General features: G+C 47.2%; 2 protein-coding genes and 1 pseudogene across 4 annotated transcripts; 2 read left to right on the forward strand and 1 right to left on the reverse strand.

Annotated features, from left to right (window-relative positions):
* The first annotated feature begins 2,629 nt into the window (after positions 1 to 2,629).
* Positions 2,630 to 3,503, forward strand: LOC117047814 (annotated as a pseudogene).
* A 12,035-nt stretch (positions 3,504 to 15,538) lies between these two features.
* PDYN (prodynorphin) lies at positions 15,539 to 34,245 on the forward strand. The gene is made up of 4 exons (XM_033151041.1): positions 15,539 to 15,632; positions 21,065 to 21,067; positions 31,333 to 31,480; positions 32,819 to 34,245. Exons 3-4 carry the CDS (start codon positions 31,352 to 31,354, stop codon positions 33,485 to 33,487), a joined length of 798 nt encoding a protein of 265 aa, XP_033006932.1. The 5' UTR covers positions 15,539 to 15,632; positions 21,065 to 21,067; positions 31,333 to 31,351; the 3' UTR covers positions 33,488 to 34,245.
* Positions 34,246 to 64,790: 30,545 nt separating this feature from the next.
* LOC117049130 (tyrosine-protein phosphatase non-receptor type substrate 1-like) lies at positions 64,791 to 227,806 on the reverse strand. Of its 3 annotated transcripts, none has more exons than XM_033153811.1 (9): positions 227,680 to 227,806; positions 171,285 to 171,375; positions 83,706 to 84,047; positions 81,964 to 82,278; positions 80,430 to 80,774; positions 77,790 to 77,888; positions 76,345 to 76,366; positions 75,178 to 75,217; positions 64,791 to 65,654 (listed from the first exon to the last, which is right to left on the reverse strand). In XM_033153811.1, exons 2-9 carry the CDS (start codon positions 171,367 to 171,369, stop codon positions 65,397 to 65,399), a joined length of 1,506 nt encoding a protein of 501 aa, XP_033009702.1. In that variant the 5' UTR covers positions 171,370 to 171,375; positions 227,680 to 227,806; the 3' UTR covers positions 64,791 to 65,396. The 3 variants fall into 3 exon arrangements, with proteins under 3 accessions (XP_033009702.1, XP_033009700.1, XP_033009701.1); XM_033153809.1 differs by lacking the exon at positions 227,680 to 227,806 and adding an exon at positions 171,849 to 171,942; XM_033153810.1 differs by lacking the exon at positions 227,680 to 227,806 and adding an exon at positions 171,849 to 171,914 and having other exon boundaries at positions 171,285 to 171,372.
* Between the last annotated feature and the right edge of the window lie 60,552 nt (positions 227,807 to 288,358).

The raw sequence follows: 288,358 nt of genomic DNA on the forward strand, positions 1-288,358 counted from the left end.
AAACATATGCTACCCAAATAAGAAACAGTTGTTGAGAAACCAGAAACAGAAAATAAAAGGGAATTAAACAAGCAGTAATTCCATGCGCTGAAAAGCAACCCCCCCACCCCCACCCCTAACCCAAATATCATTTTATAAGCAACAGAGTTTTCCACTGAGGAATTCTAAAGCACTGGTAGAGCCTGCTCTTAAATGGATTCTGGTGATTTATTTCTGTTCCAATAGTCCATAACTAGCTGCCAACTTTCTCATGATTGGATAATGCGACCAACCCCCTGTGCTATTTCATTAAAAGCTGTAACTTTATTTCTTAGCATTACATGCCAAACATTTCTAATCCAGCCCTCCTTTGAAGGTTCCACATATTTTTGCACCTCTTTTAGCAGCAACTCTTTTCCATCCATTTTTTTTTTGCAACAACGGTTAGCAATTTGCCTCCCAGGTATCTATATTGTTTCCCTAACACCTTCTTGCAAATTGTTTAGCGCGCAGATTTGCGGATTTGTAAGCATTGACAATGGGCGGTATCCAACTAGCACGTCCTGTCAGCTCAAGGTTAATCACCGGATCAACAAGACTTCCTTCCTTTCCTGCTTGCACTCTCTCAAAATCACTTTGGAGAGTTGGGGGAACCCCAGAACAGATTTAGGGTGCTCACGGGGGTGGGGTGGGGGGGGGGGAGAAGCTGCAATGTGCAAGCAGAAATCATTGTGTCGATAAGAGGCTTAACACTGCTTGGGATACCAAAAATAATTTCATTGTTTTAATATATGGTGCCATTATCTATAGGCAGCCATAACAGGTATTGGCAAGACCAACTCTGTGTTACAAAGATGTCTGCACATGTGGCATGAAGGCTGGCAACATCAACTCTGCCATGTGGGGTTCCCTTGCAGACAACCACAGTGCCAGGAGACAGACAGACAGACAGACAGATTGTGTGCCCATAGCAGTAACCAAAGGACAAATAACCTCTGGGAGGTGCAGAGAGAGAGAAGAAACGCCATTGTGCATCTGCAGCAGCACAACTGGATGCCTTCCTCTGCCCCAGCTGCAACTAAACATGTCTCTCCTGTATCGGTCTCTACAGCCACAGCAGGCACTGAAACTCTCCAACGGTTTGACTTCTCCCTCGAAGGCACACTCTTCCATTGTCTCCCGAGACAGATGGGTGCCAACCACAGCAAACCAAATAAAACCACAAAAGTGAAACGAATATATGAAAGGCTAATGGTGGATGGTAACCAGCTGTTCTTTTAGCCCAGGGGTCCCCAAGCTAAGGCCCGGGTGCCGGATGCGGCCCAATCGCCTTCTAAATCCAGCCCACGGACGGTCCGAGAATCAGCGTGTTTTGACATGAGTAGAATGTGTCCTTTTATTTAAAATGCATCTCTGGGTTTTTTGTGGGGCATAGGAATGCGTTAATTCCCCCCCCCCCCGATATAGTACGCCCCCCCCAAGGTCTGAGAGACAGTGGACCGGCCCCCTGCTGAAAAAGTTTGCTGACCCCTGTTTTAGCCCCTGCCTTTCTTTCAAGGCTGCTGCAGGGATGGTTGAGCTAATCCTAGTGTGGCTATGATTCCTCTCCACTGTTGGATAGGAATACTCCTCTGAATGGCAGCTGCTGGGAATCAGAAGTGGTCTTAGCCCAGTCTGAGTCCTGCTTGGGCAAGGGCTTCCCACAGGGGATTTGGTTGGCCACTGTGAAAACAGGATGCCTGATTAGATGGACCACTGGCTTGATCCTATGCTTCCCTCTTCTTACACTGTGCTTTTGATGCTTAGATTGTGCTATATAAGTGCACAGAATTGTTATTGCAATTCTTTTGTAGCTCGCAATGTGATACTATATGTACTTTTGCTCTTCGTGCTCCAAATCCACCCTCTGCCTCTGGATATGTCCCTCTCTAGATCTCAAGTTCTTGGAGACTTCAAAGCATCACTCTGGCAACTGCTTTCCCCATTGTGCGGATGATAGGGATTCAATGAAAGCCTTTGCAATTCTTTTAAAAGACAATGTTGTGTAACCATGGAAAGGGCCATAAGTCGGCAGTGGAGGATCTCCTTTGCATTCAATAGTTCTGGCATTCCCAGGTCGGGCTGAAGCCCTGGAGAGATTCCTTTGTCCCCATGTTCCTGTGTGTCCTGATTGCCTGACAGGGCCTCCCATGGAAGTGTATCCCATAGTTCCAGTTACAGGTAGGTAGCCGTGTTGGTCTGCCATAGTCAAAACAAAATAAAAAATAAAATATAATTTTATTATTATTTTGTTTTGACCATGGAAGTGTTATGTTTGTGAAACAGGCTCTTCCTCCTTATCAGGACTGGGCTGCTGTCCATGGTCCTGAAACAGCATTCAAGAGTCTATCAAGTTTTCTTGTGTTGGGAAACTGGTAGGGAAAATTGGCTCTCCCAAAGTAGCTGAACCTTGTGAACTGATTAAGAGTCCAGAGGTGGGTCTAACTAGTCCATCGTTCTGTTTCTGTAGTGGGCAACCAGATAATATTGTATCTTGTGAGATTCCGTTCACTGCTTTGAAGTGGCAATGGCACCCAGAAAAAGTGGTGTATAAATCAGGTAGGTAAATAAATAAATGAGACAAGTTTTTTAAAGCCACAAAGAAGCTCTTTGCAGTCGGCACCTCTGGAGAAGGATGGGTATCTCCAGGGACAACTGGCATAAGCGCCACAAGACCGGGGGAAAGTGAAAGCCCTACCACAAGAAGAGGAAGTATGAGTTGGGACGGCCCCCTGCCAATACCAAAATTGGCCCTAGGAGAATTCACACAGCAAGGGTACGTGGAGGGAATAAAAAATACCATGCTCTGCAGCTCGATGTTGGAAACTTCTCTTGGGGGTCTGAATGCTGTACCTGCAAAACCAGAATCATTGACGTAGTATTCAATGCGCCTAACAATGACTTGGTGTGCACAAAGACCCTGGTCAAAAATCGCATTGTCCTCATTGACAGTACACCATACCGACAGTGGTATGAAGCCCACTCTGCCTTGCCACTCGAGAGCAAAAAGGGTGCCAAGTTGACTCCTGAGGAAGAAGAAATCTTAAACAAGAAGCGTTCAGAGAAAATTCAGAAGAAGTATGATGAAAGAAAAAAGAATGCCAAGATTAGTAGTCTTCTAATCTTGTTTAGGGAAGCTTTTAAAGTGTGATATTTTAATGTATTTGATTTTTGTTGGAAGCCGCCCAGAGTGGCTGGGGAAATCCAGCCAGATGGGCGGGGTACAAATAATAAATATTATTGTTGTTGTTGTTGTTGTTGTTGTTATTATTACTATTATTATTATTCTGGAGGAGCAGTTCCAACAAGGGAAGCTACTTGCTTGTATTGCCTCCCGACCTGGGCAGTGTGGTTGAGCAGATGGATATCTTCTGGAAGGCAAGGAACTAGAATTCTACCTGAGGGAATACAAAGATCAAAGCCAGGAAAGGCAAATGAACAGTCACTGTATCTAATGTGCTGAATAAATACCTACAGAGTCGTGTGTGTGTGTGTGTGTGTGTGTGTGTGTGTATAAGCCACAAAGAAACCAATGATGTAAGGACATAGAATAAGAAGAGCTCTGATAGATTAGGCCAAAGGCCTGTCTATTCAAGCTTCCTGCTTCCGGCAGTGCCTAACCATTGCTTCCTGGAAGCCTACAAGCAGGACATAGGTAGAATTGCCCTCTCCTATGCATGATCTCCAACAACAGTTATTCAAAGGCATACTTCATGGGTACAGAAACTTCTTGGGAGCGCTGTGAAAACTGCCTCAACAGTTCTGGAGCTTGCCATTTGGCACTGGCAAAATGGAGATATTTTTTTTGGTATAAAAAAATATGACAAGAGTTACTATGTGACATGATGTTAAATTAACACCCACTTCCTTTCTCACCAGCCCAGAGTCTATGCTAATTCTTAAACACCCCCCCCCCGCCAAGCTTTTAACTGTGATCAAGTTGAGAACTTAACTTTGCCATTACTTCTTATTCTTCATCTTCAGCCTTGGTGCTTAATTGCCATTGTCCCAGCAAAATGTCAGAGTGAATCACAGACACTATTCCATTAGTATGAATATAATTAAACAAACCATGGAGTGTATGTGTGCGATTCTGCCGCCGCCGCCCTTTTTGTGCTGTGAACTTTTCCCACGGCTGGCTTCAGTATCCCTTAACAACAGCCTGAGGTCTGCACAAAACGAACTCTCCTTTCCAGCTTAATTTTCCACCTGTTAGAGAAAAGCAACCCAGAGATAGATAGATAGATAGATGATAGATAGATAGATAGATAGATAGATAGATAGATAGATATAGAGATTTTGATAAATACATGGTGGGAGAAGGGAGGGTTAAGCAGACCCCTCCCTGCACCATTCTTGAAAGTGGCTGCGCCGAATGGTGCTTTCCCCCAGTTTTTAAAAAAAATCAATTGGAAGGCTGTTCCTGTACACGGTCTACTTCAGCTTCCCAGAAGTGCCCAGTGGCCACTGTGAGACCACTAAATGTAGACTAAATGGTAGACTAAATGTCCCACAGGCTCAAATCCTACAGATCTTTATAAGTTCTTAAGACTGACCCATGGGACTTTGAACAGGCTTTAAATGAAAGCAGTGACCCCCCTCTCCCTTCTGTCCCCAAAGGTCTACTGAGGAATCCTATCTGAGCCAAAAGCTCCTCAGAGATCATTTACCATTAAATAGGGTTGCCATTTTTTTTAATCCTCTCCATGCTTCTGTATCCTTAACAGCAGATTGACAAGCACCATAAATTCAACGAGTGACCCTTCTCCTGGCATGAAGCAAAGTAAAGGTAAAGGGACCCCTGACCATTAGGTCCAGTCATGTCCGACTCCGGGGTTGTGGCGCTCATCTCGCGTTCATGGCCGAGGGAGCCGGCACACAGCTTCCAGGTCATGTGGCCAGCATGACTAAGCCGCTTCTGGCGAACCACAGCAGCGCATGGAAACGCCGTTTACCTTCCCGCTGGAGCGGTACCTATTTATCTACTTGCACTTTGACGTGCTTTCCAACTGCTAGGTTGGCAGGAGCTGGGACCGAGCAATGGGAGCTCACCCCATCGCAGGGATTCGAACTGCCAACCTTCTGATCAGCAAGCCCCAGGCTCTGTGGTTTAACCCACAGCGCCACCCACGTCCCTATATGGAGCAAAGTACAATCTGCTAAACCTTTTCTGTTTCAGGTTATCACCAAGGGCACAGGAGCAGAGCCCATTAAAAACGTGGCTGTCGAAGAAACCAGGCAGATTGAGATATTAGCCTGGGGAAATGCCAGCTAATTTTCATTCTCCTAGCCGTAATGCCAGACGATGCCGAGTGCCGACAACAGGAGGCGTCTCCCTTATTCACGTCCTGCTTATGAGTTTTCTAAATGCCCCTGGCTGTGTGTTGTTTTGCACTGAATGCTTAGAATCATAGAATCATAGAGTTGGAAGAGACCACAAGGGCCATCCAGTCCAACCCCCTGCCAAGCAGGAAACACCATCAAAGCATTCCTGACAGATGGCTGTCAAGCCTCTGCTTAAAGACCTCCAAAGAAGGAGACTCCACCACACTCCTTGGTAGCAAATTCCACTGCCGAACAGCTCTCACTGTCAGGAAGTTCTTCCTAATGTTTAGGTGGAATCTTCTTTCTTGTAGTTTGAATCCATTGCTCCATGTCCACTTCTCTGGAGCAGCAGAAAACAACCTTTCACCCTCCTCTATATGACATCCTTTTATATATTTGAACATGGCTATCATATCACCCCTTAACCTTCTCTTCTCCACGCTAAACATACCCAGCTCCCTAAGCCGTTCCTCATAAGGCATTGTTTCCAGGCCTTTGACCATTTTGGTTGCCCTCTTCTGGACACGTTCCAGCTTGTCAGTATCCTTCTTGAACTGTGGTGCCCAGAACTGGACACAGTATTCCAGGTGAGGTCTGACCAGAGCAGAATATAGTGGTACTATTACTTCCCTTGATCTAGACGCTATACAGAATGCAGCCCAGAATTGCATTGGCTTGATGCAGCCCAGAATTGCATTGGCTTTTTTAGCTGCTGCATCACACTGTTGACTCATGTCAAGTTTATGGTCTACCAAGACTCCTAGATCCTTCTCACATGTACTGCTCTCAAGCCAGGTGTCACCCATCCTGTATTTGTGCCTTTCATTTTTTTGCCCAAGTGTAGTACTTTACATTTCTCCTTGTTAAAATTCATCTTGTTTGCTTTGGCCCAGTTGTCTAATCTGTTAAGGTCATTTTGAAGTGTGATCCTGTCCTCTGGTGTATTAGCCACCCCTCCCAATTTGGTGTCATCTGCAAACTTGATCAGGATGCCCTGAAGCCCATCATCCAAGTCATTGATGAAGATGCTGAATAAGACTGGGCCCAAGAAAGCACCCTGCTTGCTTCGGTCGAGTTGACCCAGCTCTTTTCTTATCGGAGAAGATGGTGGGTTTCTAGGTTAGGAGTACAAAATGGAGTACCTCTGGTTTTTATAACCAAACTCGGAGCACCAGGGGCTCTCAAAACTCTTCCCTGCAGGCTGCTCCAAAGGTTGGTGGGCACAGCTTGATCGTATGTCATGTTTCGTTACCTGATTGCCTGACGTGAGCGCAATCAGCTCTCTGTAGCTCAACACCGGCACTTCTGCCTTCCTGTAATTGCAGGCGCACACAAAGGGAATCAAAGGCCCAAACTCAGGACCTATTCATGATCTAGCCTGAGAAGGGAGCGCTGGAGAGCGAGGATTTCATTTCGGCTGAATGCCCTCATTTGAAGGCATTAAGGCCTTATCAGCCAGGCTAGTGACAAAAAAGCGGCATCTTTTGTGCCTTTTCAACAGGAGGTACTCAAAATGGAAAACAGGTTTGGAAATCAGGGATGCTAGAAGTTTGCGGGGGGGGGGGACGAGAGGGAGATTTGGAGGCACTGTATCATGTTGTATTGTGTCCATGAGGGTGGAGGGAGTGTGATCTCTGCCAGCTTGGATTGGCAAGCTGAAAGGGCCCATTGAGGTCATCTAAGTGCAGCTTCCTTGCGGCTTAGGACCCTCGTACTTACGGGACATTTTTCCATCTCCGCCGTATCAAGCAGTTAGTCCCTTACCTTTCCCGCCCCGACCTGGCCACAGTGATCCATGCGACGGTCACCTTCAGGCTTGACTACTGTAACTCGCTCTACGTGGGGCTGCCCTTGAAACTGTCCCAGAAACTCCAGTGGGTGCAGAATGCTGCAGCAAGGCTCCTCACGGAGTCCTTGCCATGGGAGCATATTCACCCAGTGCTCTACCGGCTGCACTGGCTCCCGGTGGAGTACCGGGTCAGGTTCAAGGTGCTGGTTCTGACCTATAAAGCCCTATGCGGCTTAGCACCCTCGTACTTACGGGACCGCCTCTCCTGGTATGCCCCACAGAGGACCTTAAGGTCCACAAATAACAATAGCTTAAGGGTCCCGGGCCCAAAAGAAGCCAGATTGTCCTCCACAAGGGCCAGGGCTTTTTCAGTGTTGGCTCCGACCTGGTGGAATACTCTGTCCAATGAGACTAGGGCCCTGCGGGACCTGACCTCCTTCCGCAGGGCCTGTAAAACAGAGTTATTCCGCCTGGCCTTTAATCTAGACTGATCCCCTATTCCTTTCCCCCTTCCCTTTTTTCTGAAGAAACCCTTCTGGTCCCCACATTCCTCCTTGGTCTCCCTATTGGCCTAGCATGACTAACCTGGCCAGTTAGCCCTGGTGATCCCATTGATGTTTGTTTTTAAAAAAGTTTTTAAAATCATTGTCTTACATTTGTTGTTAGCCGCCTTGAGCCCGTTTTTTGGATTGGGAAGGGCGGGGTAGAAATAAAATTTTAGCATCATCATCATCATCATCATCAATGCGGGTTCTACGATGCAGAAACTCGCAAATGCAGCATCCCTGAACAGAGGAAGGTGCCTTGTACTGAGTCAGGCCATTGGCCCATCTAGCTCAGGATTATCCGCCCTGGGTGACAGGCGGTGGCTGTGCAGGGTTTCAAGCAGGGATCTGTCTCCTCTGCCAGGGATGGAACCTGGGACCTTCTGCATGCAGGGCCGTAACTCTGAGGTTCCTCGCAAAATCTGGAAAGGATGTCTGCACAAAATAGCCAGTTCTCCGTCTTCAGGTGTCTGCAAGCTAAAAGAGCAGAATTGCCAACTTTAGAGACAGACGACATTCTTTTGGCCCTGGTGTACACAAGAAGTGCCTACAATGGGTTTGGCAATAAGGTACCTGAGTTGCTAACTCATGCCTTGAAGAAACAGAGATCCAGGAATTTAATTCATTGTATCCAATCATCTCAATGTGCTTTAATATATGGCACTCCTTCAATTAGCAAAGAATTTATATACTGTACTTTTTTATTAAAAACAACAACAACAACCTATATTCCTATTATTCACCATCTCCAGAGGCTATCAACTCATATATTGCTCAGACTGCGCTTCCTATCTTAACAGAAGATCCTAGGAACTTTTTGAACAGGGCTGTCTCTGAGGAGGAAATCTGTGATACTTTAGCTGAGATTCATGCATTGCAGGGGGTTGGACTAGATAACCCCTGGGGGGTCCCTTCCAACTCTACAGCTCTATGATTCTATGAGGGGATTCAAAAAAAGGGGCAAATCTCTGGGGCCAGATGGATTTTCTGGGGATTTTTATAAGGCCTTTTGTGATGATTTATTGCCCTATTTGACTGGGGTTGTCATCCCACCCTCAGAGAGAACTTCAAGAATTGTGTTACTGCCTAAACCAAATACTGATTCTCTGGGGGGTGGGGTCATACCACCCTATAGATTCTAAATTACTCTCCTCTGTAATGGTTCAGAGACTTAATACTTTTATAGAATTAAGGATATTCCTCCTAATACTCATCCTATTTCCATGACTGCCCTAAATGAAAAAAGGAAACATGAATATGGATTCAGTTAATTCGAACGGCTACATTTGCTAAATCTCTAGCTCATAAAGGGGGTTGTTTATGTTCTCTAACTACTTTTGAATCCTCAATTGTTCAAATATCTCAGAATGCTAAAGGCTTGGTGTCCAGTATTTACAAATAGCTAATAAGCCAGGCAATGGGCTCCTTGCAGGGTCTTAAGATATCCTGGGAGGGTGAACCTAAATGACAGATTGATGAACATAAATGGAATCAATCCATTTGGGTAAATGCTCCATTAAAAACTATATCTTCTATGATTCAAGAATCCACTCTAAAAAATGATACTTGAGAAGAGAAGACTCCCTGGAAAAGACCCTGATGTTGGGAAAGATAGAGGGCACAAGGAGAAGGGGACGACAGAGGATGAGATGGTTGGAAAGTGTTCTCAAAGCAACTAGCATGAGTTTGGCCAAACTGCGAGAGGCAGTGGAGGATAGGGGTGCCTGGTGTGCTCTGGTCCATGGGGTCACGAAGAGTCGGACACAACTGAATGACTGAACAACAACAACAAGTTGTATTGGAGTCCGGTGTTTTGTTGTTGTTGTTTAGTCGTTCAGTCATGTCTGACTCTTCGTGACCCCAGGGGCCAGAGCACACCAGGCACTCCTTTCTTCAACTGCCTGCCGCAGTTTGGTCAAACTCATGTTGGTAGCTTCGAGAACACTGTCCTACTATCTCATCCTCTGTCGTCCCCTTCTCCTTGTGCCCTCCATCTTTCCCAACATCAGGGGCTTTTCCAGAGAGTCTTCTCTTCTCATGAGGTGGCCAAAGTATTGAAGCCTCAGCTTCAGGATCTGTCCTTCCAGTGAGCACTGAGGGTTGATTTCCTTCAGAATGGAGAGGTTTGATCTTCTTGCAAGAGTCTCCTCCAGCACCAGAATTCAAAAGCATCAATTCTTCGGCAATCAGCCTTCTTTATGGTCAAGCTCGGTACACCTTTCCAAAATCAAATATCTCTCCACTATGCTGGCAATTTGCTATTGGAACATATATGCACATGTGGCGGGAATGTGAAGTTTTATATAGTTTTCGGATAAAGGTTTTTTTTTTTTAATCAGTACCTCTCAAATCACAGATCAATCACTAACACCAGATCCAGCCTTGGCCTTGATTTCAATAGAAAGCAATTCAAATCCCAGAGTATCTCATAAGATGCTGATGTTTCCATTTCTAATGGCAGCTAGAATGTCAATAGCTAGTCAATGGAAATCTTGCTCACCTCCCTTGGTTGATTATTGGCTTGGTAGAGTCTGGGATACAATTATTTCTGAGCATCTCACTTATCAAAGAAAAGTAACTAGGGGAGAATCTAAATCAGATCATTTTTACTCTATTTGGTCTAATTTTTTGATATGCATCAATACAACAGAGACCAAACACAGATGCCCAATGGTTCAATGAAGTTTGTGGAGAAGATGTATTTTAGACAGTTAAGATAAATTGCTTTCTCAATGCCTTGGATTGAGATTATGAAAATTGCATCACATGAATTAATGTAGAGCAGGCATAGGCAAAATCGGCCCGCCAGATGTTTTGAGACTACAACTCCCATCATCCCTAGCTAACAGGACCAGTGGTCAGGGATGATGGGAGTTGTAGTCCCAAAACATCTGGAAGGCCGAGTTTGCCTATGCCTCATGTAGAGTGTTCTTTCCCCTTTTCTTCCCCTCCCTCTTATCCATTCTAGTTTTCCTTCCTTCCAGTTTTGTATCAGTATCTTCGGTGTCGCTTGTATTTCGTCTTTATTTTCAAAATTACTAAAGTTTCTTAAAAAACAACAACCAGGAGGCATCTCAGAGCATATGCAGAGTCCATTTCCCATCCATTGCATCTACACATCTGGCACTAGGAGGAGGACTCTGTAGCCAGAGGAGGCTGGTCCATTAGTCCAAAAGGAGACACTGCCTGCCCTCAGCCACCCGCTTACAATCAGGGAGAAGGAGGTTTTAAAGCAGAAGTTGGATGGCCATCTGTCATGGGTGCTTTAGCTGAGATTCCTGCATCGCAGGAGGTTGGACTAGATGACCCTTGGGGTCCCTTACAACTCTATGATTCTATGTTTCTATTATTCTACATTGGTTCTGACTCCACCTATTGTCTGGGGCTCCTGCCTTTCAGTCCCAATGGGCACTGCTCCTAGGCCTGTTAGGACTTTTAATTTCGGACATTTTAACAGCTGGCCTTACCTCCTCTCACCTCCATCTCTGTTTGTGTCTCTTGCATGTGATGACCTCCCATTGTTTGTGTCCAAACAGAGGCTTGCATTACATGTAAACCTGGCACATGACAGCATTTTGGAGTCCCAAGGAGGTGTTAGAAGCAGGCCTGGGATAGCTCAGTGAGTAGAGCCCTGAGATTGTCATGGGTTCGAGTCCAACACTGGGAGAAAGACTCCTGCATTGTAGGGCTTGCCCTAGATGACCCACACAGTCCCTTCCAACTCTACGATTCTGCGATTCTATAATTTCCCCCCTCCTCTCTTTCTTTCTCTGCCATACAGATGCCTTCTCTGCAGAAGACGAATTTTTCTCTCATTGTTATTGTGTCTCTCTCAAGGTGAATTATCAATAGGATGTTGATGTGCATATGGAAAGGAGAGGAAGTGACTGGATTGAAGCAGGGGAGGGGGCAGCTACAGCAGGGTGGATATGCATGTGGGTGGACAGGGAAGGGCCAGCACTAGCAACATGCAAGGTTTTATGGGATGGCGGATAATGGACGACCCACGCTTTTCAAAAGGAGTGGGTGGCGCGGTTGAGCGCACCTCCCACGCGTCGTTCCGGAAGGTCAAGGCAAGGAGGAGGTAAATGGATCCCCCTCCTCTCTCTCATACATAGACACCCACCCACAAACACATGCAGAGTGAGAGAACAAAGCGAAGGGAAGGAAAAAGACGAAGCCAGCCCATTGCTAATCCCTTCGGTAACCCATGCTATCCTGTTATTTCCATTAATGCTGAGCTGCGTTTGGTATTGATCTTTCGGCAGCTTTAGAAATGGGGGCATCAATGTGCTCTAATATTTCATATGTGTGTGTGTATGTGTGTAACAAATTGAGCTAAGCACAAAGCGAAAGAAAGAAAGAAAGAGAAAGAAAAGTCTTCTTTCACAGGTATATCTCAACTTTTGCCCCCAAACAGAAAAAGGTGAGCCCTCCCAGCTCTCACCTGGGAGCACCCCTTTCTTCCCCAAGTCTCTCACCCTGGGGGCATCTCCCCTTCCCTGCCTCTCACACAGGGCCTTCACCAACTGACCATCACTTTCATCTGTGTATAGTTCTCTCCCAAGAGAGCCAGTGTGGTGTAATGATTAAGAGCGGTAGACTCGTTATCTGGGGAACCGGGTTCGCGTCTCCCCTCCTCCACCTGCAGCTGCTGGGTGACCTTGGGCTAGTCACACTTCTCTGAAGTCTCTCAGCCCCACTCACCTCACAGAGTGCTTGTTGTGGGGGAGGAAGGGAAAAGAGAATGTTAGCCACTTTGAGACTCCTTCGGGTAGTGATAAAGCGGGATCATAGAATCATAGAGTTGGAAGAGACCACAAGGGCCATCCAGTCCAACCCCCTGCCAAGCAGGAAACACCATCAAAGCATTCCTGACAGATGGCTGTCAAGCCTCCACTTAAAGACCTCCAAAGAAGGAGACTCCACCACACTCCTTTGGGATATCAAATCCAAACTCCTCCTCCTCCTCCTCCTCCTCCTCCTCCTCCTCCTTAAACGGGAGCAGAGGACAACCAAAGCAAACAGGGAAAAGAGTGCACTCTAATGTTTGGAAGGACTTTCTGATGACAAGAGCTGTTTGACAGCATTGCAGACGGTGGTGGACTCTCCTTCGTTGGAGGATTTTAAGCAGAGGTTTGATGGCTTCCTGCCAGGGATTCTTTATACTTGTGATGCCTGCATTGCAGGGGGTTGGACTAGATGACCCTTGGGCTCCCTTCGAACTCTACAATTCTGTGATTCTATGATATGCCATATAGCACCCTTTGATCATACAGAAGAGTTTGGATTTGATATCCCGCTTTATCACTACCCGAAGGAGTCTCAAAGCGGCTCACATTCTCCTTTTCCCTTCCTCCCCCACAGCAAACACTCTGTGAGGTGAGTGGGGCTGAGAGACTTCAGAGAAGTGTGACTAGCCCAAGGTCACCCAGCAGCTGCATGTGGAGGAGGGGAGACGCGAACCCGGTTCACCAGATTACGAGTCTACCGCTCTTAACCACTACACCACACTGGCTCTAGGGTAGAATATTCTAGGGTAGAATCCAACACAAGGATTTCTGCTGATGCAATGGGATGCCCTCCCTTAAATATTTTATTTATTTTTTAAAAATTTTTTGTGTGTATCCCATCTTTTTCTCCTAGGAGTTTCAGGTGGCATAAACGGTTCTCCCCCTTCTTATTTAATGCTCACAACACAACACCCTTGTGAGGTTGGTTAGTCTGAGAGGCAGTGACTGGCCCAAGGTCACACTCAGTGAGCTACATGGCAGACTGTCCCTGGGAAGTGAAGCTTGCTAAGGGTGCTGGGAACTGTAGCTTTGTGAAGGGGTGAACTATAGTTCCCAGGATTCTTTGAGAGAAGCCGTATGCATTGAAGGTGCTTTAAATATACAGGGCGGATTCAGAACTGTGGCCCACCCACTTCTTCTATTTGGATGACAGAAATGCAAAAGAGCATTTTAACACCTTATGTGTAAAATATATTAAGAGTTTGCCAAAGGGCAAAAAAGAAGGGGGGGGGGAGGAAAGAATCTCTCATGTATGCAAATCCTAAGCCAGTTTGCTTAGGTTAACTTGACAGTGTTAAACCTGCCCGATTTTGAAACTTCGGTGGCCAGGACCACTAAATGCCCACTTTCGAGTTTGAATTTGTGCAGATCTGACAATCTCGTCTATAGACTTTCACTGCATGCAACCTGACACAGGCAGAGCCGCTTGGATAAATGCAGTGTTCCGTTTGCTTTCAGTTCATTTATCTACCAGACAGTTCGACCTCTGTTCAGCTCTTGCTTCAAAAAAAGTGCATGTGACAATTTTTAGATGTGAGGATGGGTTCTGCCTGCAGGTTTTTAGGCACTTTCCACGCAGGGATTTTGCAGTGTGCAAAGCTGGCCCGAGAGCCAACTCACTCACGCGCTATGCAGCGTGGCAGAAACATCTGTACTTGTCGTTGCATTTGCTGCAACAAAGAGGGACGAGTCACAGCTGAGTAGCAAAGCACAGCGTTTCCATGCAAAAGCTCTCTGATACTACCACCCATTAAAAGGGTCAGTGGGAGGGAAGACAGTGGAACGGACCCAGTGGCGCTTTGGATCCTCGGGAGATGCTTCTGGCTAGATTCCTTGAGTCTCCATGTGTTTGCCTTATCCCAGATATGCCCGATCGACTGCTTTGATCTGCGGTACTGTCACTGCTATAGGTGTCAAATAAAACCCACCCCTCTTTTGTAAGAAATCGATCTTTGGAGCTCCCTGCCTATTGACACCATACAGCTGCCTTCACACTGTACTGTTTTTGATGGCTACTTGAACCTTTTTTATTCATGAAAGCCTAGCTAGGGACCTGTAAAAGTTACATGTGCTGTATTCTTTTTTTAAAGCTCCTGTTGATTTTTATACTGCCTGCTTTTAACTGCTTTTATTTATCGTTTTAATACTTTATTTTACATTATTGTAAACCACTTGGTGTGCTTTTTTAAAAAACTTACAATCAAATGGTATATAAATTTGTTAAATAATAATAATAAAACCAAATAATTATAGAATAGCCCAAGGCCCATCTAGTCCAGCATCTTGATCTCACAGACGCCAAAGTGGATGTCTATGGGAAGCCTGCAAGCAGGACCAGAGGCCGACAGGAAGGCTCTCCCGAACTCCCGAATGTTCCCTTAATTCCGCAAAGCAAGTTTGCTGTGGTTTCCCAATCGCCTGGGGATATGCATTTCTTTTTCTTCACATTCAGGGACATTTCTCACATTACGCACTGACCTGGGTTTGCCACGATTGTGTCCTTTTAGCAGGGAGGGGAGCCAGCCTTGCGCGACCCTGGCAGGGATTTCTGCTTGCTTCTGCACAGTCCCTGTTTTTTGCCATTTTGGGGTTATAGATTTAAAACTCCGTAGTAGTCGCCTAAGAAATGTGAACGTGTGAAGGGGCCCTTATTGTGACGGACACCCTGCGCATCGAGAGGGAATTGCTTCTGAGAAACTAGGGGTTTTGTTGTGGAGAATTAAGTTTGTGCTTTGCCAGCTCTTTTCTGCTACTCCCTTACTCCTGCGGAAAGTCTCTCTAGCAAGGATCTGCTGGTGCCCCCCCCCCCCCCATAGAGGTGTCGAAGATCCGGATGATGCTTCTCATTATTCAGAGCTTCCGTCTTCCCCTATTGGCTCGGGAGAGGTTGAGCTGCGCTGGGGCTGCGTGGCAGGAGGCGGCGGCATGTCAATAAAAAGAGGGGCAAGGGGAGGAACCCATTGCAAAAGGGGGAAGAAAGAAGCCGAGCTACGAAGCAAAGAAGGGGTCAGAGCACATTCACCACCGGTCCATCCGCCCCCCAAGGATGAACTAAAGCAGGCACACGGGCAAGAGGAACCTGCAACTTTCGCGTCCTGTCCAGAGAACCCACCTGAGGCCAACTCTCTGAAGAAGCGTCTCCTTGAACTTTGGGAGTTCTTTCTGCAGGTAACACCTTCACTCTCTCTCTCTCTCTCTCTCTCTCTCTCTCTCTCTCTCTCTCTCTCTCTCTCTCTCTCTCTCTCTCTCTCTCTGTGTGTGTGTCATTTGGCTCCTTTTCCACGTCGGCTGCTGTGCAATCCTTTGTCCTCCTCAAATACCTTCCCTTTCTCCACCCATTGATTTATGTCTTTTCAAACCCGCCACCTCCCGCAGGGCTCAGCCTCAGTTTCGCCATTGGCAACACCAGGGAACGCTCTTTTTCGTTCGGCGGCGTTCGCCTGCTTTGCGTTCAACAGGGCTCCGATCCGGCACACCCACACGCTTAGTTGAGAGTAAGTCCCACTGAAACTCAGCGGGGCTTGCTTCTGAGTAGGTGTGTAAGAGACTGCACTGCGAAAAGCATCAACTGCGAAAAGCAGAAGCACTTAAATGGAATATATATATAGATGCGTCTCTATTCTCCACTCACCCCCCACTCCTTAGCAATGGATTTCTGAACTCTGCCTCTGTTGATTATATCTATTCCACTTCGAAGCACGCATCAGTTTCAGCTCAGGGGGAGCCAGCAAATAAAATCATGCCAGTAGGTTAAGATCAGTCTTGATGCCATGCATTTCTAACTTTCAGCCGAAAGGAACGGAGATAAAATTATTTGGGTTTTTTTTTGTTAAAGAATGTGCATTTTTTTTGATACCACAAAAGTTCCTTTCTGGTTCACTTGTTTGCTACTGTGGGCACATTTGATTGGGGTTTCCTCTATTGCTGGTGAAAATCCGCGTGCATTTCTTGTGAATTTGCCAGGAGAAATAGTGGGCATAATCCAGACAGAATTAAGAACTCGAATCAGTTTGATTTCGGGCACATGCCTACTGAAGTCAGTGGGACTTTTAACAGCACAGTTCTGCTCAGAAGTAAGTCCCATAAAATTCAGTGGGGCTTACTCCTTGGTAATTGGGGTTTGATTTGCAGCCTAAAGCACTTATGACTGCAGTCCTGTGCGCACTTAACTATCATAGAATCATAGAACTGTAGAGTTGGAAGGGGACCCAAGGGTCATCTAGTCCAACCCCCTGCAATGCAGGAATCTCAACTAGATCATACATGACAGATGACCACACAACCTTTGCTTAAAAACCTCCAAGGAAGGAGAGCCCCTCCCCCACCTCTCCTGGGAGCCTGTTCCATGGTGGAACAGCTCTTTCTGTCAGACAGTTCTTCCTGATGTTTAGACGGAATCTCCTTTCTTGTAACTCGAAGCCATTCTTTGGGTCCCAGCCTCTGGGGGTAAGCTCCACTGAACTAAGTGGGGTTTATTTCTGAGCAGACACATCCAAGACTGCAGCTTAACTCTCCCTTATCTCTAGTCCTGCTATTGTTCCCCAATCCACTGGATTTGATAGAACAGCCTCAAGGCTGATTGTCTTTGTTGTTGTTCAGTCGTTCAGTCGTGTCCGACTCTTCGTGACCCCATGGACCAGAGCACGCCAGGCACGCCTATCTTTCACTGCCTCCTGCAGTTTGGCCAATCTCATGCCAGTCGCTTCGAGAACACTGTCCAACCATCTCATCTTCTGTCGTCCCCTTCTCCTTGTGCCCTCCATCTTTCCCAACATCAGGGTCTTTCCCAGGGAGTCTTCTCTTCTCACGAGGTGGCCAAAGTACTGGAGCCTCAGCTTCAGGATCTGCCCTTCCACTGAGCACTCAGGGCTGATTTCTTTAAGAATGGATAAGTTTGATCTTTTTGCAGTCCACGGGACTCTCAAGAGTCTCCTCCAGCACCAGAATTCAAAAATATCAATTCTTTGGCAATCAGTCTTCTTTATGGTCCACCTCTCACTTCCATACATTACTACTGGGAAAACCATAGCTTTAACTATACGGACCTTTGTCTAGAAGCCGTTTAAAAGAGTGGGAACAAAGGATGCTTTGTGCACCAACATTGCACTGGGAAGTTCTCTTGCGCAATCTCTATTGGAATGAACAGGGAATTTGCCCTCAGTGTGGTTCAGCGTCTGCCAACCTGGTGCTCTCCAGATGTTTGGCCACTCAGCTGGCACCAGTTTGTGGAAGACTGGGGATCAGAGGCACAGCTTGGCTCCCTTGGCCAGCAGTTGTATCAGTGCTCCCTTGACAACCTGCATTGGCACCCCACCATCCCTTGCTCCTTTGACAATCTCCAGCTCTCCCCATCTTCCTTCCTTCCTGCTGCCCTCTAGGTCTGCACCTTTGGTGGGGGCAGGGGCGTCGCTAGGGGGGTGCGGTGGGGGCGGTACGCCCCCGGGCGACAGGTGCGACAAGCGGCGGGTGGGGGTGATGAGCGGCAGGTGGGGTGACAAGCGGAGGCCCCTCCCGCCATTCCCAAGCGCTGCCGCTCCCTCCGTCACCCAAGGAGCAACAGCGCACGGCTGAGCGAGCACCCCGTCCGTGCAGCGCTGCTGCTCCCGAGGTGACCGGCAGCGTGGGGAGTGGCAGGAGGGGCCGTCGCTTGTCACCCCCACACGCCGCCGCTCGCTCAGTCGCCCTGGGAGCAGCAGCGTACGGCCGAGGGAGCACCCCGTCCGTGCAGCACTGCTGCTCCCGGGGTGACCAGCCGTGCGTGGGGAGTGGCGGGAGGGTTGCCACTTGTCACCCCATGCGCCGCCACTCGCTCCGTCCCCCCGGGAGCAGCAGCGCACGGTGTGTGCAGTGCTGCTGCTCCCGGGGCAATGGAGCGAACGGCGGCGCGTGGGGGTGACAAGCGGCAGCCCCTCCCACCATTCCCACGCGCTGCTGCTCCCTCTGTCACCCTGGGAGCGGCAGCGCACAGCCCGACGACGGAGTGCGCCTGCACGACATTTCGCGCAGGCGCACTCCGTTGTCGGACCGCCGCTTCCACAGCCTCCTTTTGAGCCGCAGAGCTTAAAAGCGGGCTCTTCGGCTCAAAAGAGGGCTGCAGAAGCGGCGGCGGCACTCCCGGAAACGCCCTGGGGGCGGGGCGCCATGACGTCACAATGTGATGTCACGACGCCCCGCCCCCAGGGCGTTTCCTTTGCCGCCCCGGGTACCGCGGAGCCTTACTCCGCCACTGGGTGGGGGCCAAGCTAGCTAACCCCTTGGTACACCCCAGCTGGGGATTCATTAGAAAGAGGGATGGGGATAACCAAGCAAGTGTTAGAAACCACCCCAGAATTGGTCTTACTAAACATCTCCCAAGACAATAATGCCCACTTACAACACAAAGAACTCATAACCCATCTACTCTCAGCAGCCAGAAACATCATAACCAGACACTGGAAAGACCTGACAGGAGCAAACATGGACCAATGGGACCAAGTAGTATGGGAAACAGCCCTACTAGAAAAAAACTAACCAGTAACCTGAAACTAACACGGGGACAAACAGAAGCAGACGCCTTCACCCCGGTATGGTCCCCCTTCATCACACACACAGCCCAACAAGACAATGACAAAAATCTACCGGCAGCATACAAATCAATATGGCTAACCTGATCCAAAACACCCACCCACCCCATTCACACAGGAAACCAAAGATCACCACAGCCAACCACAAATGAACAATCACACCCTACGCCAACCCCGACCTCTCTCACCGCCAAAGGAGCACAAGCGAACAGCAGAGAACCTACACAAACGACGCTGACACCAAACCCTACTCATATTAAGCAAAACAGAAACATCGTCACCCCACCCCACCTATCCCCCCATCCCGTCCACCTCTCCCCCTTTTCTTCCTAATGTCTCAACAACAAAAACTGATTTGTAAAAATGTTATACGGAAAAATACGAGAGAGACACACTACCTTTGTAAATCAAGAAAATCTTTAATAAAAATATTATTTAAAAAAAGAAAGAAAGAGGGATGGGGTAGAAACAAAAGGGGAGATAAAACAGGGGGTTCTGTTATTTTGGGACACCTTCAAAACAACTCATGGCAGATTGTTCAAACGTAGCAACAGGCAGGCAGTGATAAGAGACGGTTCATATCGTGCTCCCATTTGCCACAGAGGCAAACCGAACCGGGTTAATTCTAAGAGGGCGAGGGTGCAATCTGCTTTCTTCAATGATTTGCAAATCTTTGCTGCTCATTCACAACACTGTTTCTGTAATAAGAGCCATTTGGGAGCAGAATCCATTGGGAGGGGGACTTTGGTAATCTTTGATAGCATGGCACCCTGAGCGAGCCCAAAATTTGGCGCCCCCCCAAATTGATCTTCTCAATGATGGAGTTTCTCAGTTTTGCAACCCCCTGGCTTGGCACCCTCTGCGAGGGAGCTGTCTGCACTGCCCTAAATCCACAGCTGATTGGGACATCCTCCTGCACAAGGCTTAACACAGGAGAACTTCCTGGTGACTACTTTCCTCCTCCTTGTGAATCAGAGGGCTTAAAAAAATCTCTAGGGAGCAAAGTTATCTATCCCCCGCATCCTCACCTCCCACCTCTAGAAATGGTATTCATAGAAGGTCCATTTGTCATTTTTGTCACTAGTTACCGTATTTTTCCGTGTATAAGACTAGGTTTTTTCCCTAAAAAGCAACGTCCAAAATTTGGGGGCATCTTATACATGGATAGATCTCCCCCCATTTTATTGAATCAGAGTCACCAATAATAGGGGGCCTCTTATACATGGGGGGCGTCTTATACACAGGAAAAATACGGTATATATTCAGTACTGTCTACCGTCTTATACATGGAAAAATACGGTATATATTCAGTACTTTGCAACACATGCAAAGAGGAATTATCACAAAATGAACCATCAGCAATTGGGATTTCGACTTCAGAAAACTGTTTTTGCCCTTGCAGACCACCCTGTGATCTTTACTTAAATTTCATCTGTCCAAAGTAGGTGGCTTATATAAATATATTTTTCCAAACAGACAGAACAATTCATGGAGGATAAGTCTCCCATTAGCTAAGTTATCTAAGTGGAACCTCCATGTCCAAAAGCAGTGTACCGCTGCCCAACAGATGCTGGAGGGACACAACAGTGGTGGGGAGACCCCCCCCCCCGGCAGCATGTGAGCAGATGAGCCTTTGGTCGAATTCAGTGGGGCTCCTCCTGTGTTTGCTGAGTGTTGTGCTGTGTATTTCCATAAAGAAAAGTCTCTTGAAAACCAGGGCTCCGTGGTCGCACCCTTTCCCAAGCGCCCAAAACAATACATTCTCTGCAACTTCAAATCCATTTTCTTACACCCCAGTCACAAAAAGCTGAGGCAAATACAGGTGAAGCTCAAAAAATTAGAATATTGTGGAAAGATTCTTTTCTTTCAGTAATTCAACTCAAAAGGTGAAACTAATATATGAGATAGACTCATGACATGCAAAGCGAGATATGTGAAGCCTTTATTTGTTATAATTGTGATGATTATGGTGTACAGCTGATGAGAACCCCAAAGTTGAAATTGTTAATTTGGGGTTCTCATCAGCTGTACGCCATAATCATCACAATTATAACAAACAAAGGTTTGACCTATCTCGTTTTGCATGTCATGAGTCTATCTCATATATTAAACTCCAGTAGCTAATGAAGACAATTGCTTACATAAATGGACTTTTCCACGATATTCTAATTTTTCGAGTTTCACCTGTAAAACAATATAAAGAATATAACATAACCGGTGGCCAGTAAAGATCACCTCTAGAAAGCCAGACATGGAAACTCTGAATAAATCGGGCCAGTTTCTCCCCCCCCCCCCTTATTTTAGGCTGCTGAAATACCACGTTGAGTTGTAGGGTTGGAAGGGACCCCTGAGGGTCATCTAGTCCAACCCCCTGCAATGCAGGAATCTCAACTAGATCATACAAGACAGATGACCATCCAACCGCTGTTTTAAAAAGTCTGCCACTTTCCAAGGTGGTCCGTTCCACTGTCGGACAACCCTTATTGCCGTAAAGTCCAACATGGATGTTGAGTCATTAAGCAGGATTTCGCCACCTCAGTGCTTTCCATAGGTTTTGGACTTCATCTTCTGCCAGTTTCACTTGCCAGACTGTATTACAGGGAGGTGTAAGCCCCTACAGTCCAAAGACAATTGGGAAGCTTTTCCCATTTCCTTCCTTCCTTGCAGAGAAAGATTTGAGGTCAATTTGGGAGAGTCAAAATGGCTTCAGGATTGTTCCCCTGTACTATTTCAGATATGTGGTTTATGTATTTATTTATTTATGTATGTATGTGTTTGCCTGGTACATTTATGAACATTTATATATAATATATATGACCTTAGAAATCCTATAACATAACCAAAACATCTGGAGGGCACCAGGTTGGCGAAGCCTGGCATGTACAATTGTCGGAATATGGAAGACTCTGCAATGTTTTTATTGCCTCTCATTACCGATTTGCTTTAGTTGCCTTTTTTCTGGACAGAGGTCCAAATGTTTTCACTAAAAGCAGGGGAGTTATTACTCCATTTTCACCAAGGGGGTGTGTGTGTTCTCAAGCGTTTCCCCAAAGCAGCATTTCCACAGAGAACAAATTGCATTTCCTGCCACCCAGCCCCAGCTTCAATATGTTATTTTTACCTGAGAAAAATGCTATTCCGACCACTTTAAAAAGCAACAATAATAGAAAAGCTGTAAACACCAGTAAGTTTTATTAAATCTCTTACGGCAATGCCTTCAACCTTTCCCTGCAACGTGGACTTTTCTTTTTCTTTTTCTTAAAAAAAGAGTATTTATTTTATGGTGTGTTGTGGGTTCAGATACATTAATCCCAGCTTGACAGCAGAGGTAACATCGGCAAAGCTCAGCAGGAACCCAAGCTGCGTTTGCAGAAATGAAAATGTGGGGGGCAAGTTTAGCAGTTCAGCATATGCCAATATCCATGCAGCAAAACTGTGGGCGCACCGGTTGAGACACTGCCTTTACACAGCAGTGTAAAGCCCAGTGTAAAATTAGGGCTGTCTCAAATGTTAGGGTTTTTTGTATTTAAGTGTGCTTATCCCCAGGGGCATAGCAAGGTAAATTGGTACCCGGGGGCATTTTTTTTGTCATCCCCCCGAGGCATGGGAAGGTCAGGTGGTACCCAGTGTGGAAAATTTCTTGTCAACCCCCCATTGATTCCCCCCCGCAAAAATAGTTTTACGTTATTTCATATTTTCTTACAAAGGAATAATAACAAGTAATAATAATATAAAACTTTTATTTACATCCCACAATCCATGGCCGAAGTCGGGCTCAGGGTGGCTAACATCAGATACATAACATTGGTATAAAATCAAACAATAATTAAATTACCTCCTAAAAACATCTCAAAATCAAATTGAAGTCTAATTAGATGGCTTTCCACAGGGTTAGGGTTGGGAACAGTAAGGGCTCCACTGAACTGAAATTTCAGCCTTCACGACATAGGAAAACAGCCAAGTGAACTATTTTGGTGGAGGAGGGTCAAGATATTAACTGATATGCATGAAATTTTATATATAGCTATATAATCCCTAGTATAGTAAGATAAGACCTTCGGAGAAGGCATTTTCAAAAAAAAAAAAATCTTCCTTGATAATTTGTCACCCCCTCTATTATGGAACCTGGGGCGGCCTGCCCCCCTTGCTATGCCCCTGCTTATCCCGAGATGCTTTCCTTCTGTTTTATATTATTTAAAAAAAGTAGTTGTGCGGTTTGAGGTTTGATGAGGCCCTAAGCTACTGAAGGCAATGGGGCCCTTTATATGTCCAGCTGTCCTTTGTCAACAACAAATTGTTGCTGTTTTCTGTGTTGAATACAGGTGAAACTCAAAAAATTAGAATATTGTGGAAAAGTCCATTTATGTAAGCAATTGTTTTCATTAACTACTGGAGTATAATATATGAGATAGACTCATGTCATGCAAAGCGAGATATGTCAAGCCTTTGTTTGTTATAATTGTGATGATTATGGTGCACAGCTGATGAAAACCCCAAAGTTGAGATTGTGAATTTGGGGGTTCTAATGAGCTGTATGCCATAATCATCACAATTATAACAAACAAAGGCTTGACATATCTCGCTCTGCATGTCATGAGTCTATCTCATATATTAGTTTCACCTTTTAAGTTGAATTACTGAAAGAAATGAACCTTTCCACGATATTCTATTTTTTTGAGTTTCACCTGTATATGCTATGCGGTAATTTGTGGACCTAATAGGTATCTAATAATAATAATAATAATAATAATAATAATAATAATAATAATTTATTATTTGTACCCCGCCCATCTGGCTGGGTCTCCCCAGCCACTCTGGGCAGCTTCCATCAAATATTAAAATACAAAGCCATTTGCACACAACAAATAGGAGCCTACACAACACAAAACACTGCTGCTGTATGTAAGTTTTATTTTATTTGTTTTTTATCTTATATTTTGGAAATGTACATCCAGTTTTGTTTTCGTTTAATTTTTTTGGAGCCCCCAAGAGAGTGGGGCCCTAAGCTATAACTTGTTTAGCTTATATGTAAATCTGGCACTGGTTGTGAGGGGTTCTGAACTGGATCAGGAGTGCATTGTGCAGAATTTAACCTTTCCCCCTCTGCACCTCTTTCCAGCCAAAATCCTGCCCCCAGACATTTCTTATACTGACTCAGACCATTGCTCCATCTGCTCAGTATCGTATATACAAATTTGAGGTTCTGCCCCCCCCAACAAAAATCCTTGATACGCCCATGCCCCACCATCCTAGCATTGGAAAGAGGGCCGTTTACAGTAAATGTTTTGTTTGTAAACCGAGCATGTGTTATTTATAATTTTTTATAATTTATACAAAATACAATTACATAAAGTGATAGGAGCATAATGGAATATTGTTGAAGCAGAAAAACATAGACTCATAAGAGCTGGAAGGGACCCTAAGAGTCATCGTTCTAGTTACAGGTGGGTAGCCGTGTTGGTCTGCCATAGTCGAAACAAAATAGAAAATTCTTTCCAGTAGCACCTTAGAGACCAACTGAGTTTGTTCTTGGTATGAGCTTTCGTGTGCATGCACACTTCTTCAGTCATCTTTCTAGTGCAACCCCCTGCAATGCGGGAAACTCAGCTAAAACACCCAACACAGAGGGTCAGACTATGTCTAGTCTTCAGTGAGCATTCATTTTCTCTGGGGGGGAAAGTTATTTGTGTCTAAGACGAGCCCTGATTTTGAACATTATTTCAGAGTAAAAAAAACATAGTCTTATACACGGAAAAGTACGGTAATTTTGTGGTTTATTATTAGTAATATATCTATAGCCTCCTATCGCCCCAATATCTTAATCTTCAATCCACATACAGAGACAGGAATCCCCCCCCCCAGCTCTCACCGGGGAGCTTCCCCCTTCCTCAGCCTCACCCTCTAAGGAAGACCTCTATGGCTGGTCTCTTCCTCTTCTATCCAACACCAGTGAGCATTCATTCTGATTTGTTTGCAGGAGAAATGACAATGAGCATGCATCCTAATTTGCTTGCATGGTGTCTATACGTTTTCCAGTTAAGGATTCCTTCACCCCACAATTTGCAGTGTGATTCCCCATCACCTTCCTAATTAAAAAGTTAGTGTTTTTTTTTAATGGTGCTAGGATGACAGAGAAAAGCAATGACAAACCTAGACAGCATCTTAAAAAGCAGAGAGATATCACTTTGCCAACAAGGTCCGTATAGTTAAAGCTATGGTTTTCCCAGTAGTAATGTATGGAAGTGAGAGCTGGACCATAAAGAAGGCTGATTGCCGAAGAGTTGGTGCTTTTGAATTATGGTGCTGGAGGAGACTCTTGAGAGTCCCATGGACTGCAAGAAGATCAAACCTATCCATCCTTAAAGAAATCAGCCCTGAGTGCTCACTAGAAGGACAGATCCTGAAGTTGAGGCTCCAGTACTTTGACCACCTCATGAGAAGAGAAGACTCCCTAGAAAAGACCCTGATGTTGGGAAAGATGGAGGGCACAAGGAGAAGGGGACGACAGAGGATGAGATGGCAGGACAGTGTTCTCGAAGCTACTAACATGAGTTTGGCCAAACTGCGAGAGGCAGTGAAGGATAGGCGTGCCTGGCATGCTCTGGTCCATGGGGTCACGAAGAGTCGGACACGACTGAATGACTGAACAACAATCTTCTGGGAGCCACAGGTGCTAGCCAAGTGCAGGATGGGGACCAAAGGTGGACAAACCACCCCTAACACCCCATACACCTGTATAAAACTATACATGGTATGAAGAAAGTGGATAGAGAATTTTCTCTCTCCCTTGTTCATAACACTAGAACTCGTGGACGTCCTATGAAACTGAATGTTGGAGGATTTAGGACAGAAAAAGGAAGTTCTTCTGCCCCCCAGTGCATTGTTAAACTGTGGAACTCCCTCCCACTGGAGGCAGTGATGGCCACCAACTCAGATGTCTTTAAAAAAGGATTAGACAACTTCATGGAGAACAAAGCTATTAATGGCTACTAACTAGGATGGGTGCATGGTGTTTGCATTCACCAGAGGCAGTTATGCTTCTGAATGGCTGCAAATGGCCGGAGAATGCTGTTGCTCTTGAGTCCTGCTTGCAGGCTTCTCATGGGCATCTAGCAGGCTGGTGCAAAAACAGGATGCTGGAGTCACATGGGCAAACCAGTGGATTTCATTAGCTGACTGGATTCTAGTATTATGGGAGAGAGAAACACACTCTCTCTCCAGTATCTGTAAGCCATGCATAATTATATCTTCTAACCAATGCCTCAATGTACCTGGGAGTCAGCCCAACATGATGTGACTTACTTCTGAGTAAGCGTGCTTAGAATTGCATTGTCAGTCTCCCCCCCCCTTTGGAAAACAACTAAAAATCCCCCAATGCTTTGAGTCACATCAGAGAAAAAGGTGGGGTATAAACAAACAAACAAACAAACAAACAAACAAACAAACACAATAATACAGTCATACCTTGGTTTTCAAACACCTTGGGAGTCAAATGTTTTGGCTCCCGAATGATCGAAAACCGGAAGTGATTGTTCCGGTTTTTGAATGTTCTTTGGAACCCGAATGTCTGATGTGACTTCCGCAGCTTCCGATTGGCTGCAGGAGCTTCCTGCAGCCAATTGGAAGCTGCGCCTTTGTTTCCGAATGTTTTGGAAGTTGAACGGACTTCCGGAACGGATTCCGTTCGACTTCCGAGGTACCGCTATACGTTTCGCCCATTTTGGCACCCTCCAGATTCTGCGGACCACACTTCCCATCAGGCTCAGACAACATGCCGAATTGCCAATGATGATGGGAATTGTAGTCTATAATATCTGATAAGCACCACGTTGGCTATATTTGTAATAATAATAATAATAATAATAATAATAATAATAATAATAATAATATGCTTCCCATCTGAGTTAGCTTTAGCCTTTTATAGAGTAGGGCGTGCTTCAACCTTCCTTCTTATACCCAGCCCAAGAGATAGGTGGTGGAACAGCCTCTCTTTGAGGTTTGCAGACACCTGGGCATATCTGAATGAGGTTTCCACTAACAGCAGCAAGGTCATCTAGTCCAACCCCCTGCAATGCAGGAATCTCAACTAAAGCATCTGTTAGGGGATGATGGGAGTTGTAGTCCAGCAACATCAGGAGGGGCACAGATTCCCCGTCCCTGCACTAAGACAATGCTGGGGTCATTAAGAGTGGAACAAATGTCATCATTTGCAATGAGGCGAGGAGAATCCCTGAATTCACAGCACACACAAACACACACCCGGATTTTGCTTGCCTGCAAGTTTGCAGTTGCGTGCGAAAGTTCATTTCGTTCTGTCGGCGTGCGGTTTTTTTTTGTTTTGTTTTTTAAAAACAAGCCTGTCTTCTCTAAGCGCATTTTATCTTTAATTGCGCCATTGTACCTATCGTTATTTGTGTATCCGAACTGGCCCTTGGCACACCGTTTGAGAGCTGCCTCTGCGCTCCGCAGCCCGGCAGCAGCAAAATGAGAAATTTAATTCTCTCCCCCTCCTGCTTTAATAAGAGCGTTTAAATCATCCCGAGAGAAATCGATAGAAGCAAGCTGATTCAGAGGAATGGCGGGGATGATATAAGAACCTATCAAGAAGCCACACATCCCTCACTGCTGGCCGTCTGTTTGTGGACTGGAAAATGAGTGGAGCATTCTGCACCAAAAACGACCGGTGGGAAATTGGTTCATTTATGCAATGCATCTGCCCCCACCTAACCTTAGCCAAAAAGGCTGCCAGAACAGTTGACGAAACATCCGTGGTAAGAGAGTCTCTCCTCCTTCCTTGCCCGCACTCCAGCAGAGTCTGTTCCACTGCCAAACAGCTCTTACCAGTTACAGGTAGGTAGCTGTGTTGGTCACCGTCTGCCATAGTCAAAACAAAATAAAAAAATTCCTTCCAGTATCACCTTAAAAGGGACCCAGGTGGCGCTGTGGGTTAAACCACTTAGCCTAGGGCTTGCCGATCAGAAGGTCGGCAGTTCAAATCCCTGCGATGGGGTGAGCTCCTGTTGTTCGGTCCCAGCTCCTGCCCACTAGCAGTTCGAAAGCACGTCAAAGTGCAAGTAGATAAATAGGGACCGCTCCGGCAGGAAGGTAAACGGCGTTTCCATGCGCTGCTCTGGTTCGCCAGAAAGCGGCTTTGTCATGCTGGCCACATGACCCGGAAGCTGTCTGCGGACAAACGCCGGCTCCCTTGGCCTATAGAGCGAGATGAGCGCCGCAACCCCAGAGTCGGACACGACTGGACCTAATGGTCAGGGGTCCCTTTACCTTTACCTTTAGCACCTTAAAGACCAACTAAGTTTGTTCTTGGTATGAGCTTTTGTGTGCATGCACACTTCTTCAGATACCAAGCACCTTAAAGCTCTTATCAGAAAGCTCTTCCCGACGCTTAGTCCAAATCTCCTTTTTTCGTAACTTGAATCCATTGGTTCGGGTTCTAGCTTCCGGAGCAGGAGAAAACAAGCTTGCTCAATCCCCCATGTCGCAGCCCTTTAGATATCTGAAGTGGAACGGACTCCCTCAGAAAGTGGCGAACTCTTCTCCATTGGAAGTTTTTTCAGCAAAGGTTGGGAGATTCTTTAGCTGTGATTCCTGCATTGCAGGGGGTTGGACTAGATGGCACTTGGGGGGGGGTCCCTTCCAACTCTACAGTTTTGCCCCTTGAGCAGCCTCTGGGCTTCACGAACCAATGTGCTCTCTCTCTTTTTAACCTTGGTTTTTAATGCAATGCAAGCCTCACTCAAATCCGGCCAAAGTTTTTAGTTGTTTACAGTGTTCTCTTAAATAAATTGTAAAATAAAAATAAAAATCCATTCCTTCTTAAAGTTTCTATCTTCCTGGTTTCTGATTTTCCAGGTCAATTTCGCCATTTCAGCATAGTCCATCATCTTCATCAGTCATTCGTCTGATGAAGGGACATTATCTTCTTTCCATCTTTGGGCCAGTAGTATCCGTGCTGCTGTTGTCGTGTACATAAATAATCGTTTCTGCTGCTTTGGTATTTCTGCGTTTAAGATTCCTATTAAAAAAGTCTTCTGTTTTTTTTTTTTTTTTAACATTTTTTTCAGCTCATTATACAGTCATACCTCAGGTTACAGCCGCTTCAGGTTGCACATGTGCAGAAGAGGCTCTTTAGTTGCGGAGTTTTCGGGGTGCAAACGGCACCCCGAAACAGATTAAGTTGGCAACAAGAGGTACCACTGTATATCACTTCCCAGAATGCTTTTTTATCGTGCACGTCCACCACATGTGGTAGAACGTGCCTTCCTTCTCCTCACATTTCCAACAAACATCTGAAGCAGTTCTACGCATCTTTGCTAGCTTTACAAGTGTTAAATACCACCGGCACATCATTTTCATATAGTTCTCCTTCAACGCACAGCATGCTGTGAACTTAAAAGTCCACCAATGTCCTCTCTTTTGTAGAGGTGAAATTATATTTTATTTTTCTTTCGCCTTGGAAAGAATCAACTCCCTTCCCCCCCCCCCAAGCTGCACTTGGCTCTGCAGTCATTCTGGGAGGCGCCATTAATTAATGCTCTTAAGGCAATTTGCGATCAGCAGATGAAAGGTGCCAAAAGATCGCAAAGTATTGTAATCAGATAGTGAATCATGCCTCTGAGCCACCGGCAGCACAGTGGAATTTATGTTCTGCTAACGTCGATAATTCGACATATGATAATGCATATCATTCAAATTACAGCTTAATTTAGCACAAATGAATATGGGAGGATTAGCATATTTCTCCATCAGCCCCAATTAAAGGACATTAAGGAGAAAGTCAGCTGGAGCAGGGAGGAGAAAGTCAAGCGGTAAAAAAGCCCTGGGGATTCAGAACAGGGACCCCTTTGGAGAGAGACAAAGGAAGAGTGTTTGCCTGAAAGTTTTTGGGTACTTTTGGGGGGGGGGTTTCATTTCCAGCTGACGCAAAATCCCACTGCCAAAGCTTGCAGCCCGGTGACAATATGGAAGTGGGATAGGGGAGATATTCCGGTCCCATCATCCGCCTGCAAAGACCTGGGCAGAAAGGCGCATCTTGACCTGACCTTGTTGTTGTTTAGTCGTTTCCGACTCTTTGTGACCCCATGGACCAGAGCATGCCAGGCACCCCTATCCTCCAAGCCTCCTGCAGTTTGGTCAGTCTCATGTTGGTGGCTTCGAGAACACTGTCCAACCATCTCATCCTCTGCCTTCCCCTTCTCCTTGTGCCCTCCATTTTCCCCAACATCAGGGTCTTTTCCAGGGAGTCTTCTCTTCTCATGAGGTGGCCAAAGTACTGGAGCCTCAGCTCAGTTATTTGGGGGGCATAGGAATTCGTTCATTTCCCCCCCTCCCCCCCAAAAAAATATATTCCGGCCCCCCACAAGGTCTGAGGGACAGTGGACCGGCCCCCTGCTGAAAAAGTTTGCTGACCCCTGGAATACACACATGCACACACAAAGTTTATTTTCAGCTGGAACTCGCTGGAATTCAGTTCCAGCTCCTCTCAGGTGGGCGCCATTGCTAAAAATCGAGGGGGGAGATGTTCATGGTGAGTTCTGGCACCTCTTTTTCCTTGAAAAATAGCACATATATCCTGTTAAGGCTGACTGAGAGAACTGCCTCTCCTGGTTTTTGTACAGCTTGGTTGTTGATGGCAAATAGCTGCCTTCTTAATGGGCCATCAGGTTGCTCTTGCCTGAGGCCAGGTGGGAAGGTGCCTTAAATCAAGCCGGTCATTACAGAGCAGCCTCCTGACTTGGGGGGGGGGACAGGGGGCGGGAAGGAGTAACGGAAAGGGCAGTTGCAGGAGTCTGCTGCTTTGTGCAAAAAAAAAAAAAAAAGGCTGCTGAGGCTGCTTAAACCTTTCCCCTATTTATTTATTTATTTATTTATTTATTTATTTATTTATTTATTTGCTTCCTTCCGTTCATGAGTCATTTCCCATTATGCATCTCAAAGTAATCTAACAACGGGAAACACCAGCAAGATATAATTTCATGTGTAAAAATAACTGAAAGAAAGCCTTAATTGCTTTTTGGATTGAGGACCTCGGTGGAGCTTATTCAGTCTCCAAATTCTTGACCAAAGGCCTTTTGTAGTTTTCTCTGGGGGTGCCAGGGATTTCCCCTGGGGATGCTCACCTTCTGCATGCAAAGCTATGATTCCAACCTCCCCCCCCCCCCAAAAAAAAACGGCATGGGGCTCTCAACAGTGCTGGTATTTCAGAGAAGCCACTCCTCCCCTGGAAAGGGCATATGTGGGCAACTTCCCTGTCTTTCACTCACCTCTCTTCCCAATTCCTTCAGGTGCCTGCTTTCAAGAATGGAGTGGCAGCTTCTGGCACTTGCCATTTGCCTCAGTTTGGCTACCTCGAATTCGGCAGACTGTTCCGCTCAGTGCTCCGCATGTGCTCTCCACAGCCAGGATGTGGATAAGCTCATCAGCCCCTTGGTAAGTCGCAGGCCCGGTCAAGGCTTGGCTAAACTTGCCCACCTAATCCGATCCGGGATGCTGTTTATGCAAGCAAAACATACATGCAAGCATAATTTTGTTGGTAACCTATCTTGGTCTCAGACCTGTGGGAACCTTCAGGGTGCCAGGAGAGGATATATTGTTTATTAATATCCTTCCTAACTCGCGCTAGCAAGTTTCTTTACTTTGCAGAGTGCATTCCCCTTCACACAGCAGAAAACTTGTTGCAAACTCGTGTGAATTTCTTAAGACAATACGCAGTTCCATCTGGCTTGCCCAGATTGAAATGTGTTCTAATATTTTCCTGGTAAGACCCCTTGAATACCTCCTAAAAGAATAAAGACACCACAGTTTTATTCATATGCAATAAAAAGAAAGTTTATTCACGATCAGGCAGAGCACAGTGTGATCCCTGAAGGCAGGTTTTAGGCTTAAACTAAATTTAAGTTTAAGTTTAAGTAAACTAAGTTTCCGTGCGCTGCTCTGGTTTGCCAGAAAGTGGCTTTGTCATGTTGTCCGGAAGCTGTCTGAGGACAAACGCTGGCTCCCTTGGCCTATAGAGTGAGATGAGTGCCACAACCCCAGAGTCGGACACTACTGGACCTAATGGTCAGGGGTCCCTTTACCTTTTTAAGTTTCAAATATATACAAATAGTTTTACCCCATAAGGGAGATTTACCTAGTGACTGCAGGCTAGCAGTCCAGTCCAGCAGTTCACAGGACGAAATGAAAATTGTAAAGAAGGAGAGTGACAGCACGCCTTGTCCTTTTACCAGGTCTGGAAAGGTCACGCCCACCCATTAGTCACATCCAAGAGGAAGGATGCTCCAGGCCAGGAGGAACAGGAAGTCTCAACTGGCTGGAGCAAACATTCCCTTGCATGCCCACTCTAGGAAAACAAGGAATGTTGTATTTGACTGCTCCCAGTGGATTACATCCCACAAGACCCACCTCTCCTGTGTCTATGGAGAAGATACGTACATTTAACATCAGCTGATCCATCCCCTGGCCAATCACCTTCCAACACCCCATCGCTCCACCATCTCTCATCCAACCGCAGTCCTTCAAAGACAACTTTACTTCACCCATTGTTACTGGATGTGCAGAGCCCTCCTTGTAGCTTATCTGGAGTTGTTTTTCACTCTAACATTCAGCTGGTAGATCCTTCCTAAACTGGTTCCTGCCAGTTTCACGGCCGAACCTCCCTTTTGCTTACACAATGCTGGCACTCACTGATAATGGGTTTTTACAGAATTTCTATCTCTGGGCCACTGAGGGAATGTTGACCAGAATGCCCCTTTTGTTGGTGTCTTACAGATATGCTCCCTGGAGTGCCAAGGCTCTTTGTTGTCCAGCACTGAGTGGGAGAAGTGCAAGAAAGCGCTGCCCTTCCTCGCCCCTTTCCTGATCGAGGGGGAGCCCGACAGACTATCCCAGGGGGATGAAGAGGAGGAGGAGACCGAACAGGGAGGTGACCCCAGACCCAGGGAGGTGTACACTGGGCCGGCCAAACGTTACGGGGGCTTCATGAAGAAGCTGGACAAGAACAAGATCTTTTCTCTCCTCCGCGAGAACGCCCTTGCCAAGGGCAGCATGGCGAAGAAATACGGTGGGTTCTTCCGGAAGGTGAGGGAGAGGGCAGCCTCCGAAGTGGGTGCCGAGGAGGAATACCCGGCGGCTCTGGAGACCAGGGATCTGGCCTACAACGGGGAAGAGTCGGATGCGGGGTCGCTCAAGGATGAGGTGAAACGCTACGGGGGTTTCCTCCGCAAGTACCCCAAGCGAGGTTCCGACACGGCCGAGGAGGGCGGGCAAGAGCTGGGGGACCTGCGCAAGCGCTACGGGGGCTTCATGCGCAGGATCCGGCCCAAGCTGAAGTGGGACAACCAGAAGCGCTACGGAGGGTTCCTGCGGCGCCAGTTCAAGGTGACCACCAGGTCGGAGGAAGAGCCCAACGCCTACTCAGAGGAGGTCTATGACCTATAGAAGCCGCTTTGGGTGGAAACCCATGTCATCCTCCGGCCACGACGCCCCCAAATGTGGACTGTGTGGGTCACTCCAACCGCTCACCCCAGTGCTCAGCCAAGTAGTGCAAGGGCCACAGGCAGGCCTGACAGAGAAGGAATGAATTGACATCATGGGGTTCCTTAGCATGGATTTTGAGGTGGAGGGAAGCCAGGGTTTGGGGGTTCAGGGCTGAGATGCAGCTTTCTGGTGCTGTCCTCAATCTAGAGAAAGAGGGGTGCATTATGGAGATGCTGTCTGCTTCCAGCCTCTAAAGAGATTCGTTCTCACCTGTCATTAATATTTTGTTTCCCTGCCTGCCAAAAAACGAATCTAGCCTGGCTAACAAATCTAATTAGCCCGTACAATAACAAAACTACATCAATGAAACACACCAAAAATTGCACACCTAAGCCTGTTTGCTTGGAAGTAAAATCCCTCTGAATTCCTAGCCAGCGTGCTTAGAAGTGCGGCCTGTAAACAAATTTAAACGGTGAAAACGGCAGCAATCAAACCTCATTGAAGAGTAATAGCTTAGAAACAGCTGCTGGTACAAAGCAATCACAGTCCAAACCTCAACTGGATAAAGCAGCCTTCCCCAACCTGGTGCCCTCCTGATGTTTTGGAAGACAGCTCCCATCAGCCGCAACCTGTTTGGCTGTGCTGTCTGAAACTGATGGGGTTTGTAGTCCAAAAACAGCTGCAAAGCAACTGGTTGGTGAAAGGTCAAATGGAAACAACAAGACTTTTTAAAAAAATTAATTAGTGTCACATCCATCCTATAAAAAACATTATTTAGAATAGCGGTTTACACGGCCCACTAAGGAACATAATGACATTCACAATAGGAACCCTAGAATCACAGAGTTGGAAGGGAACCTGAGGACCATCTAGTCCAACCCCCTGCAATGCTGGAATATGCAGCTGTCCCATATGGGGGTCGAACCTGCAACCCTCGCATTATCAGCACCATGCTCTAACCAACTGAGCTATCAAGTGCACATTTATTCAAAATCAAAACTATTTAATTAATTCAACGAGATGGATGAACTTGATCCAGTGACGACAGCTTTTCAAGGTCAACAGAGTGAAAGATAGCTCAGTCGGTAGAGCATGAGACTCTTAATCTCAGGGTCATGGGTTCGAGCCTCACGTTGTGCGAAAACATTCCTGAAATGCAGAGGGTTGGACTAGATGACCCCCGTGGTCCCTTCCAACTCCAGGATTTTATGATAGTCATTTGCACCTCCAGTGCCCAGCTGATACCCCTTTCCTCTCAGCGCCCTCCACCAGATAATCCTAGTGCCCCTCAGAGGGTGATCTTGCCCACTTTGGTAACCTCTGGAGCAGATGAATGGGTTTACTCTAAGCATGATAAAGTCTGGCTGCTGTCCTCTCTTTTTACACTGTGCATCTATGATTTACTTTAAGTGTTCCCTTTGAAATGCCAAGTGTGAAATGTGACAAGGAGGTGTTTCAAAACACAGGCATCGTATAGGCACACATGTTCCCAAAGTCTCGACTGGCAAGCCAGAGTCAGTTTGCTTTGTAATCACCCTCTGTGTACAGGCTTTGCAAGGAATCTGTCATGCAGGACCTTTAGGACAGTGGGGCAAAAAAACAGAGAAAAGAGTGCGTGCCCCATGGGAAACGATGTTTGTAATTGTATCATTCCAGCTTCAAATTAAGTAAAAACCTTCGTGCCGCCTAGCTGAGCCAGATGTGGTGTGATAGATGCATCTTTCTTTCTTCTGCTCATGCAGTTTCCTAAATGCTACCCCAAACTCCCATTTCCAAGAGCCAATTGCAGGATGTGGCTCACAGATCGCACAAAATTCCTCCGCCAGTGTGGTGTAGTGGTTAAGAGCAGTAGACTCGTAATCTGGTGAACCGGGTTCGCGTCTCCGCTCTTCCACATGCAGCTGCTGGGTGACCTTGGGCTAGTCACACTTCTTTGAAGTCTCTCAGCCCCACTCACCTCACAGAGTGTTTGTTGTGGGGGAGGAAGGGAAAGGAGAATGTGAGCCGCTTTGAGACTCCTTCGGGTAGTGATAAAGCGGGATATCAAATCCAAACTCTTCTTCTTCTTCCGTCTTTCACATGATGTAGGGGCTGAGGAGTGAATTCTGCGTCCGACTTGACTCAGACCCATTTTTCTTCCAAGCCCCAACCCCATCGTAGTTGTGCTTTGGAACATCGGCACCAGGGCCATCTTTAGCATATTCGGTGCCGGGGTGCAAAGATCCACCCAGCTTCCCCAAATTTAGTTTAGCCATGCCCCAGCACCGTTGAGTCTGACAAGTGCTGCTGTTGTGAGATGAAAACCGGAGTGGTCATGCAGGATCGGAGGCAGAGGGCACCTACCCACCGCCCTTTCCTGTTCTGCTGGCTGCTTCTGCTTCTCCCAGACCCGTCCAGGAGCCACTGGGGGGGGGGCTGGGGTCTCCCTCTCAGCAGCAGCAGCAGCACAGCATTTCTGGGGGTGATTAGCTTCTCTTGTGGGCGCGCAGCTGCTACCAGCCGAGCAGGGCTAAGCGCGGATCAGCGGCGCTTGTTTCCAGCAGCTGGGACAGGCACAATCTCAATCCCTCCACTTTCCTTCCTTCCTTCCTTCCTCCTCAGCCTCCTTCCCCCACAGCGGGTGCTGTTGCTCCTCTTCCCTTCTCTCCATTGCAACACAGCACCCGGCGGTCAACTTTGACAGCCCCCGGGGAAGGGGAGGTCGGGTGAGTGGTGTTGCCACGAGCCAACCGCCCCGTGGAGCTTAGGCGGCTTCAGCGGCGGGTTCCTGGTGCCCTCCAGAATTTGGCACCCGGGTGCCCTGCACCCCTTGCCCGCCTGGTAAAGACGGCCCTGATTGGCACTGTGTCCCACGGAGAGTGGCACCTGCCACTGGCGTTCTGCGGCTGGGTTTTGAAGGCCAGGCCGATCTTATCCTCAGAAGGAGATCTCCACTTGTCCAAGCCACGAGCGACCAAATTAGAAAGTTGCTTCAGAGCAGGTGGCGTTTTGCTAGAGTGGAACATCCCCTGAGGCTTCACCCAGCAGCAGCAGCAGCAGCTGAAGTCTGCAAGGCACTTTGAGGGACACAATTCCTGATTTTGATTCCTGCCCGTGGGTGATAAAGGCTCAGAAAGGAAAGGGTAGTCTAAGGGTGTTGAATGGGGCTTGTTGGCATCTTGTCTGCCTTGGGAGACAACGGAAGACTGTATCTTTGGAGGTGAAGTCCAGCTGTTGGACAGTTACAGCACCTGCTGTGGCTGTAGAGGCTGATATGGGAGAGACATGTTTTGTTGCAGCTGGGGCAGATGAAGGCATCCTTACTCCTAGGCAAATCTGCATAGAATGACACCTTAAGGCAGGGGTAGGCAACCTAAGGCCCGGGGGGCCGGATGCAGCCCAATCGCCTTCTCAATCCGGTCTGGGAATCAGCGTGTTTTTACATGAGTAGAATGTGTCCTTTTATTTAAAATGCATCTCTGGGTTATTTGTGGGGCATAGGAATTCGTTCATTTTTTTCCAAAAAATATAGTCCGGCCCACCACATGGTCTGAGGGACGGTGGACCGGCCCACAGCTGAAAAAGGTTGCTGACCCCTGCCTTAATATATTCACAGATAGTGGCTCAGTAGTCCAGCTTTTGTTGATTGCAGTTCACATTGGCAGGCTGGTCAACTTGCTAATTTCCTGAAGCATGGGGAAACTTATTTCCTCCCTTCCCTTGAGGGCCACATTCCCCCTGTTAATAATAATAATAATAATAATAATAATAATAATAATTTGTTATTTATTTATTTATACCCTGCCCATCTGGCTGGGTTTCCCCAGCCACTCTGGGTGGCTCCCAACAGAATTAAAAGCACAATAAAACTATCAGACATTAAAAACTTCCCTAAAGGGGGCTGCCTTCAGACGTCTTCTAAAAGTCAGATAGTTGTTTATCTCCTTGACATCTGATGGGAAGGCATTCCACAGGGCAGGCGCCACCACCGAGAAGGCCCTCTGCCTGCTTCCCTGTAACCTCACTTCTCGCAGGGATGCTGCAGTCTAGCAGTGGGTGGGGCTGGAAAACGTATTTGGGGCTGGACCCACCTAATCACCCCCCCTCTCTCTCATGCACCCCATTCTCCCACTCCCTTCTCTAATGTAGACTTGGTCAATCTACTAGAAAACAGTCCTTGGAATGTTTGCAGCATGTGCAAATGGGAAATCAATCTTTATTGTTGTTTTTTCCCCTGTTGCAGAGTCCATTCACCATTGATATTACAATAATCAATCAGTAGTAGATTTTCCTAATCTCCTGTGTGGTTCCCTCTGCAGCCCTTTTTGCTATCCCACTCCCACAGAAAAAAAAAGAAAGCCCGGCCATCTCGATTTATTTGCCAAATGATTAAGCTACCTTTCAGCACAAGGTACTCAAGACAAAGCAAGGTACTCTTCAAAAGGTGTTTTTTTTTAAAATTAAAAAACCAAACACACAATATATTTAATTCCGTTTATGAATTGCTTCCCATGAAAGATCTCAGTGTAACATTGCAACAAGAACATCGGCAAAACGAAACCAGACCCTTCAAAATTCGTAACAATTAACAAACCCCCGTTTTATATGCAAAAACAACGAAATGCCATTTCGAAAGTGAAAAACCATTTCAAATCCAGAACAGGTGCAGCCTGGGGTGGAGATACCCACACAAAAGCCCTCTTGAAGAGGGAAGGTCTTCAACAGGCAGCAAAACAGTGCTTTCCTGGAGTGTAGGAAACGCCACGCCACGATAGGACATTTTGCTGCTGGAGTCAAAACAGAAAATGCCAGGCCTGTGTCGCCTTCACTTCAGCAACCAACCCTCCTGCTCCTCTGCTGTATGCCTGCCCACTGCTGGGGGGGGGAGGGGGAGGAGGCCGGAGAGGAGCTGGCTGCAGAGGGTGGGCACATGGCAGTGGCAGAGGAGCAGAAGCAGGCGAATGGCATGCTCCTTGTAGGCCACCCCTCCCAGCTGTCCAGATCTGGCCGCCCTGAGGCAATTGCCTTACACTGCCTCATTGGTGGGCTGGCCCTGCCTTGACTCATAGGCGCCAACCCCTAGCAGCCGAGGCAGTTTCAGCCCCCCCATGTATTTTTTCAGAGGGTATTTGGCTCCACCCCTTGCCTCCTTGTGACAATTCCCATAATATCGAGAGAAACATGTTTTGAGGAGTGGAAGAAAGATATGACAAAATTCATATGGCAAAATAAGGAGGCCCGCATAAAATTTAAACTCCTGACAGACAAAAAAGAGAGGGGAGGCCTGGCGTTGCCAAATTTAAAATTATACTATGAAGCAGTCTGCCTGGTATGGCTGAAAGAATGGATCACTTTGGAAAAAGCAGCCGAGGCAGTTTCAGCCCCCCAATGTACTTTTTCAGAGGGCATTTGGCTCCACCCCTTGCCTCCTTGTGACATCAGGACGTGTGATTTCGTGTTGGGCCCCCTCAGTGCTTTGGAGAGGCTGGTGCCTCTTCCTCAACTTAATGTGGATGGTGAACCCTTTCTGCATCCTTCAATTTATCCTTGCCCATCCTTCACTCTCCTCCAATTCCTGCTGCCCCACAATTTCTCCTCTCCCAATCGGGAGACTCCCCATGTCCTGAATTTCCAAATAGGAGAGCTGCATCGATTGCATGGGAAACCTCCAGGTTTAGCTTATTTATTTCATAAAAGTTATACCCTGCTTGATTGCAGAAAAACAACCATACCCAAGAACCCTCAAAGCGGAATAAAACCAGTAAGTTATTGGTAAAATCATTTAGTAGTAAGAACAACTCTGCAAAACGTTCAAGGGATGAAATCAATCAGTTAAAAACAGGTCAAGAAATGCATCAACATACTTCTTAGCTTATCTAAATGAAAATGTTTTTAGCAGGTACCAAAAAGGGTGCAGTGAAGGAAGAGCAGCAGCAGTTGCAGGAGAAAGCTGCACGGAGGAGGGTGAATCACAGGAGAATTGAGGGGTCACATTCCACATCAAGCCAAGATAGGATGGCCCCCAAGACCCCACAACTGAAGCATCAGAGTAGAAAGCAGAAGAGAGCCTCCCTACACTTGGTTAGGAGGAGCACAGCCAATTCCAGTTCTACTTGTGTGCCAGTCCCTGAGTGCCACTTATGGCTCGATGGGCAGATGTCCCTCTCCACCCCCCCCCCCAACGACTGAGATATTATCCCGCTCCTACAAAGGGTCTCGGGTGGCAGATCTGCCTTGACTGAGCCTATGCAAACTTCGCTGGAGTAGGTCTCTCTTCCTGGACCAGGGCAAGACGCGAACCAGGATTGTCAGGGGCTCACACCCTTAATAACACTTCACTCTCTCCGACTTCCCTATTCTCAAAAGAAATGTGCTATTTTAGTGGAGGAGCCAGAATCTCTTACTTGCATGGAGGGTCACCCTCATCAGCGCCAAAGCGGGCTTTTCGCAAGACAAAAACCTCTGACAAAGGGAAGCACCATTAATCTCCCGTTTCCCATTCAGCCCCGCCTTTCCCCATTGTTATTCCACAGCCACCTATTGGCTGCCCCCTGAATTAGGACGTCTATTCACCTGGCATAATGGGGCGCATTGCCGGGAGAGCCTCAGATCCGGCTCGCTTCTATTCAAGCTAAATTGCGGCTCTGACCCTTCGCAATGAGGAATATAAGGCGCAGCAAAATAACAATTTCGCCCCATTGTTGAAGTGATCCCGAGGTAACCTGCAATTTGTTGGCTCAGCAGCCGCTTGGGCTTTGATATTCCACCATATTTGCAGGTGCTGTTCAATCCGTTTTCTTTGGATGTGAAGGATAGGCACGATTCAAGAGCCCATGCTGCCTCCGTTAGGTCCCCCGCCCTCAGGAACAATGAAAGGTACTCCGGAAGATGCTTCTTTCCCTGGTAAACTGCCACTAACAAGCGGTCTTTGCATGCAGTCTGATTAATAATAATAATAATAATAATAATAATAATAATAAATATTTCTTATACCCTGCCCATTTGACTGGGTCACCCCAGCTTCCAACAAAATATTATTATTAATTATTATTATTATTATTATTATTATTATTATTATTATTATTATTATTATTAGAATGCATATACCGCCCTATACCCGGAGGTCTCAGGGCCGTTCACAGAAAGGATCAACATAAAAACCACAATATATATAATCAAAATAAAAACAACAACCCAATAACACCCTCCCCAAAAAAATTAAGGAACAAAACAAAACATCAAGGATTAAAAGCTAATGATAATAGATAAAGACTCTTGTGTTGCTCCACAGCATGCATATTTGCAATACAAACAAGCTGTCCTCCCCCCATTAAAAATCATGTCCTTGCTCTTTTCATTTATGCACAAGCAATTAACGGTACAAAAATGACTTCTTTCCCCTCAACTACTTGGAACCTTAACACTCTTTACATCAGTGATGGCCAAGCTCCCATCATCCCTAGCTAACAGGACCAGTGGTCAGGGATGATGGGAATTGTAGTCCCCAAAAAAGCTGGAGAGCCAAGTTTGGCCATCACTGCTTTAGATATACTCTCCCCCCCCCCTTGCAGGGGTGCACCAGAGGTTTTTAATGGTGTGCATGAAAATGCACAGTGTTAACACGTGGGATCAAACTTGTGCAAGCAAAGAGGTGTGTTGTGCACAAAGGTTCCTTAGGGCACAGCTAGATAGATGGGCCAGTGATCCGATTCGGGATCAGGCAGCTTTGTATGTCCCTGTGTAGTTATTGCAGCTCCAGAGTTCTAGGTCAAAGAGAAATGTCAAGCAAGCCTGAGGATGCAATGACTTTCATCCTATGTCAATGTCCATTGATATTAGAATCATAGAATCATAGAATCATAGAGTTGGAAGAGACCCCAAGGGCCATCCAGTCCAACCCCCTGCCAAGCAGGAAATACCATGAAGGCATTCCTGACAGATGGCTGTCAAGCCTCCGCTTAAAGACCTCCAAAGAAGGAGACTCCACCACACTCCTTGGCAGCAAATTCCACTGTCAAACAGCTCTTACTGTCAGGAAGTTCTTCCTAATGTTTAGGTGGAATCTTCTTTCTTGTAGTTTGAATCCATTGCCCCGTGGCCACTTCTCTGGAGCAGCAGAAAACAACCTTTCTCCCTCCTCTACATGACATCCTTTTATATATTTGAACATGGCTATCATATCACCCCTTAACCTTCTCTTCTCCAGGCTAAACATACCCAGCTCCCTAAGCCGTTCCTCATAAGGCATCGTTTCCAGGCCTTTGACCATTTTGGTTGCCCTCCTCTGGACACGTTCCAGCTTGTCAGTATCCTTCTTGAACTGTGGTGCCCAGAACTGGACACCGTATTCCAGGTGAGGTCTGACCAGAGCGGAATACAGTGGTACTATTACTTCCCTTGATCTAGACGCTATACTCCTATTGATGCAGCCCAGAATTGCATTGGCTTTTTTAGCTGCTGCATCACACTGTTGACTCATGTCAAGTTTATGGTCTACCAAGACTCCAAGATCCTTTTCACATGTACTGCTCTCAAGCCAGGTGTCGCCCATCCTGTATTTGTGCCTTTCATTATTTTTTTTTGCCCAAGTGGAGTACTTTACATTTATCCCTGTTAAAATGCATCTTGTTTGTTTTGGCTCAGTTCTCTAATCTGTTAAGGTCATATTGCATGCCCAGACAGTGGTCTGAGGTTCTGTTACATTGTGAAAGCTGAGCAGGTCTTAGCCAAGCACACTTGTACCTCTCCCGACCCAAACGCCCACCAAATTCAGAATTTCACCAGCCTTCAAATCTGAAAATTGCCCGAGTTGAACATTTGGCTTTCAAGTGTAATTTTATGGTCGTGAAGAACAACAACCCTTAAACAATTAAGTAGTGTTGATAATTTTGAAGTGACTTGGTGAGCCAAACCAGTTCCCTAAATTCAACATCATCCATAACAGGGGTGAATATTAAAATCCGGGTGAATAGTAATTCTAACTTGTTGCACACAAGTTCAGGTTCGAGGCGAAGGATAGAACTGTAGAGCTAGAAGGGGACTAAATGGCCAACCCCGAGCCAAATCTGCAAATGACCTCCAGCTCTAGTATCAACTTTGAAGATTCACTAACCATACCTACAGCGTGGAATGTTTGGCGCAGGAATCCCAGTTGGAATGAGGAGCCCACATGACTGCTGTCCATCCAGCTACTCAACAGCCACTGATCCAACAACGTTCCGGCTGCTTTGCATTCCCTGCAGTGCTCCCACCTTCCAGTTCATTGCTCATTGCTCATTGCCCAAAGACCTCCATGACACCCGTGACCTCCAGCCAAGCAGGTAAAGTCCATGACCCCTCAAATGACCCCCACCTACCTAATAATCACAGCTTCAGTCAAGAGAGTCAAGAGAGCCAGTGTGGTGTAGTGGTTAAGAGTGGTGGACTTGTAATCTGGGGAACCGGGTTCGCTTCCCTGCTCCTCCACATGCAGCTGCTAAGTGACTTTGGGCTAGTCACACTTCTTTGAAGTCTTTCAGCCCCACTCACCTCACAGAGTGTTTGTTGTGGGGGAGGAAGGGAAAGGAGAATGTTAGCTGCTCTGAGACTCCTTCAGGTAGTGATAAAGCGGGATAACAAACCCAAACTTTTCTTCTTCTTCTTCTTCTTCTTCTTCTTCTTCTTCTTCTTCTTCTTCTTCTTCTTCTTCTTCTTCTTCTTCTTCTTCTTCTTCTTCTTCTACCTACCTACCTACCTACCTTCCACATTCCCTCTCCTTAGCCAACTGGGTAATGTTTGGCCTTCTGCAAATCAGCCACATTCTTCCTTTCTTCTCAGCTGTTTGCACAGCCTCTTGGTTCTAGGCAACGGCTAGCTGTTCTCCTTTAAATCGCCTATCCTCTGAATGGGAGGACTGGCAACCCCTAGGCTAGTCCTACCCCTAGCAAGAGTTAGGCGGTTACCTCAGGCCACAGATGTGGAAGGATGGGGAGCAGCGAATGTGTCATTTTGGAGAGCAGAGCTGTGTGTGACCCACCTGGCTTGCCCTGCATCCCTTAAGCTAGCCTGTTGTCCTCATGTGTGTGGTGCAGGATTTTGCCCCATTGTCAGTGTTGAGGTTCTGAATGTGCATCTTGCCCTTTGCGTCTGGCAGCTAAACCTGACTGTTTCTTAGAGGGGGAGAAACTCTGTATGTTTGGGCGCTGCCTCCCCTGTTCGCTCACCCCCAGGACCTGGTATTCAGAGGCATATCACCTGTAACATGGATATTTCTTTTCTCATTGTTAACAAACCTCCCCCTCTCCACAGTTAAATTTGCCTAATCCTTTTTAAAAGCCATCTCTCAGCATAAGCCCATCATTACACCCGAGGGTAGGTTTGTCCACAAAGGAATTGTGTGTAAATTAAATAAGCGTTTTTTTCTTAGGCTAGCTCAGTTGGGAAACCTGAATTCTACTTTGGCATACAACAAAGTTTCACGCAAACCTCACGCCTTCAACAAAATGACAGGATTTCACGTTTCAAAAGGCAAAACACACTTCTGGTTTCACGTTTGAAATTCAGCCTCAGCAAGGACCTCACAAAAGACCTGATGTCTAGTTACTGCTGATTCTTTCTAAGACAACAAAATTAGCAATCATTCTGCCTTTCCCTACTTCAATATCCCAGCCCTCCCACCATGCCCTGCTCCTGACAGCATACATTACCGGGGATGCTGAAATAACTTTTAACCCTGGGTAAAAATAAACTCAGATTTTTTGCAGGGAAGGTCTGAGACGGGTTGAATGGGGGGAAATGAGCTCTTGCTGCATGCATGGTGTGATGAGATTCTGGACGATGCACTTTTTGGCTCAGCACTGCCCCTGCCAAATTCCTCTCCTTGTCTCTTGTGCTGTTCTTTTGTGTACTGGTTGCTTTGGGTATATTTTGCTCTCGAGTTCTCAAGGATCAATAAAGCATTTGGCGTGCCCAGCGACCGGGTTTGTTCTTTCTCCCCTTGTTCTCCTTCTCCGTGACGAATAAAAAGGAAATATGTCCGTGGCCTTGGATGATCTGTTCTTTACCCACTAGAAATGAACAAAGTGTTCCTGTGTGCTGATGGGGGGTGTTTGTGGGTTGGTGGGAAGGAGTATTCTCTGTACAAAGATTTGGAGGCACTCAGCGGCCCCTTCTTAACCCGGAACAGCCTGGACATGCGCTGCCTCCACAGCTGGCAATGCTTCTGAACACCAACCGCTGGATACCACAGGAGCGGAGATGGTGCTATTATGCTCAGGCCTTGTTGGTGAGCACAAGGGTACCCACAGGGATCTGGCTGGCCAATGTGAGAACAGGATGCTGGACGAGATGGGCCACTGGCCTGATCCACTGGCCTGATCTTATGTTCTTAGGACGTACAAATTAAGGCTAGGTAAAGGTAAAGGGACCCCTGACCATTAGGTTCAGTTGCGGACGACTCTGGGGTTGCGGCGCTCATCTTGCTTTACTGGCCGAGGGAGCCGGCGTCCAGCTTCCGGGTCATGTGGCCAGCATGACTTAACCACTTCTGGTGAACCAGAGCAGCACACGGAAATGCCATTTACCTTCCCGCTGGAGTGGTACCTATTTATCTACTTGCACTTTGATGTGCTTTCGAACTGCTAGGTGGGCAGGAGCTGGGACCGAGCAATGGGAGCTCACCCTGTCTTGGGGATTCGAACTGCTGACCTTCTGATTGGCAAGCCCTAGGCTCTGTGGTTTAACCCACAGCACCACCTGCATCCCTTCTTATGTTCTTAGGACGTGCAAATTAAGGCTATGTACACATGACCATTTACTTTGGCTCTGGCACACTCCCACAACTGGTGCCTGAAGCCAAGTAAGCACACATGACATTAGTAGCAATTAATACGTATCCTGTATGTTCTTGAGAAATGCTGCTATTCAGTGCTATTTTTTCTAGGAAAAAGAGGGGCTAGAACTCTTTTTCTAGGAAAAAGAGGGGCTGGAACTGGTTCCCCCAGCCACTCTGGGAGGCTTCCAACAAATATTAAAAATACATTAAAATGCCACACATTAAAAACTCCCCTAAACAAGCTCAGGTGTGCACAGTCCAGACAGCCGCCATGCATGCACAACTAAGAGCACATGTGCAGATGGCCGCTTCATTGAACTGAGAGTTCAGCACAGGGAAGCAAATCAGGTGATGCTCATGGGGCGAAGACATTCCCCCCCCACCCCCCGGTGGTCTGTGCAAAGCTACAAGTTGAAATGCAGTGGGCTGGGGAAATGATCTCACTGCATTTCAGGTCGCTGAGATGTACATCACCTAATAATTTTCGTCTTGCCCCTTGCCCTCTTAGGTGGTCGATGCAAAGTGTCTGTGTGCCGTTTCCCCAGCAAGTTCCAGTGCTTGTTGGGCAGAAGGCAAGGAGACAAGCAGTAGGTGGCGCCAGAGAGCCAATAGCAGGAAGAGCCATCTAATTCTGGTTTTGTCCCCATCCTCTTTCCTGCAGAATTCGACAAGGTGTTACTTAAGGAGGAAGGTGACAGGAGGCAGGCAGCTGGGGGCTGAGGGAGGGCAGATCATAGAATCGTAGAATGACAGAGTTGAAAGGAACCACGAGGGTCATCTAGTCCAATTGCCTGCAATACAGGAATCTTTTGCCCAATGTGGGGCTCGAACTCCCAAACATGAGATCAAGAGTCTTGTGCTCTACTTGACTGCGCTATCCAGGATGGGATTGAGGTTGGTGGGGCAGTGGCCCGTTTGCCCCAACGGTTGCCGCCACTGCTTGCATGACTGAAATGAACCAGGGTTGCATCGCAGCACAGGGATTTCTTTTAAGTAAGCACTTCCCTCCTGCGACCTCATGCATGGCATATGAAGCCCTATTTCATACCAGCTGTGGAGGAGCTGGCTGAAATGTTCTTGGAATGTATATCACACCAGAGTGCAGGTGCTCGCAATGTGCGAGAGTTTTGCATAATTCAATCCTCCCTCGAATTCAACACATGTATCCCTTCCACACTGGATACCAAATGCCAGGCAGAGTCATCCTAGCGCAACTATGCCAGGATATGAGAAGCATTCAATGATCCCTGCTGGAGGGCAGCTGCCTGTCAGTGTAGACAACCCTGAGCTAAATGGACCAGCAGTCTGGCTCGGTGCAAGGCAGCTTCCTACATTCCGAAGACTCTCGCCATGCAATCCTGTACATGTCTACTCACAAGTAAGCCCCACAGAACTCAGTGGGACGTACTCCCCGTGTAACTGTGCATGGGATTGCAGGCAGTTTCGGAAATCCTTTGCTTTGAAAAGGGCCACCCTTTGCTAGCAAGCTAGAGGAATAAATTGCCCAAGGATGAGGCTAGGAATGAATCATGTGTGGCCTTGGTTGGGAAGCTGGCCTCCTGCTTCTATTCCCAGCCTTTCCCGTGACTCACTGCATGTAAAGCTCACTCTTTGCAAAAGGCCTGGCCTACGCAGGCCGCTTCGTGCCCTCAACCCATCTCCATGGGGATGAGGTTCGCCCCACAAGAGCCTGAGTGAGCTACTTAGCCTCCCCTCCCATTCAGCCCATGTGTCATTGCTGCCCAGCTGCAAGCACCAGGACATATAACACAGCGCACCGAGCTCTGGGGGAAGACAAATGCCGCCACCGCAGAAGTGCGAAGAGGAATGAACAAGGGCGGCCGGGGGGGGGGGGTTGCTTTATAGATTAACGAGGCTCAATTCCAATTCTGCAAAGTCTCGGTTCTCAACTGGCTCAGCAATAATGAGGTGAGGTTTTATTTTGGTATTGAGAAGGAGTGTTAGAGTGCAGGCTGCAAAGTTTGGTCAATTAATCAGCTAGAGTCCCATGGACTGCAAAAAGATCAAACATATCCATCCTTAAAAGAAATCAGCCCTGAGTGCTCACTGGAAGGGCAGATCCTGAAGCTGAGGCTCCAGTACTTTGACCACCTCATGAGAAGAGAAGACTCCCTGGAATAGACCCTGGTGTTGGGAAAGATGGAGGGCACAAGGAGAAGGGGGCGACAGAGGATGAGATGGTTGGACAGTGTTCTCGAAGCGACTGGCATGAGTTTGGCCAAACTGCGGGAGGCAGTGGAGGATAGGGGTGCCTGGCGTGCTCTGGTCCATGGGGTCACGAAGAGTCGGACACGACTGAACGACTGAACGACAACAATTGACCCTTTTGGTCGATTCAAAAGGTGCAAATGATTGGACAGCAGACTACTTTTTTTAAAAGTAAAATAACCAATTAACTATAATATAAAGGTAAAGGTAAAGGGAACCCTCACCATTAGGTCCAGTCGTGTCTGACTCTGGGGTTGCGGCGCTCATCTCGCTTTACTGGCCAAGGGAGCCGGCGTACAGCTTCCGGGTCATGTGGCAAGCATGACAAAGCAGCTTCTGGCGAACCAGAGCAGCGCATGGAAAAGACATTTACCTTCACACCGTACTGGTACCTATTTATCTACTTGCACTTTGACATGCTTTTGAACTGCTAGGTGGGCAGGAGCAGGGACCGAGCAACGGGAGCTCACCCTGTCATGGGGATTCGAACCACTGACCTTCTGATCAGCAAGCCCTAGGCTCTGTGGTTATAGGTACTTACAAAAAACATGGCCATGGATCTGTCTTGGGACTAGGAGAGGTCTTCCTCTTCCCCCTCTTCCTCCGAGGGAATCTGTCTTCCATGAACATACAGTATGCAACTCTTTTGGTCCATCTAGCCCAGGACTCTAGTGCTGTGCCAAACATTTCATTCACTTTCTTTTCAACCATTCTCCATCAGTTGATGAAAAAAGAAAATGCATTTAAAAATTGTCAAAGGGAAGAAAAAAAATGTTGGTGAAACTGTCATGGGTGGGTTGTTCTTTGTGTTTGCGTGCTTACTTTAACTTCTGAGATGGCTGAGAGTTTTTGTGAGGGTTCCCCCCCCCATTTGTTCTACAGATCTTATCTCTGGTTGTCTGCATTCTGCAGCCTTCCCAAGTGCCATGTTGTCACGGGCTGCACTTTCTTTCACTCTGCAAATCATCTCCCTGGTGGTCTGCATTCTACAGCCTTCCTGGGTACCTGCTCTTCCTGTGAAAACCCCATGTTGCCTTCATTCTACAATTCATCTCCACTGATTGGATGGCCCTTGTGGTCTCTTCCAACTCTATGATTCTATTATTCTTGTGCTTCAGTTAAAGCCCAGAGGAAGATGTCACGAGGCAATTCCTCCTATGACGTCTATTCAGGTCAAGAAGAGAGGGCACCTGGGGAGGCTGCAGAGTGCTGGGGAAATGTTTCGTGGAAAGGAAAACACACACACACACACACACACACACACACACACACACACACACCACTATACTTGGCCACCTTGTAACGTTAAGGGAAACTCAACCCTGCACACAGCAAATTCGAAAGAAATTCAGAAGCACCCTGAGAATGAGTGAGAAAAGCAGTAGCCTTTTTTTTGCAGGAGAAGAGAACTTGTGAGGATCTGGATGGAAGGTTTTGCCACCACATTATCTTCTGATGGGGAGAAGCTCTTCGTCGTCTCCGGCAGAGAGATATCTTTTCTAACTGGAGATGCTGAGGATTGTCCATGGTGCTGTGTGCATGAAGATGCAACATTATACAATGGTCCTGTCACGGCTAAAAATTAGCCGCTGTTTCTTTAATACAAAAGGAACTGAGTCAGCATGAGTCAGCGGCCTACAATGAATCGGCAAAGCCTGCAATGACTCATGCAACCTTTCACCTAACCTCCTACGCTCGGGAGGGGGGTTGGGCGAGCAGGGGATGAGGGGCGTGGCGCTGGAGCGGCGCAGGGCTCTGCGCGCCCTTCCAGTGCTCCCGGGATGGGAGGCGAGGGCGGCCAGCTCTTAGGTTCCCCTAAGGGACGAGCGGCGCGCGGCTGCCTTCCCCGCGAGCCATTGTTTTTACTGTGCTGCCTTTCACTCCCCGCGGAAAAGTTCACCCACGCGGCAAAGCGGCCCCGAGTTGGGAGGCGCTGTTCCCGGACGAGTTTGCCGCCAGGATCTCTGGAGCGAGTCCTCCTCCGGGGGTGTCGTCTCTCCGCCACCTCCCATGCTTGCCGCCCTTCGGGAGGGGGGGTGGGCGAGCGGGGGATGAGGGCCGTGGCGCTGGAGCGGCGTGGGGCTCTGCGCGCCCTTCCAGTGCTCCTGGGATGGGAGGTGAGGGCAGCCAGCTTGCAGCCCACCCGGGAGCGGCATGGGCGGCAGCGGCTGCGCTGCGGGGGCAGGTTGGGGAGGGGGGCGCCCCTGGGGGGGGCCGGCGCCCTGGCGCACCGCGCCACTAGCCCCTATGGATGAGACGGCCCTGATGTTAGTGTTGGGCGTGGGTGGGTTGGTTGGTTGGTGAAAGCTGGTAGTGTTGATGTGTGTGCAGTTGGTCGGTCGTTTTGCAGTTAAAGACTTTTAAGAATAAAAGCAGGAAATATTCTGCAAGGACACTCTTCTCGTGGACTCTTTTATGCTGACAAGGGTCCGAGGACCAGGCTGAGGAGACAAAGGAAGTCAGAACCTTTTCCTTTTCATAACTGACAGGTCCTTCCCATTCTGAGAGGGTGCTTGCTGTGATGCATGCATGTGTCATCCTAAGGCCAAAAAATGATATGCCCTTTTGTTATTTTTACCCTTCAGAATAGCTGCTTTTATTCCTGTTCAGCTTTGATTAGTTTGGCGAATCAACTGAAACTCATATGATAAATTGACTAAGATTTCTGCAACGGTGCAACAGCCTCAGTATGCATTTCAGCCTGCCAAGAGGCAACATTGATGGGCAATGAACCAAGAGCATTGGGTCATGGAAGTGACTGTGTGCGTATGTAATTCAAGGAGGGTGAAATCTGATCTATTAGCAGGTTGCTTTGAACACCAACAGACTGTATCACATTTAAACAGCAGCCTGACACGGCTAGGCAATTACCATAGTCAAAGGGTGAAAGGGAGTCGCCAAACGCCATGGATACGTTCCAGGGAATCACAGCCAGCTGCGTTCCCACCCAGTGGATGTCCCCAAACATATTGAATGTAGGAGGATCTGTAGCCAAAATCACAAATGCATGATTGCTAGATAGTTACAGACATGGGGCTCCATGATGTCATATCCTTTAGTCCAGGCATGGCCAAGCTCGGCCCTCCAGCTGTTTTGGGACTACAATTCCCATCACCCTTGACCATTGGTCCTGTTAGCTAGGGATGATGGGAGTTGTAGTCCCAAAACAGCTGGAGGGCCGAATTTGGCCATGCCTGCTTTAGTGGTAGGAAGGAAAGCAATAGAAGCTTAATCTCTATTTCCTTCTGTCACTACACACTATTTTCCTACCTGCAGTTGGGGAATAAGTATCCAGAGAACAAACTCCATTTTGAACTGGACTATGTATACTTGTAACATTTAAGGATTATTGGCTGCCTGATATTCATCACTGTGCTTGTTGAATCCTGGCAAGACTTGTGATGTGAGTAATACTTGTATTTTTCGTCTTTACTTATGAATCTGAGCGTGATTTCTTTGTAAAGAGGGAAACATAAAAAGGGAGAAGATATTCTCAGTCTGCCTAAAAGATAACTGGATATAATTGTTCTAGAAGGTTATGCAAACTTTGTCCTAATAGCTTCTAGAGATAAGCTGTGCATGGATGGTGATTTTTTAAACTCTGCTGAAATATATATTTGCATTCTCACACAAGTGAGAAAGAGGAAGGATAATTACTAAATAATATATCCTCTCTTACTCATCAAAATCCATCCTGCACTGGGAATACATCCTATATGTTCACCAGTATTCAGAGTACTGTGAGACTACAGAATACTGAGAGCACAAAGCATTCTTAAGATTAAGAACTGCCAACTGATTTAAGGAGGCCTTGTTCCTGTGGCTTTAACAGCAGTTCCATCTGCAGGCATGGCTGGGCACTCATACTTAACTCCATGCTGTGAAAAACTTAAATTTCCTGGATTCTGCAGATCTAGTTGCTGTTCAAGTCATAAGAGCAGGTCAGGCTACTGTTGTTTTTCCTGATTAGTTGGGAAAAAGAAGACTTTTCTAACCCAGAAATAAATCATAGAATCATAGAATCCTAGAGTTCGAAGAGACCACAAGGGCCATCCAGTTCAACCCCCTGCCAAGCAGGAAACACCATCAAAGCATTCCTGACAGGTGGCTGTCAAGCCTCCGCTTAAAGACCTCCAAAGAAGGAGACTCCACCACACTCCTTGGCAGCAAATTCCACTGTTGAACAGCTCTTACTGTCAGGAAGTTCTTCCTAATGTTTAGGTAGAATCTTCTTTCTTGTAGTTTGAATCCATTGCCCCGTGTCCGCTTCTCTGGAGCAGCAGAAAACAACCTTTCTCCCTCCTCTAGATGACATCCTTTGATATATTTGAACATGGCTATCATATCACCCCTTAACCTTCTCTTCTCCAGGCTAAACATACCCAGCTCCCTAAGCTGTTCCTCATAAGGCATCGTTTCCAGGCCTTTGACCATTTTGGTTGCTTTCTTCTGGACACGTTCCAGCTTGTCAGTATCCTTCTTGAACTGTGGTGCCCAGAACTGGACACAGTATTCCAGGTGAGGTCTGACCAGAGCAGAATATAGTGGTACTATTACCTCCCTTGATCTAGACACTATACTCCTATTGATGCAGCCCAGGTTGGACAGTGGTCTTGAAGTGACAGGCATGAGTTTGGCCAAACTGTGGGAGGCAGTGGAAGACAGGAGTGCCTGGCGTGCTCTGGTCCAGGGGGTCACGAAGAGTTGGACACGACTGAACGACTGAACAACAACAACAACAACTTAGAATAATCCTTTAGCGTGTGCTAAATTTCTTCTATGCAGTGATCTAAAGGGGGGGGGGGGCTGCTCCTTTCCTACCAAACCTGCTCCTTCTGGGGTGTGGGAGGCTCTCCACTCAACAGAAAACTGGGGTTCTAGAGCACTGGCTTCAGGTCAGTAGTTATGGTTACAACTTTGAGAGTTTCCAGTGGGAGTTATTTTTTTTATCCACATCTTCGACGGCTCACCAAAGCCTCCATCTCAAGGTCATTCCCCTAATGGGGAGAAGATTCATCCTTCTCCTCTGGTAACCTTCCAATTCAGAGACAACAGCAGGCAAACAACAAACAGTTGTTACTATGGTGACAGCTGAAAATTAATTTCCAGCTGGTGCAAAACTTAAAAGGTGGGGAAAGTTGGCGCCAGAACTTCAAGGGAACTGGAGCTAAAAACTCATCGCCTTTGAGGTGGGTAGGGTGGCTTGCCCCAGCCTGCTGTTCTTCAGGTGTTTTGGACCACATCTCCCATCACCCTTGACCCTACTGGCTAGAACTGATGGAGTAGTTGGTCAAAACATCTGGAGGGCATTAGGTTGGGGGAGTTTGGTGTACCACAGTGTTTCTCAAAGTTGGGTCTCCAGCTGTTGTTAGACTACAACTCAGCATCTTAAAAAGCAAAGACATCACCTTGCCGACAAAGGTCCATATAGTTAAAGCTATGGTTTTCCCAGTAGTAATGCATGGAAGTGAGATCTGGACCATCAAGAAGGCTGATCGCCGAAGAATTGATGCTTTTGAATTATGGTGCTGGAGGAGACTCTTGAGAGTCCCATGGACTGCAAGATCAAACCTATCCATTCTCAAAGAAATCAGCCCTGAGTGCTCACTAGAAGGACAGATCCTGAAGTTGAGGCTCCAGTACTTTGGCCACCTCATGAGAAGAGAAGACTCCCTAGAAAAGACCCTGATGTTGGGAAAGATGGAGGGCATAAGGAGAAGGGGACAACAGAGGATGAGATGGTTGGACAGTGTTCTCGAAGCTACTAACATGAGTTTGGCCAAACTGCGGGAGGCAGTGGAGGATAGGCATGCCTGGCGTGCTCTGGTCCATGGGGTCACGAAGAGTCGGACACAACTGAATGGCTGAACAACAACTCACCATCCTTGACCACAGGTCCTTCTAGCAAGGGATGATGGGAGTTGTAGTCCAACAACAGCTGGAGACCCAGGTATGGGAAACACTGGCCTGACACGTTCTAACGCAAAACAGGACCCTTACTAGGCGAGCCGTGCTGGAATTTGGGGAGGGAAGGGTCCTAGCTTAGCGGAAGAGCACCTGCTTTGCATGCAGAAGGTCCCAACCTCAATACTTGGCTTCTCGAGGTAGGAACAGCCCTGTCTGAAGCCTTACAGAGGTGCTGCTAGTGTAGATGCTACTGCGCTAGATGGTCCAAAGATCTGACACATGCTTGAAGGAGCTGGGTATGTTTAGCCTGGAAAAGAGACCTTCTGCATGAAAAACAGATGCTCTAGCACTGAGCTATGAGGGAAGGCTTCTTTTAGGCTGGTGAGAACTTTAAATCTGTGTCTCCCACAATTTCTAGAGGTTCTTCCCCCCTCCCCCTTAGGGTTTCTTCTGTCCTTTCTCCAGTTGGAAGGGGACGTGAGTGAGGGGGAAAGTAAGGATGGAATTGTCACAAAGGCAAGGGACCAGAGCAGCATCGGAAGTGGTGGAGGACCACTGTTCATGCAGAGAAGTGATTCTGGGTCTCTCTCTCTCTCTCTCTCTCTCTCTCTCTCTCTCTCTCCCTCTCTCCTCCCCCTTCAGCTATAGCTGGTGCATGAGCGCCGCCTGGTGGTGGGAAGGTTGACTACAAAAAAGCTGAGTGTAAAATCGAAAGCTGACATTTATACTGTACAGGGGTACCTCGGACAAAACAAAATAAAAAAATAAAAAAAAATCCTTCCAGTAGCACCTTAGAGACCAGCTAAGTTTGTTCTTGGTATGAGCTTTCGTGTGCATGCACACTTCTTCAGATACACTGAAACAGAAGTCACCAGACCCTTATATATAGTGAGAGTGTGGGGAGGGGTATTACTCAGAAGGGTGGTGGGAATGGGCGATTGGCGGATGGGTGTGGAAAACCTGTTGACCGACTCTTAACGGCTGCAACTAATCTTAAAGGAAAAAGCAAGGGGTGAGATGGCTAAAGATAGCTTTGTCATGTATAATGAGATAAGAATCCAATGTGTTCAGACCAGGTTTCTCCGTGGTTTTGAGTTTGGTAATGAGTTGCAACTCAGCAACTTCTCTTTCCAGTCTATTTCTGAAATTCCTTTGTATTAAGACAGCTACTTTGAGTTCTTTTATAGAATGTCCTGGGAGACTGAAGTGCTCTCCTACTGGTTTCTCTGTCTTGTGATTCCTGATATCAGATTTATGTCCATTTATCCTTTGGCGTAGGGTTTGGCCTGTTTGTCCAATATAGAGAGCTGAAGGGCACTGTTGGCATTTGATGGCATACACAATGTTACAAGATGAGCAATTAAATAGTCCTGAGATTATATGTTTGATATTGTTGGGGCCAGTAATGGTGTTGTCCGGGTTTATGTGGCAGCAAAGTTGGCATCTGGGTTTATTGCAGGCTCTGGTACTAGTGTCCATGTTGAGTCCTGTTGTTGTATTATTGTGGGTGAGAAGTTTTTCTTTTGTTTTGAGTATGGCAGAGCAACACGGCTACCTACCTATAAGTGGTATCTCGGGTTACAGATGCTTCAGGTTACAGACGCTGCTAACCCAGAAATAGTACCTCTGGTTAAGAACTTTGCTTCAGGATGAGAGCAGAATTTGTGCTCTGGCGGCAGCGGGAGGTCCCATTAGCTAAAGTGGTGCTTCAGGTTAAGAACAGTTTCAGGTTAAGAACGGACCTCCAGAATGAATTAAGTTCTTAACCCGAGGTACCACTGTATATTAAATATATCTGATGGACCGCTCCAGACAGCCTTTTTGTTCATTAATGAGAATTTGTGCTCGTGGTGAGATCAGGGAAGGTTACACACGATCCCACTTTCAACGTTGCAAATGTTTTGGGGCAGATACTTTGCTTTGTTTCCCATCAGTGCATGTCGTGTAACTTACACCTGAAATCCTGCAACTTTTTATCCTCAACCCCAACTGATGTTCTGCAGCATTATTATTTTTTTTTGGGGGGGGGGGGGAAGGGGGTTCCTGCTTTTGTTGTGCTATAATGCAAGTGTGTCCCTCAAAATGGCATGGATACAGTAACATTGGGGAAACACCGAAGGAAAATTAATAAAGGGGATTGGTATATGAATGGACCTACCGCTAGTACACTGAAACTGCTAAATTAGCATGTCGCAGGATAAATCTGCAAAAAGAAAGAAAAATGGCATTGGGGCTGGGAGTCTTCATTTGTTCACGGGGCTACTCATCTGCTCATTCTCAATGGCTTCACTGGTGCAGGCCCCAGAGCCACCACAAGAAAAATGAAGGGGACAGGAAGTAATCTGCAGTTCCTGTGATCTGCCTTTCTTCAGAGGTTGGAGTACAAACATCTGGATGGGGCCAATGAATGAAAATAAGTAGAGCATTTTCTGGAGCAGGGCAATGGCCCATCTAGTCCAGCATCCTCTTCTCACAGTGGCTGACCAAATGCCTGCGGGATGCGGGTGGCACTGAGGTCTAAACCACTGAGCCTCTTGGGCTTGCCAATCAGAAGGTCGGCGGTTTTAATCCCCACGTCGGAGTGAGCTCCCATTGCTCTGTCCCAGCTCCTGCCAACCTAGCAGTTCAAAAGCATGCCAGTGCAAGTAGATAAATAGGTACCACTGCAGCGGAAATGTAAACGGCGTTCCCACGCGCTCTGTTTTCCGTCATGGTGTTCCATTACGCCAGAAGCGGTTTAGTCATGCTGGCCACATGATTCAGAAAACTGTCTGTGTGGACAAACGCCGGCTCCTTTGGCCTGAAAGCGAGATGAGTGCCTCAACCCTATAGTCGCCTTTGACTGGACTTAACTGTCTGGGGGTCCTTTACCTTTACCTTTTGTACCTGCAGGCACCAGCACTTTCTCTCCCTGAAGTTTCCAACAACTGATATTCCGAAGCATTGTTCTTTCAAACTGCGCAGAGCCACCATGGCTAGCAGCCTTTGGTAGCCCTCTCCTCCTCCATGAATTTGTCTCATCCTCTTTTAGAGCCATCCAAACTGGTGGCCGTCCCTGCCTCCAGTGGGAGGGGGTTCCACAGTTTAATGATGCGCGGAGTGAAGGAGGTCTTTCCTTTATCTGTCTCGAATCTTCCAGTGCTCAAGGAAGAAGTGAAGCAAGGTCAATGAGGCAGAGCACAGCCATCGTGGTGAGGAGCCCCTGAGAGCCGTCTCCTCCTTGAAGTTGTCCAATCCTCTTTTAGAGCCATCCAAATTGGGGGCCACCCCTGCCTCCTGGGTAAAGAGAAGTGTCGTTGGCTGTGCTGTCCGGGGCCAATTGGAGTTGCCGTTCCATAGCATATGGATGGCCACAGGTCCCTCACTCCTGGTGTAGCACATCACCCCAGAGCCCAGAGCTCTCAGGATGGGTGACACCTGGCTTGAGAGCAGTACATGTGAAAAGGATCTAGGAGTCTTGGTAGACCATCAACTTGACATGAGTCAACAGTGTGATGCAGCAGCTAAAAAAGCCAATGCAATTCTGGGCTGCATCAATAGGAGTCTAGCATCTAGATCAAGGGAAGTAATAGTACCACTGTATTCCGCTCTGGTCAGACCTCACCTGGAATACAGTGTCCAGTTCTGGGCACCACAGTTCAAGAAGGATACTGACAAGCTGGAACGTGTCCAGAAGAGGGCAACCAGAATGGTCAAAGGCCTGGAAACGATGCCTTATGAGGAACGGCTTAGGGAGCTGGGTGTGTTTAGCCTGGAGAAGAGAAGGTTAAGGGGTGATAGGATAGCCATGTTCAAATACATAAAAGGATGTCATATAGAGGAGGGAGAAAGGTTGTTTTCTGCTGCTCCAGAGAAGTGGACATGGAGCAATGGATTCAAACTACAAGAAAGAAGATTCCACCTAAACATTAGGAAGAACTTCCTGACAGTGAGAGCTGTTTGACAGTGGAATTTGCTGCCAAGGAGTGTGGTGAAGTCTCCTTCTGTGGAGGTCTTTAAGCGGAGGCTTGACAGCCACCTGTCAGGAATGCTTTGATGGTGTTTCCTGCTTGGCAGGGGGTTGGACTGGATGGCCCTTGTGGTCTCTTCAAACTATGACTCTATGATTCTGCTTCAGGATGGGTTGCAACATTGCAGGGATGCTCAGGGCTAGTGGTGGCTACTAGCCAAGAAGGCTGTGCTCAACTGGAAGCAGCAATGCTTCTGAACACCAGTTGCTGGAAACCACAGGAGGGGAAGAAGAAGAAGAAGAAAAAGAAGAAGAAGAAGAAGAGTTTGGATTTGATATCCCGCTTTATCACTCCCCTTAAGGAGTCTCAAAGCGGCTAACATTCTCCTTTTCCCTTCCTCCCCCACAACAAACACTCTGTGAGGTGAGTGGGGCTGAGAGACTTCAGAGAAGTGTGACTAGCCCAAGGTCACCCAGCAGCTCCATGTGGAGGAGCGGAGACGCGAATGCGGTTCACCAGATTACGAGTCTACCGCTCTTAACCACTACACTACACTGGCTCTCTGGGGAGAGTTGCTCTTGTGCTTAAATCCTGCCTGCGGGTTTCCCCACCTGGCTGGCCACTGTGAGAACAGGATGCTGTACTAGACGGGCCACTGGCCTGATCTAGCAACCTATTTTTATGTTCTTAACTCACCTTGCTTTGAGGTCCCATCCCCCAGGGGTCAGCAACCTTTTTCAGCCATGGGTCGGTCCACTGTCCACCATCCCTCGGACCATGTGGTGGGCCAGACTATATTTTGGGGGAAAGAAATGAACGAATTCCTATGCCCCACAAATAACCCAGAGGTGTATTTTAAATAAAAGCACACATTCTACTCATGTAAAAACACCAGGCAGGTCCCACAAATAACCCAGAGATGCATTTTAAATAAAAGGACACATTCTACTCATGTAAAAACACGTCGATTCCCGGACTGTCCACGGGCCGGATTTAGAAGGCGATTGGATTTTTTTTTTGAAAATTATTTGAAAAACTATTGTAAACAAGAAATTATGCTAGTAGGTTTGCAGGAAGTTTTGTAAGGTGGAGGATAAATGAAATGTTATGAAGAAAATTTTGGAACATGATAATTAGTTATGACTGCATAAGCAACAGTGGAATTATGAAAATACAAGATTAGATTTGGGAAATGGAAATCTCTAGACGCGGTAGAGGGAAGTCCAAAAACGTTGTATAAGATTTGAAGAAATGTTAAATGATGTGCGGAAAATTTATGCAAAATTTAATAAAAAATATTTAGATAAAAAAAAAGAGAAGGCGATTGGGCCGCATTTGGCCCCCAGGCCTTAGGTTGCCCACCCCTGCCTCAAAGCCTCCTGAAGCCAGCCTTACTTGTATTATTCTGTCTGCTGGGTGGGGTATGGGCCAATGACTGTCACCTCCTTTCCATAAGCAAACACATGTCTCTCTCCTTCATTTTAAAAGGAGCCAACTCTCCAGTCTTCCTTCAGGTGGGCATGCTTAAAACCTAGATCTAGCTCAGCTGCATCTTTAACACCCAGGCTGCCTCACCTAAGTTTGCAGTGTGTTTGTATGTCGATGGACGGCTTGGGGAGTTGCACTTTTGTGGTGCATTTCATGGATCAAGAAGGAAGCATCCTAACCTCCATGCTTGCAGAGACGAAAGGAAGGCGGCTGATGATAAAGACAACAGCATTTAGATGCAGCAGCACACCCAAAGCATTTAAGACACATTGCAAATGAATTAGTCAGTGTGTGGACAAAGAGTTCACGTTGACTCAAGACTAGGCAAAGGAATCCTTTGTGCCAGTTCTACCCAACACGGGAGCCGTCAAGGTTAATGGAATCCAAGGTGCTAAGAGATTTGCGTGCAAAATACCAGAAATGATTTCAGAAAGCCTCGTTGGCAACACTCTCGCTTTCCTCCTCTGTTCACAGTCCGACAGAAGCAGAATGCAAGCATTCGGAGGTTACAAGCCTTTTATTACAATCACCGCCTTTCCCGAAGTCCTTTCAGTTCCTCAAATCCTTGATTAGGTTCTGGGGGGGGGGGAGGAGGAGGAGGAGAGGAAGCCCCCAGTCTTGTGACAGCCTCTGGGGAGACGAGTTAAGGACGCACGTTATTTCCTTGTCAAGCCCAACACGTGCGAATCTGGAAGTTGGGTTGAAATGGCAGCACTCTGGGAGACCAGCTTAAGAGCTCACCTCCTAATTTGCTTGGAACAGCAAGCAAGCTCACCGGGGAGCTTTTATAGGAAGCCAGGGGATACCACCTGACCTGTCTAGCCTATTAGGATCAGGTTTCCTTGGTGGGTGTGGCTATCTCCTTGCAATACTCTTCTTTGACCAGAGGTGGGGGTGTGCCACAAGATGGAGCCAGTAATAATAATAATAATAATAATAATAATAATAATAATAATAATAATAATAATTTATTTATTTATATCTTGCCCATCTGGCTGGGTTTCCCCAGCCACTCTGGGCAGCTTCCAACAGAATGTTAAAATACAATAGTCTGTTAAACATTATAAGCTTCCCTAAACAGGGCTGCCTTCAGATGTCTTCTAAAAGTCTGGTAGTTGGTTTTCTCTTTGACATCTGGTGGGAGGGCATTCCACAGGGCGGGTGCCACTACCGAGAAGGCCCTCCGCCTGGTTCCTTGTAACTTGGCTTCTCGCAGCGAGGGAACCACCAGAAGGCCCTTGGCACTGGACCTCAGGGTCCGGGCAAAACGATGGGGGTGGAGACGGTTTAGAGTGCTGGCCCAGGGTTCAAACTGGCGCACTCAGCCTAACCTACCTCACAGGGGCGGTTGTGGTTGCAAGGATAAGATGGGGTGGTTGAGTCCATATGCCACCTTGAGCTCCTTGGAGGAGAGGTGGAATATAAATGTAATGAACGAATAAACAAAAATCCCCCGTGGTCATCAATTCAAGAATGGCCACAACTGAGTCAACACAAGATCAGGCGGAAGGGATTCCATTGTCCTAGCTGGCTGGCACCAATGATCACAACAAGAGCTGCGTTGTGGTCTCTGGGATGGTGTTACTCCATTCCTCCTTGCTTTCTCTTATTCCTGGCAGTCCCATCCAGGACATCTTCACAGTGCCTCCTCTACCCTCTTCAGATCCTCCCTTGAACCCTTTCCCCATGATTCACCCCATCATCTCCTGGCACAGCAAGGCCCAGACTGCATCTTCGTACGCATTCAATCCTTGTTAGTCTTTCTTGCCACTCCCCACTCCCAGTCTCTCCCTTTTGATGAGTTGTCTTTGCCCACTGTCAAAATATAGACCCTTAAGCTCCAAGGGGCAGGGACCTGCCTTCACACTGCTAACTGCTGAAAGTTGGAAAAGTTGCGTCGGGTTGTCTGGCGCCGTATGCATAACGAAATATGAAAATAACCTGCAACGCAAAAATCAGTTCATAAGCCAGTAATTATGCAAACAGATGCAATCTACAATTATGTCAAGCTTTTGTATAAGCGCATTTCAAAAAGACTCAAATCAAAATTGCTTATATTTTTTTTTTTGGTGGTTGGGTAACCAAGGCACAGCTCCAACTCAAACCACTGTGCATTTCCATTACAGCAATGGCTGGTAGTCAAATGATTACGGCACGCTCTAACACAGCTGTCACCAAAGTCCATACAATAATAATTAGAATTATTGTTCTCCTTCGGCATGAAGAACAATCTGGAAATTGGACTTTCCATTCCTAATAACAGTCCCGTGTGATTGTAGATTACCTCTTTTGATAATTATTGCTTCGTGCTTGGACAGATTTCCCCCCCTTCCTTTTTTTTTTTTGCAAGACCAGCTCTTTTCATATTTAATTGCTGCCTTCAAGTATTTGGGTGGGCCACCAATACTGGACTTTCCTCAAGTACTAGCTTTCTGTTTTCCCAACAAGAGAGCCGGAGACATCTGATATTTTGCCCAGAAGACCAACCCGCCCGAAGCCACTTCTATTATCACCACTGACACAGACGCGTGGCTGGTGCAGAACTTTGAATGCTTTTATTACAAAAATATCTTGCAAGCGAAAAACAAAAACAAACAACAAAAAAACCAAACGAACTTAAGGTGCAATTCATACAAACAGTCACCTATAATTTTTTTTTTTTTGATCCACAACAAATATATCCCAATACGGCTTCATTTTCCTTCTTTCCCTGGTCCCATTTTCCTCCCTGCAAAACCAGGGCCAGGAGACTAGGCTCCATAGGGTCGTTTCCAACCTCCCACTATGGGCTAAAGCTCTTGGCGTTCTGTCTCCCAAGCTATGGTACCACTGAACTTCCACACATTCCCATTTGACACCGCTGAGGAGGAGGGTGGCAGCGGAGTGTTTGGAAACAGAGGAACCGAGAAGCTGGTATGACATTTCTGCCTTGACTAAGGACCAAAGCAAATGTCAAGAGAAGTTGTGGAAGCCCAAAATGGCAGCCAGAGGTCTTCCTTCCTCCCCATCGCCCAAATAACACCCAGCTAGCTTACGAACATCCTGGTGTCATGGCAACATGCACCTTCCAGCAGCCAATGATGTGAGGAACCACAGAGCATCGTGATGTCAGGACAGGTCTTAAGTTGGAGGGGAAGTTACCGAGGGAGAGGAGAATTGTGAACGTGTGACTGCCATTATGGACAGGGGCTGTTTGCCTCCTGAACCATTGGCTTTGGCCTCGATGACTGTCTCAACAGCAGACGTCCTTATGCATGTTTTGAAAGCACGGTGTACGGAAGGAGCCAAGAGAATATGGCCAAAAGGACTTGTCTTTGTGACCTCAGAAGGCTGAGATGCCACCATGGCTTGCCGTTCCCAGAGCCGTATCTGCCCAAACCACACTCATATCTCCCCTTTCTCATATTAGCAACACAAGTGGTCTTCCCTACTGGCCTTTTTAAAAATTTTAAGCACAATGTCACCAGTGTCCCCAGACTCTTCCCATCACACATTTATTTTCAGCAAGGGTGAAGGAAACTGTGGTCCTTCCGTAGCTTCTGGACTGCAACTCCCATTAGCTCACTGGCCATGTTGGATGGGGCTGGTGGCAGTTTTGAGTCCAAGTGCATCGGGAGGGTCACAATTATCACCCACCCCTGCTTTACGGACCCAAGGAGGAGTTGCTCCCATGTCCCGAAGGGTCATTGTGAACAGGCACCTTCTGGAAAAAGGAGAAGGCGCTCTTGGATGGCTCCACTTTGTGTCTCCACCAGAAGACACTGGCACACTTTTGAGACACGGAAGTGACAAGAGAGGCCCGCCCTGTGTCTTTTCAGTGTGAAACCCATCGGGATTTGCTCATCTTGCTGAAGAATTAGCAAATCGGGCCAAACTCTTCCGAGTTTCGATTGCCTTCATCCTGGAGCTCGCAATCCGCTTGGGTCAAACTTAAGGTGTAGGTGGAAGATCTGCAGTAGAGATTTTGGAAGACGTCACTTCTCCGCAACCCTCGCCTCCTGTTCTCATTTCCCCGCTTCCTTCTATTTCCGCAGAGTGCCAGTTAGTTTCTAAATTGCCTTAGTTTTTTTGTTTAAAAAAGGAACACAGAGCCACAAATAAAATCAAATCAAATCAAGAAGAGGAATTTTGGTTACTGGCAGCAGGAGTCACACAGGGTAGGTTATGGTGGGCCAAGTCACCATGGGGGAGGGGACAAGCTTTAAGAGACCCCCCTCTCTCTTCCCCAGCACTTTATCCCTTTTTAAACTTTGCTTTTGTGCTTTTCACACTAGTGCTAAGTACACGGTACTACACCCACTTACAAAGAACACACACAAATACTGGTATTTTTTTCTCTCATTTTTTTTTAGTTCTAAAAGGAGTAAACAGTTATAATGCTGAACAGTCAACACAGGTGGTACGACGGTGTTTCGGGCAGGGTGGGGTGGGGGGCAGCCCTACTTCCCATGGGGCCAGAGAGGTGCTATTCCTTACCGCGAGTGCTCTCCCAACCCTGCCCAAAAGGCTCTTTCGGAAAGAAAAGTGAGCAAGACCACCAGAGGATGGGAGGGCAACAGCATGGAGCCGGCCAAGAAGGAAATACTGAAAGGCAAGGGGAGATTCCCTTGGTATGGCGGGTGGTGAGATCATGTGGAGCGGGGAGCAATCTGGGCTGCCAAAAGGTATAAACTGGAAACTTGCAATGAGCTGCCTGTTTTAGTAGCCTCGTGAGAAGTTTTGCCCCACCCCAGTAAGGTGCCCCGTGGTGGCATCGGCCTTGCCCAGCTAAGCCACTCTACCGGCACCCACCCCAAACCCACCTTTCCTCTCCTCTGTCAACAGTCATTGCCCCAGAATCACTCGCTGCTGTTCCCCTGTGGCCCTGGGGTGGCGCCCCACAACGTTTGCTTGGGCTACCGCACGTTCGTGAACTGTGCAAAACGACAACTGTAACGAAACCAAAACGGCCGCGAGAAAAAACGAGCCACGGTGGGAGCCCAAGCAGAGTGGCAGGCTGGGCTCGTGAGTGCGTTTGCGTGAGTGTGGAGTATTTAGAGAGTGGCTTTGGAGGAAAGATACGAGCGGATGGAGATCTGCTGGGATGGAGAATGGCTGGCATGGGAGCTCTCTCTTCTCGAACCACGCAAGGCATCCTACACCCCCAACAGTGGTGGCGGCAGCAAGAATCAGCTTTCAGAAGCGCACGTGCACACACACACACACACACACACACACACACACACACACCTCTTGCAGGCCTTAGTTCTGTTGTGAAAGCTACTGCCCCCTACTTAGCCAAATCTGGGAGGGGTCAGCCGAGGAACCAAGCAGAAAATGGCAGAGACGGGAGCTGACAAGGTTCTTCAATGTGGATTCGTCTTTCCTAAGGCCTATCACAGAGCCTGCAGGACACGTCCGAGGCCACCCCTCCCCAATTCTAGACACACGCAGGGATGAAATAAAATAGGCAGGTTAAAAATAAAAATAAAAATGAGGAGCAGATTGACACACCTAAAAGGCGTTTTACAGATTTGGCTTTGCCAGAGATCGGCCCCCGGGGGTTAGGCGAGATGGGATAGGTTGGCCTGGAACAGCCTTCACCGGCCTGTTGCCGCCGGATGTTGTTTGGACAGCAACCTCCACCAACCTCAACAGGTGATGGGAGTCATAGTCCGAAACATCATGAGGGCACCAGGTTGGCAAATGGTAGCCCAGAACGAGCTGCTGTATCTCCAAGAGGCACTGTCCCGAGACGTACTGTCGGGGGAGAGGGAGGAAAATACATCTGTGGACTAGAGAGATACAAAGTGAATCAGATGCCATAATGAGCAAGAAAGCAGGTTTCCTCCTCCTCCTCCTCTTCCTCCTCCTCTTCCCAGGAGGACCTGGAGAAGTTGGTGTTTCCTTCACCTAAGGACCACCAAGTCTTGACGTGGGTAGCGTCCACTTGCTTCTTCCCACCCCACAGAGCTAGCTGGGGCTGCCAACTTGGGTTTTGTTCAGTCCCAGTGGGGGAAAAAAAAGCTTCTCAAGGTGGCATCTGAGAGGATTTGGTTGTCCCAGAAGGAAGTGGAGAGAAGGCCTTCAGCTGGCCAAAGCTGAAGAGAATGGTCCGCCTGCCTCAAAGGGGACAACTCGCCACTTGCTCCGTGTGATGTGTTTGGATGAATCAAAAGAAGAGAGTTATGGTCCCAGTGATATAAGCTGTGTTAGATCCTTAGTTGGTCTAGGCCCCTCCCATCCACCTGATAACCAGGGGGTGAAGAGGCGCCATGAACTAGCCCAAGTACCAGGATGCAATTGTGTGTAGCACCGATTAGTTTCCTCCTTGACCTTGGCTACGTACATTAAGTTCCACTCAAAGAAACTGCAGGAACCGCTCCTTGGCAGGCAAATCCCACTGCTCCTCAGTTGAGACCCAGTCTGGAGACAAGGCCAAGGATCCAACCCCAGCAAGGGAGGTCTCCGACAACCCCGCGAAAGGGCCGGCAAGCCACAGAGAGCCGACGGCGGCAGCCAGGGATCACTTGCCCCGAACCTGTACGCTGGCGTATTCTGAGCTGGCTTCCTCCGGCTGAGGGGCGGGTCTCTTGGGAGCTTTGCTTAGGTGGACCATGTCCAAATCTGCATAGGTAACGTTCTCGTCGTTGGCCGCTGGCGGGACAGTCTGGATGCTGGCGTATTCAGACTGCTGGCTGATCTCGACCACCTGCTGGGGGCTCTTCTTGGATGCCTTTTCGAAGTTCAAGTCTGCATAGGTGACATTGTTGGGATCAGGCTCCTGAGGAGGCAGGAAAGAGAGGGAGAAATCAGTAAGGAAGCACGACAGAAGGCCTGCAGGACCATGGGAACCTGCTGCAGCACCATTGCAGAGCATCTTGCTTTGCAGGGAGAAGATCTCAGGTCCAAAGACAGCAGCACTGTTTTGGATGATACCCAGCTCTACCTCTCCTTTAAATAGGAACCAGTGAAGGTAGTGATTTTCCTGTGTGGGTGTCTGGAGGCAGTTGGAGGACAGATGGCAGCTCACAGATTGAGGTTGGATTCTGACAAGACAGTAGTACTGTTTTTGGGAGACAGGGGGTGGGCAGGTGTGGAGGACTTGCTGGTCCAGAATTGGGCAACTATGCCCCTGAAGGAACAGGTGCACAGCCTGGGCGTCATTTTGGACTCAGAGCTTCCATGGAGGCACAGGTCAATTCTGTGTCCAGGGCAGCTGTCTACCAGCTCTATCTGGTACGCAGGCTGAGACCCTACCTGCCCGCAGACTGTCTCGCCAGAGTGGTGCATGCTCTGGTTATCTCCTGCTTGGACTACTGCAATGCGCTCTACATGGGGCTACCTTTGAAGGTGACCCAGAAACTACACTAATCCAGAATGCGGCAGCTAGACTGGTGACTGGGAGCAGCTGCTAGGACCATATAACACCAGTCCTGAAAGACCTACATTGGCTCCCAGTATGTTTCCGAGCACAATTCAAAGTATTGGTGCTGACCTTTAAAGCCCTCAATGGCCTCGGCCCAGTATACCTGAAGCAGCATCTCCACCCCCATCACTCAGCCCGGACACAGAAGTCCACCACCTTTGGGCAGTTCCTTCATTGCAAGAAGTGAAATTACAGGTAACCAGGCAGAGGGCCTTCTCGGTAGTGGCACCCTCCCTGTGGAACATCCTCCCATCAGATGTCAAGGAGATAAGTAACTATACAACCTTTAGAAGACACCTGAAGGCAGTCCTCTGTTGGGAGGTTTATCATGTTTTATTAAGTTTTTGGAAACCGCCCAGAGGGCAACCCAGTCAGATGGGCAGGGTGCAAGTAATAAAATTATAATTGTTATGATTGTTGTTGTTAAATCCCTGGCATCTCCAAGAAGTGCTGGGAAAGATTCCCTTCCTCAAACAGCTGGAGAGCTGCTGCCAGTCAGGGAAGGCAATACCAACCTAGATGGACCAAAGGTCTGATTCACAATCTGATTCCTATCACGAAAAAAAGTCCTTCTAGTCTGGCATCCTGTTTCTGGCAGTGACCAACCTCAGGAGCGGCTGGCGAGCAGGGTAGACTATGAAGACCTGTCTTCCTGGCAGCCTAGTTTCTACCATCTACTGGGATGGTGAGACCGGGGCTGGTCCAGGACGTTTTGCTGGTCCAGGACGTTTTGCTGGTCCAGGACGTTTTGATGGTGAGACCGGGGCTGGTCCGGTTATATGGACTCTGTTCTGAAACCATATGCCATCAGTGCTCCCAGCTACGTACGTGACACCACAGATTTTCTGAGAAAAATACAATCTTTGAATAACCTTCCTAACAATACTATTCTAGTCACTATGGATGTGGAATCTCTGTAAACCAACATCCCACACAACGATGGTTTACAAGCTATAAGGAACACCATTTCAGATAAAACCACAGCGGACTTTGCTACCAAACTCTGTCATTTTGTCCTTACCCACAACAACTTCAAATTTGGTGAGGATCTGTTCCTTCAGATCAGCGGCACAGCAATGGGCACCCGCATGGCCCCACAGTATGCCAACATCTTCATGGCAGATTTAGAACAACGTTTCCTAAACTCCTACCCACTCAAACCTCTCTTGTACCTGCGTTACATTGACGATATTTTTATTATCTGGACACATGGCCAACAGACCCTGGACACCTTCCACCAGACATTCAATGACTTTCACCCCACCATCAACCTAACAATGAACCAATCTATGCAAGAAATACACTTTTTGGACACTACTATAAAAATACAGGAAGGACACATAGACACCACCTTATACCGTAAACCAACTGACCGACAAACATATCTACATGCTTCTAACTACCATCCCAAACACACCAAACAATCCATAGTATATAGCCAGGCCCTACGTTACAGCCGCATCTGTTCCAACTCTACAGACAGAGACTCTCATCTAAGAGATCTACAGCAAACCTTTTTAGAACTAAAATATCCACCTGATGAAGTTAAACAACAGATCAACAGAGCCAGACTGATACCCAGAGAGAACTTGCTGCAAGACAGACCCAAAAAAGAAAATAACAGAACACCACTAGTAATCACATACAACTCCCAAATTAAAACAGTACAACGCATCATCAGAGATCTACAACCTCTCCTAGACAATGACAGTTCTCTTTCTCAAGCTCTGGGAGGAAGACCCTACATCGCCTACAGACAGCCACCCAATCTCAAACAGCTCCTCACCCACAATAATACTACAACAGGACTCAACATGGACACTGGTACCAGAGCCTGCAATAAACCCAGATGCCAACTTTGCTGCCACATAAACCCGGACAACACCATTACTGGTCCCAACAACATCAAACATACCATCTCAGGACTATTTAATTGCTCATCTTCCAACATTGTGTATGCAATCAACTGCCAACAGTGCCCTTCAGCTCTCTATATTGGACAAACAGGCCAAACCCTACGCCAAAGGATAAATGGACATAAATCTGATATCAGGAATCACAAGACAGAGAAACCAGTAGGAGAACACTTCAATCTCCCAGGACATTCTATAAAAGATCTCAAAGTAGCTGTCTTAATACAAAGAAATTTCAGAAATAGACTGGAAAGAGAAGTGGCTGAATTACAACTAATCACCAAACTTAAAACCACAGAGAAACCTGGTCTGAACAAAGACATTGGATTCTTATCTCATTATACATAACAAAGCTATCTTTAGCCATCTCACCACTTGCCTTTCCCTGCAAGACTAATTACAGCCGTTAAGAGTCGTCAACAGGTTTTCCACACCTATCAGCTGATCACCCATTCCCATCACCCTTCTGAGCAATACCCCTCCCCACTCCCTCACTATATTTAAGGATCTGGTGACTTCTGTTTCAGTGTATCTGAAGAAGTGTGCATGCACACGAAAGCTCATACCAGGAACAAACTCAGTTGGTCTCTAAGGTGCTACTAGAAAGAATTTTCGATTTTGTTTTGCTGCTTCAGGTGAAACACAAGACGTTGTCTCCCGCCTTGTCCTCCCCTGCGCCCGGCTCCCCTGCCACTGCAGCTGCCGCCTTCATGCCTGCCTGTTGCAGTGGCCGGGAGGAGGCAGGCAGCGGCAGGTTCTACAGCAGCAGTGGGAGTGCCAGGTGGTTTGTGGTGATGTTTCTGAACCACCCTGCCCTTGCCCGCTCAGGGTCCCGGGCTGTGACACCACTGCTTCCAGGCCAGGTTCACAGTGGGGCGGGGAGTCTATCACACATTAATTTCTGAAGCCCCCTATTCATCTCTATCTGTCTTGATTTAATAGGTGTCAATAACTTTCAATTCAGCAGGTTTATTTGTTTTAATTGCTTAATTGTTTAAGAGTCCGCAAGCCTTAAAAAAAATACATTTAACAAGCTAATTAACGGAACGGAGAAATTAGTTTCATATCGTCTGATTTAATTTAGACTGTGCGAGCCACTTTTAAAATATTTAACAAAGCAATTTGCAGAGTGGCGGAATGTGCTTTTTCTTAATTAGAGATGTAGGGGGCGGCCTCCCGGCTTACCCTACTCCCTGACCAGCTGATCTATGTGCAGGGATTTCTTCCCCCTTCTCCAAAGGGGGCGGCACCACATGCCTGCCCCCACCCCCACCTGTGGACTGAAAATGGTTCGGCTCGGGAACAATTTCACCGCGTGATCTGTTGTTTGTGCAAGACTGGCTCCAAAGGAAAAATAATTAAAAGGAAGGTTACTGGGGATGCTGGGAGATGCGAGAACAGCTGCTATGAATGCAGAATAATAATTAAACACACACACACACACACACACACACACACAGACAGCAGTGTGAGCATTAGACTGGGTTTGGGTTTTTTTTGGCAGCCTAGATGAAGCTATAGACATCACTTCTGCCATTGTCCCAAAGGAATGACATCTTCCCGATGCAAAAACAGCTGCGTACGTACGTGAGCTGCTACGAGGCTGGAAGAAAAACAGCCACGCGCAGGGCGGAGGGGGCCTGGTTTGCTCAGCGAAATCGCACAATCGCACCACACAAAAGGGGGCCTCTAAAAATAAGCCCTCGCTCGGCTGCCGTGCAGCTGGGCCTTTTCAGAAGGGAGCGACACTTTGTGATTATTTTGCGAAGGAAACAAACAAGAACGTCAACAACAAAAAAGGGTGGCCGTCAGCAAGTCTTCAAGGGCGGTTGTTACAATCCCTGTTGTAAGGCGGCGGGGGAAGATACAAAGCAGGATTCTAGTCCTTATTGTCTAGGGGGTGGGAGCGCAAATGTTGTCTTGGAAGTCTGGGATACAGATGTGGGGACACTGAAGCAAGAGTTTTCCGGAAAAGAATGGCGCAGGGACAAATTCCTGCAAACAAGCCAACGCAGGGACGAAGCTGCCAGGGTCAGAGAAATAATCCATGGAACCCCATGCAGGTTGTTTCGAGTGGCATCGGGTTCCTGGCAGGTGTTTTACCTGAAATTCTTTAACTGGAAAAGCCAAGGATTGAGCTTGCGGCTTCCTGCAAATAAAAACAGGGGCTCTGCCATGGAACGGCAGGCAGGACCTCCTCTCAAACCTTTCTTTTTTGGAAAAACCCTTCCCTGATTGTGCTATGGGTTGTTATTGTAGTTTTTTTTGGGGGGTGCCAGTCTGGATGATGCCCCGAGTACCCTCTTTGTTGTGGGGTCCTGTACCCAGTGAGGTTGGAATCTGAAAAAGTGGAGTTTGCTGAGCTAGTCAAGAGAGGTTTCTTCGTAAGAAAATGACCTTTGCTGGCCACTTACGTGTCGTCATCAGCATCCTGAAAGAATGAGCTGGGTTGCAAGAGCGACAACTGAGTGATGGGCAAAGAGGTGCCAGGTGTGCAGAGTGTGTGAGCTACTAGAAACAGGCTGGCAGCTGGAGACACAGAGACCTGCTTGCTCTGTGCTGAATCCAAAGCTGTAGGTAATGGAGAAGCAAGATCTGTTGGGGGGTGTTAATGCTGCGGGCCCCTCCATCCCACACTCAGGTGGTATATATGTGTAAACAACAACAACAACAATCATAATAATAATATTTATACCCTGCCCATCTGGCTGGGTTTCCCCAACCACTCTGGGCAGCTTCCAACAAAATATTAAAATACAATAGTCCTTCAAATATTAAAAGCTTCCCTAAACCAGGCTGCCTTCAGATGTCTTCTAAAAGTCTGGTAGTTGTTTTTATGGTGCTGGAGGAGACTCTTTACAATCTTCTTTTCGTCCTGCGAACTTCATGGAATGAACTGTTGGCTGCCAGCCAAGCAGTCCCTCAGGTCATCTCCCTTATGGGGTAAACCTGTTTTTATACATTTGTAACTTTAAGGAATGACAAACCTAGACAGCATCTTAAAAAGCAGAGACATCACCTTACCGACAAAGGTCCGTATAGTTAAAGCTATGGGTTTCCCAGTAGTAATGTATGGAAGTGAGAGCTGGACCATAAAGAAGGCTGATCGCCGAAGAATTGATGCTTTTGAATTATGGTGCTGGAGGAGACTCTTGAGAGTCCCATGGACTGCAAGAAGATCAAGCCTATCCATCCTTAAAGAAATCAGCCCTGAGTGCTCACTGGAAGGCCAGATCCTGAAGTTGAGGCTCCAGTACTTTGGCCACCTCATGAGAAGAGAAGACTCCCTGGAAAAGACCCTGATGTTGGGAAAGATGGAGGGCACAAGGAGAAGGGGACGAAAGAGGATGAGATGGTTGGACAGTGTTCTCGAAGCGACTGGCATGAGTTTGGCCAAACTGCGGGAGGCAGTGGAGGATAGGGGTGCCTGGCGTGCTCTGGTCCATGGGGTCACGAAGAGTTGGACACGACTGAACGACTGAACAACAACAAGTTGTTTTTTCCTTTGACATCTGGTGGGAGGGCGTTCCACAGGGCGGGTTCCACTACCGAGAAGGCCCTCTGCCTGGTTCCCTGTAACTTGGCTTCTCGCAGTGAGGGAACCGCCAGAAGGCCCTAAGCGCTGGACCTCAGTGTCTGGGCAGAATGATGAAGGTGGAGATGCTCCTTCAGATATACTGGACCAAGGCCGTTTTGGTCTTTAAAGGTCAGCACCAACACTTTGACACCCAGGCTGCGCATCTGGTCCTTCAGGGGGACAGTTACCCCATTCAGGACTAGGGAGTCCTCCACACCTGCCCTCCTCCTGTCCCCCCCCAAACAGTACTTCTGTCTTGTCAGGATCCAACCTCAATCTGTTAGCCACCATCCATCCTCCAACCGCCTCCAGACACTCATATGGTAAATAAAACCATATGTCCCTTGACACTGCAGTCTCCTCTGACCTTCAGTCCAAGGACACCAAACCTGGGCAAGCACCCGGAATCCCTGGGTTTCTCACCCCTCAGAGATTGCGCAACATTATTATTGTTTGCACATCCTTCACCCTAAGGCCTCAGGGTGGGTTACAACCCCATTGCACAAGTAGAAGGCCAATAGAACTTCCATTCCCTCTCCTCTTTTCTGGTCTGGAAGTTTGGAGGAACTGTTCCCCAGGGCAGATTTTTCAGGGAGGGAGCTGGGGGGAGGAGAGGAAACACAAACCATTCTGCTGGCACAATGACTTAAATGGATATAGGAATGGACTCCCTTCAAATCTGGTGGACTCTTCTTCATTAGAGATTTTTAAACAGCATTCAGACAGGAATTCTTCAGCCGAGATTTTTGCATTGCAGGGGGCTGGACTAGACGAGTCCCTTTAGACTCTACCCCTCTATGATTCTAACCCTAAAAGGTAAAAGGTAAAGGGACCCCTGACCATCAGGTCCAGTCGTGTCCAACTCTGGGGTTGCGGCGCTCATCTCGCTCTATAGGCCGAGGGAGCCGGCATTTGTCCGCAGACAGCTTCCCGGTCATGTGGCCAGCATGACAAAGCCGCTTCTGGTGAACCAGAGCAGCGCACGGAAACGCCGTTTACCTTCCCGCCAGAGCGGTCCCTATTTATCTACTTGCACTTTGACGTGCTTTCGAACTGCTAGGTGGGCAGGAGCTGGGACCTAGCAACGGGAGCTCACCCCGTGGCAGGGATTCGAACTGCCGACCTTTTGATCAGCAAGCCCTAGGCTCTGTGGTTTAACCCACAGTGCCACCTGGGTCCCTGATTCTAACCCTATAAGCCTGCAATTGCTATAGGAAAACAGTGATTGTTTTACTCTAGTCTCCCAAGAAGGTGACCCTTTTGGAAAGCGGATTCAAAGTTTTTAAAGATATGAAACCTTCAGGAACTCTCTGTGCTTTGGCAGAGAGTTCTGGGACACTGAGTTTGCTTGCCCTGTTTCTTGTGCCTCACAGTGGCCTGAGTCTCTTGGAAAGCGAACTTCAGAACACGCCCCTAGCGCTCCTCTGAGGCTGGGGATGAAGCCGAGGAATTGGGATTGGTTTACATGCACGCCGAAAGGCGCCTATCCTGTGAAAGTCACACTTCTCTCCAAATTTTGCGATGCAATCCTCCAACAACAAAAAAGCCTGAATTAAGATATTAGGGGGAAAGGGGTGTACAAAAATGTCTATCACCAATGAAGACTTCTTTGCAAAAGTGTGCATGTCAGCAAAATGCCATGCAAAAACGGGCAGATTAGGATACAGTGGATGTCATTATCATGCACTATATTATTATGCGCGCTCATATTGGGATAAAGTGAGAATTAGGATAAATTAGAATAAATGAGCACTAAAGAGTTGATGAATTTCAGTGAGGGATTCACTGATGAGGAAATCTGTTTTCCTACAGGCATCTGGTTGCCACTGATCCAGCAGATGCTCTTCTTTCTTTCTTTCTTTCTTTCTTTTGCTCTTAAACTGAATTTAATATCAGAAAAGTTACAAAACTGAAATTGACAGATCTGTCCAAAGGGTGATCTAGACAATCAATGGTCTGGAAACCAAGCCTTATGAGGAATGGTTGAGGGATGTTTAGCTTGGAAAAGAGGAGCCCGAGGGAAGGTATGATAGCCATTGTCAAATATCTCGAGAGCCAGTGTGGTGTTGTGGTTAAGAGTGGTAGACTCGTAATCTGGTGAACCGAGTTCGTGTCTCCACTCCTCCACATGCAGCTGCTGGGTGACCTTGGGCTAGTCACACTCCTCTGAAGTCTCTCAGCCCCACTCACCTCACAGAGTGTTTGTTGTGGGGGAGGAAGGGAAAGGAGAATGTTAGCCGCTTTGAGACTCCTTCGGGTAGTGAAAAGCAGGATATCAAATCCAAACTCTTCTCTTCTTCTTCAATGGAACAGGGAGTAAGCTTGTTTTGTCCTGCTCTGGCCCCGAACCAATGGATTCAAGAAAGGAGATTAAACACCAGGAAGCGCTTTCTGACAGTAAGAGCTGTTGGACTCTCCTTCACTGGAGGTTTTTAAGCAGAGGTTGGATAGTCACCTGTCCTGGATGCTTTAGTTGGCATTCCTGCATTGCAGGGGGTTGGACTAGATGACCGTTGAGGTCCTTTCCAATTCTACAGTTTTATGAATCTACAGGTGAAACTCGAAAAATTAGAATTATCGTGGAAAGGTTCATTTCTTTCAGTAATTCAACTTAAAAGGTGAAACTAATATCTGAGATAGACTCATGACACGCAAAGTGAGATATGCCAAGCCTTTGTTTGTTATAATTGTGATGATTATGGCGTACAGCTGATGAGAACCCCAAATTAACAATTTCAACTTTGGGGTTTTCATCAGCTGTACGCCATAATCATCGCAATTATAACAAGCAAAGGCTTGACATATCTCGCTTTGCATGTCAGGAGTCTATCTCATATATTAAACTCCAGTAACTAATGAAAAGACCTCCTTCTTTGGAGGTCTTTAAGCGGAGGCTTGACAGCCACCTGTCAGGAATGCTTTGATGGTGTTTCCTGCTTGGCAGGGGGTTGGACTGGGTGGCCCTTGTGGTCTCTTCCAACTCTATGATTCCATGATTCTATGAAAACAATTGCTTACATAAATGGACTTTTCCACGATATTCCAATTTTTCGAGTTGTATAATTACCTGTCTTGTCTCCCTGGACCAAACTCCAGATGCAGCTGCCGTCTATGCATGTGCTCTAACCTGATCATGTGCAATGGCTATCTCAAATGAACACACCTCAGCTTCACCGCGGCTTCAGCTTCTAATCAGATGAAAATTCATCGGAGGGCAAGTGCATCAAACAGAGGCATTTCTCAAGAAACTACAGGGTACAGGTGGATTAATGGCTAATTTCATGTGCACTTGGCTTCAAACACCAGCAGTGCCAGCACCAGAGCAGTAGGTGTGCTGTCTTCAGCCATTGCCTCTGCTCAACATCTGAAGAAATTTAGAAGAGCTTACCTGATTTGCTCCCCCAGAAGCCTTCTCAGATTCATGCAGCCTAAAGAAAAAACGGACAAAGAAAGTCAAACAAACCACCAGAGAGAGAAAGGCAAGCCTAACACAGTTGCTTCTTCAATTAAAAAAAAAATGGCGCCACTTCCTGCTTCTTAAGTCCTCTACTGAGGCCTCTTGGACCTGCAAGGGGAATGTGCGCTGCTGAAAATTCACCTGCGATTTCCTTCCCAATGGGAATTCTTTCCCCACCTCTCAGTTTGCTCAACAGAGGAGAGGAACCAGGGGCGTACCCAGGATCAAAACTAGGAGGGGGGCAAGCCATGGTCGTTCAGGTTGTGACATTTCAGCACGGGAAGGCGAATGAAACCAAAATTTTAGGAAAATTATATATAATTATAGCAGTGCTTTATTATGGTAGTTATTACAATTATTTGCTTGATTTTTTTTTTATAATTTTTATTCTAGTTACATGTCTTATACCAGGGGTGGCCAACTCCCAAGAGACTGTGATCTACTTTCAGCAGTGATCTACCCCTGTTTTTTTTGGTTCAGCTCAAAGTTGTTGACCTTTTTTGGGGATGAGGAATGCCCCGTTTTTTAGGGGTTCGGTTCGTTTTTAGATTACTGACCATATCATGTAAACAGCAAACAAAAACAGCTCCAAAAAACAGAAAAACTTCCCCCCCCCAAACAGAAAGCCCCAAAATGGCTGAAAAGCTCAGTTTCCTAGGATCCTCAGCCATCGCAACTCACCATGCAAGGGAACTGTTTCCAAAGCTCCTTTGCAACGATCAGCCGGCGCAACACACACACACACACACACACACACACACACAGTGGCCGGCTGCCGGTCGGCAGAGCTCAATTTTTATTTAGATTTTGGGAGGGGAAGAAAGACCGGTAGTTGAGCTTTTTAGGAGAGCTTTTTTTCCTTTTAGGCTGCTGATAACCATTTAATTATTATTAATTTTTGCTTCGGGGGGGGGGACAGGTGCCCCCTCCTGCCCCCCCTTGGGTACGCCCATGAGAGGAACCTTGGTACGAGTTTGTACAAAAGCCCGAGGAAGGTTTTGCTTAATGGAGCTGGTAGGCACAACCAGCTAGCCACCCAAACTCTAACTGTTACGCTAGTTTGTTAGTTTCATGTTCAAAGCAGAATCCCAGACTTACCTCACAGATGTGGGCTCTTTATCTAGGGGAAAGAAGAAGAAGAAAAATCCCACATAAGATGGAATATTTGGAAATTTTTTACCTGGGTTCCAAGCAATGCCTGTTCCACTATAGATGCAGACCCTGCCAAGTGTGTGTTTGTGTGCATGCATGGGCTTCTCCCAATCATTTAACAACAGCGACAAGAAAACAACCTCCCCCTGCCTGAGTTAAGACTCCCTGTTCTGCTGTGTCTCATAAGTCAGAAGGTAATTTTGTGCTTTTTTAATGCAGCTCTTCTCAATTTTGTAGCTCATGAGCTAGAGCAGATAATCAAGTTTGCCCCATTTTATATTTCGGCCTACCACATCCCAGTTGTTATTTTGGATCTTGCTTTGTTGATGCAGCTCTCAGACGAGGTGGGAGGGAACAACCAAGTCAATTCAGGAAGCTTGAAGTTTCTCCATGCTGGCTGTAGCGGTGGAAACTGCTCTCTGAGCACCACGACACGGTGATGGAGAGGGAGGGAGGCTGAGAAGGTGGGAGGCTGGGTTGGACCACTACTCCTGGGTGTGTGTGTGTGTGTGTGCAAATATTGCTGGTGCTTTAGAACCTACCTGCACTATTGGAGACCATGGTATTTGGATCAGTGCTGCAGGGTGCAACGCTTTCACACACTGTTTGCTAAATTAAAATCTCCCCCCACCTTCCACCATGCAAGGAATTATTGCCCAGCAGGAGAAAAAAAGAGATGGGTACAAGTAGTGATAGCCCTTGCTGAGAAGGGCTCAGAAGACCATCTGATGAAGCCGAGTGTTGGAAGATCCGGGAGAGATGAAAGGAGATGCTTCATCACATCAGACATGGCACTTAGTCAAACTATGAAATTGACTGTGCCAAGATGATCGCCACCAGCCTGGGTGGCTTTGAAAGAGGACAGTGCTAATTCATGGAGGCACGGTGGCTATCAACTTTGCCCAGTGTCAGAGACAGTATGACTCTGAAGACCATTTGGTGGGAATCACAGGTGGAGAGAGAACATCCAGGGGTCCTGCTTGTGGGTCTATGGTTGGCTGCTGTGAGAACCAGATGGTGGACTTTTGTTGTTGTTGTTTAGTCGTTTCCGACTCTTTGTGACCCCATGGACCAGAGCACACCAGGCACTCCTGTCTTCCACTGCCTCCCGCAGTTTGGTCAGACTTAGAACTTAAATTGTATGAATTTAATCCGATCTGACCAGCAGGGGCTTCTCCCCACACCCACTGCTATGGGTCCCACAGCCATGGCATTGGGGGTAGGGACCCCATGCACAGCCACCAGTTCATCCAGTTTGTGTGCCTCTATGTACCCCTGTGGGTGATCTGAACTGGACCCAATGGCATTGCAGGGGGTTGGACTAGAGGACCTTCTGGGACCCTTTCAGCTCTCCAATTCTATGACACAAATGCAACAAATATTCGTTTTACCCTTGTTATGTCTTGCTTGGATGAAGTAGATGATAGCCACCACCAATACCACCAGGAGGGCGCAAACCACGGCACTGATGATGTAGATTTTCTTCTCATCTGCAAAGAGATTACATTGATTTAGCTGGCAACTGGCGTCCTGCCCCCTCATCTCCGTAGCTCAGTGGTTTAAAGCATCTGCTTTGCATGCAGAAGGTCCCGGGTTCAATCCCCGCCAGCATCTCCAGGCAGGGCTGCGAGAGACTCATGCCGGAAACCCAGGAGAGCCACTGCCAGTCAGTGTGGACAATACCAGGCTAGAAGGACCAATCACTTTATTGGAGGAATTACGAACTGCATAACAACAACAACAACTACAGGTTGTTGTTTTTTTGTTGGCACCTGTCTGTCTTGAGAGACAATGGAATTTGCCTCTGGGACTTACCGTATTTGTCGCTCCATAGGACGCTTCGGACCATAGGGCGCACTTCGTTTTTAGAGGAGGAAACAAGGGAAAAAAAATATTTTTCTGGTTTTCCTCCTCTAAAACCCATGGTTTCTTTTTGAGAATCAGCTCAAAGTTTTACAGCTTTTTTTTTTTTTTGCAAAGGATCAGTTCAGATTTGTGCAGCTTTTGCAAAGGGGGAAAAGCATTGCTTACAAAACAGTAAGCACCAGTACAGACCAGTAAGCACCAGTACAAACCAGTACGCACCAGCAAGCAATAGGAAGCAAGAGTAACACAAACCAGTACAAACCAGTAAGCACCAGTAGGTAATAGGAAGCAAGAAGAAAGCAAACCAGTAAGCATCAGCAAGTAATAGAAAGCAAGAGGAAAAGTAACAGCCCCAAATGGCTGAAAAACTCAATTTCCCAGGATTCTACTCTGCAAGGGGCCTGGGAGGGGCAGGAAGGGAGCTAGCTCCCTTATCTCCCTCCCCGATCTCCTGCAATCAGCTGTTGAGCGGGTTCCTTTCAACACTCTCTTTCCCTCTTGTTAGCCTTTAGCTCTTTCTAAAACAGAAAAAGCAGGATCTGCCTTTCCTCCCTGGGCAATTTGGCTCCAGGGACCATGCATTCGCTCCATAAGACGCACAGACATTTCCCCTTACTTTTCAGGAGGAAAAAAAGTGCGTCTTATGGAGCAAAAAATACGGTAAGTCAGACCACGGCATTAGCAGCACCAAAGTGACCTCTCTGGGGCACAAGCCTGGGCGGCGTGTACAGAGGTCCTGGGCTGCCCAGATGACAAGACCCCACTTTCAGCCTCACTGGTGGGGTCCAAAGGATGCAGAGCAAGACACTGAGCACCAGCTCGGCTGCTGGAAGGAGGTGCACAAGGTGCCAACCAACCCATCCTAGGGACTCCACTCCAGATTTGCGTCGGGTTTACTCCTTAGCTTTTTCTTCTCCTGAAGGCAGGTGTACACAAAACAATATAAAGCACTTATCAACAACGCACAGAGAAAATAATATTGAAAACAAGCGCACATAACTGAATTATGAGTCGGGAAAGCCCTGCTGAAAAAGTTTTTAGCAGGCATCTGGTGTGGTTTAGCAAAGGTGCCTCCCTGGGGGACAGGAGAGGAAGTCTACATAGGAGTATATGAAGCAGCCTTAGACGGAGTCATTTCACTGGTCCCTCCAGGCCTGGACACTCTACATCAAGAGTCGTCCAAACCTTTTGGGCTTAGGGCCACGGAAGTGTGCAATGGGCACCAAAACACACACACATTTCCCCCACCCCAAAAAATGCTGGCGATGCTCAGGTCCCCCCTCCAAACAGGCAGGACACCTACCCTACAAACAAACAAACAAAATGCTGACAAAAGAGCAGCAGGAAAAGAGGCGAAAAGAACACCAAGGACTCAGGCCAAAATAACGATTTGATTGATATAAATATAAATTATACGAGTCTCTTGTAGGTTTAATTCCTTGAGGTTTGTAACTCGAAATAATTGACCTGAAAACTCTTAGGAAGAATACTGAAACAAGGCCTTGTCCTGGTGTTTTCATCTCGTTTGTATTACAAACCCCAAGGAATTAAACCTACAAGAGACTCGTATAATTTATCTATCAAGTAGTTATTTTGGCCTGAGTCCTTGGTGTCCTTTTCGCCTCTTTTCCTGTATTATTCTACCAAGAACTCAAATTTCCTCCATTGCTTACCATGACAAAAGAGCAGCAGCAAACCCACCAAACAACCCCCACCCCCCGAAAAGCTAACCAAAATCTCACTTTTTAAACCCTTGCTCTATCCCAGGTGTGGGGAACCTTTGGCCCCCTAGATGTTTCTGAACTACATCTCCCATCACCGATGGCCATTGGTGATGCTTGCTGAGGCAGATGGAAGCTGTAGTTGAGCAACGGGTGGAGGTCCAAAGGTGCCTCACATCCGGTTCACATTCACTGGCAGTGACTGTCTAGGAAACCCATGACTCTACCAGGAGATGTCGGAGGTGGAAACCTGGATGTATTGCATGCAAAGTGGCTGCTCTCCCTGTGAGCTATAGCTGCTGCCCGTTGGGTGTGAAGATGTCTCAAGACAAGAAGGCCTACACACAGAGACAGGTGGGTAGCCGTGTACACACAGAGAGACAGACAAAAGTGAGAAATTTACGTCAACATGGATCGAGGGGCGGAGGGCAGGTGAACATGTACCTGGCTCCATACTGACGCTTTCACTTCCTTCAGTCGGCACCCTGATGTTCAGCACTGACGTTTCAGCTGCTACAGGCTGGGAGTTTTGCGTAACCAGGCAAGTAAATGCAGACTGGTTCCTGTCTTCTGTGGCATTCAGCTTCAGGGAGCTCCTGAGGGTGAATGTGCCATCCCCGTTCTGGGCCATGGGCTCAGCCGTTCCTGTTTCACTCAGGCTGCTGTTCAGAGTCAAGGCCAAGGTTGTGTCTTCTGGGTAAAACCCTTCCGCGCTGCAGCTGAAGGTCACCGATTCGTTCAGCAGGACGGGGTTGGCTGGGTTGGCTTCCAGCTTCACTCTGGGTGGAACTGTGTGGACAAAGGCCAAGAAATCAGAATGTGGACCTCAATACCCCTGAGGGGAAGTGGTTGCCAGACTCCAGTGTGGGCTAGAATGGCATTCCTGGTAGAATCATAGAATCATAGAATCCTAGAGTTGGAAGAGACCACAAGGACCATCCAGTCCAACCCCCTGCCAAGCAGGAAACACCATCAAAGCATTCCTGACAGATGGCTGTCAAGCCTCTGCTTAAAGACCTCCAAAGAAGGAGACTCCACCACAACTCCTTGGTAGCAAATTCCACTGCTGAACAGCTCTCACTGTCAGGAAGTTCTTCCTAATGTAGAGTTGGGTATCATCTCATAAAACCAGAACTTGGGGACATCCAGGGAAGCTGAATATTGGTAGATTCGGGACACATAAAAGAAAGTCCTTCTCCACATTTTATTTTACAAGTCTAAAATCACAACACTACAACCATACATCTCCACTTTTCTAGATTCCTCCGAATCTCTGGACTTCCCACCTTCCCCTCCATGGGTCCTATTGTTAACCTTTCCAACTGCATATTATTCAAGAATCCATGTTTTATATTACTGTATTTTTAATATTTGTTGGAAGCAGCCCAGAGTGGCTGGGGAAACCCAGCCAGATGGGTGGGGTACAAATAAATTAATAATAATAATAATAATAATAATAATAATAATAATAATCATCATCATCATCATTATCTCCATAGTACTTGCTACATTACAAGTGTTATTGCAATTCTGCTAATGTTTACATCTGCTTACAGCGGTCTCCAAGATAAATTATACATTTCCCCCATTCTTTGTTGAAGTTTTGGTCTTCTTGGCTCCTGAGCTTTCTGGCCAGTTTTGCCATTTTGGCATAATCCAGCAGTTTAGTTTGACATTCTTCTCTGGTAGGGACCTTGTTTTTCTCTGGGCTAGCAACATCTGTTCGGCTGTCGTTGTGATGCCTTGTTTTTTTGGTAATGGCAATGGTGCCCACCATTCCGCCAATGGTGCCGGAACAGAGTTCCAGTGATTTCTGGCTGGAAAAACAAGCTCTGCTTGTTCCCTACCCCTCCCTCTCAGGAACCAGCAGTGAAGCTTGCTGCTCAGAAGGCAGGTGAGAGCCACCATGATACCTGAGCCACCCCATCGAAAGCAAGGATCCGCCACCCGACAGCCAGAGCCCCACCAGTCTCTGTACCTCGTAGGATATCTCCAAGTTGGAAAAACTCCCGCAGGGGACTCCGCAAGGTCTCGTGTTCAATCTGGCAGGTGAGCTGAGACTTCACATCGTCTCTTGTGAGTGGCACCTGCACGGTGCTCAGCAGTTGGTAGGAGATGCTGTCTCCTTCTGGCAGAATGGTGGGCCCTGGGGACGTGATCCTGGTGTTGTCTTTCAACCAAGTGACTTTGATGGCTCGGGGGGAGAACCCATCCGAGGTGCAGCTGAAAGTCGCTGAGGTCCCAGATAACACTCTGCTGGCGGGACCCTTGATAGATGGCGGGGATGGCGTGGCTGCGGGAGGAAGCATCGACACATCACCTGGTGACCCTTGCAGGATAGGACCCATCACCAATCCCAAGGGAAATCCTTTTCTGGCCCAGTGGGCACATCTGGAATTTTAAGAGAGTGCCATGGGTGCCAGTCGCAAGACGGGGTTGTGGGTGGCAGAACAACACACAACGCCTGCCACATCTAGAGAGAAGAGCGCAAAATGGTGTGGACACCCCCCTTCCACCAATGGTGAAAAAGGCCCCTACATCAGCCACCACTGCACTTGGTCCCAGTGAGAAGCTCTTTGCACCTCTCCCTCTTCCCTCAACTGCCCAGATGATTAATCGACCGGTTAGGAAATCAGACCAGGCTGGGACAGAGTCAGGCCCACCTATTCCCTTGGTCCATATCCCTGGCATCCAATGCAACGTGGCTCTTTGTAAAGGGGTGTGTTTAATGTAGGAGTGGCTGAGGCAGTGCAAACAGGAACCGAGCAGGAAGAGCCAAAGGTCTTATTGCAGCCTTTTGGGAGAATCCTTATCGTGACCCTTCATGGCACCCTAGGAGGCGTGGGTTGGTTCACTGATGCCTCCAGGCGCTGCCTCGATGTCTCCTGTGCCACAAACTCTCCGCTCCAGATGAAATAATAAGATAAAATAAATTGCAATTCTGCAGCCCAGTCCAAGGGCTCCAGAATGAGTCCTGGATAGCTAGGAAATTCCCAGGTGATTAACTGAGTTGTCCCATTCCCTAGCACAGGGGTGGCCAACTCCCAAGAGACTGTGATCTACTCAAAGAATTAAAAACTGGCAGTGATCTACCCCCTTTTTGGGAGTTCAGGTAAAAGTTGTTCAGCTTTTTTTAGGAAGGAGGAAGGCCCATGGGGGGGGGGTTCAGGTCAAAGTTGTTGAGTTTTTTCAGGGAGGAGGTAAAATATTCAGCTTTTTTTAGGGGAACCACAGTTGTTCAGTTTGTTTGGGGGGAGCCAGTGATCTACCAGTGATCTACCGCAGACACCCAGTGATCTACCGGTAGATCACGATCTACCTGTTGGACATGCCTGCCCTAGCAGATCAAATATTCCCACCCCCCTCGCAACAGGCTCTCCACGTAGCTGAGTTACCAAAGGGGTTAAGTACACATTACAGATAAATGCTTATAATGGCGTCTAGGTTTTGAAAGCATGAAAAGGAGGTTTTGGACCCTGTGGTAGGAGGGAGAAAAGAGATTTGGAGCAGGATATTGCCCAGCATTGAAAGAGTTGTGCATCCTTTCTCCTTCCAATGCTCCACTACTCAAACATGCAACCCACAGGGCTATTTTCCACTTTTTTAAAAAAGGTCCGAGCCTCATTAGATGCCTTTGCATTTCTATACAACATAGAGCTTCTGGGGTGAGGGGGGCAGATTATCCCCCTAGGAAACAAAGAGAAATTGAGGGATACTTACCAATCACGGAAACCTCAGTGCCCACTCCCGATTTAAATTCTGTGTCTTGGGTTGCTGCTCTGTACTTCACACAGTAATAGGTTCCGGCATCCTCAGGTCGGATGTTGCTGATGCGGATGCTGAAGTCTGTTTGTGATCCAGGAGCAACCCTGGTCACGCGGGAGATAGGTGTTCCTCTTTCACTGTAAATGGGGGGCTGCTTTCTGTCCGACCCCTTGTGCCATTTCACGCCTCCTGGTGGACCAACTCCATTTACTGTACATGTCAGAGTGAGGGTCTCTCCTGCTGACACAGACAAGGGTCCCGAGGGCTGCAGAACTTCCAAATCTTGACCTTTGGCACCTGCAGCAAAAAATAAATTGTTATCGGTTTCCACTGAAGAGCAGTCACCTTTCTCCTTGTGGCATATGCATGGCTCAGGACTTCAATGCCTTAAGGACAACCTCTTCTCATACGAACTGAACCCGGACCCTGCACTTGTCATCCAAGGCCCTTCTCTGTGTGTCCCCCCCCAAGAGGTTTGGAGGGTGGCGATACGAGAATGGGCCTTTCCTGTGATGGCTCTCCCTAGAGAGACTCGCCTGGTGCCATCATTGCATGTCATAGATTCACAGAACCATAGAGTTGGAAGGGACACTGTGGATCATTTAGTCCAACTTCCTGCATCGCAGGAATATGCAGCTGTCCCTTACGGGGATCGAACCTGCAACTTTGGCATTCTCATCACCAAGCTCTGTGTTTAGGTGCCAGGTGAAAACATCCCTCTTCATTGGTCTTTGGCCATGAAACAATCCATGGCCTTTTAAAAGGGGAGGACGACTTTCATTATTATTATTTTTCCTGCGATTGTTTTATTAGTTGTTTGTTGTTGTTGTTGTTGTTGTTGTGCTATGCAAATTAAATTGTTAACATTGTACACCATCCTGGGATTTTCAGATAAAGAGTGGTATATAAATTGAATAAATACTAAATAATAATAATAATAATAATAATAATGTAGTGCTGCTTCCCTTTCTCAGTGCAGCTTTCCATAAAAGCGCATCTCAAGGGCCAGTTGCCCATTTATTGTGTGTTCCATTCCATAGCATGTAGGAAGACAGAGACCTGGGCCTGCCTGCCCATGAGGTGGAGGGAGGCAGTGGCCTCAGGGAAACAGCCTCCAGACAGCTAGGAGGGGCTGCTCCACTGCACATGCTGGCGGCACCCCTGACTGGGGAGCAGGGGGAACATTTTCAGTCTGGAGTGGCAAAACATTCTGAGCCGGCCCTGATAGAGACCATGCAGGTCCTTCACCCGTCAGTGGAGACAGGTGGTGATTGTGGAGCACAAGACTGACGAGTAAAAGAACAGGTTGACATCATCGATGTTGTTGGATGGGTGGCTATGTTCTAGCCCCATTGTCAGAGGGGTGATGCCTCTCAATACCAGTTGCTGGGAATTATTATTGGGGTGGGGGGTGGGGAGTGCTGTCGCCCTCTGGTCCGGCTTGCAGGCTTTCCCATATCGGCATCTGGTTGGCCGGAGCGAGAATCGGGTGTTGAAATAGATGCCCCCCCCCTACGGTCTAATCTAAAGGGACCCCTGACCATTAGGTCCAGTCGTGTCCGACTCTGGAGTTGTGGCGCTCATCTCCCGGGTCATGTGGCCAGAATGAGAAAGCCACTTCTGGTGAACCAGAGCAGCGCATGGAAACGCCGTTTACCTTCCTGCCAGAGTGGTACCTATTTATCTACTTGCACTTTGATGTGCTTTCGAACTGCTAGGTGGGCAGGAGCTGGGACCGAGCAATGGGAGCTCACCTTGTCACGGGGATTCGAACCGCCGACCTTCTGATCAGCAAGCCCTAGGCTCTGTGGTTTAACCCACAGTGCCATCCGCATCCACGGTCTAATCTAGCAGGACTCAATTCTTGTGTTGCTATGTTATGTTCTAACATGGATATTGGTGAATGAAGCTTGCAGAGCGAACACACAGCTTGGAAGCTGGCTGTATGCTGAATTCTTGCTGTTGGGAACTCTTTAGCCCTAACACAATCTCACTGAGACTTTAAGTATGAAACAGAAGAACTACATTGTGGTTATTAATTAAATCTGTGAATCACACTTTATTTTTTTTTTGCCATGGCAACTCAAAAGTGACTTGCAACACATGCTTAGATGGTGGAGAAATCCTAGTTGTAGCTAAGTTGGAGATGCAAAGAGCCGTTTTTGCTCTTTCATCCCTGCAGGAGAGAGACAGACTCCCAAGGTGAGACTGAGAAGAAGGGAGGAACAAGTAAGGAAGTCAGCAACCCTTAGAGGTATCACTCGAACATCAGAAGGAAGGCCAGCCCAGGTTAGAACAGAAATATAGCCTTGGAAGTTTGGAGTCCATTCTCTTTACTTTCTCCCCATGCAAACCACACCTGATACAAACTGAGTTGCATCCCAAGACTTCCAACAGATATAGGAACATGACCAACTGGAGTTGCATTTTACTGAGTCAGACTTTTGTGGCCATCCACTCCACAACAGCTGATCCTTCCCATCTCCTGCTGTACAACTTGATCCTAATTCAAAGCTTAGGGGCCCTTTGCTTGCACAGCACATGGTCTCCTACTGAGCAAATATACCCCTCTTTCCCCAGAGAGATGGGCTTGTGCCCAGGACCTCTCAGAACCAAAGTGAGACTCATATCCATGACACCAACAAGGTGTAATCAGAGCACCATCAGATGCATTTTGAAGGAAGTGAAGCTTCTGGGCCATCTTCAAGGTTGGCCCCACATTGACTACATAGAATCATAGAGTTGGAAGAGACCACAAGGGCCATCCCTTGTGGGATTTTATACATGTTAAGTATAATTATTTAATTGACACTAAAATGAAAAATAGCTAAATGTTTATTGCTGAAAAAGGTCCATGTCTGGGGAAATTGCACTGCAGTATTCTAAGGGACTCTTTAACTGAGTTGATTATTAACTGTTGTTGTTCTCTGCTGGTTAACACTTGAGTGTTTAACCTTAGGTCAGGCAACAAAGGTATTTGGTTGCAAATCTCCATTTTGAAGGGAGTCGCCTTTCAGTCTTTGTTCTCAGACCGTGTGAGAGTGAGGATGAAGCTCTCCAGGCAAACAGCCTCAGGCAGGATGCAGGTTGTGGGCAGAGACAGACCTCCGCTTACAGGTCTGTTTCAAGTATTTCATATTTTCTAAGATGCTGGGCCTATGCTGGACAGCACAAGATGCCTTATGGAATTATCTGAATGTATATTTTTGTTTTGAAGAAAGTTATGCAAGTAAACTTTTAATTAAACTTATGGGCCTTGCCAATGCTTTATTTCCAAAAAGGAGTCTGTTTTCACGCGTCCAATCACTTTAAACTGTGCAATATTAAGACCTGCTATATTGCAGGACAGTGGTACCTTCGTTTACGAACTTAATCCATTCTGGAAGTCCATTCTCAAACCAAAACGTTCTTAAACCAAGGCATGCTTTCCCATAGCAGCAGGGGACTCAATTTACAAATGGAACACACTCAACAGGAAGCGAAACATGTTCTGCTTCCAAGGCAAAGTTCACAAACCAAAACACCTACTTCTGGGTTTGCAGCGTTCTTAACCCAAGTTGTTCATAAACTAAGCTGTTCTTAAACCAAGGTACTACTGTATTGTAATATGTTGCGAGTAAAGCACACAAATGGCTGAGGCCAGGTCTAGTTAAACCGCCCTTCATCTGAAGATCACAAGGCGGTTTACAATACAACACAAAATACACGCCATAATGACAAATGAAAACAATACCCCCCCCCCCACAGCTTAAAAGGTCATAGATATTACTATTGCTCATGGTGCAAATGGTAATCTAAATCTGTCCCAATTCCGGCGAATGCAGAAGGGAAGCCATTTCCAGTGTTTGGGTTCCCTCAGGCTCCTTGCAGAAGTGGCATTTAAACGGATCGTAAAAACTGATTCACAGTACCCTCTTTAAAAAATCTGACAGGTTCCACCCCCCAACCTTGAAATGCAAAAGTCTTTCTCAGTCGGCTGTACTCACGCAAGCAGCAGGATAAAAGAACCTACTGAAATTGGCTAGGCATTTTGAATGGGAGGTTTTACTTTTCCTTAGGTGACATAATATGAATTCAAGTTTCACCTGTCAAAAACGCAGCACAAACTCAAGTAACAGCCTAATTTTGTTGCAGCCTGAAGACTGCTGATGCCTGCTATACATTTTCGTTCATTTCCCCATACCTATCGCCAGTAATTTTTTGCTCACTTTACACCAATTAGGATAGAAACACACACAAATTACTCCTCACAACAATAGCATTTTAAATAAAAAGTCGACATCCAAAAATGTCATTTGTGGTTTCTCCTCCCCCGTAGGGCAGACTTCACCAACCAGGCGCTCTCCAGATGTTGACCAAGGCTAATGTGAGCTGTAGTCCAAAAACATTTGGAGGGCACCACGTTGGCAATGTTTTAACACGTACTCAGATGCAGGACAAAATAAAAAAAAATCTTTCCAGTAGCACCTTAGAGACCAACTGAGTTTGTTCTTGGTATGAGCTTTCGTGTGCATGCACACTTCTTCAGATACACTGAAACAGAAGTCACCAGACCCTTAAATATAGTGAGGGAGTGGGGAGGGGTATTACTCAGAAGGGTGGTGGGAATGGGGGATCGGCTGATAGGTGTGGAAAACCTGGTGACGACTCTTAACGGCTGCAATTGGTCTTGCAGGGAAAGGCAAGGGGTGAGATGGCTAAAGATAGCTTTGTCATGTATAATGAGATAAGAATCCAATGTCTTTGTTCAGACCAGGTCTCTCCATGGTTTTAAGTTTGGTGATTAGTTGCAATTCAGCCACTTCTCTTTCAGATGCAGGAGAATGCAGATGATTTATTCACCGTTGATACGAGTTATTCTGGGCATATTGTTTGGTACAAAAAAAAATTGCACACCTTAATTGCAGGTAAGTGTACAATTTTACTGTCTAACACCTCAAGCTTCCTGTTTCCTCACTGTGTAATGGATGTTCATTTTTCACTATTAAGTGGCTTTTTATGAAACACATTTTAAAAATAAAAAAAATAAAAAGGACTCATGTCAGTTTAGCTAATGTGCCAGATATCATCACCTTTCTGGGAGGGAAGGCAGGGGATGGCAGAAAAAGAAGAGACAGTTGCCTAGAAAATTGATGCAGATGCCTAGAAATGTGATATTTTGCTGGCTTTGTCCAGAATGCAGATCTATACCCTCTAGGCTGTTGCCTAAATAAAGCCGAAGCTGAAACTTCAGAAATTTGGGAAACGGCCCCACAAAAAGAAATCTGGTTCCCTTCTGCTTACACATATCTACAATCCAATTTGATGACATTTTTTGGGGGGAGGGAACGCTAGGCTAGCGGGATGCGAGCTCTCCAGTTTTGTATACACTGAAAGCATAATTGCTTTTACATCCCTTTATATTAAGCTAATTGCTTGTGAGCTAGACAAAAAAAATAATTTATAAAAATAGTTCACAGCTGTCTCCCTAATATTACCACAAGCTCAGAAACTGGCCAAATCCATAAAGAGAAGAAACAGAACTAAGGGGTCCCCCCTCCCTTTTTTGCAAGCAGTTTTCGCAGCCAAGAAAAAAACAACATGGAATTTCTTGGGCCAACTCTGCTAATAGGCAGGGTGTAAATGGAAACAGAAGAAGCTGCAGAGAGAATGCTGCTACGCTTTCCGCTTCCAAATCAATTCTACACAGAGGGTTAAAAAACAAACAAAAAACATATTTATAAGAAGCATAACCGTAGCCAGTAACACAGCCGAAAAACCCTGTAGTTATTTCAGCAAACAGGTGGGAGAAGAGATGGCAGCTCACACTGCCTACAACCGTGGAGTGAATATTCAGGAAAGGCTTGGATAGCAGAGGTTTTTACCCATTGGGCGAAAGGCGGGGAGGCCAACAGTAGGTGGCGCCAGACCCAGCGACAGGCAGAAGAAGAAGAAGAAGAGTTTGGTTTTGATATCCCACTTTTCACTACCCGAAGGAGTCTCAAAGCGGCTAACATTCTCCTTTCCCTTCCTCCCCCAGAACAAACACTCTGTGAGGTGAGTGGGGCTGAGAGACTTCAGAGAAGTGTGACTAGCCCAAGGTCACCCAGCAGCTGCATGTGGAGGAGCGGAGACGCGAACCCGGTTCCCCAGATTACGAGTCTACCGCTCTTAACCACTACTCCACACTGACAGAGCTGACTAATTCTGGTCCCCATCCCACCCTCCTGCCTGCTGAGTTCTACAAGTGAAGCGATAGCTCAGCTGGTAGAGCACGAGACTCTTGCCCTCAGAGTTGTGGGTTTGAACCCCACACCGGGCAAGAGATTCCTGCATCGCTGGCGGCCGGTCTAGACAACCCATCGTGGCCCCTTCCAATTCTACGAACGCTGAGACCGAGGGCTCATATGCGCACAGGCTTAATATGAGCAAGAGGAGCCTGCTGGATCAGGCCAATGACCCATCCAGTCCAGCATCCTGTTCTCACAGAGGCCAACCAGATGCCTGTGGGAAACCCACAAGCAGCATCCGAGCCAGAGAGCCCTCTCACCTCCTGTGGTTTCCAGCAAGTGGTGTTGAGAAGCATTGCTGCCTCCGACAGTGGAGGGCGGAGCATGGCCGTCATGGCTAGGAGCCGTCAAACGCTCTCTCCTCCATGGATTTGTGTAATCCATGCTTAAAGCCATCAAGGTTGGTGGCCACCACAGCCTCTTGTGGGAGGGAGTTCCATAGTTCAAATACGAGCTGTATGTCGGGAAGGAGGGTGTCTAAGTGAATTAAAGACCCTCCTGGCTCTAGCACCACCGGATCAACACAAAGAAACTTCTCTCAATGACCAGCAGTCTGGGTACTGGATTTAGAAATTGGAACTCACACCACTGCTTTAGAGAAACAAAAAAATTATTTGGAACACAACACAAAGCTGGTCCTAAGACCCATTAAGATATAAATTGGAATATGTGTCCCTTGTGCATCCGTTACCGTATTTTTCGCTCCATAGGACGCACCGGACCATAGGGCGCACCTCGTTTTTAGAGGAGGAAACAAGGAAAAAAAATATTTTTCTGGTTTTCCTCCTCTAAAAGCCCTGTTTTTTTGAGGATCTGCTAAAAGTTTTGCAGCTTTTTTTGCAAAGGGAAAAGCCCTGTTTTTTTGAGGATCAGCTAAAGGTTTTGCAGCTCCTTTTGCAAAGGGAGAAAAGCAAAGAGGAAAAGCCCCATTTTTATGGGGTTCAACTCACATTTCTGCAGCTTCTAAAGGAAAGGGAGCTTTTTCTACAGTTTCCAGACAGATAAACTAATCAGCCAGTCCCATGTCGCTGGGGAAACAAACAACCTCCCTCTGCAGCACATTCAACAATGGAGGGCTGGGCTGAAAGGGAGCCGGGGACTCTTATCTCTCTCCTGATCTCTTGCTTATCAGCTGCTGAGCGGGGTCCTTTCAACACCCCCTTTTCTCTTTGTAAAATAAAAAGCATGATCCTCTTTTGGCCCCTGGGCAATTCAGCTCCAGGGACTACCATTCGCTCCATAAGACGCACAGATATTTCCCCTTACTTTTCAGGAGGAAAAAAGTGCGTCTTATGGAGCAAAAAATATGGTAATTCCCTCTCGCCCATACCATGTTCACTGGCTGTCATCCCAAACTTTCTCCCTGCTGAATCTTGAAAAGACCCCACCCTAATCATGAAAATAAAAACAAAACTAATCATTTAATGGTGGTGGGGAGGATTAGAAACCCATGCGTGGTGGACCAGAGCTCCCATCACCTTTCATCAATGTCCGAAAACACCTGGAGAGCCACAGGCTCCCTGTCCCAGATTTTAACAGGTTGCATTCATGATCACTGAAGATGGTGACAGCAGTCACGAAATTAAAGGACGCCTGCTTCTTGGGAGAAAAGCAATGACAAACCTAGACAGCATCTTAAAAAGCAGAGACATCACCTTGCCAACAAAGGTCCGCATAGTTAAAAGCTCCGTTAAAAGACAGAGAAACCAGAAGGAGAACACTTCAATCTCCCAGGACATTCTATACAAGATCTCAAAGTAGCTGTCTTAATACAAAGGGATTTCAGAAATAGACTGGAAAGAGAAGTTGCTGAATCTCACCCCTTGCTTTTTCCCGTAAGACCAATTGCAGTCGTTAACAGTCGTCAACAGGTTTCCCACACCTATCAGCCAATCCCCCATTCCCACCCCCCTTCTGAGTAATACCCCTCCCCACCCTCTCACTTTATATAAGGGTCTGGTGACTTCTGTTTCAGTGTATCTGAAGAAGTGTGCATCTGAAGAAGTGGTCTCTAAGGTGCTACTGGAAGGAATTTTTTATTTTTTATTTTGTTTTAAATTTTTCTTGTCGTTTGGTATATCTTGCCCTAGGTTTGTTTTGTTATTGTTCTTACTTTCATTGTGTATTTTTGTGTTTTTTACATCATAATTTTATGTTGTGAACAGCCCTGAGATCTACGGATGTGGGGCGGTGAACAAATTTAACAAATAAATAAAGCTTAGAAACAACCCAGTGGATTTCAGGACACACAACCTAGCTGAAGTCAAATCTTTTAAGCTTGGGTCTGGAAGCAGGAGGGGTTAAGCACTGCTTAAATCTTCCCCACTGAAATCAATAGGGCTTTAAAATGTGTAACATTTGATCTATTCTCTCTGCAAGCACCGCCGGGACCAATCCTGCTGAAAGCCTGGGATCAAGTGGGGCTGCATGCAAAGGGACAGTTTGTGCATATATTGCTAGCGCAGTAAGAGCAAGGCAGGTTATCCACGAAATGCCGGAGGAAATTGACTCATCTGGGGAAATGATGGGACATTCGTTAATTAGGAGTGAGTGGCGCGTCCATCGACCGCCTCCAGGAGATTTCACATGCCTATGTCTCGTCATTAAGGGACAATTCCAAAATGGCTAAATGGACCAGAATGCCATAGAGCAGTTGAGTGGTTCATATCTTCGGGGGAGCTAGAGAGAGTTGAGAAACGCGTTTTTCAAAAGGGTGATTGTATATACACATCATGAAATGTATCCTTTGTTCCATTAAATCAGACACGTCCAACAGATAGATCGTGATCTACCAGTAGATCACTGGACGTCTGTGGTAGATCACTGGCTCCCCCCAAAGAAGCTCAACAACTTTGGCTCCCCTAAAAAAAGCTCAACATTTTTGCCTTGCACCCCTAAAAAAGTGGGGCTTTCCTCCTCCGTCAAACAAGCTCAACATCTTTGACCTGAACCCCTAAAAATGGGCCTTCCTCCTTCCTAAAAGAAGCTCAACAACTTTGATCTGAATACCCAAAAAGGGGGTAGATCACGGCCAGTTTTTAACCCTGTGAGTAGATCGCAGTCTCTTGGGAGTTGGCAACCCCTGCAATTAAATCAATGTGATACACTCGTGAGCATCCTAGAAGTCTTCCCCTGGTGCCTGTGAAGATTACACACACACACACACACACACACACACACTGGGCCGGCCATGAGGGGGTGAAGGCGATGACCACAGAGCTGAAGGAGGAAGTTGGAAGACCGTCACTTCTTCCCAGTTCCTCTTTCAGTTCAAAGCACTTTTCAAGGCTCAGGTGAATTCTACTGGACTTAAATCCAGATCCCTTGGGAAAGTGAAGTGGTTTTAAGTGTGTAGCTTAATTGTTGTATATTTCTTTATACCCTGCCCCTTTCCCTGACGGAACCAAGGCAGCTTACAGGTAAAAAATAAGAACGGCTAAAAACATTGGGGGGGGGGGGGACAACAACCATTAAAAACAATTAAATACACCTTCTCTCTTTCTGTCTCTCCTGGAGGGGGTAACCTGGGGAGAAGAGAAGTGGCCAGAGAGGAGTGGGTGCTCACACCACTCCATTAAAAAACCCCCCAGTGAACCCACTGGCCAAAAAAGTTGGCCGCCTCTGCACTAAAGCGTATTTTCTAAGAATATAATCAGTTCTCTAGAGCTTGCTTCCCTCTTGTTATAAACCACTGAACTCTCTCTCGCTCTGGGTTGGGATTGGCAAATCTGTCCGTTTTGGTTGCTCTCCGTTTCTCGTCGCTCCAGGTTGCAATCTGCAATGAAGTACAATCATCATGAAAATTCATGTGCATTTTAGTGTGGCCTGATGAACATAATTTCACATGCGGTTTTGTCCAGTGGCGATTGCATGGGATTTCTCCTAATAGAGTGAATTTATTTTTGTGCGATATTTTCACTAATAAATGCATCTTAATGCTCATATCTCCCTAAAAGTATGCCTTTTCATGCACACTGGCCAGAAAGCTGCAATGCAAAATTCAGAGAAGTGCAAATTCCAAAGCATAGTTATGTTTTAGTTCATGTATCGGTTTGAGATGCGCAAACTGGGCAATTTCTCACTGAAATGCAAACAAAAACAAATCTCAACCAATCCGTGTTTGTTTGTTTGTGTATGTGCGTGTGTGTATTTTTCACAGTGCAAACTTGAGGAATACATTCCCTAAGCACCAGAGGAACAACAACAAAAAAACTTCTTAGTGGCTCTACGTTTTTGAAGGTTATCTTGCAATTTACATCCCAGTGCCTTGGGACAGAAGTAGCTGTGACGTCAAACTCAGTTTGCCATCAAAACCAGAAAGCCCTGCTGCATCCAGTCCCCCCCCCCTTCTCCTGGGAATGTCTAGTTACCAAAATACTTCATGATACACCCCCCCCCCCAGTGTGCACTCTCCTCCTGCCTGCTTCCCTGGCCCAGCAGCAGCCAATAATACAAATGCAGGAAAAGATAACACAGACTGCGAAGGCTGGGGAGCAGTCAAGTACAACATTCCTTGTTTTGCTAGAGTGGACATGCAAGGGAATGTTTGGTCCCGCCAGTTGAAACTTCCTGTTCCTCCTAGCCTGGAGCATCCTTCCTCTTGCATGTGACTAGTGGGCGGGCGGACCTTTCCAGACCTGGTAAAAGGACAAGGCATGCTGCCACTCTCCCTCTTTACAATCTTCTTTTCGTTCTGCGAACTTCATGGAATGAACTGTTGGCTGCCAGCCAAGCAGTCCCTCAGGTCATCTCCCTTATGGGGTAAACCTGTTTTTATACATTTGTAACTTTAAAGAAGGCTGATCGCCGAAGAATTGATGCTTTTGAATTATGGTGCTGGAGGAGACTCTTGAGAGTCCAATGGACTGCAAGAAGATCAAACCTATCCATTCTCAAGGAAATCGGCCCTGAGTGCTCACTAGAAGGACAGATCCTGAAGTTGAGGCTCCAGTACTTTGTCCACCTCATGAGAAGAGAAGACTCCCTGGAAAAGACCCTGATGTTGGGAAAGATTGAGGGCACAAGGAGAAGGGGACGACAGAGGATGAGATGGTTGGACAGTATTCTCGAAGCTACTAACATGAGTTTGGCCAAACTGCGGGAGGCAGTGAAAGATAGGCGTGCCTGGCGTGCTCTGGTCCATGGGGTCACGAAGAGTCGGACACGACTGAACGACTGAACAACAAACTTTAAAGAATGACAAACCTAGACAGCATCTTAAAAAGCAGAGACATCACCTTGCCGACAAAGGCCCATATAGTTAAAGCTATGGTTTCCCCAAAAAAAACTAAGATCGGAATTAAGATTGCCGGAAAAAATATCAACAACCTCAGATATGCTGATGATACTACCTTGATGGCAGGAAGTGAGGAAGAATTAAAGAACCTTTTAATGAGGGTGAAAGAAGAGAGCGCAAAATATGGTCTGAAGCTCAACATCAAAAAAACTAAGATCATGGCCACTGGTCCCATCACCTCCTGGCAAATAGAAGGGGAAGAAATGGAGGCAGTGAGAGATTTCACTTTCTTGGGTTCCATGATCACTGCAGATGGTGACAGCAGTCACGAAATTAGAAGACGCCTGCTTCTTGGGAGAAAAGCAATGACAAACCTAGACAGCATCTTAAAAAGCAAAGACATCACCTTGCCGACAAAGGTCCGTATAGTTAAAGCTATGGTTTTCCCAGTAGTAATGTACGGAAGTGAGAGCTGGACCATCAAGAAGGCTGATCGCCGAAGAATTGATGCTTTTGAATTATGGTGCTGGAGGAGACTCTTGAGAGTCCCATGGACTGCAAGAAGATCAAACTGATCCATTCTGAAGGAAATCAGCCCTGAGTGCTCACTGGAAGGCCAGATCCTGAAGTTGAGGCTCCAGTACTTTGGCCACCTCATGAGAAGAGAAGACTCCCTAGAAAAGACCCTGATGTTGGGAAAGATGGAGGGCACAAGGAGAAGGGGACGACAGAGGATGAGATGGTTGGACAGTGTTCTCGAAGCGACTGGCATGAGTTTGGCCAAACTGTGGGAGGCAGTGGAGGATAGGGGTGCCTGGCGTGCTCTGGTCCATGGGGTCACGAAGAGTCGGACACGACTGAACAACAGCTACTTTAAGGATCACACTGTGCTCTGCCTGATTGTGAGTAAACTTTATTTTTATTGCTTATGAATAAGACTGTGGTGTCTTTATTCTTTTAGGAGGGATTCAAGGGGTCTTACTGGGAAAATATTAGAACACATTTCAATCTGGGCAAGCCAGATGGAATTGTGTATTGTCTTAAGAAACTCACACGAGTTTGCAACAAGTTTTCTGCTGTGTGAAGGGGAATGCACTCTGCAAAGTAAAGAAACTTGCTAACACAAGTTAGGAAGGATATTAATAAACAATATATCCTCTCCTGCCACCCTGAACATTCCCACAAGATGTTGCTGGACTCCAACACCCATCAACCTTTGCAGCCAGCATAGCTAATAGTCAGGAGTCCAACAACATCTGGAGGGCACCAGGTTGTCCACTTATGTGATGTGATGGCATCATGTCCTCCATGAGAGGGTGGCAATATGAGAACGGGCCTTTTCTGCGTTGGCTTTCCATTTGTGGAATGCTCTCCCCAGGGAGGCTTGCCTGGTGCCTTCCTTAACATCTCCTCCTTACATCTCTCAGACCTTCCAAGTGTCCCTGGGACGTCCCTGATTTAGAGACGCCATCTCGGTTTCTGATTTGATCGCAGAATGTCCCCCTTTTCCTTAGGATGTCCCTATTTTCATAGGAGAAATGTTGGAGGGTATGATCTCTTCATTTCTTTTTAACCAGGCCTTTGGGCTGCTCAGATGACAAGAACTCTCCTCTTGGCCTCACTGATGGGATCCAAAGGAGAGCAATACATTTGTCACCAGCTTGGCTGCAGGAGTTGCCGGAAGGAGGTTACAAGGCACCATCCAGCCGTCTTAGGGACTCCACTCTGGGTTTGTGTAGGGTTTATTCCGTGGCCTTTTCTTCTCCCAAAGATATCATGCAAGGCTGTGTAGGTTTAGGACCAGAGTTTTCCTTCTCCTTGATGGACTTCTTTCCTAGGTGGCCGAGCCCCATCTGTCCCATTATTATTTATTGTGCATTAAATTAGTGCACCAGCCTTCACCCAAAGATTCACAATATAAAAATACCAAATGAGAACACAAAAATGCAATAAATACAAAAACAAACCAATAACCCCTCCTCCACAAACAAAGACCTGGATCCCATGAGCGGGAAACGTTTCTTCAAATGAAAGAGTTAATTTCATGCACTCTGTGTGATTTATTGCTGGCTGGCTCCCTGACAGAGGGTCATGTGACAGGCATGGGCGGGGCCAGATGAAAAATAGAAGGAGCCATTGATGCAATACTAAACCTTTATACAGGTGGCTATAAGCCCAAGTGCAGAAATCAGGGGTCCCCACCCCCCACTTCTCTCTCACACACACAGATATCTTCATCCAAGCAAGCAAGAGGCAAGGTCACTTTTCAAGGTCACATTTCAGCCGCACAAAATCACTAGAGCAGAGCATTCGGCGTGTACTAGGGAGAGTGTTGAGGGCTGGAGGGAGAGGACTGGTGGGTCACATTCAGTGACTGGCCCAGGGGTTCCTCACCCCAGGGTTTGGGTAGGGAAGGGTATGGATTTCTGGTCCTCCGCGGCACCTATGAATCTTTCATAAGAGGAGGGCTGCAGCCCGTCAGGCCCGCAATTAAGACAAATGCCTTTCCTGCTCCATTTGGTACACCTGCTCAGGAACCAAGCATCATCAAGAGGCTATAGTAGGAAAGTACAGGAGCTATTTTTAAAGTGACAGAAATCAGTGCATTTAGAATGGAATTGTAATTAAGGCAGCACTGCAGGTTGCATTCCAATAACACTTTGGGGGGGAAATGATGTCTCCCGGGCCCAGAACAGCAACTACTGTGGGGTGATATGATAGCCATGTTCAAATATATAAACGGATGTCATATAGAGGAGGGAGAAAGGTTGTTTTCTGCTGCTCCAGAGAAGCGGACACGGGGCAATGGATTCAAACTACAAGAAAGAAGATTCCACCGAAACATTAGGAAGAACTTCCTGGCAGTAAGAGCTGTCCGGCAGTGGAATTTGCTGCCAAGGAGTGTGGTGGAGTCTCCTTCTTTGGAGGTCTTTAAGCAGAGGCTTGACAGCCATCTGTCAGGAATGCTTTGATGGTGTTTCCTGTTTGGCAGGGGGTTGGACTGGATGGCCCTTGTGGTCTCTTCCAACTCTATGGTTCTATGATTCTACTATACAAAGAAGAGTTTGGATTTGATATCCCACTTTATCACTACCCTAAGGACTCTCAAAGCGGCTAACAATCTCCTTTTCCCTTCCTCCCCCACAACAAACACTCTGTGAGGTGAGTGAGGCTGAGAGACTTCAGAGAAGTGTGACTAGCCCAAGGTCACCCAGCAGCTGCATGTGGAGGAGCGGGGAAGCGAATCCTGTTCCCCAGATTACAAGTCCACCGCTCTTAACCACTACACCACGCTGGCTCTCTCGCAATGCCCACGGTTCCCCAAAGGGGTGTGGTACACTGAGGAAGAGCAAAAATGTAGCATAGACAGCCAAGCAAAACTCCGCTTTCTGCTTGCCAGCTTTAGCAAAAGTGCCAACTCTGCGGATGTGAGAGGTAGGCTATTGCCGTTGGGGACTGATCTACCATCTCTTTATTTGCTTTTGTTTCTATCTCAAGTGCAGCCAAGTATTTCCTTTCTTCCTGAGGTTTTCCTAAACAACACTAATTGGCAATTAAGTATTGCAAGCACTGAGCTGCTAGATCAAACCAAAGGCCTTGCAAGAGCTCGGCGTGTTTAATTAAGATAAACAAGATAAGCTTTGCCAGAAGATTAGCACTTAAAGCAAAACAAAAGAGTCCAGTAAATATTTCTGTCCTTTTTCTAAAAAAAAAATAACCACACACCCCAGCAATATGAAGCAGCTTAACATTTTTAGCTTTAATATACATCTGAGGATGTGATCGGGAAAAGCTTGTGATCATTAAACTTCTCTTTGCTTTAGTGTATTAAGGGTGGGCCAAATGCGTGCCTGTGTGGCCTACTTTTTGGTTTTTCCACTAAATTCATCAAGCGCTTGAAAATTAGCATAGCAGGAACATGTACTTGGATCACTTAACAGCTGAGGCCTAGGAGGGAGAATCGAAAACGCAGGACCGCTCCATCAGTCCAGCCAACAGGCTCAAGATGCTTTGACTCCATCTTTCGGTGGCTGTTCTGCCTGGCTCAGGCATGTCAACTGCTAGGGGCAGAGCTGTCTTCAGTCCCCTTGATATCTTCTGGCAGGGGACTGAGCCCCCTCAATACTGATAGGGCGTTGGAGGCTGTTTGCGGAGCCGTTTGCGCCGTGGTTTGGTGGTTTGGACCCAGGTGGCGCTGTGGGTTAAACCACAGAGTCTAGGGCTTGCCAATCAGAAGGTCGGCGGTTCGAATCCCTGCAACGGGGTGAGCTCCCATTGCTTGGTCCCAGCTCCTGCCCACCTAGCAGTTCAAAAGCACGTCAAAGTGCAAGTAGATAAATAGGGACCGCTCCGGCGGGAAGGTAAACGGCGTTTCCGTGCGCTGCTCTGGTTCGCCAAAAGCAGATTTGTCATGCTGTCCACATGACCCGGAAGCTGCCTGCGGACAAACGCCGGCTCCCTTAGCCTATAGAGCGAGATGAGCGCCGCAACCCCAGAGTCGGACACGACTGGACCTAATGGTCAGGGGTCGCTTTACCTTTTACCTTGGTGACTGGCTCCTCCTGACCACGACAGAGGAAGCTGCGCCATGCTCGGCTCTGCCATTGGCCTCCTCCCGACAACAAGCCATTGCGTGTGTGTGCCGTGTTTCGTGCATATGATGTCACACACGTGCAATGTGCAATGCGCGCAAATCGCCGTGCATGTGCTGCGTGCCGTCCCTGCAATCTTGGGCACAAGGTGGCACCTCTGGCCTGTCTCAGGGTCACCCAGGGAGATTTGTTGATGAATCACAGAATTGAAGAGTTGGACACTGAGGAACATCTCGTCCAACCCCCTGCAATGCAGGAATGTGCAGGTGCCCCATAGGGGGTAGAACCTGCAACCTTGGCATCGTAAGCACCATACTCAAGCCAACTGAGCTATCCTCCCATATTGAGGAGTGGGCATCCGAATGCTTGTCTCCCAGGTTGTGGTCCAAAACTCTAACCACTATGCCTCACCGACTCTCTTTAAGGGTTCTTTATGCCAGATTTGGTCCAGACAGCTGCCACAAATCTCAGAAACTACCCAGACTGGCCTTTCACATTTTCTATAGGAGATGTCTGGAATTGCAGACGCTGTCTGCTAATCATGTCTTTCCAGTCACGTACCAAGCCAGCACTTCTGACTCCACATCTCTGCCAGGCAGAAAATCCTAGCCTTCTCTGTTTCCCACTTCTCGCCTTACAAAGGTGCCTGGCCAGCAATAATTGCTTTTTCTTCCAGCAGCTCCTGCCCACGGGAGTCGCCTCCAAACCTCACTGAGCAACTGCCCTCGAGCTGACAGCCGTGATCACCCCCAGATAAAATGAGGCACCCTGGCTTGACATTTAGTTCCTCGTCTTTCAACCAACTCCACAGTAGGGCTGGGGGAGAAACTCAGATCAGTTCACATTGAGATTTGAGTCCATCAAATTCTCACCTCCTGAAACAAAATGAGAACCAAAACACAGACATCCTTCAAAAAATTCGCACTCATCTGAATTTCACGACGAAGTTCTCCAGCCAAGCAGTTATTGCAAAAATGCATCTAACCAGAGAAAATGTGAGCATAATTATGAATATAACGAACACGGCACCTCTGTCCCCGCTTCTTCTGGTCTCCCAGAACCAGAAGATGCATGAAGTGCGAGGAGCAAAGAAAGGCACACAAGCACAGTCTCTGATTGCTTGGAGAGAGCCTGGAGAGGAGGAGACAGAGACCTTTACTCTTGGCAACTGATCCATGGGGACAAGACCTACTGGAGAGGAGTTCTTGTGCTCATCAGGCCTCGCACTTTCCCAAGTCTGTGCAGATCCTGTTCTTGCTAATAAAGAGTTGGTAACTCCAATATGCACAGCACCATTTACTGCTGACTCTTACTGTATCAAGGTAAAAATGACATTCATCGCTCCAGCCTCTTGGGCTTCCGAGCCTTCTCCACCATAGCATGTGCATTTGGGAGAGTTTCCTAGAATGGAATGAGGTCTTTGGGCTGAAGAAGTTTTCCCGACCCTGTGGAGTTGTGGTATGGTAAATAAAATCACCTGTTGTCTTTGTCCATGGGGGTTTTCTTGGCAGGGATACTGGAGTGGCTTGCCAGTTCCTGCTCCAGGAACCTTGCCGACAAAGGTCTGTATAGTTAAAGCTATGGTTTTCCCAGTAGTGGTGTATGGAAGTGAGAGCTGGACCATCAAGAAGACTGATCGCCAAAGAATGGATGCTTTTGAATTATGGTGCTGGAGGAGACTCTTGAGAGTCCCGTGGACTGCAAAAAGATCAAACCAATCCATTCTGAAGCAAATCAGCCCTGAGTGCTCACTGGAAGGACAGGTCCTGAAGCTGAGGCTCCAGTACTTTGGCCACCTCATGAGAAGAGAAGACTTCCTGGAAAAGACCCTGATGTTAGGAAAGATGGAGGGCACAAGGAGAAGGGGATGACAGAGGACGAGATGGTTGGACAGTGTTCTCGAAGCGACTGGCATGAGTTTGGCCAAACTGCGGGAGGCAGTGGAAGACAGGAGTGCCTGGCGTGCTCTGGTCCATGGGGTCACGAAGAGTCGGACACGACAAAACGACTGAACAACAACAACAAGTAAAATCACCACCACTGCATGTGGTTCCTCTCTCGAAATTGCTGGATGACATGAATGGCTAAGTGATCCTGAGAGTCTGCTAACCTGCTTTATCAGGAAAGGACATATTGAACCCTTTTTCAAAAATAATAAAAAAGATCAATGGTAAGTTGTTTATATTTTTAGTACCTTTTGAACAACCACAATCAGATATAGATTGATTGAGAGGTTGTCGGAAGACTGCAGTGCTATAAACAGAGATAGGAGCAAAGGATTCTGGGAGTAATGCCAAGCAGTAGTAGGGGCCATATTGCCTCTTTCTCATCATTCAGGCAATGAGAAAGAAAGCAGAGGAGGTGCAGAAAGAGTCAGATCTAAACACACAAAGAAATGTAGCGAGAGAGAAGGAATGAAGTGCTTGGTGTGGCCTGTTGTTGATGAAAAGCAGCAGAACATGATGAAGGGAACGGAGTATAAAAGAGAGTGGTGGTGGGTTTTTTGTTTTTTCGTTTTGCTATATATTTAATGTGTACTAGAAGGTTAAGGACAAATGCAACAGAAGTATGCTTTTGAAAACACCAGCATCGCACCAGGATGGGATGCGACTCACTGGTAGTGCATGTTTTGCGGCAAACCCAGGTTTGTTGCTGTGTAATGTGTGAAAAGGCCCTTTAAATAATAAACACAGCCTCTGTTTTGACATTTCTCTGGCGCACCATCAAGCTGCTGGAAAAGGCTGCCCATTTGTATCTTCCGGAGGGCTACAAGGTACTTGCTGAAAAATTGCTCCTTGCAGGATTTTAGACTAGGCGGCGGCGTTGATTCATTATTAATAAATCAATTAAGCCCGGCTGAAGTCATCATTATTAATGACCTAAAGAACTTTACTCAACACACACACACACACACACACACACACACAGTCAACCGTTTCTCTTCCCCACCCCCCCCCCCGAAGCTCTGAATTAAACAAAAGGCTAACACTCTGTGATGATTGAAATCCCATTGCTCCTGCAACAATGCCCAGTCGATACTCAGACTGCGGAATATTGCAAAGGACTGGAGAGGCAGGGCTGCAGATCCGTAGTGGCAAATGAACGATAGGCTGGGATTCCACCAGACTAAAAATAATAATAATTATAATAATTTTATAAACGAAGCAAAGACACAAAAGCAAAAGACCTTGTAGGGAAACGGGGGGGGGGGGAGGAACACGCCGGAAACATCCTGAGCTTTTAACAAGGAACCCGCCAATGTCTAGGCACATCTCGCTTGACATATTAATTTTGGCACAAGTTGTCAGGTTTGTCACGCCAATGGAATTATTGAATCTGAACTGAGGAAAATTCGTATCGATGTTCTAGCTCAAGGTTATGTGCTGAAGTGCCGGCTTGCTGGCTGGTGGGTGTGTGTCGCCTGCTCCTTGTTTCTCTAGAGGCTGACAAATATTTGTTTTGTTCTGCTTTCGGCGTGTTGTTTTGCTTTTATAGATGGTGCCGACTGGCATTTGGTGTCTATTGGGCCTACAGACTTGCAGACCCCAAATGCCAGTTAGGGCCGTGAATATGTTTTGCTGCTGAATGCAGTTATCTAGGCAGAGTTGTGTGTTGTGTCTGGGATCTGTAGCTCAGGCATAGGACATCTGTTTTGCATGCAGAAGGTCCCATGTTCAATCCCTGGGATGTCCCATGGACTGCAAGAAGATCAAACCTATCCATCCTTAAAGAAATCAGCCCTGAGTGCTCACTAGAAGGACAGATCCTGAAGTTGAGGCTCCAGTACTTTGGCCACCTCATGAGAAGAGAAGACTCCCTAGAAAAGACCCTGATGTTGGGAAAGATGGAGGGCACAAGGAGAAGGGGACGACAGAGGATGAGATGGTTGGACAGTGTTCTCGAAGCTACTAACATGAGTTTGGCCAAACTGCGAGAGGCAGTGAAGGATAGGCGTGCCTGGCGTGCTCTGGTCCATGGGGTCACGAAGAGTCGGACACGACTGAACAACAACAACAACTGCCTGAAACCTTGGAGAGTCACGGTTGGTCTGTGTAGACCAGGGTTTCTCAAACTTGGGCCTCCAGCTGTTTTTTGGATTACAATTCCCATCAATCTTGACGACTGGTCCTGCTAGCTAGGGATGATGGGAGTTGTAGTCCAAAAACAGCTGGAGACCCAAGTTTGGGAAACCCTGATGTAGACAATCCTGAGCTATTTAACAAAATTTATATACCGCTTCATGGGAGACGACGACACAAAGTGGTCTATAGACAGATGGACCACTTGTGTGAGCGGATATGATTCTGCTCTCTACTGTTATGTTCTAGGCTGGAGAGGGTTACTGAGCTGTGGGGAGAACAAGAGACCAGGGCCCTGCGGGATTTGGCATCTGCAAGACGGAGCTGTTCCACCTGGCCTTTGGGTTGGTTTCTGTTTGATACTTATGCTTCATTCTTTTATTGGTGGGTTATTTGAAAATGAGACTGCAGTTTTAATTTTTAATTTGTATATCAATCTGTATTTTAAATTGATTGTTTTTATTTTTTTTGCTGTGATTTTAATTAGTGTTAGCCGCCCTGAGCCCGGTTTTTGGCTGGGAAGGGCGGGGTATAAACAAAAAATTATTATTACTATTTATTATTATTACTATTACTATTTATTATTATTATTATTATTATTATTATTATTATTATTATTATTATTATTATTATTATTATTATTTCCCACCCCACTTACTGAGGAAAAACAGGCCACTGGAAGATTGCACCTTCCGACTCCCAGGAAGAACATCATGACAAGCGGAAAGTCAGCTGGGCCCCATCCATTGACATGAAAAAGAGCAGCTCTAGAGAGATTCCCTGACAACAACAACAACAACAACAACAACAACAAACACCACAAAAAGAAGGGCCTGCTGGATCAGGCCAATGGCCCATCTAGTCCAGCATCCTGTTCTCACAGAGCCAACCACATGCTTCCACAGAAAACTTGCAAGCAGGACCTGAGCACAAGGGGCCAGCCTTCTGTGGCTTTGAACCACTGATGTTCACAAACATTACTGCCTTGGACCATGGAGGCAGATATTACTTATCAATTGCCTTCTCCTCCACAAATTGGCCCACTCCTCTTTTGAAGCCATCTAATGCAGGAATCTCAACGGAAGCATCCATATTTGTTGTTTAGTCGTGTCCGACTCTTCGTGACCTCATGGACCAGAGCACGCCAGGCACTCCTGTCTTCCACTGCCTCCCACAGTTTAGTCAGACTCATGCCAGTCGCTTCGAGAACACTGTCCAACCATCTCGTCCTCTGTCGTCCCCTTCTCCTTGTGCCCTCCATCTTTCCCAACATCAGGGTCTTTCCCAGGGAGTCTTCTCTTCTCATGAGGTGGCCAAAGTCTTGGAGCCTCAACTTCTGGATCTGTCCTTCCAGTGAGCACTCAGGGCTGATTTCCTTCAGAATGGATGAGTTTGATCTTCTTGCAGTCCATGGGACTCTCAAGAGTCTCCTCCAGCACCATAATTCAAAAGCATCAATTCTTTGGCCATCAGCCTTCTTTATGGTCCAGCTCTCATATAGTTTGCTCTAATACACAATTCTGTGGACGATTTACTTCAACATTTTAGTCACGATGGAATGCATTAGAAAAGTATCTGTGAAAGTTTTTCTGAAAAAAGGGGGCGATATGCCACATGCCTGTTTGCTTACCTCTATAATACTTATTTACATACTTATTTATTACAGTGGTACCTCTGGTTACGTACTTAATTCGTTCCAGAGGTCCATTTTTAACCTGAAACTGTTCTTAACCTGAAGCGCCACTTTAGCTAATGGGGCCTCCCGCTGCCGCTGCGCCGCCAGAGCACGATTTCTCTTCTTATCCTGAAGCAAAGTTCTTAACCTGAAGCGTTATTTCTGGGTTAGTGGAGTATGTAACCTGAAGCGTCTGTAAACCGAGGTACCACTGTATTACTGTCCACCCTTCAGGACCAGACAGTCCCAGGGTGGGTAACAAAAATATCAGGTTTCAAAATAAAAAGGTTAAATAAAATCGGAATGCATTAAATACAGGATACATAAAACACATTAAATTTGTAAAATAAAATCAGAAAAAACAACCATTATTGGAACAGTGGCACAGAACAATGCAGGAGAAGGGAAGATTTCTGCTCAACCAAAGCCCTGGTTAAAAAGGTGTGTCCTGACCAACTGTCGTTTCATCACCTTAAATTGGGCTCGGTAGGGAAGAAAGGTCTTCACGACTTTTAACAGCCTGCATTTGTTTTACTGTTTTGCTTTCATTCTGTTTCACTTTCATTAACCTTTCATCAAGAGACTCCTCTGATCTCCATTATTAATTTCTTAAATAGATGCCATGCAGTTGTCTGCATACAATGAGTCTGTCATTCACCTGCCTAGAAGATGTACGTTTAACAGATCCATTACTTCTTCTCCGCTCCCCCCCCCCCCAATAGTCAATGTCTCAACAGGCAGAGCAAATAAAACCATCACTGATAGTGCGGCAACCTGGTTGGTCACCCCACTTTAGCATCCATTCCTTATTGTTGTTTCCAGATAAGAAGGAGAGCCCTGACAGGTCGGTTGAATAGCCCATCAAGTCCAGCAACCAATCAAATAAAGCAGGACCTGGGTTCAACAGCACTCTTTCCTCCTACCAGAAACTGGCATTCCGAGACATACTGCCTCCGTTCGGGGTGGTGGTGGTAGAACCAGGGTCCGCAGTGCCTTCCGGTCAGATCTCATGAGATTTCAGAAAGATCTTAGCAGAACTTGCCGTGGTCACATGACCAGGTACGGGAGGCTTGGGGGGGGGGTTCAGCAGGAGGGGGGCAACATGGTACATTCCCATTTTACCTCAAGTGGCAAAACAGGATGGGCTGCCCCGGGTAGAATGTAGTTGTCATGGTAGCATATGTCTCCATGAATTTGTCCAATGCCTCTTTTTGTGGGAGTAAAAGGGTGTTCTTCCCAACTTCTAAGAGGACCGCAACTCTGCCATAGAAGGTAAAGGGACCCCTGACCATTAGGTCCAGTCGTGGACGACTCTGGGGTTGCGGCGCTCATCTCGCTTTACTGGCCGAGGGAGCCGGCGTACAGCTTCCGGGTCATGTGGCCAGCATGACAAAGCCACTTCTGGCGAACCAGAGCAGCGCATGGAAACGCCGTTTACCTTCCCGCCAGAATGGTACCTATTTATCTACTTGCACTTTGGCATGCTTTCGAACTGCTAGTTTGGCAGGAGCAGGGACCGTCGCGGGGATTCGAACCGCCAACCTTCTGATCGGCAAGCCCTAGGCTCTGTGGTTTAACCCATAGTGCCACCCGCGTCCCCATGCACTCTGCCATACCGAGCATCACATAATGGGAAAGTATGGTAGCTCCGTTTATGTTCCTGATTAAACCTGATGTGCATTGAGGAAAGGAGCCTCTCTAGAAATGCACTCTTCTTGCCAAGGCAACCCAATTCTCCTGAGTTTGGGGTGCACTGAGCAGGTAAGCTGGGGTCTTGCTGAAACTGGGAAGGATCCATCTCACAAACTCTGACAGCTGGGGGTGGTGGTGGAATAAGCTGGGCTTGGATGCTAGCAAAACAGGGGCCCCCCGATACCATCTTGAGCACTAATCATGAACGTGCAATATAATGAACGGATGAAGGGCACTTTTAAAGCGCAAGTCAAGCAAGGATATTGCGCACTTGGATTTGAGCATCTTGGAACGAAGCTGGACACTGTCTGAAAGCTAAAGGAGGCCGAGCCAGAGATGCAACCATTAGTGGTCTTTGCTTCCAGATTCATTCATAATGAAACACGGCGGTTCAGCCAGACTGACAAGAGAAGGGTTATATACAACTCTCTGGAGAAAAAACATCTCTCTCTGACCTCTTATTAATTGCAAGATCACAAATCATTTCCACAACTTCCCCTGGCTGAATGAGGACAACTATTAGAACATGTTTTCATTCAAAAACGACACCAGAGGTGGGGGACCTGGTGCCCTCCAGACAGCGGTGGAGCATGCCCCGCTGGTGCCCATGGCGGGCAGGCATGTGACCTGGTGCATGTGCAGCACCATGGGGGCTGGGGATGCCGTGGGGCTGGGGGCGCCACCAGAGCGACTGCCTTTCTCAGCGGCCCTCCAGCCCACAGGTTGCCCCAGCCGCCACATCCCTTCCAGGCACCCTCCATTGCACACACACTGTTTTAATGGAAATGCTCATCATTTTTGAGGGGGCCTGTCCCCCTCAAATATATTATGGGGGGGCCAAAGGGACCTTGTCCCCTAGGAGTTGGCTCCTATGCACGCGTCAGTGCCTGAAAGAGTGCAGCGAAGGTGCCTGCCGGATATCAATATGCAGGGAGTTCCAAAGTGTAGGTGATGCTACCAACATGTATCCACAAGAAAGAGAGTCTCTAAAAGTTTAAAGTTGCTAAAAGGTTTCCACTGGCTGTCACTGCTGCTCTGACTCCCATTCACAAAAAAATTCTCCTTACACAGCCTGTCCTCAGAGATCGGAAGCTGACTTCCTTTTTAGCTTGTTGTTGTTGTTGTTGTTGTTGTTCAGTTGTTCAGTCGTGTCCGACTCTTTGTGACCCCACAGACCAGAGTATGCCAGGCACGCCTATCCTTCACTGCCTCTCGCAGTTTGGCCAAACTCATGCTAGTCGCTTCGAGAACACTGTCCAACCATCTCATCCTCTGTCGTCCCCTTCTCCTTGTGCCCTCCATCTTTCCCAACATCAGGGTCTTTTCTAGGGAGTCTTCTCTTCTCATGAGGTGGCCAAAGTACTGGAGCCTGAGCTTCAGGATCTGTCCTTCCAGTGAGCACACAGGGCTGATTTCTTTGAGAATGGATAGGTTTGATCTTCTTGCAGTCCATGGGACTCTCAAGAGTCTCCTCCAGCACCATAATTCAAAAGCATCAATTCTTCGGCGATCAGTCTTCTTTATGGTCCAGCTCTCACTTCCATACATTACTACTGGGAAAACCATAGCTTTGACTATACGGACCTTTGTCTGCAAGGTGATGTCTCTGCTTTTTAAGATGCTGTCTAGGTTTGTCATTGCTTTCCTCCCAAGAAGCAGGCGTCTTTTAATTTCGTGACTGCTGTCACCATTTGCAGTGATCATGGAGCCCAAGAAAGTAAAATCTCTCACTGCCTTTCTTTTTAGCTTCTGTTTTACCAAATCAGTTAATTTAACCCTAATTTCTTCTTTTTAAAGCTCATTTGGCTTTTACCTCTTATTGGAAAATCCACAAATTTGTGTTGCTTATATTTTCTTATAAAGTAATACAGAAATGAAATGAACAATAAAACATAAAAATGTTTTATTTTGATAGAAGGGAGGTAACAATATAACCATCAGAAAGCCCTGCTTCTCAACCCTTTTCCCCCTAGGCAGCGCCAACCACCCAACGGCCCACGTGAAACACAGAGGAGTGTTTTCCACCTGGAAGGCTGAGGAGAGCCAAGTTGTGTTGTGCCACCAAGGGGATGGCGAGGGGCAGAGGTGGCACACTGCAGGGTTTTATGCATCTACCGTGCACCCAGGAGCCATGGCAACGAGGGCACAGTGATTACATAAAAAATAAATATTAAATTTGGGCCTTGGCAGACGGTGCGCGCCATAGGCTGTGAGAAAAGAAGGGGGGTGGGAAAAAGAAGGAGCTGTAATTTGCTAGCACAGCTGTTCCCTTCCAGGAACGTTCAGGGATAACAAGAGAGAAGCTTCTGTTGTGGCAAAGAAATCAAGAGCTTTCCTCCAAACAGGTTACCGCAGCTTTGAAAAATGCATGGAGCCGTAGCGTCTACGTACAGCAGTCACTTTGCAATCAAGGAGTGAGTGGCACCTGGGGACATGAATCATCCAGGCTCTGGGACCTGCTCAATTAGGATGCTCAGGGGGTTTGGTTGGGTTGGATTGGGTAGGGCGAGTCAACTCTCTCTTGGCCTGGCCTGCTCCCATGGGGTTCTGGGAAGGAGAACATGGCGCCAACACTATGGACAGGCAAAGGGTGTGTGGGGTGAACGTCCACAGCCAAGTGACATAGTGGTTAGCGTGCTGGAATAGGACCTGGGAGACCAGGGTTCAAACCCTCTGCTTGGCCATGGAGCTCTCAGGATGCGACCTTATGCCAGTCACTGCCTCTCGGCCTCATTCCATTTTCATTCCGCTTTTAATTTGTACACTGCATTTGTATAGGAATACACCCAAGGCCTGTTGTCTTTGTCCATGGAGTTTTCTTGGCAGGGATACTGGAGTGGCTTGCCAGTTCCTTCTCCGGGTGGATCACATTTAGTCTAAACTCTCCGCTATGACCTGTCCATGTTGGGTGGCCCTGCACGGCATAGCTCATAGCTTCCCTGAGTTACTCAAGCCCCCCTCCCTAGAAAAGACCCTGGTGTTGGGAAAGATGGAGGGCGCAAGGAGAAGGGGACGACAGAGGATGAGATGGTTGGACAGTGTTCTCGAAGCGACCAGCATGATATGGAGGGCACAAGGAGAAGGGGACGACGGAGGATGAGATGGTTGGACAGAGTTTTCGAAGCGACTAGCATGAGATGGAGGGTCTTTTCCAGGCAGAAGAAGAAGAAGAAGAAGAAGAAGAAGAAGAAGAAGAAGAAGAAGAAGAGTTTGGATTTGATATCCCGCTTTTCACTACCCGAAGGAGTCTCAAAACGGCTAACATTCTCCTTTCCCTTCCTCCCCCCACAACAAACACTCTGTGAGGTGAGTGGGGCTGAGAGACTTCAGAGAAGTGTGACTAGCCCAAGGTCACCCAGCAGCTGCATGTGGAGGAGCGGAGACGCGAACCCGGTTCCCCAGATAACGAGTCTACCGCTCTTAACCACTACACCACACTGGCTCTCTTCTCTTCTCATGAGGTGGCCAAAGTACTGGAGCCTCAGCTTCAGGATCTGCCCTTCCAGTGAGCACTCAGGGCTGATTTCTTTAAGGATGGATAAGTTTGATCTTTTTGCAGTCCATGGGACTCTCAAGAGTCTCCTCCAACAACAACTCTCTATATGAGAGTTTGCCTCCCCCTGCTGGTTCTGGGTCTTCATTGTGGTACCTTCTACCCTCTGGAATGTCTTCCTCTTAAATATCAGACAGGTGCCACCACTGCTGTCTTTTTGGTGCCTGCGGAAGACCTTCCTCTTCCAACAAGGCTTTTAACATTTGAGTTCTTTCCCAGTCTGCAATGTTTTAAAGAGTTTTCTTTTAACCACTTGCTGTTTGCTGCCCCCAGCCTTCCTTGGGAGGAAGAACAGGTCATAAATTTAATAATAAAAAACTAATAAATTGATAATAATATTAATTGCTGTTGTGCGTGCCACCATTAGCTGGTTTTGCCTCGGGCAGCAAGATCCCTTGGACTGGCCCCGTCTGGCAATTCCTTTTTAAGCTGTTCATAAACCCGACTTGCTACATATGCCAGCCTTTTGTTCTCGACATTTATGGATCACCTTGCTACTCATAGACACAAAGCCTTTGCACGATTATCACGCAAATCAATAACACCATAGAAGCAAACAGATTAGGAAACACACCCAATTAAAACAGCAAACCTAAAAGCAGAAGGAAACAGAAGGACTGAAGGATAAAAATTGCTTTTGTTAACAGCTTTTTATGATTAATTATTGTTCATTTATACAGCACCATAAGCTTACATGGCTGCTTTGATGTTTCATGAGTCAACTAAATACACACATGGGTCTCTGTTCACAAGGCACCTACAATCAGGGATGGAGAAGGAATTTGCTTTGTCCATTTTTTATTTTTTTTTACTTTTTTGCAGTGCATCAACCCAGTTTGACATTCCTGAACTCGATTATGGACCAGAAGACTCCTAAGAATGATTCAGGACAAAATAAAGTACTTCTTCACTGCTAAGCTATGGAACTCCCTCCCACATGAGGCAATGGTGGCCACCAACCAAGATGGATTTAGAAGATCAGATGCATTCATGGAGGAGATGATTATGGGTGACTACTAGCCAGGATGGCTGTGCTCTGCAGAATAATAATAATAATTTTATTTATACCTGTCCATCTGGCTGGGCTTCCCCAGTATCCAAGATTGGAGGGAGCAATGCTTCCGAATACCAGTTGCTGGAAACCACAGGAGAATCATAGAATTGTAGAGTTGGACTTGGGCACAACACAGATTAACATGCCCCCCCCCCATCTCTCTCCCTCACTCTGCACACACCAGTAAAAAAAAAATCTCTGGGTGATGTCACTCAGCCAATTTTATGTAAAGAAGCACGAGAGATAAGATAGAACCCCATATTCATGCATACCAAAGGGATGAGCAGCAGAAGATTGAAATTCAAATGAGAGAAGAGTTTGGGTAGCCTAATCATGGAAACAGGGACGCGGGTGGCGCTGTGGGTTAAACCACAGAGCCTAGGGCTTGCCGATCAGAAGGTTGGTGGTTCGAATCCCCGCAACAGGGTGAGCTCCCGTTGCTCGGTCCGTGCTCCTGCCAACCTAGCAGTTCAAAAGCATGTCAAAGTGCAAGTAGATAAATAGGTACCGCTCTGGCGGGAAGGTAAACGGCGTTTCCGTGCGCAGCTCTGGTTCGCCAGAAGCGGCTTTGTCACGCTGGACACATGGCCCGGAAGCTGTACGCCGGCTCCCTCGGCCAATAAAGCGAGATGAGCGCCACAACCCCAGAGTCGTCAATGACTGGACCTAACGGTCAGGGGTCCCTTTTTTACCTTTAATCATGGAATCGTAGCTGCTGGAAGGAAGCTTAGAGTCATAGAAACATACAGCTGTACAGCTGGAAGGGATCCTGAGGATTATCTAGTCCAGCTTTTCTCAACCTTGGGTCCCCAGATGTTTTTGGCCTACAACTCCAATCATCCCTACGTGGCAGGACCAATGGTCAGGGATGATGGGAGTTGTAGGCCAAAAACATCTGGAGACCCAAGGTTGAGAAAGGCTGATGTAGTCCAACCCCCCGCAATGCAGGAATCTCAGCCTTAACCTCTGCTTAAAAGCCTCCAAGGAAGGAGAGTCCACCACCTCCCGAGGGAGATCATTCCAATGTCAAACAGCTCTTACTGTCAGAAAGTTTTTTCCGTACGTTTACTCAAAATCTCCTTTCTTGTAACTTGAAGCCATCGGTTCATGTCTTACCCTCCAGCACAGGAGATAAACAAGCTTGTTCTCATGTGAGAAAACCTCGATATATTTGAAGACGGCTTTCTCCTCTCCATCTTCTCTTTTCCAGGCAAAACCTAACCAGCTCCTTCAACCGCTCCTCAAAAGGCTTGGCTTCCTGAGATTTGTTCTTGTGCTCAGATTCTGCTTGTGGGTTTCCCACAGACATCTGGCCAGCCACTGTGGGAACAGGATGCTGGACTGGGTGGGCCATTCTTACGTTCTTACGATGGTATAGAGCAGATTGCTTTCCTATAATCGCTTTCCTCTGAAGTCCACTGCTGTAACTGGCCTTGTCCTTCTTGGCTTATTAAAGTGGGCCAAAGGGGTATGACTGCTGAGTTCTACAAGGGCAACTCCGAGACTCAGGGTTTTAAGGAGGTTGATGGGGCGGAGGGCCTTGGCGGGAGTACTGCCCAATCGCCCTGATGACCAGTCTCCACTGGACTGTCTTGAAATAGACGGATATTTGATCACTCTTGAAAAATCCCACCTGGGATCCCTTAGTCCTCATCAGGCAACTACTGCCCAGATCTAACAACTACAGTGGTACGCCAGGTTACACACACCCTGTGTTGCGGACGTTCAAGTTGCAAACGCCCGCAACCCGGAAGTGTTTTCGGAGCACGCGCAACCCCCCGAGGCGCAAAAGTGCTCAAATCGCGCTTCTTCCGGGTTTTTTCCCTTCCCATGCGTTTGTGATACGCACACCCATGTTACGGATCGCGTACGTAACGCGGGGTACCACTGTACAATGGTACCTCAGTTCTCAAACGCCTTGGTACTCAAACAACTTGGAACCCAAACACTGCAAACCCGGAAGGAAATGTTCTGGTTTGCAAACTTTCTTTCGGAAGCTGAACATGCTCCGTTTTGAGTGCCACACTTCCATTTTGAGTATTACGCTTCCGTTTTGAGTGCCGCACTTCTGCTTTGAGTGTTATGCTGAGGTCTGTCTGTTTTTGCTATTTATTTTGCGTTTTGTGTTTTTGCGCCTGTTTTTGTGACTGTGTGGAACCCAGTCCAGCTACTGATGGATTGATTGTGTGACGGCAGTACATTGATTATTGCTTTCATTTTATGGGTCGATGGTCTCGTTAGATGGTAAAATTCATGTTAAATTGCTGTTTTAGGGGTTGTTTTTAAAAGTCTGAAATGGATTAACCCATTTTGCATTACAGTGGTACCTCGGGTTAAGAACTTAATTCGTTCTGGAGGTCCGTTGTTTTAACCTGAAACTGTTGTTAACCCGAGGTACCACTTTAGCTAATGGGGCCTCCCACTGCCGCCGCCACGCGATTTCTGTTCTCGTCCTGAAGCAAAGTTCTTAACCCAAGGTATTATTTCTGGGTTAGCAAAGTCTGTAACCTGAAGCGTCTGTAACCCGAGGTACCACTGTACTTTCTATGGGAAAGCACACCTTGGTTTTGGAACGCTTTGGTTTTGGAACGGACTTCCGGAACGGATTAAGTTTGAGAACCAAGGTACCACTCTACTGTCTGATCACAAATACCTCCTTCCTGGAAAAAGTGACTGGCACCGGTCTTAAAAGACCTATATTGGCTCCCAGTATGTTTCCAAGCACAATTCAAAGTGTTGGTGCTGACCTTTAAAGCCCTAAATGGCCTTGGTCCAGTATAACTGAAGGAGCGTCTCCACCTCCGTTGTTCTGCCCGGACACTGAGGTCCAGCTCCAAGGGCCTTCTGGCGGTTCCCTCACTGCGAGAAGCCAAGTTACAGGGAACCAGGCAGATGGCCTTCTCGGTAGTGGCACCCGCCCTGTGGAACGCCCTCCCACCAGATGTCAAAGAGAAAAACAACTACCAGACTTTTAGAAGACATTTGAAGGCAGCCCTGTTTAGGGAAGCTTTTAATGTTTGACGGACTATTGTATTTTAATATTATGTTGGAAGCCGCCCAGAGTGGCTGGAGAAACCTAGCCAGATGGGTGGGGTATAAATAATAATAATAATAATAATAATAATAATAATAATAATAATAATAATAATAATTATCCCTAAAGGCTCACTCTTCCATCGTCTCTCGAGACAGACAGATCCCCACCAATTACCACAGCCCCTTTACCCACACACCTGGGACTGGGTGCAGGTACTTCCAGTTTTATGGCAAGACTACCAGACAGACCCCAGATCTGCAGCCTCCAAAATTAGTTAGCAGCCCTAAAACTTGCAGTTTCTATTTGGGCAGAGATCGCAGAGTCTTTTGAAGAAGCTTTGAGGAGAAAGCCTCTTAAAGTTCAACATCAGCACCAGCACAACAGCAGAGTAACTCAGTGACGGGACTTAAAAAAAACACCACACACACACACACACACACACAGAAGCTATAACCAAAGAACCCCAATATTCAAAGCAAAAACGTTTGCATATTCAGAACTTCAAAAGCACAACAGCTTTGAAAAGGTGAGAACCCAAAGTCGCCCTCAAATATACACATTTCAAAGATGAAAACATGCAGGCCGATTTAATTTGGCTAACTCAGAATTCATGAATTCAAAATTTACTCCTTGTGCTTAATTTACTCCCATTATTTATGAAATCCGCAGCAGCCTTTGCCGTTACCCTGCAGGGCGCGTTGCTTGATTAGTGAATGCCCTACTTGTCCAATTATTTCCAAATCCAGGTAATTTGGCTCCTGTGAATTTGAAATTTTGATTCACCGTGCACGGAAACCGGAGAGGGGGAAAAACTGCAATAATTCCAAGTTAATTTGAATTCATATGTCAACTCTGCCTGTAGCTGTGAATATTCATCCAAGCAAAAACAGGTGCTCGGATCTGGGCTGTGGATTTGGAAAAGAAGAAGAAGTACTGTTTGTTTTTCCTTCAAACACTCCGGCACATGGAATTTAGCAATAACAAGACTCGCTGCCCACGTTTTCGCCTACAGGAGTTCACCAAGAGGGTCGCTTGCCCCCCCCATCACCCACTTGCAACAACAGCGGCAATTTAATTCAATAACATTTCCATAAAACAAATAAATTGCAAAGCAAGGGGGGGCGTGGACCATCCTTATTCCAAATAAGCCAGAAAGGAAGTGGTAAAATAATGGTGTTCATATCCCACCCCACCCCTCCCAAGCCCCTGTTAAAACCTATTTGGAGGAAGGACTCCCCGGGAGAGGTACGGATCCTGCCGAACGCATCAATCACTCCAGGCAGCGCAAGTGTGTAGGCAAGGCAGAGTGTACGATGCGTAATGGATTTCAGAGCATGCTACCCTTCCTCGCTTCCTCCTCTCCATCTGTCAACTGCTTATGGAGGGAAAGGCTGCACAGAGATGGGGGCGGGCAGAGGGGGGTGCGTGGAGATGGAAGGATATGCAAAGCCTGGAGGGTGCTGGGGGACAGGGATGATCCTCAGGCAGGAGCTGCGATGCTCTGGTTGCCGTTATTAAACAGGGTTTGATTTGTAGCAGGAAATCTATGGGGAGATAACGGATCTCGGAGACTCTGGACTCGGAGCGCACACAAGCCCCGTCTCCAAAAGCAGAGGACTTGCTCCTTCCCAATCTTCCCTCACCATTTTAATTATCTTATTAGAATTGTGAATGCACGCACAGAGAAAGAGAGAGAGGGCCGCAGCAGCTTCCTCGACAATGGCAAGGAAATCAACTTAACAGAAACAATGAGAATGCGACAGCAGGATTTCATACTGCCCCGGGTAGCTGGTCATTCACACAATACCCACTGGGCAATTGCGTTCTTAGCTTGTGAAGATATCCCTTTTCTTCCCTATATAAAGCCCTTCTCTACGGCAGGGTCTCAAAGTCCTCTCATCATTCTTATCTCATTATACATGATATAGCTGTTTTCAGCCATCTCACCCCTTGCTTTTCCCTGTAAGACCAATAGCAGTCGTTAACAGTCGTCAACACGTTTTCCACACCTATCAGCCAATCCCCCATTCCCACCACCCTTCTGAGTAATACCCCTCCCCACCCTCTCCCTATATATAAGGGTCTGGTGACTTCTGTTTCAGTGTATCTGAAGAAGTGTGCATGCACACGAAAGCTCATACCATTAACAAACTTAGTTGGTCTCTAAGGTGCTACTGGAAGGATTTTTTATTTTGTTTTGACTATGGCAGACCAACACAGCTACCTACCTGCAACTCCTCTCATCATGCTTCCAGTCATGGAAGTGTTTGCACAGAGCCATCGAACAAGGAAGCGGGGAGGGGCAGGGGCGGAAGAAGGGGTGTGGTGGGGGCTGTGCGCCCCGTGTGTCACCGAGGGGGGTTGACAAAATGCCAGACGGGACTCACCGCGGGGCCTGCAGCGTGCCCGAGCCACGCGTCTCTCCTGGGAGTGACACAGTGGTTTGGGCGCCTGCAGGCTCTGCATTGCCAAAACGGTCCACCCGCTGTAGGGTGGCTGAGTGGGAGGAGGGAGGCAGGCAGACTCCTCGGAGGCCCCGTGGAGCGTCCTGCTCTGGCTGGTCCCACCCCTCGGTGCAGAGCATGGGCCCTTCAGGCGCCCAATCGGCATGCTCCACCACTGGGGAGAGGAACTGCCCAGTGCAGCAGCTAAAAAAGCCAATGCAATTCTGGGCTGCATCAATAGCAGTATAGCATCTAGATCAAGGGAAGTAATAGTACCACTGTAATCCGCTCTGGTCAGACCTCACCTGGAATACTGTGTCCAGTTCTGGGCACCACAGTTCAAGAAGGATACTGACAAGCTGGAATGTGTCCAGAGGAGGGCAACCAAAATGGTCAAAGGCCTGGAAACGATGCCTTATGAGGAACGGCTTAGGGAGCTGGGTATGTTTAGCCTGGAGAAGAGAAGGTTAAGGGGTGATATGATAGCCATGTTCAAATATATAAAAGGATGTCATATGGAGGAGGGAGAAAGGTTGTTTTCTGCTGCTCCAGAGAAGCGGACACGGAGCAATAGATTCAAACTACAAGAAAGAAGATTCCACCTAAACATTAGGAAGAACTTCCTGACAGTGAGAGATTTTCGGCAGTGGAATTTGCTGCCAAGGAGTGTGGTGGAGTCTCCTTCTTTGGAGGTCTTTAAGCGGAGGCTTGACAGCCATCTGTCAGCAATGCTTTGATGGTGTTTCCTGCTTGGCAGGGGGTTGGGCTGGATGGCCCTTGTGGTCTCTTCCAACTCTAGGATTCTATGATTCAGTTGCAGGGCAAGGCCAGCTTTGCAACCAAAACGGCAGGTTGTGTTCTCAGGGCCGGCCCTGGCATGTGGGAGGTTGGAGCAATGCCCACTCTAGGAAGTAGCATGAATAGGGTGCCGGAGAAGAAGAAGAGTTTGGATTTGATATCCTGCTTTATCACTACCCGAAGGAGTCCTGCAGCCGAGGTCTGGCTGCAGGATTGAGGGCTTGCAAGAGAGGAGGGAGCAGTAGCTGTGGAGTGGCAGCTGTCCAGTGCCACCGACTGGGTCACCGGCCTTATGCAGCAGGATCAGACCCCATTACCGTGTTGATTTCTATGTTGTTCACCTTCCAAAAGCGCCACACAAAGTTTTGGGTGTTTATTATCCATTCATAACGCTCCTTGAGTCTCCGACAGGGTGAGTTCTCCTGCTCCCGAGAGGAAGGACCCAGACAAATGAATTCAAGAAAGGAGATTCTTTCTGACTAAACATTATGAAGAACTTTCTGATAGTAATAGCTCTGCGACAGTGGAACGGACTCCCTCAGGAGGTGATGGACTCTCCTTCCTTGGAGGTTTGTAAGCAGAGGTTGGATGGCCCCCTGTCATGGATGTTTTAGTTGAAATTCCTGCATTGCAGGGGGTTGGACTGGATGACCCTTGAGGACCCTTTTCAAACTCTACAAGTCCATGATTCCATAATGTGGTTTTCATGTGGAAGAGGGCAAATGCTTGTTCCCTGTTGCCCCAGATTAGAGTTAATGGGTGGAATCCATCTAAATATTTTATTAACATACATTTACGATTTGAGAACTTGCAAAACACAGAAATATCCAAAAATGTAACAAAGAAAAAGATAATCATATCCAGAAAAGATGACAAATCGGATATTAGAAGTATGTATGTATTGAGATCATAACGTTCTGAGTAATACGAATGGATTTACATTGTCTTGAATCTTATTGCGCCAATAATTTATGATGAAGAAACTCTAATTTTTTTCTAGAAGGAATTGATTGGGTTGCCTGACTTCTCTTTTATCCATAAGCTTTACCATACCCACAATATCCCAGATTTTAATTATCCAGTTCTTTATGAATACTGTCCTCATTTTCTTGCAATGCTTACAAACAAACGTTGGTGCCTCTGTCAAGAAATGCTGAATTAACTCTCTATCCTTTTTATAATAGCATACTTTTGATATAACCAAATACAGCGCAGTCGACACTTAGATGGGGGTTGCATTCCGGGGGATCGCATGTGGTATAAGAATTTTTAGGTCATATATATATATATATATATATATAAAATAAATGTTCATAAATGTACCAAGCAAACACATACAGTGGTACCCCGTGTTACGCACGCGATCCGTTCCGGATCGTGCTACATAACACGGGCATGCTTAACACGAACGCCCCAGGAAAAAAACAAAAAACCCGGAAGTTCACGCGTTTTTGCACTTCTGCGCATGCATAAAGTGCACAGAATGCTTTTGCGCACCCGCACACTGCACATGCTCCTGGGAGGACTTCTGGGTTGCAACATGGAGTGTACGCAACTCGAGGCGTGACTGTATATAAATATATAAACCACACGTCCAAAACCCACAGGAAAAGTCCTAAAGCCATTTTGACTCTTTCAGTCACCTCAAATATTTCTCTGCAAGGTCGAAGGAAATGCAGAAACCTCCCCATTGTCTCTGTCCTCACAAATCCTGCCTTAAGGGCACATTTAAGGTGAGCCTGTGAGCTGGCTCAGGAATTAAGTATTATCATTACAAAAATGATAAAGAAGGCTGATCACCGAAGAATTGATGCTTTTGAATTATGGTGCTGGAGGAGACCCTTGAGAGTCCCATGGACTGCAAAAAGACCAAACATATCCATCCTTAAAGAAATCAGCCCTGAGTGCTCACTGGAAGGGCAGATCCTGAAGTTGAGGCTCCAATACTTTGGCCACATCATGAGAAGAGAAGACTCCCTGGAAAAGACCCTGATGCCGGGGAAGATGGAGGGCACAAGGAGAAGGGGACGACAGAGGATGAGATGGTTGGACAGTGTTCTCGAAGCTACCAACATGAGTCTGACCAAACTGCAGGAGGCAGTGAAAGATAGGGGTGCCTGGCGTGCTCTGGTCCATGGGGTCACGAAGAGTCGGACACGACTGAGCAACAACAACAATTACAAAAAATAATAATGGCCAGGCTACCCAGGTAATCCAGTCAAGTGTCCATTAACAGGTAACCTGGCAAAAAATAATAATAATAATAAAAATTCCTTCCAGTAGCACCTTAGAGACCAACAAAGTTTGTTCTTGGTATGAGCTTTCGTGTGCATGCACACTTCTTCAGAAAGCTCATACCAAGAACAAACTTAGTCGGTCTCTAAGGTGCTACTGGAAGGATTTTTTAAATTTTTTATTTTGTTTTGACTATGGCAGACCAACATGGCTACCTACCTGTAACAGGTAACCTGGCAGACAGGGTAAAAAACAACACACTCAGATTTCTGTTGTAGACCCCCTTTTCTGTGATGAAGGTATGATGTATCTGGGGGGGGGGTAGTCTCTTGGACTCCAGGGTGGGCAATTTAAAATGTCTATATAAGGGCTTGTACGCATGGCTTTGGGTCCTCCTCCTCTCTCCTGCATGAGAAGGAGAACCCTGTTGCAACAACTTTAATAAAGATCAGGCTTATTAGCTGCTTTGCTTCTCAATATTCTCTGGTTGGTCTCTGTTATTTTCTCCTACCGATGGAGAACCTACAAAAGGACTCTATATGGGCTCTTGGGTATCCCATAAGGTATAAAGGAGTGGATTTTTTTTTACTCCGCATAAGGGCTGCCATATTTTGGAAAGAAAAAACGATCCTTTTAACTATGGATCGTTATGACGATTCAAGTGCTCATCTCGCTCTATAGGCCAAGGGAGCCAGTGTTTGTCCGCAGACATGTGGCCAGCATGACTAAGCCACTTCTGGCGAACCAGAACAGCGCACAGAAACGCCGTTTACCTTCCCGCCGGAGCGGTGCCTATTTATCTACTTGCACTTTGACGTCCTTTCGAACTGCTAGGTGGGCAGGAGCTGGGACCGAACAATGGGAGCTCACCCTGTCGCGGGGATTCGAACCGCCGACCTTCTGATCGGCAAGCCCTAGGCTCAGTGCTTTAGACCACAGCGCCACCTGCGTCCCTTTCTGAAGATGGCAGACCAAGTGGGCCTTGCCCCCAGCCCTACAAGACGGAGTTTTAAAATCCTCTGCCTTGCTTAATGGGTTTGGGGAATCTGCCGGGGGTTCTGGACAGCCCGAGAGTCTCCTGCAAGATCCGATGGAGCTCTCTGAGATCCTGCAAGAGACTCAAGATCTTCCAGAGCCTGTGTGTGACCTCCAGAGAGCCTGGAAAGCTCTTTCCATGCTGGGTTTTCACACTGCTGAAAGAGTTTTTGCTTACCAGTCCCTGTGAAGTGCTTGCATGGGCTCTGGAGACTCTAGCAAGATCTAGCTGCGATCACGTAAGCAAAATCAGCGACGGCGTAAGTGGCGATCGCACTGTAATGGAATTAAGGGATCGACAGATCCGCTGCTGCAAGGACATTTGGCTGCAGAAAGCATAATAATTGCAAGGTGTCGTAAATAAATTGAATGTTCATCAGGGCCCAAGGTAAACAAACATGCTAAGTACCTAAATCACATGACTGAAATAGTAGAGGAGAACAATAGGGAAGCAACCTTGACTCTTAACCACTCCAAATATTTTCTCTGCAGAAGGAAATCTTGGAAAAAAAACACCTTTCTCAATAGTTCTTTTCATTTACAAATGCTTCAAATCCACTCAAAGGAGCACATTTTGTATATGAATAGGGGAGATCTTTGACAATGGTTTCAGAAACCAGTGTATTTACCATTTCAAAATAACAGCACAGGCTGGCCAGGATAATACAATCAGAAAGCATTATCAGGTGTCTTGACAAACAAGAGAGAAGCCACACTCTCAAATTTCTGTTGTGGATTTGCCTTGGTCTGTGGTGCTTGTGTGATGCTTCTGGGTGGTTTTTAAGGGGTTGGGCAATTTCTAAACTCTTTAAAAGCTGTTACTTAACTTTGTTGTGGGTGGGGGCAGGACTGTGTTGCAACAGAAAAATAAAGGCCTTCCTTGCTTCTCCTCTACCGGTTCCTGCCTCCATCCATTCTTCTTTGACAATCATGGACTTAGGGGACTCTGAGTCCCCCCTCTAAAAGCAACCCCCAATTTTTTGTATAATACCATGCTGGGGTTCCTTGCCGCTGAGAGAGTTTTTAAACCCTCCGCCTTGCCTACCAGGCTCCGGGAAGGGCTTGTATGGGCTCTGGAGATTCCCACATACTTTGGATAGCAGTTCCCTGCTCTCCTACCCCTGTTTTATTTTAAAATTTATTATTCAGCCAAGCGCACACAGGTGTGATCGCGCAAGTAAAATCAACGTAAGATGTGATTGCACTGTAATGGAATTAAGGGAGCCACAGACATTTGGCTCCACAAAGGAACTTCCCTCCCTCTAATCTCCCCATGAGCAACCCCCCCCCCACTTAAATCTGTACTGTGTTTTCCCCAAAACCTTTGAAGCAGATTTGGGGAGGGTGGGGGGGGCATGTAACGAGAGAGAGAGAGAGAGAGAGAGAGAGAGAGAGAGAGAGAGAGAGAGAAGTTGCATTGCACAAGTGAAAATCCTTGCACTTGTTGTTGTTGTTCAGTCGTTCAGTCGTGTCCGACTCTTCGTGACCCCATGGACCAGAGTACGCCAGGCACGCCTATCCTTCACTGCCTCTCGCAGTTTGGCCAAACTCATGTTAGTAGCTTCAAGAACACTGTCCAACCATCTCATCCTCTGTCGTCCCCTTCTCCTTGTGCCCTCCATCTTTCCCAACATCAGGGTCTTTTCTAGGGATTCTTCTCTTCTCATGAGGTGGCCAAAGTACTGGAGCCTCAACTTCAGGATCTGTCCTTCTAGTGAGTACTCAGGGCTGATTTCTTTGAGAATGGATAGGTTTGATCTTCTTGCAGTCCACGGGACTCTCAAGAGTCTCCTCCAGCACCATAATTCAAAAGCATCAAAAGCATCCTTGCACTAGCAGATCTATTCAGCTGAATAACTGCCCAAATTACAGTTACAGGTGGGTAGCCGTGTTGGTCTGCCATAGTCAAAACAAAATCGAAAATTCTTTCTAGTAGCACCTTAGAGACCAACTGAGTTTGTTCCTGGTATGAGCTTTCGTGTTCATGCACACTTCTTCAGATACACTGAAACAGAAGTCACCAGATCTCTTTGTATCCTGGGACATTCTATAAAAGATCTCAAAGTAGCTGTCTTAATACAAAGAAATTTCAGAAATAGACTGGAAAGAGAAGTGGCTGAAATACAACTAATCACCAAACTTAAAACCACGGAGAAACCTGGTCTGAACAAAGACATTGGATTCTTATCTCATTATACATAACAAAGCTATCTTTAGCCATCTCACCACTTGCCTTTCCCTGCAAGACTAATTACAGCCGTTAAGAGTCGTCAACAGGTTTTCCACACCTATCAGCTGATCACCCATTCCCACCACCCTTCTGAGCAATACCCCTCCCCACTCCCTCACTATATTTAAGGATCTGGTGACTTCTGTTTCAGTGTATCTGAAGAAGTGTGCATGCACACGAAAGCTCATACCAGGAACAAACTCAGTTGGTCTCTAAGGTGCTACTAGAAAGAATTTTCGATTTTGTTTTGCCCAAATTACAGCAAGAAATATTTCAGCTGACAATATACGGTATGTTTGGAAGAGTTCAGCAAATATACTTGGTAACAATGTTTTGGTCTTTAGGTATCAAGAAAAAGGTGACATTCTGGAACAAGGAAAATGTGACATCTTGAAAGAAGAAATTGGTGTGAGGGAAGAAGGATCTGGACTGGGAATATGCTGGGGGGAAGACTGGTGGGGGATTGAGATGGGAAGAGGGAGGATGGTGAGGAGGGGGGTGGGATAAAGGAATTTATGAGATTTATCAGGAAGGCTAACCATGGTACTCCGACGTCAGAGGGAAACAAGCGATTTGGAGAAGGGAAGAAATATTTAGGTTTTTTTATGATAATGTTTTGATTATAATATTTTTAAGGTAGGAATTAGAAGTAATAACAGCAATAGTTTTACTAAGTTAAGAGAAAAAAGGATATAAGAAGTTAAGATTTGAAATACGATTTTATGTGATAACAATAAGTTGAATGATATAAGATGTATAAGATGTTCATTTGAAGATTAAGAATTATGGTGAATGATTGTTAAACTAGTTACAAAATTACTAAAGTAAATTAGAAATCGAACGCAGAAGAGAGAACGGGGGAAGTCCCCCTGAATAAGATTTGAAACAAGATTATAATTAATAGATTCCTGTGTTGTTGAGGTATGTATCAGTTTTTATTTTATTGTTATTAGTATTGTCTGTGGTATTTGTTTTATATGTTGAATGAATGTTTCTATTTGTTGTTTTTTTATGTGGAAATATCAATAAATTCTTATTTTTTTTTTTTAAAAAAAGACAATATACGAGCGGCGCCTCTGGAAAGTCTGTATTTTGCAAAGGGATTCAAGCCCATTCTGAGAAATTTAAGTTAAGTTGCAACGAAAGACGGTTAAAGCACTTTGCGGTCCTCGCACAACAAATCCACTTGAAAACAAGGGGCATGCAATTTGTGGTTTAGAAAGCGATGGGGGGGGGAGACACTGAACAGTGCGGAATGAACAAATGATTAGCAGGAAGACAGTGAACGTACCTCGTAAGCAGATAAGGATTAGTGCAGGATTAATGCCCATTGCTGTATAACCTCCCCACAAACAAATGAGAATGGATGCTCCGTAAATAACGGATCCAATCTAACTTCCACAAAAGCTTTGTGCAAGCAAATCAGGATGAATGCTCATTACGCAGGTCATTTGGAAAAGTCACAGGAATCATTTCTCAACCGTAAGGACGGGGTGACAAGGGAACCAACTGCTATAGCGGGCTCTCACTTGCCGCAGGTGTTTAGAGAGGTTGGACAGCCATCAGCTGAGGATGCACAAGCACAAAATTTGGTGGCTGGACTAGATGGCATTTAGTGTCCCCTCCACTTCGATGATTCCATGATTTTCCACCTCAGATAAGAATCATTGGTCCACTGATTAACCCCCAACTAAAAAAGTGGGCTGCAGAATCAAATCTGTATAGTCTATACAGTAGCTACCCATGCAACTATCCACGGGAGGCAGAGATAGCCACCAGCTTGGATGACTTGAAAAGATGACTGGAAAATCTATGGAGGAAAGTGCTATTGACAGCTAATAATTCATGATACCTTTACCTTTATACAAGGGACACGGGTGTCGCTGTGGTCTAAACCACAGAGCCTAGGGCTTGCCGATCGGATGGTCGGTGGTTCGAATCCCCGCAATGGGGTGAGCTCCAGTTGCTCGGTCCCTGCTCCTGCCAACCTAGAAGTTTGACAGCACGTCAAAGTGCAAGTAGATAAATAGGTACCGCTCTGGCGGAAAGGTAAACGGTGTTTCCGTGCGCTGCTCTGGTTCGTCAGAAGCAGCTTAGTCATGCTGGCCACGTGACCCAGAAGCTGTTTGCGGACAAATGCCAGCTCCCTTGGCCTATAGAGCGAGATGAGCACAGCAACCCCAGAGTCGTCCGCAACTAGACCTAACCGTCAGGGGTACCTTTACCTTTATGTTCTGCCTGCACAGTTGGAGGTGGTAAGACTTCTGACACCAGTTGCTGGAAACCACAGGAGGGGAGAGGGCTCCTCTGGTAGAAACCTGCTTAAGGTTTCCCATTTGCCTTTGCTGGCCATTATGAGATCAGTACTTTGGCCACCTCATGAGAAGAGAAGACTCCCTAGAAAAGACCCTGATGTTGGGAAAGATGGAGGGCACAAGGAGAAGGGGACGACAGAGGATGAGATGGTTGGGCAGTGTTCTTGAAGCGACTAGCATGAGTTTGGCCAAACTGCAGGAGGCAGTGAAAGATAGGCGTGCCTGGCGTGCTCTGGTCCATGGGGTAACGAAGAGTTGGACACGACTGAACGACTGAACAACAATGAGATCAGGATGCAACTCAATGAGCAAACGAAAGAGCCAAAAAATTGCTGACCATAAAATATGTATTTTATCAAGTTACAGGTGTTGTGTTTATCTGTGTTATGAACTGGTCACTTTCGGATAATACTGTATTATGTATCTGCCAGTGCGAGAATCTCTCATATTTTTAGCGGAAAAGGGGAGAGAGAAATTGCATGTCACTGAGATTAAGGAGCAAGGGGGGAAATAACACCTCCCCAAACACAAATCCATGCTCAGCCTCGAGATGGCCAGAAAAAATCATCCCTAATTATTGGAAGCCGGTCCTTGCATGCAAGAGGCAAAAAACAGAAAAGGAGTAAGAAAAAAAAGAAAACCCTTGAGAGGTAGAATTAACTTAAATAGAGCAAAGTTTAAACAGCAAGCTGGAGATATCCACCTTGTTATTGGGATTTCACACACCTTTCTGACGATGCCAGGAAAACCTGCAGGATTTTCTGGCATCTAATTCCCGCCGCCATCACCTGCGTTCCAAAAGGGCAGACGGGGCTGCAACAAGACATTTATGCGCCCAGGGCATACGTAAAAATAAATAAAGAAAAAGCTCTTCCTTTCCCACTTCCATTTTTTTTAAAAATATACCAAAATTGACAATTAACGTTTTTGAACACTGCGTTTCAATTCTGCCCCACATATGAACTTTAAAAGATGCTTTGAAAAGTCTATTATTTCAACCATCGCGACAGGAAAGCAATAAAATAGGACATGGGCAATTCCCCTCACAGTCAGTCAAAAGCTCACGCAGCTCCATCACTTCAGCCCTTTCCTGTCGTCGTCCCCCCCCCATGAGTCACCCTACTTGAGCTGAAGCTGTCAAGAGACATGCCAGCCCCACCCTGGGGCAGGAGCCCAGATGCCTCGGTTCCAAAAATCCAGAGGCACCGCTAATGCACCTGTTCGTGATTGCATCTACTCACAGGTGACTTGAAACACCATGTCAAGCATTAAACATGAATTCGAAAAAACGATCTCCGAGTGCAGCTCTTGACTGAGCGAGGAGTCACTCTCTAGTGCACGATATGCCACATTAGTGTCATTCGAAAGTGCTGTGCAGGGAGGCAAAAAGGGGGAAATAAATAAAAAAAGGGTTTAAGTTTGGCTTGTGAAAATGCTCATGGAGAAAAAGAGTAAAAGCCAAGACAAGGAAAACCCATCCCTCTTTGTCAACAAAGCCCTTAGTGCAGAGAAGATCAAATCGAGAGGACACAAGGGCAAGGGCGCTACCTGGAATCAGCCGGCGGCCTCTTTTGGACCACAACTGCCAGCTGTGCTGGCCGGGGGCTGATGGAAGTTGTGCTCAAGAGCAGCCGGAAGACAGCGCTGCACCAGGTGAGAGACGCTTGCCTGAGATTGCACATCCAGGATGGAGCATGCTTTGGGCGCAGGGCAGGATTATCGATTCCTGTAAGTGTGGCTTTGTTTGATCTGGAAGCTGCAGTTAGTACAGACTGCTGTGGCAGGAGTGAGGTCTTGTCAGCATACAACACCTGGGCTCAGAGATCGACACTGGTTGCCAATTGGCTACAGGGCAAAGTTCAAAGTTACAGGTAGGTAGCCGTGTTGGTCTGCCATAGTCAAAACAAAATAAAATAAAAAAATTCCTTCCAGTAGCACCTTAGAGACCAACTAAGTTTGTTCTTGGTATGAGCTTTCGTGTGCATGCACACTTCTTCAGATTCACTGAAACGGAAGTCACCGGACCCTTAAATATAGTGAGGGAGTGGGGAGGGGTATTACTCAGAAGGGTGGTGGGAATGGTGATCAGCTGATAGGTGTGGAAAACCTGTTGACAACTGCAATTGGTCTAGCAGGGAAAGGCAAGGGGTGAGATGGCTAAAGATAGCTTTGTCATGTATAATGAGATAAGAATCCAATGTCTTTGTTCAGACCAGGTCTCTCCATGGTTTTAAGTTTGGTAATTAGTTGCAATTCAGCCACTTCTCTTTCCAGTCTATTTCTGAAATTCCTTTGTATTAAGACAGCTACTTTGAGATCTTTTATAGAATGTCCTGGGAGATTGAAGTGTTCTCCTACTGGTTTCTCTGTCTTGTGATTCCCGATATCAGATTTATGTCCATTTATGCACACAAAAGCTCATACCAAGAACAAACTTAGTTGGTCTCTAAGGTGCTACTGGAAGGAATTTTTTAAAGTTCAAAGTGTTATTATTAATACAGTGGAACCTCGGGTTTTCGAACACAATCCGTTCTGGAAGGCAGTTCGACTTCCGAAATGTTCGAAAACCGAGGCGCAAAGGGCGGTCTGCAAATGCAATGGAGAAAATTGAAGGGAGGGGGGAAACCCTCAGCGGAAGCCGTTCGACTTCCAAGGCGCATTCAAAAATGGAAGCGTTTACTTCCGGGTTTTCGGCTTTCCAAAACAGAAACGTTTGGCTTCAGAGATGTTCAAAAACTGAGGTACCACTGTACCTTAACAACAGGGGACCAGTTTACCTGCGAGACTGCTTTAACCCATATGTGCCCACTGAACTGCTTCGATTGGTGGAAATGGCACTGCTACAAGTGCCACATAATATCTGTAGAGTGGCAGCATTCATGGGCGTACCGAAGGGGGGGGCAGGGGGGGGCAGCTGCCCCCCCCTGGAAGCAAGCTGCCCCCCCAGAAGCAAAAATGATCGGCATTCTTTTCCGTATTTTTTTCCCCATGAGCATTTGTTTTCCTGGCTGGGCACAATTTCTCACCCTTTCCCTCCCTGCATCCTCCCTCCTCCACCTCCCCTAGAAGCAAGCTGCCGCCCCCCAGCAAAAATGATCAGCGTTCAAAACTTCAAAGCATTCCCCCCCCTAATTATTTTTTTCAGAAGCATTTCCCCACCCGCGATCGCTCTCCCCCACTGCATCCTCCCTCCTCCCTCCCTCCTCCTGATGCAGCCATTGGCTAATATCGCTGAGGCACAGGCCAATGGGTGGGCAGCTCTGCAAGGCTGAGAGCAGGAAGAGGGCTGGCTCAGCACGTGCACGTGTCTCCTCCTTGGCCCCTCTGCTTTTTGCTTCTGCTTTCTGCCTCAACACCAGCCCAGCGCAGTAGTCCAGCAGCAGTAAGTAATTTATTTCTGGGAACTTCGTGTATAAGAAACCTTTCTGAAAAGTTATAGCTTTCTAGGTCCTTTCCTTAGGTTGTGGTCAAAGAGATAAAATGTCCTTCATAATTCAGTCCCCCTCAAGTCCTTTATGGGAAGAAATTGTTGTGGCCTATTGGCCATTGTGATGCATTGACAATTTGGTCTCCCATAAAACATCCTTTTGAAATAAGCCTGCAGGGGGTTGGTTGGGGTCTGAAGACAATAATGTCTGAAGACATAATTAGTTTAAAAAAAGGAGGAAGATAATAATAGTCAAGAAAGGAGAGAATAAAACTCAAATCTAAACTCTGAAAACCCAGATTTCCATCTTTCCTTGCCAGAAAGCAGAGTTGGTCTGAACTCCAACCCATTACACCAGTATTAAAAAATAATAAAATTTATGCTCCAACGCTTGCAGACACATTGCTTTCATACCTAAATTGAGAGTTGGAAGGGACCCTGAGGTCACCTAGTCCAACCCCCTAAAATACAGGGTTCACAACAAGATTTGTACTACCAGAGAGAGACACACACACTTGGATAAATACCTACTTTATATGGAAGCCTTTAACACAGATGGGGTGCTTATTATAACACATAAACTACCCAAGTTGGGCAAAGTCTCTAGAGAAGAATTAATAGTTAATAAAGATAAAAGGGAACACACACAGGAATTGAGAATGGATGAGTACCTTTCACTTATATTTTTATATTTTATATTGGCAGTGCCAGTAGGCCACGAGTTTCTGCAGAGCTCTAACTTTTGTAACAATGTGTCAGGGGCAAGGGGACATTGTCTAGAGGGGCTCCCTTGAGGGCATAGACGCGTTCCTTACTGCTCAACTTGGGAGACTTCGGCGGCCTGTTTTGGTTGTGGACCGTGTTATAAGAATTTTTAAGGTCTTTCATATTTATATAATATATATGTGTTATTAATGTATGAAACAAATAAGGCCACATGTCTGAAAACAGCACAGGAAGACAGGCCTCATTCCATTTTTACTCCTAGCTGGCCAAGTGTTTTCATCTGCAGGGAGGAGGTGAGAAGTCTCTGCCTGAGTGATTCTCTGGCATCCAGAGTGCCAGATGATGGGCCATTTCCCTCACAAAGGACGACCATTAGCTCTACCGGCCATGGCAGGAAACCTTTTGTTTTACAGAAATGTGTGTCTGGGAGGGGTGAAGGAGAGATGGCACAGGTGTGGAAAATTCCCAAGTTACCTCCTCTGACCCTCCCAAATTTATTTGCTAATTTATTTCCATTTATTTCCATGTGCTTTATATTGGATTTCTTGGGTGGGGCCTGTGTTTTGGCACCAAAAGTACAATATTTGGGGGAGGGAGAGACTATGGGAAATTGCAAAGGGGGCGTCCAAAAGAGTAGTGGTGGGTTTTTGCAGGGATAAATAAAAGAAGAGGAAAAGAATGGGATGTGTGTGTATGTGTAAGGGGTTGATTTCAGGGAGCCGAAATGGCACCGGGAGATGTGTGTGCATGTGTAAGCAACGCTGAAGCGATTTAAGATGCAGGGTGCATTTTGGGACAGGTGGCAACCCAAGCAGATCAGAGCCCTGCTTAATTTGCTTTGCTTCTCCACTATGGCACTTTCCTCTTTCCCCCACCTCTGTGGCTTCTCCTTCCCTTTGCTCCCCAGTCGTATCCATATGGCGGGCGGGGATCTTTGTGCCATGGGGCGCTGCTGCGTGCATGTGGGGGGCGCCGGAGGGATCGTTGAACCATGGCGCCAGGTAGGCTTAAGACGGCCCTGGGCGTGACCATGGCTTGCCCCCCCCTAGTTTTGATCCTGGGTACGCCCCTGGCAGCATTGGCAGTTTGGAACTCCCTGCCTATTTGAAGGGTTGCCATGTGTCCTCTTATTCCAGGACACACCCTCTTTTTCGGGGTATAATTTCTGTCCAGGTGGATTCTCCACTTACAGGAGATTCTTCTGTGCTCTGTAACTTGTTGAGATTAACAGATCTCAGGATGGCAGTTTTAACTGAACTATGACTCTGTCCCCAAATGGCTTGCACACAGGCAAGGGAAACCTCTAGAAGAGCTGCTTCCAAATGGTGAGGGGGGGGGGCTTCAATTACCGGTAATATTAGCAACATGTGTTTCTCTCTGTGTGTATTCCCAATGAACGAATCTCCTTTGAGCTTCCACCAGGCCAAGCGCATTGCATCCTTGGCTTTCCAGCTGAAAATCAGCTTCTTTGCCAGCCCCCCCCCCAATGTATCACTCCTAGCTGACTCACCTTTCAGCGCCAGTTAGCCGTGACATTCCTTGAAGTCCAGCCTGTCTTTGGACCAGCTGGCTGGCTTTGGATATTACACAATATCTTGGAACGACTGCGTAGGGGAATGCGTCTCCAGCATAAGGTGAGTCTGCCTGGGCCAACATTTCCCATGCATGCTTCTTCTTTTTTATTACAGTGGTACCTCGACTTAACGAATTACTCGACATACAAATTTTTCGACTAACGAATGAAAAAAAGTGCCTGCACGCCTACGAATTTCTCAACATCTGAACGGAAATCCGCTGGCGTTTTTAGATGCGGTTTACTCGACTTACGAATTTTTCCGAATTTATTCGAAAACTACTTCTCCCATTTGGGAGGCTATAAAAGCCCTGTGCCATGCTTCCAGACCTCTGTGTGGAGCAGCGTTGGAGAGAGAGAGAGGGAGAGATAATGTGGTCGTTGCCCCATGGCGAGCAATGCTCCGCAAGAGACAGAGGCAGCAGGCCATTGACCAGTTTGTGGTGAAGCAGGCAAGGCAAGAACCTTGCTGTTCTTCCCAGTTGTCACCCTCTGCCTCCTTTCCCCAGAAATGATTTTTTTGTTTGTTTGAAAATTAATGCTCATTGTGCCTGCCTGTCTTATTGTTGAAAAGTAATGCTGCTGTGCAGTTTGCATGCCTTTAAAATGCAGTTGATAAAGCATTTTGCACAAAAAAACTGGGTGTCTGGGTCTTTTTCCTAGGCTCCGGAACGAATTAATCCATTTTCAATGCATTCCTATGGGAAATCGCGTTTCGACTTACGAATTTTTCGACCTACGAATCTGCATTCGGAACGGATTAAATTCGTAAGTCGAGGTACCACTGTATTGGGTTTTGCAAGATGAATAAAACCACTTTTTGTATTTTACAACATGCAACAATAACCTGTGCATGCTTCTGGTCAGGGTAAAAAAAATATCAATGATTTGATTTAAATCGGATTTTTAAAATAAAATGCTTTTGGAGGAAAAATCTTTCTAAAGAAAGTTTTCCCTTTAAGTTACATTAAAGTCCAAAGGCTATTCATCAGGAAATAAGGATTTGTTTTAAGTTCTTCATGTGTGCTAAAACTCAGTCTAAGTTTTTTTTTAATCGTTTAACCAAATCAGTTAACAAACATGGATGCATATGCTGTAATGTTATTGTTTAGTTATTGCAACTAATCACCAAACTTAAAACCATGGAGAAACCTGGTCTGAACAAAGACATTGGATTCTTATCTCATTATACATAAAAAGCTATCTTTAGCCATCTCACCCCTTGCCTTTCCCTGCAAGACTAATTGCAGCCGTTAAGAGTTGTTTTCCACATCTATCAGCTGATCACCCATTCCCACCACCCTTCTGAGTAATACCCCTCCCCACTCCCTCACTATATTTAAGGATCTGGTGACTTCTGTTTCAGTGTATCTGAAGAAGTGTGCATGCACATGAAAGCTCATACCAAGAACAAACTCAGTTGGTCTCTAAGGTGCTACTGGAAAGAATTTTCTATTTTGTTTCATACTGTGTATGTAACACAATGCCGAAATCCAGCATCACCTGAGCTCTGCGAGTGCGACTTTCTCCTGATTGAAGTGCAGAGTATTTGAGGACCGGGACATTCGCAGGGAAACCAAAATTCTTGTTTACAAAGCTATGGTACTACCAACCTTACTGTATGCTTGTGAAACGTGGACCACTTACAAACGCCATCTCCAACTCCTCGAAAGATTCCATCAACGGTGTCTCCGAAAATTTTTACACATCACTTGGGAAGACAGGCAAACTAATACCAGTGTACTGGAAGAAGCAAAGATCACCAGTGTTGAAGCAATGATTCTTCAACATCAGCTTTGTTGGACTGGTCATGTTGTGCGGATGCCTGATTGTCGTCTTCCAAAGCAACTACTCTATTCTGAACTTAAAAATGGAAAGCATAATGCTGATGGTCAACAAAAGAGGTTTAAAGACTGCCTCAAGGCAAATCTAAAAAAATGTAATATAAACACTGACAACTGGGAAACACTGGCCTGAAAACGCTCCAGTTGGAGAACAGCCATTACCAAAGGTGCCATGGGGTTTGAAGAGACCCAAACTCAGAACACAAGGGAAAAACGTACTAAGAGGAAGACACGCTTGGCAAATCCACACCGTGATCAACTCCTGCCTGGGAACCAATGTCCCCACTGTGGAAGGATGTGTGGATCCAGAATTGGCACCAACACTTACGGACTCATTGTTAAAACCGTATTTATGGAGGACAATCTTACTTAGCTATGAGTTATCGCCAAAGAAGAAGACGACGACGTAACACAAGTGCGACCTGCAACAAAATGTTGCAGCATAGGAATGCTGCTGCTCCAAGATTCCAGCCATTCCGTTCCATTCCACTTCCCCAGAGTTTTCCGTTTCCCCTCTCGCTACACTCAGTTGCCATTTCATGTCCAATGAATACACTCAACCCATATTTGACTGTTTTGGAGCCTCCACCCGCTTTTCGATTTTCCTTTAAGTTTTTTTTTTTAAGTACTTCTGCAAACCTTGTGGTTTCCCCCAAACCTGCTGACACTTCCCTCTCACATGTGGGTTGGTGCCCTTTTGCCTGTGTAAGCAATGGCATGCACAGCTGAACACTAGAAACGGAACACAACTAGACACACAAGATGGAAGGAGACCCTTGTTTCTGTCTCTCCCGCTCCACACCACCAGCTACTTCCTATTTTCTTCTCACAAACAATGATGCATGGCAACGCAACGTAGGGCTTAATAGCCATATCTCGCAAAGTAAGATTTGCTTTCTAAAGCATACGAAAAAGCATAAAAGGCAGCGGCGGGGAGACGGGACAAATGGAGAGGAGGGGGGATGTATTCAAATCCCCCTCCTCAAGTATGCTGCACAATGTTTGTAAGTGGTAGGGAAACCAGCGGATCTAGATGGTCTGATGGGATGCCTAATGTGCACCACAATTTCAGTAATGATAGATTTTTGCACCTGTCTATAATCTCCCAAAAGCTGATCCTCCGGAGGCAGCCCAACTGGATACCTTCCCAGTGCTTGCTACCCACAGAATTAGAGTAGAAACTCCTGCTGTTGAGCCAGAGGTCTTTCCGAGACGCTCAGAGTTATTCTGCATCTAGGCACTTTTCTCCACGGACACAAAGCTGAAATCACACCATCCGCAACCACCTTTTCTCTCCAGGCTTCTTTGGTCCAGTTGGGGGGGGGGAGAGAGAATAACAAGGATGGATCTTTGCCTCAGCTTCAGTTATGTACAGGTGAAACTCGAAAAATTAGAATATCGTGGAAAGGTTCATTTCTTTCAGTAATTCAACTTAAAAGGTGAAACTAATATACGAGATAGACTCATGACACGCAAAGCTAGATATGCCAAGCCTTTATTTGTTATAATTGTGATGATTATGGTGTACAGCTGATGAGAACCCCAAATTCACAATTTCAACATTGGGGTTTACATCAGCTGTACGCCATAATCATCACAATTATAACAAACAAAGGCTTGGCATATCTCGCTTTGCATGTCATGAGTCTATCTCATATATTAAACTCCAGTAGCTAATAAAACAATTGCTTACATAAATGGACTTTTCCACGATATTCTAATTTTTCGAGTTTCACCTGTATATAATATTTCCATTCATGAAACACCAAGCAAAGGGGAAGGAAGTTGCATGAAAGGGAGTCACTAAAGAGGGGTGGAATAAAGTGAAGCTCCTGAGAGATTTCTCGAGACTGCCGGTATCTTGCAGGAGAGATTGAAGTGCATACTGGAATATTGTTGTTGTTCAGTCGTGTCCGACTCTTCGTGACCCCATGGACCAGAGCACGCCAGGCACGCCTATCTTTCACTGCCTCCCGCAGTTTGGCCAAACTCATGCCAGTCACTTCTAGAACACTGTCCAACCATCTATTCCACTGTCGTCCCCTTCTCCTTGTGCCCTCCATCTTTCCCAACATCAGGGTCTGTTCTAGGGAGTCTTCTCTTCTCATGAGGTGGCCAAAGTACTGGAGTGTCGGAAGCGCAAGTGTCGGAAGCGCAAAATCGAATGTCTCGAGGTGGGTTATCTGTATGAGGTTTACTAGTGCGGTCCTATTTTTAATTGTGTATCCCTCTGATGTTTTTAGTTCTATAATTTTGTATTGAGAAATGTTTTTCTTCTTTCTGACTATCGGTCGAATAAAGGATTTGTATGTATGTACTGGAGCCTCAACTTCAGGATCTGTCTGGAACGTTAGGTTTTCACAATTAAAGTGGATTAAAGGGCCCAGTCCGCTAGCACAACAAACCTACTTATAAAAGACCCGGAAACTTTGAGAAGTGAGAGGCGCCTGAATAATTAACAGGAAGATGTGTGGACACCTTGCAATCAAATCAGGACGAACACCCTGCAAATGAATACTCAATAAAAACTAGACTTAATCTAACCTCCACATCTGCTTTGTGCACGCAATTCAGGAGGGATGCTCAAGAAACAGGTCTTAGAATCATGGAATCATAGAGTTGAAAGAGACCACAACTGTTATCTAGTCCAGCCCCCATGCAATGCATGAATCTTTTGCCCAATGTGAGGCTCAGAACCATGACCCTGAGATTAAAAGTCTCATGCTCTACTGACTGAGCTACTCCAGAGGAGCCCTTGTATAGAAATCAGACCGTGGGTTACATTGAGCTCACTATTGTCTACTACTGGCTCAAGAAACAGGTCTTAGAATCATGGAATCATAGAGTTGGAAGGGACCACGGTGGTCATCTAGAAAAAGGAGAAGAAGAAGAAGAAGAAGAGGAGGAGTTTGGATTTGATATCCCGCTTTATCACTACCCGAAGGAGTCTCAAAGCGGCTCACATTCTCCTTTCCCTTCTTCCCCCACAACAAACACTCTGTGAGGTGAGTGGGGCTGAGAGACTTCAGAGAAGTGTGACTAGCCCAAGGTCACCCAGCAGCTGCATGTGGAGGAGGGGGAGACGCGAACCCAGTTCACCAGATTACGAGTCCACCTCTCTTAACCACTACACCACACTCTAGTCCAACCTCAGCAATGCAGGAATCTTTTGCCCCAATATGGGGCTCGGACCCATAACTCTGAGATTAAAAGTCTCATGCTCTACTGACTGAGCTACTCCAGAGGAGCCCTTGTATAGATATCATACCGTGGGTCCATCAAGCTTATTAGTCATACCTTGGTTCTCATGCCTTGGCACTCATATGTTTTGGCTCCCAAACACCAAAAACCCAGAAGTAAGTCTTCCAGTTTTCGAACGTTCTTTGGAAGCCGAACATCCGTCGCGGCTTCAGCTTGAGTGCAGGAAGCTCCTGCAGCCAATCAGAAGCTGTGCCTTGGTTTCCGAACAGTCCCGGTAGTCAAACGGACAAACAGACTCCCGGAACGGATTAAGTTCAACAACCAAGGTAGCACCGTATTGTCTACTGTACAGCCTGGCCCTGGTTTCAAGGATTCAGGCAGAGAGGACTTTCCTTGCTCTACCCACCTGAAGGTGCTAAAGAATAAACCTGAGGCCTTCTTCATCCAAGCTTGCACTTTGCCACTGAACTATGGTCCTTCCCAGCCACAGATTGGATGGTGGGGGGGGGGGGAGAGAAGGAACATAGGGAACTGCCTCATACTAAGGGATTCATCCCCTTAGCTCAGGGTTGACACTGACTTTTTTTTATATGCAAAGCATACTCTGTACGATAAGGTAAGCTCCCCTCCTTTTCAAAAACCTAATTGCATATTGGTCTATTTTGTGCACAGTTTTTATTCAAAAGAAAATAAAAAAAAATTCTTCCAGTAGCACCTTACGAGACCAACTAAGTTTGTTCTTGGTATGAGCTTTCGTGTGCATGCACACTTCTTCAGATACACTGAAACAGAAGTCGCCAGACCCTTATATATAGTGAGAGAGTGGGGAGGGGTATTACTCAGAAGGGGGGTGGGAATGGGGGATTGGCTGATGGGTGTGGAAAACCTGTTGACGACTGTTAACGACTGCAATTAGTCCTACAGGAAAAAGCAAGGGGTGAGATGGCTAAAGATAGCTTTGTCATGTATAATGAGATAAGAATCCAATGTCTTTGTTCAGACCAGGTTTCTCCATGGTTTTAAGTTTGGTGATTAGTTGCAATTCAGCAACTTCTCTTTCCAGTCTGTTTCTGAAATTCCTTTGTATTAAGACAGCTACTTTGAGATCTTTTATAGAATGTCCTGGGAGATTGAAGTGTTCTCCTTCTGGTTGCTCTGTCTTGTGATTCCTGCTATCAGATTTATGTCCATTTATCCTTTGGCGTAGGGTTTGGCCTGTTTGTCCAATATAGAGAGCTGAAGGGCACTGTTGGCATTTGATTGCATACACAATGTTGGAAGATGAGCAATTCAGTCTTGGTTGCAATGGCTCTTGCTTTTCCTAGTGCTAGCTAGCAAGCACCACTAAAGCCTGATGTAACCAAACTGCAAGCACATTCACTTACTTCAGTTCAGAGCACAGCCTTAGTCTGTGGATCTCGCATCCGATAACAGGAATGTACAAACGTCCTATTTAATGTGTGCAATCAATCTCTAGGCATAAACAACGCCTGTGCAAACGATTATACATGTGTCAACTAAAATCTCTGCACAGATCAACAAATACTTCTTGCATGCGTATTTGGGGAAAAAATACACCAGAAGACAGAGCATGGTGTTTTTTTGAAATGAAATCATTCCAGACTACACAATTTCTACTGGGACACATTCCAGAAGTCAGCAAATAGAGATGTGGCCTCTTAAAGAAAGATTTATTGAAGCACAAGTTTTTGTAGGCAACCGTCTACTTTATCAGCACTTTGTCTCGGTGCCTACAGGCAGGCTTACAAATGTAATTTTATTTTAGCTGAGCGTTGCTCCTTACATTTTGAAGGGAAAGACATCTACCACCCTTCCCTACAGCCGCAGGAGTGATAAAAGGGGAAGAAGTACCTCCTAAAGAAGGAACAGCCTTCTGGTGAATTGATATAAAAATAAATGTCTAAGAAGGACTAAGAGAAGTGAGGAAGTCTCATGTGGCTTCTTGGGCAATACAAGGTCATGTCTCAAAGAAGGAGGCTGAGATCAGACCAAACCGCCTTCGAGTTACACATCCTGTTCTTACAGTGACCAACCAATTGCAGAAACTCACAGTTTAGTTCCAGCTAAGGGAAAAGATAGGGCGTTTCCGTACGCTGCTCTGGTTCGCCAGAAGCGGCTTAGTCATGCTGACCACATGACCCGGAAGCTGTATGCCGGCTCCCTCGGCCAGTAACACGAGATGAGCACTGCAACCCCAGAGTCGGACACGACTGGACCTAATGATCAGGGGTTTACCTTTGCCTTTTAAGGGTAAAGGGACCCCTAACCATTTGGTCCAGTTGCGGACGACTCTGGGGTTGCGGCGCTCAACTTGCTTTACTGGCCGAGGGAGCCAGTGTACAGCTTCTGAGTCATGTGGCCAGCATGACTAAGCCGCTTCTGGCGAACCAGAGCAGCCCACGGACACACCGTTTACCTTCCCGCCGGAGCGGTACCTATTTATCTACTTGCACTTTGACATGCTTTCGAACTGGTAGGTGGGCAGGAGCAGGGACCGAGCAACGGGAGCTCACACCATCATGGGGATTCGAACCACCGACCTTCTGATCGGCAAGCCCTAGGCTCTGTGGTTTAACCCACGGCGCCACCCGCGTCACTCCAGCTAAGGGTAGAGTTGCCATATTTCAAAAAAGTAAAAACCCGGGCAGCCCAAAAGTTGCTGAGGTTTTTTCACGAAAATGCCAAAAAATGCAAAGATCCAGGGCAAATCACCACCTTCCAGAAATCACCCCACGCCCCCGCTGGATGTCACTTCCGCCTTTGAAATCTTGGACATGTGGCAGCCTTATCGAAGGGTGGGTTCCAGATGAAGGGCTTTCTAGCCAACGTTTGAGTCTTTGTACCTAAAGCTGAAGTACTACTCAAAACTGAAAACTTGCTCACATGTACAATGCCAACAATTTAAAATAATAATAATCATCATCATCATCTTCGATTTTCCAAACAAGCATTCTGGACTAAGGAAATTTTAGAATCCTTCCTCCAGATTCATTTCATGTTTCCCTCTCCAAACTATTACAAATATTCTATTGCCACACACTCACATGGATCCCATACCCTCCAACATTCCTTAGATGTAAATAGGGACCTTTCTCTCCCCCCGCAACTGAACCTGTCCACCCCCTGCAGAACATTTCCCATCAGAAGAAGGGTGAGTGCTGACAAAACTACGTAAAAAAGGCAAAGGACCCCTGGACGGTTAAGTCCAGTCAAAGGCGACTATGGGGTTGTGGCGCTCATCTCGCTTTCAGTCCGAGGGAGCCAGCATGACTAAACCACTTCTGGCACAACATTGTGATGGAAACCAGAGCGCATGGAAACATCATTTACCTTCCCGCCACAGCGGTACCTGTTTACCAGTATCTACTCGCACTGGTTTGCTTTCAAACTGCTAGGTTGACAGGAGCTGGGACAGAGCAACGGGAGCTCACCCTGTTGCAGGGATTCGAACCGCCGACCTTCTGATCGGCAAGCCCAAGAGGCTCAGTCGTTTAGACACAGCACCCACACCCTGGGGTATAACCGGCATTCTGTGCCTTACAGAAATGAGTATGATTTGTGCTAGTCTCGTTCTTTCCAGTAGAGTGTCTTGCACGGCACGTTTTTCCTTTCAGCGTTCGTACAGCAGTGACATTCTTAAAAAATAAAAACCCGAAAAACAAATGGCTTCATTATTATGCAAATCTCATGCAACTTATCTTATCTGCCGGATGTATCCTGGTCACGGAATTGGGATGTGCCTGCGTGGAATGCTAGGCCCCCGTGAGTTATTTTCTCCTGGCATTAACTGTTTTGTTCAATCAATTCAGCAAGAATCATGCAGATCCCTCCTCTATTAAGAGAGCGAGCGAGCATGTTTCTTCTTGAAGGCAGACCACAGAGGTCGCAATGCGACAGATGTGATGATGTGATCTGGTAGAGGATATCATGGCTTAGCGCTTTGTGCCGATCCTTCAATCACTCCCGGTGCAGAGCAGACTCTGAAGTCCTGGCGTAATGGGTTCGCAATGATCTGCCAACATCACTTAGGGGAGCGCCGCCAGATCCCTCTCAGAAGTGTTGGAGACCAGCCATCTCTATAGGCCGCTTCCAAATAGGGGAATCCTAGCACCCATAAACCATTGCTCTCGTGCTGTAAGATATATGTAGAACGATGCTCATCTCGCTTTCAGGCCAAGGGAGACGGCATTTGTCCACAGACAGCTTTCCAGGTTATGTGGCCAGCAAGGCTAAACCGCTTCTGGTGCAACGGGACACTGTGACGAGTGCCAGAGTGCATGGAAATGCTGTTTGCTTTCCCGCTGCAGTGGTACCTGTTTATCTACTTGCGCTGGTATGCTCTCGAATTGCTAGGTTGGCTGGAGCTGGGACAGAGCAACGGGAGCTCACCCCGTCGTGGGGATTTGAACCGTCTGCCTTCTGATCGGCAAGCCCGAGAGCTTCAGTGGTTTAGACTGCAGTGACACCTGCGTCCCTCATAGTCCCGCAACCTCATAGTCGCCTTTGACTGGACTTAACTGTCCAGGGGTCTTTTACCTATGTAGAACAGCAATTGGACTTCCCACACAAGCAGGAATATAATCCCTTTTTCTTTATGTTAATCCCGATCGCTGCAATCCATAATATTGGGCAGGGCCTATCTACTGTACATAGGGAAGAGAGAGGCCCCATTCAACCCAACAGCCATTTGAGTTTTTAAAAGAAACCACGCAAGCCTGAATTTCCGAAAGAGTAATCATAGATTTAGTGCTAAACACTTCGTTCTTTTAAACACAGGTCACCCGTTGCTACCTACGAGGCGTCAAAAACACCCACTGTGTTGGATGTTTGTTTTGGACCAGACGTGTTGAAAGAGGAACAAACCACCTCGCTAAAATGGCGGAAATGTTGATTTTCTTCATTTTGAAAAAGCAAGTTTGCATTTTATAGCTAGCGATAAAGTGTGAATAGCGCTGTAACACTGCAAGCAGCGTTTTGCTAATATTATTGTGTGTGCTTTCTCTCTAAAAAGACACAAGAACTTGTGGACACTGAATGGAGCTGAATGTTGGAAGATAACAGGACAGTTCTTTTAAAAAGCGCTTCTTCGCACAGCGCATAGTTAAACCACGGAACTCCCTGCCACATGAGGCAGTGGTGGCCACCAACTTAGATGCCTTTAAACGAGGATTGGACAAATTCATTGAGGAGGAGAGGGCTCTCGGTGGCTATGTTCTCCTTCCACAGTCAGAGACTTCTGGATCCCAGTTGTTGAATCCACAGGAGAGAAGAGGGCTCTTGTGATTGAATCCTGTTTTGGGGTTTCCCACAGGGATTTGGTTGGCCACTGTGAGATCAGGATGCTGGACCAAATGGGCCGCTGGCTAGAGCCGGGCGATATCTGGTTTTCAACTTTGTGATATATCACCAGCTAAACACTGCGATAAACTGACATGCCACAATGTCTGAAATAAGGATGGAGCTGTGCACTGGCTGGCTTCATGGTTTTCCACACATTTTGTGATTTTTGCATAACACACAAACACACAAATCATGATTTGTGATATATTGCCAGGTCAAAAGTTATGAATTCAGTATCATTATACTGTACGGACTTGAAACCGGTTTTGGACGATAAATCGCCCAGCCCTGACACACATGGTTGGCAGATCACCAGTGATCTAATGAGTTTCATTCAGGAAATCCATGGCATTTCAGTGGGTTTGTTCTTGAAGATGGGATACGGCCTATCCATCATACTGGGTATTATTTTTAATTGCCTTTTTCATTGCCTCCTTTATTTCTTACATTGTGTTTTACCATCTTACGATTTGAAACAAAATAAAATAAAAAATTCCTTGCAGTAGCACCTTAGAGACCAACTAAGTTTGTTCTTGGTATGAGCTTTCGTGTGCATGCACACTTCTTCAGATACACTGAAACGTCAAATATACAATTTGAACTGTGTGCAATGCAATACACAGTGGTACCTCGGGTTATGGACCCGGTCTGTTCCGGGGTGCCGTTCGCACCCCGAAAAGTCTGCAACCCGAGCGCCGATATCGCGCTTCTGTGCATGCGCAAACTGTGCAGAACGCTTTTGCGCATGCGCGAATCGCGCAGAACGCCTCTGCGCATGCGCATGGGATGAAACCCGGAAGTAAACACTTCCAGGTTTGCCGCATTCGCAACCCGTAAAAACGCAACCCGAAGTGAACGCAACCCGAGGTATGACGGTATAGGAAATATCAGAAGCAATACAAAAGAACCAAGAAGCACACACAACATCTAGCACAGCACATTGCAATCGCTACCAACATCCAGAAAGAAAACATTAAGACATGGGTAGGCAACCTAAGGCCCGGGGGCCGGATCCGGCCCAATCGCCTTTTAAATCCAGCCCGCGGACGGTCTGGGAATCAAGCGTGTTTTGACATGAGTACAATGTGTCCTTTTATTTAAAATGCATTTCTGGGTTATTTGTGGGGCATAGGAATTCGTTCACCCCCCAAAAAAATATAGTCCACCCCCCCCAAGTTCTGAGGGACAGTGGAGCGGCCCCCTGCTGAAAAAGTTTGCTGACCCCTGCATGATTAAGGTGTCTGCCAACATCAGGGGTCAGCAAACTTTTCCAGCCATGGGCCAGTCTACCGTCCCTCAGACCATGTGGGGGGCCGGACTATATTTTGAAGGGAAAAAATGAACAAATTCCTATGCCCCACAAAGAAACCATAGATGCATTTTAAATAAAAGGACACATTCTACTCATGTAAAAACACCAGGCAGGCCCCACAAATAACCAAGAGATACATTTTAAATAAAAGCACACATTTTACTCATGTAAAAACACGCTGATTCCTGGAACGTCCATGGGCCGGATTTAGAAGGCGATTGGGCCACATCCGGCCCACGGGCCTTAGGTTGCCTACCCCTGGCCAAGACCCTCTGAAATTTGAAGTGGTCCATGTAGGGCCGTCTTAAGCATATCCAGCGCCGTGGTGCGAAGATCCCTCTAGCGCCCCCGCCCCCCATTTCCCAGAATTGTCAACCTTTTTTAGGCATGCCAGGGAGGGGGCAGCCGCAATGGCACACTTTCCCAAAAGGAGGCCCCGGGCGCAGGGCGGCATGGCGGAGGCGGACGAGGGCGGCGAGCTGATGCTGGGGGTCGCTGTGTCCAGCCTCCGCCTTTTCCCTGGCGCCCTCCAGAACGTGGCGCCGTGGTTCCCGCACCACTAGCCTCTATGGCTAAGACGGCCCTGGGTCTGTGGGGGCGGACGTTTGGGAACCAGGAGATGATCCTAAGTTAGATGGAGCAACCGTCTGATTCAGTATTGAGGCAGATTCTTGAAGCAGGAATTGCCAACATTGGCATGTGCAAAGTGGGAGGTGGGAAGCCGGCATACACAAGCGCTCACACACACACACACACACACACACAAGTCATCAGTGTCACTTGACAGAAGATGACAGCACACTGACTAGATAAGGGTCCCCTATTCAAAACAACCCTTCCCACACCTTGCTCCGGAGTCTGGGGGAGGTATTCTTCACAAGGCATGACAGATATCTCAAGCCAAGCTGTTTCTGGAAGCTGCTTTACATGGGAGTCAAAGCACTTGGACCAGCTCTCCCGGTGCTCCCTCCCGCCCGGTAGCAGCTCTTCGGGGCCTTTGGGGTGGACGTTTTCCTGGCCCTGATACAGAGAGATCTTTCAGAGATGCCAGAGATCAGAACAAGTAAGTAAATACATAAGTAAATAAGTTGGAGTTCTTGATTGAAGCTCACACGAAAATGGCAGAAGAAGAAGAAGAGGAGGAGGAGGAGTTTGGATTTGATATCCCGCTTTATCACTACCCAAAGGATTCTCAAAGCGGCAAACACTCTCCTTTCCCTTCCTCCCGCACAACAAACACTCTGTGAGGTGAGTGGGGCTGAGAGACTTCATAGAAGTGTGACTAGTCCAAGGTCACCCAGCAGCTACATGTGGAGGAGGGGAGACGCGAACCCGGTTCCCCAGATTACAAGTCTACCACTCTTAGCCACTACACCACACTGGCTCTCAAGATGGGCAAGAACTCAGGCCACAGAAGTAAGACTTTCTGCTGAAGAAGAATTTTCGAAACAGGGCCCTGTCCTGGTACGTATACTTCATCTGACATATAAACTCCTATAAATAAATCCATCTACAGAAGAGATTATTTGAAAACAATTGTATCATTTGAACTACTATCCAATACAGTGGTACCTCTGGCTACGCACTTAATTCGTTCCGGAGGTCCATTCTTAACCTCAAACCAGGGTGGATTTGATTTAAATCAAACTGATTTAAATCACGATTTAAATCACTAGTCAGTAAGGCTCAGGGTGGATTTAAATTTTAAAAATCATAGAATCATAGAGTTGGAAGAGACCACAAGGGCCGTCCAGTCCAACCCCTTGCCAAGCAGGAAACGCCATCAAAGCATTCCTGACAGATGGCTGTCAAGCCTCCGCTTAAAGACCTCCAAAGAAGGAGACTCCACCACACTCCTTGGCAGCAAATTCCACTGCCAAACAGCTCTCACTGTCAGGAAGTTCTTCCTAATGTTTAGGTGGAATCTTCTTTCTTGTAGTTTGAATCCATTGCTCCGTGTCCGCTTCTCTGGAGCAGCAGAAAACAACCTTTCTCCCTCCTCTACATGACATCCTTTTATATATTTGAACATGGCTATCATAAAAAATCCGATTTAAATTTTAAAAAAATCCACCCTGAGGCTTACTGACTAGTGATTTAAATCAGTTTGATTTAAATCAAATCCACCCTGCCTGAAACTGTTCTTAACCTGAAGCACCACTTTAGCTAATGGGACCTCCCACTGCTGCTGCGCCACCAGAGCACGATTTCTGTTCTTAACCTGAAGCGTTATTTCTGGGTTAGCAAAGTCTGTAACCTGAAGCATATGTAACCCGAGGTACCACTGTATTATTTTACTTCTGTGGCCTGAGTTCTTGCCCTTCTATCATTTTCATGTGAGCTTCAATCAAGAACTCCAACTTATTATTTACTTACTTAGAGATCAGACCAAGGGCATGGGACGTGCTCTGCCACTGACCCCCACCCCCTGCATCATACTCCCAGGAAGAGGTCACTTGGCCATCATTGGGGACCCGATCCTTTTAACTGAAGATGTTTGGGACCTCTGATGGACAAAGCTAACGTCCTTGCAGACTGCGGGAGGCAGTGGAAGACAGGAGTGCCTGGTGTGCTCTGGTCCATGGGGCCACGAAGAGTCGGACACGACTAAACGACATATATATATATATATATATGACTGACGCTTTTTGGGGGGAAACTAAACCAATGTCGAGACTTTTAACATTCAAAAACTTTACTTACAGAAACTTACAGTTATAGATGAATTAAAATACAATATTTACAGTCCCATGCTTCTCCAAGCATGGGCTTGCAGTCTCTTCTTCTAACTTCCAAACAACTGTATTTTCCTCTCTTTCTAGAGCTCAGCACTCAGCCTTCTGTATCTCAGTTAGGCCATGCCTTGCAGCTCCTAGGAGAGATTTCCACTTTCACCTTCTGCTGCAGCTTAGCTCTCTTTTCTTCCAAGCAGAGAATTAAGCGCTCCAACACTCTATTCAACTTAGCAGTGTTCACAGTGGATTCTAAAACACAGTCATCTTGCTTCACATAAAACGGAGCCTCTCCTTCACTAGATACCTCCCATGTCACCAACATTAGTCAAGCACATGAGAACTACTAGAGAACTCCCTAGAATTCAGCTACCAACCCATCAGATTTAAGCACATACAAGCATTTACAATTTCAGCAAATTAAATTACTATATTTAACACACCCAGCCAACACAAAATAGAAGTCTGGGCAAAGAGGTGTGTTTGACCTGCCAATGAAAGGTATACAGTGATGGTGTCAAATGCATTTCCTGGGGGAAACAGATCCAAAGTCTAGGGGTCTCCAATGAACAGGCCCTATCATATGCCACCAACCTTCAAACTTGATAGGGCAGAGGCACAACCCAAAAGTCTTCGGAACCAAATAATTTGCTTCCTCACTGTTTGCTATATATTGCATCTTCTTAAAGATGGGTCCCCGAAGATGGTCTATGAGTGCATGGTTTGTGGGGCACAGGATTTGCACTTGCCATTTAAAGGTCACCGTTCCTGCAGGACTGTACCACGCCAATCAAAAAATGCACGCCCCCCATAGCTGATAGACCTCTTTCATCATCAGCCGGAGGGAAATGAAGAAAGCTGTTTCTCAGCTTCAAAAAGATCCAGCTCCCATTTACAAAAGCAATTTCTCTCTGTCAATTTACGTAGGTAGCAGCCTAGTACTTACAGAATGTTTTCCCCATTTTGGAGACATATAATCTTGGGTCATTACAGCACAGCCTATAACCCTGGCTGTTCAATGCATCACGTCTTACGAGTGAAACATACCAATCATCTAGAAGTTCAACTTATTTGCAACTGCTTTAAGTGCACGCAGAGTTTCAGCGGCGGCGAATTTCTTATTTTCCTCAACCTGAGCACCACTTCTGGTGTGTGATCAAGGAAGAAGAGTTTGGATTCGATATCCCGCTTTTCACTACCCGAAGGAGTCTCAAAGTGGCTAACATTCTCCTTTCCCTTCCTCCCCCACAACAAAGACTCTGTGAGGTGAGTGGGGCTGAGAGACTTCAGAGAAGTGTGACTAGCCCAAGGTCACCCAGCAGCTGCATGTGGAAGAGCGGAGACGCGAACCCGCTTCACCAGATTACAAGTCTACCGCTCTTAACCACTACACCACACTGGCTGATGTATGATCGGCCACTGGCTATACTTCCTCCCTCGTGGGTTGGAAGGATGACCTTAATAATTCTACAAAGCGTGTTCTCCTTCATGGAGAGCACGTGTTGCGGTGGGGTCTAGCAAGACACACACACCCCGGTTGCTAGGCGGATATGATTGGATGGCCACGAATGTGATTGGGCTCTTCTGGGTTGTTGGGGAGATTTTGATGTTGACAATTTTGATTGACAGCCTAGAGGCTATACATTCTCTGCGCGGAGCGTTGAGCTTCCTCTTTCCGCTGCGCGCATCGGATCACCCGCCCACCCTCCCTATTTTTAGGGCTTTGGGCGTTGACCTTGCTATGCCTGTCATGGGGTCGTCTGCTTTTGGGGGCAGGGGCCTGGTAGGAATTTTGTCCGTTTGGCTGATTGGCTGGTGCCATTTGGTTTTCGCCTACTGCGTAGCAAATCGTCGCAACTTGTAAGGCTGCGGTTAGGCATTGGTTAAATTTGGTTGGTGGAGAAGAAGAAGAAGAAGAAGAGTTTGGATTTGATATCCCGCTTTATCACTACCCGAAGGAGTCTCAAAGCGGCTAACATTCTCCTTTCCCTTCCTCCCCCGCAACAAACACTCTGTGAGGTGAGTGGGGCTGAGAGACTTCAGAAAAGTGTGACTAGCCCAAGGTCACGCAGCAGCTGCATGTGGAGGAGCGGAGACGCGAACCCGGTTCCCCAGATTACGAGTCTACCGCTCTTAACCACTACACCACACTGGTATGGATTGACTGTGCCTGCCCCTCCAATGCTGCTGCTGCTGCAAGGGTATTCCGTTAAAGGAATCCAGGGGCTCGCCATGCTCTTGTCCAAACCCCTGTCAAGGGGCTAGAGCCGCGCAAGAGCCCCTGGGAGCATTTGGGGGAGAGGTGAGGGTCTGGCACCCAGCTCTATTCTCTCCCCAAAATGTTCTCCCTTACTGACTTTCAGAGGCTTGCGGGTGTCAGTTCTGTCCCTGGGCAGACAGGGACAACCAATGCCTAAGCAACCACTCACATTTTGTATTTAATAAAGTGGCTAAAAATTATGCCAAAAACCTTAAACAAAATTCTGTAAGAAGTGTGGTTTATTTTGAGGGTGGCTTGTGGACCTCAACACGCAATTCACAATTCTATGATTCTGTGACCTTCCTTTGGCATCATAGAGGCCTGTCTTGCAAGCCCAAACCAGAATATGCTCCAGCTCCCACCACATACTGAGGGCAGTTCCCATTTCCCATTTTCTTTCTTTGCCATTGTCTCCATTTTTTTGGGGGGGGGGGTGTCTCGTTAAAAACTGTGTTAGTGTGTTCAACTTGTCATTCTTCAGAGTGTCTTCCCAGGGCCCCTGAATCTTATCTCTGAATAGACGAAGGGGTGCTTGGTGCCCCTAGCACAAATTCATGCCAGTGCAAGCACTAAAACACCACACAACATGCAGTCCGCCAACACATATGCTGCCCCTGCAGAAATCCACACGCATCGTTAATGCGCATGCACACTAAGGCACCATGCAGCGCATGCTGCAGAATCTGCTCCAGGATTAAATCCATTTAATTGTGTGTGTGTGTACAGTGGTACCTCGACTTACGAGCGATTCGACTTCCGCATTTTTCGACTTTCGAATGACCTCCGGAAGCGAAAAAATGGCGGCCGATTCCGAAATTTTCGACTTCCAAACTGAAAGCGGCGGCACGATACCTCGACTTGCGAAGATTTTAATGTGCTTTTTTCGATGTACGAATTTTTTTCCCGTTCCAAGATGGCGGCTTCAACTTGCGAAGATTTCGCCTTACGAGCGTGCCTTCGGAACGGATTAACTTCGTAAGTCGAGGTGCCACTGTATCTATTTTCTGTCTGTCTGTCTGTCTATCATCTATCTATCTATCTATCTATCCATCCATCACCCCCTATTAAAGTAAAAAGGAGAGTTCTCTGGGTGACTCCCCAAAAACATGTATAAAAACAACAAATTGATTACAAAAAAATAAACACAGAGTTTCAAATGAAAAGGTTCAGACAGTAAGGAACATGTGGGCAGTGGCGGAGCAAACTGATTGGGCGTCTGGGGCGGCGCGTGTACCCTGCACCCAGGGGTGGGGCCAGCCACCCACGAGGGGAGGGGCCAGCCAGGGCAGGACACTTTGCGGGGTCTCCGAAGAGTCTGCCTGCCTCCTCCCACTCAGCCACCCTACAGCTGGCGGGGAGGCAGCGGGCGGACCGTTTGGGGCAGTGTGGAACCTGCAGGCGCTCAAGCCACCGCGTCACTTCCAGGAGAGACACGCGGCTCGGGCGTGCTGCAGGCCCTGTGGCGAGTGCCGCCCGGCATTTTGTCACCCCCCTCTGTGGTGATACCCGAGGTGGACTTCCCCCACTGCACCCCCCTTCTTCTGCCCCTGACTGTGGGTTCCTTTACACTTCCTCTTGCCCCAGTGCTTTCCTCTGGGGAAAATGGTTCTTTAGCGTTCGACTGGAGCAAAGGGCAAGTCCATAAGGCCTGGGACCGTGACATGCACACGCAAGCCAACTGGGGTTTTCCGCTGTGCGATGTGTGAAAGAAGCAGCCCCCAAGAGACAAGGAAGTGAACTCAAGCCAGCAACCGTGGCTGGATGCCGACATGCTTTTCGTAAGGGGTCGAAGAAGCCAGACCCTCAAAAATTCAAGTCCAATTCTTGTCTCAGATTAGTAAGTACCTCGGTGGCCTTTGACAAGTCCCTTTTCTCAGAGTCGTGGAGATAATATTGTTGATGCACCTTACGCAATTATTGCAAGGATTACCGGAATAAAGTATGTGCAACGCTTTGTAATGCGAGGTCTGCATCAAATGTTTTGCCATGTTGATTTGGGGAGCAAAAGGAACAGTCGGGACGGTGGAGGAAACGTTTCTTATTCCACGAAACGAACGCTCGCTCTTTTATGTGCGTGTCTGAATAATTCAAGAGAGAGGAAGCAGAGACAGGGCTGGGTTAAAAATTGCTCCAAAGATAATTGGGGGAAAGAAAGGTTTATATAGGATAATGCAAGATTTGTGCGGGGAGAGAAAGAGAGTTTCTGCACCAATCAAACCAAAACTGGAGATATTCAGCAAAGCATTATCTAAGACGTTGCTCTGGAATACTTAAGTGGGAGGCTGCATTTCAACATTGTTGACAAGCCTGGAAATTGTTTAGACGAAGAAGTGCACAATATATCCAGGAGACAAACTTCTGCAAGAATAAATGGCTGGGACAGGAAGGCAGATTTAGTATAGATAGTAGGAAAAAGACCCTGATGTTGGGAAAGATAGAGGGCACAAGGAGAAGGGGACGACAGAGGGCGAGATGGTTGGACAGTGTTCTCGAAGCGACTAGCATGAGTTTGGCCAAACTGCGGGAGGCAGTGGAGGATAGGGGTGTCTGGTGTGCTCTGGTCCATGGGGTCACGAAGAGTCGGACACGACTGAACGACTGAACAACAACAACAACTAGGAAAAACTGCCTAATTTCGGACAGCCTCCAACATTCCTCAGATGAAAACAGGGACATCATATACCAAGATGCTTCTCCTGTGTTTGATCTCGCCGTACACAGTTAACGTCGTATATACACCTGTCACCTTGAGCCAAGGACAACCTCTCTGCCAAACCTACCTCGCAGGGTTGTTGTAAAGAAAAAAAAAGTGCAGTGGAAGAGGTCATGTACAGATAAATGGAATGAAACAAACTTTTAGCTGTAAGCTGCCTTGAGTCCCCGACGGGGGGGGGGGGAGGCAAAAAATAATCATCATAATAGAAACTGCGAGAACGATCAGGATCATACCAGAGGATCAGTGTCTGATTTACGTATAAGCTAAACAAGCTATAGCTTAGGGTTCCACTCTCTTGGGGACCCCCAAAAAAAATTAAAGGAAAAAAAACTGGATGTGCATTTCCAAAATATAAGATAAAAAAAATAAAATAAAACCTATATACAGCAACAGTGTTTTGTGTTGTGTAGGCTCCTATGATGTAAGTAATGGGCCCCACCTGCTAGCCTGCTCCCTAAAATATCACTGGCTTGCTCATTTCTATATATAGGGTGTCCACATAAAATATGTATTTTATGATAAAATACATATTTTGTTATGTGCAAATGGCTTTAGATACCTATCAGGTCCATAAATTACCATATAGCATATATTCAACACAAAAAACAGCGACAATATTTTGTTGACAAAGGACAGATGGACATATAAAGGGCCCCATTACCTTCAGTAGCTTATGGCTTCATCAAACCTAAATCTGGCCCTGCAGAGGATAATCATATTTGACTAAGTGGGACTTACTTCAGAGTAAAATGCTTAGCATTGCAGTATAAGACTTATCCCATTTATCTGGGAAGTTCTAGTCTACACTATAGATAAATGATCTTAAGAGTGAATCCTGGGGAACTCTAATTCTGTGGGAGTAGAGATCTCACAAAAACCTGAAACTCCCAGGAGTCTTTGGGGGAAGCTACAGTCATTAACCGAGTACAAAATTTCCAGTACAAAATTTCGAGTACAAAATTCAGTGTATTATATGCCCCAAGAGCATTTAACAGCTGAACATGCAGCCGAACCATTAGCAAAGGTAGGGTGGAAAATACCTGATACCTTGTAGGCAAAGATTTCTGAAGCAAAATGGCACGGCCACCACTTTCACTGGCCCATTTAACAGGGCATTTCAGAAACTGGAGGGGGGCAGGGTTATTAAGGAGTAACAGCAGGATGAAACTCACTTCCAAACATAATCAGGTTAAGAACGGACCTCCGGAACGAATTAAGTTCTTAACCCGAGGTACCACTGTGTGTATTTTATCAAAGTAAATGTTGAACTGAAATACAATTAAGAAGAAGTATATTAATAGTGTTTTTTATCTTATACTGTGGACACTCGGGTTGCGAACGTGATCCGTGCGGGAGGCACATTTGCAACCTGCAGCACCGCATCTGCGCACGCGCGGGTTGCGACTTGCCGCTTCTGCGCATGCGCAAAGTGAGATTTAGTATTTCTGCGCATGTGCGAAGCGGCTGAACCCGGAAGTAACCCATTCCGGTACTTCCGGGTTTGGCGCGTTCGTATCCTGCAGTGAGCGCAACCTGAGGTATGACTGTATTTTGGAAAAGTACATCCAGTTTTTCCCCCCTTTAGATTTTTTGGGGGCCCCCAAGAGAGTGGGGCCCTAAGCTATATCTTGTTTAGCTTATACGTAAATCCAGCACTGGTGCTAAGGGAGGATAAGGAAATTGCAGATAAGCTGGATGATTCTTTGCATTAGTCTTCATGGTTGATGATATACGGCAGACCCCAGGGTAGATCCCAGCACCTGAGCTATCTTTTGCGAAATAAAGTTTTAAGCCTAATAGAAGAAGAAAAAATTAAAAGCTGACGAATCATCGGGTCCAGATGCTATCCACCCAAGAGTTCTCAAAGAACTCAAATGTGAATTTGCTGATTTTCTAACAAAATTATGTAACTTGTCCCCCAAATCAACTTCCATACCTGAAGACTGGAATGCAGCCAATGTAACAACTTTTTTTAATGGCATCATGGGGATCCTGGAAATTATAGGCTGTCTAGCGTAGCGTCTGTTCTGGAAAAACGGGTGGAAGGTACTGCTAAAGACAAAATAGCCATGCATACAGAAGAACTTTGCTGAAGCTGAGCTAGCATGGCATCTGCAAAGGAAGTCCTCCTGTGTCATGGACACTCTCTTTGAGAGTGTCAACAAGCATCGAGATAGACGTGATCAAAGAGCTTTCAACAAGGCACCTCAATGACAACTCTTGCGTGAACTGCGCCATCATGGAATAAGAGAAGAGGTCCTCTTGTTTATCGGGAATTGGTTAGGCAGGAAGTAGAGAGTAGGAAAAAATGGACAGTTCTCTCTATGAAAAGATGTAAAAAGTAGAGTCCCCCCCCCCACAAGGATTGGTACTGGGACCTGTGCTTTTTAATTTTTCCATAAATGATGTCGTGTTAGGGTTAAACAGGGAGGTTGGCCCCATTTGTTGAGCATGCTACATTGTTCAGGGGCATTAAAACCTTGAGAGATTGTGAAGAGCTTGAATAGGACCTCTCCAAACTGAGTGAATGGGCAATAAGATGTACCTGGACTACAAATCCCATCGACCCTGACCTGTGACCATGCTGGCTTGAGGCCTATGAGAGTCCCATTCCAATTTAAGCGTTCTTTTAATATTCTGTACTAGTGGTTTAAACCCGTTAAAATAACGGGCGCTAGAACGTATGTGGCGCTGTTGCTGGGGAGGGGGAGGCGACGTCGACGCTCTCAGCCAGGTCTCTTCGGCGCGTGCACCCAGCCTTCCTCCCACCGCTTCCCGTCAGCAACCCCAGGGGCCGACCAGGTCCGAGGGGGGCAGGGAGAGACGGGCACGTCTGCCTCTGCCTGCACGCCTCAGCTGTGGTGTGTTTGCCTGAGCGAGCAACGGATGGACCGACGTGCCAGCTGTCTGGGGCGGCCGCTGTGGAGGCGACAGGCGTGCTCCTCTTGCCGGGCTAGAGCCAGCCGGCTAGCGCTCGCCCCTCCTAGTTCAAGCCGACCCCGGCGCCGCCTCGTGTCCCTCATCCGGGGGTTGGGAGGGGGCTGGGCAGAGGAAGGGGGCAAGAGAAGGAGCAGCCACCGCCGCTCCTGAGGAGATTCTGAGGCGGTGGCGGGCGACGTGTGGCGGAAGAGGAGGGGTCTGGCCAGCCCCGCGTTTCTCTCTCTCTCTCTCTCTCTCTCTCTCTCTCTCTCTCACGGAAACCTTCCCCTCAGCTTCTGCCGCTTTTTCTCTTCTTTCCCTCTTCCTTTTTTAAAAAATAGGCATCCCTATTCGGCCTCCGGAGCGTCGGCGCTCTGCAGGGCGGGCTGTTCTGTGCCACTCCTGGGCCACTAGTCCTCGGGCCCCCGAGTCAGACGGCGGCTGCAGCAGCTGTGGCAGCATGGCCTCCCTTCTCGGCCTCCGCTCGTCCTCTGGAGCGCTGGCGTTCTGATCCAACCGCCCCGCTTCAACTGCCGCCGCTGCTCCCAGCCCAATGTCCCTCCATCCAATCCCTGTGTCCGTGGGGCACATGCGCAGTAGCGCAAACCCAGAGACACAGGGACTGGATGCAGAGACACTTGGGGTTTATATATATAGATTATATGATTTTGTTAATTTTATGTGTAGCCCCCACCCCACCTTGGGATCCACAAAGATAACAGACAGTCTATAAATATTCCGAAAAATACCGCTGTGCTCTCAGAGGAATATTGCAATGGATTATGCTATTAGTTTATGTTTCAGTGATACACTGAATACCAGTGCACTTTTTTAATTATATGGTTGAATGACGGGGAATGGCGTCTGGCTAAGGAGAGAAGACCTGCGTTTGGCTATCAGCATGCGGTGGGCATCTGGCGATAGGACGCCTGGAGTTGATTGACAGGAAAGGAAGCCTACAGGAGAAAACAGCCTTGAGCAGCATAAATTACTGAGCCTCTGCCCAGAATCATCTGTGGAGCATCCCTGGTGTTAACGAAAGTGCTACGTTTAAACTTAAGTGTCCATCTCTGCTTCTGTTGCAGACAAACCCAGTCAAAACATTTTTAGTAATTCTGAGAGGGGCTGCAGCTACGATGAGGAATGAGGCGGGTCGACGTTTGCGAGGTCTGGAGGCAGGTATGGCTACCCTGTGTGCAGATCTGGCATCTGGAAGGATGTCGACGCAGCGTGCAGCAGCTGTGAAACAGGAAAAAGTCCGTGCTAGGGATCATTAGGAAAGGAAGGGAAAATAGATCTATGGCATGAGTGTGTTTGGAATACAGTGGTACCTTGGGCTAAGAACTTAATTCATTCTGGAGGTCCGTTTTTAACCTGAAACTGTTCTTAACCTGAAGCACCACTTTAGCTAATGGGGCCTCCTGCTGCCGCTACGCCACCAGAGCACAATTTCTGTTCTTATCCTGAAGCAAAGTTCTTAACCTGGAGCGTTATTTCTGGCTTAGCGGAGTCTGTACCTGAAGCATATGTAACCTGAAGCGTCTGTAACCTGAGGTATCACTGTACAGTGAATAGTCCTGGTTTCTTCACCTCAAAAAGGACATTGCAGGGTTGGAGAAGTTTCAGAAAAGGACAACCCAAATGAACAACCCAAATGAAATGTAATCTGGTGAACCCGATTCGCGACCCCGCTCCTCCACATGCAGCTGCTGGGTGACTTTGGGCTAGTCACACTTCTCTGAAGTCTCTCAGCCCCACTCACCTCACAGAGTGTTTGTTGTGGGGGAGGAGGGGAAAGGAGAATGTTAGCTGCTTTGAGACTCCTTCGGGTAGTGATAAAGCGGGATATCAAATCCAAACTCCTCCTCCTCCTCCCCTTCTTCTTCTTCTTCTTCTTCTTCTTCTTCTTCTTCTTCTTCATGTGCTTTTGCATGCGTGGTTTGATTCAAATCCATGCTCAGCTTTGAAGCTAGCTAGCCCATCTTTACTCTCAGGGTGGTGGGGAGGAGAAGGGCAGCTCCATGCACACTATTCAGAGCTCCTTGGAGTCAGAACAGGATGCAAATGAATTGAGATGTGTGGTGTTGGCTTTGTCCCAGCGCCGCAACCCCACTCCTTGCATTCCCCGTTTTATTTCTCCGCAAAAAAAAATCTCTATATTGCCAACTTTAATAATGCCACGGCGGGAAACAGCTTAAAAACTAACTACAGCATACTGTAACCAGCTGGTTGCATTTTCGGCCCTGTTCCGCCCTCAAAGCTCAAACCACAGACATTATTCTGCAGCAGCAACAGCAGAAGCAGAAGAGATTTAGCAGAACGACAACACACCCTTTATTTTGTGGCATGGTAATTTAACAGAACAACAGGGAAATTCTTAAAAAATTATTCTGCCTTTGTTCTGCCCGATCCACAGACTCACTTTGTTTTTACAGAACGCTGCCAACTTCGAAAGCAGACACCTCACTCCTGCAGATGCCACCCGCTTCCGCAGAGTCACGAGACAGCTCAGAATAGAATCCCGAGGGCACAGACCTCTGCTCTTGCAGGTGGCTCCAAATTGATTTGGGGGAGCTGAGCTAATGCATCATCATTTAATAGGAGCACACCACATTAAAATGCCACAGCGGGAAGAAGAAAGCCGATCTGCAAATCACAACTACACAAATAGGTACTTGGAAAGAGAAGAGGAATCGTTAGGGGCTAAAGTTTGGAGAGGGAAGGATGTGGGAACTGGGGGGCCGGGGGCCGGGGGGGGGGAGAGATCAAAACATCAACCTTCGTCCAGCTGTATCCTCCAGATATCGTTGGGTTACAACTGATCCTGGCTTGGTCTAATGGTCGTTGCAATTCAAGCACATCTGGAAAGCATCAGGCTGGCGATGGCTTCCATAAAACATTGGTGAGCTTCTGCCAAAAATCCCTTTTTCGTTAGCCTCCATTGCAGCCTGCAAACCTATCCCAGGAGTGAAAGTTTTGGAGTCCATTAGATTGAGTCCATGATTAGAACATTGCAAATGATATCGGTGCTTCACTGGAAGGGTCCATCTAGACTAGCACCTCATTTCTAACAGTAGACAGGTGGATGCTTCTGGAAAACCCACTATCACAGAGAAATCAGCCTTCCCCCAGCAACTGGTGTTGAGAGGTAAAGTGCCCCTGCCTCTGGGTTTTTCACTAGTTAATAGCTATGGAGGGACCGATTACCGGCCGTGAGGTCAATTTTGCCTTTCTGACAGACCTGGCAACACAATCTACAGCTACCTTTAGGGGGGACACACACAGATATTCCCAAGTGACTTGGGAAAGAGGCAACAGCTGGATTTTGGGAAAGTATCGTATTTTTCCGCTTCATAAGGCGCACCGGACTATAGGGCGCACCTCGTTTTTAGAGGAGGAAACAAGAAAAAAAAATATTTTTCTGGTTTTCCTCCTCTAAAAGCCCTGTTTTTTTGAGGATCAGCTAAAAGTTTTGCAGCTTTTTTGCAAAGGGAAAAGCCATGTTTTTTTGAGGATCAGCTAAAAGTTTTGCAGCTTTTTTGCAAAGGGAAAAGCTCTGGTTTTTTTGAAGATCAGCTAAAAGTTTTGCAGCTTTTTTTTGCAAAGGGAAAAGCCCTGGTTTTTTTAGGATCAGCTAAAAGTTTTGCAGCTTTTTTGCAAAGGGAAAAGCCCTGGTTTTTTTGAGGCTCAGCTACAAGTTTTGCAGGGTGTTTTTTTGCAAAGGGGGAAAAGCAAAGCTCCTTTTGCAAAGGCGAAAAAGCAAAGAGGAAAAGCCCCATTTTTATGGGGTTCAACTCACATTTCTGCAGCTTCTTAAGGAAAGGGAGCCTTTTCTACAGTTTCCAGACAGCTAATCTAATCAGCCAGTCACATGTCGCTGGGGAAACAAACAACCTCCCTCTGCAGCACATTCAACAATGGAGGGCGGGGCTGAAAGGGAGTTGGGTACTCTTATCTCTCTCCCGATCTCTTGCTGATCAGCTGCTGAGCGGGGTCCTTTCAACACCCCCTTTTCTCTTTGTAAAATAAAAAGCATGATCCTCTTTTGGGCCCTGGGCAATTCAGCTCCAGGGACCACCATTCGCTCCATAAGACACACAGATATTTCCCCTTACTTTCCCCCCCCTTACTTTTTATGGAGCGAAAAATACGGACCTCTTCTTTCCTTCCCTCTCAAATATACCCTGGGACTCTTAAGCACTAAATCCTGATCACCCCACACTTGTCATGATGTACAACGCCCAGCCACTAAGGCTTGGGGGAAAGGACATTATTGTCTTTTAAAAAAGAAAAATCCTCCATCTGTTATGAAATTGATTGCACCAATTTCTGCTACTTATACCGTTCTATTTTTCTTCCTTAAAGGTCAATGAAGTGTACAAGTAAAATTGTCATTAAGGGCTCCTACAGACGAATTGTTTGTTGAGCATTTCTCCTGATTTGCTTCCACGAAGCTTATGCGGAACTTAAAACTATATCTGGTCTTTATTGAACCTCAGTTCCGATTTGTTTACAGGGCGGTTATGTGAGAACGAGCATTCATCCCAATTTGCTTGCGGAGGGTTTTACATGCGTTCCACTTAATCATTCATTCATCCCACATTTTCCAAGGCGTTCCCCCGTCCCTGTCAGAGCACGGAAAAGTCTGTTGGCTTTTTTAGTGAGGATTTGTTGCACTAGAGCGACAGAGCTCTTTAATCCACTTTAAGTGTGAAAAGCTAAAGTTCTGGTATTCGCTTGAATCCCTCTCACAAAACACCGGCAGTCTGAAGACACTAAATCCCATACATAAAGTTAAACATAATATAATTTTTGCACAAATATAACAACAAGCCAGCGATTAGCTGCTTTCCCAGGCACGCCGGGTTCACCTTGATACATGCATGCTTGCCTAAACAATCTCTTCCTCAAGCATGTTTGAGTAAGGTTCCTGCTTAGAGGAACGGGGCTTAATCCCTAGCAGAATCACACAATTGCAGGGTTCTATGGGACACAGATGATCACGCAGACCAACTCTTGCCCAAGGCAGGAATCTTGCAACCCCTGAAAGGTGATTGATTATTACAGGTATAGTTCACATCTCCTCCGAGACGCATGCATGCTTCCCCCGCTTCCCCATTTTGACCTCACAACAACCCTGCGAGGTAGGCTCGGCTGAGAGTCAGTAACTGGCCCAAGGTCACCCCGCAAGCTTCATGGCTGAGTAAGGATTTGAAACCTGGTCTCCCAAGTCCGCTGCTCTAACCACTACACCCCACTGGCTTTCAGACAGATGGTCAATTTCTGCTTAACCCTCCAGTAATGGAGAGCTAACCACCTTCCTGGAACAATCCATTTCGCTGCTGAACAACTCATCCTGTTAGGAAGTTTCTCCTTAGCATTTAACCAAAATGTGTTTCTTTGCAACTCTCCTGCCTGGTGGTTCTTGTCTAGGAACAACAAGAAGAAGAAGAGTTTGGATTTGATATCCTGCTTTATCACTACCCGAAGGAGTCTCAAAGCGGCTCACATTCTCCTTTCCCTCCCTCCCAACAAACACTCTGTGAGGTGAGTGGGGCTGAGAGACTTCAGAGAAGTGTGACTAGCCCAAGGTCACCCAGCAGCTGCATGTGGAGGAGCGGAGACGCGAACCCGGTTCACCAGATTACGAGACTACCACTCTTAACCACTGCACCACACTGGCTCTCAAAGAAAAACCAGCCCACTCCATCTTCAACCTGTCGGCCTTTCCAATATTTGAAGACCACTGTCCTCTCCAGGCTAAACAAACCCAGATCTTTAAACTGTTCCTTACAGGATCTCGTTTTTGGAATTCTCCTCATCCTGGTTGTCGGAACACGCTCCACAGTTTAGGACTGCATCCGTAATGTTCGAAACGTGGCCACGTTTTTGCACTTTGTCATTCCCATCATTTCCTACCACGGGAGAACCAAGATGCTGCCATCAGTATCCACCAGACACCAGCAGTTCAATTAGGCACACCTTTTAAGACCAGGCCTATTCCCAGGAGCAGGAGGTTCCTGCCTGATTACTCTTACTTAATAGCTGAATTTCCAAGTGTTATTGACCGCTTTCCATTTTGCCTGCTGCAATAACCATGTGCTTTGTTTCTTTCTGCCAACACTTGCAGCAAAAGGAAAAAGGAGACGCGTGCATTAGTCATACAGTCATTTGTCTCCAGTAAGTGTCGCGGTCTGAATTTCACCACTGCACGCCAAAAACATAAGCCAATCAAGCCAACTGCCCATCCAGCCCAGAATCTTGTCTTCCCAGTGGCCAACCAGATGCCTGTGGGAAACCTGCAAGCAGGATCCAAGCCCAAAAGCCCTCTCCCTTCCTGCAGCTCTGAGCAACTGGGATTCCTTCAGTGAAGATAGTACCTAGCCAACATGCCGTATTTTTCGCTTCATAAGACGCACCTAGTTTTTAGAGGAGGAAAGGGGGAAAGCCCTTTTTTTAAAAAAATCAGCTCAAAGTGGTGCAGCTTTTTTTGCAAAGCGAAAAGCCCTGTTTTTTTGAGGATCAGCTGAAAGTGGTGCAGCTTCTTTTTCAAAGAGGAAAAGCCCCGTTTTGATGGGGTTCAACTCACAGTTCTGCAGCTTCTAGTAATACAGCCATTTCTACAGTTTCCAGACAGATAATCTAATCAGCCAGTCCCATGTTGCTGGGGAAACAAACAACCTCCCTCGGCATTCAACAATGGAGGCCTGGGCAAGGGGGCGGGGCTGGAAAGGGAGCCATATCTCTCTCCCACTTGCTGAACAGCTGTTTAGCGGCTTCCTTTCAACACCCCCTTCTCTCTTTGTAAAAGAAAGAGAGCACAATCTGCTTTTGGCCCCTAGGCAATTCGGCTCCAGGGACCATGCATTCGCTCCATAAGACGCACAGACATTTCCCCTTACATTTTAGGAGGAAAAAAGTGCGTCTTACGGAGCGAAAAATACGGTAGTTACTAGCCACTGATAGCTGGACCCCCATGAATCTCTCCAGTCTAATTTTAAAGCCATCTAAAGAGCGTGTGGCGCTGTGGGTTAAACCACAGAGCCCAGGGCTTGCCGATCAGAAGGTAAACATTTCTGAGGCATATAGCAAATAGAGTGCATTATATTGGAGAAAATGGCTTGTAAAAAATGTACTCATCAGGCAAATTTGCATACAAAGCTGCGTATATTCAAAGAAATTTGAATTAAAAGTCGGTCATATTTTTGTGCTAACTTCTTTTTTCTTTAAGGCTTTGGTATCATGCAGGGGTGACGGGACATGGGTGACGCTTTGGTCTAAACCACAGAGCCCAGGGCTTGCCGATCAGAAGGTCGCCGTTTCAAATCCACATGACGGGGTGAGCTCCCGTTGCTCAGTCCCTGCTCCTGCCAACCTAGCAGTTCGAAAGCACGTCAAAGTGCAAGTAGATAAATAGGTACCGCTCTGGCGGGAAGGTAAACGGCGTTTCCGTGCGCTGCTCTGGTTCGCCAGAAGCGGCTTAGTCATGCTGGCCACATGACCCGGAAGCTGTACGCCGGCTCCCTTGGCCAGTAAAGCGAGATGAGCGCCACAACCCCAGAGTCGGACACAACTGGACCTAATGGTCAGGGGTCCCTTTACCTTTAAGTTTCCAACAAGTGGCTCCTGTCCAGGTTTGTAAATTGCCTTACTTTAAATGGTTGAGGACCCTATGCCCTATTAAAATGTGTTTTTTTGGGGGGGGGAGTTATTAGGTTGTTTTTATTTTGAGTATGTATTTTGTGGTTTTATATTTTGATTTTATTCTGTGAACTGCCCTGAAACCTCCAGGTATAGGGAGGTATATAAATTCAATAAAGAAGGAGGAGGAGGAGGAGGAGGAGAAGTTGGTGGTGGCGGTGGCCATCACTGCCTCCTGCAGAAAGGAGTTCCATAGTTTAACTATGGCTGTATTTAGAAATTCTTTTGTCTTCCTTTCTTTCCTGATCTTCCAACCTTCAGCTTCATTGGAAGTCCATGTTGTTGTTGTTCAGTCGTTCAGTCGTGTCCAACTCTTCGTGACCCCATGGACCAGAGCACGCCAGGCACGCCTATCCTCCACTGCCTCCCGCAGTTTGGGCAAACTCATGTTAGTAGCTTCGAGAACACTGTCCAACCATCTCGTCCTCTGTCGCCCCCTTCTCCTTGTGCCCTCCATCTTTCCCAACATCAGGGTCTTTTCTAGGGAGTCTTCTCTTCTCATGAGGTGGCCAAAGTACTGGAGCCTCAACTTCAGGATCTGTCCTTCTAGTGAGCACTCAGGGCTGATTTCTTTGAAGTCCATAGGTTCTGGTATAGTGAGAGAGGGGAGACCTCTCCACTTGCTCCACACCACAAATAATTCTATGCAGCTCTCTCACGTCTGCTGTTAATTGTCTTTTCTCTAAATTAAAAGAGTCCCAAACGCTGCAACCTTTGCTCATAGGGGAGTTGCGACATTCCCCTTTCCCTCTTTTTGAGACTTTCCCAGCTCTACAATACCCACTATGACTCCAAGGTCTCATTCTTGGTCAGTTGCCACCAGCTCAGACCCCACCAGCATACCTGTTAAAACGCTTTTGTTCTGACGTGCACCTATTTACACTGGTTTACTTGGAGCTGCGGCGCCGCAGGTGGCGCTGTGGTCTAACACACTGAGCCTCTTGGGCTTGCCGATTGGGAGGTCAGCGGTTCAAATCCACGCGTCAGGGTGAGCTCCCATTGCTCTGTCCCAGCTCCTGGCAACCTAGCAGTTTGAAAGCTCGCCAGTGCAAGTAGATAAATAGGTACCACTCTGGCACTCATCATGGTGTCCCATTGGCCAGAAGCGGTTTAGTCATGCTGGCCACATGATCTGGAAAGATGTCTGCAGACAAACACCGGCTCCCTCTGCCTGAAAAGCAAGATGAGTGCCACATCCCATAGTCGCCTTTGACTAGACTTTACATTTTACTTGGGACTGCACTTGCCATTTTACCACCCTTTCACTCAGTTTGGAGATACAGGTACCCTTTTTAGAGCTCTCCATAATCCTTTTTCCTTCCTTTTAACGGCCTTGAACTTTTAACAGCCGTGAAGTGCCCAAAAGGAAAGCAGAGCAGTCTTTACACAAAAATGGCAGTTGTGCAATCAAAGCATGACTGGCAGATTATCAGCATTTTGAGGACAGGAGGAAACAGGAAACAAGAAGCCAGGGCAAGACGTGAACTCATCAGGCAGTGATGCATTTTAAAGACCTAATTCTGAAGATATGATATGAAGATTCTCAAGAAACAGGAGATGAGGCAAGATAAACCTCTAACTGGACGGCACTTGTTCATATGAACGAGTTATTTTTAGTCTCTTTTTTATATACTACCCTTGAACAAAGCTTCTAAGGTGGTTTACAAAAGCAAGATAAACAGAAATAAAAACACGCGAATATCCCTGCAGAGAGCCACACGCTGAAGACTAGACTAGCCTTCTCCTCCCTGACATGGTAGTTTTCTATGTGCAAAATATGCATCCAAGGGAACTTCCAGCCTTCCACTTTTTGGGGGCGAGATTCAATCACATGTTGCAATAGTCAGATTGGGCAATTATAGTGCTTTGCAGGATCCTAAACAACAAACCCAGTTTCTCCTGGGAAGCTAGACTTTTGGCAGTGAGGAAGGTGAGGGTCAGGTAAGGTGAGATCAGACTTGCTTTGATGCAACATCCAGGCATAGGCAAACTCCGGCCCTCCAGATGTCTGGGACTACAATTCCCATCATCCCTAGCTAGCAGGACCAGTGGTCAGGGATGATGGGAATTGTAGTCCCAAACATCTGGAGGGCCGCAGTTTGCCTATGCCTGCAACATCCTCTAACTCAGTGATCCCTAAAGTGGGCAGTATCTTCACCGGGGGGGGGGAGAATTACCGGGGGGGGGATGCTAAGAGGCAAGTGGGTTTCAGAGGAACACTGGAGGTCTAAATGACAACCATGCTTTGAAAATCTGGTATCGAGTCCATCAATTTTGTTTAATTCATTAAACTAAATAGTTTTAATTGGATTTGGAATAAATGTGCAGTTGATCGTTACTGTTTTGAACTTTATTGTGTTATTATCTTCCTTAGTGGGTCATGCGAAGCACTATTATTATTATTATTATTATTATTATTATTATTATTATTAAATTGTGTTTTTTAATTAAAGATTTGCTTGATTCACAAAAGTATGTGCGATGTCTTTACCTCGTATTTTTTCCAAGTAACATTTTTACAAATCAGTTTTGTTTGTTGAGACATTAGGAAGAAAAAGGGGGAAAGAGGTGGGCAGGGGGGGAGATGGGTGGTGTGGGGTCGGGTGACTATTCTGAACGATGTTTTTTATAGGGTAGGGGGTGCTGGGGATGAACATATGGAACCAAGGGGGCGGCAGTTTGGCAACCACTGATCTAAACTCCCCGCAAACAGATTCATGAAAATACTGCCATCTAACTTCCCTGCAAACCAACCAGGGTAAATGCTAAATAACCTGGTCGCCTGGAAACACCTGATCCAGGGGGGAATATTCTGCTTTCCGAACCCCTCCTTCTTCCCAGTCTGAAATGGTACTACCCTGACACAGGTCCATCAGGTCACCTACGCCAACCTGCTCTGCACCTCAGAGAAGGTGCCGCCCCAAATCAACAACATGAAATGATGGGAAGCGACTTCCTTTTCACACAGACATGTTTTTAAACCCAGGCAAGCATTTCATTGATTGCATTTATCTCTCACCTTTTTCTCCAAGGAGATCAAAGTGGTATAAACAGTTGCTTGGGAGAAAGGCAAGATATAAACACGTTAAAGAAATAAATGCTTCTCCCCCCCCCAGTTATTCCTCACAACAACCCTGAGAGGTAGGCTAAGGGGAAGTGGCTGGCCCAAGGCCACTGGGTGAGCTTCATGGGCCACGTAGGGAACTGAGCCCTCATTTATCTCAGTTCCTGTTGTTGTTGTTCAGTCGCTCAGTCGTGTCCGACTCTTCGTGACCCCATGGACCAGAGCACGCCAGGCACCCCTATCCTCCACTGCCTCCCGCAGTTTGGCCAAACTCATGCCAGTCGCTTCGATAACACTGTCCAACCATCTCATCCTCTGTCGTCCCCTTCTCCTTGTGCCCTCCATCTTTCCCAACATCAGGGTCTTTTCCAGGGAGTCTTCTCTTCTCATGAGGTGGCCAAAGTACTGGAGCCTCAACTTCAGGATCTGCCCTTCCAGTGAGCACTCAGGGCTGATTTCTTTAAGGACGGATAAGTTTGATCTTTTTGCAGTCCATGGGACTCTCAAGAGTCTCCTCTCAGTACCTAGTCCTAACCAATTCCTCACTCTGGGAAGGGTCCAAAATGAAGCATCACTGGGAGGGTGTTGACACTATTTCTGGCTATTAGGGAAAGGGTGTTTAGCCCTTTCTCTGCTTGGTGTTTTCAGGGCCAGCTCAGAATCCTTCAGCTGTTGCCGCTGTTGTAGGTCTAGCCATGCAATGAGTTCTATGGGGAAATCTGAAGGGTGGCTAAGGCCTCGCCTCCTAGAGCTGCAAGCTACTAGAGCAGGCTTCCTCAACCTTGGCCTTCCAGATGTTTTGAGACTACAATTCCCATCATCCCTGACCACTGGGTCCTGCTAGCTAGGGATCATGGGACTTGCAGGCCAAAAACATCTGGAGGGCCGAAGTTGAGGAAGCCTGTTCTATGTAGAGGCAGGTAAACCTGCCAGGATCCTGTTCATTGTTGCCATGCATCTGCCTCGACAGACAATGGAATGCACGTCCAGGGGTGAAGTCAAACCCCTGGGTTAACATAAAACAATTCATTAAAATACAATTTAAAATTAAATCTAAACTGCAGCCTCATTTTTAAGTAGCCCACCATTCACACCAAAAGAACGAAACATCAGGGTTAAACTGAAACCAACCCAAAGGCCAGGTGGAACAGCTCCGTCTTGCAGGCCCTGCGGAAAGATGCCAAATCCCATGGGGCCCTGGTCTCTTGTGACAGACCATTCCACCAAGTCGGGGCCAGTACTGAGAAGGCCCTGGCCCTAGTTGAGGCCAACCTAGCATCCTTGTCGCTCGGGACCTCCAACAAATTATTATTTCAGCATCTTAAGGTCCTACCCAGGACATACCAGGAGAGGCGGTCCCTTAGGTACGAGGGTCCTAAGCCGCATAGGGCTTTAAAGGTCAAAACCAGCACCTTAAACCTGCCCCTGTACTCCACCGGGAGCCAGTGCAGCTGGTGAAGCACTGGATGAATGTGGTCCCGCGGCAAAGACCCCGTGAGGAGCCTCGCCGTGGCATTCTGCACCCGCTGGAGTTTCTGGGTCAGCTTCAGGGGCAGCCCCGCGTAGAGCGAGTTACAATAATCAAGTCTGGAGGGACTCCGCTCTGGATTTGTGTAGGGTTTACTCCTTAGCTCTGTAATTATGATCATCATCATACTTATTTGTACCCTGCCTTTCCCCCAGGCAGCCCAGAACTTCCATACACGCTGCCCAGGCTTGTGGCCCGGAGAGGTCACTTTTGTGCTGCCAACGCAGGGGGTTGACTTCACCCCCCGAGGCGCACTCCATTGTCTCTCGAGACAGACGGATGCCAGCAACGACAACAATTGCAGGGTGAGGGGGAAATGAACCACGAGCCGATTCCACATGCTTGTCCTCTGCCATAGCATCAGCTGGTGACTGGATGCCTGGCAAAGGGTGAGGGGGGGGAGAGTCGGCCTTGCCCCACCCACACAGCTTTCCTTTACAAACCAGCCACTTTGCACACTCGCCTAGGAGCCGCTGACACGCGCGTGTGAGTGAGTCAGAGGGGATGATGGAGCAAATCATACGAGGAACGCCCGTGGATGCGCTTAGCCGACGGAGAGACCAGATTAAAGAAATTATGTTGACAGTTTGTGGCGACGTGGAAGGGGTTGGGAGTGGGGGGGGGCGGCTGTCACAGAGGAGGCGGAAGGAAAAGAGAAAAGCAAGACTCTCTGCAGGCTCCGCGCAGGCCGGAGAGCAGAGCAGCCGTTCATCAACCGGGTGCCAGTCGGATGCTCTGAGCTGCGACACCTCTGAGTCCCAGCCTGCGCCAAGTTGTGGGCACAAAAGATCCGCAAGGCATTTAGGTTGGCAAAGGCTGGCACAGGGTGATGGAGGGAGCTGTTGCAGTCGGGTCCTGCTTACAGGCCTTTCCCACAGGCAACTGCTCAGATGCTGGGCATAAGAACACCAGGAGAGGCCGCTGGATCAGGCCAATGACCCATCTGGTCCAGCGGCGTACGGCGAAATTTTTCACAGGGCCAGAGTAGCCAGTTTGCAAGGGCGATTGGGGGGGGGGTTGACGTCATGGTGTCCTGACGTCATGTGCGCGAGTCTTCCTCCGTAAGCCGGGCAGAAGTTTCCCAGGCTTTGGGAAGGAGGCAGCAGGGTTCGGAGAGCAGGCTGGAGCCCTGCTGCCTCCTTCCGAAGGCCAGGTGTGCTTTGGGAAGGTGGCAGGAGGGCTCCTGGACCCATCGGAGCACCACACTTCCCTCCCTAAGCCAGACAGAAGCTTCCTGGGGTTTGGAGGCACCAAGGGAACATTTAGGGGACGAGCCTAGTCCCCCTAGTCCAATGATTCTGGTCCCACAGTGGCCAACCGGATGCCCATTATGGGAAACCTGAAAACAGGACCTGAGCACAGGAGCAACTCTCTCCCTCCTGTCGTTTCCAGCAAATGATATTCAGAAGCATTGCTGCTCCAACTGTGGAGGCAGGGCAGAGCGTCTCCTCCATGAACTGGCTCAATCCTCCTTAAAAAGCCACCTAAGGTTGGTGGCCAGCATTGCCTCCTGTGGCAGGGAGTTCCAGAGATTAACCACACACTGCCTGAAGGAGGACTTCCTTTGATCCTCCAACACTCAGCTTCACGCGATGTCCACGTTGCACTAGATGGCCTTCGGCCTGATCCTGCAGCCAAGCACTTCTTATGAATCACCTCAAACTATGAATCCGCCGAGGGGAGTGGGGAGGATTTAGCAAGCCCCCTCCTTTCGTGGCCTCTCCCCCCCCCCCCACGTTATGCTGCCTTTGTCAGGTTGCTGCTGACAATGAGAAGGTACAGGAAAAAGGTGTAAAACAGCAGCTTTGCTGGGTGATATGAAAAGTCCAAAATCTTTATTAGGCCACTGCTTTCCGTCAGGACAACCAAAAACATTCACAGCATGGTTGGTCTAATACAGGCACCCCCAAACTTGGCCCTCCAGAGTTATTGGGACTACAACTCCCATGATTCCTAGCTAACAGGACCAGTGGTCAGGGATGATGGGAACTGTAGTCCCAAAACATCTGGAGCAGGCATAGGCAAACCTCGACCCTCCAGATGTTTTGTGACTACAGTTCACATCATCCCTGACCACTGGGTCCTGTTAGCTAGGAATCATGGGAGTTGTAGTCCCAATAACTCTGGAGGGCCGAGTTTGCCTATACCTGACCTGGAGGCCCAAATTTGGGAACGACTGGTCTAATAAAAGGCATAAGCATTTTGGAACAACAAGCAGTTTAGGGAGCTGGAAGTGTGAATAAATGCACAGCGTTGTTCTCACACATTACAATGGGTCCCTGCAGGATACTTGGACATCATTTACGACACACACTCACATGTTTAAGTGGCTGGGCAGATTAGTGCAGCTGGGAACCCTGGCCTCTGTCTGAATTCTCACACGCATGGGTGTGCAAAGGCTGTGAGCATTCACTGTACACGCCAAAACTTTGCTGCTTTACATTGTTATCATTGTATCTCGGATGTGCCATGGAAGTCACAAAAGAGAACCTAGCACTTAGCACCCATTTGGGAATGCTGGCTTAATAAGCTTCCCAGAAAGCATGCACAGTCGGGCTACAGTCATACGCTGCTTGCAAAGGTCCTGTGGAAAACACTGGCTGTAGCACACACATTTCATTTGCAGCGCGGTCTTTGCACTTCAGCGGTAGAACATCTGCAAGCAGACGGTCTCATATTTGGTTTCGGGCATCTCCAGGTAGGGCCGCAAATGGCTTCTGCCCGAAACCCTGGAGAGTGTAGATCGTACTGAGTGAGCCACACGAAGCAGCGTTCTACAAAAGCCGCTTTCTCTGTTTGCATAGGGCCTTGGTTCGGCAGTATAGCATCTGCTTTGCATGCAGAGGGCAACAGGTTTGACCCTTGGCATCTGCAGTTAGGGCTGGGAATGTCTCTTGTCTGAAACCCTGGAAAGAGGCTGCCAGTCAGTGCAGAGTATACTGAGCTTCATAGAACCACAGAACTGTAGAGTTGGAAGGGATCCCAAGGGTCATCTAGCCCAACCCCCTACAATGCAGGAATCCTTTTGTCCGACATGGGGCTTGAACACACAACCCTGGCATTAAGAGTCTTCTGCTCTACCAACCTTGCCATACTGCAGGCTATGGACCTATGATCTTCATATAAGGCATGTGTATTCTCTCCCTCCCTACGGTTTAACCAAAAACGTAACTTTTAAGCAGCATCTAAGCCACAGAATAGAGCTGCCTACGATGGCAATTAGCGTAGGTTGGATGGGCACCTATCAGGAAGCCAGGGAGGCAGCAGAACCTCCTTTTTGAAAACTTTCCAAATAAAAGGTTGGGCAAGGACATGCTGGGGATGTATAGGATATCCTCTTGCCTTCGGGCAATTGTTGCAGTACACAGCCAGCTGGATCCTAGCCAGCTCTCCAATTAACCTGCCATTACAAGTGCCACATCAAAGCCACACCAGTATTCCCATTGTAAGGATGAGAGACTTGGAGAGAGGTTTTGACAGCATGCACAAATGCATTTAGATTCTCCCAGAAGCGCTGGAGGTCATCTTCAAGGTGCAGGGCTGTATTTTGTAACTATCTCAAAACCTAAAAAGGGGGTGTGCTTTTAGACATCTATTGGCATTATACAGGGTTGCCCCCCAAATATTGGCAGGACAGGATCTAAGGCAGTTCGGCTGAGACATAATTCCAGGGGGGGGGTGGCAGTGGGGTGTTCAAGACACACCCTTTCCAATCTAGCAGCGTCCACCTGTAAAATGGGAAGAGCAACTGACTTCAAGGAACAGTTCCTAGAGCAAGAGAGAGCCGTTCAAGCTGAGAAGCGGTGCCTTGCAACGTACAGTTTCTATCCCTTCAGGTAAAACAGCCAGCAAGTCAATAATATAAATGGGATAAAGATAGACGAACACGCAGAGCTCATGCTGTCTCCATCACTCAACGCCTGCTGGAGCAGCCAAGTTGCCCACAGCCTCCAGAAAGATGCCCCGGAGCCCAGACTTTGGTGACCCTCTGGTGAAAAAGAGGTTTAGCAAAGGCAAAACCACTGGAACATCTCCTGCCGTTGCCAATAGGTCAAGCCACTTTCCAGAGGGCATTGCCAGCGAACCCAAGTTTGCAGTGAACGTAAGAGGTGATCTCTCGAAGTACGAAAGACCTGAGCAGTTCAGGGATTTATGAAGGTAGAACTGTTTGCACGCATGCACACACACACACACACACACACATCACAATCACTCTTGTTGCTAAACATAGTCCATATAAATCACACTGAGACAATGCTGCCCCGCCTTACAGGATCGTTGTAAAGAGATGGCAGGTGCCGTCGAGTCCTTAAAAAGCGACACAAGTGCTAAATCCAGCAGCACAACCTCCTCACTCTGCAAGCAGACAGGCAGTGAAGTCACAAGATACCCATCTAATCTCCGAAGCTCTCCTCTCCTCTCCTCGTCTCCTCGGGCACCTCATTGTGCATGCCAGCCAAATGCCAGGCAGTCTCAGCGCCTCCTGCAACAGTACCAGCACCTTCACAAACCAAGCTCAACATTATTGTCATTCGGAACCCTTTGCATATCACCAGCTTTTTAGGGAACATTTCCTGAGCGTGCCCTTGCACAACCTATGTAGAAACAGTAGGTAGGTGGTGTTTGGAGCGGGGTGGGGGGTGGGGGAGGGCGATCTTGCAAGGAAGGAGAGGGAACAAGGTCTTTCTCCTAACCAACTCATCAGCCCTGCAAATGCTCCCTCAAACCAAATAAGAAAGAATGACAAAAACACAAATCCGTCCTTTTGCTGCGACAACCGAAGACGATGCCAAGACCAGACAACTGGTTTTTGCAAGGAGAAGGACTGGGGGGGTGGGAGGCGAACAGATCGAAGTCAAAACCCAGACATGTATGTCCTTTAGCAGAAGATGCCCTGGATGAAAAAAGGAAACAAGCTCTTCTTACCTGACCAGCTACAGAACAGCAGCAGGGGAGGCAGGAGACAGGTCAGCAACCCTCTGGAAGAAAGCCCGGGAGCGTCCATGGTCATTTGCTACTGGAGGGAAGAAGGGGAAAGGGGGAAAAAGAGAGTTCCATGAAGAGGAAATCAGAGGGTGCTTCTAGCGGCTCTCTCTCTCTGAGAGAAGAGCAGATGAAGCTAAGAAAGAGGAAGAAAACAAACCGCGCATCACTCCATCCCCAAAATGAGGAAGCCAACCCTTACTTCCTCGTCTACAGACATCGGCAGGGTGGGGGAGAGCCCAAACCCAACCTATTTTTCAGAGCCGATGAAATCAGGAGTTACATGCCCCCCCACCTCCATCTCCTTCCTCCTGACACATCCCCAGCTAAGAACGGTTAAAAGGAGATTAATATTTTACAGAGAGGACAACATCGGGGCAGCGGCAGGGAGAGGGGAGGAGAGGGCGCACCAGGGGGGAAAGAAAAAAACTGTGCAACAACATCCTTTCCGGGGTGCCTGGCAAAGCACGTACGCAAACACAGCCACGCACCCGTGCACAGACTCACCTGGCCAGCATCCGCTGCAGCGCGCAGCGCCCCAGACACGCAGACACACGCGCGCTCCTCGCTCGCCCGGGGACCGGCGGAAAAAAAAAAAAAATCGCCACTTTTTGCTCAGGCAGGCAGTCACATGCCCAGGCTGCTGGGGTGCCCCCCTCCCTTCCCTTCCCTGTTCCTCCTCCTCCTCCTCCTCCTCTTCCAGGCCTTTCCACCAGTCTCACTAGGAAACCTTAAGAGTCACAAGAAACCAGAAGAAGAAGAAGACGGGGAGATGTTTTTTTCCCTTTTTTGCAGAGGAAAAAAACATTTCCTCGGAATGGGGCTGGGGTTTTGCAACCCCCCCCCCCCAAGCAGCAATGCCAGGAGGAGACGGGGAGGCAGCAGCATCTGCAGGAAAAGAGGAGAAGAAGAGAGACCCCTGCGGACACGGGGGGTGCGTGGGCTCTTCCGTGTCACCTTTGCAGCCCTTGGACCCTGCCTAGCCGCTCTTGTCAGTCAGATTGTGTCTCTCTGCAGCTCCTTCAGCTCTCGGCTGCTGCTGGTTCAGCGACATCCCACCCCCACCCCCCTCCCGTTGCCTAGCATTGATGGGGCTCTGGTTCTTTTCCAACAATGTAGCAGTTCAGGAGAAAAGAAAGAGTCGTGTCCCCAGCCCCCCCCCCTCTCCCTCTAGTAGGCAAGCCAGCTTTTTGGGAACGGCTCCACGCAGTCCTAGTTTTCTCTCCCCAAGCTAGCTTTTCACAAAGCAAGCTGGACAGAGGCGATCGGAAGAAAGGACTGGAGGGGGTGGGGGGAGAGAGAAAAGAGCACAAGGGAGGCTGTACCACTACGACTGCCTGCCTGCCTCGCTCCAAGCCAACTTGCTTTTTTTTGTGTTTTGTAAGGTCACCCCTGCCTGCCTGGAATCAGCCGCACATTGTTTTTCTTAAGGTGGGCTGGGAGAATTCAGAGGCTTCCTCCCCTCCCTTTGCTTGCCCTTCCCTTTGCGAAGGAAGGCAGCTTTTGTCTCCTGAAAAAACACTCCTGGATCCTTCTCCCCAGGCTTTCAAAAGAAGCCTGAAAATGAGACGGGGAGGGAGGGGTCAGTGGGAGAATTGGAGACTCCCTGTTGCACAAAGTCTGGCTCCTGCCAAAGTGCTTCCGTCTGCGGACTCTCTCCTCCCCCCCCCAACCTACACCCCCCCGCGCGCGCTCCTCTTGCATTCCCAGCTACCACTCCAACTCTTCCCCAAGGAAAATGCAAGAAAGAGAAATAGAGAGAGAGAGAAAGAAAGAAAGAGAAATAGAGAGAGAGAGAGAGAGAGAGAGAGAGAGAGAGAGAGAGAGAGAGAGAGAGAGATTGAGAGAGAGAGAGAGATTGAGAGAGAGAGAGAGAGCGCTGATAAAAGCTTCAGTGAAATGAATGGAAAGTCTGCCCGGGGAATAGGATGGAACTGTTAGACAACTGGGATGCAGGAAGGAGGTGAGCTGATGATGGTGGCAGGAAATAAACAGGAAGCACAGAAATCAGGAAGGATTTCATTCCAGGGAGGAGGAGGAGGAGAGAGAGGCTAATAGATATTTATTCCTGAACAAGAAGAGAGGGATCTACCTTTGAAGATAGGGTCCTGAACCAAACCTCTCTAGCTTAGTAGGGTCTACTACTGCGATGAGGGAGGGGCCTCCCAAGAATTTAGGCAGGGAAAACTCTCCACCAGCCCTCCTATCTAGGCTCCTTTCTGCTGGAAAGTGCTGGGGAATGGATCTGGGCTTCTGTTCGCAAAATGCACACCATCTCGGTATCTGAAGAAGTGTGCATGCACACGAAAGCTCATACCAAGAACAAACTTAGTTGGTCTCTAAGGTGCTACTGGAAGGAATTTTGTTTTATTTTTTATTTTGTTCCATCTCTTTTTAGTTTAGGTAAGGCAGCCTGGTATGAGTGCAGAGCCTGCATCTGGCATAGGGTGGTATTCAACTTGCACAGAGGAGACCTATGGAAATGAATGGACCCCATTTAGCAGTGCTCATTCATTTCAGTAAAATGTAGCTGAACACCACACCCGTAGTCTCCACAGCACAAACAAAATAAAAAATAAAATAAATTCATTCCAGTAGCACCTTGTTGTTGTTGTTGTTGTTGTTCAGTCGTTCAGTCGTGTCCGACTCTTCGTGACCCCATGGACCAGAGCACGCCAGGCACCCCTATCCTCCACTGCCTCCCGCAGTTTGGTCAGACTCATGTTGGTAGCTTCGAGAACACTGTCCAACCATCTCATCCTCTGTCGTCCCCTTCTCCTTGTGCCCTCCATCTTTCCCAACATCAGGGTCTTTTCTAGGGAGTCTTCTCTTCTCATGAGGTGGCCAAAGTACTGGAGCCTCAACTTCAAGATCTGTCCTTCTAGTGAGCACTCAGGGCCAATTTCTAGCACCTTAGAGACCAACTAAGTTTGTTATTAGTATGAGCTTTTGTGTGCATGCACACTTCTTCAGATTCATAGCACAGTGCCTCTCTGTGTTTAGTACTGAGCTAAACTTGTAGGAATCTGCTTTAGATGCTAAGCTTCAGACTTGGAAAGGAGGGGGAGAGAGAGAGAGAGAGAGAGAGAGTGCACCTGAGCATGTACAGAATATAGGAAAGAAGCAACTGCAGCAAGATCCTCATCCATCTTGTAGAAGGATGAGGGGGTGGAGACCAAACTGTCCAGGTCAGGAGGCTGACCTGACCAACATCTTTAATCTCCTCCCCACCCCGAGGTTTCAATAGAGCAGGCATGTCCAACAGGTAGATTGTGATCTACCAGTAGATCACTGAACGTTTGTGGTAGATCACTGGCAGATCATTGGCTCCCCCCAAAGAAGCGGAACTGGGGCTCCCCTAAAAAAAAGTTCAACATTTTACCTCCTTCCTAAAAAAAGTTCAACAACTTTGACCTGAACCCCCCAAAAGGGGGTAGATCACTGCCAGTTTTTTTAACGCTGTGAGTAGATCGCAGTCTCTTGGGAGTTGGCCACCCCTGCAATAGAGAATCAGGAATCACAGGTCCAATAATAAATTCAAAAGCCAAAGTAGCTTATTTCTTTAAAATAAATGCAACTTTTGGAATTTGGTTCTCAGTGAATAAATCGTCAGCTCTGACGCTGTTTAAGGACCCAGGCCATGGGCCCTCCTAAACTTTCCCTCCGACACCTATTTTTATTGCAAGAGTAATATAAAAGGAGCCCTAGGGGATCAGACCAAAACCTCTTAAGTTCTGTACCCCCGTTCCCAGTCACTTGTCTCTGAGAAGCTGCCTCCCCCAAAATTCACAGCCATTGCGCCATCTCCCCCTCCCCACTCACAGAATCATAGAGTTGGAAGAGACCACAAGGGCCATCCAGTCCAACCCCCTGCCAAGCAGGAAACACCATCAAAGCATTCCTGACAGATGGCTGTCAAGCCTCCGCTTAAAGACCTCCAAAGAAGGAGACTCCACCACACTCCTTGGCAGCAAATCCCACTGCCGAACAGCTCTCACTGTCAGGAAGTTCTTCTTAATGTTTAGGTGGAATCTTCTTTCTTGTAGTTTGAATCCATTGCCCCGTGTCCGCTTCTCTGGAGCACCAGAAAACAACCTTTCACCCTCCTCTATATGACATCCTTTGATATATTTGAACATGGCTATCCTATCACCCCTTAACCTTCTCTTCTCCAGGCTAAACATACCCGGCTCCCTAAGCCGTTCCTCATAAGGCATCGTTTCCAGGCCTTTGACCATTTTGGTTGCCCTCTTCTGGACAGTGCTAGGCCATACATGTTTGCCCCTTCCTTCCTTCCATACTTCAATCTGCTCCTCTATGCAGTTTAGTGTACAAATTTACGTCTCCATCTCCTTCCAAGATCAGAGCGATGGGTTTTTGAAGCACTCAATGGCTTCCAAGGCTGCCTGCCGTCAGACATCTCTGCTCCTGTGCTCTGTCCACAAGACTTCATTCAGGAGCTTAGGAGCCTGACCTGCAACTTTCATTTTTGACATAACTTCCTCCTGTCCACTCTTTCTCCCCCCCCCCCAGCCACAGAGCTAGTAGTCAAGGGAGGTCAATGGCACTTACAGGCAGGGGCATAGCAAGGGGGGGGGGGGGTGTAAGGGGCAGTCCGCCCCATGTTCCATAATGGAGGGGGTGACAAATGATCAAGGAACAATTACTGCCCTACTAGGGCGGTTCATAAAAAACTTTTATTTTTTTGAAAATGCCTGCTCCAAAGGTCTTTTCTTACTATACTAGGGATTATATAGCTCAGTGTTTTTCAACCACTGTTCCGCGGCACACTAGTGAGATGTTGCCTGGTGTGCCGTGGGAAAAATTGAAAAATTACTTTATATATAGTCAATATAGGCACAGAGTTAATTTTTTTTAACATTTTCTAATGGAGGTGTGCCTCGTGATTTTTTTCATGAAACAAGTGTGCCTTTGCCCCAAAAAGGTTGAAAAACACTGATATAGCTATATATGAAATTTCATGCTTATCGGTTAATATCTTGACCCTCCTCCACCAAAATAGCTGTTTACTTGGCTGTTTTCCCATGTCGTAATGGCTGAATTTTCAGTTCAGTGGAGCACTTACTGTTCCCAACCCTAACCCTGTGGAAAGCCATCTAATTAGACTTTAATTTGATTTTGAGATGTTTTTAGGAGGTAATTTAATTATTGTTAGATTTTATACCAATGTTATGTATCTGATGTTAGCCATCCTGAGCCCGACTTTGGCCGGGGAGGGAGGGATATATATATAAAAAATTATTATTACTTGTTATTATTCCTTTGTAAGAAAATATGAAATAACATAAAACCATTTTTATGGGGGGGGGAGGGATCAATGGGGGGTGACAAGAAATTTTCCACACCGGGTACCACCCGACCTTCCTATGCCTCTGCTTACAGGGTCTCTTTAACCTCCTTAGTGGAGACACACTGCTTCAAAGCAGCAGCAGAGCACCCCAGGTTCGATCCCCGGCATCTCCAGTTAGGCATTGGAAAGCTCCTTGTTTGAGAACCGCTGCCAGTTAGTGTAAAAATACTGACCTAGATTTATGTATTTACATATTTACACTTTCAAAACAATATATATCAAGGCACTGTGCAACATGAAAGAATAAAACCAGCAGAAAGCATTCGTAAAAAACACCATTAAAACATCAATAAACGCCAAATGGCTACAAAGAGAAGATTCATGTTGCAAAGGCCTTAACAATATAGTTTTCAGACACTGTCAGAGGGAAGGGAGGGATGGTTTTTTGCTGAAATGCTCTACTGGCAGGGAATTCCACAGGGCAGGGCATGTTGCACTAAGAGCTCAGTCCCTGGTGAAGGTCCACCAAGCCACATGGGGAACCACCACAACTGCTCCATCAGAGGATTCCCAGGGATCGAGGTGGAGCACAATGAATCAGACAGTTCAGAGTAACACGTTGCCAGGAATCTGCTACTGTGAACCATCTGACTGCTGCATTCTGCATTAGTTAAAGCTTCTGGACCAGATACAACAGCAGCCCCATATAAAGCATGGAACAGTAATCAAGCCTTGGGGTTGCCAATCTATGAGCCACTGTGGTCAGGCTGTCATAGTCCACCTCTAGTGTACTAGTTGGAGCTGGTAAAAAGGCACTTCTGGCTGCAAAATAATAATAATAATAATAATAATAATAATAATAATAATAATAATAATAATAATAATTTTATTTATTTATACCCCGCCCATCTGGCTGGGTTTCCCCAGCCACTCTGGGCGGCTTCCAACAGAATATTAAAATACAATAGTCCGTCAAACGTTAAAAGCTTCCCTAAACAGGGCTGCCTTCAGACGTCTTCTAAAAGCCTGGTAGTTGTTTTTCTCTTTGACATCTGGTGGGAGAGCGTGCCACAGGGCGGGTGCCACTACCGAGAAGGCCCTCTGCCTGGTTCCCTGTAACGGCTTCTCGCAAGGAGGGAACCGCCAGAAGGCCCTCGGGGCTGGACGGTGGGGGTGGAGACGCTCCTTCAGGTATTCTGGACCGAGGCCACTTGGGCCTCTGGTGATAGAGACAGGTCATCAATATGAACTCTCCAAACAGCATGGCTGCTCCACCAGAGGAGAGTTCAACCCCTTCCAGAACAGGCAGTTGACCTGTCTCCAAGATACAGGAACCATCCACCCACAAGGCCTTCATCTTTCCAGGATTCAAGTTCAATTTGTTCACCCTCAGCCACTCCACCACTGGCCATCTGAGCAACCCTCATTTCCCCTCTGCTGCTTTCCCTTCCCTTTCTTGCCAGTGGGTTGTTGTTGTTGTTTAAAGTTTTGAGAAACCACTTTCAGACACTTGTCTCTTGAGAAGTCTGTGGGCGTTGTCCCATTGGGGAATCTGGCTTGCCAGCACGAAAACAAGATGTCGGACTGCATGGGCCACGGGGCCGATTCAGCAAACACCCCGCTCCTCATGTTCAAATGTGGAAGTCCAGGTGCATCAGACCATCATTCCATCAAGCAAGATGCTGGAATTTGGGAGCCGCCCAATGAAGCTGAGTGTTGGACCGACACTAGCTGAAACTCTGGAATACGCTCACACAAAACCCAGTGGTGGCCACCAACCTATAGGGCTTTTATTGAGGCTCAGACAAACTCACAGAGGATGAGGCAGACTCTGCCTGCAGACTTTGCAGAGGCATTGGGTTAGATGCTGTGAAAACAGCTGGACTTTGGCCTGATCACTGGCATAGGAAGGGCAGGGCGTAGGGGCTGGGGCGCCCCGGGCAGCGTGATCCCGATAGGGTTCCATCTCGGCGTGCCCAGCCCCCAGAACGCACGCCAGCCCACCCCTGTCTGCTTCCCACCCCCGGTGCCGGAGCATGAAGCTCTGCTACTGGGCCTGATCCAACAGTGCACTACTTCTTCCTTTAAAGTTTTATTTTAAACACATGTATTCAAAAGCCAGGTGGCGCTGTGGGTTAAACCACAGAGTCTAGGGCTTACTGATCAGAAGGTTGGCGGTTCGAATCCCTGCCACGGGTTGAGCTCCCGTTGCTCGGTCCCTGCTCCTGACCACCTAGCAATTCGAAAGCACGTCAAAGTGCAAGTAGATAAATAGGTACCGCTCCAGCGGGAAGGTAAACGGCGTTTCCGTGCACTGCTCTGGTTCACCAGAAGCGGCTTTATCATGCTGGCCACATGACCCGGAAGCTGTCTGTGGACAAACGCTGGCTCCCTCGGCCTATAGAGCGAGATGAGCGCCACAACCCCAGAGTCGGACACGATTGGACCTGATGGTCAGGGGTCCCTTTACCCTTTACCTTATTCAAAAGCCACCCTACACCTTTGTCCACTGTGATAATACCATACTCACGTAAATCCACTTCCAGGACCTGGGAAACCCTGTAAGGAAGCCTGCATGCATTCGAGTGGGATCTAGAGGCACATTTCACAACATCCCTTTGCTTTGTGCTAGATGGGGCTGCTGCGTGTGCCTCTTAGAAAGCCCTCCAGCCCCCCCCACCAGATTTCTCAAGATGTTCCTCATGATGAGAGTCATAGAGCAGGTTGCCCCTTAGTCTCAAGCCTGAAAGCCACAGACAGGAAAATGAAGAGGCAGCAGCGGGGGTGGGGGGTGTCCACTGCTAGCATTATGAGGAAGGGTTGAGGAAGTTGGGTATGTTTAGCCTGCAGAGGAGATATGATAGCCATCTTCAAGTATCTCAAGGGCTGTCCCATGGAAGAGGGAGGAAGCTTGTTTTCTACTGCTCTGGAGGGTAGGAGCCGAACCCATGGATTGAAGTTCCAACTAAATGTTTTAGGGTGAACTTTCTGACAATGGAACATACAGCTTTGAAAGGTGCTGGACTTTCACTTTGGAAGGTCCTGGACTTTCACTGGACGTTTTTAAAAGGAGGTTGGATGCCAATCTGCCATGGGTGCTTTAGCTGGGATTCCTGCATTGCAGGGGGTTGGACTGGATGACCCTTGAGGTTCCCTTCCGACTCTACAGTTCTATGATTCTATAATAAAATGGGAGGAAGAGCTTCTGCAGCTAAAAGGACCTCACAACAAGCAGATCGCCTAGAGCCATTTCCCCGCATCCGTTGCTACTCCAAACAGCTGCAGCAACACCATCCAGCAGAGAGCCTGCATTGATGGTACTTGCTGTTATAACAATATTTGTTCATTGCTTTTTACAAAAAAAAAGCCTCAAAGCAGCTAATGCAAGTGTTAAAATTCAGAACAACCTACGAGACACTTGTAATCCATAAGAGACAGAAACAAGAATAGTGAAACTGTTCATCCTTCAACAAAAAGGACAACTACCACCCCACTCAAAGACTAGAATACCACCATGTTATAACTGAATTAAGATCCAAGCACCTGGGTAAACAGGAATATTTCTGCCTGGCGGCTGAAGGCTAGCAATGTTGGTGGCAGGTACATTTCCCTGCGGAGAGCACTCCTAAATCTGGGAGCCACCACAGAAAAGGACCATTCTCTTGCTGCCATCTTTTGCACTTTCCTTGGAAGAGGCAGCTGGAAAAGGGCGTCTGATGACAACCAGAGGGACCTGTTAGGTCCATATGGCAAGAGACAGACCTCTGCAATGCACATTGATGAAAATCACTTCTGCTCAGACCAACTAGCCCAACTCAGGAACTTTTACAGGGGGCTAAGGAACGCCACAAGGAACATGGGTGCTGCTGTGGTCTAAAGCACTGAGCCCAGGGCTTGCCGATCAGAAGGTCGGCGGTTCAAATCCCCGCAACGGGGTGAGCTCCCGTTGCTCGGTCCCTGCTCCTGCCAACCTAGCAGTTCGAAAGCAGGTTGAAGTGCAAGTAGATAAATAGGTACCACTCCAGCGGGAAGGTCAATGACATTTCCGTGTGCTGCTCTGGTTCACCAGAAGCAGCTTAGTCATGCTGGCCACATGACCCAGAAGCTGTCTGCAGATAAATGCTGGCTCCCTTGGCCTATGTAGCAAGACGAGTGCCGCAACCCCAGAGTCATCCATGACTGGACCTAATTGTCAGGGGTACATTTACCTTTACCTTTAGGGAACACCACATGGCCAGCCCCAGCCTAATGGTGTAAAGATGTTTTTTTGGGGGGGGGGGCAAGCATGGCTGCCCTCCCTGCCACTCCTCCCTTCGCCCAGAGTTGGTTGTGTCACCCAGGCTGAATCCCCAGGGAACAGATATTCCTTCTCTCCGCGTCCCAAGTTTGACACCCAAAGCTGGCTGAAGTTCTGACAGTGCTGCAGGCATTACATGACACTCGAGGATCCATCTAAGAAGCAGTTACAGAGCAGTTAGACCTAAGATTGCCACTTTAGAACCAAGACAAGCGTTTGGCAGAGAAAGTCTATTTCCACCCCCTCCCCTCCCCAGATGCAAAGGGCACATTCATCCCTGCCAACACATCTCTCAGGCTCATCTGACAACACGGGTCCTTAATAGGGGCTTGTTTGCTGGGTGGTACCAACTCCCTCCTTGGTTATGTGGGGATGAGAAGGCAGCTTTGTCTAGCTAGAGGAATAGGCGGAAAGATTTCCCCCCAGCAGAGCATCCCCGATACGTGATTTCCATCGCACACTGCCCAGCGATTGTGCAAATGGGCATGAGTGACAGGGCGCCGGTGTGCGACCTAGCAGGAGGCAACCCATCGCAGAGGCACAGCCACAGCAAACATCTTGTGCTCGCAATGTATTGTATGGCCATTTATCCCATGGCGAAAGAGTTTTGCACACAGGACGGAGATTGTTGGCCTGTGTGTTACATGAGACCAGGAGTGGGAAAACATGCAGCTCTTTAGACTAAGGTAAAGGTAAAGAGACCCCTGACCATTAGGTCCTGTCGCAGACGACTCTGGGGTTGCGGCGCTCATCTCGCTTTACAGGCCGAGGGAGCCGGCGTACAGCTTCCGGGTCATGTGGCCAGCATGACTAAGCCGCTTCTGGCGAACCAGAGCAGCGCACGGAAACGCCGTTTACCTTCCCGCCGGAGCGGTGCCTATTTATCTACTTGCACTTCAACGTGCTTTCGAACTGCTAGGTTGGCAGGAGCAGGGACCGAACAATGGGAGCTCACCCCGTCGCGGGGATTCAAACCGCTGACCTTCTGATCAGCAAACCCTAGGCTCTGTGGTTTAACCCACAGCGCCACCCACGCTCTAGTCTACAACTCACATAATCTCCAGCCATTGAACCATGCCAGCTGGGGCTGACAGGAGCTAGAGCCCAAATGCAACTAGAGGACCACCCATTTCCCACCACCATGTTAGACGAAAGGTTTTCAGTTACTTTTAATGCAGAAGCAGATCAATGGCGGTGATTTTTTCCCCAGCTGGAGCATGCCGGAACACAGTTCAGGCACCTCCAAGGCAGGAGCCATTGTGGGCTGGCGTTCCCCCTGCCGGCTTCTTGCCTTTACATACTTCTGAGAACCCCAAAATGAACATTTCAAGTCAAAACGGAAGCTGGCTAGTGTGTGCAAGTCTACTTATTCTTCTTTAGAAGAGAAGAAGAGTTTGGATTTGATATCCCGCTTTATCACTACCTGAAGGAGTCTCCAAGCGGCTAACATTCTCCTTTCCCTTCCTCCCCCACAACAAACACTCTGTGAGGTGAGTGAGGCTGAGAGACTTCAGAGATTTTAGTCCATCTGCACCAGTTTGCAATTTTTTTTTAAGTCTTCATGAAAATTCACCAGCCTTTTAGTGCAAATTTGCCCAGATCTATATACAGTGGTAACTTGGTTCTCGAACTCAATCCGTTCTTGAAGTCCGTTCGACTTCCAAAACATTCGCAAACCAAGGCATTTGCAAACCGGAACGCTTACTTCTGGGTTTGCGGCGTTCGGAAGCCAATTTGTTCGGGGGCCAAGCTGTTAGGAAACCAAGGTACCACCATTGTATTGGTGCTGACCTTTAAAGCCCTAAACGGCCTCGGTCCTGTATACCTGAAGGAGCGTCTCCACCCCCATCATTCAGCCCGGACACTGAGATCCAGTGCCGAGGGCTTTCTGGCAGTTCCCTCACTGCGAGAAGCAAAGCTACAGGGAACCAGGCAGAGGGCCTCCTCGGTAGTGGCACCCGCCCTGTGGAACGCCCTCCCATCACAGGTCAAGGAGATAAATAACTACCTGACATTCAGAAAATACCTGAAGGCAGCCCTTCTCAGGGAAGTTTTTAATGTGTAATATTTTTGTATCTGATTTTTGTTGGAAGCCGCCCAGAGTGGCTGGGGAAATCCAGCCAGATGGGCGGGGTACAAATAATAGTAATAAATAATAATAATAATAATAATAATAATAATAATTATACCATATAGCCTGATACACATCACCGTAAGCGGTTTCCCCCAATATAATGCATGTATATATGCTGTTTTCAGAAACGTACGCTTCTTTGGCACCCTTAACCCCAGTCCACATATTTTTCAGCTAGAGAATTACATCACAAAATTTGGAGACGCGAGCATTTCAAAGAGTGGCTGCCACCAACCCTATCGGAACAGGAAGCTTCCTGTAACATAGAACAGAAGCCAAAGCAATTAAAAGCTTTAAGAGATCCAGCTGGCATTTTTTAATTCTTTTTTTTATATATATAGTCAAGACGAGCTGAAGATGCCGTGGGAGAAGAAAGCAGAGGAAAATGACACCAAAGAAGAAGTCAGGTGTTTTCAAGAAGATAAAAGGCCTCTTTGCCTATTGCAACCTTTTCGTACGTCTTCGGTTTAAGCAGAGCAGAGAGTCTTTCTGGGTACCAGACTGACGGCACCAGGGACTCAGCAGCCTCCAAACGGCATACTGATGCGTTTCCATCCAGACACAACAGGTCCCCCCTCGGGAGAAAGGACAAAGAAACACTTGCAAGCTCTATCCCTGCCCTTTCGCGATAAAGGAGCTGCAAACAAGGGGGTCGGTCACAGATCTGATTCCGGAAAAGAAACGGCCAGCAAATCAATTAATTGAGCGGCTAACGGCAGGCAGCCACTTTGGGGATACTCTGATGTGTGCATCTGGAGAGAGACCAGCCGTCCCTGCTTTACCTGGAGGTCATGTGGAAGCTGGCAAGGAGCAGGATAAACACAGACCAAATAAGCCCTAGGGAAGGGAGGGAAGTTGAGATGCGAGGGCTTATTGATCCCGAGAAGGGCACGAGCGAGGATGTGGCTGCAGAAATTATGGAGTTCATATCCGGCGTAATCTTAAGGGGCAAAGTGCCCGGTTTTCAAACCGTATGTTTAAAGGACACTGTTTCCCCCCAAAGAATCCTGGGAACTGGAGTTTACCCCCCCCCCACACACAGAGCAACAATTCCCTGCACCCTGAACAAACTACAGTTCCCAGGATACTTTGGAGGAAGCTATGTGCTTTAAATGTATGGGGTGTGTGCGTGCAGGAATGTCAAGCAGTGCTAGGAAAGGAACAGGTAGGTAGCCGTGTCGGTCTGGCGTAGTCGAAACAAAAATAAAAAATAAAAAATTCCTTCCAGTAGCACCTTAGAGACCAACTAAGTTTGTTCTTGGTATGATCTTTCATGTGCATGCACGTGTAAGTGTATCTAAAGTGTATCTAAAGTGTATCTAAAGAAGTGTGCATGCACACAAAAGCTCATACCAAGAACAAACTTAGTTGGTCTCTAAGGTGCTACATCACCTTGCCGACAAAGGTCCGTATAGTTAAAGCTATGGTTTTCCCAGTAGTAATGTACGGAAGTGAGAGCTGGACCATCAAGAAGGCTGATCGCCGAAGAATTGATGCTTTTGAATTATGGTGCTGGAGGAGACTCTTGAGAGTCCCATGGACTGCAAGAAGATCAAACCTATCCATTCTTAAAGAAATCAGCCCTGAGTGCTCACTGGAAGGACAGATCCTGAAGTTGAGGCTCCAGTACTTTGGCCACCTCATGAGAAGAGAAGACTCCCTAGAAAAGACCCTGATGTTGGGAAAGATGGAGGACACAAGGAGAAGGGGACGACAGAGGATGAGATGGTTGGACAGTGTTCTCGAAGCTACTAACATGAGTTTGGCCAAACTGCGAGAGGCAGTGAAGGATAGGCGTGCCTGGCGTGCTCTGGTCCATGGGGTCACGAAGAGTCGGACACGACTGAACGACTGAACAACAACAAAAAGGTGCTACTGGAACGAATTTTTTAAATTTTGTTTCGACCAGGAAAGGAACGTGCATCTGAGCATGTGCAAAGAACATTTTGCTCCACTATCAGTGCACAACCAGAGCTAGCTGCCCAGAGCCAGCCCAGGACATTTTACTTCCTGAAGCAAAGGTGCCACAGACGAAAGTTGGCTGGACTAGCAAGCTTATTTCACACTGCTCATGGGAAACTGACCTCCGTTGCTCCTGAGGGGAGCTGGCTAGCTTGGGGAGGGGGTGCAGGGCAGGCTTCATGGGAGGGGTGCTCAGCTTTGGACTTCAGAGACAGAGAGATAAATGGTTGTAGAGCTGCCTCTGTTCCTACAGCATTTGCCACCCGAGGCAGCTGCCTTACTCTGCCAACTGGTAGGGCTGGTCCTGCACCCCAGGCCAGGGGATGGCACCTCCTGACAAGAGGGGGCAAGTCCTACTACTTGTCTTGTTAGAAGGGTAGCTCTTCTGACACCCCTCAGGTGGAATTCAACACAGTGCTTAGCAAGGCATCCATCTACCTCAGTATTGTCTATGCTGACTGCCAGGGGCTTCCCAGGATTTGAGACTGAAGTCTCTCCCAGCCCTGGGGATTGAACCCGGAGCCGTCTGCATACAAATGAGGTGCTCTAGCTCTGAGCTATGGTCCTTCCGTGTGAATGATGAGACACAGCAGGAACAACAGCCACAACAACAGCAGAAAGGGTCCCAACAAGGCGAAAACTAAAATAAAATCGACGTAGGAGCTTGGCCACCCCGCAGAAGCAACAGACTTCCTCTCCGAAGCCTCGCCTCCCATTGCACCACTTGGCCACCACGAAAGAAAAAATGCCTTGCTTCTCCCTCTACCAGTCCCTTCCTGCAGCTCCTTTGTGTCCGTCCATTCGTCATGCTCCTATTCCTCTTGGAAGCAAGGCGGCAGCGAATGAGAGCGTGACACCATTTCCATTTTAGCAAGAGTGGAGCATTCGATCCTCCCTGGGGTTCGGATTGTACCAACACTGGGGAGCCAGGAAAACTGGGGGCTCCTCCAGACAACCCAACGAACACTTATCCTCATTTGCTTGCACAAAGATTCAACATACTAAAGGCTGTAGCTCCCCCCCCCAATAATTCAAAGAGCTGTCGTTTGCTAAGGGTGCTGAGAGCTTTTAGGAGGCTTCTGTCCCCCTCCAAGAGCTGCAATTCACAAGAACACAAGAAGAGCCTGCAGGATCAGGCCAGTGGCCCATCTGGTCCAGCATCCTGTTCTCGCAGGGGCCAGCTAGATGCCTGTGGGGAACCCCGCAAGCAGGATTCAAACACAAGACAAGAGCAACAATCTCCCCAATTGGCATTCAGAGGCATTGCTAGGGTTGCCATACGCCTGGGATTTCCCGGTCATATTCAGAATCCAGGTGTCTGTAGCAGTGTTTGGAGGGAAATTGGGAAAGTGTCTGGGAAGAAGAAGAAGAGTTTGGATTTGATATCCCGCTTTATCACTACCTGAAGGAGTCTCAAAGCGGCTCACATTCTCCTTTCCCTTCCTCCCCCCACAACAAACTGTGAGGTGAGTGGGGACGAGAGACTTCAAAGAAGTGTGACTAGCCCAAGGTCACCCAGCAGCTGCATGTGGAGGAGCGGGGAAGCGAACCCGGTTCACCAGATTGCCAGTCCACCGCTCTTAACCACTACCCCACACCGGGACTCTGAGATTGATTGTAAAACCACTCAGAGTTGTAACTGTGTGGGGAACAGGGGTCACTGAACAACTCACAGCACCCTCAGCAAACTACAGTTCCCACAATTCTGTGGAGTTTAAATGACTGTTTAAAGTAGTATCATAGCGTTTGGAATGCCCTCTTGTCAGATGTCATAGAGATGAGTAATTATATATATATATTTTAGCAGGCACCTGAAGGCAGCCCTTACTATGTTTTTATACATGCTGGAAGCTGCCCAGAGTGGCTGGGCCAACCCAGTCAGATGGGCAGGGTACAAATAATTATCATTATCCTTCTTATTGTTATCATTATCATACAATTGCTCTGATTTGTTAACAGAGCAGGCATATGGCAATGGATTTTCCTCTTGATTTGCTTATGAAGTGTTTTTGATTGTTGGAAACGCTTCAAACCAATTTCTGCACACTAACGGAGCCCGGCACACTTCCTCTGCGCGTACCTGCTGAAGCGCTTTTCCTTGATGCCGTCTCCTGTGCTATTCAGCAGAGTTATCTTCTTTTCTTATCTTCTCTCACGCAACGGGTTGTGTGCATGCCAGCATATTACAGACAACAGAGTCCGGCTTCTTTCTAATCTAGAAGCTTTATTTTACAAGGCATAAATCATTACATTCCGGGAGAGTCGCAAGCCATGTTGGTGGCTTCTCCCTTCTCCCTGTTCTCCGGACAACAGAAACAGAAAGTATCACATTACAAAGTACAACAGTACACAGAGCATCCGGTGACGCTCTTCCTCCTGTGGGTGGGACAACCTGGTTGAGCTTGTTAACTCTAAAAGCTCCAAACCTCTACACCCCCTCTTGTCCCGCACACAGGGGCGTTGTAAGCTTGCAGCTTACCTCACACAAACCCTCACAGAACTCCCCATGACGTTGGAAGCTCAGGGGCTTCGTGAACCCAACCCTCTGGTTCACCTGACCAGGACAGTACTTCAGCTTCTCCAAGCCGGTCTGAACGCACACGTCTCGAAAGAGAACGTCTAGGTGTTTGGGTCTGGCCTTGACTTGTCCAGACTCTGCCACCAACAAACAGAGTTGGTTGTCCTCCCAAACCATCACGGGCAGGCAACTCTGAACGCAGATCTCTTGGACCAAACACCTATAGAACTCCAGTTCCCTGCAAAGCACTGACAACGCACTGTACCTGGCTTCTGCACGAGAACGAGCAATGAGGCTCTGGCACCGGGACTTCAACCCGTCTAGAGCTCCTCCACACTGTACAACCATTTCAGACACAGATTTCCTGTCCTCGGAATTTGCCCAACTGCCGTCGCACCAGCGCGTGAGCTGGGGCTCACCGGTAGCTGACAACTCCGGGCAAAACTCCTTAGTCTCCTGCAAACTCTGGAGCACTCTCACCATGCCATTCCAGGCATGCACGCTGGGATTTGCAGCCACCTTGCTGAACAGATCCACAGCAACTGCTATGTCAGGTTTGCTCAACCATGGAGGAAACAACAGCCTCCCAGGAGCTGACCTAAACACCTCGGGGCTCTCGAACTCAGAGCGTTCCCCGGTCTGACTGTCCTCACCTAGACACGTCTCCATGGGTGTTCTGACACTAGCACATTCAGACACTCTGCACTTCTTCAACAACTGCACTACCTTGCCAGTCTGATTGAGCAAGACACTACCGTCTTCAGCTCTGTCTACCTGCACACCTAGGTAAACACCAACAGGGCTTAGGTTCCTGAGCTGGAAAGACTGACCAAGCTCCTCTGCGAACCGTTGCACCTGTCCCCTGGTCTCCACCAGGTAAAGCATGTCCACACTGGACTGCAGAACTAGCTCCTGCTCTGGACTTACTCCTGCCAGAAACAGGCAGCTATCAGCACAACTCTGGCTGACACCTAGCTTTCTCAAAGCTTCTTGCACGCCTGAGGACCAATCTCTGGCTGACTCCTTCAAGCCAGTGATTGCCTCGTGCAAACTCCACACCTGATTTGGCCCGTTGTCCTCGAACCCTGGCGGAGGTACCTCGTACCTCTCCTCATCCAGGTCGGAATCCAAATAGGCATCCAAACCAAAGTGGCTTGCCTCAAAGCTGCTTTGAATCGCGACCGCTAACAGCATGCGCGTAGTTTCGCTTCTGAGAGAGGGCGCGTCCAGTACCTCGGAACAATGGACCCCCTCCTCCTGAGTGAAACCTCTGGCTACTGACCTAGCCTTGCACTGCAACTCGCCAGTTGCTACCGTCTTGAGTCTGCACACCCAACGACCTTCTGACAGCGTCGTGGTTGTGCACACACCCAAAGACCTCATTGAGCTTACCTGCTCTACCATGGCATCCTGCCATTTCTGGGCCTCACCTTGAGATACCCATTGAACCTTCACAAGGCTTTCCGGTTCACACTGAACCAAACAAGCACTCACGCTAGTGGCCGTGAACCTTTCGGGCAGAATCCCTTCAGTGGATCGTGCATACTGCTGTGGTACCACTTCAGATTCTCCCTCTGCTCCAGTTGCACTGGATTCCACCTGCACATCCTTGACGTCAGGCATCTCACCTACAGACTTGCTGCGCCTGTGCATCCTAACTGAACCACCTAAGGATGACATTGGCGCGCCTTTGGGCTCCTGCTTCACTGCCAAAGAACCCCCCTCTTGCTCCGGGACGAGACCTGTGCCAGGCTCTCCTGGAGAAGAGTTGCCACACAAAGAGTCGCCAAACGTGGCCTGCCTCCTAGTCCGTGACATAGGAGATGCGGGTGCACTCCCAGGCTGCTGCCTTGGAGTCACCCCTAGCTGCGCTGCACCCTGTTGATGGCCGGGAACTCGGCCCGAGCCACCAGCAGGTGCCAAAGCCACAGCGATACCCCCTCTTGGGGCTGATCCACCTGGACCACCACCGCCACCAGCAGGTGGTGTATCTGCCTGTCCATCACTGACAGGACCATCCAGAACATCAGGGCTTCTAGGGATGTGTTCCAATCCATTCTGCTCAAAGAATTCAGCACTCCTGCTGACTAGAACCTGGGTCTGGTCACTATCTGGGCTAACTAACCTCCAGCTACGCAAGCTGGGTTCGCACCCACAGAAAGACACTTTCAGAACCTTGGTACCACCCAGTTCCACCCAGAACCCTTGTGGAAGCTCTGCATCCAAGAGCATGTCTTCAGTGGCAGCATGCAGCATCCTTTGCTGCCTCTCTGCAAGACCACATACCTGTGAAGAAAACAGGTTAGTCACACTGTGCTTACTCCCCCTCTCACTGAGGACCTGGGAACAGCCTACTCCAGTAGAAACCTGCTGTTCCACTGCAACCAGTGGTGCTGCCTCAGTTGCCTCCTTGAGCAATGCAGACCACATGTGGTGAGAGAAAGCATCAGCCAAACACTCAGAACAACACGCTCCCCCCAGGTTAGCTTCTGGCATCCCTTCAGAAACAGCCACATGAACCAGGGAAAAGGGACGCGTGGTTTCCCTTTCAGACGTGGGGTAGCAGGATGTCGACTCCTCGACCTTGGAAACCCTGCAATCAAGAAAGCTGTTACATGCCCTTAACTTGCACCCTTCAGAGAACTCAGGCTGCTTCAGCACACTGTCCCAGTGGCGACTTGCCAGCCTTTGGTACCACTGACACAAACACAAGTGGTGCATGGGCACATTGGTGCGCTGAGCAAACACTGCATCAGTGCCACCTTCCCCTGTTCTTGCTTGAGGCCCCTCGACAGCAAACAGCCCGTCCTGGCTGCCTTTCACGCGTAGAAGCAACTTCTGACCCCTGCAAGCAGAACAGGTGATAATCACAAAACAAACAGCAAAAACAGTGGACAGAAGGTTTGACATAAACAAACAATACAGAGTTATGTCAACAGCCACAGAAAACGCCAGTTCTGTCCCTTTAAATCCTGCAGAGACTGTCTCAAGCACGACAAACTGTCTCTTGCTTCCAACAGTCACAAACTGCCTCTCGACTGCAGCAGCCAGTACGTTGAACTGCTCTGTAGAAGGAGACTCGCAGTTCCTCACATGTCCACCAGGAGGAACGATGACGATGCAAAGAGACGCTGCACAGGCACTCATCACTCGCAGCCCACCAGGGTTGGCCTCTCTCAGCGTTGCCTCGGTGACTGCATCACAACAGTAGGGCTTATCTCGGCTCCGTCCTTCTCACTCAGCTGGGCACGTGACCTGATGGCTGTGAGAAACGGCCTTGCCCTTATCTTCAGCCATGCACGTCAACAAAAGACCAGGTGCAGGCGACGTGACAAAACACAGCTCCACAGTCAAAACTTTTTACACTGGCTTCAGACTTGGAAACAGCCCCTCCCTTTCTGGGAGCAAAGCCCACGGCGATCTGGCCCCCCTCCTGCTTTCCATGGCACTGTTGCTGCACAACAGCCATAAGCCGAGCTGGGGGCGAGCTTTCCAAAGCCACTTCAGCCAGTCCCTCAGCCCCCTGAAACTGGGCTAGGGTCTTCTTCCAGGCTTCACAAGCACTGGCCAGACCTTCCTCCTCACAGGCGTTGGCCAAAACATCAACGCTCTCAGGGAACAGCCCTCTGCATTGAAGCTGTGAGGCTGGAGGTGCTTGCAAACAAAAGCTTCCCTCCTCCTTGCTGGGAATGCTATGGCTCCCTCCATCTTGCCCAGGGGTAGCGTACTTACGAATCTGTAGCTTCTTACCCGGCTCCACAGATGGGGGTTTCACCAGAGAGGGTACACTGCTTGGGCACACCTCAATCTGGGCTTCCCTGCTGCCTTCCAACCTCTGGCAGCAGGTTTTAGGCTCCTGAGCCATTCAGCAGACTGCTGAATGCTCCTGCTGGCAAAGCAAACTCCCTGGGTGCTCCATCACAGTCCAAACCAGGGAGGCACTTCTCAGCTTAGCACACACGTTCTGGATCCTTGGAACTGCTCCAGAATCAATCCAGAATGGGGAAAAGCTTGAACCCATAACCTGAAGTGTTTTTGATTGTTGGAAACGCTTCAAACCAATTTCTGCACACTAACGGAGCCCGGCACACTTCCTCTGCGCGTACCTGCTGAAGCGCTTTTCCTTGATGCCGTCTCCTGTGCTATTCAGCAGAGTTATCTTCTTTTCTTATCTTCTCTCACGCAACGGGTTGTGTGCATGCCAGCATATTACAGACAACAGAGTCCGGCTTCTTTCTAATCTAGAAGCTTTATTTTACAAGGCATAAATCATTACATTCCGGGAGAGTCGCAAGCCATGTTGGTGGCTTCTCCCTTCTCCCTGTTCTCCGGACAACAGAAACAGAAAGTATCACATTACAAAGTACAACAGTACACAGAGCATCCGGTGACGCTCTTCCTCCTGTGGGTGGGACAACCTGGTTGAGCTTGTTAACTCTAAAAGCTCCAAACCTCTACAGCTTATAGGGCGTGTACATGTCTTCCTGTTGGACATTTGTGCATCGCACTCTTTCAGTGCATTTCTCCATCACTTTCTTAACTGCAAAAGTCTGTGTATACATTATATATCGGGGTGTGTGTGTGTGTGTGTGTGTGTACATGTATATGTACAATGTATATGTATATATAGAGAGAAGATTTGCTTGCAGTCCCAGGGCAGTGCTGTTTCCCTCCTGGCTGTTTTTGGACTACAACTCCCATCATCCCTGGCCACTGGTCCTGCTAGCTAGGAATGATGGGAGTTGTAATCCAAAAACAGTCAGGGACCCAAGTTTGAGGAACACTGCCCCAGGGCGACAGAGAGCTTTTCTCTAACTTTAATCACACAGTCCGAAAGGTCTGGTACGCGTTGGAATCCCTTCTTGTAAAATACCGACAGCCCGAAAGCAGTCAGCGTTGCAGTGCGTCAGCCATACCTATTTTGGGATGTCAAAGGATTCTGATGAAAACAGAAATTGGAGAGGATATTGCCAATGCTCGCTTATTTGACACCTGTCTGTAATGGAAATCAATCCTGCAAATATGATTGGTATTTGCTGCTGCTGCTTCTTTCAGTCTGCAAATGACACATAATTCACTGGCTCTGCGTTTCCTTTGCATTGAAGCAAATGGGGCACAATAACATAATCGCAGTGTAATTATGTAATTCCGCCGCAGCAGAAGGTCAGACAAATGACCTAGATTTGGGCAGAAGGCAAACTGCAGCAGTACAGGAACAGTGCTGCTTGCAACAAACACGAATGGACGACGATGCCTTCTCACATCCCTATCGGTTGCTTTAAAATGTCCTCCTTTTGCAGGCAACCAAATGCAAGGAGGCTTGCTAATTCCCCAGATGGCTGCCCTGCGTGGGTTCAAGGAGGGCCACCGATTGCCCAAGCAAGGCCCGTTCGAGGCATCATAGAATCCTAGAGTTGGAAGAGACCACAAGGGCCATCCAGTCCAACCCCTTGCCAAGCAGGAAACACCATCAAAGCATTCCTGACATTCAGTCCTGTGAGAAATGCAAGTGGGCAATTGGTACACAGTACATACCGCGTTTTTCCGTGTATAACACGCCCCCGCGTATAAGATGCCCCCTATTTGGGGGACTCCAAATAAAGAAATTGGGGGGAGATTGCCCATAGTTGTTGTTTTAGGGGGGGGGCGGCCGAATATCACTCGCCCACCTGACCTACGCTGCCACTCACACATGTAGAAAAAGCCACCTATTGTCTGTCCCTGCACCGGCAGAAGCCGGCAATCGCCCGCCCTACTGCCGCAGCGACAGCCAATCAACAACATCCCTTGCCGCAGCCACCAATAACACGCCAAATAGCCGCTGACAAATCTCCGGCTCGTGGCAGCAACCAATCCCACGTCCCCCCTATACACTATCCGCGTATAAGACAACCCCCAATTTTTAACCGAATTTTTAAATATAAAAAAAGCTCGTCTAATACATGAAAAAGTACGGTACCCCCCAAGCCAAACATACACCTGAGTATAGTGCAGACACTTCTTAAGAGGAAACCAGAGGAGCATATGTCGGGGATGGTTTAAGTGGGATGGCTCAAATGACAGGCTCCGCACAAGGCAGTGACAGGGAGCTTTCTTCCTAAGTAGGATTACCAGGTCTTATGAGATAATAAACTCGTGAGTCTTTAAGGTGCCCCATTGTTGCATTTGCTGAAGACTCAAGGAGGCTACCTTTCCAAAAGCCCCCTTTCCTGGAGTCCTCCGGAGGAAAGGAATTAAATCTCAGAATGATAAATAAGCAGCAAGAGCGGGTCACTATTCTCCCAGCATACCTACTATATTGGCCTGAATATAAGCCACACTCCTGCCCCCCCGCAAAAATAATTCTGATTGTGAAAAATTAAAGTGCGGCTTATATTCGCTGCTGAAACAGTTGCCCACGAGGGCCGCCGGGATGTGGGACGACGGCGTCCGTCCTGACCGCATCTCCCGAGCCGCAGTACGTAAGGGGGAAGGGGGGGAGGCCGCTGACAAAGCGGCGCGGCTCCCCCACCCCAGGAAGCAGTACGGGAGCCCAGGGCAACATCACGCAGCCCGCCTGTTGCTCCCAAGCCTCCCCTGGCGCCGGCTTGGGGAGGTAGTGTTGGGAGGCGGGTGCGCAGCACCGGCTTGGGAAGTGGGGCACGGAGCGCTGGCACTGCCCCCCCCCGTTCACGGCGGTAGTGCTGGGAGGCGGGCCTCCCCCGCAAATAAGCCATGAATTTTAAAGGTGCAGCTTATTTGAGGGTGCGTCTTACATTTGGGCTTATACGGTATTTATCAAACTGTCTTGAGAGACAATGGAGTGTGCCTCCTCATTTCTAAGAGAAAAGCAAGGGGTGAGATGGCTGTCATGTATAATGAAATAAGAATCCAGTGTCTTTGTTCAGACCAGGTCTCTCCATGGTTTTAAGTTTGGTAATGAGTTGCCAAACTTCTCATGGCCACCTCATGAGAAGAGAAGACTCCCTGGAAAAGACCCTGATGTTGGGAAAGATGTAGGGCACAAGGAGAAGGGGACCGACATAGGATGAGATGGTTGGACAGTGTTCTCGAAGCTACTAACATGAGTCTGGCCAAACAGCGAGAGGCAGTGAAGGATAGGCGTGCCTGGCATGCTCTGGTCCATGGGGTCACGAAGAGTCGGACACGACTGAACGACTGAACAACAACAACGAGTTGCAATTCAGCATCAAATGCCAACAGCGCCCTTCAGCTCTCTATATTGGACAAACGGGCCAACCCTACGCCAAAGGATAAATGGACATAAATCTGACATCAGGAATCACAAAACAGAGAAACCAGTAGGAGAACACTTCAGTCTCCCAGGACATTCTATACAAGATCTCAAAGTAGCTGTCTTATTATAAAGGAATTTCAGAAATAGACTGGAAAGAGAAGTTGCTGAATCTCACCCCTTGCTTTTTCCTGTAAGACCAATTGCAGTCGTTAACAGTCGTCAACAGGTTTTCCACACCTATCAGCCAATTCCCCATTCCCACCACCCTTCTGAGTAATACCCCTCCCCACCCTCTCACTATATATAAGGGTCTGGTGACTTCTGTTTCTTTTTTTTTTTTTGCAAGTATTTTTTTTATTTTCCATCAGCAAACAAAATACATATACATTCATCAAATAAAGTTTCACAATTGTTACACAAACTCCGCCGAGCTTTCCTGACTTCCCTCCTTCTCTTCTCTGGTTTTTTTATTGTTCTAGCTATTCCCTCGCTTTCTCTTCATTCCCACATGTTTTGTTGTCATATTGTTATCATTTTTTGTTATACATTTCTGTCCTGTTACAAGAAGTTCGTCAATCCTGTAAGTGTTTACATATCTTTACAATCTTTTACATAATCCAGAAATTTACCCCATTCCAATTGAAACCTTTGGTCACTTTGCTCTCTTATTTTCCCAGTCAATTTCGCCAATTCAGAATATTCCATTAATTTCCTTTTCCATTCATTTACCGTTGGTACCTCTTTTAATTTCCAATTTTGCGCTATTAATATCCTCGCTGCTGTGGTGGCATATAAGAAGAATCTTTGATCTTTTTTTTCAATTTCTTCTCCAACTAAACCAATCAGGAAGGCTTCTGGTTTTTTCGTAAACGTATATTTAAAATTTTTTTTTAATTCATTATAAATTGCTTCCCAATAAGGTTTTATTTTTTCACATGTCCACCACATATGGAAAAACTCACCATCTTTCACTTCGCATCTCCAACATTTCTTATCATATTTCTTATATATTTTTGCTAATTTTACTGGGGTTAAGTACCATCGGTACATCATTTTCATAATGTTTTCCTTTAAGATTATACAGGCAGTAAATTTCATATGATCTTTCCATAGTTTTTCCCACATTTCGATTTGGATATTGTGCCCGACATCTATCGCCCATTTTATCATAACATCTTTAATCTCTTCGTCTTTTGTATGCCATTCTAATAAATAATTATACATCTTGGATAATATTTTCTCATCACTTTCTAAAATTTCCACTTGAAATTTCGATTTCTTATTATCAAAATTACGTTTTCTTTTGTCTTCATTAAATAGACCACACACCTGGTGATATTGGATCCACCCAGTCAATTTATCTGCCACCTGATCATAAGTTTTAATTTTCCAATCTTTCTCTGATTCAATCAACAAATCCTCATATGTTAGCCAATTTTCTTCCTCTGTATTAATTTTCTTTATTGTTAATATCTCCGTGGGTGATAACCACCTAGGTGTCCTTCTTTCTACCAGTTCTTTATGTCTTTGCCACACCTCGTACAGGGGCTTTCTAAATACATGTGTCAAAAATTCCCTATGTACTTTCACCTTGTCCTGCCAAAGGTATGCATGCCATCCGTACCTGTTGTTAAAGCCTTCCAAGTCCAATATCTCTCTATCCTTTAAAGTTATCCACTCTTTCAACCAGGTCATACATGCTGCTTCGTAATAAATTTTTAAATCTGGCAATCCAAATCCTCCTCTCTCTTTTTTGTCTATTAATAATTTATGTTTGATTCTTGGACGTTTGCCTTGCCAGATGAATTTTGACAGATTTCTCTGCCATTCCTTTAGCTGACTTGTACCTTTTATCACAGGTAACATTTGAAAAAGAAATAGGACTTTCGGCAGGACACTCATTTTCACACTTGCAATCCTTCCCCACAGAGATAAATTTAGTTTATTCCAAATTTCTAAATCTTTTTTGATTTCTTTCCATGTCGGATCATAATTATCACTAAACAGATTAATATTTTTAGGTGACAGCCAAATTCCTAAATATTTAACCTTTTTTACCACCATAATGCCATACTTTTCCTGTAATTCCTCAATTTCGTTCTTATTTAGATTTTTGACCAGTATTTTTGTTTTTTCTTTGTTTAGCCTAAAACCTGCTAGTTTCCCAAACTCCTCTATTACTTTCAACATTTCTCCCAGACTCTGCATCGGTTCCTCCAACGTCATAACTAAATCATCCGCGAAGGCCTTTATTTTGAATTCTCTTTTGCCAATCTTAATTCCTTTAATGTCTTTTGTGTCTCTTAGTTTATTTGCTAAGACTTCTAGCACAACAATAAAAAGAAGCGGCGATATTGGGCATCCCTGCCTTGTTCCTTTTGTAATTGTAAATTCATCTGTTAATGTAGTATTGACCACTAATTTTGCCACTTGTTCCTTGTAAATAGCCATAATCCCATTTAAGAATTTTGTTCCCACCTCCAACTTTTCTAGAACCTTCATCATGAATTGCCACGATACATTGTCGAAAGCCTTTTCGGCATCTATAAAGATTAAGGCTGCTTTTTTCTGTATTTTCAAATCCAAATACTCAATTAGATCTACAATTGTTCTGATATTGTTTTTCATCTGCCTACCTGGAAGGAACCCTGCTTGGTCTTTATGAATTATTTTATTTAAAACTTTTTTCAATCTGTCCGCCAATATATTTGTAAACAATTTATAATCTAAATTCAATAATGAAATCGGCCGATAATTTTTAACATTTAATGGGTCTGTGCCTTGTTTAGGGATTAACGAGATAAAGGCCTCTTTCCATGAGTTTGGGACTTTCCCATTGGTCAAGATCCCATTCATCACCTCCAACAACCTTGGTACTAACTGAAATGCCAATTCCTTATAATATCTCGTCGATAAGCCATCGGGGCCTGGGGCTTTCCCTCCTTTTAATTTTTGTATTGCGCATTTGAGTTCTTCTTCTGTTATCAATGCATTTAATTGTTCTTGATCCTCTTTTGATATTTTTTTTGGTTTATTCTTTTCTAAATAGTAATCCATCTCTTCTTCCTTCTCTTGTTCTTTCTGATAAAGATTTTTGTAAAATTCCTGAAATATATTTTTAATTTCTTTTGGGTTCTCAATTATTTCCTCATTCCTTTTGATTTTATTTATTATACTCTGTTCTTGTCTTTTTTTCAATTGCCACGCCAATACTTTCCCCGTTTTGTTGGCATGCTCAAAATTCTTTTGTCTTAACCATTTTAATTTCCACTCAATTTCCTGATTGATTAATATTTCAAATTGGTTTTTCAGCCCCTTAATATTTTGCTTCAGATCTTGATTTCCTGGTTTTAGAGTTAATTGCCTTTCTTTATCTTCCAATTCTTTTAAGATTTCTTCTTTCTTCTTCTCTCTTTCTTTCCTTTTACCAATGTCTTGGGAGATCATGAAGCCTCTTATCACCGCCTTGCTGGCATCCCACACCATGTTCAGGTCTGTTCCTTTATTCATATTCAATTCAAAATAATCATTTAATACCTTCTTTGCTTTTTCTACTACTTTGCTATCATTAAATAAACTCTCATTCATTCTCCACCTGGTTTTAGTGCTTTCTCCCTTTAATTCCATATATACCGCATTGTGGTCAGATAATATTCTCGGCTGGATCTCTATTTTGTTCACCTTAAAATACAATCCTTTAGTAACCCAGATGTGGTCTATTCTCCCTGAACTTTTGTTGGGCTCCGAAAAATAGGTGTATTGTCTTGTTATAGGGTGCTTGGCTCTCCATGCATCTATCAAATTTAGGTTCTCTGTTAGCGTAAAGAAAGTCTTTGGCAATTTACCTTCTGAGCCTGAGCTTCTTGAGGATCTGTCCAATGCCGGGTTTACAACCCCATTCATATCACCCATTAGGATTTGTTTTTGATCCGCAAATTCAAGCAATGTTTCCTCCAACTTTTTATAAAATTTAGCTTTTTTATTATTCGGGGCATATATCCCCACCAATTGTATTTTCTCACCTTGCCATGTTATTTGTACAATTACCACTCTCCCTTCTTCATCTTTATACACCAGCTTAGGTTCTAACTTTTGTTTTATATAAAAAACCACCCCTCGCTTTTTCTTTTTATCTGCCGACACAAAATCCAAACCCAACCTTTTATTTATTAATATTCTTCTGTGTTTTTTGGCAATGTGGGTTTCTTGTAAACATATGACATCTAGTTTTTGTTTGTTCAAAACATGTTCAACTTTATTTCTCTTACATTTATTGTTTAAACCATTTATATTGCAGGATTGGAGTTTTAAAATCATATTTCGTTTCCGATTCTGATGTCTTATAAATTCTTTCTATTAAATCTTTCTACAAATTGGTGCTCTCGCTGTCTTCTTTCTCCCGTTCCTCTTCCTCTTCTCCCTCTTCACTTTCCTGGTCACTTCTTTCTCTCCCTTCTTCTTCTTCTTCGTCCTCTTCTTCCTCTTCCTCTGCCCCTCCTACTGCTCCTTCCTCCTTCTTCCTTTCTGCTATTTCTCTTACTCTCTTTCCCTTCTTCTCCTCCTCCAGTCCTAGCTCCTTCGGGTATCTCCTGGTGAACTTCTTTAATTCTTGTACATTCTTAATCTTATATCTTTTGCCTTTAAAGTAGAACGTCAATCCCTCGGGGAATTCCCATCGAAAGCTTATCCCTTTCTTCCTTAGGGTTTCTGCCAACACATGATAAGGCCCTCTCTTCTGTAAAAATCTCACAGGAATTTCTTTATATATGCTAATTTCTCTGCCTCCTATTATCATTTTTCGAGAGTGGCTTGATCTCAGAATCTCATTTCTGATATCTAATGAATTAAACATTACCAAGCAATCTCCTGGAAATTTTTTCGCTCTGGCCTTTATAGATTTTACCCCTATTCTGAAAGCGTTCAGAATAGAATATTCCACCACTTCTTGTTTTGTGTCCAGCCATCTAGCTAATTCAGCCACTAATTTTTGTCTTATATTCTCGTTGGCTTCCACCGGAATCCCGCGGAATTTGAGATTTAATTGTTTTTGCCTGAGTTCTAACATGGCTAAATTGTCCAGCATTTCTTCTTGGACCCTGTTTAGATCTCCAATTTCTTCTTTTACCTTCTCCGTGTCCTTCTTTGTTTGATTAACTTCCTTCTGAACTTTCTTTACTGAGTTTTCTATTGTTTTAGATTTGGTAGTCAAATCTTTTAATTGTTCTGTCAGCTCTCCTACTACTTTCTCAAATTTCTCATCCATTGACTCCTTCAGGTCTGTAATTTTTTTTTCAATATTCTGCTCGCTTTGTCTTATTTCTTTCTTTATTTCTGATAATAGCCCTTCCCATTCTTTCCCTTCCTCTTGCTTTGAGGGCCTTCTATCCCCTGGTGTTGCACTCCCTTTATTCCCCTTCATTTCTACTTCAGAATTTACCTTCTATTATATTTTTCCAACCACTAGGGGACCCAGGTCTCTCCTAAATTACAATCTTTTACCCTACAGACCAATTCCTGCCTATAGGTGGCGCCTAATAGTCTGTGGAGAGCGTCTATTTTTTACTCAGTTCAATAATCCTGTCTTCCTACTTTCGCTTTCTTTGTTCACCGGAGTCCCGGAGTTGCTTTCACTTTCTTTGTAGCGGCTCCATTTCTTCTCTTGTTATTTTGTAGACTGAATATAGGCAACAGTTACTCTTTCAGTCAGCGATCAGTATCGGAAAAAGTCTAGAAAAAGTCTGGAAAGTGAAACGACTAAAAGTCACACCTGAAAAGCAAGCCCCTTCCCTCCCCTTCCCTCCCTTCCAAAACACCCCCGAAACCCAAAAGCTCAGTCCGGCGGCTGTAATAATTGTCTGGTTTCCCCGCGACGAGCGTTTTGACTCTCAGTCTCTGCTCAATCGATGTTTGTAATCCAAGGGATCGTTACCCCTTAAGCCAGGAAACCAAAAGATAATTTGTAATCCACGGGGGTCGATACCCCTTACTTCAATCCGCCGCCTGCCGATCTGATCCTCTTGCGCTCGGAGGGAGGGGGGCTTCAAGGGTTTCAATGTAACAGCTTTACGGATCTCTCCAAACCCCAGTGCTTTCCAGCTTCTCAAAACAACCCTTTTCCCCACCGTGTCATGCAAAACCCCCTTCTCCTTTCTCCTTTCTCCTCTCCTTTCACTTCTCTCTGTTCTGGGTCTGCCGACACGATGGTGAGCCGATCTAAAAGTCTCTTAAAGGATTTTCAAAAGTCACTTTTCCTTCTATTCTGCCCCCGCAAGATCCCTTGGGTTTCAGATACACTCTAGTTCTTCTTCTTCTTTATGTTAATAAAGTCCTTTAAACCACCCGTAGGTTTTACTTCCCGGGTAGTCAGTCAAAACGGGTTTTACTCACTTTACAGGAACGCTGTTTTTTTGTTCGTCTTGCACAGTCATGCCCAGCGCCATCTTTTCGCCAGAGTAGAGACGGACTCCCTTTTTGCGTCTCTTACTCCCGTCCAAATCTGTACAGTTGCCAATTCTTAAATTATAGGCAGCTCGATCTTTCCTGCTGCTCCCGTTTTTTATCTTCTTTCCCTTTTGTCTTGGAAGCGGGCTGCTTTTATCCGGATCTCGAGGCTTTGCGCCGCTGGGGGGGTGCGATGTCCCCTACTTGCGTCCGCTTTTCACCCCTTATTCCTGAAGTTCATGCTCAAAACCTCAGGTCAGGAGTGCAGCAAATGACGCTGCCGGGTACACTGAGCTTCAAGGTAACCCCCCTTGAAGCGACGGGTCCGCTTAGCCTTTGCGCGACCCCTTTTTCCCCCAGGTACGCCTGGAACTCCCAAGAGGGATATTCCACGATCCTGCGATGGCTGCAGCTCCACCGGAAGCTCCTGGTGACTTCTGTTTCAGTGTATCTGAAGAAGTGTGCATGCACACGAAAGCTCATACCAAGAACAAACTCAGTTGGTCTCTAAGGTGCTACTGGAAAGAATTTTCTATTTTGTTTCGACCAATAACAAACTTAGTTGGTTTCTAAGGTGCTACTGGAAGGATTTTTTTCATTTTTTAATTTTGTTTCAACTATGGCAGACCAACACGGCTACCTACCTGTAACCCCAGGGAGGGTTAAGAACATCCCCAGTCTAAAACCCCAGAGAGCCGCTGCATTGTGTGGACAATACTGAGCTCCACCCTTCAACTGCTTTGGCTCAGCTGAACCTCAGGATTTCTTGCTGCCCTCGTTTCTAAGAGAAATGTCCAGAGGCGAAAGTAAGCTGCTGGGAGCAGCAATTTCTAAGAAGAGAAGCTGAGCCCAAAGGTTGACTGGGAACCCTGCCCTCTGCACTTTGGAAGATCGCCCTCCTCTTTGCTGCAAAAGCATGTGGCGACAGGCTGCCAGTGGGCATTTTGTACACGGTCAGAGGCACACTCTTCTAGGATAGTTGTTGATTTAAAAGCACATTAGGAGAACCTTGCTAGATCAAGCCCATGCTCCATGTGATCCAGCACAATGTTCTCATGGTGGGCCACTATTCTGCCTGCTTCTGGTCCCCAGCAAGGGGTATTCGGAGACCCAGCACCTCCAAAACTGGAGGCAGCCCACAGCCATCCTGGCTAGTAGCCAGTTGCTAGCCTGATGCTCCACGGACACATCTAAATGGCTCCGAAAACCAGCCAAGCTAGTGTCCATCACGGCATCGTTTGGAAGCAAATCCCATCGTTTCAGGAAAGAAGCATAGCCCCCCCCCCAAAAAAAAACAGGCAGAAGAGGCAAGAAAAGGAGGGAGGGAGGGAGGGAGGGGTTGGAGGAGGAGATGGCACTATAAGATCAAGACCAACACTATCTGCAAAATCACCCTCAAACCAATTTGCCACTGAAGCAGCATTTCAAGACTCTGCCTGATACGGGAAGATGGTATTAACATCTCAATTGAAAATTTCAGAAGATGATGCTGGTATCGTCTCTATATGAATAGAGCTGCGAGTCCTTGACATCCTCTGTCTGTAATTTTCCAGCTTTACGTTCCCACTACAGCATCCCCCCTTTGTTGTTTCACATATTACTATTCAATGTTATTGTTATTCAAAATAAAACCCCTGTACATTATTTTTTTAAAACGTAAAAAAAGAAATTATACTGCTATTCTCCGGGGAACTCAAAGCACTCATAATTCAGCGTAATAAATGTGACTAACCCAAAGATTTAATAGAGGCGGGTTGGGAGCTGCGGTGCATAGGATAGGTTTGATTCCACACTGCTGTTTATTCTGGAGTTACTTTCTGTTTACTGAGAATCCAAACTTCTTGTTGCTGCCATTTCCTTGTGCTGCAAAGCCAAAAAGCAGCAGCAGCTGGAGCCCTGTCCTTCTGCAGCCATTAGTGAGGCATTCGGGACTTTTGTCCTTTTACTTAGAAGCTTCCTCCTTGCAGTTCCTGCTCTCTGAATTTTGTCTCGTTCAGCAGGAACACAGCGAATTCCTGTTCCCAGGAGGGGCCTTTAATTACAAGCTCTCTCTTGTTTTTCTCTCTGCTTATAATTAAAGACCTTCCAGCAGTACAGGAACTGACTAATTAAAGGACAATTTCAGAATGCCCCATGCCCACTGAACAGAAAGCAATAACTGGGGCAAACTCAGCAAGGAGAGAGATTCTAGATCATTTGGCTTTGCTATACGAGACTCTTCTCTGAGTAAACGTTATAAAGGGATCTTGTCCATGGGAACAGGTGTTGCCAGGTAACAGAGAGCTATATTAAAAACCATAAAAAAATATTTCTCCCAGCTGCTTGTGAAAATGCAGTGCTAGAGGGCTCTAACCTGGAACCCTTTATCAAGTGCGGGTAAACCTGAATTAGTATCGCTGTAGGATATGCCACCTGTAGTTTATGAATTTACACTGATTCTGAAAGGCAGATTTTCAGATTTGCATTCGGACTTAAGGCACAAACTATTTGTAAGTGTCATTTTGGCCGGGGGATATTTCTATGGAAGCCCAAGGGGCAAACTATTGAATATAACTTTTTCACTGTTCTCAATCCTTTTTTTAAAAGGGGGGGGAGGGGAGGGGAGAAGGAAAATAGGCCACGTCAGAATTTTAGGGTGAAGCCCTCCTTTTGCAGTATTCATAGAATCCTAGAGTTGGAAGAGACCACAAGGGCCACCCAGTCCAACCCCCTGCCAAGCAGGAAACACCATCAAAGCATTCCTGACAGATGGCTGTCAAGCCTCCGCTTAAAGACCTCCAAAGAAGGAGACTCCACCACACTCCTTGGTGGCAAATTCCACTGTATTGCCTGATCTAGGCAGAAACCTGTCAGAAATACTGCGCTTCTGAATATTTCCACTGGCAGAGGCAGCATGCGTTTCAATGCCAGTTGCAGGGAATGAGAATGAAGAGAATGGGTCCCCCCCCCCACTCTCATGCCTTGCTTGCGAGCTTTCAATAGGCAAGAAGAGAATAGGATGCTTAAGGAGATTGGCTTTTTGTCTGCTCCAGCAAAGTCTTCTTGTTATCAAAGAAAATGAAATGGATAGGCTTATTCAAGGATTGGCTAATGATGGTAGCTGCAGAACAGTAGTTGATGGGTACCAATATTAGCCCGACTCTTGCAATAAATCCTAAATCCCTTTCCACAGCAGATGAAGTGACAGAACCAGGGACCTTTTGCATGCAGAGCAAGTGCTCTATTCCTGAACTGCGCTGTGGTGCCTCCCAGTTTAAATGAGAGTCTGTGAATCTCCCAGTGATCCCGCCAGGTACATTAGCACTGTCTGCTCCACTTAGCAGTAGTTCACCAGGGGATCAGATAGAGGTCTGCCCCCACTGCTTGCTACCTGATCTCTTAAAAAATATAATAACCTGGAGATTCCAGGGAGGAATACAGGACCGTTTGTAGGCATAGCATGTTCTATAGAATCATAGAATCCTAGAGTTGGAAGAGACCCCAAGGGCCATCCAGTCCAACCCCCTGCCAAGCAGGAAACACCATCAAAGCATTCCTGACAGATGGCTGTCAAGCCTCCGCTTAAAGACCTCCAAAGAAGGAGACTCCACCACACTCCTCGGCAGCAAATTCCACTGTCCAACAGCTCTTACTCTCAGGAAGTTCTTCCTAATGTTTAGGTGGAATCTTCTTTCTTGTAGTTTGAATCCATTGCCCCGTGTCCGCTTTTCTGGAGCAGCAGAAAACAACCTTTCTCCCTCCTCTATATGACATCCTTTTATATATTTGAACATGGCTATCATATCACCTATCCATTCTCAAGGAAATCGGCCCTGAGTGCTCACTAGAAGGACAGATCCTGAAGTTGCGGCTCCAGTACTTTGGCCACCTCATGAGAAGAGAAGACTCCCTGGAAAAGACCCTGATGTTGGGAAAGATGGAGGGCACAAGGAGAAGGGGACGACAGAGGATGAGATGGCTGGACAGTGTTCTCGAAGCTACTAACATGAGTTTGGCCAAACTGCGGGAGGCAGTGAAGGATAGGCGTGCCTGGCGTGCTCTGGTCCACGGGGTCACGAAGAGTCGGACATGACTGAACGACTGAACAACAACAACAACAGCATATCCCCCCTTAACCTTCTCTTCTCCAGGCTAAACATACCCAGCTCCCTAAGCCGTTCCTCATAAGGCATCGTTTCCAGGCCTTGGACCATTTTGGTTGCCCTCTTCTGGACACGTTCCAGCTTGCCAGTATCCTTCTTGAACTGTGGTGCCCAGAACTGGACACAGTACTCCAGGTGAGGTCTGACCAGAGCGGAATAGAGTGGTACTATTACTTCCCTTGATCTAGATGCTATACTCCTATTGATGCAGCCCAGAATTGCAGCAATAATAATAGGGATGTCAAAGAATTATGCTAGGAATGACAACAGGGGAATAAATTCCTGCAATTTACACTTTGTCCAAGGCCAAGATTGGAAATTACGCAAGAGAATATGAGCAGTAGTCCCCGTTGTTTTAGGCTGCAAACATTATGTAAATGATTTTCTGCACTGGTTGTGAATATTCCCTTCTACTTAAATGCATTGTTTCGGCCATAGCAAGATAACAAGACATGTAACCAGGGCCAGCTCACCCATGAAGCAAGGTGAGGAAATCACCTCAGGTGGCAGAATCCACAGAGGCAGCAGATCCTGATACAGATCGTTATTCCTCCCTTGTTCCTTATGTAGATCTTCATTCACCCCTTTGTCCCCGACAGCGAGGGGGATTCCATTTTGTGGTTCGCCTCAGGTGCCATAATGTTTTGGGCTGGTCCTGCATGTAGCATAGGTTTTAGTGGAAGCTGAACTGTTGCAGAATGGAAACAGCACTGGTTGAGATGAATCCAGGATGGGACAGAAGTCACCGCCTCCTTACATTCCCACCCAAGTTGGATTTGACAGAAGTCAAGCCAAAACAAGCTTACCGTAAGTTTCATCAACACCTCCCTTCCCAACACCAGACCAGATTGCTCCCTCCCTGATGTTGATTTTATGCAACTCATAGAACTGTAGAGTTGGAAGGGACCCCAAGGGGCATCTAGTTCAACTCCCTGCAATGCAGGAATCACAGCTGACGAATTTATGACAGATGGCCATCCAACCTCTGCTAAAAAAAACTCTCAAGTAGAGTCCACAAGCTCCCAAGGCAGTCCGTTCCACTGTCAAACAGCTCTTACCATCATAAAGTTCTTCCTAATATAGAGATGGAATCTCCTTTCTTGAAATTTGCATCAATTGGCTAGGGCCCTACCCTATGCAGCAGGAGAAAACAAGTTTGCTGTATCTTCTGAGCAACCTCCTTTCAGATATTTGAATCCACCTGGAGAAGGAGAACTGGCAAGCCACTCCAGTATCCCTGCCAAGAAAACTCCATGGTATAGTTAAAGCTATGGTTTTTCCAGTAGTAGTGTATGGAAGTGAGAGCTGGACCATAAAGAAGACCGATCGCCAAAGAATTGATGCTTTTGAATTATGGTGCTGGAGGAGACTCTTGAGAGTCCCGTGGACTGCAAAAAGATCAAACCTATCCATCCTTAAAGAAATCAGCCCTGAGTGCTCACTGGAAGGACAGATCCTGAAGTTGAGGCTGCAGTACTTTGGCCACCTCATGAGAAGAGAAGACTCCCTGAAAAAGACCCTGATGTTGGGAAAGATGGAGGGCACAAGGAGAAGAGGACGATAGAGGATGAGATGGTTGGACAGTGTTCTTGAAGCGACTGGCATGAGTTTGGCCAAACTGCGGGAGGCAGTGGAAGATAGGGGTGCCTGGCGTGCTCTGGTCCATGGGGTCACGAAGAGTCGGACACGACTGAACGACTGAACAACAACAACAATCATGTAAATTCTCTCTTCTTCTTCTTCTTCTTCTTCTTCTTCTTCTTCTTCTTCTGGCTAAACATATCCAGCTCCCTCAACCATTCCTCATAAGGCTTTTCTGGGGAGCACAATTTAAGATGGATTTTGACAAGCTGGAATGTGTGCGGAGGAGAGCGACCGAGATGATAAATTCCCCGGCCCAGGATTTGGATGCAGATCAGCACGCAGTTATCAGTTGGATCAGGTTCATCTCCAGGTTATGCCTTTCAGAAAATGCACACAAATATGTCTATTTTAGTGGGTGAACGTGCACGCCGTTTTTAGAACTGAAATGCAATTATTTGCACCTGGTCTGTAAAATAAAATAAAATCTGCCAGGCCTTCTCTGATCCTGGTCACCCTCCACTGCACACGCTGCAATAATAATAGGACTGGAGAAGATCCGATTATGGATTTCTCAAATTTGGCCCAATTTAGCCATAACTGGAAGGGTTGGTGTGCCATCGGAACAGAACACCAGCTGTCTCCAACCCTCCAAGGGTTATATATAGAAAGGGAGCTCAATCGAGAATTCCAAGAGGGCTGTTTGACTCCGGCATGTCTGGGCCATTCCCTGCATGCCACGCTGAAAGTTTCAGACAACCTGCGCCGCAGCAATTAGAAAGCGGGGAGATGGTGCTGCAGCGGAGGACGATTCAGAAAGGGAATCTCACTGAGCGCAGGAGGGTGGGGGAGCTCCAGGGAAAATTGCTTGCTAACACCCTGCAAGATAGGGTGGGTGGAGGGTTGTGGGGCTTGTGCAAAAGCACTTCTGAGGAGAAAACCTTAGCAGAGAGATTCTCATGTGCTAGGGAGACTGGGATGGAAAGGCGATGGCAAGAGAGATAGGAAATGCATTTAAGACAACTGTCTCTAGCCAAAGAGAGTTGAAAGAGATTCCAGGAGTTGAAAGTGAGCTGGAAATGTTCCGAGAGGGTCTTCACTGCCCAGAGTGTACACACATTTCCTTTCATTCCACTCTCATCCCTGCTCAAAATGGGCTTTGCTGACTCTTGAAATAATGCGAAAACTGCAAAAGCAAAGAAACTGGGGTGGTGACGGGGACCAGAAAAATTGTTTTGCGCAGGACGAAAGTGTGTATTTTTCATATATATCCACACCGCACCAAACACACACGGTATGATCACACAATGTGGCTGAAATTGCACAAGTTAAATCCAAGGCAGGGCAAATGAAATTAAAAGCTGTTTCTGTGCCAGGTCTGCTCTGGGTTAAAGGTAAAGGGACCCCTGACCGTTAGGTCCAGTCATGGATGACTCTGGGGTTGCGGCACTCATCTCGCTTTACTGGCCGAGGGAGCAGGCGTACAGCTTCCGGGTCATGTGGCCAGCATGACTAAGCTGCTTCTGGCAAACCAGAGCAGCGCACGGAAACGCCGTTTACCTTCCCGCCAGAGCGGTACCTATTTATCTACTTGCACTTAAACATGCTTTCGAACATGGGATGCCATAATATGGCATTGCCATATGTCCGAATTTTCTGGGACATTTTTCGGCAATTTTCTCCCGGACACTGTTTCCGACTGCTGAATCCCATCTACGTCCAGGAAATTCAGGACGTTGTCTGCGGAAGCTGTCTGCGGACAAACGCTGGTTCCCTTGGCCAATAAAGCGAGATGAGCGCCGCAACCACAGAGTCGGACACAACTGGACCTAATGGTCAGGGGTCCCTTTACCTTTACCTTTATGTCAGAAGTGTAGATTTTGGCGAATTTCTTTCAAAAACTTTGAGATTTTGCCAAAAAAGCTCGTTCCCGGGGGGCCTATCACCATCATCTTCATCATCAATGACAACTCTATTATATCCACAAATATTGTCAGCAAATACTGCCATGTATATTAACAATCATCATGTTATGAATAAAAATGGAAGCACCCCTGCCCATAAATCCAAACACTTCTGTTGTGTATTGATTCAAGGGTTATAATATCTGTATTATTATTGTCTGTATTCACATTAGGGGAAAGTAACTGCCTTCCTGTTCCAAAAGGAACAGCTACTATTGGTTCATTCAAGTTGCTGCATTTGGATCCTCAGTCTTATTGGTTCCCACCAAAAGGCAGCTTTGTGATTGCTTGAGATTGTTCCCTCCAAAATGTATCCATTCTAGCCAGTCTTCTGTCCCTATAAATGTAGCTTCCCTCTCCTCAGTTCCCCAGTCTTATTTGCCGGAATAAAGAGTGTTACACGAAGAAGCTGTCTCCTGCCTGCTATGTCAGAGCTGAAATCACTTGCTGAATCACGATCCCCATGTTACAACAACTTCTAATTGTTTAGAACTAAACCAAATAGCCAAATTCTACCTTGAAATTTCAAATTCTGTTGAAATTCTAATAAATATATCAGCTTGGCCTTCGGTGCATAACATACTTAACCGCTGTTACTGGCTTTGCTGCTACTGATCATGCCAACTCCTTTTACGCATCCAAAAAGCATGTGCTTTGGCTTCAGATCTACGTTTCCCCTGAATATACCATTAATTGCATTCGAGATATCCTGCCAGGGGGCCCTTCAGTCCTGCAGCCGGCCCTGGCATTAGCCCTCTCCCACTGCTGCAGCAGAGGAGGAACAAGTTAAATCACCACTTATCCTCTTGCTGTGATCCTGTTAACTATCAGGTTCCCATAGCTAAGCCCATCTGCATTTTTAACCCTAAGCTCCTGACCATCAACATTCGTGTCTCTCATTTTTCCATCTTACGTTCAGTTCTTTCAAAGCCCCCGTGAACAGTGCATCAGCGTATTAGTGAGAATTCCTCAAAACAAATACCATATTTTTTGCTCCATAGGGCGCACCAGACCATAAGGCGCACCTCATTTTTAGAGGAGGAAACAAGAAAAAAAATATTTTTCTGGTTTTCCTCCTCTAAAAGCCCTGGTTTTTTGAGGATCTGCTAAAAGTTTTGCAGCTTTTTTGCAAAGGGAGAAAAGCAAAGCTCCTTTTGCAAAGGGGAAAAAGCCCCATTTTTTATGGGGTTCAACTCACATTTCTGCAGCTTCTGAAGGAAAGGGAGACATTTCTACAGTTTCCAGACAGATAATCTAATCAGCCAGTCCCATGTCGCTAGGGAAACAAACAACCTCCCTCTGCAGCACATTCAACAAAGGAGGGCTGGGCTGAAAAGGAGCCGGGACTCTTATCTCTCTCCCGATCTCTTGCTGATCAGCTGCTGAGCAGGGTCCTTTCAACACCCCCTTTTCTCTTTGTAAAATAAAAAGCATGATCCTCTTTTGGCCCCTGGGCAATTCGGCTCCAGGGACCACCATTCACTCCATAAGACGCACAGATATTTCCCCTTAATTTTTAGGAGGAAAAAAGTGCGTTTTATGGAGCGAAAAATACGGTAAGCACATTTTTTGTATGCACTTTTGCCTAAAATATGCATTTGTAAAAAAGCAACATGCCTTCACGCAATGCGTTTTGGGATGCTGTTTTCACCAACACGTGCATTTTCCTGCACCCTTTATTCCAGAATATTCAACCTTCCTCACGCAACTTGGCTGGAGAACTGCAAAAGGCAGACGAGTGCAGATCTGGAAGGACGGCTGACTTTTGGTTTGCGTACGGTTCCGGGAAGCGCAAACGAGTCAAGTTCATCCTTAAATGCGAACCGAACCCATTTTATCCCTCGTCCGTGGTGGAAGCGTACATGCAACTGATCTGCAGGATCAAGACTAAAAGGGCCCCGCTTTTGCATTTACAAATAAAAAACAGCAAGCGGAAAAACCCACCCCCAGCGCCCCAGGGGGCCTTTGTCAAAGACGCCAAGCGCGGGACGATTCCCTCTCAGCTCCTCCCGTGACTTAAGAGGGCAGAGCTCCAGCCTTCATTTCTAGATCTCTTGCTTCGTTTGGGAGGATTCCCTGCCCCTTCTTAATAAGCGGTTGGAGATGAAAGCAGAGCTCTTTGGTGCTGCACTAGAGAGGAGTGTGGCGTCTTTCAGGAGGTATAATGCCATAATTAGTACCTTCCCCCAGGAATCAAACACCCACAGCTCGCAAGCGACTTGCTCTTGCATTCATCATCAGGGTGGGTTTGCCCTGACAGACGGCAAATACTCGTTATCGGCCTAGCTAGGCTGCACGGAGCAACCATTTATTTAAAGGCATTCTCTGCCCATGTGTCTGCATTCCTCCTTCTGACTGTAGTCTTCGCCATCTGTACACCTAGCTGGGGAGAAAGGGCCAGAGCTCAGTGGTAGGACATCGGCTTCGTATGCCGAAGTCCCAGGTCCAATCCCTGGCATATTTTGGTTGGGGTGGGAATTCCCCACCCCCCACCTTAAACCCTGGGGAACCACTCCCAAGTCAGTGTAGACCAGGGGTCCCCAAAGGCAGGCCTGGGGGCCGGATGCGGCCCAATCGCCTTCTAAATCTGGCCCGCGGATGGTCCGGGAATCAGCGTGTTTTTACATGAGTAGAATGTGTGCTTTTATTTAAAATGCACCTCTGGGTTATTTGTGGGGCCTGCCTGGTATTTTTACATGAGTAGAAGAAGAAGAAGAAGAGTTTGGATTTGATATCCCGCTTTTCACTACCCGAAGGAGTCTCAAAGCGGCTAACATTCTCCTTTCCCTTCCTCCCCCACAACAAACACTCTGTGAGGTGAGTGGGGCTGAGAGACTTCAGAGAAGTGTGACTAGCCCAAGGTCACCCAGAAGCTGCATGTGGAGGAGCGGGGAAGCAAACCCGGTTCACCAGATAACGAGTCTACCGCTCTTAACCACTACACCACACTGGCTCTCTGCATCTCTGGGTTATTTGTGGGGCCTGCCTGGTGTTTTTACATGAGTAGAATGTGTCCTTTTATTTAAAATGCATCTCTGGGTTATTTGTGGGGCCTTCCTGGTGTTTTTACATGAGTAGAATGTGTCCTTTTATTTAAAATGTATCTCTGGGTTATTTGTGGGGCCTTCCTGGTGTTTTTACATGAGCAGAATGTGTGCTTTTATTTAAAATGCATCTCTGGGTTATTTGTGGGGCATAGGAATTTGTTCATTTATTTTTTTCAAAATATAGTCCGGCCTCCCACAAGGTCTGAGGGACAGTGGACCAGCTCCCTGCTGAAAAAGTTTGCTGACCCCTGGCGTAGACAGTACAGAGGTAGATGGACCAATGGTCTGATGAAGTACAAAGCAGATTCTTACGGGCCTGAGCTCCAGGAAGTTCTGCCTTCTCTTTTCCTAGAGGCAGGATTTCATTAAGGGGGTCACTGACACCCAAATTAAACATTCCTTGTCATGTTACTAGCATTACATGTGAAAAGGATTTAGGGGTCTTAGCAGACCACAACTTCAACATGAGCCAACAGTGTGATGCAGCAGCAAAAAGCCAATGCTATTCTAGGCTGCATCAACAGAAGTATAGTGCCCAGATCAAGGGAAGTAACAGTACCACTCTGTTCTGCCTTGGTCAGACCGCGCCTGGAATACTGTGTCCACACCACAATTTAAGAAGGATTGCTGACAAGTTGGAACGTGTGCAGAGGAGGGCAATCAAGATGGCCAAGGGTCTGGAAACGAAGACTTATGAGAGACGGTTGAAGGAGCTGGGTATGTCTAGCCTGGAAAAGAGGAGACTGAGAGGATATACAACAGCCATCTTCACATATCTAAGGGGCTGTCACATAGAAGATGGAGCAAGCCAGTTTTCTCCTGCAACGGAAACAAGAACCTGAACCAATGGCTTCAAGCTGCAAGAAAGGAGATTCCGACTAAACATCAGGAAGAACTTTCTGACAGCTATTCAGTAGTGGAACAGATTCTCAGGAGATGAGCTCTCCTTCAGATGAAGCTTTCCAAGCAGAGGTTGGGTTTCCACCTGTTAGGGATTCTTTAGCTGTGATTCCTGCATTGCAGGCGGTTGGACTAGATCAGTGTTTTTCAACCTTTTTTGGGCAAAGGCACACTTGTTTCATGAAAAAAATCACGAGGCACACCACCATTAGAAAATGTTAAAAAAAATAACTCTGTGCCTATATTGACTATATATAAAGTAATTCTCTTGAATAGGAATCAAATAAACAAATTTTTCCCACGGCACACCAGGCAACATCTCGCGGCACACTAGTGTGCCACGGAACAGTGGTTGAAAAACACTGGACTAGATGACTCGAGCCCCTTCTAACTCTACAATTCTATGATTCTAAGCACTGGCGGAGGAAGAGCGGGGCGGTGGGAGCGTACTGCCCCCAGCAGCGTGATCCCCGTGGGGTTCCATGGCAGTTGCCCCCCCGCCCATGCTGGGTGCCCCGCCCCTGCAGGCGGCGTGCCCCACCCCCAGAATGCCAGTGCCCTGCTAGTATATCTGAAGGAGTGTCTCCACCCCAATCGATTACCCAGACACTAAGGTCTAGCGCCAAGGGCCTTCTGACGGTTCCCTCATTACAAGAAGCCAAGCTACAGGGAACCAGACAGAGGGCCTTTTCGGTAGTGGCACCCTCCCACCAGATGTCAAAGAGAACAACAACTATCAGACTTTTAGAAGACATCTTAAGGCAGCCCTGTTTAGGGAAGTTTTTAATATCTGATGAATTATTGTATTTTAATATTGTGTTGGAAGCTGCCCAGAGTGGCTGGGGAGGCCCAGCCAGATGGGCAGGGTATAAATAATAAAATAATAATAATAATAATAATAATAATAATAATAATTTATTATTATTATTTAGGCTACAAAAATTAGGAGGATAGACCGGATATCTAAGTTGGCCTGCGCAGAGTGGGGAGAGGCAGCCAGTTGCACTTTCCCCAGGCTTCGGAGCGCTAAGCCAGACTTACACTGTCATGCCAAGAATGCCTCATGCCTCCCAGCTGACCGGGGACTTAATGGGCGAAACAGTCATGGGCAAACTCCCATGCCTGTCCACATGCACTGCAAGGCTTCGATAATAAAATCTGCACTCGTGTCACCGCATACTAGCGTGTAGCGTCAGATCAGATTAGGCAGCAACGCCACAGTGGCGCATCCCATGCACTGTGAGTCTGTCAGGGCCACGAGTCTGGTGCCATTGTTATCTTGCGTCGGTAGAGCTTGGGTGAGAATGAGGCGCGCAGATTAGTTTTGCAAGCAAGGTCAAAAACTGCATGGTACTCAATAAATCAGTGTAGAATAGACTGTCAGTAGTTCTTTAAAACTTCAATTTTTCTGGAAAAAAAAAATATTCCCAGGTTTATCTGAGCTACCTTGCCAAACCAGAGTTTGTTTGAGTTTATAACATAGGTAAGCAACCTAAGGCCTGGGGGCCGGATGCGGCCCAATCGCCTTCTCAATCCAGCCTGCAGATGGTCCGGGAATCAGCATGTTTTTACATGAATAGAATGTGTGCTTTTATTTAAAACGCATCTCTGGGTTATTTGTGCGTGGGTGCAGTGTCTATATGTTTTCAGCTCTTCGTGTAATCAGCTCTGGACAGTGATTCAGCATGCTAGCAAGGATATGCTAGGAGTCAAGTCTAACAAGAACAATCTCCTTTATTGCAGTAGGAACTTGACTGGCTGGAGGGAAAGGGACAGCTCCTTTTATACTCTCAGGAACACGAGTTGGGGGAAAGGATACATTTAGATTTTGGCGGGACCCAATCAGAGTAAGGATCCAAACTGTGCCAACAGGTTAACCAACAGCAACTGCCACTGCACCCGTTTGAATCACCCTGGAGCGGGAAAAGTAGTTTCAGAACTAGCAGTGAAACTCATGTATGCATATTAAACCAATACATAACATATAGTACGGCCCACCACATGGTCTGAGAGACGGTGGACTGGCCCATGGCTGAAAAAGGTTGCTGACCCCTGGTTTATAACTTTATTCAGGCTGTTTTTCAGCCAGAACTTGCTGGAACTCAGTTCTGGCACCTCTCAAGTGGGCGCCATTGCCATTCTAAGGGAATTGAAGAAGACCCCCACTCCAGGCCTCAGACAAGATGTGTGCACCTTTAAGTATCTTCCAGCCTTCTGGACTTTACCTAGGAATCGTAGAATTGTAGAGTTGGAAGGGACCCAAAGGGTCATCTAGCCCAACCCCCCCTGCAATGAAGGAATCACAGCTAAGAAGAAGAAGAAGAGTTTGGATTTGATATCCCGCTTTATCACTACCCGAAGGAGTCTCAAATCGGCTCACATTCTCCTTTCCCTTCCTCCCCCACAACAAACACTCTGTGAGGTGAGTGGGGCTGAGAGACTTCAGAGAAGTGTGACTAGCCCAAGGTCACCCAGCAGCTGCATGTGGAGGAGCGGAGACACGAACCCGGTTCCCCAGATTACGAGTCTACCGCTCTTAACCACTGCACCACACTGGCTCTCAGCGAATAGGAAGAGCTCAGTTGGGTTAGGAAAAGGGCCTATTCAGCGGCGGAGGAAGCCTTTCGGCTGCCCAGGGTAGCAGCGCGGAGGCACCACGCCATACGGACTGCACATACGCGGAAATGCCGCGTGTGCCCAGTCCATCCGGGCCAGCGCTGCTGCTCCTTGGTGACTGGGCGAACCACCGAGCAAGCAGTGGGTCGTGGGGCTGCCCCGGACGTCCGTAAAGCAGTATAGACGGGTGCCGGGCGACGGGGCTCGGTTTGGGGAGGGGACGCCGAGTGTCACCCCCCTCCCCTGGAGCCCGGGGTGCCCCGCCCCATACGCCCCACCCCTCCTACGCCACTGGGCCTATTGAAAGACTGGTACTAATACTATACTTCTGTTGATAAAATCTAGAGGAGCATTAGTCTTTTTTGCAGTTGCACCACACAGTTGGCTCATGTCTACCAAGAGCCCCGGATCCCTTTCACAAGGGCTGCTGTCAAACCGGATGTTCCTCATCCCGTATTCGTGGCAGAAACCCTCCTCTTTCAAATCCTCTCAGTCATTTCTGACAATGGGAAAACAAAAACAACAAGTTAAGAGCCCAATTTCGAAAGCCTTAAACTTTTGAAGTGGGGTTCTGATTATCATGCTCTAGTCAGCCACCCAGCCAGGGGCACACCGGCCTCAGCTTGAAAGGCAATTGCACATTGCAGACGTACAGATTTAAAATGGCACCTACAGTAGGAACTCGTGGAAGCTTTCTATTCTCACTCAGCAGGACCCGAGGAGCATAATTTATGGCAAAGTTCGAGCACACTTGAAGCGGTAGAAACTCTCCGGAAAATGAAACAGTTCTGATCTCTCCCTTGCCATGGGTTTAACTCCCTGCTTACAGAACTTACATTTCCAAACCCAAAGCAAAAATATACATGCATTTCAACTTCCAAGCCTGGCTAAAGTTAACGTCCAGGCAGTAAGCAAAACAATTTTTTTTGGGGGGGGGTGGGGAGCGAGCGAGCTGCATGTCCATTTTAGGACTGCCTGCCTTCTGCAAGGCGCTGCAGTCTGACACCATTTTTGGGTGGGATTCTGTCACAAAGCAACATACAAGCAGTGCCGGATTTACGTATAAGCTACAGCTTAGGGGCCCACTCGTTTGGGCCCCCCCAAAAAAAATTAAAGGAAAAAACAAACCTGGGTGTACACTTCCAAAATATAAGATTAAAAAATAAAATAAAATAAAACCTACATACAGCAACAGTGTTGGTGTTGTGTAGGCTCCTATGGTGTAAGTAATGGACCCCACCTGCTAGCCTGCACCCTAAAATATCCCGGGTTTGCTCATTTCTCTATATAGGGTGCCTACATTCTGCATGGACCGGTTGCACGGCAACATGTGCAAATGGCTTTAGATACCTATTAGGTCCATAAATTACCATGTAGCATATACTCAACACAAAAAAACAACGGCAATTTGTTGTTGACAGCTGGACATATAAAGGGCCCCATTGCCTTCAGTAGCTTAGGGACACATCAAACCCAAATCTGGCCCTGCATATAAGGCACAGCTGTCAACTTCCCCGCCCCCTTTTTAAAGGGAAATTCCCTTATTCCGAATTGGATTCCTCGCAAGAAAAGGGAAAATTTGACAGGTATGATGTAAGGTTGTACAACCGTTAACTGTATAAGGAAGGTGACAGGAAAGTGCACTAGGATAAGAATTGCTTTAGTGCAACTTCATCTAACCTTCCTGCAAACAAATCAGCGTTAATGCTCATTAAATAGGCTGTGCCATCTAATCTCCCTGCAAACAAATGAGGATGGGGTTTTCATCAGATGGGATATAAATACAACAAATAAGAAAGAAACAGGCATCCCTAGTCAGTGTCAAGTCATCTATGTCTCTTATTTTACAGAGGATGGTCCTCTATTTGAAGGAATCATAGAATCCTAGAGTTGGAAGAGACCACAAGGGCCATCCAGTCCAACCCCCTGCCAAGCAGGAAACACCATCAAAACATTCCTGACAGATGGCTGTCAAGCCTCCGCTTAAAGACCTCCAAAGAAGGAGACTCCACCACACTCCTTGGCAGCCAATTCCACTGTCAAACAGCTCTTACTGTCAGGAAGTTCTTCCTAATGTTTAGGTGGAATCTTCTTTCTTGCAGTTTGAATCCATTGCCCCGTGTCCGCTTCTCTGGAGCAGCAGAAAACAACCTTTCTCCCTCCTCCATGTGACATCCTTTTATATATTTGAACATGGCTATCATATCACCCCTTAACCTTCTCTTCTCCAGGCCAAACATACCCAGCTCCCTAAGCCGTTCCTCATAGGGCATCGTTTCCAGGCCTTTGACCATTTTGGTTGCCCTACTCTGGACACGTTCCAGCTTGTCAGTATCCTTCTTGAACTGTGGTGCCCAGAACTGGACACAGTATTCCAGGTGAGGTCTGACCAGAGCAGAATATAGTGGTACTATTACTTCCCTTGATCTAGACGCTATACTCCTATTGATGCAGCCCAGAATTACATTGGCTTTTTTAGCTGCTGCATCACACTGTTGACTCATGTCAAGTTGATGGTCTACCAAGACTCCTAGATCCTTTTCACATGTACTGCTCTCAAGCCTGGTACCACCCATCCTGTATTTCTGCCTGTCATTTCTTTTTTTGCCCAAGTGTAGTACTTTACATACAACAATGTTGGGTCCAACTGCAGGTTAAAGATAATGAACCCTAAGGAAGAAGAGCTGGGGGTGGGCGGGCTGCAAGATATCCATCCAAATTGAACTCCTGGACTGTAGACTGAGCAGGTATCCACATTACCTGATTGCAGTCCTCCATGCTATTATGAGACATGGTGCATTTCGGCTTTAAATTATATTTTTTTCTAGAAGTCAGAACAATTATTTTCATATCTCTATTGCGCTGTGTGTGCGTGTGTTATTTTTTCCCCTCCTTTACAAACAAATGATGCATTTTCTTTCTTACTTTCTGGTGATGCATAAGTGGCCACTTGGGACTGGAGAGAAATTCAGTTCAGTTTGCATTTAAAGGCAAACCGACCAAATTTGCACGTCCCAAAAGAATATGTGAGCAGCTGCCCTTTTAAATTTACGCTTCTCTGAATTATGCAATGCATTGTGTACAAAAATGCATACACCAAGGGAAAGTGTGCATAAATGCGTGCCTATATTAGTGAAAATAGCATGCAAAAATTCATTGTATTAGAGGAAATTACTTGCAAAAATTGGGCTTCCAGACTTTGGAACTCCCTCCTTAGAGAAGCTAGACAGGCTCCATCTTTTCTCTCCATCTGCTGACAGGTAAAAGACTTTCTTGTTCCAACATGCTTTTGAGAAGGGACTCTAATTAAAAGGCTGTGCCATGCTGTTTTTAATGTAATTATTGGTATGTTGTAAATAGATTTTTTTATATGTCTATAGTTTTAAGTCTATTAATGTTTAATTGCATTTTAATCATTGATTTTTCTACGTCTTTAGCGAGTTTTGTTTTTATCAGGGAAAAAGGAGGGGTATAAATAAACACATAATTATAACATTATGGTGAAATTGTGCTAAGATGCTGGGGAATTTTTCTGAGGACTGCAATTATTTGTAGCAAAGGTAATGCTATTGATAGCAGCTGTGTGCGCCGTGCCACAGCTAATGGTGACCCATGACACACCCACCCACCCCCGGAAACCCTTGGAGAAATTCCATGAAATTATCTTCCCAGTTTCTCTACCCACAAATAGGATGGAGAGCTTTGGAAAGCCATTTTTGCACATAGCCCGAGCGAAGAATTGCAACTACAGTGGTGCCTCCGGTTGCAGACGGGATCCGTTCCAGAGCTCCAGTCGGATCCTGAGCTTTCCGCAACTGGAGGGACTGCACGCGCAGCTTTCACAATCCGAAGTTTACGTTTACCCGAGAGTAACATGAGCCAAGGTGCTACTGTGTACTTGTTGCCAATCTTTCTTCAAGCTGGTGCAAAGATACAGTTGCCATGTGGAACACTCCTCTTAAAATATTCCACATGGCGAGCTTCTTCGCGCACATGAGCATGAGTTGAAAGCATGCGGCTCCAGCCTCATTAGGGACCTTGCCAAGCTCAACTGATGCTTGGGGTGTGCAGAAGGTGCACAGCTTAAATTAGTTGCTGCAGTGGGAGCACGTACTAAACAATACGTTACTTGATGAGAAAAATTGCCCTTCTGCCAGATTTAGAAAGCAGAGAGAGAGGTGCCAATTACGATGGAGCCTCAAGTTGAGGAGAGCACCATTTGCAGGAGCATTTGGGGACCTTTCATATACTATCTATGCAAGATCATTCAATGCTCATTAATCCTGATCAGGATTAAACTAAACCCTGCGGGGGCGGGAGACAACATTACAGACAACATGGAAACACCTGGTACTGGGGATAATTGCTTCATTAATGCGCAGGAAACTGAGTTAGCGCTAACGAAACCTGCTAAAGGGCTGGAAACTACAAGGAAGCGGCAGCTGGAGGGAATGACTCATGGTATCAGTTGTCTCTGTACTAATGCACAGAGCATGGGAAGCAAGCAAGACAAATCTGAGCTCTTAATACACAGCGGTAGATATGACCTAATAGGCATTACTGAAAGTTGGTGGGTTGAGACTCATGACTGAAATGTAGAAATTGAGGTGTATAACCTGTTCAAAAGGAATACACCAAACAGCTGGGGGAGGGTGGGTAGCATTAAATGTAAAGGATGCATACACTTGTGAAGAGATCCATGACCGGGAGCATGGAAGGCAGACAGAGTATATAGGTAAAGATTGTAGGAAAGAGAAACAACAGTGATTTTATTGTGGTGTCTGCTATAGACTTCCAAGCCAGATTAAAGACTTGGATGATGTCTTGCTAGAGCAGATTACCAAACATTCAAAAAGCAGAGAGACAGTAGTCATGGGAGACTTCAACTACCCTGATAGTTGGAACAAACTCTGCCCAGAATGTAAGGTCCAACAAAATTTTCCATTGCGTTGCCGACAATTTCATTTCGTAGAAGGTGGAAGAAGCAACAAGGGGCTCATCTAAAGGAGCTTGTGGATCTAATTTCAGAGTAATTACCGACACTTATCATACCAGGAAAGGTTGAACATATAATTCAGCAGTTGGTCTGTGAGCACCTAGAAGAGGATGCTGTGGTTACTGAGACCCAGCATGGGTTTCTCAAAAACAAGTCCTGAAAGACAAATCTAATTTCTTGTTTTGATAGAAGCTTGGTGGATCAGGGGAATGCTGTGGATGTAGTGTATCTTGATTTCAGGAAGGCTTTTGACAAAGTTCCCCATGATAAGCTGATAAAATGTAGGCTGGACGAGGTTACTGTTAGGTAGATTTGTAGCTACTTGGCTGACTGTACCTATAGAGTACTCACTTATGCTTCCCCATCATCTTGGGAAAAAGTGACAAGTGGGGTGCTGGGCTTCTTGTTGTTGAAACTCTTTATAAACAATTTGCATGAAAGAACTGAGGGGGTGCTCATCCAATTAGCAGATAACACCAAACAGGGAGGGACAGCTACTGCCTCAGAAGGCAGAATCAGAATTCAAGATGACCTGAACAGAATGGAGAATTGTGCCCAATCTAAGAATGTGAATTTCAGTAGGGACCAATGTAAGTTCTACAGTTAGGCAGGCAGAACCAGCTGTTCAAATTTAAGATGGGGGACACCTGGATTGAAGGATCTTAACAGGATCTTAACCACAAGCTTAACATGAGTCAACAGTGTGATAGAGCAGCAAAAAAGGCTAATGCTATTCCAGGCTGCACCAACAGAAGTATAGTGTCCTGATCAAGGGAATTAATAGTACTGTACTGCTTTATTCTCCTTTGGTCAGACCACACCTGGAATACTGTGTCCAGTTCTGGGTACCACAATTTAAGAAAGATATTGACAAGCTGGAACGTGTGCAGAGGAGGGCAACCAAGATGATCAAGGGTCTGGGAGTCAAGCCTTATGAGGAACGGTTGAAGGAGCTGGGTTTGTTAACCTGGTTAAGAGGCGACTGGAAGGAGATAAGATAGCCATCTTCAATTATCTCAATGGCTGTCCCATGGAAGAGGGAGCAAACTGGTTTTCTCCTGCTCCGGAGGGTAGGACTCGAACCCATGGCTTCCAGTTACAAGAAAGGAGATTCCAACTAAACACCAGGAAGAACTTTCTGACAACTACGAGAGAAGGACAAAAAGGACTTTAAAAGATTCTGGGATCCATTTACAGTTTATTTGCAGAAACAACAGAGTGGACTGGATTAATTGGCAGGATCTGAATAAACTTTCACAACTTCATTTGAGTAACAGATATTTTAGAGAAATGATAAGGGATTTTATTTTTGTGTAGGAAAAGCAGGGTATGATAAATAAAACTAAATAACTCAGCAGAGGGGGAGTTGAGGGAAGTCCAGAGGAGGGGAGGGAAAATAACTGAATAACAATGAATGAGATATGTATCATTGATTGTTATAAAATTCAATTTAATTATTTTTTTTTTAAAGGAAGAACTTTTTGACATTAAGAGCTGCTTGAAACTGGAACTGTCTCCCTCAGGAGGTTGTAGACTCTCCTTCCTTGGAGGTTTTAAAGCAGAGATTGAATGGCCATCTGTCACGGACGCTTTATCTGAGATTCCTGCATTGTAGGGAGTTGGACTACATGACCAGCTCTAGAGTTCTACAATTCTAAGAATCCAGAATCACCCTCATTCCTTTTCTCCCACGCTCACAATGACCAGCATAGACGTATTTCAAATGTTCAAACCAATTTGCCTTCATTACCTCCATAATCCTTGCAATGACCCTGGAATGTAGGCCAAGATTACCCCTATATCTCCTGGAGGAAGAGAGGTCTGGCGGCAAAAGCAAACACAGCCTTCTTCGGGTTATACCTAGCAAACACATAGCCGGAGGCGAGATTTGAAGATTGATTGGATTTTGTGCGGAGTATTGATTTTTGTGATTTTATGGGTTTAGGTCGTATTGCTGTTTTATGAATGGTAACCCGCCCTGAGATAATTTGATATAGGGCAGTGATTGACTTTTATGCGGAGTGCCGAGTTTGGTGATTTTATAGTTTGTGTTGTATTTTTCACTTTATGGGCTGCAACCTGCCCCCGAGATCATTTCTAACCAGCCTTGTATCAAATTAAGTCATCAAAAGAACAACACCCCCCCCTTCCCCCGCTTAATAAGATACACCGGAATCCCCTATGGCAAAGGCCGAGGGGAAGGAAACAGACCCACCCATTCGCTGCTCTCGGTAACCACATTGTGATGTCACCACTTATGAACAGATGACATGGGCCATCCATGGAGGCGAGGTCCATGTTAACAGCTCTTACCCAAAATGATGGTATGGAGCAGGCTTCCTCAAACTCGTCCCACCATATGTTTTGAGACTACAAATCCCATCATCCCTGACCACTGGTCCTGCTAGCTAGGGATCATGGGAGTTGTAGGCCAAAAACATCTGGAGGGCCGAGTTTGAGGAAGACTGGTATGGAACCTCCAGGCCCAGTATGCCACAAAACATGAGTTGCAGGAGAGAAACTACAGGAGAGGGCTTTTGCCTTCATGTCCAAGTTGTGGCCTTCCTGGGAGCATCTTGGAAGCTCTTCTGTTGTTATATCCGACCCAACATTGCACTACATATGTGCTTAGCTTCCTAAACAGAACAACCAAGGGCACCAAATCAGGCCCATTTGGTGTCCCTAATTTCTACAAAGATTAGTGAACCGTCTTGAGGACTAGGAAGCTTTAATGTCCTCCGTCTTTCTGTCAAAGAAGACAACCATGTTCAGAGGCATCGCATGGGTGGGGCGAGGGGGCCCATTGCCCTGGGCACAGTTCTTTCGAGGGCACATTTTGCTCTCCATGCCAACCCTGCCAGCCCCGTTCCGCTTTGCGAGTCAGATCCCACATCCCAGCCTTGCAAAGCAGGACGGAGCTGGCAGGGCATCAGGAGAACTGATAGAAGGCCACATGGCTGCCCTGCTGTGTCCTCCTCCTCTCACCCTTCCAGCCCACACTGTCAGGGCGGCGCGAGGAGGATGCAACAACCATGTGCTCTTTGACCCCCGCCTCGCCAAGCAAGGGCGAAGCTGGTATTCAAGGGTGCACGACTGTTGCATCCTCCTCACGCCAATCTCCCCAAGCCGCTTTACAAAGCTGGGATCATCCCAGCCGTGCAAACAGGGCCGGCGCATCCATTTAGGCGAACTAGGCAGTTGCCTAGGGCGCAAAAATGGAGGGGGCGCTGGCCAGCCTGCCCCCCACCCCCCGCCGCTGGGGGAAGGCAGGAGGAGGCAGGCGGCGGCGAGTCGGACATGCAAGTGATCAGCCCTCCCTCCCTCCGCCCTCTCCGGCTGGTGTGCGCGCCCTGCCCGGGAGGTTTGCACGATCCCCGGCAGCCGCCCCTCCTCTCAGTGCCGCAATTGGTTGCCGGAGCACTTCTCCAGCCTGCGCAGAGGAGGGGCGGCCACCAGGGATCGCGCTCCTTCACGGCTGCCCTGCGCCCTCCTCCAGTCCTGTGCAGCGGCAGTTCCAACAGTTTGCAGCCCGGTTCCCTTGTGCTTTTCGGCGACCCGCCTCCACCTGCTACAGCAATGTCTGTCTCCTTCCTCCCACTCTGCCTGCAAGACCCTGGGTCCAGCTCTTGCCCTGTTCAAAGCCCTCCCAGTCTCTGGTTGCAGCAACCCCACTCCTGCACACTGGTTTCCAAAGAGCCAAGTTGTTGTGTTTTGCATTCACCACTTTTTTTTACTATGATTACAATTATCATTATCTTCTGCAAAGAGTTGGATGATGGTGCATTGTCTGAACGCAGCCTGAAACTTATCAGTGTGATTCCCAGCGCAGCATTTTCAAAAGGCTGGTTGTTTGTTGGGAGGCGAACCCCGCCACCTCCAGTTCACTGGCTGTTCAAGGAGCTGGGACTGGTGGGAGCTTGGAGTCTAAGCCCTGCAGGCTCACCAGCCCTCGTCCAAGCCCCGGGGGGGGGGGGGCGCCAGAAGGTGATCTCGCCTAGGGCGCAAAAAACCCTAGCACCGACCCTGCGCGCAAAAGCAGATCAGGGCTGGCATCACATCAATGGTGAGGGCTGGGCTGATACACCCCTCCCCACCCTGTGTCCACCTGCCCACTCCAGGCACCATCAAGACATGCTCCACTGCTGACCATGTTTGTGGTTTTCATTTCTGCTCCATTCATTTGCAAAGCAAGAAGAATGTGTCCGTCTATCTGCATGGGAGGTTGATTTGTTTATTTCTAACCAACAAAAGCAGTTCATTAGTTTCCTAACAACATGGACAGAGGGATAGCTCAGTCAGTAAGAGCACAAGTCTCTTAATTTTGGGGTCGTGGGTTCGAGCCTCATGTTGGGCAAAAAGATTCCTGCATTGCAGCAGGTTGGAGATGACGACCATCGTAGTCCCTTCCAGCTCTATGGAGGGTTCAAGGTTAAGGAGACCCAATTCTTCCACACCTGACCTCTCCAGCATCCATCACTCCAGGCCAGGCACCTTAATGCTCAGCCCAGGTTGCATTGTGGATGGAGCTGGAAAGGCCACCCAAGACACCGTGCTGCTTGAGGCAAAGGACAAAATGGCACGCACCTCCTCCTCTTCCATCACCAATTCCACATACAAAACCCAAGCAGGCTGGTAGTTGAATCACGCTTCCACGCTGGCTATGGGACAGCATCGTTCACTGTGCCCAAGGGTAGTGGGCAAATGTGGTGTGGCAGGCACAGGGCAGGCCAAATGGCACACAAAGCTCAGTCTGCTCCTCAGTACCTGCCACCTGAGGCAGTCGCCTCACCCTGTCTCATGTTAGGGCCGGCCCTGACAAGGGGGGAAGAAGAATTCAGGCAAGCAACCGCAAGAAACTATGGTCTCCTCTGCTGCATGTCCCATTTGACATGAAAAATCGGAACTCGTTCCCCACGCACAACCCAGGTTTTAGACACAAACAGACAAATTAAACAAACAAGGCTGCATCGCATGGGTTCTGCAATGGCGGCGGCTGCTCTCTGCAGTTTCTGCCTCTTTGACGATTCTCTTTCAATTAGCAAGGAAGGCAAAGGGCATCTTAGAGCAGAGAGTGTGCTAGTAGCCATTTGCTTGCATTCACAAAAACAGGTGTGCAAAAGAGGTTCTCTGGGCTCCAGTGGGGAGATCAGGATGAGGACAGTCACTATTTTGGCTGGTATTTTGGCTGCTCTCCCCCTCCAAACTGTCAGAAAGCCTAGCCCCTTCCTAGAGCACATTTTGCAAAATGCCACTCGCCCACCCCATTTTGCCAATCGGGTGCGGAGTTCTGCGCAGCTCCAGCTCCAGTGGCAACATTATTTTTTAAAAAAATAAAAAATAAAAAATTCCTTCCAGTAGCACCTTAGAGACCAACTAAGTTTGTTCCTGGTATGAGCTTTTGTGTGCATGCACACTTCTTCAGATACACTGAAAGAGAAGTAACTGGAACGTTATTTTCATACAAGACAAGTGCAACGGAGTGTTCCAAGGCAGGGCACTCCTGTTCAGGTGGCCGGCCAGCAATCTGTGCCCTGTTCCACAATACTCCATTCCCTCCCCGTCACCAGGGGATTCTGTTCTCCCTGCCTGCAGCCAGCCACCATTCTGTGGCCACTGAGCCAGCTTGGTCCCCACGGGGCTGTTCCCTCACCCACTTAAGAATTTTACTGAGTTTTTTTGGTCCTTGCAAAACTAGGGGTTTTCCCCAAGCCTGCCGAGAGCTCCCTCTAGTGCACGGATGGCGCCATTGTGGCCAGATAAGGAGCAACAGAGAGAGAAATGAATTGCCTATACAGTACACTGAAACTAAACTGCTGCAAAAAAAAAAAAACTTCAAATGCTGATTTGTACAGGAAAGCTGCTGTTCACAGCAGACTGGATTCCCACCCCCTCACCCCCGTCATTAACAGGTCAAGTGCAATTCAGTCTTTTTTTCATTTCAAAATGATAATATGCTGTTTAACTATATTATACTTTTAGTCGTTTCTGATTGTTCTTTACTACTACTGCTACTACTACTGCTAGTAGTATTAGCAGTAGTAACTTGCTGCAAGAATTGTGTGAGCCAGCGGCAGCCTACTCATCAAATTCGCAAAAGTACACATTTCCTCCAAAACAAGGAAGTCCATCTTCCCATTTTTGGTTGGCACCCCCACCCCCCACCGTGAGAAAAGCACCTTAAGGTTTTTGAAATTTTAGGAACTTAATTACATGCCCAACTTTTTTTTGGAGGGGAGATGCTCCTGAGCCTATAGCAACTGTGCAAAAGAAAACCCATTCAGCAGTGCAAATATAATTAAATAACATTTCATTCCCCTGCAGAAGATTGGGTATATGAGCCACGTGTATGTTTCATGCACCTGCAAATTCTGTCCTATGTAGGCTTTTGAGAAAAGCACCCCACCCACATGGGTTGCAATAAGAAACAGGATGGGCAAACAAATGTCTTTTCTCGGTTTCTCATTTTTCAGTTCCTTAGTTCAGTTATGCCCACATCAGTCTGCAACACTCCCCCCCACCACTGCGCCCCCCTAAAAAAAAACCTAATGAAAATACATTAGCATTTTAGTATTAACTTCTTCTAAAATGCATATTTTTTTTGCAAACTATTTCCCCCTAATAAAATGCCTTCTTGTGCGCTACATTCACAAACATATGCAATTTTATGCAGACTTTACCCCGGCAAATGCATTTCCATTCACATTACTTGGGTAGAGGGTTGCACAACAACATTCAGATAAGTGCAAATGCCTAAGGTAGGCGGCGTTTCCATCCTCTTACGGTTTCAAAAAGTGCGATTTAGGTCTCCCTTTCAAAGCAAACAAATCCTTATTTGCACGTTAACGAAGATCCCCACCCCCACCGCCCTTGTGGCTTCCTTGGGGAAACGGCCTCATCTCCTAAAGTTCTCCTCCTCCTCCTCCTCCTCCTCCTCCTCCTTCCCACCGAGTAAGCCCAGCCAGCCCTTAAACAACCACCCAGAAGGTCTGCCTGCCAATCTTGCGCATCCGAAATAAGCCTAGCTCCGAAATAAGCTCGAGTGTGTCAGCGCCTCTCATTTAATAAGTCTGTCTGGCACTTCTCTCCCCATCTCATAATAAAAATGCGCACAGCCCCCCAGGTGCGGGAGGAGACAACGAGATACTTTCTTCGCAACCACAAAATAGAAATAGCTTCTACTGATCACACTTGCCTGGATTTCTTTAACAAACCCCACAGTGCGCGTTCCTAGCTCCACTTCCAGCCCCTTTTGCGCAACCCAAGGAAGGAGAGGCGGACGGCATCTATTTATGGACCGCCGTCTCCGAGAGCCATATAGGGTTAATCAACTGCAGGGAGAAGCAGCCGTCTGCGTCTCTCATCAAATACAACCCAAAAGCCTCACCTGCCTATTAAAGGCAGCTCTGCAGGAGCCTGGAGCCAAAAGCAGTCAGATCCGTTTGATTATGACTTAGCTCAGATAGGGCTTTTTCTTAATGCAGCACTCTCCCTATAGGGGATTTCATCGCTGGTCTTCCTCCTTCTATATTTACAAACGATAAGCCGCTGTAGAGCCAAAGTTTCTGGGCTGAGAGTTCTCTTCTTAGCAAGGAAACTCAGAAAGAAACTTCTTAGTGTGCTTGGAGAGGTGGGAAAGTTCTGTTTTATGTGTAGCAGGTGAGCTTGGGGTTGCCAACTTTTTCTTACCTACTCTGCTCCTCTGCCTTTAATGGCAGGTCATAAAGTGTAAAGTTAGCAGATGAGGAGAAGAGCTTTTCTGTTTCAGGGAGCTGTTTAAAGGAGTGATGGAGTGGAGGGCGAGGGTACCCCCTGGACTTGCACTGCTCCCCTTTCTTCTCCCTAAGAGCAGAAATAATGATGTCATATGCTAGTGTACCAGGGACACGGGTGGCGCTGTGGTCCAAACCACTGAGCCTAGGGCTTGCCGATCAGAAGGTCGGCGGTTCGAATCCCCACGACGGGGTGCTCCTGTTGCTCGGTCCCTGCTCCTGCCAACCTAGCAGTTCAAAAACACAAAGTGCAAGTAGATAAATAGGTACTACTCCGGCAGGAAGGTAAACAGCGTTTCCGTGCACTGCTCTGGTTCACCAGAAGCGGCTTAGTCATGCTGGCCACATGACCCGGAAGCTGTATGCCGGCTCCCTTGGCCAATAAAGCGAGATGAGCGTCGCAACCCCAAAGTCGAACATGACTGGACCTAACGGTCAGGGGTCCCTTTACCTTTACCTATTTGGTCTGATCCAGCAGGCACTTAAGTTGGACTGAGTTAAGTTGGGGTTGGACTAGATGAGCCTTGGGGGTCCCTTCCAAATGTGCAAGTGTATCTATAAAGCTGCCAACCTAGCAGTTTGAAAGCACATCAAAGTGCAAGTAGATAAATAGGTACCGCTCCGGCGGGAAGGTAAACGGCGTTTCTGTGCGCTGCTCTGGTTCGCCAGAAGCGGCTTAGTCATGCTGGCCACATGACCCGGAAGCTGTACGCAGGCTCCTCGGCCAGTAACGTGAGATGAGCGCCGCAACCCCAGAGTTGGACACAACTGGACCTAATGGTCAGTGGTCCCTTTACCTTTATGCAATCATTAAAGGTGCAGGGTTCTCCCTCTGTCCCCTTCTGCACCTGCTCTAAACATGCGAGACTGATGAAAGGTGAAAGCTGAGTGCTCCTCTTATTACATTTTAAACAGTCTGGCTAGCCCTTCCCTAAAAATGAATTTGGAACTGATGCAAAGGAGGGTCTAGTTACAGAAGAGGAAAGCTCTTGTTTCCTGTAAACAGCAGTGCTGCATGCAAATTATGTTGGCTGCTGCACCTCTACCAGTAGGCAGGAATGCAAGTGGTGGAGACAAATGAATTTATTTATATTTCAAAGGGCTGCTGTCTCGCCTTCCTGGTTAGTCGGAGAAGCTTACAACATCCGTCTCCATCATAAAACAATGCCTAGGCTTTTCCCCGACTGCTGCATTGCCACACTGTGGTGTTGTCGTTGCTCCTGTGACTGTTTAGCTTTGTAGTTTTAATTTACAGTGCTAATTAATTGAATATTGTTTTTAAAAGGCGAGATTTTATGTCACACTTCCCCCCCCCCCCGCATCAGGAGCACTCAGTGGAGGGGTGGGCTGTGAGAATGTATGAATAAACAAATAAACAAACAAGATTATATAGAAACAGGAGACAATGAGCCTGAAATAAGCTTTGCCGCGTCTCACATCTCATCTGCCTGGCACAACAAAAGCTTGCCAGAACGATCAGTTTTGCCCAGAGTTGCCACGATGACCCAAAATCCACATGAGAACCTGCTGGATGAGACCAAAAGCCCACCTCTGAGCGCTCAACCAGATGCCTGCAGCTGCAGGAAAGACGCAAGATAGGAGTATTATCATAGAATCACAGATTTGTAGAGTTGGAGGGGATTCCAAAGGGTCATCTAGTCCAACCCCCTGCAATGTCTCGCCAGCGTGGTGCATGCTCTGGTTATCTCCTGCTTGGACTACTGAAATGCGCTCTACGTGGGGCTACCTTAGAAGGTGACACGGAAACTGCAACTAATCCAGAATGCGGGAGCTAGACTGGTGACTGGGAATGGCTGCCAGGACCACATAACACGGCTCCTGAGAGATCTACATTGGCTCCCAGTACGTTTCTGAGCACAATTCAAAGTGTTGGTGCTGACCTTTAAAGCCCTAAACGGCCTCGGTCCTGTATACCTGAAGGAGCGTCTCCACCCCCATCGTTCTGCCCGGACACTGAGGTCCAGCACCAAGGGCCTTCTGGCGGTTCCCTCCCTGCGAGAAGCCAAGTTACAGGGAACCAGGCAGAGGGCCTTCTCGGTGGTGGCAACCACCCTGTGGAACGCCCTCCCATCAGATGTCAAGGAAATAAACAACCACCTGACTTTTAGAAGACATCTGAAGGCAGCCCTGTCTAGGGAAGTTTTTAATGTTCGATGTTTTATCATATTTTTAATATTCTGCTGGAAGCCGCCCAGAGTGGCTGGGGAAACCCAGCCAGATGTATGGGGGTATAAATAGCAAATTATTATTATTATTATTATTATTATTATTATTATTATTATTATTCAGGAATTGCAGTTAAGGAATCCCTGACAGATGGCCACCCAACCCCTGCTTAAAAACCTCCAATGAAGAAGAGTACAAAACCTTCCAAGGGAATCCCTTTAGCTGTCAAACTGCTTTTCCTGTCTTGATATTAACTCGGAATTGACTCTTGTCATTTGAATCCATTGGTTCAGGTTGCTCGATCTTATGATTTCTAAATATTATTATCTTTATTGTCACTTAATACAAAAAAATGTCTCAAATCGGCTTATGATCTCACATGTCAGTGGTGGGCGGAGCCAGAAGCAAAAGTGGGCAGAGCAGCAATGTAAACTCCAAGTGGGCTCGGGCTCGGAGCGGAGCAAAGAGGAGGGCAGCCAGCAAAGAGGAGGGCAGCCATGTGCTCCGCGCAATGGAGCCCCATCGTCTTCTTGTCTGATCCCATCAAAACAGGACAGGAAGCAGCAGCTGCTCAAAGGCAGCCAGGCTCCGCCCGCCAGCTAACCCTATTGGCCGGCTGAGGGGCTCGGTGGCAACAGATAGGGGCTGATGCAGGGGGAGGAATACACCCCCCTGTAAGCACGGGAAACAGCTCCCACTTGCTTTGAGGGCTGAGGCTTTTCTCTCCAAGTAGGCGAGGTCTTCCCACCCAGTCCCTGGCCAGCAGGGGAGGGGCTGCTCCCATTAAAAACGGGAAATTTAAGGGAAATAAAAAATAAGGGAGAGCAGTGGGAAACTGCTTGAAATAAGGGAGAATCCCGGGGGAAACGGGATACTTGACAGCACTGCTAGCCAGCCAAAGGGACCGGTTTGACATGCTTGCTCTTATACATCCTGCCCAATACAGGACCCAAAGAACTGGAAGGGACAGAGGGTATCATTCAGACTGACCCTCCCCCCACAAACGCATAACGGTATTGTGTTAAGAACATGCTGCAAAACACACCTGCAAGAAAACATCAAAGCCCCTACGAGCCACTTGCCTTTAAAGGGTCTTGTGTGTGTTTTCTAAGCAAGGGCTGTTTCTGATGCCTGCCTGGGGAAGGACGATGGCGGTGTTGGTGATAATTATTAAACAGTGGGTGGACATAGCAGACGACCCAGTGATTCTCCAAGCAGCTCTGTTTATTCTCAGGCTGGAACAGGACTGAACTGAAGAGCAGCCTGCTTATATAGAACTCAGCTACAAGCAACAGTAACAACTTTCTGTAGTTACCCAATCCCTGAACGTCACTTTCAATCCCTCATTTGCATGTGCGGACCTGAGTGAAAACTGCAACGGAATGAACTATATACACACCCCTAGTGGCCTAGGGTGAGAACTTCAAATAATAATAATAATAATAATAATAATAATAATAATATTTATACCCCACCCATCTGGCTGGGCTTCCCCAGCCACTCTGGGCGCCTTACAGCATATATAAAACAGTAAAACAATCAGGGCTATCTTAAGCATATGCGGCGCCAGGGTGCAAAGATCTGCCCGGCGCCGCCCCCCCCCAGTTGTCCAGTCCCAGGCACGCAGGAGGGCGGAGCCAGCCGGCAGCCTCAGCATCTCGCTGGCTCGGTCGCCCCCAAACTCGTGGCGCAGAGCCGCCCACAGCAGAAGAGCCCACCGGGGCACTCCGACCGACGGGTAGGCTCTTCCCCAGACTCAACTCTCAGGCCCCGGACTCTCGGCCTGGCACCCCTGAGAGCCCAGTGCCCGGGTGCCCCGCACCGCTAGCCCCTATGGGTAAGACGGCCCTGAAAAGAACAGCAGATCAGATGCTTGGCAGACAGGATGTCCTGGGTTTGATCTTCAGCTTTGCCTGCTAGATGGATTTTCTGCCAAAGGGTTGCAAAAGCCCCCCCCCCCCGCAATCTGAGAGCTGAAGTGGCCTGTCAGCGATGCCTTCCAGAGGGTTTTCGAGAAGGTAAATGCAGCCACGTGGGGGGTGAAATTTGGATACGAGCTGCAGCGCTGCAACAAGGGGAGTTTAACCCCCTCACTCGCCGTTTTCTAGATTAAAATCCCCTGCGATGCAAACTATTGTTCCCCAGCAGGAGGAAATAGACTGGTACAAGTAATTATGTAGTGTTGCCATTTTTCGCAAACTAAAATCCCCGACGCCCGCAAAGAGCTGTTGAGATTTATTTGTTGGGCTTTTTAAAGAAACCCACCAGAATTGTTAAGCTTTCTTGGGAACAAACCCAACCCCAAACTAGTGATTTCAAGCTTTTTCAGCTTCTTCCATCGCGTTGCCATACATCCGGGTCTCCCCTGACATTTTCCCCTGACACCATTTTTACACCTGAAAACCAAGACATGTGAGGAATTCTCCTGGCGTACGGCAAGCCTAAATTATGCCTTTCCCCTGCGGGGCAAATGACAGCTGAAAAGGGCCCAGGAGACCATTCAATGAAGCTGAATGTTGGAAGATCCAGGTCACAAGGCATATAATTAAACTATGGGATTCATTCCCCCAGGGGTGGCAATGGCCACCAACTTGGATGGTTTTCAAATAGGATTATGCATATTCCTGGGGCCTAAAGCTATCGGCTGCTAGTTACGATGGTGACCTTCTGTATCCAGTGTTGGAAGGCAGCCTGCCTCTGAATTCCAGTTGCTCAGCTTGTGGCTTCTTGGGGACATCTGGCTGGGCACTGCGAGAAGCAGGGTGTTTGATTCTAAATCACCTTTCACAGAATCACAAAACTGTACAGCTGGAAGGGACCCTGACGATCATCTAGTCCAGGGTTCCCCTGTTGGGCTTTTGGTTTGAACTGGAAAAGCCTCAAAACCAGTTTAGCACTTGGAGTGGTGTCCAGCTACGCTTCCTCTGCGTTTTCCTGCTTGTCCAGTGCTTTTGCAGAGTTTTTCAAACTTCTTACTCCTTCTTCTTCTTGCGCAATGGTATGTGTGCCTTGTGCCAGCAATAAATTCCACAACGTCTGGGTTGTTTCAAAGTAAGCACGCTTTATTTACAAGCATATAAATCACAGAGCTTTGCCCGGAGATTCGGACGACATGTCCGGCCTCTCCAGTCCGCTCAAAAGCGAAAGTAAGACTGAACAAGAAATAGATGGTGCGTCACATAAATCATAAAGACATCGCATACAGCAGATACCCGGATGTATGGCACATCTTCCTCCCTGTGGGAGGGGCGAACTGTTGAGCTTCTTTAACCCTGAAAGCTCCAAACCTCACATCCCCAAACTTGGGTTTCTAGCTGTTTTTGGACTACAACTTCCATCATGCCTGACCATTGGGGTGATGGGAGTTGTAGCCCCAAAACAGCTGGAGACCCAAGTTTGGGGAACCCTGATCTAGTGCAACCCACCACAATGCAGGAGCACGCCATATGGGGATCGAACCTGCAACCATGGAGCTATCAGCACAAGCTTTAAGCAACTGAGCTATCCTTTGATCTGATCTAGCACGGCATAAGAACTTAAGAAGGGTCTGGTGGCTGGATCAGGCCAATAGCCCATCCTGCCAACTTGCATTCAATTCTCACAGTGGCCCACCAGATACCCCAGTGGGAAACCTGCAGGCAGGATTCAAGCACAAAAGCAGCCTTCTCGCCTCCTGTGGTTTCCAGCAACTGGTATTCAGAAGCATTGCAGCCTGCAATTGCGGAGGCAGGATTTAACCATCTTGGCTAGTGGCCATCAATAGCAGACCTTCCAAGTATCCCTGTTTTCCAGGGACATCCCTGATTTAGAGAAGCCATCCCAGTTTCTGATTTCATCCCGCTTCTTCTTTGTTGTTGTTGTTGCTCAGTCATTTAGTCGTGTCCGACTCTTCATGACCCCATGGACCAGAGCATGCCAGGCACGCCTATCTTTCACTGCCTCCCGCAGTTTGGCCAAACTCATGCCAGTCGCTTCAAGAACACTGTCCAACCATCTCATCCTCTGCCGTCCCCTTCTCCTTGTGCCCTCCATCTTTCCCAACATCAGGGTCTTTTCCATGGAGTCTTCTCTTCTCATGTGGTGGCCAAAGTATTGGAGCCTCAACTTCAGGATCTGCCCTTCCAGTGAGCACTCAGGGCTGATTTCTTTAAGGATGGATAAGTTTGATCTTTTTGCAGTCCATGGGACTCTCAAGAGTCTCCTCCAGCACCATAATTCAAAAGCATCAATTCTTCGGCGATCAGCCTTCTTTATGGTCCAGCTCTCACTTCCATACATTACTACTGGGAAAACCATAGCTTTAACTATATTGACCTTTGTCAGCAAGGTGATGTCTCTGCTTTTTAAGATGCTGTCTAGGTTTGTCATTGCTTTCCTCCCAAGAGGAGCCAGTGTGGTGTAGTGGTTAAGAGCAGTGGACTTGTAATCTGGTGAACCGGGTTTGCTTCCCCGCTCCTCCACATGCAGCTTCTGGGTGACCTTGGGCTAGTCACACTTCTCTGAAGTCTCTCAGCCCCACTCACCTCACAGAGTGTTTGTTGTGGGGGAGGAAGGGAAAGGAGAATGTTAGCCGCTTTGAGACTCCTTAGGGTAGTGATAAAGCGGGATATCAAATCCAAACTCTTCTTCGAAGAAGCAGGTGTCTTTTAATTTCGTGACTGCTGTCACCATCTGCAGTGATCATGGAGCCCAAGATTATGGGCTTTTTCTTAGGAAGTCCCTATTTTCATTGGAGAAATGCTGGAGGGCATGGAGTTATTTGACTCCAGAGCCATATGAAGGCAATCCTGTATAGGGAAGTTTTTTTTAATTTTTTAAAAATGTTTTATTATGTTTTCATATATGTTGGAAGCTGCCCAGAGTGGCTGGGGCAACCCAGTAAGATGTGTGGGCTTTAAATAGTAAAATTATCATTATGGAGTGGAAACAAAATCGAAAATTCTTTGTAGTAGCACCTTAGAGACCAACTGAGTTTGTTCCTGGTATGAGCTTTCGTGTGCATGCACACTTCTTCAGATACCATTATGGAGTGGGACGTCCTTATTTTCATCGGATAGATGTTGGAGGGTGTGCAATAGCCCTCTCCTCCATAAATTTCTTGAATCTTCTTTTAAAGCTAGCCAAGTTGGTGGCCATCCCTGCATCCTGTGGGAGGGAGTTCCATAGTTTAACTCTGCACTGTGAGAAGAAGGACTTTCTTTTATCTGTCTTGAATCTTCCAGTGATCAAAGAGGATGTGTCGCAGGTCCAATGAGGAGATGTGGCTTAGTAAAATTTCAAAGGGCTGGCCAGAGAATCCCGGGGGCCTCATTTCACCTGGCCCCACTTCAGAGTCCCAAGTTCCCTACCCCTGGGTTAGATACTCTGCCATTAGTGGTTATCATAGGCTACGCAAAGAGGCACAATTCAAATGATGCTCAGGTCAGCTTGTGTGAGCACCAGAACCGTGCTTAGCATCTGTTCGTGGCACGGTGGATTTGATTTAAATCAAACTGATTTAAATCACAATTTAAATCACTAGTCAGTAAGGCTCAGGGCCGATTTAAATTTTTAAAAAATCGGATTTTTAAAAATTTAAATCGGATTTTTAAAAATTTAAATCAGATTTTTTAAAATTTAAATTGGCCCTGAGCCTTACTGACTAGTGATTTAAATCGTGATTTAAATAAGTTTGATTTAAATCAAATCCACCCTGGTTCGTGGGGCGATAAGTGGCGATTTTATAAAGCGATTGCCGTCAGAAATGCTTTCTGGTTTTTAGGACGGACATTGCCAACTGACCAGGAAAAAAATGGCCAGGTCCGCTCTTGTTCCTTTGAGAAATGCAACGCCGTAATGAATAATCGGATTATCATCTTGCGCTCTGCATGAAGCAACCTCTGAAAAGTGTCCAGAAACGATTGGCCAGATTGTTAACTGGTGGGCACCATCTGGAGCACATAAAACCAATTTCCTTCCACCTTCTGAGGCCGCCTGTTTCTTCTCAGGCTCACTTAAGAGTCCTGGTATTGATCTTTAAAGCCCTCTAATGTTCCTCCATGACCAGAATTCTGAAAGTGCCACCTTCTCTTACATAAAGAAACTTGAATGTACTGAACGTAATGTGATATATTTAGGTGGGGGGGCATTTAAATCATAGGACATTGTCCCTGGAGAAGCCTGTCCCCCCCCCCACTCCTCATACTGCCCCAAATCCTTGCTTTTTTAGCAAGCAGCAAAATTGCCTTTTGCATGATCCGACATTGTTTATTAGTTATTTCATAAAATTTGTACACTGGGCCACAATACCTCAAGGGCCATTTTTCTCCAAATGAACTGACCTGGACCCCGCGATTGTCATCGGAGGCATTTCTTCATGTGCCTCCTCCATCAGAGGTTCAGAGAGTGGCAACATGAGAACGGGGCCTTTTTGTGGTGGCTCCCTGTTTGTGGGATGTTCTCCCCAGGGAGGCTCGCCCGGGGCCTTCCTTACATACCTTTTGGCACCAGACAAAAAAAACATTCCCCTTCTCCCAGGTCTTAAACAATTCATGGCCTTTTCAACTTTTAATTTTCATGGCCTTTAAAATGGTTTTGCTTGTTATTATGGCACATATTTTGTGTTTTTATATTTTATATTGTTTTGTTTCAGATTTATATTGAGATGAAGGGTGGCATAGAAATTTTTAATTATAATAAATAAATAATATGGGGGGGGGAAACCGCCTCAAAGAGGCTTTCGAAAAGGATAAATTAATAAAATCATCACTAAAAAAATAATATCTACAACCGTAATTTAAAACATACAAAATGTTAAAACAGCACTGAAACAAAGTAAAACTCACACAAATTCTCTAAACATCTGGGTAGGCTTGCCTAACTTAGAATGTCTTCAGAAGGCACCAAAAAGAATACAGTGAATGCCTTGGTAATCAACAGGCAGGGAGTTCCAAAGGGTCTGCGCTGCCACACTAAATGATCCAAGTTCTTACGAATGCGGTGTAGGTATTACCTGTATGTGTAAAAGTGGCAATTCTGCTGATCGAAGTGGTCAAGTGGGTACATATGGGGCGAGGTGATCTCATAGGTCAACTGGTCCCAAGTTGTTAAGGGCGTTTAATATATACTGACAGCAACCCTTTGAAACCAGCCCGGTAGCTGTCTTAGTCTTTGTTTATCTTCCTTTCATTTTCACTGCTCACTTAACGCAGGGTGTGTTATAAAACGTCCCGCGGGGGCAAGTTATGAGACTGACCCCCAGGTAGGGACGAAGCTTGCGTGCCCTCCTGGCTACTCGAGTCCAGGGGCACATTGATAATATGCGATTGCTCTCCAGCGTGAAGAACAACACACACAAGCCGTGAAGGCTAAAAACTACTTTATTGCAGATAAAATGCAGAGTATGTCTCTGCTTGCCAGCTCATGATAGTCAGAGCCGTCCATAAGGGTGTCCGGCATCTCTGAGCCAGAAACGAAAGTAAGTATACAACAGTACAGTACAAAAAAACATCACATGTGTGGGAAAGCTGGTAAGACCAGTGGCTTTCCCACAGGATGAAAACAGACACAATAGTCATGTGAGCCTCGCCGCTGAGGCGTTTGCAGCTCGGCTTGTAATAATATCACAACAGGGTGGGGGACTTTTTTTCAGCCACAAGCGGTGTGTAGCTGAACTCTGGAACTCCCTCCTGCAGGAGGCAGTGATGGCCCCAGGGGCGGAGGAAGGGGGTGCGGGCGGGGGGGACCGCCCCGAGTGTCACCACTGAGGGGGGTGACAAAATGCCGGGCGGCACTCGCCGCGGGGCCTGCAGCGTACCCGAGCCACGCATCTCTCCTGGGAGTGACGCGGTGGCTTGGGCGCCCGCAGGCTCCGCGCTGCCCCAAACGGTCCACCCGCCGCCTCCCCCCCCCCCAGCTGTAGGGCGGCTGAGTGGGAGGAGGCAGGCAGACTCCTCAGAGACCCCGCGGAGTGTCCTGCCCCGTCTAGCCCCTGCAGCCCGATCGGCTTGCTCCGGACCCCTGGATGGCCCCAAACTTGAGTAGAAGTAGTAGAAGAAGAGTTTGGATTTGATATCCCGCATTATCACTACCTGGAGGAGGGGAGACACGAACCCGGTTCACCAGATTGCAAGTCTACTGCTCTTAACCACTACACCACACTGGCTCTCAAGTGATTTTAAAAAGAGGATTGGACAAATTCATGGACTTACGAGTTACCAATGGCCACTAATCCCGATGAGCACATTCTACTTCGCAGTTGGAAGCAGCAACGCTTCTGAATACCGGTTGCAGGAAACCACAGGAGGGGAGAGGGAGAGGCGTGTGGGGAAAGGTTGCAAAGTCTCCCAGGGATTGTGTCACCTTGTGTACTCCTTGGGAGCCAGAAAGCCCCTGCTGCCTTTTGATTCTGTTTCCTGGACTCATGCAGGAGGGGAATTCCTCTCGGCCCTTGTCACAGCAGGAAAAGTGGGCATATCCTGCTCAGCGCTCAGAGAGCTGTTCTGTCCTGACCCATACACGGCGGGGGGGGGGGAGACACAATGAAGGGGAATCCCACAGCCGCCAGCAGAAAAGCTGCCAAGGGAGAAAAGGAGGTTCTGCAACCTTTGCAAACTGGGCTTCTCAGCTGATTCCTTCTCCTTTTGAAATTTCAGCAGGGAACTGCGACTCAAGAGCATTTACCACGCAATCGCCAAGAGCCTTTCCCCAGCCGCACCATACAGCGCATTCCTACACGTCTGCTCAGAAGGAAGGTCACATGCACAGCATACATTTAAAGCCCCCAGCTTCCCCCAGAGAATGCTGGGAACTGTAGTTTGTGTTGTGGGTGCTGGGTCTGTAAGGGGTAAAGTGTAGTTCCTATGATTTGGGGGGGGGGCGGGGAGCCATGCATCTCCTCCAACATTTCTGCGATGAAAATAGGATTGGCCTATTCAACAACAGCAAAATTTTTACTATTAATACCCCACCCATCTAACAGGGTTGCCCCAGACACTCTGGGCAGCTTCCAACATATATTAAAAAAACATAATAAAACATTAAGCTTTTTTTTTATTAAAAACTTCCCTATTCAGATGGCTTGGGAGTCGCAAAACTCCATACCCTAAACGTTTCTTCGATGAAAAATAATAATAATAAGAGTTTGGATTTGATATCCCGCTTTATCACTACCCGAAGGAGTCTCAAAGCGGCTCACATTCTCCTTTCCCTTCCTCCCCTACAACAAACACTCTGTGGGGTGAGTGGGGCTGAGAGACTTCATAGAAGTGTGACTAGCCCCCAAGGTCACCCAGCAGCTGCATGCGGAGGAGGGGAGACGCGAACCCGGTTCACCAGATTACAAGTCTACCGCTCTTAACCACTACACCACACTGGTGGTTCCTAAGGGAAAGCAGGATGTTTGGGGATCAAATCAGGAACTGGGGTGGCTTTTGTAAATCCAGGCCTGTCCCTGGAAAATAGGGACACTTGGAGGGTCCCTGAGTCATGCTATAAATTGCTGTGTTCTTTCTGCCCAGGAGGGGAGATTGGGGGACCTCCTGACAGGGTGAAATACTCACTTTTCCCAGCTTCTGTTCCCTGCTTTCAACTTCTTCCTTTAAGTCATCCTCCTGTTCGCCCTCATCACGAGCCTCTGGTCTCAGGACAGGTGCCTTTTTGAAACACTGCTGTGATTTGCCCGAGTTCCTGTCCGTCATCGGGGTTCAGCCCACTTCAGAAGTTAAATCTCTGTTTGCGTGTGCATATGGTCTCCGGGGCACATGCATGGAGACGCACGGCCCAGGACCCTGGTCATGTCACACAGCCTGTCATTCGACACACGGGAGCCGCCGGGGGTTCGTTCTGAACTCTCAGTAACCTGCTGTAGGACAATTAAGTTTTCCTAGTATATCTTTAACTAAGAGAACAATCGCCCTGCAGGCCACTGCAGAGTCAATGAACGGTGGAGGGGCGAGGCTTGTGAAATAATCCCAGACACAATAGGTGTTTTTATGGATGTGTCCCAGCGCTTTCACAGTAAAGAAGGCTCATGTTTCAGTCGCCAAAACGAGGCTGCATTTTAAACTGTAATCTAATTTATATTTTAATCAATTTATTACCTTGAGCCTGGTCTTGGCCTGGGAGGGCAGGGTATAAATAAAATTTACTACTACTACTACTACTACTACTACTACTACTACTACTACTACTATTATTCCATGCTATAAAAAAGTTTCACTTGTTGGTGCCTGTAGTTCTCAAAGCTATGTTAAAGAGACAGGAGCAAGTCCAAGTCCCTCTGGGTGTTGTTGAACTCCAGTTCCCATAAGCCCCAGCGGTATGGCCAGCAGTGAAGGATTATGGGAGCAAGCATTTGATGAGCCACAGAGCCAGTGTGGTGTAGTGGTTAAGAGCGGAAGACTCGTAATCTGGGGAACCGGGTTCGTGTCTCCGCTCCTCCACATGCAGCTGCTGGGTGACCTTGGGCTACTCACACTTCTCTGAAGTCTCTCAGCCCCACTCACCTCACAGAGTGTTTGTGGTGGGGGAGGAAGGGAAAGGAGAATGTGAGCCGCTTTGAGACTCCTTTGGGTAGTGATAAAGCGGGATATCAAATCCAAACTCTTCTTCTTCTTCTTCTTCTCCATTCCAATTATTGTCTCCGAGTTTCACTCCTCTCACTGGTGCCCCCTACTGGTGCCCTCCTTATGCCGCCCTTCCAGTCTCAATGGGTGGTACCAGCTTCCACTGTTATCCAGACATCATGGAATCATAGAACTGTAGGGTTGGGAGGGATCCACGGGTCATCTAGTCCAACCCCCTGCAATGCAGGAATCTCAGCTAAATCATCCCTGAAAGAGGGCCGTCCATCTTCACCCATTTCTTGCCTCTCGCTATGCATACTTCTCCCTCCGGCCCTGGTTACCCCTGGAATATGGCTCTTGGGAGGTTGTCCGTGCAAGAATGCAACCCTACCCACTGCATCCCAACAAATGATTCTACCCCGCCCTTTGCACTCCCAGCAGAGCTAGCTGGTTCCCAGGTGGTTGGCCTCTCCCAGCTCAAGTGCCAAAATGAACACTGAGAACAATGCCGGTGGGAAGAACTCAGCTCAGAGTGAAACTGCCAAGGCTGCATACAGAGAAGTGGAGGAAGGAAAGAGCAACTGCTGAACCAGCCTGTGAAAAAGAGGCCACGGGTAGGGTAAATTTGCATGCACAGCCCTGGGAGAAATGCTGTCTTTTGGGGCAGGGTGGGGAGGAAGAGATCCATTGCCCAATAGATGCCCCCGCTGTCTGAGGTACGGTGGGTGGGGATGCAGAACAGGGCAATTCTTACAATCATGTGGAACTCTCTCCCTATAAGAACAGACCCACAGAAGAAGACGAACAGAACATCAACAGAAGTATAGTGTCCACATCAAGGGAAGTCATAGTACCACTCTGTTCTGCCTTGGTCAGACCTGTGGGGTTTCTGGTTAACACAGGGTTAACCAGGGCCGTCTTAGGGAGATCGGCTGCTGTGGCGCGGCGATCCCTCTGGCGCCCCCGGCGTGCCGCCTCTCCGCCGCCTCCCTCCCGCGCTTGCCGCCCCTTGGGAGGGGGGGTGGGCAAGCGGGGGATGAGGGGTGTGGTGCTGGAGCGGCACGGGGCTCTGTGCGCCCTTCCAGTGCTCCCGGGACGGGAGGCGAGGGCAGCCGGCTCGTAGCCAAAGCCCGGGATCGGCATGGGCAGCAGAGGCTGCGCCACCGGCGTGTGAGCGCCCAGCCGACAGCCTGCCCATGGGGGCGGGGGTGGGTTGGGGAGGGGGGCGCCCGGTATGCCGGCGGGCTCGCGGGGGCACCCCTGAGGGGGCCGGCGCCCTGGTGCTCTGTGCCACTAGCCCCTATGGATGAGACGGCCTTGGGGTAAACAGACCACTGGATGCGCGTTTACTCTGCTAATTAGCCGATCGGAGGAAATATCGGGAAACTTGCCGGGCTGAAAATTTACGACTTTTGTCTGCAGTCTCGTGGGGGGTGAAGAAGTTATGACCCCCTAAGCCTTTAAAACTTTCTCAAGACCACACCTGGAATCCTGTGTTCAATTCTGGGCACTACAATTTAAGAAGGGTGTTGATAAGCTGGAACGTGTGCAGAGGAGGATGACCCAGATGATCAAGAGTCTGGATGCCAAGCCTTGTGAGGAGCGGTTGAAGGAGCTGAAGAGGAGGCTGAGAGGAGATCTGATAGCCATCTTCAAATATTCTCAAGGGCCGTCATAGGGAGCAAGCTTGTTTTCTCCTGCTCAGGATGGTAGGACTTGAACCAGTGGCTTCAGGTTACAAAAAAGGTGTTTCCGACTGAACATCAGGAAGAACTTTTTGACATTAAGAGGTGTTTGACAGTGCAACAGATTCCCATGAGAGGTGGTGGACTCTCCTTCCTTGGAGGTTTTTAAGCAGAGGTTGGGTGGCCACCTGTCACGGACGCTTTAGCTGAGATTCCTGCATTGCAGGGGGTTGGAGTAGATGACCCTTGAGGTCTCTTCCATCTCAATGATCCTATAATTCTATAAGAATAGCCTGCTGGATCAGGCCAATGACAGCATCCTGCTCTCACAATGAGAAACCTGCGAGCAGGATCCAAGCACAAGAGCTCTCTCCTCTCTTCCAGCAACTGGCATTCAGAAGCATTGCTGCCTCCATCTATGACAGGGGTTGGCAATTTTTTTTAGCCGTGGGCCAGTCCACTCTCCCTCACACCTTGTGCCGGCCTGGAGAAGCGGCACGGGGGCGGGGAGGAGCTGGAAGATGAGGTGAGGGGGCAAGTAGTCCTCCTCCCCACCCCAGCCACTGCGCTTATCTTCCCAGGGGCTGCCGCCACCACGGCTGCCGCCACTGCTTCTTGTGAAGCGGGTAGGCAGAGTGAGCTCATCCGCTCCGCTCTCTGGCCCACAGGAGCACCAGGGCCGTGGTGGTGGTGGGGAAGATGAGCGGCGCAAAAGGGGCTGCTTAAAATGGCGCTCAGCCGGCTCAGCCCAGCCCCCTTCCTCCTCTAGGCAGGGCAGGGAGAAGCTGGGAGGAGGGAGGGAGGAGGCACCGTCGCCGCAGTGTAGGAGGGAGAGGGGGGGACGGAATGGCGCAGGGGAAAAATGGTGCAGCCCGAACGAACAGAATCCCCACGCCAATCCATGGACAGTCCGCGGGCCGGATCCTGAAGGCAATTGGGCCTGATTCGGCCCACGGACCTAGTTTGCCGACCCCTGATCTATGAGGACAGAATGCTCATAGAGTGAATGAGGCCTTGGCCTGAACTGTTTTTATGTTCTCGTGTTTACGTTGTAGCAGCAGACGAGATTGGGTGACTGAAATGGACGGAAATGGCTGTCGATGCCGAGTCTCCCAGTTAAGTAGCAGGTTTAACGATTAGCAGGGGAATTGACCGGTTGCATCTTGTAACCATCTTGGCATTCTGGGGGGGGGGGGGAGGAAAGATCTGCATTAGGTCCTTAATTACCAAAATGGTTTATTGTCTAACAAGCCAATGAGGGAATCAGATGCCCTTTCCGTTCCTTCCCAGCCCGTAAAAAAAGCACACTTTCACATTTAGCTTGCCATCAGTTAGCACATCTTTATTGACACACTAGTGGGTATTATGCCCGTTAAATTAATGGGCACTAGGACACTGCGTCACGATCTCGAGCCGCGGGCGGGGCTGCGAGAAGCGAGCGGCGCTGTTGCTGGGGAGGGGGAGGCGAGGTCGGCGCACGCGCCCAGCCTCGCAGACACGCCCCCTCGCTCTCGTCCCCGCCCCTTCCTGCTCTCACGTCCGGGCATTCCCTGGCTGGCTTGCCGCCTCCTCGCTTACTGACAGCTAGCCGGCCCCTCCCTCCCTCCCTCCCACCTTTTCCTCGCGCCGACCTTTCCCGAAGTGTCTCTGCGTTCCAAGTCCCAACGGCTAGTGCTGTCAAGTATCCCGTTTTCCCCGGGATTCTCCCTTATTTCAAGCAGTTTCCTGCTGCTCTCCCTTTTTTATTTCCCTTAAATTTCCCGTTTTTAATGGGAGCAGCCCCTCCCCTGCTGGCCAGGGACTGGGTGGGAAGACCTCGCCTACTTGGAGAGAAAAGCCTCAGCCCTCAAAGCAAGTGGGAGCCGGTTCCCGTGCTTACAGGGGGGTGTATTCCTCCCCCTGCATCAGCCCCTATCCGTTGCCGCCGAGCCCCTCAGCCGGCCAATAGGGTTAGCTGGTGGGCGGAGCCTGGCTGCCTTTGAGCAGCTGCTGCTTCCTGTCCTGTTTTGATGGGATCAGGCAAGAAGACGATGGGGCTCCATTGCGCGGAGCACATGGCTGCCCTCCTCTTTGCCCGAGCCCGCTTGGAGTTTACATTGCTGCTCCGCCCACTTTTGCTTCTGGCTCCGCCCACCACGGACATGGGACTGTCCCCGGGATAGGTGAGACTGCTGATCCCTTATTTTCAAATCCGAAACTTGACAGCTATGAACGGCTGTCCGTGGGGCACATGCGCAGTAGCGCAATCCCACGGACACAGGGACTGGACGCAGAGACACTTGCACTTTATTAGTGTAGATGCCTCACTTCTGAAATGCGAAGGATGCTCAAAATTCAGTGCATGCTAGGAACCATGGCTTCATCGTGCAGTAACCCTTCCCCAGCATGGCTTTAAGAAGTCATCGAGAGTCCTTCTGGATCTGGGCCCACCTAGTCCAGCATCGTGCCCTCACCAAGGCCCACCAGATACCTATGGGAATCCTCTATGGAGGACATGAGCACAACAGCCCTCTCCGCTCTAGCTCAGTAGATCTAGAAGGAGTCAAAGGTGACCCAGTTCAATTCCCCTGCTGGGACAATCTGTCCACTAGAATCAGTTATTTGCAAGTGAACTGAAGCCATCTGGGTGAGAGCGCTTTCCAGAGTCGGAGAACAGATAACTCAGAATGATGTGAACAAGAGAATCCAGGTGTGTGTTACAGAGAAAGATGCGGGGGGGGGGATGTTTTCACATTCGGGAGGCAGCCTGCCCCAACCTGGTGCCCTCCAGCTGTTTTGGAATACAAATCCCATCAGCCCCTATAATATATTTTAGTCCTCTGTTGGGAGCCGCACAGAGTGGCTGGGGAAACCCAGCCAGATGGGCAGGGTATAAATAATAAAATTATTATTATTATTATTATTATTATTATTATTATTATTATTATTATTATTATTATTATGTTATTTAGTTATTATATGCAGTCAACAAGGAAACAAAAGACCCATGCTGAGGAAGACGGAAGTCCCAACATATGGAAGAACTTTGTTTTATAAGCAACATTTTCTTTGTACAGGATGTGAATTGTTTTTTTCCTTTTGTTCTTTTTGTGGTGAGTGGGTTCAATATTTAAAATCAATAAAGATTAAATTGCAAAACACACAAACACACAAATCCCATCAGCCCCAGCTACAGACCCCCTGAGTGTCTCTATTTTCCAGTGACACCCCCAGATTTACAGAAGCCTTCCCGGTTTCTGGTTTGATCCTGAAATGTCCCAATTTCCCTTAGGACGGCTCGATTTTCCTTGGAGAAATGTTGGAGCGTATGCAGCATGCTGGCTGGGGCTGATGGGAGTTGTAGTCCAAAGGGCACCAGGTTTGGGTTTGATATCCCGCTTTATCCCTACCCGAAGGAGTCTCAAAGCGGCTAACATTCTCCTTTCCCTTCCTCCCCCACAACTGTGAGGTGAGTGGGGCTGAGAGACTTCAGAGAAGTGTGACTAGCCCAAGGTCACCCAGCAGCTGCATGTGGAGGAGAGGAGACGCGAATGCGGTTCCCCAGATTACGAGTCTACCGCTCTTAACCACTACACCACACTGGCTCTCCTGGTTGGGATGCAGACTACAAAAGTGGCAAGACCAACTGCCGATATTTCATGATTTTGTAGAACTAGGTGGGGGTGAGTGGGCATCTCGTGGCACCTGTATCTCAGGGAACTCCTTCCACAGCTTCTCCGCGAAGCCCAGGTGTGGGGCCTCTGGGGAATTTAAGTCAAATATCAAAGCAAATATTTACAATCATTGCTGGAGTGCTTCTTTGGCCAGTCTCTTCTGATTTATGTCCAGCACATGATAGCAACACACACACACACACACACACACACACACACACACAAAACCCAGCAGCGTATAAAAATATATTCCTCTGTCAGTTAGCAAGAGCTCAGTACAGCCTTTAAGGGAATGAGGTGTCAGTCTTGGAAGTGTTCCTTCCCCTCCCCCCACAATCTCGTTCCTCATCCTCAGCGGTGAAACTAGGCTTTTCTGAACTATTTGTTCAGAGTTTGGGGACGGCACTCTCTCAGAAGCTTTTGAAGCAGGGAATATTTGATGTATCCTGGTCAGAGCAAACTGCATTAGTCTCCAAAACAGTGCCACTGCACAGGGAATCTCCCTTACATCTTCCTCTTACTGCCTCGTTGCTTCAACATCCAGAGGGGCACGTGTGCCGAGCCTCCTGCAGCAAAAACAAGGAGTCGTGCAACACCTTATAAAGACTAAAGGACTTATTACGGCATTGCCTTTCATGTGCTCCAGCCCACATTTGTCAGACGCAACGGCATGTCGTTTGAAGGCTTTGCAGAAATTGAGAAAGAGAATGTCCTTTACTGAAGTCTAAATAAATCTGAAGCCCCTAGGTATTGTTTTATTTCTACGGAAGGCAATTTATTTAAATACCGTATGTATTCCTGTAAGGTACTTACTCCTGCCAATCTAGCAGTTCAAAAGCATGAAGTGCAAGTAGATAAATAGGTACCACTCCGGTGGGAAGGTAAACGATGTTTCCGTGCGCTGCTCTGGTTTGCCAGAAGCGGCTTAGTCATGCTGGCCACATGACCTGGAAGCTGTACGCCGGCTCCCTCGGCCAATAAAGTGAGATGAGCACCGCAACCCCAGAGCCATCTGCGACTGGACCTAATGGTCAAGGGTCCCTTTACCTCTAAGCTACTTACAGTAGTGACTAGTAGAATTTCCTGGAAAACATTTACTTGTATCCTTTGGGATACAATAAATTGCAATGTATGGAATGTAGTAATGTATGGAAGTGAGAGCTGGACCATAAAGAAGACTGATCGCCAAAGAATTGATGCTTTTGAATTATGGTGCTGGAGGAGACTCTTGAGAGTCCCATGGATTGCAAAAAGATCAAACTTATCGAAATCAGCGCTGAGTGCTCACTGGAAGGACAGATTCTGAAGTTGAGGCTCCAGTACTTTGGCCACCTCATGAGAAGAGAAGACTCCCTAGAAAAGACCCTGATGTTGGGAAAGATGGGGGGCACAAAGGGAAGGGGACAACAGAGGATGAGATGGTTGGACAGTGTTCTTGAAACGACCAACATGAGTCTGACCAAAATGCGGGAGGCAGTGGAAGACAGGAGTGCCTGGCGTGCTCTGGTCCATGGGGTCACGAAGAGTCGGACACGACTAAACGACTGAACAACAACAACAACAAATTGCAATCTATTTCAATATGCCTCCAGGTATTGTCAGCCCAAACTAGATTATATGTTAACTCTGTCCCTGTATGCATAAGGGACACAGCACCACACACACACCATCGCAACCTTCAAGGTGTGTGAAATTCCGGGGGTTCCAGGCCCTTACCCAGGGTTCGGTCTCCTTGGAATGATGGACAGTGGAGACTGGCGTCTTTATGGCATTTGGTTTTACAGTCAAACTTCAGTTCCCAAACACCTCCGTTTTGGAACGTTTCGGCTCCCAAATGCCGAAAACCCAGAAGTAACTGCTCTAGTTTTTGAACGGTTTCAAGAAGCCGAACATCCTACGCGGCTTCCGTTTTGAGTTTCCCTATTGCATTGAGGCTTCTGCTTTCAGTTTTCTGTTGCCGAACATTTCAGAAGTCGAACTGTCTTCCGGAACGGATTACCTTCGACAACCGAGGTTTGGCTGTATTTACACATATATGCATCCTGAACCAAATATAGAGGGGCTCACAGCATTAACATCCCCAAAAGGACTTGCTTCTCTCATAGTCACAGCTTTGGAATCAAACAGAAATCAAGCAAGGCTGTGTCTCTCTAGCTGCTGCCTCCAACCCACTCCCCATCACTCAGGTTTGGAATGTTTGGTGTTTATAGTATTTTTAATTTCTATTGGACGCTGCCCAAAGTGGCTTGGGAAACCCAGACAGATGGGTGGAGTCCAGCAGCAGCAACAGCAGTTCTCAAATGACACTCCAACATGGAGATTGGAGGCAGTGTAATGCAGGGGCGTAGCAAGGTAAATTGGTACCCGGGGGCAAAAAAATTTTTTGTTCCCCCCCCCCAAGGCATGGGAAGGTCAGGTGGTATCCGGTGTGGAAAATTTCTTGTCAACCCCCCCCCCCAAATGGTTTTACGTTATTTCATATTTTCTTACAAAGGAATAATAACAAGTAATAATAATAAAAACTTTTTTTTATATCCCACCCTCCCCGGCCAAAGTCGGGCTCAAGGTGGCTAACATCAGATACATAACATTGGTATAAAATCAAACAATAATTAAATTACCTCCTAAAAACATCTCAAAATCAAATTAAAGTCTAATTAGATGGCTTTCCACAGGGTTAGTAAGTGTTCTCTGAACTGAAATTTCAGCCTTCATGACATAGGAAAACAGCCAAGTGAACAGCTATTTTGGTGGAGGAGGGTCAAGATATTCACCGATATGCATGAAATTTCATATATAGCTATATAATCCCTAGTATAGTAAGATAAGACCTTCGGAGCAGGCATTAAAAAAAAATTGTTCCTTGATGATTCAAAAAAAATGTTCCTTGATGATTTGTCACCCCATTATGGAACCCGGGGCGGACCGCCCCCTCGCCCCCTTGCTACGCCCCTGGTGTAATGGAGGCAGCAATGATAACTGCCACCCCAAGGAACTGCTTCATGTTCCTTCATGGCAAGGCCAACCCCGGGGAGGAACAAGACACCCTGGCTCTGCAGAGCATGCAAGCGCCTCTCCCCTTCCTGCAATTTCTCTTGCACAGTTGGAAGAAGGTTGGCGCGCCCTTGGCAGATGTTGAACCTCACGCCTGCCAACACCGACAGCGAGACACTTCCTGAGACGAACAGGCGCAGACGAATGAACTTGCCACAGGTTTCAAGCTGCTCTCGCCTCGCACACAAGTCCCATCTCCCGCAAACGGCGCTTAATTGTTCCTGATGCCTCGCTGAGCCCAGCCTGCCTTCGCCAGAATGTGTTTCTTTGCTGCTGCTGCTGCTGCTGCAACAGCAGCTGCCTCCCTGTGTTTTGATTTTTCTCTCTCTCCTTCCAAGCTGAAGAAGAAGAGGAGGGGAATCCTATTATAAGGTACATGAGATTCTGTGAGCTCCAAAAACACCGAGGAGGAGGAGGAGGAGGAATATCAACCTTGGTGGTAATTGCAAAAATAAGGCGCAAGCACTCTGATGACAGCCAGGATGCAGCGGGAGACAGATATGGTCTGGCGAGCACGCCAGTGTCTGCCCACGGGCATTTCCCCACTGATATGGCATGTTGGGTGACCCCTGGCGTGCTGCCTAGAGGCCACAGGGCTGCGTCTCAGGTCTTGGCAAGGAAGGAATCCCGATTCCAGAATTTGGGAGGAAACAGGACTGAAGGCTGCTGGCTCGATGCCGGGAGATTGGGGTGGGGTGGGGTGGGGGCATGTCTTGCTATTCATTAATTTGTTTATTTCATGAAATTTTTGCACTGCTAGATTCAGACACCCCTCCTCAAAGCGGTTTACGAGAAGATAAAGCAAGAACACCAAGAGAGATGCGCAGTATTTTAAGACGTACGAAAAGTACTGAAAGCAGGTCAGAATTCACGGCAGCATTTCCAAGCAATTGGGTAAAAAGGTAAAAGGTAAAGGGACCCCTGACTGTTAGGTCCAGTTGCGGACGATTCTGGGGTTGTGCGCTCATCTCATGTTACTGGCCAAGGGAGCCAGTGTCCAGCTTCCAGGTCATGTGGCCAGCATGACTCAGCCGCTTCTGGCGAACCAGAGCAGTGCACGGAAATGCTGTTTACCTTCCTGCCAGAGTGGTACCTATTTATCTACTTGCACTTCGACGTGCTTTCAAACTGCTAGGTGGGCAGGAGCTGGGACCGAACAACGGGAGCTCACCCCGTCGCGGGGATTCGAACCACCGACCTTCTGATTGGCAAGCCCTAGGCTCTGTGGTTTAGACCACAGCGCCACCCGCGTCCCCAAGCAATTGGGTAGGCTGGCCTAAACAACAATGCTTTTCGCAGGCACCAAAAAGAGTACAGCGAAGGGGTCTGCTTGATGTCAATCGGCAGGGAGTTCCAAAGTGTCGCTGCCGCCACGCGAAATGACTGAGTTTTTACGGGTATTACGTGATGCCTTTGTAGTGCCGATTCTGGTATAGCGGTGGAATGGGTGCATTTGGGACGGGGCAATCTCGTGAGTAAACTGGTTCCCAAGTTATTAAGGCTAATAATGCTAGCTAATCGTTTCTTTCCAGCGACCACCGAGCTTTCGAAGCAATTGTGAGCGGTCAATTAAGGCAAAACGTCATATATCATCTGTGGGAGCAGAGAAGGGATGGAGAAGAAGAAGAAGAAGAAGAAGAAGAAGAAGAAGAAGAAGAAGAAGAGTTTGGATTTGATATCCCACTTTATCACTACACGAAGGAGTCTCAAAGCGGCTAACATTCTCCTTTCCCTTCCTCCCCCACAACAAACACTCTGTGAGGTGAGTGGGGCTGAGAGACTTCAAAGAAGTGTGACTAGCCCAAGGTCACCCAGCAGCTGCATGTGGAGGAGTGGAGACGCGAACCCGGTTCCCCAGCTTACGAGTCCACATACTACACCACACTGGCTCTCTACAAGAGGCGTAGGAAGGGGGGTGCGGTGGGTGTGGTCCACCCCAGGCATCATGACTGTGGGGGGGGGGAGTTTGACAAAATGTCAGGTGACTGAGTGGCACACCTTGCACCCGGCGGAGCAGCTCTTCTGACCCGGCTGCGGAGAGCAAGAGGAGAGTGAGAAGCATCTTCCCCGCCCCTCTCCTACGCTGAACTGTGGCACGTGCGAGGGCACCCTCCACGCCCTGCCCCCCTTGGGAGTGTGCCCGCCCTGGGCAGCATGGGCATATGCTCTGCTGCTAGGGAAAGAGACAATCATGTAGGGGAAGCGTAGATGAAATCCAGGGCTGGTCACCAACCAGTGATGCACAGACCATGAAGCTGCCATCAAAATGGCATGAGGTGGGCGTATGTCAGGGTGTGAAGCTGACTCATGTGTCCGTTGAGCCTGAGGAAAGTGACAATTACATCCTGAAAGTCCAGCAAGTTCTGGGGGCAGACTGGTTGACAGCTTTACAGCCTTTGGAAACTAAGATTGAAACTTTATGAGCTGACATAATAATTATACAGTGGACCCTGAAGGTAACATAACTTTCGGGTAACAAAACTTCCCAATACAGAGCTGCCTTCAGACGTCCTTGGAAAGTTGTACAGTTGTTTATTTCCTTGACATCTGATGGGAGGGTGTTCCACAGGGTGGGTGCCACCACCGAGAAGGCCCTCTGCCTGGTTCCCTGTAACCTCACTTCTCGCAGGGAGGGAACTGCCAGAAGGCCCTTGGAGCTGGACCTCAGTGTCAGGGCTAAACGATGGAGGTGGAGACGCTCCTTCAGGTATACAGGACCAAGGCCGTTTAGTTAAACTATATATAAAATCAAAAAATCCTTCCAGTAGCACCTTAGAGACCAACTAAGTTTGTTCTTGGTATGAGCTTTCGTGTGCATGCACAGTTCTTCAGATACACTGAAACAGAAGTTGGCCTCTAAGGTGCTACTGGAAGGATTTTTTGATTTTATATTTTGTTTTGACTATGGCAGACCAACACGGCTACCTACCTGTAGTTAAACTATGGAACTCGGGAGGGTTAGACAAATTCGTGGAGGATATTGCTATCAATGGCTACCAGTCATGATGGCTATGGTCTGCCCCCATGATCAGAGGCACCGATGCTTCAGTACATCATTTGCTGGAAACCCCAGGAGGAGAGAGGGCTCTTGTGTTCGAATCCTGCTCGCGGGTTCCCCCCAGGGATCTGGTTGTCCACTGGGAGGACAGGATGCTGAACTAGATGGTCCATTGGCCAGATCTAGCAGTGCTCTTCTGATGTTCCTACGTTGCCAAAGACAGCCAAGGAAGCTATGGCACTAGGCACAGGCTTCCAGTCTGAAGTGGAACTTCTGAAAATGGAGGTTGACAATCTGAAGGTAAAAACTCAAAGATCAATCTAATCCGGAGCATCACAAAATAAATCGTTTGAGGGTAGTCGTGGGGGAAGAGGAGCAGGAACCTTTCCCCCCCAGTTGATTTAACGGCATGAACCTCAGGACATTCATCAGAGGACATTGAAAGGATGCACAAAGTCACAGGTCTAGTGAGGCCATTCTTCCCCAGACATTGTCATACATTTTGAGCATTATCACACTAAAGATCACATCTTTAAGGCACTCTGCAATTTTAGTGAATTGAAATACGGGGAGGCAAACAGAGAGGTTTTCCAGGACATTTGCCCAGAAACTGTGAGGGATTGCCTATCATTCAGGCAGTTTAATAATAATAATAATAATAATAATAATAATAATAATAATAATAATAATAATAATAATAATAAAAAATTATTTGTACCCCGCCCATCTGGCTGGGTCTCCCCAGCCACTCTGGGCAGCTCCCAACAAATATTAAAATACATTAAAATAGCACAGATTAAAAACTTCCCTAAACAGGGCTTCCTTCAGGTATTTTCTGAATGTCAGTTGTTTATCTCCTTGACCTGTGATGGGAGGGCGTTCCACAGGGCGGGCGCCACCACCGAGAAGGCCCTCTGCCTGGTTCCCTGTAGCTTTGCTTCTCACAGTGAGGGAACCGCCAGAAGGCCCTCGGCGGTGGATCTCAGTGTCTGGAATCCGCTCCTGTTGGGGATTCCCTTTTAGACTGCTGGCGCAGCATAAAGGCAAGTTCCTCTCAGTGAGGGATATTCAACAAGCACATCTCCTGTTGAAATATTTAAGTTTCCAGACTCTGGATGACCGTGATTCAGCTGAAGAGAGACCTGGGAGTAGCCACGGCTTCCCCCCATACCCGGAAAAGGGTAGGGGGAGACGAGAAAAGATGAGTCCCACTCAGCATAAACAAGAATCAGACATGCTACTGGATTATGCACACAAGATTGCCAAAATTTCTTTATAATTCTTCTTGTGGCTAAGGATCCTTGCATTAGTGAATCTACCTCACTGGTTCCCCAATGTTTTGGGGCCTCTGCCCTCTTGGTTCCATGAGCTCACCCCCCAATGTCCCCTACCGTACCCTATAAAAACAAAATAGAAAATTCTTTCCAGTAGCACCTTAGAGACCAACTGAGTTTGTTCTTGGTATGAGCTTTCGTGTGCATGCACACTTCTTCAGATACACTTCAGATACACTTCAGATACAGATTTGTTTCGACTATGGCAGACCAACACGGCTACCCCCCTGTACCTATAAAAACCGTCATTCAGAATAGCAGTTGAGAGCTGGATCATAAAGAAGGCTGATCACCGAAGAATTGATGCTTTTGAATTATGGTGCTGGAGGAGACTCTTGAGAGTCCCATGGACTGCAAGAAGATCAAACCTATCCATTCTTAAAGAAATCAGCCCTGAGTGCTCACTAGAAGGCCAGATCCTGAAGTTGAGGCTCCAATACTTTGGCCACCTCATGAGAAGAGAAGACTCCCTGGAAAAGACCCTGATGTTGGGAAAGATGGAGGGCACAAGGAGAAGGGGACGACAGAGGATGAGATGGTTGGACAGTGTTCTCGAGTACCGCTCCGGCGGGAAGGTAAACAGCATTGCCATGCGCAGCTCTGGTTCGCTAGAAGCAGCTTAGTCATGCTGGCCACATGACCCGGAAGCTGTACGCTGGCTCCCTCAGCCAATAAAGCGAGATGAGCGCCACACCCCCAGAGTCGTCCGCGACTGGACCTAATGCATGACTAAGCCGCTTCTGGTGAACCAGAGCAGTGCACAGAAACGCCGTTTACCTTCCCACTGGAGTGGTACCTATTTATCTACTTGCACTTTGACGTGCTTTCGAACTGCTAGGTGGGCAGGAGCTGGGACCGAACAACGGGAGCTCACCCCGTCGCGGGGATTCGAACCGCCGACCTTCTGATCGGCAAGCCCTAGGCTCTGTGGTTTAACCCACAGCGCCACCCTTTTAAATAAAGGTACAAATATAATAAATTGAGCTAAGCTTGAGTTTGGCGGCCCCTGCGAAGAGCTCCACATGGTTCTTGCTCTGGGGCAGGGGTAGTGATGTTTCTTTAAAGACTAAAGACTGTCAGAGTGAGTGTTTGTCTTTCCATGCTCAACTTTCATATCTGCACACAAACACATATTGCAAAGCTGCCAGAGCAGGATCCCCGCTCCATCCCTGAAGCTTCCTATTCCTGAAAGAAACAGGAGCTGTGAAACAGTATAATTTGCAGTTTCTATTCTAGGCTGCCTGTACCCACACCACGGGGACAATTGCACTAAGCAATCCATACATGAAAAGCCCTTTGGCTCCTCTGCCGTAAAGATGCATAAAGGATTCCTGCAGAAGCATTTGACCTTGTGCGGCACACAGGCCTCTTACGAGAGAGATTTCTGTGCAAACCCAGGAGCTCTGTTCTTTCTCCCCCCCCTTTTTTTAAAGGATTGGGTCTGGGGCTCAGATCTTTCTGGGATGTCCACCGTCTGCCTTCCAGCCCCAGGTGTGTCAAGGCTTGCTGCCACATTGCTCCGAGTTTCAGTTTATTAAATTTATCTATTGCTCCACGCATCCAAAGGGATTTGCAAGAAATGTAAAAGAGAAATGTACATAATAAAATTTCCACCAACGCAATACAAATAAGGATAAAAAGTGTTTATCCCAAAATATGCATAAACATGATGAAACTATAATTAAAGTGTTTATCCAAAATTAAGGAAGACGTGAATATTTGCCCCCACCCGATGCTAGGAGGAACACCAGAAACAGCCATTAAAAACTGATAATACTGTCCGAAATGCCCAGGAAAATCACTATCATTACTGCTGCTTGTCAGGTTAATGTTGCAGACAGAAGATGCGAGGAAAAAGGCCCTTTGTAGAGTTGTTAAGTTGCAACCTTTTGTACCTTTTAAATTCACAGCCGAACCAGCAGGTTTCCACCCAGATTTTGTAATGTGCCCCTCTCCCACCTGTTGTGAGGAGAGTCGTGTTTGCTATAACAAGCAGAAGATGAAAAGACTGAGAAGGGGTTTGGAGGGAGAAGCCACAGGTGGCCTCCTCTCTCACTTCCAGGGATGGGCAAATCTGTCAGTTTCAGTTTCTCCCAGTTTCTTACTTTTTCCATCTTAAATTTAGTTCCCTGCATTGTTTTTTTAAAGTCCTCGTGAAAACTTTGTGAGTGAAAGCTTGTTATATTGGTGCAAAATTCTGCACATTTTTGCAAAGCCATTTCCCTGGTGATGATTATAATTCCCCAGCCATTCTGGATGGCTTCCAGCAGAATATAAAAGCAAAATAAAATGTCAAATGTTAAAAACTTCCCTGTACAGGGCTGCAGGGCGTACCCAGGATCAGAACTGGGGGGGGGGGGAGCCATGGTCATTCAGGTTCAAAAACAAAAACAGCTTCAAAAAACAAAAACAGCTTCAAAAAACAGAAAAACTCCCCCCCCTCAACAGAAAGCCCCAAATGGCTGAAAAACTCAGTTTCCCAGGATCCTCAGTCCTCGCAAAGGAACTACTCACCATGCAAGGGAACTCAGTTTGCCAAGCTCCCTTGCAACGATGAATCCCAGCAAAGATGAATTCGCCCCCTGACACTGCCCAAGTCTCAGCCTGCATCCCCATTTGACCAAGCAGGGTGCCGGCTAGGATCCGGTCTCTGATAGGCATGCCAGCTCTTTGTCGGCATGAGGGAGGGGGAAACAGCCGGCGCAACACACACACACACACACACACACACACAGTGGCCAACTGTGCCTCCAGCAAGAGCGGAAGAGCTCAATTGTTATTGAGATTTTGGGAGTGGGAGAAAGACCAGTCGAGCTTTTTTTTTCCTTTTAGGCTGCCGATAACCATTTAAGAAGAAGAAGAAGAAGAAGAAGAGTTTGGATTTGATATCCCGCTTTTCACTACCCGAAGGAGTCTCAAAGCGGCTAACATTCTCCTTTCCCTTCCTCCCCCACAACAAACACTCTGTGAGGTGAGTGGGGCTGAGAGACTTCAAAGAAGTGTGACTAGCCCAAGGTCACCCAGCAGCTGCATGTGGAGGAGTGGAGACACGAACCCGGTTCCCCAGATTACGAGTCTACCGCTCTTAACCACTACACCACACTGGCTCTTAAAAAAATTTAATTATTTTTTTTTTGCTTCTGGGGGTGCAGCTGCCCCCCTGCCCCCTCTGGGTACACCCATGCAGGGCTGCCTTCAGATGTCTTCTAAAAGTTTTGTAGTTCTTATTCTTTGTGACATCTGATCGGAGGGCATTTCACAGGGAACCTTCTAATGCATCCTTCTATGTTATTTTCTTCTTTTTAAAATATATTTTTATTTTGCTTTTAATATAACAGACAAAAAAAACACACTCTCAAAGTAATACATTAATCAAATTTTCATACATATACTCCACCGAGTATTGTGACTTCCCTCCTTTCCACCCCTGGTTTTCCACTTTCTCTTCAATCCTTCACTTTGCTAAAACCATTTTTGCTTTTACATAATTGAAGTATTTTCTCTTTTATGCTCCATTATTACATTGCAAGTATTATATCAAAACCTGTCGGTGTCGTCATATTTTTACAATAATTTTTTAAATAATCAATAAACTTACTCCAATCTGCTTTAACCCTTTGGTCTCTTTGGTTTCTTATTCTCCCAGTCAATTTTGCTAACTCTAGGTATTCCAGCAATTTTATTCTCCATTTTTCAATTTTTGGTAAATCTGGTGTTTTCCATTTTTGCGCTAATAAGATTCTGGCTGTTATTTTCACTTATATGCATTTCTATGCACGCTTTACCTTGGTATATGTATTTTTGTGCAACTTATGTGAATGGAGAACCACACCACAAAATGCAGAGGAAGCGTGAAATTCGAAGGATGGCTGTGTTTCGGTTCTGTGCAACATTTTGGAAAGTGTTGACTTTCCAAGCACAAACTATTTTTAAATTCCTCTCCCATCACAACTCAAGTTTGTGGCTAGTAGTCACAGACAACCTTACGTTCCATACATTTCTCTAACCCCACTTTAAAGCCACCTGGGGGGGCACCACATCTGGAAGTAGCAAACTCCATAGTTTTCTTCTTCTCTGGGCATCACTCGTAGCCAAGTAAGATTCTCTTCCATAAACACAGTTTTAACAAGGAGTCCGTAAGTGACTGTGGAGGCCAATTCTGGATCCACACATCCTTCCACAGTGGGGACATTGGTTTCCAGGCAGGAGTTGATCACGGTGTGGATTCACCAAACGTGCCTTCCTCTTAGCTCGTTTCTCCCTTGTGTCCTGAGTTCGAGTGCCTTCAAAGCCCATGACACCTTTGGTAAAGGCTGTTCTCCAATTGCAGTGCTCGCAGGCAAGTGTTTCCAAATTGTTGGTATTTATACTACATTTTGAGAGTCCCATGGACTGCAAAAAGATCAAACTTATCCATCCTGAAAGAAATCAGCCCTGAGTGCTCACTGGAAGGGCAGATCCTGAAGTTGAGGCTCCAGTACTTTGGCCACCTCATGAGAAGAGAAGACTCCCTGGAAAAGACCCTGATGTTGGGAAAGATGGAGGGCACAAGGAGAAGGGGACGACAGAGGATGAGGCGGTTGGACAGTGTTCTCGAAGCGACTGGCATGAGTTAGGCCAAACTGCGGGAGGCAGTGGAGAATAGGGGTGCCTGGCGTGCTCTGGTACATGGGGTCACGAAGAGTCAGACATGACTGAACGACTGAACAACAACAACAATACTACATTTTTAAAGATCTGCCTTGAGAAGTCTTTAAACCTCTTTTGTTGACCACAAGTATTACGCTTTCCATTTTTTAGTTGGGAATAGAGTACCGTAGTTGCTTTGGAAGGCAACAATCAGGCATCCACACAACATGACCAGCTGGAAGAAGGCCTTATTTTTGTGTGTCCTGAATACTTTGGCCACCTCATGAGAAGAGAAGACTCCCTAGAAAAGACCCTGATGTTGGGAAAGATAGAGGGCACAAGGAGAAGGGGACGACAGAGGATGAGATGGTTGGACAGTGTTCTCGAAGCGACTGGCATGAGTTTGGCCAAACTGCGGGAGGCAGTGGAGGATAGGCATGACTGGCGTGCTCTGGTCCATGGGGTCACGAAGAGTCGGACATGACTAAATGACTAAACAACAACAACAATGAACCTTTCGTTGGGTGGGTTTTTTTTTTTTTTTTTTACTAGTATGAGAGAGGGAGAGCGAAAACTCCTCTCTGTTCACTTCCTTTACGCCATGCCCAATTTTACATACCTCTACCCTGCTGCCCTTTCCTCACTCTTTTTCTAAACTAAAAGGCTATTTTGCTGCCTGCGTGAAAAAATCCATCCCCATTAAAGACCTTGCACTTCTGAGGTCACTCATGTACAATTACCTAATCATTCCATTAAAAACAACAACGCAGTCTGGCTCCTCAGTTATCCGGGGCATTAAAAACAGAGGCTCAGCCCTGGAAAGTCCTTGGGTGATGAGGGCAGGTGAGATTGACTAACACACCCGTCCTGCAGATATAGGAGCAAGAAGGGTTTGGGCTTCTGTGCAGTGCGGGAGTGCATGCTTTGCATGCTGAATGTCCCTGGTTGGGTCTCTGGCATCTGCAGTTAAAAACATCTCACACGGCAGATGATGTGGAAGATCTCTGCCTGCAACCCAAGAAAGCCGTCTCCCAGAATAGGCATCACTAGACTAGCTTTAACAGTGGTCTCGTTATGGCAACCACATTTGATTGATTGATTGATTTGATTTGATTTTTAAACCGACCTTCATCATAACATCTCAGGATGGTTCACGCGGTGGATCTACACACAGGAAAACCCCCCGCTAGAAATTGAATTGTTATAACAAAAAAAGGGGGGGGGAACACTATGGAAAATCGTAAAGAATTTTTTTTGCTCTCCAGCGCCATCTGCTGTTACATGTTTATAATGCATACAAAACACTGTTTTGTGTTTTTTTTTACTGATGTAGCTGAGTTCCCAGAGTGAAATGCAGGATAGAAACATGAAAATAAGTAAAACCAAACAGCAAACCAATAACCCCCCCCTTCCCACAGACACATTTAAAAGGCTGCAGGAAGAGTGCATTGATCAGCCAGGAAGCAAGATTCAACAGCTGGAGGTGGTGGAGAAGCCAGAGGGGACTGACCTCCACCCCATCACCAAGAACTCAATGGTGCCTCTGTTTTTGGGAATAGGCCAAGAGATTGAAAGAAGATAAAGTCCCGACCAGAGATAAATAGCTGCTCTTGATGGACTATGCCAAAATGGCAAAAATGACCGGGGAAATCAGAAACCAGGACGATAGAAATTTTTAGGAAGGAATGGGGAATTTTTTTATATAATTTATCTAAGAGAACACTGTAAGCAACTAAAATTTTTGGCAGGATTTGAGTAAAGCTTGTGATGTATTAAAAACAAAGACAAAAATGGACTATTTAAAGAAAAATGGAGAAATTATGTGATGTAGCAGGAAAAGTCTGATAATGGAAACCGTGGAGGGGGTGGTGGGAAGTCAAAGGATTCAGGGAATGCTAAATGTTGATGGTTATGATTAATGTGTGAATTCAAATGTAGATGTAAAAACAGAATAATATATTTGTGCTTTTTTGAATGGGGAGATGTGCCTGTTCCCAAAAACGGAGGCACCAGGCACCATCAAGTTCATATATATATATATATATATATATATATATATATATATATATATATAGTGCCTCCATTTTTGGGAACAGGCACATCTCCCCATTCAAAAAAGCACATGTCTCCGAGCGCACCAGTCTCATAGAGACAAAGATCTAACACGTCGCATCTCACCTTTGAAAACTAGCAGAGTACCTATTATTTTTCTTTTTTAGCTTGGTTTTATTGAAAGATTTTCACGGATAACAAAGGTACATATAATGTCTCTGTTTTCAAGTGCCTTTACAGGTCAGTTACAATTGGTGTGAGACACTTTTGAGAGGCAGCGCCCAAGCAGCAAAGACATTCTTCCCCCAACCTCACAATGCCTTCACTGCTTTCTTCCGGTTTAGCCTCTCAAAAGTGGAAGAGTTTATGGGTATGTACAATAATCTCCAATGTGTTTGTGTGTAGGATAGCCTTAAAATAGGGCAGGGGAACCGGGTATAGCCCTCCAAAATTGTGTTTGGGGGGGGTTGTTGCTCCCATCAGCCCTTGCTAGCATGGCCAATTAGTGGTGGTGGCAGTTGGAGTCCCCAAAACATCTGGAACATAAGAAGAGTCCTGCAGGATGAGGCCCATGGCCTGTCTGGTCCAGCATCCTGTTCTCACAGTACCTGACCAGATGCTTGTGGGAAAGCTGCAAGCAGGATTCGAACACAAGGCCAACTCTCCTCTCCTGCGGTTTCCACTAATTGGTATTCAGAAGCATTGCTGCCTCTCCTCCTCCATGAATTTTCCAATCCTCTTTATAGCGCAAAATATGGTCTGAAGCTCAACATAAAAAAAAAAAAACTAAGATCATGGCCACTGGTCCCATCACCTCCTGGCAAATGGAAGGGGAAGAAATGGAGGCAGTGAGAGATTTTAATTTCTTGGGCTCCATGATCACTGCAGATGGTGGCAGCAGTCACGAAATTAAAAGACGCCTGCTTCTTGGGAGGAAAGCAATGACAAACCTAGACAGCATCTTAAAAAGCAAAGACATCACCTTGCCAACAAAGGTCCGTATAGTTAAAGCTATGGTTTTCCCAGTAGTGACATACGGAAGTGAGAGCTGGACCATAAAGAAGACTGATTGCCGAAGAATTGATGCTTTTGAATTATGGTGCTGGAGGAGACTCTTGAGAGTCCCATGGACTGCAAAATGGTCAAACTTATCCATTCTGAAGGAAATCAGCCCTGAGTGCTCACTGGAAGGACAGATCCTGAAGTTGAGGCTCCAGTACTTTGGCCACCTCACGAGAAGAGAAGACTCCCTGGAAAAGACCCTGATGTTGGGAAAGATGGAAGGCACAAGGAGAAGGGGACGACAGAGGATGAGATGGTTGGACAGTGTTCTCGAAGCTACTAACATGAGTTTGGCCAAAGTGCAGGAGGCAGTGAAGGATAGGTGTGCCTGGCGTGCTCTGGTCCATGGGGTCACGAAGAGTCAGACACGACTGAACGACTGAACAACAAAATGTCCTGCACTGCCTCCTTTTTATTTTAAACATAAAGGAAGATTTATATTCCGGTACCATTTTAAGGCTCCCCCCCCCCCCTATTTCTTTTGCTTCCTTTGATTTTTGCTGCTCCCCCACCCCCTGCTAGGCACACCGTGCCCCCTGTTATTTACTGAAACCTTTCTAAAAGTATATCTATACGTTATCGATTCTTTTTCCTGTAAAAATAAATATATCTACAAACATATCCCAAACTGTGAAAATGTACAGGTGTGTGTCTGTGTGTGCACACAAACACCTTGTTTTCTGTTCGTTCTCTAGTCAATCTCTCAAGCATATCAGTTCACATGTCACTCTCTTGCATGCGCCCACAAACACACTCAACGTAGCTAGTTGTTTTAATACTAATTTGGGGCAGTCTGCAACATACCGGTAGTACTTCCATTAGCATACAGACTTCTGACTGTGCAATTGAACATCCCTTTGCTGCGTCCCTATTACATGTGTTCTGGGGGGTTCCCCCAACCCTCTGGAGCAGATTTTGGGGGGTGGCAGGGGGTTCACAGGAAGAGGAGAGCAGGGGGAAGTTCTTTTGCACCGATGGGAGTCCTTGCCTAAATGGACCTACTTTCATGGGATGCTGCCCTCTGCTTCATTTCTATTTATGGTTTCTTGTATTGCTCTCATCGTACGTCACTGAAATATACTCGGGAGTCAAGTGTGCATTTCATGCTCTTTATTCAACTCATAGTAGTAATGAATGAATCTTTCCCCAAAACGTCTGCTATATATACATTATTTACACAATTTGCCCCACGTGATTGGCTAATTCCGGGCTACTCCTGTAGGCCAATCAGGTTGGGGATTCACTTCCACCTGGAGCTGGATTGGGTGGCTCCTGCAGACCAATCAGACTGCTGCATTCTGGATCCTATTGTTCTAGGACCAATCAGACTGCTGCATTCTGAATCCTATTGTTCTAGGACCAATCAGACTGCTGCATTCTGGATCCTATTGTTCTAGGACCAATCAGACTGCTGCATTCTGAATCCTATTGTTCTAGGACCAATCAGACTGCTGCATTCTGAATCCTATTGTTCTAGGACCAATTATACTGCTACATTCTGAATCCTATTGTTCTAGGACCAACCAGACTGCTACATTCTGAATCCTATTGTTCTAGGACCAACCAGACTGCTGCATTCTGAATCCTATTGTTCTAGGACCAACCAGACTGCTACATTCTGAATCCTATTGTTCTAGGACCAACCAGACTGCTACATTCTGAATCCTATTGTTCTAGGACCAACCAGACTGCTACATTCTGAATCCTATTGTTCTAGGACCAATCAGACTGCTGAATCCTATTGTTCTAGGATTCAGCTCAGTACATAACAGTCACCTTCATATTTTATGAGTTGGCAGTGTCTAAATGTTTTTAGTAAATAAACAGGTAATCAACTAAATCCCATCCGTGTACCATTCAGAATAACACAGGGACACCAGCTTACTCTAACCCAGAGTTTTCCAAACTTGGGTTTCCCACTGTTTTTTGGACTACAGTTCCCATCATTCCTGACCACTGGTCCTGCTAGCTAGGGATGATGGGAGTTGTAGTCCAACAACAGCTGGAGACCCAGTTTTTGGCAAACCCTGCTCTAACCCTTGGGCATGATTGTGCTAGAGATGCCTCCTTGGCTTCCCTTCCTACCAACTGCCCCATATGACCCTAGGGGTTGCATGCTGGAAATGTTCACCGGGGGGGGGCATAATGTTGGGGGTGAGGAACCAGTGGCACTCTAAATATTGCTGGCTGCCAGCTCCCATCAACTCTGACAACAGGCCATCCCGGCGAGGATGGATGGGAGCTTGAGTTTCAACAAGATATAAGAACCCAAGAGCCTGCTGGATCAGACCGGTGACCCCTCTCGTCTCACACTCTGTTCTCACAGTGGCCAAGATGCCTGTGGGAAACCTGCCCAAGAGTTGTCTTCCCCTCGCTGCAGTTTCCAGCAACTGGGATTCAGAAGCATTGCTTCCTGGCTAAAAGCCATCAATAGCCCTCTCCTCCTCCTCTTCCTCCTCCTCCTCCTCCTCCACAAATTTGTCCAGTCTTCTTTTAAAGCCTTCCAAGTTGGTGGCCATCACTGCCTCCTGTGGCAGGGAGTTCCATAGTTTAATTATGCATAGTGTGAAGAAGCAGAGACTTAGGAAGGGGTGTGTGTGGTGGGTGCGGCCTGCCCCGGGTATCATGACTGAGGGGTGTGTGTGACAAAATGGCAGGCGAGTGGGTTGCACATCTCGTGCCCAGCGGCGGCAGCAGCTCTTCTGACCCAGCGGCAGAGAGCAGGAGGAGAGGGAGGAACAACTTCCCCACCCCTCTCCAACCTTGAACTGTGGCGCATGGGAGGGCACCCTCCGCGCCCTCTCCCCTTGGTAGCCTGCCCGCCCTGGGCAGCGTGGGCACATGCTCCGCCGCTGTGTAGAAGGACTTCATTTTACCTCCAACATCCAGTTTCGTTAGATGCCCACGTGTTCTAGAATTGAGCGAGAAAAACGTTCTGTTCTCCTGTCCACTTTCTTCATGCCATGCATGCTTTTCACAAACCTCTATCATGCCACTTTTTAGGGTTTGTTCTTACTTGTCCTGTGCCTAGAAAACACAGGTTTGAGCGGCTTTGCATTTGCCTCACAGCAAAAGAGTGCGGAAAACACACTCTTTTCCGCTGAATCGGAACAAATGGCAGTCTGCAGAAAACGCACTCTTTTCCGCTGAATCGGAACAAATGGCAGTCTGTGGAGAACCCAGTTGTCATTTAGTCAGTGGTAAACTGGGTCTTCCCAGGGGCGAACAGCGGGGTGGACGAGCCCTTGCTCTCCTTATCTCTAAATTACAGCATTCCGAACGCTGCAAATATAGTGGAGTTGCTCCACCCCCTTTATCCTATATCCCTGGTTGCCCTTTTCTGAATCTGGAAGGCCACAGGTTCCTGACCCTGCAGTAACACGTCATGGACTGAGCCCATTGCTTGGGCAAACTCTCTTCAGTCAATCTGAAGCCCTGCCTGCCAATCACAAGAGGGATTTCAAACCCTGCAGACGGGCTCTGTTTCAGTTCCCCCCTCTGCGTTGCATGTTTTACCTGATTCTGGGTGCAAACTGTGAATATATGTGTCTCTCTCTAGCTGGTTATCCATAGCTGGCTTTGGCTTTAAAAAGAGAGAAAGAATAGAGAGAAAGCGTGAGATGAAAAACACGAGCAGTAAACACAACGTGATGTAAGCGCTTGGACCAGAACAACGAACAAGATAGCAGACTTTCATGCGAGTGGCGGTCGTGGGCTGCTCTCTTCCCTGAGCCCCAGCTGGAGCCCACAATGCACAGCCAGACTCCAAATACTCAGTCCTGTCACGTCCTTCTCCTTTGTTTTACAGGTGCTAATAAGAGGATGGCTGTACTGCCAGGGACGCCTGACATATTTATCACGTTCTCTCCGGCAGCTGCAGCTGAGACCCTCGGTGCCGTGTCCACTGAGAGGGGGGCGGAGGTGGGAGGGAAGGCTGAAATCGTGCGCTTGCTCTCTCTCTCTCCTGCCGTGCAGAGACGTGACGGAGGAGCGGCGACGCCCCCGCGGACGCGCTGATGCAGGACACCTTTCGCCCTTCGGATTTCTCCCAGGCGCAATGTTCAGTGCCATGCAGTATTTGGACGCGGGATTTCACGAAGCAGATACAGCGCCAAACAAACAGCCCGTGCAGACCAGGCCCCAGTTCCCCGTGCAACCAGGGCTGCTGGTTTTGAGCTGGGACAGTAACACTGAAGGCTAGGAGACCCCTGGGAAGTGGGTGATGCCAGAAAGCCACCCGCCCACCAGATCCATAACCTCAACAGGGGTCAGCTTGTTGCTCTGGACAGCAACAAGGCTTTCCCTCTGGCTGGCTGGCTGGCCGGCCGGCCACCCAGTCTGCCAATTGCTCTTTGTTGCTGTTGAGCATCAGTTGTCAGGTGCTGTCAATCATTTCTTGATTGTGCCTTCGTCTCAGTTGTCAGAGACCCTTGGCTGCTATTGCAAAAGCACCGAGTGTTCCGTGCCAAAGGTGAGTATCAAATGTTTGGCAGGTATTCACACACTTGGGGGAATATGTCTATCAATATTTGCAGAGGAGTATTGGAATTATGGTGCTGGAGGAGACTCTTGAGAGTCCCATGGACTGCAAGAAGATCAAACCTATCCATTCTCAAAGAAATCAGCCCTGAGTGCTCACTGGAAGGACAGATCCTGAAGCTGAGGCTCCAGTACTTTGGCCACCTCATGAGAAGAGAAGACTCCCTGGAAAAGACCCTGATGTTGGGAAAGATGGAGGGCACAAGGAGAAGGGGACGACAGAGGATGAGATGGTTGGACAGTGTTCTCGAAGCTACTAACATGAGTTTGGCCAAACTGCGAGAGGCAGTGAAGGATAGGTGTGCCTGGCGTGCTCTGGTCCATGGGGTCACGAAGAGTCAGACACGACTGAACGACTGAACAACAACAAATTGGAATTGAGATTCATCTGAATTCAATATCCCCATCCATCCTTTGGGACTCTTAACTTGCTCCACCCTTCCCTAGTCCAGTGTTCCCCAACCTTTTTCTGACCGCGGCCCTCTTGCGACCTTGTTTCCTTCCTGTGCCCACCCCCCATGGACGTAGGCAAGGTGTGTGTGGGGGCAGCTGCCCTCCCAAATAAATAAAAATCAATACAAATCTGAGGTCCCCCCCCAAATAAAAGCCTGCCATCTAACAAAAATACAGGCTACGCCCATGCCCCCCCTCCTAGTGGGAGAAAGGTAACTATTTAAATGCTTTGTTTGTAAACAGAACCTGCTTCATTTATAATTTTTTATAATTTATACAAAATACAATTACACAAAATGATAGGAACATAATGAAATATTGTCGAAGCAGAAAAACATAGACTCATAGAGCTAGAAGGGACACCCCCCCCAAAAAAATGGTCGTGTTTCTAGTGCAACTCCCTGCAATGTAGGAAACTCAGCTAAAGCACCCAGGACAGATAGCCATCCAATCTCTGCCTAGAAACCTCCAAGGAAGGAGAGGCCAGAACCTCCCGGAGGAGATCCATCTCCCATGTGCAGTATTATAAAAAGTAAACAACACTTATTTGACCCCAGTTACAGGTGGGTAGCCGTGTTGGTCTGCCATAGTCGAAACAAAATAGAAAATTCTTTCCAGTAGCACCTTAGAGACCAACTGAGTTTGTTCTTGGTATGAGCTTTCGTGTGCATGCACACTTCTTCAGAAAGTGTGCATGCACAACTGAGGTTGTTCTTGGTATGAGCTTTCGTGTGCATGCACACTTCTGAAGAAGTGTGCATGCACACGAAAGCTCATACCAAGAACAAACTCAGTTGGTCTCTAAGGTGCTACTGGAAAGAATTTTCTATTTTATTTGACCCCAGTTATTTGACACAGGGGGACAGGGACGGAAGGACCTGTAGATACAGTCCAAAAGGCCCACGGGGAGTTCTGTATATATGGCCTACAGTGATACCTCTGGTTACGAACTTAATTCATTCTGGAGGTCCGTTCCTAAGCTGAAACCTTTCTTATCCTGAGCCGCACTTTCGCTAATGGGGCCTCCTGCTGTGCGCGATTTCCGTTCGCATCCTGGGGCAAAGTTCGCAACCAGGAGCAGCTGCTTCCAGGTTAGCGGAGCTCGTAAGCTGAAGCGTTCGTAACCAGAGGTACCACTGTAATTTTAAAAAGCAAGTGGTCCTCACTGACTAGTTGGTGCAAAACTTTTTTGTCATCCGGAGGAGCCCTGGCTGCCTAGATAAAACACTGTAGCCCCACACACCTGTACCTGGGAATAAGGCCCACTGAATTCAGTGCAGCTTTCTTCTGAGCAGACACTTAGTTATTTACTGGATGCAAGTCAGCAGCATCAGACGTCTCCACTCGGCTAGGCGCTAAGATGGATTTCACCCCATGCCTTGTAGAGCTGGGCCGACGCTCCTAACGGGCTCTGGGCCCCTTGGCAACATCCCAAGGCCCTGATCCACTAGGTGCTGAGGTGGATTGCACCCTGCGCCTTGCAGAGTCAGGCAGGGGCATCGCTAGGGGGGCGGGGATTGGGTCGCCCTGGGTTCCAGGGGAGGGGGGTAACTCTCCGCATGCCCACCCCACAACTCATAAGTTGCTAAGTGCAGCATCTGGCTTACACAGCACACACTTTGCTTTTTCCTTCCTGCTGGGAAGAGCCACAGAAGCACAGCTCTGCCCAGCCAGGACTCCACCCAGCAGCCTGGCACATTTCACCAGGGCACTGCCCTCTCGGGGGGCACAAAGGTGCCATCTTCAAGGGGTGACATTTGGCACCTTCACCTAGAGCCTCAGTCACAACCCAGAGCAAATCCAGTGGCTTTGGGCTTAGGACTCACCACAGCACTGCAAAAGCATTAGCTGTGCTTGCTTTACTCAGTCCACCTGGACCTGGGGTGCCATCCGCCCACACCCCTTCAAGTCACAGTGAGCGTTTTGCGTTCCCCCACAATGCTTTGCGGCAGATCATGATTATCATTATTAAATTGTGAGGTTACTACCTCCGATAGGTAAAGGTTGGCAATGGCCAGTGAGTGAACCTAGATAAGGGCAAAAATGTTGCATTAAACATTTAGTTTGGCATTATTATTATTATTATGCATCAGTGTGTGTGACATCAGGACTGGAACTGCATCATGGGAGGGAAGTTGTTCATCAATCAGACGTCATGGCAGAAACCTCGGACAGATCTCACTTTCTCCAGACTCCGAAATTCAATTCCACAAGTGAGCTCCATTTTCTCTTCCTTTCTTTTCTTCTGTTAAAAAAAGTCATAGGACTCAGCTACATTAGTCAAAAAAACCCGTGTTTTGAATGCTTTATATTCAACACCAGATGGCGCTGGAGAGCAAAGAAAAAATTGTCGTGGTTTTCCAAAGCATTTTTTCTTTTGTTATAACAATTCAATTTCTGACTTATTTATAGCGTTTTTCCCCTGTGTGTAGATCCACCCATTGTGAAAACTCTTCAGTCTTGCAGAGCACATTTCTCTTTATCTGCATATTTTTGTTTAACACATTTTTGCAAACAATTTCTCCAGATGCAATGCATTTTTTCCTCCCCCCCCCAATCACACATTGTTGCACATGTTATTTGGCTGGAAAACTTAACCACAAAATCCAGGAAAATCTGAATTTTGAAGGGTTGCTGCTTATTTTGGTTGGCTTATTGTTTTGAGATGCGTTGGTTCAGTGGGTTGGCAGCAGAATGAAAACCAAGCCCAGTTGTTCCTCCATCCCTGCACAGATGCCCCTGGAACTATGCATCCATCTGTCTGTCAACTGAAGCTGTGCTGCACCAAGGGAAGCCCAGTGCCTTGTCTGTGTGTAACACCTTGGTTCTTTTTTACTCTCTGTGCACCGAATTTATCCTGAATTGCAAAGTGTTATCTCGAAAGTGCTTCCATTATCAACTTTGCAGATAATGCTCTTTTCCAACTCCCTCTTGACTTGGCCAGTTTTAACGTACTCCTGCCAGGTTTTTTTAGCAATAAAGGTTTTCAGCTAATTCCCAATTCTGCTGCAGTTACCTAGGAACATAGGAACCTGCCTGAGTCAGGCTATTGGCCAATCTGCAAGGACGGGCAGCAGATACAGGCAGGGAGTCTCATGCCAGGCCTTTCTGGAGATGCTGGGGATTAAACCAGGGACCTTCTGCATGTGAAACAGATGCTCTACCGCTGAGCCACGGCCCTTTGCTGGCTGATGTTGATTGCACAGAATTATCAATGTCTCGCCACCTCCTACACAGGGACGTATTTTCTGTTAGTGGCAACAGGGAGGTATCTAGGAAAGCAAATCGGCTGCTTGGTATTCCCTCCCCCCACCATATAGGCAGCAGCAGCAGCAGCAGCAGCAGCAGCAGCAGCAGCAGCAGCTTGGATCTGCGGATGACAGCTGTTGATTGGTCCATGACAAGTGAGAATGGTGAAATTATTTGTCCCAAAGTGGCTCTTCCGGGGCGCCTGCACAGCAGCGCAACCTTTCGCCCAGCTGTTCAATTGGGCACTTCCAACAAGAGCAAAGTTGGTCCCCAGTCAATCAAGGCTGATATATTTATTTCCTGGCAGTATTTCTGTGCCTTTTAACAGCAGCTGCCCAGACCATGGTGACAGAGGCCTTTCCCCGAGAATAAGGAAGAGGCCTTTACAGGGGCAGAGGAGACTTACGGGCTCGGAGACAGGTAATGAGTCAAAGCAGCTGCTACGCTCAGGCAAGAGCATAGAACCAAAGAATTGTATGGTTGGAAGGGACCACCAAAGGTCATCTAGTCCAACCCCCCTGTGGGAAGGTGAGGCTAGCCGGGCTGAGGGCAGTCATCCAAAGGATGTTCAGAACTGCACAGAAGCAATGGAGCTGTCCCAATGGGTGAGGCATACCCACTCGCCAAACTTTTAAAGACAGGGCAAGATGTGCTTGCTCACAAGATTCCCTTGCCTCGTGAGACTGCCGAGTGTGCAAATGCTCACTGTATTGTGGGCGGGCAGGGTGTGTGTGTCTGCACCCTTGGTGGGCATACAGGAGAGGGCCTTCTCGGCGGCTGCTCCCAGACTTTGGAACTCCCTCCCTAGAGAAGCCAGACTGGCTCCCTCCTTGCTGTCCTCCTGCTATTCAGAGAAGACTTTCTCGTTCCACCAGGCCTTTAGGAACTGAGTGTATTTTAAGGAAAGGGCTGCGTTCTTTTTATTAGCTGTATTTTAATAGATTTACAGTTTTAATTCTGTTTGAGTTTAATTGCTCTTTAAAGATTATCTGTTATATGTTTTTAGCTTTCGCATTTTATCTGTGTTGTTTTAATTTGTGGAAGCCGCCTTGAGTCCTGGTCTGGGAGAAAGGTGGGATATGGATAATAATAATAATAATAATAATAATAATAATAATAATAATAATAATAATAATAAATACAGTAATAATAATGTATCTGCTTCCAGCGATGGGGACCCTGATGGGTCCTGGATGACCAGGCTGTACCTTCTCCTTCTCTCTGGCTCCCACACACCTTCTTCTCATCTCTTCTTTGGCGATCCCTCGTAGCCGAGTAAGACTGTCTTCTATGAGCACGGTCTTAGCGGTGTGTCTGTAAGTGACTGTGGAGGCCAATTCTGGATCCACACGTCATTCCACAGTGGGGACATAGGTTGCCGGGCGGGAGTTGATCATGGTGAGGGTTTGACAAACATGCCTTCCTCTTAGCACATTTCTCCCTTGCATCCTGAGTTTGAGTGTCTTCAAAGTCCATGACGCCTTTGCTAAAGGCTATTCTCCAATTCTCCAAGGAAAAGGGGACGACAGAGGATGAGATGGTTGGACAGTGTTCTCAAAACAACTAGCATGAGTTTGGCCAAACTGCGGGAGGCAGTGAAAGATAGGCATGCCTGGCGTGCTCTGGTCCATGGGGTCACGAAGAGTCGGACACAACTGAACAACTGAACAACAACAACAAATTCTCCAATTGGAGCACTTGCAGGCCAGTGTTTCCCAGTTGTTGGTGTTTATACTACATTTTTTAAGATTTGCCTTGAGAGAGTCTTTAAACCTCTTTTGTTGACCACCCGCATTACGCTTTCCACGTTTAAGTTCGGAATAGAGTAGTTGCTTTGGAAGACGATAATCAGGCATCCGCACAACATGATCAGTCCAACGAAGTTGACGTTGAAGAATCATTGCTTCAACACTGGTGATCTTTGCTTCTTCCAGTACACTGGCATTAGTTCGCCTGTCTTCCCAAGTGATGTGTACTATTTTTCGGAGACACCGTTGATGGAATATTTTGAGGAATTGGCGATGACGTTTATAAGTGCTCTTTTTTCCACAAGCATGCAATAAAGCTGGTAGTACAATAGAATCATAGAATCATAGAATCCTAGAGTTGGAAGAGACCATAAGGGCCATCCAGTCCAACCCCCTGCCAAGCAGGAAACACCATCAAAGCATTCCTGACAGATGGCTGTCAAGCCTCTGCTTAAAGACCTCCAAAGAAGGAGCCTCCACCACACTCCTTGGTAGCAAATTCCACTGCCGAACAGCTCTCACTGTCAGGAAGTTCTTCCTAATGTTTAGGTGGAATCTTCTTTCTTGTAGTTTGAATCCATTGCCCCGTGTCTGCTTCTCTGGAGCAGCAGAAAACAACCTTTCAACCTCCTCTATATGACATCCTTTGATATATTTGAACATGGCTATCGTATCACCCCTTAACCTTCTCTTCTCCAGGCTAAACATACCCAGCTCCCTAAGCCGTTCCTCATAAGGCATCTTTCCAGGCCTTTGACCATTTTGCTTTCCCTGCGAATGTCCCGGTCCTCAAACACTCCATGCTTCAATTGGGAGAAAGCTGCACTTGTAGCTAGGCTGACTTCCTGCCTAGATTCTGTTGCTGTGTATTCCCCTGGGAGCAAATAGGGGAGATGGGAATCCTCTTTCCCCAGCTGCAGCAGCTGTATCCTGGGAGGGGTCTCCTCCAGCCTCAGGCCCACCCCCATGTCCTCATTCTGGCAGAAATTCAGTATCTTTCATTTTTTCTGGTGTCACAGCGAAAACTGCATCGGTTGGATTTCTTCCTAACACAGCTGTTCTGCATAGGTGGAATTCCACTAGATTGCTGAATAATTCTGCTTCTGCCTTCTGGCATTCTAGTCCAAGAGGTCAACAGCACCGGGACAATTGGCAAGGTCTTCTTCTTACCTCAATTAAGACACATTCTTACTGGATCCTGCCTGTGGCAATCTGCTCCCATCTCTGTCTGTTTCTCATCTGATTAGCAAGACGGGGGACCCAAATCAGAGCCTCAGACAAAAGAGTCCAGGCACTTTAACCAATCAATCAATCAATCAATCAGTTCAACAAAAGACCTCACAATAAAGCTTTACATGAGTTAACATACAAAGACAGGAGACAAATTATTAACTATATTAGCAAATGGGTTAGCACAAATACATTTATTAGGATTTTGTTACTTTAATCTTGTCTCTTCCTTGCTCTCAATTTGTGACAGCTTCTGTAATAATCTTAGGCAGGTGCCCTTGGTAAATTGTATTAGACACCTGCTGAAAACTTGCTTATTTCAGCATGCCTAACCGAGGAAATTAATTTAGGTATATTGTATAAAATATATTCATTTAAAAAGTTATATTTGCTTAGAAAGGTTTACTTATTTTATCTGTGAAGGATAATTATTTAAAGCATAGGCTTTTTTAAAAAACAGTGTTGTGGATTTAGGATGAGCTTTATCTACAGTTTTTATTCTATACAAGGCTTAGAGAGCTCTTTGGTGCAGCAGGATAATACATTTTCCTAAAAAATGTAACAATAATAACCTTCCAGAATTTCTTTGCGTAACTCTATGTCCACCACATATGGCAAAGTGTTCCATTCTGCTTTTTGCACCTCCAACATATTTTTGAATGCAATTTATTTATTGCTTCAATAATTACAGGAGTCAGATGCCATCATACCATAACTGTGAAACAATTTTGTCTTATATTTGTGTTCAGAGAAAATGTATGATAGCTTCTCCATAATTTCTCACACATGCCCATGCTTATTTCCTATGTTCTGAGACCAATTTATCATAGAATTCTTTGCTCATTCCCATTTGTGATGAACTTTAACAAAACATTTTCAAAGTCTGGTAATTTTCTCAGCACCCTATTCTTCCTTATAAAAGTTAATACTATACTATATTTCAGACTTGTAAATATTCACAACAACATATCTTAGCATTCTGCATTGCTTCCTCGACCACTGAAAATTGAGTAATCTTTAATCAGTTCTCTGAATCCTTTATTCCCCAAATATGAAAACCATAATCTTGCTGAACTTCATCGGAGGCTGGTGGAAGAGAAGAGATTGCCAGGCTTATTAACAGCTTATAATGATCTCAGCTTTGTAACTGGTTAGATACCAGAAAATTTTCTAAATGAATAAATAAATTTCGATCAAAGAGAGGAGGAAATATCGAATATTCAGACAATTTTCAAGGACACAAGGTTGTTAATGGATTGATCAGCTGCCGGGGGGCAAAGATTGTCCCCATCTTCAAAAACAGGGAAAATGAGACCAGGTAACTACCAACCAGTCAGCTTGACATTGATACCAGAAAGGTCTTAGAACAGATAATTAAAACAGTTGGTCTGGGAGCATTAAGGAAAGGTTGCTGTGATTACTAAGACCCAGCATGGTTTTCTCAAAAACGAGTTATGCCAGACGAATCTCATTTTTTTTTTTGATAGAGTTACAAGCTTTGTGGATCAGGGAAATGCTGTGAATGTGGTGCGTCTTGATTTCAGGAAGGCTTTTGACAAAGTTCCCTGTGATATTCTTGCGGAAAAGCTGGTAAAATGTGGTCTAAATGAGGTGGCTCTTGGGTGGATTTCAAGCTGGTTGGCTGACTGAAAACCCAAAGAGTGCTCACAAATGGTTCCTCGTTGTCAGGGACCGGGCAGAGGAGGAATGGTGGAGACCGCCTCCCCATCCTGACCCTTCCAGGGAGGAAGAAGAGGAAGACAGTGTAGATTTACAACAGGGGTTTGAGGGAGGTAGCAGCTCAGAGGGGGGAAAGCTGGGACAGCCAGAACAACACACAGCTGACACGCTGTCATTAGAAAGTACTGTATTCCAGACCCTCCATCTCCCAGAAGCTGGTGAGCCTTGAAAGTAGGAGAACAAAGAGCTCAAAGACACAGGGCATGTAGAAGAGATGATGAGAATGACGAACGAGGAAGTGGGAGAGATGGGGGGGTGGAGATTCACTCAATACAACGCCATTATCCAAGAGGCTGGGTTCTATAGCCTCTCTCTGTAAAGACTGAAATGAAAAAAGATAGTAAGAAAATTTTCCTTGTCTTTATACTTTCCTGGGCAACTGGAAGGGCAGATCCTGAAGTTGAGGCTCCAATACTTTGCCCACCTCATGAGAAGAGAAGACTCCCTGGAAAAGACCCTGATGTTGGGAAAGATGGAGGGCACAAGGAGAAGGGGACGACAGAGGACGAGATGGTTGGACAGTGTTCTCGAAGCGACTGGCATGAATTTGGCCAAACTGCGGGAGGCAGTGGAGGATAGGGGTGCCTGGCATGCTCTGGTCCATGGGGTCACGAAGAGTCGGACACGACTGAACGACTGAACAACAACAACAAGGGCAACCAGCCAGGAGCTGCTGACAGCATCCTGACACTCACCATCCTGGAAAAAAGTGACACGTGGGGTGCCACAAGGTTCTGTCCCGGGCAGAAGGAAGGTGGGGACCTTCAGTCCTTGCAACTGCTTCACTGGGGCAAGACCTCCTGGGAAGAGTTGCTGAGACCACTAGACCTGAGCTGTGCTTTGTTTCCTTCAATAAGAGTTAACTTCACTGGCCTTGGGTGTTTTAAAGTTTTACTGCGGACCTATGCCTGACTCCAGCCCCGACACTGGCTGAGACAATTTTGGAAGCCCTTGCCACTGGAGACCCTCAGCTGGGATCGAACTTGGTATCTTCTTTCCACCCAGTCAAGCTGGCAAGGTGACCAAGGATATGGAAATTTGTTTGTTTGTTTCATAAAATGCACACCACACTTGATTGTAAGACGACAAACCCTCAGAACAGTGTACGAATACAGCCAAATTATCAGTAAGAAGTATCAATAAGACTGATTTAAACCTTTAAAAAGATGGAATAACGACTACAAACAGATTAAAACTCACACCAACTTCCGAAGCATTGGTTGAGGCCAATGGTTTCAGCAGGCACTGAAAAGAGGACAGTGAAGGTACCTGCCTGGTATCAATACCGCTTGGACTACTGCAATGCGCTCTACGTGGGGCTACCTTTGAAGGTGACCCGGAAACTGCAATTAATCCAGAATGCGGCAGCTAGACTGGTGACTGGGAGTGGCCGCCGGGACCACATAACACCGGTTCTGAGAGATCTGCATTGGCTCCCAGTACGTTTCCGAGCACAATTCAAAGTGTTGGTGTTGACCTTTAAAGCCCTAAACGGCCTCGGTCCTGTATACCTGAAGGAGCGTCTCCACCCCCATCATTCAGCCCGGACACTGAGATCCAGCGCCGAGGGCCTTCTGGCGGTTCCCTCACTGCGAGAAGCAAAACTACAGGGAACCAGGCAGAGGGCCTTCTCGGTAGTGGCGCCCGCCCTGTGGAACGCCCTCCCGTCAGAAGTCAAGGGAATAAACAACTACCTGACATTCAGAAAACACCTAAAGGCAGCCCTGTTTAGGGAAGTTTTTAATTTGTGACTCTGTATTGTATTTTGATATTTGTTGGAGGCCGCCCAGAGTGGCTGGGGAGACCCGGCCAGATGGGCGGGGTATAAATAATAAATTATTATTATTATTATTATTATTCCAGTGTGTAGGTGCTGGCAGGGATGGACCTTGGTAATACGGTGCCCTGTACAAGGCCAAAATTTGACACACATCCAAGCCCTTGGGCTTTGGGAAGGAGGTGTGAGGGCTCTGGCAGAGTCCTAGAGCCCTCCCGTCTCCACCCTGAAGCTGGGCGAGTGCTTACCAGGCTTTGGGAAGGAGGGGGAGGCAGCCCCCCTTGGCTCGGCACCCTGCCATGTCACCCTAATATCTGCCTCTGGTGCTGGCACACTAAAGGATCAAATGCAGAACGGGCATTATGCAGAAGCTGTAACAGTTCCAACGATTGAAGCAGTTAAGTGGGCACATATGGGGTAAGGCAATCTTGTAGGTGAACTAGTCCCTTGCTGCATTGCAAGGGGGTTGAACTAGATGACCCTTGGGTTTCCCTTCCAACTCTATGATTCTAGGGTCCCAAGTTGTTAAGGGCTTTATAGCCTAATAGTAACCCTGCCCAGAAGCCCACATGAAATTCTGGAGGGTGGGGAGGTACTGGGGTGAAGAGAGGAAGGTGAGTCCCTTTCCTTTTCACCCCCCACTTCTCTCCTGCCATCACAACGGAGGCAAATGAAGCGCAGCAACCTCCTCCCCACCCTACCCCACCCCACTCCGAAGAGTGTATCATTTCACTTCCAACTTCCGCCTGACCATCAAATGACATGGCCGACGCTTGAGTGAACCCGGGATTGGCACGGGGTGTTTGTGCGCTCGGGATGATATTAGCAGGGGACAGCAACTCTATTACTGCCAGAGATAACAGTCGCAGACGTTGGGTGCTCAGGCTCCGTGTCTAATACGGTGTTGTTAAGAATGCAATTATGCAGTAACTGGGGCGTCTCTGGGAGAAGCAGCACAAGTGACAGCTGGGTTTGTTTGCAACGTGGAGAGCGTCGGCGTGCCGTCAGATTCCCCTATGATCAAATTGGAGACTTAGATCCGACATGGTTTCCTCTCTCTCTCTCTCTCTCTCTCTCTCTCTCTCTCTCTCTCATCACATGCAACCCATCAAGAAAGGCGAGGGGTGGCAGCTCTGAACAGCACCACTTTGCTCCTCCGCATGGCTAGCCTTTGACACACGCGAAGCAACTCCAGGGAGAGTGGTTTGCAGAAGATAATTCCATGGACATTGACTCCCCTCAGGTAGGTGGGTGAGCTAATGAGTGGCAGGGGGTCAAGCAATGGGTTTCAGGAGTTGCTGGACATGTTCATAGTGGCATCAGGCAGTCAGAGCAGGTAAAGCCTTTGTTTTCTTCCTTGTGGAAATCCTCTTTCAAAAGATTGACAAGACACCATTTCCCCCTCATGCTTCAAACGTGTGAGGGTTACCCATTGATTAATATTGAGTGATTGCACACCCACTCACACATACACTTGCTACGGTTAAGTCTCCTAAGGCAAACACTATTGTAGGCTGCATCAACAGAAGAAGAAGAATAACAAGAAGAAGAAGAAGAAGCAGAAGACGACGAAGAACAAGAAGAGTTTGGATTTGATATCCTGCTTTATCACTACACGAAGGAGTCTCAAAGCGGCCCACATTCTCCTTTCCCTTCCTCCCCCACAACAAACACTCTGTGAGGTGAGTGGGGCTGAGAGACTTCAGAGAAGTGTGACTAGCCCAAGGTCACCCAGCAGCTGCATGTGGAGGAGTGGAGACACGAACCTGGTTCCCCAGATTACGAATCTACCACTCTTAACCACTACACCACATTGGCACCACACAGAAGTCTAAGTGTCCAGAACAAGGGAAGTGAACGTAATAATACCACTCAAATCTGCCTTGGTCAGACCACATCTGGAATACTGGGTCCAGTTCTTGGCACCAAAAGTTAAGAAGGATGCTGATAAGCCGGAACATGTGCATTGGAGGGCAATGAAGATGATCAAGGATCTGGAAACCAAGCTTTATGGGGAACAATTGAAGGAGCTGGGTATGTTTAGCTTAGGAAAGAGGAGACTAAAAGGAAATATGAGAGCCATCTTTAAATGTCTTAAGGGCTGTTACATGTTAGAGGGAACAAGCTTGTTTTCTCCTGCTCTGGAGGGTAGGACTCGAACCAATGGCTTCAAGTTGCAAGAAAGGAGATTCCAACTAAACATCAGGAACATCTTTCTGACAGTAAGAGCTGTTTGACAGTGGAATGGTCTCCCTCTGGAGGTGGTGGGATCTCCCTCCTTGGAGATTTTAAAGCGGACGTTGGATGACCATCTGTCTTGGATGCTTTAGCTGAGATTCCTGCATTGCAGGAGGTTGGACTAGATTACCCTTAGGCCCTTCCAACTATATGATTCTCTGATTCTGTGTTCTCAGCTGAAATCATGTCACAGCTGACATATACGAATAGGACAAAATTAATTTGCTTTGCTCAGACCACGGTATGTGACGTCAATGACTCCATACAGTAGCATTTGGGTGGCCATTTCCCGAACCTTCCTCAACTCTGCAATATCATTTTTGCAGTGAGGTTACCAGAATATGCCAAGTGCCAACCCACCATAAATTTGTAAATGATATTACAATATTGGTAGTGCTATTTTCAGTTACTTTCCTAATGATCCCAAGGATGGAATTATTATTATTATTATTATTATTATTATTATTATTATTATTATTATTATTATTATTATTATTATTATTTACAGCTGCCACACAGTGGGTTGCCATCTTCATTGAGTTATCTGCCACCATCCATTAGGACGGCCAAGGCTGATTCAGTCCCAGAAGCACACCTGAACCCAGACTGAAACAGATTGAGGTGATTTGTACTATCTATGAACTCCTTGACCACGCCACCCTATCAATTGCCTTATCACAAATACAACTATTAAAAATATTCAGTTATATCTTACCCGGGTTGTGTCGCCATGTATTTGTAGAATACTTTTTATAGTTTATGAAACACACATCTTGCAATCAGATGACTGGTGTTCTCGCATTCCCGTAAAAAACTGTAAATAATTTTGTAAGCACTAGTCCATCAAATCCCACATTAATATGGGTGTTAGGTAATTTTTTGCTTTGGTACCTGAAGTAATGGTTTAAAAGCAGGCAAACTTCCATGCTTCCATGCAGCTGATGACTGCCAAAGACCTAAGGTCCAAATTTCATGTGATGATAAATTGATGGGTCATCATCACAAGTGAATTTGGACTTGTGGGTCACCATACCAAAAACATTGGGAACCACTGCCGTAGACCTCCTTGGTGTCCTCCTGGACCACCTCTGTGGGATGGGTATTGGAAACAGTGTTTTACAGTGGCTCCACTCCTTCCTTAGAGGTTTAACTGTCATTCAGACTGGATAACTGGCAAACAATTCCAGTGGTGCAGATCTGGCTTAGACTTTGTTCCCTTTGGAAGCACATCATGGGTGGCCTATTGCATACCCTCCAATACTTCTCCAGTGAAAATAGAGATGTCCTATTCAATAATAATAATAATAATAATAATAATAATAATAATAATACCCCGCCCATCTGACTCTGGGTGTCTCAGCCACTCTGCGCAGCTTCCATAACAACAACAACAACAACAACAACAACAACAACAACAAACTTCCCTATACAGTGCTGCCTTCAGATGTCTTCTAAAGGTTGTATACAGTTTCTAATCTATTTGGCTGAGGGGTCGCACAACTCCATACCTTCCAACATTTCTCCAATGAATAAATGAGGAAAAGTGGGACATTCCAGGATTAGTGAATCAGAAACAGGGACGGCTTCTATAAATCTAGGACTGTCCCTGGAAAATAGGGACACTTGGAGGGTCTCCTCCTGGTGTTTGGTAATATTTGTGTTTACTTATATGTTGTGCATATTGAACCTATGCAGAAGTGCAGCTTAAACACTCCAACGATCAGCCAAAGTCTACTGCCCCTACTTCAGATCTTGAGGGTCCCTAAAATGTTTACAGAGCCCAGGTTCAGTTCTTGGTGCCTCTCTCAGTCAGCCTCTCAAGCTGCCATCTCTCTTAATGCAGAGGAACCTGGATTGCATCCTTATCTGGGCAGTGGGGGAGGGGGAGGGGAGAGGTTTTGTTTTGGCCCCCTTTCAGGTATTTCCTAGCCATTCATGGAAATGGCCTAACAGTTCGTTCCCATGGAAACACCAGGCTATTAATGCTCTTTTGTCAAGTCCAGGTACTGTATTGCCTCTGAGCAGCCCACACTAACTGCACCTCAATTATCTGAGGGTTGATGCATCCAGGAAGGATGTGGGGAACTATTAGCCAGTCAGACACTGCAGAACTATCAGCTCCCATCTGCTCCAGCATGTATAGCCGAGGGATGTTGCAATTCTCTCTCTTTTTTTTTATTTAAAAAAAGGTGGAAACTGATCCCTGCATTGCAGGGGGTTGTATTTGATGACCCTCAAGGTCCATGCCAACTCTACAGTTTTAGGATTCTATGACAGGAAGCAGCTCTCCAAGATTTCAGGCAAGCATCTCTCCAAGTCCTACTTCTGGGATGTAATCCATTGGTACAGTCAAATGCAACATTCCTTATTTCCCTAGAGTGGGCACAGGCAGGGGGACATCCCATCAGCGTAACTTCCTCTTAGACCAGCTTTTCTCAACCTTGGGTCCCCAGGTGTTGCTGGACTACAACTCCCATCATCCCTGACCACTGGTCCTGTGAGCTAAGGATGATGGGAGTTGCGGTCCAGCAACATCTGGGGACCCAAGGTTGAGAAAGGCTGTCTTAGACTGATCTGGAGCTTCCTCCCCCTGCATGTGACTTGGGAGATGAGCGTGGCTCTGGCTGACTCCCCAAAGAGCCATGTCACGAAGCCATGTTCTCAGTTCATCTGTCTTCTCGATACTGTCTTGTAGCTGTTCTTTTGCTGCCATGTTCCTCTCCTGCAGCCATTTTGTTGTCTTAATGTAATTTTGCTGTCTGCTGGCTCTCAGCCAGCAGCACATGAGATGAGTCTCCATATGAAATGAACTCACAGTTTATTGTGCAACTATTAAGAAAAGCCTGCCTTTCAGGAATCATACTGTGAACTGAAATGTGAGTAAACGTTTTGTTACTTTGCTCAGAAAGACTCTTGTGTCTTTATTCTTTTAAGAGGGATCAAAGGGGATACCAGGAAATAATCTTAAATAAGAGATTCAAACGAGTCTGCAAACTAGCTTCCAGCTATATTGAGGGGAATTTGCTCTGTTACTTCACTCACCAGCATGAGTGAAGGAAGGATAATACTTATTCAATATATCCTACCATCCTTAATACTTATTCAATATATCCTTCCCTACTATCCTTAACATTCCCACACTACCTGGAGAATCCAGGGATTGAACATGAGATATTCTGCATTTACAGCAGATGCTCCACCACTGAGCTATGGTTTGTCCCCAGATTCCATTGTTTCCTGAGCACTCAGGAAACACTGGAGCAAATGGGATCTTTCTTCCTGTTTCCGGAGTGAACGAAGCTCCCGGATGGGCAGGAAGGCAGCAACTGGGAATTGTCCTCTTCTGGCTTTCTCCTGATTTCATATTAAGAACAGTGCGCAGTTTCGGGTGCTGCAGTCACCATTCACATGTCAGGAGGAACTGATACACAAGGTGCAAAATTGCAGGTAGCAGGTCTAATTAGAATCATAGAATCCTAGAGTTGGAAGAGACCACAAGGGTCATCCAGTCCAACCCCCTGCCAAGCAGGAAACACCATCAAAGCATTCCTGACAGATGGCTGTCAAGCCTGCGCTTAAAGACCTCCAAAGAAGGAGACTCCATCACACTCCTTGGCAGCAAATTCCACTGTCGAACATCTCTCACTGTCAGGAAGTTCTTCCTAATGTTTAGGTGGAATCTTCTTTCTTGTAGTTTGAATCCATTGCTCCGTGTCTGCTTCTCTGGAGCAGCAGAAAACAACCATTCTCCCTCCTCTATATGACATCCTTTGATATATTTGAACATGGCTATCATATCACCCCTTAACCTTCTCTTCTCCAGGCTAAACATACCCAGCTCCCTAAGCCGATCCTCATAAGGCATCATTTCCAGGCCTTTGACCATTTTGGTTGCCCTCCTCTGGACACGTTCCAGCTTGTCAGTATCCTTCTTGAACTGTGGTGCCCAGAACTGGACACAGTCTTCCAGGTGAGGTCTGACCAGAGCGGAATACAGTGGTACTATTACTTCCCTTGATCTAGATGCTATACTCCTATTGATGCAGCCCAGAATTGCATTGGCTTTTTTAGCTGCTGCATTTTAAAAAAAAGGGTGGAAGGGTCACACTCAGGGCTGTCACCAAAGGCCTCGACTTCATAGGTGATTGGTAAAAATAAAGGAAGGAGACAGAGCTTAAGGAAGGTGAACTGAAGCAACTGTCCTCCGATGGCTCTTTTTAAAATAATTGTATGGAGCAGGCAGCCAAAGAGAAACGGTAGAAGCCATACTGTTCAGCAGGTATTTTTGGACTTGAAAAGCCCGTCACCCATGGAGGATGATATTCCCATCTAAGAAATAATACTGCTCGATATGCGCTTGATCTTTATTTATTTTTTAATCGCTACAAGCGTGGCTAATGAAATCGGGATTCCAATCAGCTCCTGGAAGAAAGAGGGTCAGTAGGTGAAGAGGGAACAAGGTCTGCTTTAATTAGAAAGCATACCTGCTTGCTATATGGTGCGGAATGGCCTAATAATATGTGGGACAGGTCAGCCCACCTCCTAACGCAGGCCAGCACAAATTGCGACCCGCTAAGCTGAGCGCAGACAAGGTGGATATTGCATCCCTCGCCCCCAAGTTCTGTCATGGTAACGGGGCAGAGTTAGGGGATGGATGGACCAGTCTGTTTCTGTTCTGCATCAGCTTTGCATATGCTAAACCATAGGAACCTTCCTTTGTGGCTTTGGCAGATTTTATTTCATTTTTTAAAAAAAGAAGACCAGGTGCAATCAATCAATCAATCAATGCATTTTGGTTAAAGACACGGAGTGCACACTTGTCCCCTAAAATACACATCTTTGTATGCATGTTCTGTGCATTTACCAAACGGCATTGCATAACCTAAACATTAGGAAGAACTTCCTGACAGTAAGAGCTGTTTGACAGTGGAATTTGCTGCCAAGCAGTGTGGTGGAGTCTCCTTCTTTGGAGGTCTTTAAGCGGAGGCTTGACAGCCACCTGTCAGGAATGCTTTGATGGTGTTTCCTGCTTGGCAGGGGGTTGGACTGGATGGCCCTTGTGGTCTCTTCCAACTCTATGATTCTATGATTCTATGAACCTGGAGATTATCTGAAGAAGTGTGCATGCACACGAAAGCTCATACCAAGAACAAACTTAGTTGGTCTCTAAGGTGCTACTGGAAGGATTTTTTTTTTATTTTTTTTTACTATGGCAGACCAACACAGCTTTGTTGTTGTTGTTCAGTTGTTCAGTCGTGTCTGACTGAACGAATGAACGCCAGGCACGCCTATCTTTCACTGCCTCCCGCAGTTTGGCCAACACGGCTACCTACCTGTAGCTGCAGATTATAGAATTGTAGAACTGTAGAGTTGCAAGGGACCCCCCCTCAGGGTCATCTAGTCCAACCCCCTGCAATGCAGGAATCGAGATGAACAACCCAATCCAACTGATAGCCACATGTTGATCTGCATACAAATTCTGGGCCGGGGAATTTGTAATCTTGGTCGCCCTCCTCTGCACATATTACAGCTTGTCAAAACCCTCCCTAAACTGTGATGCTCAGGAGGATCTTCACAAGGTGGAAGATGTGCAAAGGAGGGCAACTAAGATGATCGAGGGTCTGGAAGCCAAGACTTATGAGGAACAGTTGAGGGAGCCGGGTATGTTTAGCCTGAGGAAGAGGAGACTGAGAGGTGATAGGATATTCATCTTAAATTTCTGAAGGAATGTTGCATGGAAGATGAAGCAAGCTTGTTTTCTCCTGCTCTGGAGGGCAGGACCAGAACCAGTGGATTCAAATGAGAGAAGTGAGGGCAATGGATTCAAATGAGACACGGGGCAATGGATTCAAACTACAAGAAAGAAGATTCCACCTAAATATTCGGAAGAACTTCCTGACAGTAAGAGCTGTTGGACAGTGGAGTTTGCTGCCAAGGAGTGTGGTGGAGTCTCCTTCTTTGGAGGTCTTTAAGCGGAGGCTTGACAGCCATCTGTCAGGAATGCTTTGATGGTGTTTCCTGCTTGGCAGGGGGTTGGACTGGATGGCCCTTGGGGTCTCTTCCAACTCTAGGATTCTATGATTCTAAATGACAAGAAAAGATATTCTGATTAAACATTAGGAAGAACTTTCTGAAGATAAGAGCTGTTCGATGGAGGATTAGACTCCCTAGGAAGATTGTGGACTCTCCTTCACTGGAGGCTTTCAAGCAGAGGTTGAATGGGCATCTCTCAGGGATGCTTTGGTTGAAATTCTTGCATCACAGCGGGTTGGACTAGATGACTCTTGCGGTTCCCTTCCAATTCTGCAATTCTATGAATTAGGCTGGCACACTTTAACCTGATGGAGCAAATTTCTCCTCCGTCCCTAACCAGAGCCAAAACACCTCATTCGAAAAAGAAAGCGCACCTGTCAGCTTCTGCGCCACAGATTCCTCTTGTTACGCAGTGAGAGAATTACTGGGCTGACTGGCAGATTAGACAGATTAAAACTCATTTCAACACGAATCCTCCGGCGACGGAGGACTCTCGAAACAGGTCTTGCAAAGAATCATGCCTTCATGCCACTGGGTACACACGTAGCATCACCGACGATTCGCTTTTGTTCTTGCCTGGGAGCTCTGACATTTCAGCGCTTCCCTCGTAGCTGCGAGAGAGTCACTTCTTGGGCTGCAATCCCAGCAGTGACTAATAAATGGGGTTAACTACTCACGTTCTGCAAGAGTGACTCACTTTAAGCCAGAGATGATTTCTTTTCCTAATCCTCCGGGCTACTCAGAGTTCCCATGTAGCTAACTGGGTAGATATCATCCCTGCGCATGGCTAGCATTTGCATCTTAAGGAGGCCACAGAACTGTTGCACCATTGAGATTCCTGGAGGTGATGCCCATGGCCTCTGGATCTTCATCTTGCAAGTGTATTGCTTTGGCCAGCAGCTCCACCACCTCCCTACAGACTGCTTTCAAGAGAAGCCCCTGCATTTATCTGTGCAGCAAGCAGGGATGAAGGAGAAACAGTGTGGTGTAGCGGTTAGAGTGCCGGACTAGGACCTGGGAGACCAGGGCTCAAATCCCCACTTGGCCATGATGCTCCCTGAGTGGCCTTGGGGGCCGGTCACTGCCTCTCTGCCTAGCCTAGTCACAAAGACCATCCATGGGCCAATAAATCATGGCATATTCCCCCTATGCTCAGGAGACGGTACCACACTTCTAAAACATAATGAAGCTATTGCACTGCACTGGAAAGAATATTACAAACATCTCCTTAACCGCAACTCCCCCGTAGCTGCTGAGGTCCCCTCACAAATTCCGCAAAACCAAGTTAGAGATGAGCTTGCAGCATCTCCAAATCTGGGAGAGTTGTGTACAGCTATTAACCAAATGAAAAACAACAAAGCCAGCAGACCTGATGGGATAGCTTCCGAAGTCTTCAAAGTGGGCGGGATTGAACTTACACAACAAAAAATCTGGGAGAGAGAAGAGATCCCAGCAGACTTTAGGGATGCCAAAATTATCAATCTCGTTAAAAAACAACAAAGAACGGTGACAGAACTTATTGTGGAAACTATCTATGAGGTTGCTGTGGGGATTTAAATTAGGTGGGTGAGAACAATGTATGCCACTTTGATCTCCTTGGGTGGTGGGAAAGGTGGGATAAATGCAATGAGTGAATGAGCATGAGCGCATCAGTACTCTCCTTGCTTGTGATTCTCACCATTCAGAGGCACAATGTAGAAGCAGAATGTAGTCGTTGTGGCTAGAATCATAGAATCATAGAATCCTAGAGTTGGAAGAGACCCCAAAGGCCATCCAGTCCAACCCCCTGCCAAGCAGGAAACACCATCAAAGCATTCCTGACAGATGGCTGTCAAGCCTCCGCTTCAAGACCTCCAAAGAAGGAGACTCCACCACACTCCTTGGCAGCAAATTCCACTGCCGAACAGCTCTCACTGTCAGGAAGTTCTTCCTAATGTTTAGGTGGAATCTTCTTTCTTGTAGTTTGAATCCATTGCCCCATGTCCGCTTCTCTGGAGCAGCAGAAAACAACCTTTCTCCCTCCTCTACATGACATCCTTTTATATATTTGAACATGGCTATCATATCACCCCTTAACCTTGGCTATCATATCACCCCTTAGCCACTGACAAGGCAGGGAACAATGATTTACCCAGTTCCCAAAGCTAGAGACTGTCCCTGATAAATAGCAACAATTAGAACAATGTCTGGTGCGTACACAGCCATACATCGGGGCGGCACAACCTGTGACCCAGAAAGCGAAATGCACATCATCCCTTCAGCCACGTACTGAGACCTGCCAGGTGTTTGATAATCCCTTGCCCCCACTCCCGTTCTGGCTGTTTCAGTCAGGCAGCGGAAAAAGAAGATTAATCAAAGGCCTTGCTGAACCAGCAGACGTGTCAGGGACTGGCAGGACACTGACAAGTGTGTATCGGGGGAAGCAGGGCTGGAGTCAGGATCGGGAGAGGGGGCCAGCAATTTGTGGGGACATGTATCGGCCGGGAGGCAAGGGCTGGAGCCAGGGGACGCTTCAGAGCTGGAGGGTGGAGCACAGGATGGGCTGGAAGAAGAGGAGGAAGAGGCAGGTCAGGCAGGTGAAAGGTTGGGAGCATCCCCCACCCTCTCCCGCACTGTCTCCCAGAACAAGGAGGGGACTGAAAAGGGATGAGCAGAGGAAGTTTCCACACAGGCGCAGTCTCTGCCTGCATGTGCGCAGCCCGTTGGTGGAAAGTACATAACCTGGTGAAGAGAGAGGGACCCCTGTTGCTGCAGCAGCTCCGACCGAGTGCAGCCCTGGGGAAAACTGCCTAGATGTTAGATTGGCATGCGTAGAAATGCAGAGCTGTAGAAGTGACTGTAAGTGTTAACTTGGACGATAAAGATTTCACTCTCAGCCGTGTGCTTTCCGTTGGCTGGGAAGTGTCAATGTGGGCTAGGGATGGGGAAGCTCAAGTGAGGCCCCCCCCTCAATAATCTCTATGTGGCCATTGGGACTCTCCCCAGGTCACACTCCTCTTGATTTGCACCCTCCTTGAGTGGTTTGCCTATCAGCGGTTTGAATGGATGGGGAAGTGTTTGTGTAAAAACTAACCGGATGTCAGGGAACTGTCCCCAATGCAGCGCCAGAAGGCCCTCGGAGCTGGACCTCAGTGTCCAGGCTGAACGATGGGGGTGGAGATGCTCCTTCAGGTATACTAACTCTACGACAGCTTCCTGTGTGGGCCACTGATCTCCCCATAGCTCAGTGGATGCAGAAGTTCCCAGGTTGTTAACTCCTGGCGACTCAAATAATCTCAGGGCCAGAATAATTGGCCGTCAGCTGCAGGAATGCAATGAAGGTGTTTCTGGTTTTGTAAAAAAGCAGCCATGGGGAAGCTCTGCAGCTAGAAAGGAGCAGAAAAGCACAGTATTGGACAAATGAGGAGGCACTGTGATGTGAAGAGTCCAGGAAGGTCTCCTGGGCTAGAGCTGTTTAGGGCTTTTTGAACGAACACGAGTACTGTGAACATTGCCCAGTAGCAAATCGGCAACATGCATAGCTCACTCTGCTGGTCGCAGAGTTCACTTCGGTCTCTAGTGACAGAGATGGATGAAGGAGTACGGAGAAGGGAAGAAGGGAAGTAGGGAGCTGTGTGAACAGCAGCACATACAAAAAAGCAAAGCGGTCGAGGAAAATGAGTTCTGCTGGCACAAAGGGTAACTGTTTCAAGTGGCTTTGGGGAAACTTTAGAAACCCTCCTTATTTATGTGCATCAATTCGAACCCTGAGGAGATTTGGCGCAGCGCTTGCAATGGAGCAAAAGAAAACAATCTCACGTCAAATGAAAACCTCCCACCAGGGGAGCCCCCTGACTCTCAGCTCAAGAAATAATAAACACGACCGAAATAATCTCTATGTTGTTGCTGCTTTTTGCT

This window comes from Lacerta agilis, chromosome 6 (assembly GCF_009819535.1).
Source record: "Lacerta agilis isolate rLacAgi1 chromosome 6, rLacAgi1.pri, whole genome shotgun sequence".
In the NCBI taxonomy this organism is placed as follows: domain Eukaryota; kingdom Metazoa; phylum Chordata; class Lepidosauria; order Squamata; family Lacertidae; genus Lacerta; species Lacerta agilis.

Bases quoted from the DNA above. Each gene is read 5' to 3' on its own strand.
- PDYN (XM_033151041.1), top strand. From the start codon at position 31,352: ATGGAGTGGCAGCTTCTGGCACTTGCCATTTGCCTCAGTTTGGCTACC. The intron at 31,481-32,818 runs GTAAGTCGCAGG...GGTGTCTTACAG, and splicing joins ATAAGCTCATCAGCCCCTTG to ATATGCTCCCTGGAGTGCCA.
- LOC117049130 (XM_033153811.1), bottom strand. From the start codon at position 171,369: ATGACCATGGACGCTCCCGGGCTTTCTTCCAGAGGGTTGCTGACCTGT. The intron at 80,775-81,963 runs GTACAGAGACTG...TTGTCCACACAG, and splicing joins ACTTGGAGATATCCTACGAG to TTCCACCCAGAGTGAAGCTG. The intron at 65,655-75,177 runs GTAAGCTCTTCT...CTGCCTCCTCAG, and splicing joins CTTCTGGGGGAGCAAATCAG to GAGCCTGATCCCAACAATGT.